Source organism: Meles meles, chromosome 5 (genome assembly GCF_922984935.1).
Source record: "Meles meles chromosome 5, mMelMel3.1 paternal haplotype, whole genome shotgun sequence".
Classification (NCBI taxonomy): domain Eukaryota; kingdom Metazoa; phylum Chordata; class Mammalia; order Carnivora; family Mustelidae; genus Meles; species Meles meles.
The window spans coordinates 103,291,383-103,579,740 of NC_060070.1; the positions used below are offsets into that span (position 1 = coordinate 103,291,383).

Below are 288,358 nucleotides of genomic sequence, written 5' to 3' on the forward strand. Positions count from 1 at the left end.
TTTAGAGGGTCACTTTCTGGCATGGGAGTTGGGCAGAGTGGGTCCTCAGAAGAACACCCGGGCTGGGTAAGTAATACTACCAACATAGATGGTGGTCAGAACTGGTTGTTGTAAGTGTCAGGTTAGGTAGGCTAAAAGAGAGCAATAAAAATTGCACCTGACAGCATCTCCATTCCCAGAGAAAGCTCCTGAAGGTCCCTGACCCTTTGATACACATCTCAAAATTGTCAATGAATCTTCATAGATAACTCAAACACTTTTCAAACTGCTGCTTCCGTGCTCCGGTCTCAGGCCAAATGATTTATCACACTCCCTTTAAGAACTTGGTTTCCTGCAGCCCTCTAGCATTCCTAGAGCTAAGTCCACTGATTTTTTTTTTTTTTTCTCAAAGCCATAGGTTGATGGTTTGTCTTCCCAGTGAAGATAAACAGTTGCTATTGCCTGATTGAGGGCTTGATTGACTTGAATATCTTGGAGTGCCTCAATGCCTGTGATACTCTGGTGTGGCAGTGACCCACAGGTGGGAGAGGTTTAGCCCCCTATTGTACCTCTTCCCCTTATACTCCTTGATGTGGCTTTGTGGCTTTTTCTTTACACCTTTTAGCTGTTGAAAGTCTGCTCTGCCAATCTTAAGTCATTTTTATAGTGAGTTAGATTACATGTAGTTATTTCTTCAGTGTTTCCATGGAGATGAGCTCAGGATCTTCCTACTCCATCATCTTCCTCTCTCTCTGAAAGTCTGAACAATACTGCATTTTATATGCCCTTGAAAATTCCTAGTAGAGTAGTTAAATGTTTGCACTATTAAGAAAAAGATGATAATTATGCAAGATGGTGCATAGCATAGCATAATTAATCCTACAATGATGATTTCTCAATAAGGAAGTGTATCAGGTCATCGCATTGTAATCCTTAAACTCATGCAATGTTAGATACATCTTGATAAAGCTGGGGGGGAAAGAATCTTGATTTACAATCCTATCCAAAAATAGATTCTATATGTTCAAGTCTTTCAATTATTTAGGAGGAAAGAAGAGGTAACTATTAATTCCTCTATTTGTGTATAAATACTCAGAAAATTGATAAAGATAACCAGATTTTGGTTATGACTCCTCCAAACATAGGGACTAAGCATTAAGGTATGGGAACATTATTAATCTGACTGCTTAATGTGAAGCACATTTGGACAGGCAGCTTTCTTATTTGAAGGTTGAGCCGGTTCTGGGTTCCTAGAAAAGGTCTCAGCCTCCTTGCATTCTTCTGAGGGTCAAAATGGTCCTCTACTCTCTCTGCACATTATTGTATTATGCAGTGTTTTGTTGAAATTAACTTCAAATCCCTCCTTCACTCATGGCTTCCTTCCTGCTATAGTTCCAGTGACATGTGGATTTGGCAATACGATTAATGCATGCCTTTGCTGAGAGAAAAGCAGTAGATCTTTTACACTGGCATTTCCCACAAACCTACATGGATGTTAACATTGTTTGTCATTTCTGCCCTAGTACCAAGCCCATGGTATGTTCCACTATGGATGGGGTGGGACAGTGATTGGGAGTCAGGGGAAGTAGTGGTTAAGAATGGGTCAGGACAGAATGCCATAGCTGAACCTCCTGCTTCTGCCTTTCTCTTCCCTTCATCTCCAGGATTGAAAGTTTCCTATCAAATGTGGACTTTTCTTTCAGCATATTCCCCAGATTGCTTATACTATAACTTTCAGTACAGCCCTACCACTCAAATCTACCAGAATTGGATCATGATATATATACAGGAAAGTTAATAAAATTTAGAAAATACTCTCAACAAAGCCTGACTTTCAATGCTATTGTTTCCTCATGTCCTTTTAAGATTTTGCACTCAAACTAAACAGTGATTTCCTTGGTCTAATACTGTACCCAAATTTAGGAGTAATGAATGCTGTTGCTTCATTAGTTTTGGAGCTGCAGAGAATCACAGTTCAAGGAAAAGGATAGGAAATTTTTTGATGGCTTAAGATTTTCCATTATGTTCCTATTACACGCAGCATGTCAACTAAAAGCCAGAGTTAATAGAGGAAAGAGGAAATAGGAACAAGGGAAATAAGAAGAAAGGAGTAAATGAAAGCAGGTGAGAAGAGAGAAAAGGTGGGGGTGGGGACTCACTCTGCTGCCATCTCTTTCCATTTCTTATACTATTGTCTACTGCTACTGCAGGTAGAAAGCAAGAGTGCCTGTTAGAGCAAAGGGTACCCCAAATTTAAAGCTGTAAATCGGCACTTTTGTAGATTCATTCAGATTAGATTCAGATTAGGACTTTGGTGGTTGTAGTTGCCTCACTGTTTTGCAAGTAACTATAATGATTGCCACAGGTCAAAGAAGACTGAAAATCCTACAATTTCCCCACACTGGATTTAATTGGCTAGTCAAGTATATATTTATAAATAAAAATGTACATTTTTGTGATGATCCATGGGACATAGTTAATATTTCTGATCTAGAAGTACTTTTGATAACAGCTTTGGAATGTCGGTGAGGTCTGGAGTTGACTGCCAAGAAAGAATTCTTGAGACCTCCTTGGAGGAAAAGGTGATTTTATTAAAGCACAGGGACAGGGCCTGGGGGCAGAAAGAGCAGCTACACTGCCATTATGAGGAATGGCTGATTATATACTTGGGAGTTGGGAGAAGTTAACAAAGGGAGGTGTCCAAAAGGACTTTCATATGCTAAAGAAAACCCTCAGGATACTGGAGGTCTTGCGATGGTCAAGCTAAGGTGGTTTTCCCTCTAGCAAAGCATTAACTTTAAGACAGTTGGGGGTTTCCTAGAGGAATGTCCTTAAATATCCCACCCAGTAGTGGGAGGGGTAATTTGCAGGGTGTGAGCTCGTGCTTTGTTCTCAGCTTGCCTTCTGCTCCCGCATCAGTTTGATTGCCCTTAGTAGCCCATTTACTGTTATATAATGGACGCTGAATCTAATATCTAATAATCTAATATCTAAGTGTTTGCCTTTATGAAATAACTAAAAGAAAGTTGAGTTTAATTTGCATCTGACATCGACGGAGTATCCCTGACTATACAGACTTTTATAATTTTCATTATCTATTTGCATTTGTCTTCATTATTTACCTTGTTTCTATTACTAGTGATAAGTGCATCAAAGTAGGCTGGGTTATTTTATAGGAACGAGCTGTCACAAAATGTCAGTGGATCCCAATAACAAAGGTTTATTTCTTGCTCACACTACAAGCTGATTCACAGCTAAGTTCTGACTGTGCCCTGTTGCTTTCCCTGGGAGGTCCAGGCTGATCAAGCTGCTTCTCCCTATAATACTACTAAAAGGAAATTAGAAATCATGACAAAGTACATTTTGGTTCTTAAAACTTTGATCTGGGAATAAAACATGTCCTTTCTGCTCATTTTTCATTGGCCAAAGCAAATCATAAGGCTCTCTGAATCAGTGAGGTAGGGAAATACATCGTTGCTATAGGGAAGCCTAGGAGATATTTGGGGATAACAAGGTAAGTCCATCAAAAAGAGATAACATTTAAATAATTATTCTGAACTCTGTATTCTTGTAAGACTGACATATTTAATACTCATCAGAGTCCTTGTTGGGTATACATGAAGTTTTTCTTATCAATGAGCAATAATGAGTTTGGAGAGTAAGAAATTAGCTCAGGTTTACAAAATTGATAGTGGGCTAAGATGGGATCAGAACTGGATTTTTTTTTTTCCTGTCTCCAAATGCAGTCTCTATTTATGCTTATTGTATTGCATATGTTTTCATAAGCTCTCTGGGATAAGGAAGGGGTTGAATATTTAAGCAGAAGCTGATGAGAAGCTGAATGATCCACATTACCACTCCAGTATTAGGAAAATCCCATTTGATGGTAGTGAGTTTTCCTCTACCCTTGTTTAAGGAACCAACTGCCCATAAGCCAAAGTAGCTGCAAATGAGCCAATGATTTTTCTCTCACTGGTAATTAATTAACCTGGGGGCACTTGTCCATTGGTGTTGAAAACCAGTAAATGAAGGGTCAGCTAGACTAGCTGAACAGGTCAAACCAGATTTGTGAAATACAAAAATTTTGTATGTGATAATAAATTACATGTATATGTGACAACCAAAGAGATGTTACAGTCAAATCTATATATCCCCTTTGTATTTTCTAAGGTACCATTTAATTTGTATATGAATAATAGAATTTCAGTAAGCCATGGGCTTCTTAATCTAAGCAATCACTGACCACAATACTTAAAACCATTTTGGGTTGTTAGATAGGCAACTTTAGCTTTCTGGATGCCATTTCCCTTCTCATACAAAAGCACTCTTGCTTCCTACTGTTACACTCCAGTGTAACTTCTTAAGGCACCACTGAGTGTATACTAAGGCAACATAGAGAAGAAATCCTGAAACACAATTGTATACCTGTGCTTGTGGTGAACCTGGATGTTAAAAAAAGAAGAAGAAGAAAAAAAAAATCTGACCTCTTGGAGCTGAAAGTCAACTGCAGTGACTAATTTGCAAAGGTATTTGTGTAATTAATATCAATCATGGCAACATTAAAGCAGTTTAACAATACATCCCATTTGTAATCTTTACCTACAGTCCTGATTTTGACAGAAAACTAACATGCAAATTCATTCTCTTCAACTTCAGTATTAAGTTGTGGACTGAATTGTTGTATTTCTCCTGAAATTCATATGTTAAGTTCCTAGCCTGCCATCCCAATGTAATGGTATTGGGAGGTGGGCCTTAGGAAGGTAACTTATGTTACCTTGGGTGGAGTCCTCATGAATGGGATTGGTATTCTCCTCAGAGAGATCCAGAGAGGTCTCTAGCTTTCTTTTCCCCATGTGAGAATAACACAAGCAGTCAGCATTTGCAACCTGGAAGAGGGTTCTCATCAAAACCTAACCATCCCAGAACTCTGGTCTTACTTTCAGCCTCCCAAACTGAGAAATAATTTTTCTTATGTCATACTTTGTTATAGCAGCCCAAACTAAGATGTACTATGATTTAACTTACACTACATTGAAGGTAGATATTTGTTAGCCTTGATAATTACCTATGCCTTGAAAATTATATACCAGGGATTTAGAAATATATGTATCAGAATTAAAAACTTAGGTATTTAATCTTATTTTTGAAGGCTTCAAATTTCCTCATGAAGTTAAAATTACATTTAACTTAATTTTTGAATGCTTCCAAAAAACTTCAAATGTAGTTATAAGTAAATATAAATGTTGGAAAGTATCTTTTGTTAATTAAAACTTTGATTTGTCATAGTAACATAATTTTCAGTTCTTAATAGACTTCTTTTAAAGTTCATGAAAATGGTACTATGTATTTAACTCTATCATAATAGAAAGACTTGCATTTTCTGGTTTCTAGAATATATGACCATATATTCTCATCCTTGAATATCTTGAAGCACATGGTGAAGCTTAGCATAAAAGTAACAGGCCCCCTCAAGCAGGTGGATAACATAATTTTCGTTTTCCTAATGTATAACAGAATCTAAATTGCATTTTGCCTTCATTTGAAACCCAACCATTTGGTTATGGTAAACTCTTGATGGGAAGTTTATCTTAAGACTTATGTAATCTTTGCCCCCTGTGTATCATGATATTTAGGGAATATATTTTCTGGGGATAACATATGGTGGAACAATCTTTCAGGTTACCTGTTGTGACCCTGAGTTTACATTATGGGGGGAAATATGCTTCCAATTAAAATTGTCCTATGGGGATGCTATTCTTTATGAATTCAGGGTGAAGAATAGCTAAGGAGTCTGGTCTGTGTCTGACAGCTGGTGCAAAGCACCTTGAATCAATAAAACTCTTATTAATTCCATGCTAAGTACTTGCTATTGGTTCACATGAACATGATTCTACAAAGAACTGTAGATTTGAAAACTCTAATACAGGTTATCGTTCAGAACAATGCCAATATTCCTGAGAAAGGCCTACAAACCAACAAAAATGACATCAAGTAAATACCTATAACGTTAGCAATTTGTGGTCAGTGTTTTAAGTGCTTTGAGGGTTACAAAGAAGTTTAAAGACCCAGTTATTTCCTTAAATGATATTTCTAGAAAAAAAGACCTAGAACTTTAAGGCTATATAGACTATGGTTGATAGGCATTCCTCTTACAACATGAACTCACTTTCTGTTGAAAATGATCCAGCCATTCACAAATGATCTCCTAGGTTGCACCCTGTATAATGCTAAAACTATTAAATATTCTGCAGAGTCAAGTAAATTTTTTATTATAGGAGGATTTATTTTTCCTTACTGTTCTCCAAGCTTTCAGGTTGTTCCATATTCAGTTTTTTGTTGTTGTTGTTTTGTTTTAATCCAGGGCAAAATAGGACAACACTGTCTTGTTTCTTCCCTATTTAGTCTTCATTATGCATCTCTATTTACTGGTATATCCCATTGGTTTTCTGGAACATATTCTATTATTCTATTGTATAATTCAGATCTAAGTATCCAGATTCAAAGAAACTGTTTTCTCTTGATATCATTACTACAGCCCCTCACCTTCATTAGAAAATCAACTTAATGGCCAAGAAAGAGTTGACCATTCATTCCTTTTTTTCCTCATTACAAGAATCTCAAGGTATTTATTTTTTTAAAGATCTACTTCTCATCCCAAATATTCCCTAATAGCCAGTCAATAAGACAAAAGATCTATGTTGCTTTTTCATATCTGCTTAGTCATAAGGATTTGGGTGTTGTTTGAGAACCATTTCTTGAAATGACATTACACAACAAAACTAATTCTTAAGTAATTTAGTCATTTTAAAATTTCAGTCTTTTACTGAAAAAATACATAGGTGCAAAGTGATTGCTGGTGTCTTAAACACTGAGCACATGGTTGTAGAAGAACTTTGAAGCTACAAACAATTCCCAAGCATCTGCCCACCTAAAATCTTTGTGTATTATTTGAGCGCTCTTTTAACCAACTTGTGTCTGTGCGTCCATATTCCTCCATTTTTCCCTGTGCTTCTTTGAGTTTCCCAGATGCCTTGTGACCCTTCCATGCAAAGGATCTTGACACTTAAGGTTTCTTTCACATGAAATGGTCTTTTCTCTCTATTATGTAGCACCTTAATTTTTTTAGACTTCACCTCACAAATCATGTCCTATGGATGGAACCACTTGGCAAGGTGGGTCATACCTTCTACTATACACAGAAGAAAATGTTTCTTCTTTATAGCACTTATTACAAGTATAATTGTCACTTGATGATGATTTTTATTTCCCCCTCTTAGATAGTTCTATAAGGAACTTGGGTGGTTTTACTCAGTTACATCTCTAGCAGATCATACAACCTGGCCTGTATTTGGGCTGGTTGACAGCTGCTTTCTCGGTATCCAGTCTCACTTCTGTACATAGAATTATGATTTTTATTTAGGGTAGCAATATGCTCAAATGAAATGCTTGAGTTCCCTGACTCTTTAACAACTAAGTATAGTGATGGCACATTTCTGGTAATGACAATGGGAAGACTATAATTTTCCTGATAAAGAGACAGGTGTAGCAAGACTGCTGTTGCCCTCACATCTGACCTAGAATGTGAATGTGGAAACTGGAACTATAGGAGCTATTTTGAGACCAGAGGAAACCAACAAAAAGCTGAAAAATGACATACTTCCATCCTGGTGAAGCAGAAATAGAGCATTACAGAGTCGTGATCACTTACAGAGACAGGACAGGCCTCCACCCAAAAGTGGTTCAAATAGTGAAACTGGTGATGCTTGTGAAGAGATCTATTCCTCATAGAGTGAATCTTTTTGAGACAATCAGAGAAGATAGACAAGCAGATATAAAAATGGCATGTGCAAAGGAAGAGGATGATTGGACCTGGATTTTATAGTGGCTAGGATGTAGAGCCAACGTTCAGATTTCTGCAGTTTGAATTTCCTCACCAGCACCAACAGAAGGAGCAACTGGGCTTTCCTTTGAGCGGGTCCAAAGGAAATGTGGCAGGGTAGGGTGAGTGGTAGAGAAGTATGGGGAAGATATAAAAGCTGTCAGTGGTTAAACACCAAAAATGGAGTCAGGCATTTTATTACATAGAGCATTAGGACAGTAACTGTAATCATGTATCTCTGTATTCTTGTCACTAGCAGGCAGTCACAATCCTAACTATATAATAGGTGCTGAAAGAATACTATGCATTTGTCTTTGAGGTATAATTGAGTTATAACATATTCTAAGTATATAACATAATGATTCAATATTTTATATAATAGAATTATCAAATAATTCAAGTTAGCATCTATCACCATACATAATTACAACATACTTTTCCTCGTGATGAGGACTTTTAAGACTTACCCTATTAGCAACTTTGACATAGGCAATACAGGATTAACTATAGTCGCAATGCTGTACTGCATCGCTATGACTTATTTTATAACTAAAAACATGTACATTTTGACTCCTTTACCCTATTTGCCCACCTACCTACCCCCTCTACCCCGGCTTCTGGCAACCACCAATGTATTCTCTATATCTAAGAGCTAGTCTTTGTTTTTTTAATTTTTTTAAGATTCCACATATGAGATCCTATGGATGTCTTTCTCTATCTGACTTAGTTCATTTAGCATAACGCCCTCAAGGGACATCCTTGTCACAAATGGCAAGATTTCATTCTGTTTCATGGCTGAATGATATTTCATCATATATACACCTGCACTCATGCATCCGCATATAGATACGCACACACATATGTGTGAATATGTTTCTACATCATATCATCTTTATCCACTCGTGTCATTAGACACGTAGGTTGTTTCCCTTTCTGGGCTATTGTAAGGAATTTTGTGATAAACATAGGGGTGCATGTATCTTTTCAAGATAGTTTTTTTGTTGTTGTTTTTGTTGTTTTAAGATTTTATTTATTTACTTGAAAGAGAGACAGCAAAAGAGGAAACACAAGCAGGGGGTGTGTGAGAGGGAGAACCCTTCCCGCTGAGCAGGGAGCCTGAAGAGGGGCTCCATCCTAGGACCCCTGAGACCCAAGGCAGACACTTAACAATTGAGTCATCCAGGCACCCCTAGTTATTGTTTCCTTCAGATAAATACTCAAAGTAGAATTGTTTAATCATACGGTAGTTCTCATTTTAATTTGTTGAGGAATCTCCATACTGTTTACCATAGTGGCTGTACCTGTTTACATTCTCACCAGTGAAGCATAATGGTTCCTTTTTCTCCACATTCTCACCAATGTTGGTCTTTTTGATGATCACCATTTTAACAAGTGGCAGGTGATACTTTCTTGTGGTTTTGATTCATGCTTCCCTTATGTTGAGTGATGCTGAGCATCTTTTCACGTACCTATTGGCCATTTGTATGTTTTCTTTGGGAAAATATCTATTCAGATCTTTCCCTATTTTGAAATTGGGTTGTGTGGGTTTTGCTACTGAGTTATAGGAATTCTTGATATATTTTGAATATTAATCCTTATCGGATACATGATTTGGGAATATTTTCTAATTCATTGAGTCACTCTCTCATTATGTTGATGATTTTCTTAGCTGTGCATAAGCTTTCTACTTTGATGTAGTCCCACTTTTTAGTTGCTGTTGCTTTGGTTTTGCAATAAAATCTAAAAAATCATCACCTAGACCAACATCAAAGAACTTACTGCCTAGGTTTTTTTTCCTAGGAATTTTATGATTTCTGTTCTTATATTTGGGGGTTTTACCCCATTTTTTTTTTTTTTTATTTATGGTATACAAAAGTAGCCCAGTTTCATTCTTTTATGTGTTAACTGCCCCAGATTTCCCCAACACCATTTATTGAACAGATGGTTTTCCTTTACTATATATTCTGGCCTTGTTTGTTGTATATTAATTGACCATATAAATATCGGTTTATTTGGGGGCTTTCTATTCTGTTACATTGATTGATGTGTCTGTGCCAGTACTATATGTTTTGATTATTATAGCTTTGTAGTATAGCTAGCAATCTTGGCTTGTGATACTTCTAGCTTTCTTTCAAGATTGCTTTGACTATATAGGGCCTTTTGTGGTTCCACAGAAATCATAAATTACTGTAGCTCTGTAAAAAAATGCCGTTGTAACTGATGGGAATTGCATTGAATCTGCACATCACTTTGAGTGGTATGGGCACTTTAACATTGTTCTTTCCATCCATGGTCATAAACATCTTCCCATTTATTTGTCTTTGATTTCTCAATCAGTGTATTAAGTTATCATTGTGTGTCTTTTACCTCCATGGTTAAATTTATTTCTAAGTATTAGTTTAACTTAAATTTTAGTTAACATATAGCATAATATTAGTTTCAGGAGTAGAATCTAGTTATTCACCACTTAAATATAACACTCAGTGCTCAACACAACAAATACTTTTGGATGCAATTTTAAGTGGAATTATTGTTTTTTTTTTCTCATACCTTGTTATTAATGTAGAGAAATGCAAAAGATTTTTGTGTACAGATTTTATATCCTGCAACTTTACTGTATTTTTTTCTTATTAGTTCCAATATTTGTTTTTCGTTGTTTTTGTTTTTGGTGGAAGCTTTAGAATTTACATATATTTATATATGAAAAAGAAAAAAAAACATATATATATATATATCGTGTTATATGTAATAATAATAATTTTACTTCTTCCTTTCCAATTTAGATTTTTTTTTTCTTTTTCTGCCTAATTGCTCTTGCTAGGACTACTAATATTATGTTGGATAAAAGATGAGAACGAGCATCTTGTCTTGTTAGTGTTCTTAGAGGAAAAGCTGAAAGCTTTTTCACTGTTTGAGTATGATGCTAGTCGTGAGCTTAAAATACATGGCCATTATTAAGTCAGAATATGTTCCTTCAATACTCACTCTGATGAGAGTTTTTTTATTGCAGATGTATATGGAATTTTGTCAAGTGTTTTTCCTGTACATATTGAGATGATCATAAGTTTTTTAACCTTCATTTTGTTAATGTATCATGTTGATTGACTTGCAGATGAAACACCATCTTTGCATCCCTGAAATCATACCTGATCATGGTATGCTCCTTTTAATGTACTGTTAAATTTGGTTTACTAATATTTATTAAGGATATTGGCATCTATGTTCATTAGGAATTTTGGTATGTAATTTGTTGTGGTGTTCTTTTCTGGTTTTGGTATCAAGGTAACGCTGACCTTGTAAAAGGAATTTGAAATTACCCTCTTTTCTATTTTTTTTTTTTTTTTTTTTTGGAAGGGTTTGGGAAGCATTATTATTATTATTATTTTTTTTTTTTTTTTGAAAGTTTGGTAGAATTCACTGGTGAAGCTGTCTTGTCCTGGACTTCTGTTTGTTGGGAAGCATTTAATTGTTGCTCAATCTTCCTATCCATAATTAACCCATTCAGATTTCCTATTTACTCATGATTCAGTCTCATAAAGTTGGATGTCTAGGGATTTAACCATATCTTTTGTGCCCTGAAATTTGTTGGTATTTATTTATTGATTTATTTATACTAGTATCTAATTATGCTTTGCATTGCTCTGATATCAGTTGTAATGTCTTTGTTTCTGATTTTCTTGAGCCTTCTTTTTTCAGGTGAGTCTAACTAAAGGTGTGTGCATTGTTCATCTTTTCAAAGAACAAGTTCCTAGTTTCGTTGTTTTTAGTCTTTTTGTTGCCTATTTAATAAATATTTATTAAATGATGAAAAAATGAATATAAGTTTATAAGGTATATAAAGCCCTAGACTTTCAGAGTTGCAACTTTTATCTTTTTCTGTATATACTATGCCCTTTCACTTGGGTATTATAACAAAGAACAGAGGACCAGTAATAAGTAAACTCACACAGTGGTACGTTACCTACGTATGCTAGAATTTGAGGCCAGGTAGTGAGTCAGAACCAACTGAAGTAATATGGAGATATTATGACTGAGGAAGATAAAGTTTGGCATAAAAGCAAACAAGTACACAGAAGTATATAGTGGGCCTAAAACTGAGACAAAGTCTTCCCAGACTTTTTCTCTTCTTTGTTTTCTAATTTCATAGTATGTGATCAGAAAAGATGCATGCTAGGACTTCGGTCTCTGACTTTGTTGAGCTTTGTTTTGTGGCCTAATACATTTTCTATTCTGAAGAATGTTCTCTATTCTGGAGAATGTTTTCTATTCTGGAAAATGTGCACCTGAGAAGAATGTGTATTCTTTGCTTTAAGAGGGAATGTTCTGAAGATGTCTGTTAAATCCATCTGGTTCATTGTGTCATTCAAAGTCACTGTTTCCTTGTTTCTGTTGAGATGATCTGTTCATCTACATAAGTGGGATGTTAAAGTCCCCTACTATCACTGTATTACTATCAACTCATTCCTTTGTTTGTTATTAAGTGTTTTATGTATCTGGGTCTTCCCTTGTGGGTGTGTATATATTTACAACTATTGTATCTTCTTGGTGGATTGTCCCCTTTATCATTATGTTGTATCCTTCTTTGTCTCTTGTTATAATCTTTGTTTTAAAGCCTGTTTTGTCTGATATGAGTATTGCTACTCCAGTTTTCTTTTGACCTCCATTTCCATGATAAATATTACTTCATCCTTTCACTTTGAATCTGCAGGTGACTTTAGGTCTGAAATCAGTCTCTTGTAGGCAGCAAATATATGGTTCTAGCTTTTTAAATTTACCTCATCACCCTGTGTTTTGATACGAGAACTTAGTCCATTTACATTCAAAGTCATTGTTGGCAGATGGTTATTTATTGATATTTTGTTACTTGTCTTGAGGTGGGTTTTGTAGTTTTTCTCTGCTCTGTCTTCTCTTTCTCTCTTTCATAGTTTGCTGGTTTCTTTAGTGATATACTCAGGTTACTTACTCTTTATTTTTTGCATATCTCTTGCTGTTCTTTGATTTGTGGTTCCCATTCAGTTTATAGACAACATCTCTTGGATGTATCAGTTTATATTTAGCTTAATTTTGAATTCATTCTTTGCTCCTCCCCCCTGTGTGTTTACGATATTTGGTAACGAGTTTTACATCATTCATTTTGTGCTTCCTCTTCTCTTACTTATGATTTTTGTTTTCCACTCATAGTCCCCTTTATCATTTTTTATAGGTTGGGTTTAGTGGTTATAGATTCTTTTAACTTTAGTTTTTCTGGGGAAATTTCTCTCCTTCTATTCTTAATGATAGCTTTGCTGTGCAAAGTATTCCTGGCTGCAGATTTTTCACTTTAAGCACTTTGAATACATCATGTCACTTTCTTCTGAACTGTAGAGTTTCTGCTGAAAAATCAGCTGATAGCCTTATGGAATTTTCTTTGTGTCTTCTCTCTTGCAAGCTTTTAAAATTCTTTATCACTATTTTTTTTTTTTTTTTGCCATTTTAATTATGATGTGTGTTGGTGTGGACCATCTTGGGTTGAACATGTTAGGGGATCACTGTGTTTCCTAAATCTGGATCTCTGTTTCCCTCCCCAGATTTGTGATGTTTTCGGCTATTATTTCCCCAAATACATTTTCTGTCCCCTTTTATCTTCTCCTTCTAGGATCCCTATAATGCAAATATTACTAAGCTTGGTGTAATGACTGAGTTTTCTAAGTCTATTCTCAATGTACAATATTTCTCTCCCCTGTTCAGCATGATTGTTTTCCATTACTCCATCCTCCAGGTCACTAATACATTCCTCTGCTTCCTGTATTCTATTCTATTCTTAATTATTTCTGTAGACCGAGAATGCATTTGGGGAGAGGGGCAGTAGGAAGAAGGAGAGAGAAAATCCCAAACAAGCTCCATATCAAGCCCAAAGCCCAATGAAGGACTTGATCCCACAGCCTTGAGATCATCACCTTAGCCAAAATCAAGAGTCAGCTGGTTAACTGACTGAGCTACCCAGGGCTCCATGTGTGTGTGTGTGTGTGTGTGTGTGTGTGTGTGTGTGTGTGTTTAACCCACAAGACAACCTATAATTTTCATTAATACCATACTAACTTGTATGTGAGGCATTTGTAGAAAAAGTGGTTCACACATCAAATATATCTTGGATATGAACTGAGATTCTGCTGAGCTTCTCCATCTTTAGGGATTTTTAAATAGTAGGTGGAATAGGATATGCCAAGAGGTGACTTAAGAGTGAGAGCTCTTTCAAATTAGGAAGATAAAGTCACAGTTTCCCAAAAGAACACGGTCTTAGTGTACTGAGGGCAGGGCTTACATTTTGCCCTGTACATTTCAGTAATAACTGAGACTGCTAACTAATGAACTAAAAGACTAAAAGAAAAAAAATGAATAAAGTTAATAATAAATCCCCATATTATTAAGATAAAAGTATGTCAATTCATTTATTCATGCAACATCTACTCATGAGATCCTACAATTTGTTAGATATTGTGAGAGTCACTGGGGATACGTAAGTACATATGATGCAGACTGAATTTCAGAAGTTCACAGTCCAGTCAAATGGGTACATAGCAAATAATCACACTGAACAATGATTGAGTATTAACAAATTCCAGTGGGAATATGCTGGAGGAATAGTAGCTACCCAAGGGAGAAGTTATGAAGCCAAGACATGAGCATGAGGAGAGGCAGAAAATTGAGGAGTAGTATTTGATTTTGAGGGTGTTTGAACAGAGGCTGTGGAGGGTAGGAAGTAGAAGATAACAAAGGTAAACCTGAATGATAGATGAAATCCATATTGGGAATGGCCTTGTGTGTTGTGAGGAGTTCTTAAAACTGGAGAATAGGGTACCTGAGTGGCTCAGTTGATTAAGCGACTGCCTTCAGCTCAGGTCATGATCCTGGAGTCCAAGGATTGAGTCCTGCATCAGGATCCAAGCTCCATGGGAAGTCTGCTTCTCCCTTTGATCTTCTCACCTCTCATGCTCTCTCTCACTCCTCTCTCAAATAAATAAAAATCTTAAAAAAAATAAAACTGGAGAATAAATTCCTGACTATGGCAATAATACTTCCTACAGAAATGTTTATCCTTTAGATACTTGTGATGTAAAGTGGAAATTTTCACTCAAAAGTTTGGATTGGAAAATCCTGCATCTTTAACAGCTATCCCTAATTCATATAAATAAGTGGTACTATATACAAGGTGTGAGATATTAAAATATTTTTAAACAAACAACTTAAAGATAAAAATTAATGATATCTCTTAAAAAAAAAAAAAAAAAGATACCCCTTCAAAACTGCTGACCTGAAACTCTAGGCACCTATTCAGACATTCTGCCAGTTGTGTTAATGTGTTTATTTATGGTTCAATGAAATTGTTTTAGAAAAATTATCACATTCTTTTGAATTATCTAGAAAGTTGAAAATACCTCTTGCATCAAGTTTTAGAAATAACTGAATATCATTTGGATAGAGACTTAATAATGTAGATAGTTGAATTGGTTAGTATTATGTTAACTACTAATAAAAGGTAAAAATAAAATATGGTAGATACTATCTTTGTTAACAATATCCTTTCCTGCGACCTTTCCTGCACATACAAAATATTTAATGATGGTGGTGTACTGTTAGAGTCCAATGAGTCGAGGGAATAGTGTCTCCTCACCTGAGTGATGACCCACCAGGAGGCAGAAGCAGACTAAGAGCGTGGCAGTGTCTGTGTTGGCCACCATCCTTTACCTATGTAACCCCTTACAGAAACACATCTACTTCCACATGTTTCCAACATTTGTCATCACGTAATTCTCCCTTCTTATTGCTCATGATTCTAATCTGAATGTCTCTGATCTTCAACATGCATGAAGACCTTAAGTGATGACAAACCCAAGATGACTGTTTTTTGCTTAAAGACAGGTCCATAGATAGGCTTTCATTTACATAGATGTGATAGGTATCTGAGTGTACAGACTTCTGTAAAAAAGAGCCAGATGTTATATCCCTAGAATTTAGTCATCTTATAACTAGAACTTTGTACTCTTTGACCAAAATTTACCCATTTTCTTCAACCCTAGTCCCATTAAACAACATTCTAGTATGATGATTATAGTTAATAATACTGTATAATATACTTGACAAATGCTAAGAGAGCAAATGATACTGGCAACTCATGTAGCAGTGAACATCAAATCTACCTGCTCTCATGTCCAACTGCCAAAAAAATAGGACAAATTGCTAATTTTTATGAAATTCTTGCCTTTAAGTGATGTCTGACATGGAGACTGAGCCTACTGTGATATTCTTCATACAGATTTACTCAGTAAAATGGTTTACTCTGTAAAAATTTCATAATAAGTTCTTACTGAAATTATAGTTACAGGAAATGCAGAAAGCAATTAGTTCAGAATGCATAACTCACTGATGTAACATAATACATGATTATGATTATGATTACTTATTATGATGTAACATAATAAGTAAAGCATAAGACTTTATCAATTTAAGATTATATGGTTCTGTGATTTGATGGTGAACAGTCTCTTCTGGAATCACGAAAAGCTCTTCAAGACAATGCACACTTTACATGGAACAGGACGAAGGGTGATCTTTTATAAGAGCCTAAGAGCTAAACAACTCATAATGGAATTCCACTGTAAGGCACTTCCATAGACAAGGATAATAAAAATACTAATAGTTAACATTTACTGACCTCTTACTAAGTGTCCAGTACTTTGTCAAGCACTTGTAAGTATTGCATGAAATCAAAGAGCTCTATGAACAAGGACTACTCTTCAAGTTTTACAGATGAAGAGAACTGAGGTTTGAAGTTTAAAGTTACTAGGTAAACTGACCAAGGTTGTATAGCCATTGAGTAATATAGCCAGATGCTGCCAAAAGACTCAAGACTGATGGATATATAGTAAGTCCATTACACCTTCTCTCTCCTTGGGCAAACTAGTTTGTTGACAATGTCTACTTCCCTCAACTGAGGCATTATGTCTAGTCTTCCTTTATAACTATCCCAAATACTCCCTGGCACTCACTCTGTTTTACTTTTATACTTGTAATAATCTTGAAGAATATCGTATACAGAAAACTGGTGGAATTTATCTCAGATCCGTGTCTCCTGGAACAATTTTGATGATGACCCTGTTAACATGGAGCTTGCATTTTATGGATCTGGAAAATAGTCAAGGGGAGGAATGTGACAGGAGACATTGATAGGTTTTGCATATTCTGCTTAGACCTTATAAGACTTTATCACATTGCAAATTGAATTGATATGGCTGTTTAGGTTGTAGGAATTAGTTTGAGAGGATGATTTTGCTGTGTGAATGAGAAACTTGTAATAAACTGACTCTGACCCATTTTCCCCCTCAATTAAAAGGGTAGTAAATCACTGTTGTGGAAAGAAATTCACTCTAGAGCAGTGTTCTCAAACTTTAGGGCACCCGAGAATGCCTTGGAGAGCCTGTAAAAACACAGCTTCTGATTCAGTAGGTCTGGCTTGGGGCCCAAGAATTTGCATTTCTGTTAAATTGTAATCACATGCTAATGTATTGGTTGGTACTCTATTCCTTCCCCTCATATCAGGAGTATAAACACATTAATGATCTGGAGTTTGTGAGCTAACTCTTAAATGACTCATGTTTTTCTGAATAAAGCTTCTAAGAAAAATGTAAGCTTTGTTGCTGATGCTGCTTGTCCTTGAACCACATTTTATTTTATTTATTTCTAAGATTTTTTTTTTTTCATTTTAGAGAAAGCAAGTGTGACCGCAGGTGGGGGGAAGGGCAGAGGCAGAGGGAGAAAAATCCTTAAGAAGACTCCCCACTGAATATGGAGCCTAGTGCAGGATTCAATCTCAGGACCCTGAGATCATGACCTGAGCCAAGTCAACAGTCAGACATTGAACCAACTGAGCCACCCAGGTACCCCCTAGAACCACATTTTGAAAATCACTATCCTAGAGTAGAGATTTCAATTCTGGCTTCACATGCAACTGCCTTGTATACATTTTAAAAAAGAGAGAGAGAAGAAAAAAAAAAGAAAATACAAACAAACAAATCATCTGGTGTGCTTGAACTTCTACTCCACACCAACTCAACCAAGTCATTGGTGGTGAAGTCCAGGCATCTGTATGATTATCTACACCCCCACTCCCATCCTCCTTCTATTGTTGGATCAAATGGGCAGCCTGAATGGAGACCACAGACAGTAAGTTTGTGTCAGCCATGGAGAATTGAGGGTTATATCCATGTTATATATGACACACAGACAAAGAAAAAGAGAGGTACAGAGAAAGAGACACGGAGAGAGAGATACACAGAGAAAGACACACACACAGATTTGCATAGATACAGAGACACACACAGAAATACAGAGACACAGAGGTACAAAAAGAGACACAGAGACATGGAGAGAGATAGAGACACACAGAGATACAGACACATAGCGGGTTATACACATACACAAAGGGAGATACAGAGAGGAATTATAAGCAATTCTTACGGTAGCTATGCTTTTTTTCCAACTCAAGAAGGTTTTTAATATTATCACTTTTGTATCAATCTGGATGACTTAATTCCTGCTTTAAAAATATTTGCTTCTCTGATGAATTAGTTTCTCTAACATGTCTTAACCTTTTTGGTATATATATGCATCCATTCTAGAGTTCAGTCATTCAACGTAGATTTTTAAGGATTTTCAATAAGCTTTGTTGTCAAACCATTATAAGACAAATCCTAACGAATGACTAAGGGCTCAGGAAAAAAATTAAGAAATATATTTAAAAGGCAGAGTTCAGGTAGAATGGTTTCCTTCCTTAAATTCCAAATGTCATTTCTATTATTTTTCCTTCTCAGTAACATTTACTAGACAGCTACAGTTCCAGGCCTGAGCAATATGTTCTGAGCACTAAGGAAGTAAAATTAAAGAAGGTGTAGCAAAGTCCTTGTTCTCATGGAGCATCTATTTGTTGGGGAAAGAAAGACCATAAACAACTAAATATACAAAGGGTTAAAAATTCTGTAATAGAAGTTAAACAAGTTAATGTGAGAGAAAGTCATTAAGACCTTTCTTTAGACTGGGTTGTCCACAAAGACTTACTAAAGAGGGGAGATCTATGCTGAACCTGAATGACAGATCAGAAGGAGCCAGGCTGAGCGCCAGGAAAAGCATTCCAGGCAGAGAGAATAGCCAACTTACAGGACCTGAGGTGGATCCGAATCTGGTTTGTTTGAGGAACAAAGAACTTGGGTTATATAGTACAACGCATGAGGAGTAACAGGTACAGGTATTTTGAATACACAAAGTTTCAGATGCCCATTAGACACCCAAGAGGAGGTATCGAACAGGCACATGCTTCTTGAACTTTAGCGAGAGCATGAGTCCTGGGATGGAGCCTGAGAGACTGTATTTCTCTAAAGATCCCAAGCAATGGTAATTCTCCTGGCTGTGGAATGCATTTTGACTGGTGGGATGTCGGAAAATTTATATTTGTGGTATGTAGTTAAACACAAAGGAGAGAAGGAGGAGACCAAAATATCAGAAGTAGAGGACGTGGGACCAGAGAGGTGGTGGGACGTGCACAGAGTGGTTCCTAGGAGCCAAGAAGTGCTTCCAGGAGGTGAAGTGTCAAATGGAGTGGTAAGGTTAGCGTGAGGACAGATACTTCTGAATTTAGTGCACAACAGCCCCTGGAAAACTTGGATGGAGTAATAAATTCTAACAGAGCTCTAGGTGGATTTCAAGCTTTACCATTGTTCTCCAGCCCTCACTCCACCCGCAACTGATGCCTGAAGACCTTACTTCCTCTCATTTCAAAAATTAGCAGGATCATGTACTTTTCCCTTAAAATGCATACCGCTCAACTTTAAAACTTCTCCTGTTCCCATCTTTTGTCCCTATCTGTGAGAAGCTAAATATGGTCTTTCTTTAGGGTTAACTCAATTGCCTCAATTCTCCACCATTTCATCATAAAATGTGCTCCTGTCAGGTTTTTTTCCTCCACCACTTCATGGATTTGTTGAAGGTCACCAATGACCTTAGTTGGTCTATCTTAATGTATTATTCCCATCATAAGTTAAAGTTTAAGGAGGGGCATGTAATGTTCTTCTCATTGAAACATGAGAAGTTTCTAATGCTGGGAAAATATTCTTCATTGATTTAAAAAAAAAAAAATCAGAATAAAAGCTTCCACAGCTGCTGAGCACTGTGTGGAATGTGAGGCTGGGAAGTGTACCCACCATCTTGTGACATTGGGGAGCAGGGGCCTGATGATGAGCCAAAACCTTGAGACAAAGAAGACAATGCAGAGAAACTTCTCATTTGGAACGTACTGAGCTTCTGAATAAAGTGATGGTGGAAAGCAGTATTTCTTAACTATTGAAGAGAATTTTGTTTCCAAAGCTTATCAGCTTAAGGCTTTTTATTTGCAATTTATAGCAGCCTAACAGACGGACTCCAGCATAGCAGAACGTGCCTTCCTTTGCGGCTGCTCAACGCGGACAACAGTTTCTCACCCCTCTCTCCAGCCCTTTTCCCCCAACAAATTTCCCCCCTCCCCCTCTCCCCCTCCATTCTTTAACCTTTCCTCCCTGCCTCCCCCCTTGCCCAAAATCTTCCTCCCTTTTTCCTCCCTGTCTCCTATTCTTTTATTAACTTCTGGGCCTACCTGCATGGTACAAAACTTGTTTTCTAGCTCGCAAAAGCAAATGGCTTTTGCCATTTGCAAATGGCTGTTGGTATTCACAGCAACTCCACACTGGCCTGTTACTTCCATTCAGATTTCTGGCTGGTGCCCAGGCCTTCATTTTATTTCCTCTTGACAGTTCTGATAGGGACGATATTTGTGGCTCACTCATTCAATGTTGTATAACCTGTCACTCTCCTATCTGGAGTCGATCATTTTGGAGGTATAGGATGCACATATACAGAAGTGAGTAGCCATATAAGAGCAGCTAAGAAGGAAGTAAATGTTAGAGTAATCAGAATAACATAAAAGGGCATCCTACATTTTCTCAGAAGGTCCTAGTCTGTTACATTTATTTGTTTGGTGAATTTCATGAATCTGGAACTTGGAAAATTTAGTTTTCGGAGGACATTATTTTAGTTTTCATCTGTAATAGGTCATCAAACATAAACTTGTGATTAAATATGTTACATATTCTAGAACACAGGATATTTTCCCTAAGGGCAGATGCCATAAAAGATTGTTTTGATAAGTATTTCTGTAAAGGTCATAATTGCTTTGCCATTCTTAAGCCTTTCCCCAAGGCTAACTCTGGTATGGGTTTATGTGTGTGGGTTGCTGGGGTGGGTCCTACAGTGATTCCAAAGTTTCCTGGTTAGTTGAAATGTGGTTTGGGGAGATTCTGCCCGTGGACTTTGGATGGTTTTATGTGCTTAAGTGATTCCCGCCCCCCCCCCCCCCCAAACCAGAAATGAAGCTCCAGTCTAGCAGAAAGGTTTAGATGGTTTGGGTAGGGAAGGGATAACCGATAACTAAAACATGAACTTTTTTGTGGTGAGTGTGAAGAGGAAACATTGAGGTATTCTCGGAAATGAATCTGTAGACTGAGCTGTGAGCTAAGTGTGTGCTAAGCTGCACCCGGGGTTTTGGATCACTTACTCTGCCTTCTGGAGAGTCTATGGTTTGTGTTTCAAAACAACAAATCCTGGCTGTTTCTATAAGCAGTTTGCACCAACAGATCTTTTTGCAGATAGCTTAAAACAAAGAACCTCACAGTTCCATAAGAGAGAAAAATCCAGTCTCCTCAGAAGATGGGGTATGCATCCTGCTGTGCACTCTAGGGCAGGTATCCCACTACTGCCCCAGTGCACAGGGCTGTGTTCTTGGTGGAGAGACTCACAGGGAGATACAACAGGTAGATCCATAAAGAATGATGATTTTGTTTGCTCCCTGGCAACATTAACCCAAATGCAAAGAGTTACTCAGTACTCAGGATAACAAGCTCCTGCTCCAACACCCATCACAACCCTATGAGTTAGCCTCTTCTGTGGGATTTTAATGTGTTTTTGTCAATTACCAATATGCATTCCTTGTGATTCTTATTACGAATATCTTTAAAGTTAACTGAGTTATAATCATTACTTCTCATATTTTCTTGAATTTCTTTTTATTTCAATAGTTGTGAATATTTAATAGACAGTCCACAATGCTCACTTTCATATTTAAAGTTATATTCAAATTTATTCAAAGATAAGATCACTAAGTATTACTGGAGAAGTCTACATAAATAATAGAACTGATGGTTCAGACCCACATTTAATAATTCTGTCACCTTGTGATTTGCATAGGTTAAAGAAATGTTTTTTTCTTAACGTAGTCTTCCTGCTCTTCTTTTCAACTTTGATATATTAATTTTTGTTATATCTGGCAATGATTTCTATTACAAGAGATAAAATTTCAGTCATTTCAACATTAAAAATAACCATAATGTCAACCAAAAAAATGATGTGATTTAACCAAAGTAGACCTGAATCGATGGAAAACAGTTGTTTTCATTTTTGTTTTGTTTTGTTTGTTTTTCAATTAAAAACTGCCTTAATATTCTTAGGGTTACAGGACCTTTCCTTTGGCAATTTGGATGTGATCTGAAAATTACCAAAGTGGATTATAATATACGTATCAGTCTATTCTTAGCACTGCAACTGAGACATTGAGATGAAAGTCAGACCTTATATTTTTCAATAGTTGAGTAACACCATCCTGGTTTTTACTGATGAAAGAGAAAATGTGGTAAACTGGATATATATAACAAACATGGGAGGTCGTCATGTTTCCAGGATATGGCGTCTTGCCATTGACCACAGCCTCTTGGAACAAGATAAAGTCATTGAAATAGTTAACAGATGTTAACCATACTAGAAATATAAAAGTTCTATTGCTCAAAATTATGTACGGTCAGATGGAGATTTGGCGCTTGGTCCATAATTTAACTGACTTGGCAAATGGAAAGTTCAGATCCAGAGGCATAATGCATATGAAGGCCACACACTTTGCACCCTATGCAGGAGCTCATAAACTACTGACGATATGTATACTGTGCTAAGCCAGCTTGATTAAGTATTAACACAGTATTTGATACTTAGGGAAATCTGAAGTCAATTTTCACATCTACTAAATTAAAAAGTTATTTCTATAAGAGCAAAAGAGTAGACTTTTCTCCAAGTTCAAAACGATGTCTACAAATTGTATTATATAGCTTCAGCTTGCAATTTACCAATGATTGGTATTGCTTTCCACCAATTTTGTAATCCATCCAGTAATATTCTTTAAAATTATATTTTTCCCACTCTTGTCTATTACTTCACATTTCAGAACAAGTTGACAGTAATGATTTTCAGATGAGTATCTGTAACTGAAATGGATCTTCTCAGCCTTGAGTCACAGGTTCATCCCAGTCAAGCATTGAAGGAGGCTTGTGCTACTTTAGAGTTTGTGGTTTTATTCACAGCTTTGCAAATAAAGTCCCCAGCTTCCATCACTTTGTAAAGATTCACACCCTGTTAAGGGAAAGAAGGGATACCGGGTGGATTAGGGAGAAAGAAGACAAAACAGATTTCTTTCCATTTTATTAGCAGTTAATTAACAATTTGAAATTGTTAAACAAAATGTTACTCATTGTTGGTTTGAGAGTAACATTTGTCTTCTTCATGAATCACAATCAGCAGATTTTAGATTTTTATGTTTTATTAAAGCATATCTTGAATCTGACTTTTAAATAAAATTCTAGGCTAGCCATACCTGAAAAAACTCCATGTAATTCAGGTATCTGAATTCTAGGAAGGACAATAACAGAACTGGAAACAATCTACAAAATACCAGGGGTGAGCAATTAAAATTAATAGGGTTTGGAGGAGTTCATAGATAATGACTTAAGAAAGAAACTTTTTACTATATAAACAACTTGATAAGCCTATGAGCAATACAAGAAAAGTAAACGTATAATTTTAACGGTATTTGGAAATACTACCGGTATAATATTGAGGGAAGTAGTTGCAGGTCAAATAAGATGGAGTTGTATCAGTACACATCTGGAACTTGTTTGCCTGAGAAGTTGTACTGTTTGAAAGCATAAACAGGATCAACAGAAGCTTAGGTAAATCCATGAAAGACAGATAGGCAGTTGGGTATGAAGGCCAAGTTCAGGGCATGCGCCTCATCTCCTGGGCCCCGTGTAACAAAAGATCCCCATCGAGGTCTCCACTCTGCACCTCAGCTGTCACTACAGGGGAGGTAGAGCATTAGGTGGATTACCCAGAGATTTGCCCTCAGGTAGCGTTTCATAAACTCCTCCTATGTCTTGCCTTACCATGGAATAGAAACAATGTTGACTTAAAACTGAACAGACTCGGGCTTCCTTACTATTAAGTAGTTCTTAATATTTATGTAAATCTGTCATTTTCTTAAAAGAGACAAATAAAAATACAGGACCATTTCATAACAGTGATCATAAGGAGATCATTGTTCTAGTACACTCAATGCTCTCGAGAAACTTTTAGAGCAATGTTATCTTTGTAGTTTACTTCTCTCTTTTTGAGAATGGTCAAGAAAATTATTTTGTAAAATGATACTTAGGATTCTTATTGTCTTTTTGCTATAAAGTTGTTCTTCAGGTCTCAACATTTGCTTTAGTTTGAGATTGTCCTGTCCTGGGAACAGCTATAGGTAGAATATGTTAAGCACATCTTAGTTGACATCTTAAATGGAATCCTATTTAAGTTTTATGAATAATTAGCTACATGTGCCTATCATTTTTAAATTATACCCAGCAAAAGATTCTAGAAAGATATTAGTCACCAGTGTTCTTTGCTTTCCAAGAATTCCATTGATAAGTATGCACTGGGATTTGCAGACATTTTATGTTAAAAAAAATCACTTTTGCCTTTATCATTTTACCTAAGATATCATTATATAATAACATTGCATTTATTGAGTCATTTATTTGCCAGGTGGTTAAATATGTCTCATGTACTATGATATGATGTGTTTTTGAAAACCCCATGTAAAATGAGATTTCTATCCTCAGACTGTTGAGCATCAAGCAGGTGATATGGACCCCTGCTGGAGGGGGGGGTCCTGTATTACAATTAAAATCACTGATAAAGATATGCCCAGATGATTATGAGGGCTGATGATGGGGCAGTAAACCCAATGAGGAAAAAGAAAGTAGAGAGGAGTGTGTTTGGAAAGGGTGTGAGGAAGGATAAATTCTGACCTGAGTCTTGCTTGGGGAGTATGAGTTGTTGAGAAAGGGGACAGACGGGGCACTGCAGGCGGGGCACTGCAGGCAGAAGAACGGTACAAAATACCTAAAAAAAAAAATGCCATGCTGTATGTAGAATGATGGGCAGAGAGGACCTGAAAAGGCACGGATGGCCATATTAGGTGAGAGAACACTGCTTTGCTTGATAGGAAATGAGAATCCACTGATGACAGCTCAAGTGGAAACAAGGCATATTCTTATTTGTATTTTGGATGACATCCTCTGATGGTAACATGGAAAATGAATTTAGAGGCAAGTCAGAAGTTCTACACACCAGGGAGGAGAACTGAATACCCAGGAAAGAACTAAGGAATTGTGCCGACATAGCTACAGCATGGGTATTAAAGAACAAACAACCAAAATATCTTGCAAGTCAAATTAGTGGCTCATGGTAAGTGACTTGGCATGGTAGCCACAGTAACATTAGATTCTACAGAGAATTTTGGTTTGTTAGTCTGGGTAGCTTGTTGAATTTTAGATCCTACCCCATGTAACAATTCTCTCCTTAAATTTTGAATTCTTAGGATTGAAGCCATGGTTTATGTGCATTTCAGTCCTCAAGTTCTAGAACATGACCTGATAAATAACATGCATCAAAGCATCAGCTGAGATCAATTCACTCATCTAAACCTCCAAGAAAGACTCTAATTTGCCTCAGTTTTTGTCATGGCCATACAATTGTACTGCAAATGATTAAGCTACTGTAAATGGAATAGTTACTCCTAACCAGGAAAGACAGGCAGTAGTTTTTGATGTTTATCCCAAGTGACACCCATCTCCCAGTGAATGTTATTGAGCATCTCTAGGTAACGTGCATAGGTGTAATTGCTCGCTGGCTGCAGGGAAAGCTAAACACAGAAATAAGGTCCTGATACCACCTCAGGGTAGGTTCAGAGGTAGAAGCACACAGGTTGGCATAGAAGTCATAAGGTGAGGAGCCCAACAGCAGGAGCCTGGGGGTTAGGCAGGGAGACACTAGAAGACTTCAGTGGTTGGGAGCAGCTCACTCTCCAGGTGAAACTGAGTACAGGGAGTAAGGCCATCTGAGTGGTGATGGAAACAAGAGCCAGGAGTAGAGGTGAGAAATGAAATGGTGTGGAAATGGAAACTACAGGTAAATGGTACTGCAGGAGCTTTCATGTAAGTATAGTGAAGAGAGAGAAGCTTCCACGTTGTAATCCAGATGATGCTTTGACATCTCAGAAAATATTTTGAACTTCTAATCATCTGTGGAATTTTTTCTTCTATATTTTTGCCCCCTTCCTCCCCAAATCTGCCTTACAGACTAATAAGTAATGTTAAAAAGCATATGGCAGAACAAAGTACTAAATTATGTGGATGCCATAGAAGATGTGACTTTCCAGGAACTTTTATTTAAGAGACAGTTCTTGCTGTCCTGTGTCTTCCATGCTAAGTAGTGTTAAGCTCTCCTCTTTTCTGACCATTCCAATAGTGCCCTGGGCTCTTTTCCAGAAGCCCTAGTTGTCACTGCAAGAAAATCAAGATCTCTGTTTCCTCCTAGGAAAACATCCATCCCAAACCAAAGCGCCAAAACAACAATCCTAACGGCAGAGACACAGGCTCTCACTCAGTTTGTGAAATCAAATCAGATGATCATGAAAAAGTACTTCAGAGGTCATGAAGCACTATAAAAATGTGAAATGGTAGCATTATTGATGATGGAGCTACAGCAAGAAGTTACTTTATAAAGCCCCCTAAAGAGTTTTTACTGTATTTTCCCACTGTGCATTTTAGCAAACAGCAAAAGGGTAGTAAAACTTTGACCTCAAAATTGCTTCCCAAATCTGAGACACATTCCCATTTGTATCTGAAAGGCATACATGAATATTAAAATATGTTAAGTGACTTACTGTGTTGAGCCCCAAGCCATTAAGCATATATATCAAATCCTCAGTGGCTACGTTCCCAGAAGCACCCTTTGCATAAGGGCAGCCACCTAATCCGGATACTGCTGAGTCCACCACATTAATCCCCATCTGGAAAACAAACCAGAACACTCAGGGCTTGTCTATTCACGGCACGTAAATTGTTGAATTTCTATTTAACCTGTTCCAAAGAGCAAATAAGCAAAATATAAACCGTTATCCAAACATACTCGCTTACTCACCTGCTGCTAGAAAAGTCCGTGGAGTGCTGATTTCTTTTCTTGTCTTTTAAGCCAACAGAAACTCAAGGGATCTCAGGAAGTAGAATAATCTTAGATCAAAATTGAAGTGGTGTTATTCATTGATAACCACACAACTGTAGGGAGTGAAGCTTGAAGTAAGATGAATTCATTCCCAGGTTGTATAGATTCTCCAACCAATTCTCCAATTCGACCCTAATACTGTTATGTAAACACAAAACACTTCCAACACTCTAACTCAAAGTCAAGGTGCCTTGGAAGACTGGTGGTAGTGGTAGGGTCACTGTGTTTGAAATAGGATTTTTGAGGGCTTAATTCACCCTTTCAATTCACTTGTTCTTTACTGAGCCATTATTTTGCCTACCCAGCCCTGCTGCTTTGGGAGAAGCAAAGAGCTATTTGGGAGGCAAGACCTCTACCAGCACCATCTCACATTTACTGAGTCCTCATTAAGGGCTGGGATTATTCCTAACATCCTGTGAGTAGTAACTCATAATCTTCACAAAAAGACCGATGAGGTAGATCTCCTTCTATCATCCCCAAATCACAGATGAAGAAACTCTAGTAGAGCAGGATCACAAAATTGGCCCAAGGTCACCTCTGTCTGCAGAAAATTCACACTGAGATTTATGGCTTCTGGAAACATGCAGATTGTTACAGGTCATGTGTGTGGGGATATCAGAGGTAGAGGATATGTGTGAGCTGGAATGTCCTTGAGGACATGATTATAGTGGGGCCTGAAAGGAGCCCTGAAAAATCAGAGGATTGGAGAAGACTGGAGAAGAGAGGCAGGGATGTCCTATCTCTGTAAAGGGTTACAGTTGGATGATCAGAAGCTACCAAGAGGCAAAATCTGGTCACTCAACTCCCAGATATTAAAGAAAAAAAATTAACATGACTTCTGCTAAAATGAGAAGCCCCTGAAAGCAGAGATCTTAGGCAGCATGTTAGGTCAGCTGTTTCCATTCACAGGATCGGAACACTACGTTGTGGCTACATCTCCACAGTCAGTCTCACAAGACCTGCTCTCAGTCTTGAGAATCTGAGTTTTTCACAAGATCACAGATGCTACGCTCGCTGCCAATCTGGGGATCACACCTCTTTTTGTTTTTCTTTTTTTTAAATATTTTTTTAAAGATTTTATTATTTATTTGACAAATTGAAACAGATCACAAGCAGGCAGAGAGGTGGGGGTAGGGCGTGGTGGTGGGAAGCAGTCTTCCTACTGAGCAGAGAGCCTGATGCGGGGACTCGATTCCAGGACCCTGAGATCATGACTTGAGCCGAAGGCAGAGGTTTAACCCTCTGAGCCACCCAGGCACCCTTTGTTTTTCTTTTTGATTAACTTTTTATTTTAGAAGAGCTTCAGATCTTCGGGAAATTGTTGGAGAACAGAGCAACCCCATATACAATGCACCTAGTTTGCCATATTGTTATATTCTCTTACATGATTATGGTGAACCTGTCCCGGCTGAGGGACCAGTATCAGTATGGTATTATTATAGTCCATACGTGATTCCAATTTCCTTATTTTGAACTTAATGTTCTCGTCTGCCCTTCAGTTCGGGTTTGTCTGATGTTTTTCTAATGGTGAGACTAGAATTCTGAAATGCTTCAAGGCAAGTCACAGAGGTTCTCAATACATCATATCAAGGGTGCACACGCTGTCAACAAGATTTATGACTGATAAGCACCTTGATCACCTGGCCGAGGTAGTGTTTGTCAGGGTTCTGAAGTAAGGAAGCCTCCACTCCTCACTTTCCATACTGTACTCTCTGGAGAAAAGTGACGGTGTGCTCACACTTAGAGGTAGAGAGTATCTACAGATCACTTGGAATGCTTCCATTTGGATGTGCATGTTCTCCTCTATTTATTCAAACATTATTTTTTATCATTATTAGGGACTCAAGGTATTTTTTTCAGTATGGTTTAGAATCCAATATTACTTTATATATTTTGGGGATCAGGTTGTTTGAGCTTTGGTTTTTAGCAGCTTTTTCAGTTGGTTCTTGTGTCTCTTTGTCATACCAAAGGGACTGTGCTTTTTGAACCATTGTTTTAGATTTCTCTTTGAGACTTAGATACCTACATCAAGGCCTACAAGGTTTAAAAAAAAATTTTTTTTTAACAGTAGACCAAAACAGTTAATAGCAGTGATCACTGGGTATTGTGATTATAGCACATTATTAATTAATTTATTTTTATTTTTATTTATTTTATTTTAATTTGTTTAATTGTTTGTCTTTATTTTCCAATTCTTTCACAGTGAATGCTAGTTATATATAAAGCATAAAATGTTTCTATAAACTTTCACCTGTAGTAGAATAACAGTATGGAAAGGAGAATGAACATAAATGAATCCAAGACTCATTTTCTTGATTAACATCATTATTTTGAACTAAGTGATCTTCCTAGGGTGTGAGACTGCAGGGTTAATCTGAACATAAATCGTTAAATAAGACACAATCTGAGTGAAAGGTTACCTGAAAAAGGGCCTTTCCCTCTTTCCTAGAATCAGAAGGGCTATAGACCTGGGCAATTTCTATCAGTAAGCTCTATTCCCAAGTGAATTGAATCAATTTTATGCACTATGTGGCTCTAAAGCAAATTTGAAGAGTTTATTATATATATTACCTGTGAAGTAGAACATTAAGATATTAATGCCTTTTAAATTCTTTCAAAAAACCCGCCGTACTACTTTAAAAGCACTTTTTATGCAGTATCTCCTAAATTCTGACCTCTATTAAATGTGCAATTCTATTCCTAGAAATAAATCTAAATGGATAATACTACCCATATACTAAACTATGATCTAACTTTTAAATAAGCTGCTTTAGGAGCACATGGGTGGCTCAGTCAGTCAGGCATCTGACTCTCAGTTTCGGCTGGGGTGATGATCTCAGGGTTGTAGGATGGAACCCAGAGGGGGCTCCATGCTCAGCCAGAGTCTTCTTGAGAGTCTCTCCCTCCCTCTATCCCTCCCTCTCTCTCTCCTCCTTCCACTCCCCTCACATGACCTTGTGCATTCTTTCTTTTTCAAATAAATAAATCTTAAAAACAAAACAAAACAAATAAGCTGCTTTGAAACTTGCGAACTATGAAAATTTGGTTTTATGATGTATGTTTTCTACTTCCCTATTCCATTGGAAATGATGCCTACTAGGATGTAAACAAGTTCTTGAAGGAGCAGGGAAAATCAAACAAACAAAAAACCCCATTTATTCCCTTCATTGATTCTTGATGGTAATAGATGGACAATTTTTGTACTTACTGAAATAGAGAACTACGTTCTCTAATATCATGTATTTGAAGATAATAGACGGGATCTTAGATGATTTTATTATACAAGAAATTGTCTTCATTAAAAAATGTTTTGTAAATACTCCTTTTTCTGTGTCTCCAAACACAAACCACTATTTTCAGGCTTTCACATTCCCAGGGGTATGGGTCTCTGTGCATGTATGTGTGTGTTCCCCAGGTGTGAGTGTGTGTGTGTGTGTGTGTGTGTGTGCGCGCGCGTGTGCGCGTGCACAGGAGCAGGCTTTTTGCACCTTAGATTGAAAAACAAAGCACTTGGTTGTTTTGAAGGAAAGTACATCTTTAGATGAGAAACCACAAGGTGGCAATGTCGCTTCAAAATCCGAGTTAAAGCCAAGCATTTGACCCCACTGTGTTCCAGCCGCTCCAAATGACAAACATGTCAATAAATCGCTTTATATTATACAAATAACTATTTTCTTTTCAAATGAGGAAACTTTTACTAATGGCATAGAATAAAAACTGTGGTTTAATATATTTTTTATTAGTCCTCCTTTGACATGAACATGTTTATGAAGTGCATTCTTTGCACCCAGGGACTTGGAATCCACACAAAATCCTGTAGCTCAGGGAGTTTAGCATTAGAAATCAAAATTATATATTTTGCCACTGAGAAGTAACATATTGTTACTAAACTAGAAACCATTTTCTTCAGAGCTAAGGGAGCTAGTAGTCCTCCCTAAACTAAAACAAACCCAGAACTTAGTGTTGCAGTATCCTTGGCTCCCACCTTCCTCCAAGCTCATGATTAAAGCTACTAATCCAGTGACCAGGAAATGATAAACTTGTTGAGTTTAGTTACGTATGCTCTGTCTTCTTGAGCTCTCCATTTACACGCTTTGATTTAGGGGCTGAGAAAAATGAATAAAATACTAGAAGCCACTTTTTCTGGAAAATGGTAAATTGTAGATAAACCATGCACCCATAATTCTATGCTACAATCTTAGGTGAGCACTGTGTAGAATTCATCTTGTGTAGTGCTTAGATGCTGTGACCATGATGATATGCTAACGAAAAGTACAACTCGACTTTTTCTTTGTGCTGTAAGAACCTATTTCCCAAAGAAAATGAGAAATTCTTAAGCCAAGTCAAATCATTTTGCAAAGCTTATAATGTCCCATATTTTCATGATTTCAAAATGTTTGATGAAATCTCAAGTTTTAGGTATTGTGGATACTAAAATCTTAAGGAACACATAAAATTTTGATTTGTTAAGTTTTGAAATGACATCTACTTTCTTTCCCCTCTAAGACCAACTTTTTCTTTAAAAGAATCTGTAATGTTAGATTTAATTTTTAAAAGGAGATCTTTCTGATGGTGTAAGGTACTCATTTTTGGATTTCAGTTCCTCAGGAGAAAAGGCAAATGTTCATATGGGATAAATAGTAAAAATATACTCCTTTTCTAGTAGTTGTCTCCTCAGCCATTTCTAAGCCAGTATACCCTCCAACAGAGGATTGTGATTATCCAAGTATATGGTGCTACTTGCCTTCCAGTCATCAGGCCAGAGAACACTAATGGAACAGGGCACTCTTGCCACTAAGCCCAGATCTTGCCTTGAGCTACTTCTCAACCACCACTCTAAATGGTTACTGTATATTGAATTATGCTACCACCTGAGAAATAACACTATTTGCACTCATGGGTACTGGGAATGTAGCATATTATATAAATCACTGATCATGAACAGTTAACATACATGAATTAAGCCCAGGGTTTAAATTAGGTGAGGTATATACCAAATTGGTATGTAAATAATGACAGGCATATATACTGCTGTTGGGGGATAACTAAGCTAATGGGATACTTTCATGTAACCTCCTTCCTCTTTGAGAAGGTTTTCCTACATGTTTGATTCTTCTCTGCCTTATTACACATAATGAGATAGATTATATTCTTTGCATCATTTAGTATATTTCAAACAGCGATAGAAATGGGACTGTGTACATAGACGCGAGGGTAAGGAAACAGATTAAAAAAGGATTTCTCAATTTCAGTAAGAGAAAATAATAGACTATTAATGAACATTTATTGAATGCTTATTTTGTCATAGATCCTGTGCTTTAGGCCTTACATATGATAAAGCCATGCAAAATTAGGGTGAAATGTGTAGGAACCCATGCCCATTTTACTGATGAAGAGACTGAAGCTCCAGGAGGATAAGCATGATCTCCTGCTTCAAACAGTGTAAGACAGAGGAAGAATGCAAATAGCTGGGCGCTACTGTCCAGTGTTAACTGTTAACATTTCATTAACATTGACTGTCTGCCAGGCACATGACTAAACACTTCCCGTGCATTGTTTCATTTAATCCATTTAATAACACCAGGAGGCAAGGTACGAATTAGGAAGAGAATATTGACCAATCAAAAGGCTTCATTTTCTTAAGATTTTTTTTTCAACTTTCTGAGAAGTCCCTATACAATGTACTGATAAGAGGCTTTTGAGAAAGTAAAGGATGATTGTCCAAAGGATTTTCTTCCTAGAAGCTATCCCAAGAAAATAGCCAGAAACTTTAATTATAGATTATTGTTCAAGGACAGATATTCTTTGTAGCATGATTTATAATTGGAGAAAAAAGGTCATAAGTTAATGTCCAATAATAGAGAAATAGTTAACAGATTACATAAGATAGACTACTATGATATCATTAAGTATTTTTAATGAATTTGTAATTGTATAGAAAAATGATAAGAAACTGGAAGATAGGGGTTCCTGGATGGCTCAGTTGGTTAAATGTCTACCTTCAACTCTGGTCATGATCCCAGGGTCCTGAGATGGAGCCCCACGTCAGTGTCCCTGCTCAGCAGGAAACTTGATTCTCCCTCTGCCTCTGTGCTTTCTTTCTTTCTCTCTGTCAAATAAATAAAATCTTAAACTGGAAGATAAGAGAGGATGCCAACCATGCTTGGCATTGTTCGTGTTTCTAAGAATTTTTTTTATCCTCCCTAATAAATACATACCACACGTGTCATGTGTACTCTTGTTTCATCATCATCCCTTACTTCTGCCAGAACAATACCCCAAAACCATACTGGCCTTTCTCATTTCTTGGTTTCAGTCCAAATTCTGGAGATGGTTCCTCTAGGAATCCTCTACTCCTGCCTGTTCTTGAGAGGCTTTTGCTCCTAAACTGCCCTTCTTCAGTAACCATCTATTCCCTCTAACCTACTGGCACAAAATAATTAAGCCAGCCCCCCTCAAACGTGAATGAGCATAAGACTCCTCTTACAATGTCTGACTAGAAGGTATTACATTAAGTGAAATAAATGGGACAGAGAAAGACAAAACCATATGATTTCACTTATATGTAAAACCTACAAGAAACCCAAACAAAAGAATAAGCATTTATAATGTCTGAGGTGGGACCTGAGCTTCTGCATTTCTACATTTCTAACACTTTCTAAATTCTGCAGAAGCTGCTACTCCCCAGAACATACTTGAGTGGGAAGAAACTCTGGTTCTTCTGGGGAAGAACTGGCTCTCGAGGGTGTCGGTATATCCTGGTCCAGTCCGCAGTGGTGCCATCTTGCTTTGCACCATGTTGCTCAAAATGGGACTACCTGAGTATCAGAGTTACCTACAGTCCTAGTTTAAAAGGCAGATTTCTACTGTCTATCCCCAAAACTGATTTTTTTCCTCATAAAGTTAACGTACTTGCATTATTTCATACTCCAAGATGACTTTATGCATAATAAAGTTTGAAAATAACCTTCTGATTTACCTGTTGATTTATGGCAGATAGTGCTGGCTCTTCAGCAAGAAAAAAAAATTATTTCCTCTTTTTCTGGGATTTAGCTAGGTGGCATAACCAAATTGCCCTTTAACTTACATGTGGCTACATGACTGTGGGCTAGCCAATGATGCATAAGCAGAGAGATACAGCCATTTCTAAATTATTTCTTCTCAGAAATTTTGTCAATAGTCAAATGCAGATGACAATCAGGCCTTAGGGAATGGTGAGCCAAAAAATGGCCCAATGCCTGGGCCCATGAATTACCACCTGGAGGAGAGATACTCACTGACAAAAACATGTTCAGTGAGGGGCAAACATCCATGTGTTTGAGCCATTATTCATTTTGGGATGTGCAGTTTCATCAGTCAATTAGAACTAATATACCAACTGATGACATAGATTAAAATCTACCTTTTCCAGCTATTTTCTATTCCTTTTTTTGGTCCTCTTTTCTATCTTTTGTTGAGTATTTTTTTTAATGCTTCCATTTTCTCTCTTCTACTGACTTAATATTTCTACCTCTTTAAATTGTTCAGTAGTTACTTTTTGGTTTACAATATAAACTTAAATAGGTCTACCTTCACCTATCCATTCCACATGTATGGAAAGACTTTACAATAATATATTCTCAATTCCATCCAACTGCTCTTTGTGCTATAGTATCCCTATGTTTACTTTTATATACCCATAATACATCTACATGCCCATGAAATATTGCTCTTCTTTTTGCTTTAGGCAGTTACCTTTTAGAGCAATTAAGATTTTAAAAATTATCTTGATTTATTCCACTTTTTCTCTGAAGAAACTTGACAGGAATAAGAATATCAGAGATTCGAATTCTAGTATTTAGTTAACAATCACCTTTTGGAGGTAGAAGAAAGAAGGTGAGTTAGTGAAAGAGACAAGGAGTTCAGGAGGTACAATGTCACAAGCCAGAGTAGGAAAACTTTCTCTATTTTTTTTTTTTTGAGAGGGGGGGGTGGTGGGATGAGAGAAAATCTCAAGCAGGCTCCATGCTCAGTATGGAGTCCGACATGGGGCTAGATCTCATGACCCTGAGATCATGACCTGAGCCAAGATCAAGAGTCAGACACTTAACCAACTGAGCCACCCAGGTACCCCAAGGTTTCTCTAAGTACTTATACCACAGTGATGAATACTTCACCTACTTAAGGAAAGTAGCTGAGAAAAATCTACTGTATTTATAAAATTGACAAATTTTTAGTTGGATGGTTTCAGCAGAGATCAGACAGGAAGAGCTGGCAATTAACTGAAAAACAAATGGAGGACATACAGCCTAGTGCTTAAAAAATCAGTTTCAGGACGCTTGTATTGGGACCCACTCTGCCACCTATTAACTGTGTGATGTTGATGTTACTTCTCTGTCACACCAGCTATAGGATGAATATAATAGTACTGAATCATGGGCTGGTTGAAGACTCAGTGGAATCTTCCATGGAATTGCTTATCACATAGGCTGGCACATAAGACTCAGCAAATGTTGGCTCTAACAAGTATGTGTCGAGTATAGGGTCAGAAGACGTGGTGATAAAGAAGAAAACCAGGGCATAGTTGTGGGTATAAGAATGGAGATATGAGGAGGATATTTGAGACCTGTAACTGGGAAGCTTTAAGGGATAGAGGTTAGTAAATGGAAGTAAAGAAAGGTACCATACATAGAAGAGAAAATTCACAGAGAAAAAAACCTTGAATAATGTGGATGGGGTTGGGAGTAGGGTAGAAACATGGGTTGAGCTAGAAATTAGTGGAGAAAACTATCCTTTGAAGTAGGTTGAGAGGAGAGGATGGATGAGGTATGGAGATATATTAAAGGAACACAGACCATGAAATTTTCAGTGCAATAAAGGATCAGTACACTCAGAAACACAGTAATTGAACTAATCTGCTGGAAGTTCAGAAATTACATCATTTCTAGACCCCTGACACTAGCTTCTCTTGGAACAGCCCTACCTTCCACTTACCACACTCTTAGTTGTGTGCACAAAGGGAGATGCATAATGAGGAGGAAGGAATGGGAACAGATCAATAAATAACAGCATGTAAACAATAAAAAAATTGTACCTATACACGTGTAAGTGACATTTTAATAAGAATCTATAAATCCCAGGTTTTTACAACTAGATAATTTAGTCAATTTTCCTTATGACTGATTAATTGATTTAAGGTGTTTTTTTTTTTAAGATTTTATTTATTTATTTGACAGAGAGAGAGATCACAGGTAGGCAGAGAGGCAGACAGAGAGAGAGGAGGAAGCAGGCTCCCTGCTGAGCAGAGAGCCTGATGCGGGGCTCAATCCCAGGACCCTGAGATCATGACCTGAGCCGAAGGCAGAGGCTTAACCCACTGAGCCACCCAGGTGCCCCTGATTAATTGATTTAAAGGGAACTAAGCCCCCAAGTTCCTAGTGGGGCTACCGAAAGTCACAGAAGCCATTATTCTATAGATGGATCTAGAACATCGACCTTCATGTTTTTGGAATTTCACTGGTAGGAGGTAAATAACTTCAATTACAAATTAATGTTAGTGGGAGGTCTATGCAATAGTATAAATATGCTACTAAATATTAAGTTAAAAAGTTACAGAATGAGAGGGCAGTGATGCCTGATAAGAATTAGGTGTTACAGTGATATTACAAACCAAGGAGGGCTTGGGTTAGTGGGAGGACCAAATTTTGGTAGGAGGCGGGGAGTCAAAATAGCAGGTAACATACACAAACTATATGAGGGCAAGAGAGTTCCTCTATCTCACTCTATTCTAGGCTCCACATATGGCATAGCACTCAGAACATGATGAGTTATTACACAAATATTTCTGAAAGAACTGAACAAATAACGTACCTAAAAGAACAATGAATACAATAGCAAGGCCTGTGGGCAAGTATAACAATACATGGTAATAAAGGAACTTGATACAATTCAACTGGAAATACAGAACTGCTTAAGGAGGATACTAAAATGAATGAAACAGTTCAGTGGTTCACTACCTTCTCTGTTTTCTCCCTAAACCTCCTCCTCTTCGTACTGCCTTCTTATAAAGATGGGTTCTTGGGACCTGTTTGTTTGTTCAGTGATTTCTCATTAATCCTCAGTGTAATTTGTAATTGATGGACCTAAGTTGGGTTAATCACAGTCTCCTTTGCCAGAATTTAGAACAGAAACAAAGACAGAATCCACCTTTCTAAAAAGTGAGATGTACAGCATATGAGTATGGACAAGCAACGTCTTCCACGAGCAGTGGGCAGTAGAGAAATTGAGTCTGCAGTAAGAGGGAAAAGGAAATCACTGAATTAGAGATGTCACCTGAATTCCAGATGACTTTTCAATCTTTCTGAGGTCTAGCTTCATTTCCTCCCTTTGTTTTTGAAGTAATATTTAATTAGAGCTATGCCAAGTGCCTTAAACTACACAATAAAACCAGGAAGTAGGTACTATTATCATCTTCATTTTATAAATGAGAAAACCGAGCCACAGAACATTTAGTATGATCATGCGTCGTGTGACATATTTGGTAAGTGATGTAAGGTGAGATGCAGGATCAGGTGGAAAATCCAAATTTCTGCTCTTGACTTGTGTGTATACTTCTTGAAGAGGTTTCCATGGGACATCCCTGTATCCTCATAACAAAGTCTCCTTTTTGCTTAAGGTAGCTTGAGTTGGCTACTGTTACTTGGAAACAAAGAGTAGTAACTAACACATCATTAAGTTAATGACCTGGCAGGGAAGAGATTCATAAATACAGAGAACGATAATGCAAAGTAGAGTGTGGTAGCTATTATGAAAATTATAAACAGAGCTATTCAGAAACACCAGTGAGACCATTCCTATATTTTGTAGTAGAGCAAAGAGGGAGGGGCAGGGTGAAAAGGTTGATGAATAGTTTGGCTATGCTTTGGGCCTTGAAGGATGTTGACAAGTGGGGGATGGTAAGGGAAAAGATATTCTACAGAGAGGGAACAGCTTGAGAAAAGGCACATATGATGAACAGGCCAAGGATGGACTGAAACTATTTTAATGCAACTTGTATTGTAGGGGCTGTTGAGGTGTGGAAGGAGTACAGCTCCAGATCACCATAGGCCCTTAAAGCTTTTCTCTGGGGGATGAACTTTATTCCCCAAGAAATAAAGAGTTACTTATGGTTCATGAGCAATCATGACATCATCAGCATTTGTTTTACTCAAATTTTGTTATCAGCGGAGCAATAATTGAGATGGATAGAAGGTTGAGAAATCTGTAAGTAGAAGTACTTATTAGAAAATTAGTGCAATGCATGAAGTCACTGGTGATGAGTATTTAAAGTGAAGCAGAAGGGGGAAAAGATTTTTGGTAAGGAACAAATTTGACATTTATGAGGTAAAATAGTGTTTAAATGAATGAGTAATAATGGAAGAAAGAGGTGTCATTGACAGAAACAGTGATTTCTAGCTTAATAACTAAGATGATCCATTAACTGGAATGGGATATAGGATCAAATCGAGTGAAAGGTAGAAGTTGCTTTCTTGGAAACCATTACAGATATAAAAAATGGGATATTTAACATGTTTCTTAAAGCATCCCCACTTATTCAAAACTAGCTTTAATTCTTAATCTTGCATTGCATACCTACTTCTTCTCATTTACATCTGGGGTGATCCATAGCTTTGGTAATGTTCAAATTCATCATTAAGCATTCTTATAACCCAAAGGACAGGCCTCCACTGGGTAGTGAAATAATTTATAAAGATACGACAACGTGCTTCCTAGGTCCCTGAGTTAAAGACTCCTCCTCTCTGCTGAGTATCAGGGATGTGGTTGGGGGAATGGGTGATAAAAATTCCAGATAGGTTTAGGGGAGCCCTAGAATACAGGGGACTGGTCCTGATTCCAAATGTGTATGATGGAGAATGTACAAGACTCAAAACTCCCATCCAGTTGGCTGAGATACCAGGGTAGCAAAGGTGAAGTAAGGAGCCTGGCAAATGGGACCCAAGGCAGTCTCAAAGACAACAGGACACTCAAACCTGGCCATCAGACTAGGTAACCCCTGGCTAATGGTGGATAGATCAAACTCCCTTCACACTAAGCATGAGCATAAGAACAAGAGGCAAAGAGGGGCAGGGGAAACTTGAGACACAGAATTTTAAATGGAAATGGCTAAGCTGATTAACATATTATTCAGCCATTAATTAGGAAATATTTAGGGCATTTAAACTGAGGGTTCATTAAACTGAACATTGTCATTTACATAGGAAGTTTTAAGCATTTCACAATATTACATCACACATGAATATTACCACTCAGTCCTTATTGTTCATTTCAAATAGTTCAAGTTCAGTTTGATTTTTTTTCTTCCTTTCTTTCTCTTTCCCTTCCTTCCTTCCTTCCTTCCTTCTTTCCTTCCTCCCTCTTCTTTCTTTCCTCCTTTCTTCTTTCTTTCTGTCTGTCTTTCTATCTATCTGTCTGTCTCAAGAGAGGTGGAAGAGAAGGGAAGGGAGAAAGAAAATCTTAAACAACGGGTGTAGAGCCCAGCATAGGACTTGATCTCACAACCCTGAGATCATGACCCAAGCCAAAATTAAGAGGGGTTGCTTAACCGAATGAGCCACCCTGGTACCCCCAATCTGATTTATAAATGACTCACCAGAAACCTTGCTTACTCTAAACAAACAATAGGTCAGAATATCTCGCAAAGTATTTATGATAATGTGTTAATTTTTCTAAGTAGTAAGTATAACTTGAAAAGTGAGAAAGCTGAGTACACATGAAATCAAAACAGATTTTCCTCCAGTTGAAGCCAGTTAACTCAAAGAAGGTAGGAAAACAAAAGTAAGTATAATTACATTTAAATATATAGGAGGTGAAGCAGATTTGGAGCAAACTAACATATTTGGAAAATATTATATAATCAATGGTTGAGGCAATTGTGGGCACTTATCTTTTGATAAGACTCAGAGGTAGATAATAGTTGCAGTTACAGAGTTCAAGGTCATTATGTGGTCAAGAAAGTAGACATACCTTATATGATTCCAGAGGAAAATTTACAGAGGTAGATTTTGCTTGATTATGAGAGATAACTCTATAGCCATTCAATGCTGCCTAAACTTAAGTGATTAGCTCTCAAAATAATGATCTCTCTGCCACTGAAACTATTAAAAGACAATCTAAAAGTTGTAGAAAGAATCCCTTCTATAGTGAGTGAAGCTCTTGGCTTTGATGCCCCGTAGGAATTTTATACAATCCTAAGTCTGTCTATAAATGCACGTTTCACTTAGCTTACTCAGTAACATTTAATTTTGTCATAAAATTATAAACATAGGCGGGCGCCTGGATGGCTCAGTGGTTTAAGCCACTGCCTTCAGCTCAGGTCATGATCTCAGGGTCCTGGGATCGAGTCCTGCATCACGCTCTCTGCTCAGCAGGGAGCCTGCTTCCCTCTCACTCTCTGCCTGTCTCTCTGCCTACTTGTGATCTCTCTCTCTGTCAAATAAATAAATAAAAAATCTTTAAAAAAATTATAAACATAGGCAACATTAAAATATGAAGAGTTGCTGCTATTGTGACTTGTGGTTACACATTCCTGTGGTAGGTCCATTCTTTGGCATCTGAACACAACAGGTAAATTCTAAGTAAAAACACAGCAACTTCTTGGGAAAGCCACATGCAGTAACCTTCTAGATGGCATACAACTGCAGAGTCCAATGCTAATAGCCAAGAAAAAGACCTATAAAACATAGCTTAAAGAAAAAAAATTATTGAAGATCCTCTTGAAAGTTTCAAACCCACGCATATTTGGTATTTGCGGCAAGGTTGCCAAATACCACTAGAATTACAAAAGCTTCTATATGACATGTAACATATTTTAGAATTTAACTTTAATACTTCCAAGCACCTAAAATTCAATGCCACCCTTAGTTAAAAGTGAAAATAGAGAAGCAGATAAGAATTTTTATATCTGAGTCCAAGTACTAGTCCCTCACTTGGCCAGATAACATTCAGAGGAAAAGAAAACTCACCTATGAAATATGTAGGAAAATAACAATATTAACCACGGGGGGTGGGAGCTGATAGATAAGGACAAATATCCTGTTATGCAAGAATAAAGTAAGACTCCTCAACTTTCACAACTGCAAGAAAGCTGCCACCTGCCTCTCTGATGTCCCAAGTGCATAGCCCTGTGATGGTCAAGTGTTTGATTGCTGTGAGAGGTCATTCTTGTCTGTCTCTTTTCTGTTTTTTAACATAGGGGACTGCCTGTGCAGTCCCAACTCCCACATGAGCTAGATTCCAACTGGTTCAGCCATCAGAAGGCTCTGTTGGAGGGAGAAACCAGAATATTCCCCCTTTCTGTTTCAGGTGCTATTTCTAGCAGAGCCTGCTTCCTCAGTGGCCCTAAATGTTGACCATGGACAGGCCCACCACAGTTCCAACTTCCTCCTGGTGATTCCTATAACAATGTCTTCTTTCTTTGTGGTTTTCAGATGGTTTCCTGCTCCTGCTCATCTCAGGAGTGCCTCATTACAAGTGAGAGCACTGAAAGGCAAGCTCTAAGGAGGCACTCACATTCAGAGTAGAACAAGTACAATCAGTACCTGAGAATGAGTGCTCCCTAAATGGTGCCCTAGGCACCTTGTTTCCTTGCCCTAACCCAGACACTGCTAATTTCTGAGTTGCTTTGCTGCCTAATGTTTAGTTTTATGGTTCTCCAGTCCCCTGGGCAGAGTTTCCTGGATTCAGTTGCTTACATGGCTCCTGTTTTCCAGCTGGACCCTGAAAGACCCAAGCATCCCTTTCATGGAGTTCAGTCTGAATTTGCTTCTATCAAGTTCCTACTAAATGTAAATCGAGAAAATATTAAAGGAAGACTTTTTTAGGAGTATAGAGACCCTCCTCTTCTAAGGATTTGAATTCTAGACTTACACCAATTTAGTTTATCAGAACGACATATACCAGGATCTCATCAGCTCAGACTCCTGCAGACATAGCTTCCCTGAATCCCAGTTTAGGGTTATTTTCTTGTATTTATTGATAGTCATTAAAAAACACTAAAAAATAAGTTGTGATACAGGATTTTCCCCCAACATGTATCTTAAAACCTTCTGTTGGAGATATCATTCATTAATTTTACCAGATTCTGTCCTGTGGAAAATTAAGTTGAACTAAGGGGGAAAAAAAGAGAAAATCTAGTGGCTCACTTAAGTGGATTATGGGAAGAGTTTGGAGCTAATCTTGGAAAAGACTGGAAGCTTTCTCTTTCATTCTGTCTCTTCCCTTCTTTTTCTCCTTCTCTCTTCACTTTCCCATCTTCCTTTCTCTCCTTTCCTCTGTCTTCACCCCTCACCCTTCATCATTTCTTTTCTGTGTTGACTTTATTTTTTCATGTCTGTTTTGCCAAAGGTCACAGGATTTTAAAAAAGAAAAGTGAGTACTTTTTTCATGAACTCCAGCCAGGAAACTATTGGGAAAGGGATCTCTGTTGAGCCACCTTGAGTCACATGTCCATCTCTGGATGGGATATTGAAGCCAAAGATTTCTTGTGCTAGGGCCATGAGTCTACTTAGGAGGAGTGTTGGGTATATGGTGTGTCTGTGTGTGTGTGTGCACGTGCATGCAAAGGGGAAGTGCTACAATTTGTATGCCTTCATAAGAACTACATGGTTCAACTTGTGGGGAACAGTTTCTTAGAAGAAGGAAGGTGTTATTTTCACAGATCAAACAAGGACTGTTCACCAAATTCCTTTGGTAGAAGTCACTCAGTATATTCCATTTAAATTTCAGTACCATAAAAAGATTAGTGTTTAGCACTCACACAACTCACTTTGTCTTTGTTTTTAGAAAAGTTAAAACATCACGTAATGCTCTATAGTGGCAACTATTGGTCCCACCAGTACACAAACATTTGTTGAGTTCCTATGCTCTTGGTGCCAGGTTTCAAGTCATGGGAAAGAACATGCACAAAATTTGTGCTCTTATGGAGCCAACTTTCCAGTGGAGGAGAAAAACATTTAAGGTGGTTAAATGACAAGGTAAGAATAATTCAGGAAACAAGTGACACGGAAAAGATGCCAATTTACACCACTCCTCCAAGGAGCACTGCTTGACAAAGGAGTATTTGAGCTGAGACCCAGCTGAAGTAGGAAAGTGAACTTAAGTACTTCTGTGAAATAACTGTGTTAAGGCAAAATGAGCAAAGGACAAATGCCTTGAAAAGGGATGACACTTGGTGTTTTGAGAGCCGTAAAGAGACCACAATGACTGCAGTGGTAGGAACAGGAAGACAGTGTTAGAAAACAATACCAGATGTGTGGCAGGGACAGATCTTGTGGAAAGTATCTTTTGATAAGGTCAGTATCATTAGTGTGGCAAATAGGAGTCTCAAACAGCATTTTTTTCGATGGCAAGAACAGAATGAAAAACATCTTGGGGCATTTTACTGTTTGATAGGCGACAATGTTTTGGATGAGGAAACCACAGTAGACTAGGTAATATGTTACAGGCCAAAGCTCATGAGGCTATTAACAAATTAACCAAAGTCATGTTAATGCTTTTCTGTCAAATAAAACATGCTTACTTGGACAAAAGTCTTCTGTAATTGACTACAGGAGATTTAGTTTCTTACTAGACAATATAATAAGAATTTCATAAATGTCTATTAGTTGAACAAGTTCTGATTTCACAGAGAGACCTCTTTTGTTGGATTATTCTGAAATGATAGCTCTTACGAACATATTCAGCTTTATAAAAGCTAAAGAATCAATCAACCAATGTTGAAAAGTCTTTGGATACCAGTATATTCAAGGGACAGTCCTTGATAGAAAAACTTATGATATAGTGGAGAAGCTATAATGTCTATGTGAATATATAGAAAGAAGACTGTGAGAAATACTAATTCAGGTCAATTAGGAAAATATTATAAGAGTTCAAGGAGGAATGAAGTTATTTCAGGCCCAGTTAATCAGAGTAGGTTGCATGAAGGAAATGATGTCTGAATCTGGCCTTGTGGAGGAGGATGATTTTACAGAGTGCGGCACTTGGACCCCGGAATACTTTAAAAAGAACTAAAAACAACACCAATGACTAAACTTGTTAATAACAGTTTCCTGTTTATTGACATTTAACATTAGCTCGATTCCTCCCACTATGTAGAGAAATTTTGTAGATGTATCTGAAATATTATTCATTTACTATTTATTAAAACATTTATTAGGTGGTTTCTATGTACAACTCACTATGGGGACAAAAACAAAGGTTAGATGCAATATTATAAATCTAGATGCTTAGGGTGGGTTTTTAAATAGAGGATTATGATATGTACACACACACAGATACTTTTTAACTTTCAGTTAAATGCTACATTATTAACTATGGTTAAGATAGCTATATATAAGTATAGAAGGAGATATCTATATGCTGTTTTTGGTGTGTATGTGTGTGTATATATTTCAGCCATCTCACATAATTCATGTTTAATTTAGAACTCTTAGAATCTTCTTTACAACCATGTCCAAAAGACATCTGTAGGTACTGCTGCATTTCTTCATAGAATTATGTCTGTTCTGGCTTAGTGTTTCAGGCCGGTGTCTAATCTTGTATCAATTACTCACATCATCTCACATGTCCAGAAGGAATTTATATCAAAGTTTGTAAGCCATCTAACAAATGCATGCATGCTTCTCTAAAGTAGAGCTGTATTTGAAATTTTACAGAGGTGGAACTCTTCCAGGCCTCATATCTCAAAAAGGATAAGAGAAATCCAAAACTTTATACAAAATGAAGTATAGCATTGTACAGTTATCTATGCAAAATGTGCTAGTTACTTATTGCAATATACATAAAACCAAACATATCTCTGTCAAGTTGGTATCTAATTCAAAGGTGAATGATTTATGTACACAAATAACTCACTTTTGCTTTATCAGAGACAAATGACAATTAAGAGTCAGATAAAGCACTCAAGTTTAATTTTCCTCAAGTTTTTGTCCCCCTCACCAACCACATACTGATAAACATTTCACACCAGACAAGGTTTGGGGGAACACAATAGACATGGACTTTGGTTTTGTTTTTAGTTCTTCAGTAACTGGTATTTGACTTGGGAAAGGTCACCTTACTTCTTTGGGTCTCACTTTCCAAATCTGAAAATGAGTTGTTGAAATAGTCCCCTTTGAAGTTCTACTTGTAGAGTACAGACAAATAGTCTTTAAAAAAAGAGGAAGGACAGAGTTCACGGTTACTCCCCTAACTATAAAGGAAATGAGAGATGTTTATGACCTCCCTATAAAGTTCCAATAAAATGTCATTCAGGATGCTCATACCTGCCGAATGTCAGACATTCATAACGCAGGTTTGTGCATGGTAGACAGGCAATCTGTAAGTGTTGGGTGAGTCGGCAAACATATTTCATGCTTTTAATATATTATTCTAGTGATAAGATACATAACAGTTAAAACTGCATATTTAACATTAAGAGAAAAGCATATCGAATGTACTACAAATCATTCTGCTTCTCAATATACATGCAACTCTTTTCCTAAGTCACAGTTCCAAATGTTTTATAAGTCATAAGTCATATAAGCACAAAAAAGAGACACATTCAAAAGTGAATATATTGATCTGATCCGTGGGCAAAACGCTTTTCTAAAAGAAATGTATTGAATCTACTTATCACTTTTACCCAAGAGAGAAAAAATATTCCATTGTTACTAGTAAGCTGTGTAGCCCATGTTTCTGCACATTGTTGGGTCAGTATTTTTTAATCTAGACATTTCTGGAATTTAAGATGAAGATAAGTTTTAATGTCACCATTTTTTATTAGTAAAACACTAGCAACATTTAAACATTTATCTGACCAAGTAACATTAAGTAGGAAATTTCTATGAGACATAAAATATAAGATGTAATATCTTTTCATGAGAAACAACTTAATGTGTTTTATTAAGACTTTTGCCCTTAGGGTGCTGCTACAGAACTTGGAACCAAAATCATTTAACTCTGTACCCTGAATATGGAGAAAAAGAAAAAGGAAAAAAAAAACCCCACAAATCTAATTTGTAAAATTATTCTGTGGTGCTTTGTTGGCAAGCAGTATAAACATCTCAAAGAATAATGACCCATTGTATTTTTTAGTCATCCAGACGTTCTTTAAGGTAGTAAAGATTTTTTTTCTTGAGAGTAAATTGTTTTTTGGAGAGTCAAAAAAGGAAACATGTGGAACACATTCCTTGGCTCTCCAAAATCTCCAACCGTGAGTGACACATGTACAGTATTTTAAAAGTTTCAAAAAAAGGGGGGGGGGCAAATCATACTGTCATTCTCCAAATAATACTGTATCTACCAAATAGTACTCCTTTTGAAAAGGTTTAGCTAGCTAGTGTGTCAACATCTGGTAATCAAAGGTTGGGGATGTAGGGTGGGAAGCAGACTAAAATCAAATAGTCAAAGATTTGCTACTTTTGAAGTACATTGTTGGTTAGAATACTTGGCACATGGTAAGAACAAGAATACAATTTCTTCCTTTGTGTTCCTTTGACTAGTAAATTCACTTAATGAAAACTGATGTATTTTGGTATTTCATTTAAAACTAAAACCATCCTTTGAATAAGAGAAGGTAACTATCATTTTATCAGAACTTCAAAACATTGTACAAAATAGTATTTTATATTTTAAATGTATATGTACTTGATCGGACCCTGGACTTAAATAAATTGAAGAAGTACTCAAGATAGTTAATAATGCCAGTCTGGCTGCTGCAAAACACATAGCTGGATAAAACTACCCTAATCATCCTACTTACAAATTGAGAGAGGAAGGTCAAATAGTAGCTAAATTAATAAGAATGTAATTGGCTATTTACTAATTGGGCAGAAGGTTTGTGTGATTCATTGTGATCCATATGAATGACAAATACAACAAATCAAGACAAACATTGCTCCTATCAGATATGCAATATATGCATGTATTATGGGGCCTTTGGAGCATAACTGATGGAAACCTCTGTTGAAATGAGAGTCAACAAATTAGACTATAGGAAAACTTACCTTAGAAATTTTCAAAAAGATGAAATAAGAATGGCTGTTATGCTTCTCTATGCTTTTTTTCTAAAACATGAGTTAACTTCTTTTCTCAAAAGAGGCAATCTGCTGTCTTGGGACATTGTCACGTTGTTCTCCTCAAAATTTTCACTTTTATCTGTTGCAACCATATCCAAAATTGTTTCCATTCTTCCTGTGCTAACCGTGTATACTCCCCTCTTAAATTTCTGGGTTTCTTTTTCTCTTCCTCACTTATACTGCAACGTAGCTTTCTCTTCCTCTCCTCTCCCTCCTGCCCTGGCTCCATGACTAATAGAGCTCTCCTCTCTCCCACACATATCTACCTTCAACTTCTGTATCTGGATTTACAACTACATGATTTTAATTTCACCTAGAGATTTATGTTTCAAAATGTAATCCATAACACTCTGCCAATAGAACCTTAAAAATTCTTTTAAAAATCTAAAGGAGGGGCACCTGGGTGGCTCAGTGGGTTAAAGCCTCTGCCTTCAGCTCAGGTCATGATCCCAGAGTTCTGGGATAAAGCCCAGCATTGGGCTCTCTGCTTAGTGGGGAGCCTGCTTCCCCACCCCTCCCGCCAGTCTCTCTGCCTAGTTGCGATCTCTGTCAAGTGAATAAATAAAATCTTAAAAAAAAAAATCTAAAGTAGAGGGTGCAAATGATCACTGAAAATGCCAGTCATCTTTAGCTGTACTTGGATAAGCGCCTATAAATGGTCTAAGGATTATTTTGAATACCACGTAAGACCAAATTGATTATACAAACTTCCTTTGCTATAGGCATGGCTCAGATGCTCAGATCTCATATTGGAGCTGCATAGTTCAACCAATAGGCTTCTCAAAAGTAGTGCAAAACGTATACACCAAGCAATGACTCCATCACAATTAAAACACAGTTTATGAAAGAAAATTATTCATGGAAGGCACCAAGAATCTCTTCCCATGTGGAACAGTATGTGTCAATATTCACAAAAACATTATGTTAGGGTTGGGGTGCTGAGTCCATACAGCCTTTACCTGAGAAGAGTGAGAAATATAAGTGGAAAAAAAATGGCCTTTGCAATGTAAAAATAAATTACAACGCTTTTAAAGCAAATGTGAAAGAAATGTTATAATTTATAATTTATTTACTGCTGTGCCTTAATTTCCTTGCTTTAGAACTTTTACAGAGAAAATTCCAGAAAAAAGTTTGTTAGAACATAGTTTTCAAAGTGTTCCTGTAAGATAAACTCAGATACTGATATCTCAAAATACAGCAATAGAAACAGAAAAATTTTGGTTTGAAACACTAGGTGAACTGTAGAGTTTCTAATATTTTAAATAAAAAATATCTACTTTTGTTCCCTAAATATAGTAACCCCTTGGCACCTCTCCAGATGGAACCATCACTAAAAGAAAGTGAGCTTTGTCTTTTGTTCTGTTTCTGATTGAGCTATTCATTTTTCTACTCCACATACTCCTGCTTTCCTGAGAGAACACATGGGACATGCTTTCAGTATAAAATATTTCCAAAGTCTTTTGATTGTTTTGAGTCTCACCTCCAGGGCCATACTCTGTAGGTACAGGATCATTTTTAAAAAAATGAGAATACAAAACAGGTGGAAATCAGGAATCAAATAAAGCTTTTCAAACTAAAATGCCTTATTTTGATTCAGAGTTTCATTCCTTTGTTTATCTGCTTTAAATATTGGTAATGAGACTCTTGTACAATTATCTAGGATTAAGATTTCTGTCAAGATACACATTTCTAGAAACAATGACTATGACCAATATTAAAGTTAAATTCCAAGAGAAAGTGTTAATTGCTAGCATGTGATAGCCACTGAAAAAATTACACCTATGTCATAAGATTTTCATGAAGATGATTCACTGGTTTTAAAAAATCTTACAAGATTATATACAAAAATATTAGACTCCTAGTTGCAGAAATCCAATTTTAAATAGAAGACATAAAAGTCTTATTCTGCAGCCATAACACTGATAATGTGATTTAGTGATTTAAGTTTTTTGAGTTTAAGAAAGCAAAAGGACTCTACTGCCAGGCCTCTATATACCCATCCAGATAGACCTCTATTGGATTTTTTTTTTTTTTTTATTTGACAGAGATCACAAGTAGGCAGAGAGTCAGGCAGAGAGAGAGGAGGAAGCAGGCTCCCTGCAGTGCAGAGAGACCGGTGTGGGGCTCGATGTGAGGCTCGATCCCAAGACCCTGGGATCATGACCTGAGCCGAAGGCAGAGGCTTTAACCCACTGAACCACCCAGGCGCCCCGGTCTAAAGGATATTTTTAATAGATATAACCTAAAACAAAGTTCTCCAAACACAAATAATATGGCAATAGCTAAGTCTGACATTCAATTTGAATTGTGACTCAAACTCACTCACATTAACAACCTAGTGAAGACTAATAATAATGTTCCCTCTGACTATGGACTCTGAAAAACAACCTGAGGGTTTTGAAGGGTCAGGGGTGGGAGGTTGGGGGAACAGGTGGTGGGTATGGGGAGGGCACGTTTTGCATGGAGCACTGGGTGTTGTGCAAAAAGAATGAATACTGTTACGCTGAAAAAATAAATAAAATGGGAAAAAAAAATAATGTTCCCTCTGTGTGGATTTCTACAGGTAAAACCAACACCCTCTCCTACTTTCTAGCCTTTTAGAATCAAGTATTGAGCATTTTCCCAAGCATTGTAAACTGGCCTAAGTGCCCCATGAAATCAGTCCTGGAAGCCCCTTTGTCATAAAGAAGTCTTTTCCTGATTAGAATTTGGTAAGGCAGGTTCTCTTATTTTAAAACTTTTCTTGTTTATTCTGCTTTCTACGCCTGTTTGTTTTGCTTTTTCTTATTAGCTTTATTGAAAGACAGTTGACATGTAACATTATGTAAGTTTAATGTATACAGCATGTCAATTTCATACATTTATATATTGCAAAATAATTACCACCATAGCATTAGCTAATACCACCATTGGCCATATAATTACCATCCCTTGTGTGTGGTGAGATGTACTCAGTTACAACTTTCAGGTATATAATACAGTATTGTTGGCTACAGTCGCCATGCTATATATTAGATCCTTGGAACTTACTAGTTTTATAACTGAAGGTCTGCACCATTTAACCAATATGTCTCCATTTCCTCTACCCTGCCAGTCCCATTTACTGTGCTTCTGAGTACAGCTTTTTTTTTTGCTTTCGCATATAAGTGATAACCTACAGAATTTGTCTCTCTCTGATTTATCTCAGTATACAAAGAGCATCTAAGTTGCTGTCATAAAGGACAAGATTTCCTTTCCCATGGCTGAATGTACATGTGTGTCCACACCACATCTTCATCCACCAAAGGGCACTTAGGTTGTTTTTCTATCTTGGCTATTGTAAATAATGCTGCAATGAACATGGGGTATAGATAGGTCTTTTTTTTTTTTTTAACTTTATTAGAAAAGAAAAAATACTGCATAGGTCTTAATACTCGGATACCAAGTATATTCACAAACAGCAAGTACGTTCATGTGAACAGTTCTGGGTGGGAGACACTGATGACACTCGTCTGGGGGAGGGTTTTAGCCCCTACCTCAATCAGCCCCATCCTCTCACAGCTCAACTCTTGGGTACATCAGGGGACAAGCCTAAGGCAGCCCTCCACTGTATTTTTCCTTCAGGTGTCCAAGATCCCTGAGTAATCCCAATACCCACCCCTTCCTCCTCTTAGGTTCATGCCTCTGTAAGACAGCTGCCTAGGACAGGTCAGTAGTGAAGCTCTGATCAAAAACAAACAAAAACCACAAAAGCTACAAAAACAAAGAAGAAACACATTGGGTCCCTTAAGACAATGAGGTACACAAACCACTTCTATGACCTCCCCATCTTTCTGGGGCCATGACCAGAAGCACACACCCCTTGCAGGGGCCAGTGTAGCCCCGCCGTTCTCCTGGCTCTGTCGTAACTGTCAGTAACAATAGGGCACCTGCTACATATACATCCAGCCAGAAGCCCGGTTGTCCTCTAAACCTGTGCTTTATGCTATAGCACTAGGGAGCATGTGCCCCCAACTGGAAGCCACCTGCACACCCCAGTGAGCTTCCTAGAAACACAATGTTCCCCCTATCTCGATCTTCTTCCCCTCAGGCGGCTGTTGTCCATTTTCTAACAAGCACCAATCCCTCAGTTCCTGCCTGCCAAAGTCTACCCATAAAGTTCTGTTGTCTCTGCTATATGGGTAAGGTTGGTCCCCAGGTCCAAGTTCAATATTTCTCAAAGAACAGTTGTTAAGAATTGTACAGATTTTTCTTTTTTTTTTAATTTAATTTTTTTTTTTATTTGTTCATTTACAGCATAACAGTGTTCATTGTTTTGGCATCAGATTTTTCTTGATGATTCAGAAGCCCATGCTCAGGGTCAGGGGCTGGCTGAAGCCAGAGATGAAAGGAGTGAGGGTAGAGCTGAATAGCCCCTGGCTCCTAGGCCAGAGGCAATAGTTCAGACACGGCATGAGGGTCAGCCAGAAGCTGGGCACTAGGCTGGGGTCGAGGGCCCACCGGCCAGTGCTGTGGCAGCTCCTGCCTGCTGTACACAGGCATCCAGCAGTGCCTCTCACAGACCACGGGGCTTGCTGCAGCCCAGATGGAGTAGTTTCTTGCCCACCTGGCAGACCAGCTGGCTGGGCATTGATGACAGCCATTCTAATGGGTATGAGGTAATATCTTGTGGTTTTAATTTGCATTTTCCTGATGATCAGTGATGTTGAGCACCTTTCTATGTATCTGTTGACCATCTGTAGTTCTTCTTTGGAAAAATATTTGCTCAGTTCTTTTGCTCATGTTTTAAAAGATTTTATTTAAAATAGAGTGAGAGAGAGAGCACAGGTGGGCGGAGAGGGAGAGGGAGAAGCAGGCTCCCTACTAAGCAAGGAGCCCGACACGGGGCTCCATCCTAGGACTCCGGGATCATGACCTGAGCCAAAGGCATATCTTAACCAACTGAGCCACCCAGGCACCCGTTTTTGCCCATTTTTTGTTTTTTTGCTCTTGAGTTGCAGGAGTTCTTCGTACATTTTAGGTATCAATCCCTTATCAGATTTGTGACTTGCAAATATTTTCTCCTATTCCACAGGTTGCCTCTTTATTTTCCTGATTGTTTCTTTCGATGTGCAGAAGGCTTTGGGTTTGATAGTCTCATATAGCCTCTTGTTTATTTTTGCTTTTGTAGCTAGTGCTTTTGATGTCATATCCAGGAAATTGCTTCCAAGACCCATGTAAAGGAGCATTTTCCCTATGTTTTCCTTTGCGGTTTTAGGGTTTCAGGTCTAAGAGTTTCATCCATTTCAAGTTAATTTTTGTGAGTGGTATAAGATAGGAGTCCAGTTTCATTCTTCTGTATGTGGTTATCCAGATCCCAACATCATTTATGAAAGAGACTATCTTTTCCCCATTGAGGATTCTTGGCTCTCTTGCAAGTATTAGTTGATCACATATGCGAGAACTTATTTCTGGGCTCTCAGTACTGTTCCATTGGTCTATATGTCTATTTTTATGCCAGAAACATTCTGTTTAGCTTTGTAGTATAGCTGTATATTCGATTTTGAAATCAAGGAGCATGATGCCTCCAGCTTTGTTCTTCTCAAGACTCCTTTGGTTCTTTGGGGCCTTTTTAGGATTATATATATATTCTTTTATTTCCGTGAATGATGCCACTGGAACTTTTATAGGGGTTGCATTGAATTTGTAGATGGATTTGGGGAATATAGACATTGTAACAATATGAATTCTTCCAATCCATGACCACAGGATATCTTTCCATTTGTTGTGTTTTGTTCAATGCCTTTCATCAAAGTCTTCAAGATCTTCCAGCTCGTGGATAAAAATTATTCCCAAGTATTTTAATGTTTTTGATGATACTCTGTATGGGATTGTTTTCCTTGTTTTTTGGATGATTGGTTGTTAACGTATAGAAACCTAATTGTTATCTGTTGATTTCTGTATATGCAACTTTACTGAATTCATTCATTAATTCTAGTAGTGTTTTGGCGGAGATTGAGATTTTCTGTATATAGACAGTATCATCTGTAAACAAAGACAGCTTTGCTTCTTTCTTTGATGTCTTTTATTTCCTGTCTGAATACTGGTAAGGGGGTGCAGGGAGGCCACTCCCGTCTTGTTCCTAATCTTAGAGGAAAAACTTTCAACTTTTCACCATTGAGCTTGATGTTGTTTGGGTATATCACACATAACATTCACAGATTTTGTTTTTAAGTTTCATGAGCAAAGCTGTTAGAATCATCTCAAAGAATATAAACTTCAGAAATCAATATTGGGACATTTACCATTTTTAAGATACTGAATTCTCTCCTCTGTGAACATTATATATCTAGCTATTTGTTCTCATTTCTTTGTATTTCTATTTCTACTTTTTTTAACTTAAATTCATTTAGCCAACATATAGTAAGTACATCATTAGTTTCAGATGCAGAGGTCAATAATTCATCAGTTGCATGTAACACCCAGTGGTCATCATGTGGCTTCCTTACCGCCCATCACCCAATTCCCCCATCTTCCCACCCTTTGTATTCCTTGAGTATCATTTTTAATATGTATAGGTTTTTACATCAAAAGTTTAGTACATATTTGGTTTCTTCTAGTACTCTATAGTTCTTTTGTTGCTAACTTGAATATTTTATTTAGTTTGTTATATTTTGATTGGTAACTATTCTGTGTAGGAGCATTGTTATTTTGGATATTTTTTAGCCTGAAACTTTGCTGAATCCTCTTATTACTATATATATTCCCATCCCCACTACCACACAATAGTTATTACAAATGATAGGACTGTCTACATGAAAATCCAAGAGAATATATATTATATTATTATAACCAACCATTTGAAAATACAGATGATTTTTAAAGTTTTTAAAATATTTCACTTATGTATGAGAGAGAGAGAGTTGAGATAAAATAAAGATGAAAGAAGGAACAGGGGGAGAGGGAGAATCAGACTCAGGACTCACTGTTGAGTAGGAAGCCAGATGTGGGGCTCGATCCCAGGACCCTTTGAGCATGACCTGAGCTGAAGGCTGACACTTAACTGACTGAACCACACAGGTAACCCTGATTTCTAAGTTCTAATTACTTTTTATTTCTTTTCCTTATGTTATTACATTTATTTCAGTGCTAACACATTGACAGGTATCTTTTTTTTTTTTAGAAAAAGGCTCAATTAAAAAATAATCATTTAGTAAAATATTCATTGTAAGGTTTTGATAGATAATATTCTGAGCTAAGGAAGGTTCCCACCTACTTTAAAGAGGTTTTATCAAGCACAAGTATTTATCAATTGTTTTCCACATTCCTTAAGAGATGGTTTTCTTTTCTCCTCTATTAACAATATGATTACATAAATTTCCGGATATTGAGGGTGCCTGGGTGGCTCAGTGGGTTAAGCCGCTGCCTTCGGCTCAGGTCATGATCTCAGGGTCCTGGGATCGAGTCCCGCATCGGGCTCTCTACTCAGCAGGGAGCCTGCTTCCCTTCCTTTCTCTCTGCCTGCCTCTCTGCCTACTTGTGATCTCTCTCTGTCAAATAAATAAATAAAATCTTTAAAAAAAAAACAAAAAACATTCATTCCTGTTATAAACCTTGGTTTGCAGTCAGTTTGGGCTATTATAACAATACTATAAACTGTGTGGCTCACAAAACAGACATTTGCTTCTCACAATTCTGGAGACTGGGAAATCCAGCATCAAAGTGCCAACAGATCTGATGTCTGGTGAGGTCCCTTTTTCTGATTTGAATATGACTGTCTTCATGTTGTATTCTTACATGATCAAGAGAAAAACCATCTAATTTCAGAAGAACATAGTCCTACTCAAGAGGGTTCTTATGAACTAATTACCCCCTAAAGGTTCCCGTCTCCTAAAAATAGAACATGGGTTTTATGATTTCAGCATATGACTTGGCTGGGGGAGGGAAGAGGGTGGGCAGAACACATTCAGTTCATAATAACTGGTCACATTATATTCATTTTTTGATTTTGTAACAATTTCATAACAGTTTTTCAATTTTATAACAGTTTAAAATCTGTGTTCTTAAAACTTTATTTTTTTATATTTGCATTTATGCCCACACATGTTTTAAAGTTGGTCTGGCTCCAGAACCACGACACTTAATCTCTATGGTGTACTGCCATTAGTAATGGAAATTGTTAAATAACAAAAACTCAGCAAAGTAAATTTTAAAGATCTAACTGGCTTTACTTAACTCAATTAATGAATCAGGCAGTATCCCATCTAGCAAATAGAGGGGAGGTTCAAAGGGCTATAGAAAAGAGTTTTTAACGGTAAAGAGGGCGTAGAAAAAATGAAATTATTAGCAAAGAACCCATTGTTCGAAACAAGGTCACCTTCTAAGGAGAATAGAAGGGATCTATCAGTAAATTTCCTAGTGCTGACCAGGAAATTCCCATGTTGACTGGTTAAAGGTTACATTCCTCAGGGGTTGAAAGTGCAGTTAAGTTAGGTATTAAATCTTGGTTTACTGACTTGTGGCCTTAACCTAAGTGATGCCATTTTGGGCCTGTAGTTTTCTTTTTAACAAAGTGAATAATTTTCCCAAGATACAATAAGGTGAACATAGAAGCTGCATGAAAGTAAGCCAGACTATAAGATTCTTGAGTACAGAATCTATTTGTAGACCTTTGGAGGTTCAGTATCGAGGGCCCTAGAACCCTACTCCATAAACCTTAATGGTTACTGGGGCAGAAATTTGAGTGAAATTATGCCTGATGGACTAAATTATTTTGACTTATCAAGAGTCAATTTCACTAGCCAAGCAGGAGGGAAACAGTTTTGTAGGAAGCTTATGACGGATGAATGTTGAGAATAGTGGTAGCTCAAGGGAATGAGACACAAAATCAAGAACAAGAGCTTTGTCACAAGTGCCATAGAAATAAAGGATGAAGTTCCACTTCTTGAGCAATTCTGACAACCTGAAATGGCTCTGGTTCTTGCTTGCTTGGTACTTTATTTCTTTTATATTTAAAGAGTTCATGTGTTTTTTATTTTTTTTTTTAAGATTTTATCCATTTATTTGACAGAGAGAGATCATAAGTAGGCAGAGAGAGTGAGAGGGAAGCAGGCTCCCTGCAGAGCAGAGAGCCCGATGTGGGACTCAATCCAGGACCCTGAGATCATGACCTGAGCCGAAGGCAGTGGCTTAAACCACTGAGCCACCCAGGCGCCCCTCATGTGTTTTTTTGGGAGAGAGAGTGAGCATACAAGTAGTTAGGGCAGCAGGCAGAGGGAGAAGGAGAAGCAAGCTCCCCACTGAGCAGGGAACCCAGTGCGGGGTTGGATTCCAGGACCTTGGGATCATGACCCGAGCCTAAGGCAGACACTTAAGGACTGAGCCACCCAGGAGCCCTGAAATGGCTCTTGTGCTTTAACTCTTCTGTTTCCACCAACTGTCTCTTCCGTAGTTCAGGCACACTGTTCGTGCTGGAGGACTGCAGTAGCAGTTTAAATGTATCTACAGGACAGTGGTTTGATCACTGAGTCTCCAATCACTCCTGCAGAAACCATGGGAATCAGCCTTGCATCTCCCCCTCCCCTTTCTTTCTCTTTCTTCCCTTCCATTTTCAGCCAATCATGAGGTCTACTCATATCAGCTTCTAAATAAATTTCCAACAGCCCTCTTCTACTACTCGGTACAGGATATGCCCTATGCACTAAGCCATCAATAATTCCTGCTTCGTTCACTGAAAGAGACTATAACCTGATCTGCCTTGTCCTATGTTCCTTACACTGATCTATTCCTCTACAGATCTGCCAGAAAGATTTTTCTAAAATACAAACCTAAAGTTCTAATATCATTTCCCTGCTTAAAATCCTTTGTGGCTCTCCATCACCTACTGGGTGAAATCCAAGATTCTTACCCATGCTAGTGAGACCCTTCATGTTTTAGCATCAGGATATGTTGTGCAGCCTTTTTTTTTTTTTAAATCATTGTCTCATACCACCATTTTCTTTATGGTACCATTGTCTTGAAGTTCATATTTCAACAACATAAAACTTCTTGTAGATTCCCTCACACTGTAACTTCCTTGTTCTTACCACAATGTCTTTTCCACCTGAAAGTTTTCCTATATATGAAGTAATTTTTCCTCATCTGACAGATTGCTTCTTTTACAAAACTACATTTTTGGAATAAAACTATGGCTTCAACTAATAAAGATCTCATTTTAAGAATTTCTTACACACATGTAAAAAATCATTTATTTTATGGATTTCCATGCCTGTAGTTCAAATGTACAGCTTACATTCAATACAGAGTATTTTTTAGAATTTATTTTCTTTGTGAACTTTTTTTTGCAAATGTTTCAAGCAAGAGTCATTTCAGATTTCTTTTGTATAGACATCTAGTATTAAGTTGCCATGCTACCTGAATGAACATTACCTAATTCCTGCTCTACCTTATATCTAACACCAATTAAAAGTGAATTAAATAATTCAACCAGAGTTCACTTAAGGAAAACCAGCAGACCTAAACAGATGAACCAAAATCAGCTTCTGAATTTTTAATCATTTCACAGACTTCCCAAGTATTCCCCCATTAAGTTCACATGTTCTGTTCTTCTTGTATCCTTAGGTACTGGAGTATCAGGTAATTCAGTAGAAATTTCAGTAGAAATCAAGTAAAAAAAAATTCCTTATCACTGATGTAAGAAATAAATTGTTTCCATTGAAACTGTATATACTTAGCAATATTTAGTTACTCTGAAGATAGGTACTGAACATTAAGCATATTATTATGTGCTAGACTTTGTGCTAAAAATTATGACTAACCATGATACACAGTCTTTTTCCTCACTAGCAAGTGGGACACTGTCATGTAAGTAAGCAGTGTATAGTGCTGCAATAAACATGGAGGTGTGGGGATGCCTGGGTGGCTTAGTTGGTTAAGCAACTGCCTTCAGCCCAGGTAATGATACCCAGGTCCTGGGATTGAATCCAACTCAGGTCCTGATCCCAGGGTCTTGGGATGGAGTCCCACATCGGGTTCCTTGCTTAGCAGGGAGGCTGTTTCTCCCTCTATCTTTTCTGCCTGCCACTTCCCCTGCTTGTGCGCATGCTCACTCTCTCTCTCTGACACACACACAAATAAAATCTTGAAAACAAACAAATGGAGGTATAGATATTGATTCAATACTGTTTTCATTTCCTTTGGATTTATACCCAGAAATAGGATTACCAGATCATATGGTAGTTCTGTTTTCAATTTTTTGAGGTACTATTTTCCAGAGGCTAAACCAATTTACATTCTCACCAACAGTGCCAGGGTTCCCTTTGTTCTACAACCTCACCAGTATTTATGACCTCTTGTCTTTTTGACAGTAGCCATTCTAACAGGTATGAGGTTATATCCCATCATGGTTTTGATTTGTGTTTTCCTGATGATTAATGATAGTGAATACCCATTATCAACAATAGTTAAGATATGGAAAAAATCTAAATGTCCATGAACTGATAAATGGATAAAGAAAATGTGGCATATAGGGGCGCCTGGGTGGCTCAGTGGGTTAAGCCGCTGCCTTCGGCTCAGGTCATGATCTCGGGGTCCTGGGATCGAGTCCCACATCGGGCTCTGTGCTCAGCAGCGAGCCTGCTTCCCTCTCTCTCTCTCTGCCTGCCTGTCTGTCTACTTGTGATCTCTCTCTGTCAAATAAATAAATAAAATCTTTAAAAAAAAAAAAAAAGAAAATGTGGCATATATATGCAACGAAATATTCTTCAGCCATGAGAAAGAAGGAAATCCTCTTATTCCCAATAATATGGATGGACATTGAGGTCATTATGCTAAGTGAAACAAATCAGACCGAGAAAGCCAAATACTGTGTATCACTTATATGTAGAAAATTAAAACAGCCAAATACTGTGTATCACTTATATGTAGAAAATTAAAACACACACACACACACACACCCCAAACAAAAAGCCCCAACGCTGATAAAGAGTAGGAAAGTGGTTACCAGAGGTGTGGGGGTAAGGGAAATAGAATAAAGGTCACAAATTTTTAGCTATGAGTGAATTCTGAGGATCTAACATAAAACATGGTGACTACAGTTGGTAACACTGAATTATGTAAGTAAAATGTGCTAAGACAGTAGAATTTATGTTCTCCCCCAAAATTTTAAAAAACGTTATGTGAGGTAGTGGATATATGGGGGGAATCCTTTCACAAGCTATACATATGTATCAGAGCACCATGATGTACACTTTAAGTATATTTTTGGTCAATTATACCTCAAGCTGAAATGTAAAAAAAAAAAAGAAAGCAGCAGTGGAAATGCTGTGTGAATAGCAACAGAGCTGGGGGTTTAACATACGGTACAGGAACACAGTCCAGAAACCCCTGTTAATGAACTATGTAAAGTGTGACTTAAAAGACCAATAGAGATTGTCCAGAGATAGTGAAAAAAATATCCATAAAGAACAGCCTGTTTGAAGGCCTCCAGTTCAGAGGATTTGAGTGAAGAGGAGGTGACCGGTGATAAGGCTGTGATGGCAGGCCTAAGGCAGCCTAACGAGGGATTTGAGATCTATTTGGAGGACTGTAACGAGCAGGGAGTCACTAAAGACTTTAAGAGTATGAGTTCTTGGGGCGCCTGGGTGGCTCAGTGGGTTAAAGCCTCTGCCTTCGGCTCAGGTCATGATCCCAGGGTCCTGGGATCGAGCCCCGCATCGGGCTCTCTCCTCTGCAGAGAACCTGCTTCCTCCTCTCTCTCTCTGCCTTCCTCCCTGCCTACTTGTGATCTCTGTCTGTCAAGTAAATAAATAAAATCTTAAAAAAAAAAAGTATGAGTTCTTATTGTCTTTATAAGGTAACAATGGATTCAGTTATTAATCATTGTGAATATTATTATTTTGAAACTATTAGAAAATGATCTAATACCCTCTCACAGATACACAATTAAGTGAGATAACCAATTTTACTACCTAGTAAAGTACAATATATTTTTATTAAAGTATAATTAGCATACAAAATTATATTAGTTTGAGGGGTAGAACCTCATTAACAATTCTGTACATTAGTTATTGCTCATCACAGTGAATACAGTCATCCTCTGCTACCATATAACATTATTACAACGTTATCGACTATATTCCCTATACTGTACCCTTCATCTCTATGACTTACTTATTTTATAACGGGAAGTTTGTATCCCAATATCCTTTATCTCTTTTGTTCATACCCCCACTCACCTCCTTTCTGGCAAATACCAGTTCTTTGTATCTAAGAGACTGTTATTTGGTTTGTTAGTTTTTTAGGTTGCCTACAGTATTTGTTTCTCTGACTTAAGTTACTTAGCTTTATACTATATAAGCCACTTCCATGTTGCTCATTCTCTTTGTTGGCTGAGTAATAGTCTATCTTCTTTATCCATTCATCTATTAATGGATGCTTGGACTGATCCCACATCGTGGATATTGAAACTAATGCTATAATAAACATAGGACTACATATTTCATTTTAAATCAGTGTTGTTGTTGTTTTTTTTTTTTTTTTTTTTTTTCCCCCTCCTCTGGGTAAATATTCAGTAGTGGAATTACTGAGTCATTTGGCTTTTTATTTTTTAATTTTTTTTTTGAGAAACCTCCATACGGTTTTCCATAGTGGTTGCAACAACTTAAATTCTCACCAACAACATATGAGGGTCCTTTTTACTCTACAGCCTCATCAATACTTGCTATTTTTTGTCTTCTTTATTTTAACCATTCTGACAGGTGGAAGGCAATGGGTTATTGTCATTTTGATGTACAGTTAATTGGTCACATTGAGCATCTTTTCATGTGTCTATTGGCTATAGGTATGTTGTCTTTGGAAAAGGTCTATTCAGGCCCTTTGCCAATTTTTAATTGGATTATTGCTTTTGTGTGTGTGTGTGTTGTAAAATTTCCTAAGTATATTGGATTAACTCCTTGTCAAATATATCATTTGTGAATATTTTCTCCCATTCAGTAGGTAGCCATATTATTATTCACTTTTTATTTTTTTATTAACATATAATGTATTATTTGCCCCAGGGGTACAGGTCTGTGAATCACCAGGCTTACACATTTCACAGCACTCACCACAGCACATACCCTCCCCAATGTCCATAACCCAACCACTCTCTCCCTACCCCCCACCCCTCAGCAACCCTTAGTTTCTTTTGTGAGATTAAGAGTCTCTTATAGTTTGTCTCCCTCTCTGGTTTCATCTTGTTTCATTTCTCCTTCCCTACTCCTCAACAACCCCTCTCAAATTCCTCATATCAGAGAGATCATATGATAATTGTCTTTCTCTGATTGACTTATTTCGCTCAGCATAATACCCTCTATTTCCATCCACGTCATTGCAAATGGCAAGATTTCATTTCTTTTGATGGCTGCATAGTATCCCATTGTGTGTATATATACCACAATTTCTTTCTCCATTCATCTGTTGATGGACGTCTACATTCTTTCCATAGTTTGGCTATTGTGGACATTGCTGCTATAAACATTCAGGTGTATGTGCCCCTTTGGATCACTACACTTGTACCTTTTGGGTAAATACCCAGTAGTGTGATTGCTGGGTCGAAGGGTAGCTCTATTTTCAGCTTTTTGAGGAACCTCCATGTTGTTTTCCAGAATGGCTATACCAGCTTGCATTCCCACCAACAGTATAAGAGGGTTCCCCTTTCTCCACATTCTCACCAACATCTGTCATTTCCTGACTTGTTAATTTTAGCCATTCTGACTGGTGTGAGGTGGTATCTCATTGTGGTTTGATTTGTGTTTCACTGAGTGAGTGATGTGGAGAGCTGAGTGATGTGGAACACTTTATCATGTGTCTGTTGGTAGCCGTATTATTTTGTTGATGGTTTCCTTCACTGTGCTATAGCTTTTTATTTTGGTATAGTTCAAATACTTTATTTTTGCTTTTGTTTCCCTTACCTGAGGAGACACATCTAGAAGAATGATGCTAAGGTTGATGCCAAAGAGATTACAGTCAGTTTTCTTTGAGGATTTTTACGACTTCATGTCTTATAATTAGGTCTCTAATCCATTTTGAATTTATATTTGTGTGTGGTATGAGAAAGTGGTCCTGTTTCATTCCTTTGCATGGAGCTGTCCAGTTTTCCCAGCACCATTTATTACAGAGACTATCTTGTCCCCATTGCATATTCTTGCCTCCTTTATTATAAATTAATTGACCAAGTGTAGGTTTATTTCTGAGTTCTCTGTTCTGTTCCATTAATCGATGCATCCATTTCTTTGCCAGTACCATACTATTTTGATGACTGTAGTTTTGTAGTAAATCTTGTAATCTGGCATTATGAGACCTCTATTTTTGTTCTTCCTTTTCAGGTTTTGGCTATTTGGGTTCTTCTGCAGTTCCATACAAATTCTAGTATTATTTGCTCTAATTCTGTGAAAAATTCTGTTGGTATTTTGATGGAGATTGCATCAAACCTGTAGAGGGCTTTGAGCAGTAAGGATATTTTAATGATATTAATTTTTCCAATCCATGAACATAGAATAACTTTCCATTTGTATTATCTTCAACTTCTTTAGTCAATGTTTTATAGTTTTCATAATAGAGATTTTTCACCTCCTTGGTTAAGTTTATTCTTAGGTATTTTATTCTTTCTGGTGATGTGTAAATGGAATTGTTTACTTAATTTCTCTTACAGTATCTTATAAAATGTGCTCAACAGATGTTTGATGAATTCCTAAGGAACACAGAAAAGTTCTTTTATAATACAATGTTGCCACGCCCAGTTAACTACCTACCTCAAACACAGATTTAGAGAAGAAGCCAACCTTCCAGTGGAAAGTGGAATGATTGAATGATATTCCTAATTCTGGTATGAAGGCTAGACTGCCTGTTAGTTGAGAAATGGAGCAAATATGAGGAATGAGAAAAGATAACACTTCCAATCATTAATATATACCCACACTCATTTATTCCTCACAACTGCTCATGAGTAGGTACTACTAATACCCCAAATTTATAGGTTTGGAACATGGGGAATGGGGAACTTAAGTAATTTTCCCTCCATCACAGCCTCAATTAGAACTTAAACATTTAGAATCCAGAGGCCCTGCTGGTCACTACTCTTCTGTATTCTCCCACTCAGGAGCTAAGATACTGTAGATAAAATCAGAAAAAAATGAGTTGGCTTAGGAGAAGTAACAGCTGTGCTTTATTTTTAATGATATATTTATGTATTTGCATATTTATATTGATATGAGACCACACAAGATGTTTGAGGACAGAGAAAGCAAACCTCTTGAATAGCATGTATTTATAGACCTATATTTAATTGTGCATTTCCTTTATTCTCTAATTCATTTTAAGAGTTTCACTCCAGGACTTTAAGGTTAGTATTTTGAAACTGGGGCGAAAATATTAATGCTGAAATGAGGAACTTAGTGGAAATTAAAAAAAACAAAAAAAAAAACAAAAAAAAAACCAAACAACCAAAACTGGGGGGAAAAAAGTTTTCAAAAGACTTAAAATGACAAAAGCCAAAACCCTCCAACAGCAATTTGAAGCAAGGGAATACGGTACATGAAGTTTAAGGAGCAGTGGGCAGAATCCACATGGAAGCTGAAGTGAGGAATAACAAGTCCAAATCCTGGTTATGTTTTACTACGATTCTGTATACCTTCTAGACACTGCAAGACAGAGGCAGCTTCTGCAGTCCATTGATCTTGAAGCCAGACATTTATGCAGTGACCCTAAAGGTTACCGAGAACATGGAAATATACAGATGACAATAGTTGTATTGTTTTACTCCTTTGATTATTTGAAATACACAATGCAAGAGCAGGGGAAGTTCTTGAGAGCTAGTTAGCAGAGAGGGAAGGACAGAGGGAAGGGGAGGAAAAACCCTTGCTACTGTTTGCAATTGTCACTGGCCAAATGGAACCCGAGTAAAGGGGGCAAATTACTAAACCCAAGCATAAACAAATAATGCAGGGGCTTCTTACATCATGGGGGTGATGCAGGTGTATGTTCATCTTTTAGCACATTTGGGAAATGAAAATTCTAGTCTTTATTCAAATGCCATTAAGTTATTTACAACTAGATCTGGAGGTTTCATATATATTATCATGAAGTATAAAGCCAAATGTCTCTTTTTCAGGAGCACCAAAGATTAACAGATTAGAATGTTTTCCACATGTCCATTTTTACCGTCAAGAGAATTTTAAAGAAGTTTTCCAGCTTCCACAGCTGAACCAGATGTCAGTGGGTCCCACAGTGAAATGAAATTGGCAGAGTAGCCTTCTCATGACCCCGGGGTTGTTTTATCAGGAATCAGTTTAATGTCTAAGAGCCATTCCTTGTTGAAGACCGTAAACTTTTTGGGTCCAGTCTGCCACGATTACAGAAATCTGCTGACTTTGTTGAACCACTGAAACCAAGCAATATTTCTTATAACTTTTCTCACATGACGCTATAATTGTTGCTTATGTTGGCACAAGAAAAGTAAAGGGTCTCATTTCCACTGTGAATTTCTGGTCTCTGGTTTCAGGAACATCAGTAGAGAATATTTTACCAGCCACATTTTTTGTTGTGTGAACAGTCCTGGTGATTTACCCTATAGGTCCCTCCACTGTGTTCTCAAAAGACCACGGGCTGAAAGATAGTGGATGACACTTTGTAAAATAACTGTAGGAGTGAACACAATAATGTTTTATATTTGCATTGCTAGCTTTGCTTCAGGATTTCAAGGCCAAAAGTCCAAATGTGGTTATGCTGACATATTTCACTCTTTCTTTCTTTAGCTTTTAATTTGTCATTGTTAATGTAAAAAGCATAAAGTGGACATACAGTTTATAACATAAAAAATGAACATATGTTTTACTGTACAGTTTAAGAAATAGAGCATCACCAATACTTTTTAATCCCCCTGCAATGGCTCCTTGATTATATGTCTCCTTTTCTACAGAAAATTCTGCAAATCACTGTTTTTCTTTATAGTGCTACAAGGTAATGTGATTGCTAATTTTGTCTATTTTTGAACTTTACATAATTGAAATATTGCTTTAGCTATTCCTCAATAATTTGCTTTTTTTACCCATTATTAGTTTTTTGAGATGAATCTTGTAATTGCACAAAGCTCTAGATATTCCTTTTTATAGCGTATTTTGCTGTATGAATATGCCCTATTTCACCCAATTTATTTGAGATGGAAATTGAGGCTGAATGAGTTTTTATCATTAACAGTTTGCTACAGTCTCTTTTGCTGTGTCTCCTGCTGTACATGTACATGAGATTTTCTAAGTTTTTCTCTCAGAATGAATTCCTGGATCATAGGGTATGTACATGTTCAAAATTACTATGAAGAGCCAACCTTATTCAAAAGTGGTTGTATCACCACATGTTCTCATTAGCAATATGTGAGATTTTCTGTAAATAGACATCATTACCAGCCCTGGATATTCTGGATATCCAACCCTGGATATGTCTGACTTTGAGATGTTTGGCAGTATACTAAGCATAAAATGGAATTGCTTATTTTCATTTGCTTTTTTCTGATTAATAACATGTTGACTATGTATTTTATGTTCATGTAGCATTTGTGTTCCCTTTTGTGTGTAATACCTAATGGAGTCCTTTGACCATTTTCCTACTTGTTCTTCATTTTTGTGGTTTTGTTTTGTTTTATTTTGTTTTTAAGGAAACTCTTTAAGTACAACATACATATAGAGAAGAGCACAAATCGTTAAGTGTACAGATCAATCTTGTGAGTGTTCATAAGCCCACCCGTATCAGGAACTAGGATATTACCAGTCCAAGACACACCCCTAACACTCCCCCTCCCACTTTATGCTGTTGCCATCTCAGCATCTATCACTGTGGATGAGTTTTATGTGTTTTTGAATGTTCTGTAAATGTAATATAATAAATATTACGTCCGATTCTTCTTGCTCATCAAGTTTTCTTAAAATTCAAACATGTTGTGTGTGGCAGTGTTTTGTTAATTTTCATAAATGATAGATGTAGATACCAGCTATATAAGTTCTATTGCTGACGTACATTTGAGTCACTTCCAATTTGGGCTATTACAAAGAGTATTAGTGTGAAAATTCTTGAACATATTTTTTTGATAAGTATACATATACATATCTGTCGGTATATATTTAGGAATGCCATTGCTGAGTTTTAAAGTATGCCTACGTTAAAAAGTGGTAGTATCAACTTAAACTCCCACCAGCACTGCGTAAGTGTGTCATCTGTTCAAGTGTTCAAGTGTCATCTTGCCAATATTTACCAGACATAGTAATTTTAGCAAGTCTCGTGGTTATCCAGTAGTATCTCATTGTTGCTTTAATTTACATTTCTCTGAATATTAAGAGTTGAGTACCTTTTCATAGCTTAATGACCATTAGTAAACTTTCTATTGTAAAATGTCTCTTCGACTCATTTTTTCTTTTTTTTTTTTAAGATTTCATTTATTTATAGAGAGAGCAAGAGAGCATGAGTGGGGAGAAGGAACAGAGGGAGAGGGAGAAGCAGACATCCTCCTGAGCAGGGAACTGATGAGGGGCTTGATCCCTATGACCTGAGCTGAAGGCAGATGCTTAATTGACTGAGCCATCCAGGCCAGGATTTCTTTTTTCATGGATTTTCTATATGTAGTCATTATTACTATTCATTTGTCAAATATATGATTACAAATATCTTTCCCCACACTGTAGCTTGTTTTTTTTTAATCACTTTCATAATGCATCTTTTTGTTTTAATAAACTTAATATTTTAGGGCAGATTTTCTGAAAAATGTGAATATAGTACCTATAAGTACCATATTAACTATCCAATTACCATACCCAGTTACTCCTATTAATAACATATTTTATTAGTATATATCCTGTTCTTTTGGGGTGAAATATCCTGCAAATGCCAATTAGAATAAATTAGTGGATAGCACTGTTTAGATCAACTCTACCTTACTCATTTTCTGTTTGCTTGAGCTGTAAATGACTGAAACAGGTATGTCGAAGTCTCCAACTATAATAGGGAACTTGTCTATTTCTTATTTCACTTCTGTCGGTTTTGCCTCAAATGTTGATGCTGTGCTGTCAGATGCATCAATACTTGCAACTGTTATTTCTTCTTGGATGCTCATCCTTTTGTCATTGTTAATAAGCATATTTATCCCTGGTATTTTTCCTTGTTAAGTCTGCTTTGTCTGAAATTAATATTGCCACCTCTCATTTAATTGGTTTTAGTATGGTATGTATGAGTATTCATGTTTAAAGGGGATTCCTGGTAGACAACAAATAGTAAGGTCTTACTTTTTATTCACTCTGACAATCTCTGTCTTCACATTGGTGCATTAATGTTATAGGTATAAATGTATATACAGTATATATATATATATATAGACATATATATACACACATACAAATATATTTGAAATTATTGAGATTATGGGTAGATTAATAAACACCATGTTTGTAAATGTGTTTAATTCACTGAAATTTTTTTAAATTTCTCCCATCTTTTTCAGTCTTCTCTGGTTTTAAATGAACATTTTATATGACTCTATTGTATCTCTTAGTATATCAACTATAATTCTTTTTAAAAAAAATCGGTATAGATTTGACTATTTAAAAAATTATTATGTTCAATTAGCCAACATAGGGTACATCATTAGTTTTTGATGTAGTGTTCAACAATTCATTAGTTGACTATAATTCTTTAAAAAGTTTTTAGTGATTTCCCCTAGGTTTTCCCATAGACATTTTTAAATGGTCTAAATTCACCTTCAAGTAATCCAATAGCATTTATGTGTAGTGCTGGTACCTTATAACAGAGTATTCCCCATTCCTCCCTCCCATCCCTTGTAACATTGCTATCATTCATTTCATTTATCCTTAGGCTAAAATTACTCTATACTGCATAACTATTATTACTTGGAACAAACGGATGTCTGTTAGCTGTATTAAGAGTAATTCAAATAAAATAACTGTATTTTACTTTCATTTATTGCATCTGCTCTTCCTTTCTTATGTAGATCTGATTTTTCAGACACACATAATTTACCTTATCTATAAAGAGTATCTTTCACAGTTCTAGTAGGGCAATTTGTTGAGATGAAATCCATCAGTTTTTGTCTGAAAAAGCATTTGTTTCCCTAACACCTTTGAAGAATTAATTCTTTTGAATACAGAATGCTAGAATTGTGGGTTTCTTCCTTCAACATTTTAAATATTTCACCTGATTTTCCTGTTGCTGGCATGGTTTCTAATGAGAAATCCAATGTAATTATTATGTTTCTATACAAATAAGATGTTTATTTTCCTCTGGCTTTTTTTTTTTTTAAAGATTTTCTCTGTCTTTAGTTTTCTGCAATTTGAATATGATATGCCTAGGTGTAGATACTTTTATATTTATCCTGCTTGGTGTTCTCTGTGTTTCTTGGATCTTTGGTTTGGTGTCTGCCATTAATTTTGAAATATCTTCAGATATCGCTTCAGATATTTCTTCTGTTCTCTTTTTCTTCTCCTTCTGGTATTCCAATAACACATGTTACACCTTTTAAAGTTGTCCACAGTTGTTTTATAATCAGTTTTTATTTTTTCCCATTATTTTTCCCTTTGCATTTCGGTTTTATGAGGCTTCTTTTGGCATATTTTTAAGCTCACTGATTCTCTCCTTGGCTATGAAAGAGTCCATCCCAATTTTCATTTCTGTTCCCTTTTCCCCCTTGAATTTCCTTTTAATTCCTTCTTAGAGTTTCCATCTCTCTGCTATATTCACATTTTTTTTCATGTTTCTACTTTAGCCCTTAAAATGCTTAATACTGTAATTATAGTCACTTTAAATTCCCAGTCTGAATGTTCTAATATCTGTATTATATCTGCGTCTGGTTCTGTGTTTTGTGTCTTTAGGCTTTGTTTTCTGTTTTCTTCCTGGCTTTTGGCTTCTCTTGTGATTTTTTTTGTTGCTGTTGTTGAAAGCCAGGCATGTTGTATCTGATGACAGAAACTAAGGAAAATAAGCTAAACAAGTGTGAGGCTTTGTTAGTCTAGCAAGGAGTTAGGTTGTTGTGAATGTTGTAACTGTAATAATCAGAGGCTTCAAATTTCTCTAGTTTCCTTGATTTTGTCAAGGGATTCCATAAGTATTCCTCCTTAAAGAGAGTTTATATCTTGTAGCCTTTTCAGCTTTAATTCAGGGTGAGCATACTGAGGACTTGTTGGTGTGATGATAAGGTATAGGAGAAGGGAAGCATCTTATAATCTTAAGATTTTCAGACTTTTAGTGAGCCTATGTGGAGGTGACCTTCACAAATGTTTCTCCAGCAGTATCATTTTTTTCCCCCTACCCCATTAGTAAGACACGAAGTTCAGCAGGAACTGGAGTGGGATGGGTATCCTTCTCTAGCTGGGATAAGGTTCTGGTAAGGTCTTTTCCCTAGAGAATAGTCCTTTGGGGTAGAATCTCTGATAATATTGCATAGTGAATATTCTTCCATTCTCCTTGTCTAAACCACAGGAAGATGTTAGAACTTGATGGGGTTCCTTGAGGTAAAACTCAAGAAATTATGATGACTCCTTTGAGACTGGCTCCTTACCTCCTGCTTATCCATGCTTAGCCTCCAGCAGTTTGTCAAAAAATATCATTTAAGGGGCGCCTGGGTGGCTCAGTGGATTAAGCCGCTGCCTTCGGCTCAGGTCATGGTCTCAGGGTTCTGGGATTGAGCCCCGCATCGGGCTCTCTGCTCCGCGGGGAGCCTGCTTCCTCCTCTCTCTCTGCCCGCCTCTCTGCCTACTTGTGATCTCTCTCTCTCTCTGTCAAATAAACAAATAAATAATCTTTTAAAAAAAATCATGTAAATGCACCTAACAGTAAGGAAATCTCAGCTGTGCATCTCTGGATTTGTCTATTTCCAGATTTCAGGATGGAAGCTTGGCTTGCAATCTATTCTCTAATGGGTCTAAGAAAAGTCATTTATTTTGTTAAATTTTTTTTCTTATTTTAAGGATGAGGATGATGATTTCAAGATCTTTACATGTGGAGCTGATACCAGGGGTTTGATAATTTGTCTTTTTTATGGACAGAAAATTCTCATTTTAATGTTTGCTTATTGATATTTTTCTATCTTGTTATTTCTTTATTATGTAATAAATCTATGTATACAAATCATTTTCTCTCATGTTATTTACTTCCACACTTAGATTTAGAAGTCATCAGTACTAGATTTTGTGTACAGTGTGAGGTAGGGGTTAAGATTCTTTTTCTCTATGTGGATACCTAATTGAACAAGTACCATTTACTGAAAAGATCATGTTTTCCCCCACTAAATCTATACAAGATGCTTTTATTACAAATCAAGTCACTGTATATACTTGAGTCTCTCTTTCAAAAGCTTTCTATTTTGTCATTTGGTTCATATGCCTATCCTTGCATTATTATTTTGCTGTCTTTGGGCACTTGGGTTGCTCAGTTGGTTAAGTGCCTGCCTTTGACTCAGGTCATGATCCCAGGGTCCTGGAACTGAGCCCTGCATTGGCTCTCTGCTCATCAGGGAGACTGCTGCTTTTTCTCCCATTGCCCCTGCTTGTGTTCTCTCTCTCTCCCTGTCAAATAGATAAATAAAATCTTAAGTAGTAAAAAGAAATGGGGTAGGTTCTGTGTTTCAATATCGTCTGAAAATGTTTGTTTAATACACAAACTACTTTCTTACTCTGTGTTCAATATAACTTACCCATAAAAGCATCTGAGTCTGATGCTGAGTCTGATGTTTGTGGAAAAAATGTGAACTACTATTTCAATGCAGATCTATTTCTTTTTTTCCATTTCAGATAATTTATATCACTGTATGAATTTTCTTTTCATCTAATTTTTCAAATATGTTGGCATAACCTTTTCTTACTATGTTTCATTTACTGTAACATTGTACATTCCATCTTTTCATCTCTCCTATGACGTCAGAAGTGAGATGTGAAGAAGCTCATGAAGCCATTCAAAGTTTCACAGAGAAGTAATAAACTATTTATAGAAGTTAGGAAGAAACATAGCAACATTTCCACATGAATTTAAAACAAGAGAGAAATGAAAGAACAAATGAAAAACAAGTAGATATGAACTAACTTGGGGATCTATCTGAGACATGATAGAGTGAAGTCTTAAAAATTTATAGAGCAGTAACATCTTTGGGTGAATGGATTATAAAAGAACAAATATGTTTTAAAAATGTGAGTCATTACCAAAATATTCCATGTAACCAAAACAGTTCTTGAAGATGAAAATATTATTCAAAGGAAATATAAAAATTTACATGAATCTAGGTTAGTAATCACATAGATGTTTAAACATTTTACATATTTGGTTACATTTCTCTCAAATCACTCTTGAGGCTCCACTGCAATGCCAGTCATTCTCTTTGTCTTTTCTGGAATGAAAATTTGCATTTGAGATGGCATCTTGTTAAATTGAGATATAATTAATATACATAATTGTATAAGTTTAAGGTGTAAATAATGGCTTGACATACATATTGGGAAATGATTACAACAATATAGACACATTAAAAAGAAAAACAAAAAAAGAATAAAACTTTTCTTGTGATAAGAACTCTTTTTACTCTTAATACTGCTGTAATATATATAAATATATATACTGTAATCCTCATGCTATACACATCAGTACCTATTTAATTTTTTAACTTGAAACTTACTCATTTTGAAAATAGTTCCCCAATTTCTCTTCTCTCCTTTCCTCACTTCTGATAACCACAAAAGTGATCCTTTTTTATGAGCTTTTTTTTTCCTGCAGGTATTTTGTTATTAGATTCCATATATAAGGGAGATTATACAGTATTTCCTTTCTCTTTGTTTGCCTTATTTCACTTAACATAACGTCCTCAAAGCGCATCATGTTGTTATAAATGGAAGAACTTCTTTTTTGTGGCTGAATGTTTCACATTATATATTACACAACTTCTTTGTCCACACATCTGTCAATGAACACTTAATTTGTTTCCATATCACGACTGTGGTGAATACTGCTGTGCATGTGGGGGTGCAGATGAAAAGGTTATACCAACATATCTGAAAAGTTAGGTTAAAGAAAATTCATAGAATGTAATAAATTATCAGAAATGGAAAAAAAACTCATTGAATGAGTAGTTTGCATATTTCAGATCACTGTTTTCATTTCTTTGAATATATTCCCAGAAGTGAAAGTGCTGGTTCATAAAGTAGTTCTATTTTTAATTTTTTGGGAGTACTCCTTTTTTCTATAGTGACTCTACCAGTTTATGATCCCAGCAACAGGACAAAAGGGTTCCCTTTTCTCCACATCCTCACCAGCACTTGTGATCTGTTGTCTTTTTGAAGATGGCCATTCTAACAAGCATAAAGTAGTATCTCACTGTGGTTTAGATTCGTATTTCCCTAATGTCTGTTTGTCCTCTCTTCGTCTTCTTTGGAAAAGGTCTATTCAGATCCTCTGCCCACTTTTTAATTGGATTATTACTATTTGGTTTTGAGATGTAAAAGTTTTTTATTTTAGATATTATCCCTTTATCAAATATAATTTATGAATGTCTTCTCCCATAGATTCCCTTATCAATTTTTATGGTTTGCTTCACTGTGCAAAAGTTTTTATATTGGTGTAGTCCTAATAGTTTATTTTTGGTTTTGTTTCCCTTGCCTTAGGAGACATATCTAGAAAAATGTTGCTAAGGCTGATGTCAAAGACATAACAGCCTTTGTTTTTTTCTAGGACTTGTATGGCTTTAAGTCTCACATTTAGGTCTTTAATCCATTTTGAGTTTATTTTTCTGTATGGTGTGAGAAAGTGGTCCATTGTCATTCTTTTTGTATGTATTCGGTTTCTTCATCACAATTTACTACAGAGACTGTCTTTTCCCTATTGTATATTCTTTTTTTTTTTTTTAAAGATTTTTTTTTTTTATTTATTTATTTGACAGAGAGAGATCACAAGTAGGCAGAGAGAGTGAGAGGGAAGCAGGCTCCCTGCTGAGCAGAGAGCCCGATGTGGGACTCGATCCCAGGACCCTGAGATCATAACCTGAGCTGAAGGCAGCGGCTTAAACCACTGAGCCACCCAGGCGCCCCCCTATTGTATATTCTTGACATCTTTGTTGCAGATTAATTGATCATGTAAATATGGGTTTATTTCTGGGCTATGTTGTTCCACTGATCTATGTGTCCATTTTTGCACCAGTAGCATTCTGTTTTGATTACTCAGCTTTGTAGTTCTTTTTCGAATCTGGCATTGTGAGATCTTCAGTCTTTTCTTCTTTCTTCTTTCTTCTTCTTTCTTCTTTCTTCTTCTTCTCCTTCTCCTCCTCTTCTTCTTCTTCCTCCTCCTCTTCTTCTTCTTCTTCCTCTTCTTCCTCTTCCTCCTCTTCCACCTCCTCCTCCTCTTCCACCTCCTCCTCCTCTTCCTCCTCCTCCTCCTCCTCTTCCTCCTCCTCCTCCTCCTCTTCCTCCTCTTCCTCCTCCTCCTTCTTCTCTTTCTTCTTCGTTCAATTAGCCAACATATAGTACATCAGTTATACTTTTTCAGATAATTTGCTATTGGTGTATCAAATGCTACTGTTAATTGTATGTTAATTTTGCATCCTATAACTTTAGTGGATTTGTTTTTTGTGGAGTCTTTGGGATTTTCAACATATAAAATCATATCACCTACAAAGAGACAGTTTTACTTCTTCCTAATTTTCATATGTAATTATTATGTATTTTTCTTAACTAATTGCTCTGGAAAGGACTTCCAATACTGTGCTGAATAGGAGTGGTGAGTGGGAATCACAACAATCTTAGAAGAAAAGCTTTCAACTTTTGTCTGTTGAGTATGCTATCTGGGGACATATCAAATACAACCTTTATTACATTGAAATTTGTCCTTTATATCTAATTTGTTAAGTGCCTTTAATCACGAATGGATGTTGAATTCTGTCCAATGTTTTTCGAGTTTCACTTGTGATGACCATGCAATTCTTTTTTTATTCTATTAATGTATCCTGTTGATTGATTTGTGGTTATTGAACTGTCCTTGTATCCCAGGAATTATACCCACTTGATTATGGTATGTGATTTTTAAATGCACTGAATTAAATTTGCTAGTATTTTATTGGTAATTTTTATATCCATATTGATCAGAAATATTGATCTGTAGTTTCCTTAGTGTCTTTTTCTGGGTTTGAAATCTGGGAAATTCTGGCCTTATAAAATGAGCTTAGAAATGTTCCCTGCTTATCATTTAAAAAAAATTGAGGAGTGGTATAAATTATATAGGTGTTGGACAAAATTCATTAGTCAGTGAAGCCATCTGGTCCTGGGCTTTTCTCTGTTGAGAGGTTTTTGATTATTGATTCAATCTCCTTACTAGTAACTAAGTCTCTCAGTAGATTTTTAAATTTTTTTCTCGTTCATTCTTGTAGGCTCTATGTTTCTAAGAATTTTACACCATTCCTTCTAGGTTGTCCAGGTTGTGGGCACATGTTGATAAGAGTAGCCTCTTGTGATCCTTTATATTTTTATGTTAGCTGTTGTTATGTCCCATTTCTCATTTATAATTTTGTTGGTAAGTGTCCTATTTTCTCCTTGGTTAGTCCAAATAAAAGTTTGTCAAGTTTCTCCATGTCCTCATATCAGGGAGATCATATGATAGTTGTCTTTCTCCGATTGACTTATTTCACTAAGCATGATACCCTCTAGTTCCTGGAGATGCAACATGGGGGCTTAGGGGGATAGGAGAAGAATAAATGAAACAAGATGGGATTGGGAGGGAGACAAACCATAAATGACTCTTAATCTCACAAAACAAACTGGGGGTTACTGGGGGGAGGTGGGATTGGGAGAGGGGGAGGGGGTTATGGACATTGGGGAGGGTATGTGCTATCGTGAGTGCTGTGAAGTGTGTAAACCTGGCGATTCACAGACCTGTACCCCTGGGGATAAAAATACATTATATGTTTATAAAAAAAAAAAAACAATTGGAAGGGGAGGCGAACCATAAGAGACTATGGACTCTGAAAAACAACCTGAGGGTTTTGAAGTGTTGGGGGTGGGAGGTTGGGGGAACAGGTGGTGGGTAATAGGGAGGACACGTTTTGCATGGAGCACTGGGTGTTGTGCAAAAACAATGAATACTGTTATGCTGAAAAAATAAATTTAAATACTGAAAAAAAAAGTTTGTCAAGTTTATATTTTCGAAGAACTGATTTCTTGGTTTGGTCAAACTTCTGCTTTTCTGTTCTTTTATTTCTATCTGCTTTATTCTCAATTTTTTTTCTCGGCTTCTGCTAACTCTGAGCTCAATTTGTTCTACTTTTTAATGGATAGGATTAGGTTGGTTACTTGGGCTCTTTCTTGCTTCTTAATGTAGGTGTTTATTGTTATCAACTATCCTCTTAGAACTGCTTTGTTGCATCCTATACATTTTGGTATGTGGTGTTTCCATTTTTGTCTCAAGATAATTTATTTACCCTTCACTTTTTCTTTTATCCATTGGTTGCTTAAGGGAAAGTTGCTTCATATACAAGCATTCTTGAAATTTCCAGTCTTGCTCTTTTTATAGATTTCCTGTTCCATACCATGTGGTCAGAGAAGATAGTTGGTATGATTTCAGTGTTCCTGAATTTGCTGAGACTTGTTTGGTGGCCTAACATATAGACACTCCTAGTTAATGTTTGATGTGAACTTGAGAAAAACATATATAGGCATACCTTCTTTTATTCAGCTTTATTTACTTCACAGGTACTCTATTTTTTTACAGATTGAAGTTCTGTGTAACCCTGAGTTAAATAACATATTAGCATCATTTTTTCAACAGCATTTGCTCACTTGGTATGTGTTATATTTTGGTAATTCTCTCCATATTTCAACTTTCTCATTAGTACTTCGTTATGGTGACATGTCATTAGATTACAACTCCCTGAAAGTTCAGATGATGCTTAGCATTTTTTTAGAGACAAAACATTTAGTTTAGGTATATACATTTTTTAGACATCATGCTATTGAACATTTCTTAGGCTATCTACTGTGTAAATAGTGTACACATATAATGTAAGCATAATTTTCATATGCACTGAACTGGGAGACCAACAAAATAATTAGATGCAATCATCATTTTTGCAATAATCACTTTATTGTGATGACCTGGAACAAAACCCCAAATATGTCAGAGATGTGTCTATAGTCTTCTGTTATCAGATATATATTCTACATAAGTCTATTAGGCCCATTTGGATGATAATGTTCAAATCTGCTGTTTCCTTATTGATCTCTATCTGGATACAATATTCATTGTTGAGAGTGGGGTATTAAAATCTCCAACTACTATTGTATTCTATGTTATTTTTCTTTTAGTTCCCTTAGCTTATGCTTTATATATTTAGGTGCTCTGATGTAGGGCACATAAATATTTAGTAGCCACATCTTCTTGATTGATGCCTTTAGCATTGTATAAAGGCATTTATTGTACCTTTTTGCTATTTTTTAAATATTATCTAATATATCTCCCTCTGCTTTTTTGTGGTTAACACTGAAATGAGATTTTCCATTACTTTGTTTTTAGTCTGTTTGTTTTTAAGGCTAAAGGGAGTCTCCTATTGGCATCATATTGTTGGATCATGTTTTCCATTTAGGAAATGTCTTTTGATTGAAAAATTTAATACATTTAGGATTTATTATTAACATTTGGTTTATTGTTTTCTGCTTTTTTGTGAATCTGTTGTTCCTTTTTCTTAGCTCACTCTTTTTTTGTGTTTTGATATCTTGTGGTATCAGTATACTTTGAATTCTTTATCATGTGTTATTACTACTAGTCTTTCTGTGTGGTTGTAATGAGGCTATGTTAGTATCTTAAAACTATACCCCTCTATTTTAAAGTAATAACAACTTAATTGCAATGGAATTCCTCTACTTTTCACTTTCATTTCTCCTGTCTGCACACTTTTAGTTTAATGGTGTTAGAATTTACATATTTTATATTGTGCAATATTATTATAGTAAAATTAACCATAACTACATTTTTAAGCATTATTTAAATAAAGTTGTAAGTGAATTATATACCACCATTACCATACTACAGAATCCAACTTTGACTACCTATTTCTATTACCAGTAACTTTACTAGCTCTCTGATATTTTTATTACTTAATTAATGTCCTTTTTATTTCCCCTCTATAGCTTTTCTTGTAGGCAGGACTAGAAGTCCCTCAACTTTTTGTTTTGTTTGTAAAACTTTTAGCCCTCCTTAATCTCTGAAGGAAAGCTTTCCCGTGTATAGAAATCTTGATTTTTTTTTTCAATATTTTGAATATATCATCTCATTCTCCTCTGGCCTGAAAAGTTTTTATTGAGAAATCTATTGACAGTCTTATTATGAGGCTTCCCTTGTATGTAACCTCCACTTTTCTCTTGTTGTTTTAGAATTCTTTGATTTTTGACAAATTAATAGTTATATGTCTTGGTATAGCCTTATTCAGATCACTCTATTTGGAGTGTTTTGGGCCTCTTGAATCTGGATGCCTATTTCCCTTCCAAGGTTTGAGAAGCTTTTAGTCTATATTGTTTCAAATATATTTCCTGTCATTTTTATCTTTCTCTTCACCTCCCAGAATTCCTAAGACAAATATTGTTTCTTTTCATTGTGTTCATAAGCCCCTAGGCTTTCTTCACTTTTTTTTTTTTTTTTCTTTTTACTCCTCTGATGACTGGATAATTTCGAATGTCCTGTCTTTCAGGTCACCTATTCTTTCTTCTGTATGATCAAATCAGCTTTTGAATCTAAAGAACCATATCCTTTCATTTATTTTATTTCTTAGCTCTAGGTTTTTCTGTGCATGGGTAGTTTCTTGAACTTCTCATTTTCATACAATGTTTTTCTAATTAGTGTTCTCATAGTTCACAAAAGTTTACAATGATTATTTTGAATTGAGAATTCATAGGTCTTACTTTCTTTAGGATCAGCTGTTACAGATTTTTAAATTTCCTTTGTGTCAAATTTATCTCCACTTTCACGATCCTTGATATATGATATTGTTGTTTGAGTATCTAAGTGGTCTCATTTTCCAAACTCTGCAGGTTCTCTTTGTCAGAGATAGTTCTCCAACAGTTTTAGTTTTGGTTCTGAATACGTTGAACTGTAATGTCCTTGGCCAAATGGGATCTCCTACTCTGTCTATTTTAGGGTGAATCAAATGGTCATGCTTGAAGTTGGGGAGGTGAGTGTACCACTGGCTGAAAACAGTTGGATAGGGCTGCTAGCTTGGTTCCATACCCAAATATGGCTGTAAATTGGTTCATCAGTTGCCTTAATTCTCTAGTCAAACTTATTAGATGTTCATGATTGGGTAGTACAGTCAGTATTATCTGGGGCTATGAATTAGCTTCCCTGCATGGGCAGGAGAGCAAGAGAACACCCAGGGCCTCTGTGGGTTGTTGTATGGGGGCTGTAATCAGACAAAAATGTACACTGAATTTCCTGGTCAAGTGAGGCCACCAATTTTTCTCTGCAGCTAAGGAAAGCCACAAGCTGTGTTTTCTTCTTAAGTGCCACTGTAGGCGGGTTGTCAGATGGGCCCTGCAGTGCTCTATGCGCTCTGGTACAGTTCCCTGGTTGGAAGGGGGAAGGCTGCCGTCAGCAATAAGTGGGGCAAAAATTGATTTTCTAGCCTGGGTACAGTGGAAGAAGTGGTTTCAAGGCTGCTAAAGCTTTTTGTTGAATTTTCTTTCTAAAAATATTTCTGAAATGGATAAAAGGTGTCATATTTTTTATTATAAATTATTCTATTTAAAAAAATAGTTCTCCAATGAAGACATACAAATGGCTATCAGACACATGAAAAAATGTTCATCATCACTAGCCATCAGGGAGATTCAAATTAAAACCACATTGAGATACCACCCTACACCAGTTAGAATGGCCAAAATTAGCAAGACAGGAAACAACATGTGTTGGAGAGGATGTGGACAAAGGGGAACCCTCTTACACTGTTGGTGGGAATGCAAGTTGGTGTAGCCACTTTGGAGAACAGTGTGGAGATTCCTCAAGAAATTAAAAATAGAGCTTCCCTATGACCCTGCAATTGCACTGCTGGGTATTTACCCCAAAGATACAGATGTAGTGAAAAGAAGGGTCATCTCTACCCCAATGTTTATAGCAGCAATGGCCATGGTTTCCACCATACTGTGGAAAGAATCATGATGCCCTTCAACGGACGAATGGATGAGGAAGATGTGGTCCATATACACTATGGAGTATTATGCCTCCATCAGACAGGAAGAAAATCCAATTTTTGTAGCAACATGGATGGGACTGGAAGAGATTATGCTAAGTGAAATAAGTCAAGCAGAGAGAGTCAATTATCATATGGTTTTACTTATTTGTGGAGCATAACAAATAACATGGAGGACATGGAGAGATGGAGAGGAGAAGGGAGTTGAGGGAAATTGGAAGGGGAGGTGAACCATGAGAGACTATGGACTCTGAAAACAACCTGAGGGTCTTGAAGGGGCAGGGGGTGAGAGGTTGGGGGAACTAGGTGGGGTATTAGGGAGGGCACGTATTGCATGGAGCACTGAGTGTGGTGCAAAAAACAATGAATACTGTTACGCTGAAAATAAAAAAAAATAATAAAAATAGTTCAGGAACTCCCGACAACCACCAATATATTCTCTGTATCTGAGGTTTTGGTTTTTTTTTTTTTTTTTACATTCTAGATATAAGATTATGCAGCATTTATCTCTACCTAACTTATTTCACTTGACAAATGCCCTTGAAATCCACCCCTGCTGCAAATGGCACAATTTCATTTTTTATGGCTAAATAATATTCTATTGTATATACATCTTTATTAATTAATCAGTGGGCACTTGTTTCCATATTTGGCAATTGTAAATAACGATTCAGTAAATATGATGGTTCATGTATCATTTTTTAAATTAGTATTTTCATCTTATTCAAATAACTTCCACCTCAAAATGAAATTGCTAGATCAAATGGAGTTCTAATTTTAATTTTGTTGAGGTACCTCCATACCATTTTCTATAATGGATGTGCCAAATTACTTTACCACCATGTTTTCTTCTAGAAGTTCTATGGTGTCATTCTAGTTTAGTTTCATTCTGTGGCATGTGGCAATCTTATTTTCCCAACACCATTTATCATAAAGATTATCCTTTCCCTATTGCCTATGTTTGGCTCCTCTGCCAAAAATTAAGTGACCTTGTATTTGCAGGTTTATTTCTGGCCGCTCTTCTGTTCCATTGAACTATTCATCTATTTTTATGCCAATACCACTGTTTTAATTACTGTAGATTTATAATATATTCTGAAATAACAGTAATTATTCCTCTGCCTTTGTTCTTTCAAGATTACTTGGACTATTTGGGGTCTTTTTAAAAGTTTTTATTTTAATCACAATTAACTACATGTGTTATACTGGTTTCAAGTGTACAAAATAGTGTTTCTACAGTTCCATAATCACTCAATGCTTATCAATCAAGACTTATTAAGTGCACTCCCTAACCCCCATCACCTATTAAAACTATTCCCCCACTCACTTCCCTTCTGGTAGCCATCAGTTGTCTATAATTAAGAATCTGTATTTTGGTTTGTCTCTCTCTCCCCGCTTTGTTCATTTGTTTCTTAAATTCCACATATGAGTGAAATCATATGGTACTGTTCTTTCTCTAACTTCACTTAGCGTTCTACTCTCTAGCTCTATCCATGTTATTGCAAATGGTAGGATTTCATTCTTTTTTATGGCTGAATAGTATTCCTGTGTGTATATATAAACACACACAACATATATATCTCCTTTATCAGTTCATCAATCAATGGACACTGGGCTGCTTCCCTATCTTGGCTATTGTAGGTAATGCTGCTATAAACATAGAGATGCAAGTATCCCTTCGAATTAGTGTTTTTGCATTCTTGGGGAAAATAAATAATAGTGTGATTGCTGGATTATAGTAAGTTCTCTTTTTAACTTTTTGAGGAACCCCCATATTTTTATCTAGTGATTTTACCAGTTGTGGTACTATATAAATCTTAACTGTTTTATGAAAAATGCAATTGGAACTTTAATAGTGATTACAGTAAATCTGTAGATTGCTTTGAGTAATATGGACATTTTAACAATATTTTCCAATCCCTGAACATGGACTATCTTTCCAATTTTATGTATCTTCTTCAATTTCTTTAATCAGTATCTTATAGTTTTCAGTGTATAAGCCTTTAACTTCCTTCGATAAATTTACTACAACTTTATTGAACTTGTTTATTATTTCTAAGAGGATTTTTTGGTTGAGTCTCTAGGCTTTTCAATACGTGGTATGTCATCCACAAACAGTGACACTTTACCTTCGTCCTTTCAACTTTGGATCCCTTTTATTTCTTATTCTGGCCTTACTACACTGGCTAGGACACCCAGTACTATATTAAATGAAAGTGGAAAGAGTGAGCATCTTTGTCTTTTTCCTGATTTTAGAGAAAAAAACTTTCAGTTTTTCATCTAGTACAATGTTAGCTGCAGGCTTGTCATATCTGATCTTTGTTGAGAATTAGTATTATAAATGGACTTTAAGTTTTGCTAAATGCCTTTTCTGCATCTATTGAGATGATCATATGACTTTTATCATTCTTTTTGTTAACATGGTATATCATGTTGATTGACTCATGAATGCTGAACCATCTTTGCAGCTCTGGTATAAATTCCACTTGAATGGCTATATGATCTTTTTAATGTGTTGTTAAATGTGGGTTAATACTTGTTGAGGATTTTTGCATCTAAATTTATCAGGGATATGGCCTGTAGGTTTATTTGTTTGTTTTTCTCTTGCGGCTGTCTAATACTGCTAGCCTCATGAGTTTGGAAGCATTCTCTTTTTATAGTTTTGGGAAGATTTTCAGAAGGGCTAGTATGACTTCTTACTTAAAGCAGTCTGTTCTTGGACTTTTGTTTGTTGAGAGGTTTCTAATTACTGGTTCAATTTCTTTAGTAGTAGTAGTAGTAGTTGGTCTGCTCAGATTTTATGATTCATTGTGATTAAATCTTGGTTGGTTATATGTCTTTAGAAATTTATCTATTTCTGTCCAATTTGTTGGTATATAATTGTTCATAGTTGTCTCTAACCCATTATTGGTGGTTGACATCTCTTTCCTTTCTGAAGTTCTGACAATTTATTTACCTTTCAAAGAACCAGCTCTTAATAGAAAATATCTATGGACTTGTCTATTCATTCCCTATTTTGTTCATTAGGGCTTAATTTGTTCTGGTTGCTTGAATCATAAAATTAGGATATTTACCATTATGAACTGCCTTGCGTCCCACAAATCTTGGTATCTTACATTTGTGTTTTTGAAATGTCTGTGGTCTTGACACAAGCAGATGTGTATGCAAGAATAGAGCCACTGGCTTTGCTGTGTGTGCAAGGAGATCTGTCCACCTGCCTGACTACAGTTTTCAGATGCTCTCATTCTTCCTGTCAGAGGGCACTTAGGTTACACTCCATACTAGGTGGTCTATGATGGTACACTTCAGGTTCTCGAAATTTCGTGAATATGATTTCTAGTTAGGAGGGGTCATAAATCAGTCAGGAGTTGGTGGGGTTATGACTCAGCTCTTCTGGCTAGGCAGGGACAGACCAGCCTCCAGGGTAAGCAAACTAGGCAGACTTCCACCCCACTAAGCTCTCTGGTTAGAGTCTACCACCAACTTGGATCTGCAGATGAACAAAACTACAGTGTAGATTCATACTTGGACTGTGTGGATATAATTTACCCTGTCAAGATTCAAGTACTGTTTTTGGGGAGTCCTTTCTTCCTTCCCCTCAGAACAATTAGATTCCCAGAGGTTGAGACCTGAAGCATCCCTTGCAAACTCTGTGAGGTGAAATCAGTAGATGCACCCACAGTGGTGGGAAAGGCAGTGGCTGGATATGACACCTGGGCTTTTTCTTCCCAGTGGAGGAATGAGAGGCAGAGGGGAGACTTATTACATGGTTCTGTGTAGCATAGGAAAAGGGAAATGTGCTTATCATGTATCTGTTCATCTTACCCTTCTCATGTTGTGTTGGTCTCTCAGGTGGTACTTCAGACTTATTCCTGTGTTCTACAATTCTCTGAGTAGTGCCTTGTCCCTGAATAGTTGTTACTTCTGACTTCACTTTTTTTCACAAATAGCACTATGTCAACATCTTGGTGATGTCAACCCTGTAAACCAAGTCTTTTTCAGGTTATTCCCACATAGAACTATCCTGAGGGAAAGAGAATTTCACTTCATTTCTTTTCATGATAAATATATAACTTCAGGTTGAGGGAGAAATATTTCTCTAGAAATTTATTCTTCACCAATATATCTTACATAGATTTTTTTTAAAAAATGGGAGACCATGGATCTAAAATGTCCTCAGGTCTTAATTTGTCTTATTTTTTCCTTATCTTCTAACAAGGAATTGAATGTGGCTTTGACTGTAAACCAAAATGAAGGGACTCTCAAAATCACTCATACATTCTTCCATATTAAAGATCAAGTCCCATTCTCCCCAGGCTTGGGCTTTATAAAACTCTTCACTAGCCTTTCCACATTCTGCATGGGAGCCTCTACTGTCTGCTGAGAACAATTTGCCATCCCTATTGTTCTTCATCACAACCTCTGACAACACTTACAACACTTTTCCTTATATTACATTTGAGTGCAGCATATGTGTTGAAGTACGAAGGCTCAATAAATTTCCTTTGAATTTTCATTGAATATAAAATTATAAATTCCCTGCTGCTCTCATCTTAACTTTTTCATTTATATAAGCATAAGTGATTCTCCTATAATTACCTTTATAGGTAATTATATATTATGTATATATATGTTGGTTCCCCCCATCCACCCAGTTTTGTATTAGGACAAGATCTCCATACAATGTAGAAACTCACTTGAAAATATTTAAAGGTAATTTTTTTTTCAACTAAAGGAAATCATTTGTGTAAAAGTCTGAAGTTTAAAACAATATACAGAGATAATTATAAACATACATGTGTATAGATCTACTATTTTCATTCGCTTTAGCTGACTGCAGTTCAATAGGATTCATTTTAACCTACAATTCCAATTAATCTGATCTAGAATTTCTAAGACCACAGACTGAATCCTGGCTTAGGAAGGGATCCCAGTATCTTTATGTCTTAAACCCACCAACCACTGTAACTCAAATTCTTGCAGGGATAAAAACAAGTAAGTGGATACAAGAAGCAAACCAGATTTTAGGGCATGTTTTAGGGCACCCCCCTTTCCAGGGGCTACCTGTAACTTTGGTCCAGCCTATTTTTGTCAGGCAAGAATATAAAGTCACTTTGACAAACAACTTAGCAAGATTTACAAGCACCAAAAATTTTAAGAAGGTAAGTAGTTAATATATTTAACAGCTCATCTAATATTATGTTTATTATTGTTTCCTTCAATCTTATTTCATTACAAATGTCTTTTTTTCAATTTATTTCTCAGGCCAAATGGCCAATAGAGGCTACACTTCGTCTGCCTCTTCCCTAATGTCACTTCTACTTTTTTACTTTAACTTTTTTGTGATACAGTCATATCTTCCAACCCATGCCACAAAAGAACACACTCACCTGGGATTTCGGATGGGAACATACCATTTGTTTCTTTACGCAGCAGTAAATACCATGATTTTTAATAATCAAACACCATAACCACATTGGTAAACATAGTAACATTCCTAAATCACATTATTTTGAATTAATATGATCTCACACACTCTGGTGATCCTTAACTCTTGGTAAGTTCTGTGCCTTTATATTAAAAAAAAAAAAAAGTCAAAAAAAAAAACTAGAATCAAATTCAGAAAGCTATATTTTAATTAAAATATCTTGCTGAGTTTCAATATATCCCTTTCTTTTTTAATAGATACACTATGGATAACTGTTGGCCTTCTTAGAGCTGATGTGAATGCTAATATATTTCACTTGAAGGTCTGGTACCCATAAAGTCTTGTGTATTTTCAAGGGGAAGTGTTCCAAAATGTCTGTAGAAAAATAAATAGGATTTTTCTTTCCTTACAGAATAGAAACAGTATTCTTTTAATTTAGACTTTCAGTGAAAACAGTGGGTTTTGGTTATTGAAACAAATGTTTCCTTTAAGAATGTTTACTGAATTGAAAACATTTTACTAAGAAATATGACCTTTATTTAGTTATCTATAGTTATTATGAGATCAAAGTAAAAGGAATCTAATTCTCAAAGCATCGTTTTCAAACCTCAACTTTTTACCTCAGGAAATGGATGTTGTAAACATTTTCCATATCCTGTAAGGAAAGTTTTTCCCCCCAAAATTAATGAGGAAATAAGCCTCAAGGAGAAAAAGATTGAAAAAAATATAAGAAAGAAGCAACACAAAATCAGGAAGAAAAACATGAGCATATATTAAAACAATTCTCATCCAGGGTTAGAAATCTAAACTTGTAAGCCATCTATAGAAATAACCTATTTCATTTTTATATAAATGATAACATGAAACAAAGTAAAATATACCAATTTATTGAATGGAGAGACAATACTCTTATGTCAATCCTCTCTAAATTTATGTCTTCAATGGATATTTGAAGGGTGAGGTTTTAGATAAATTTAGTTAAATGAGACAAATATTTAAAAATAAGGGTTTGATAAAAAGGCTAAATACAAGGGTTATGCCATATTAGATTAAATCTCTAATAAAAAGTCAACAGTAATTAAAGGTATGACACTTGCATGAAATAACTAGACCAAACTGACAGGAAGAGACAAGATAACCTAACTTGTTACCCTAATTCTATTACCTTTCAAGTAAGTGCCTTTGGGCAACTAATCTAACCTTGGTAAGTAAGCCACAGTTGCCTTATGTGGGAGAGAAAAAAGTATAAAAATCTAGCATTTGTCATAGCTTAACATTGTCTATTGGTGAGAAAAGAATTTGTATAATAGATAACTACATAAAAAATTCTTTTACCATAAATAAAAAATATAGTACAGCTGGAGAAAATATTGGAATATAAGAAATGAAGCCAAAGAAATGACAGGTAAGCAAGTTATATAATATAAAGGTTCTTCTAAGCACAATTCCAAAGGCAGAAGCCAGTAAGGGAAGATAATGTTATGGATATGTAGTATTCATCTATCCAGCATTTAAGATAGTTGATTCCCTTTCTCTTTGAAATACTTTTTCCTTAAAAGTTTAGGACTCAAGAGTAACTTGATTTTCTTCTACCCCATGAGACACTATTTCTCAGTTTCTTCAATATCTGCTTTGATCTACTGATACAATAGTTTGGTGTTCCAGCTTTTGTCCTCATTTCTTCGCTATTATCTTATGCATCCCCTTGGATTTAAATATTATCTACAGCTAATTACTTCCAAATTTACTTCTCACCCAAAACCAATTCTTAACCCTCAAATTGCCTCTAAGTATGTGTAGGGGTGCAGTCGGGATCATGAGGTGCAGGTTTTTTAGCTTTAATGATCAAAAACATTAATTATGTGTGTATACTATTAATTATTAAAATAAGTCTTACATCTATAATGATTTCCCCTACATGGTGAAATTGTAAGTACATAATTTATGCTGAGAGTTCTCCTCAGGGAAAAGAGGTCCCTCCAGGGGGGAAAAAAAAAAAAGCCTAATGGTGCATCGGGCTGGGTGACATCTTTTTTTTTTTTTTTTAAATTTGACAGAGAGAAATCACAACTAGACAGAGAGGCAGGCAGAGAGAGAGGAGGAAGCAGGCTCCCCGCGGAGCAGAGAGCCCGATGTGGGGCTCGACCCCAGGACCCTGAGATCATGACCTGAGCTGAAGGCAGAGGCTTTAACCCACTGAGCCACCCAGGCGCCCCCGGGCTGCGTGACATCTTACTGGGGTCTTGCACTGTATTGATTGAGGGGAATCTGCATGTGACAGAGAAAGGTGTAGTGGCTTGTAACAGTCAACACTCTAGTCTTGGCAGAATACGTTCATATAGGCAGTATCTCCACTAGCTAACTGCAGAACCAAATCAATGGTCCATTCAGACCAGGGAGATCAATGGAATCATGCCTGTGTGATCCCAATCCTCAAAGAGTGTAAACCTAGTCATGTTGTTGTCCTTTTGCTCCACCGTGGCTGGAAACATAAGTTACAGCACCCTCTAATGCTGACAACAGTACCCAGTTATAACTATCCAGTTACCTGACCAGAGAACCCACCAAACCAGTGAAACCATCCTTCAGCCTCACTGGGGCAGGGAACCAAGCCAAAGGTCCAATCAAACTGCACTTACCCAATGGTACAACTCCAACCACTGATGGCAAGCTTGAACAATTGACTCCGCAAAACAGACATGAACACTAAGCCCTATGGCCAAGGACATTACCAGCAGACACTTCAAGAACCCAAACTGATGGGTGCTATACTATTTATGACAAAGCAAGTCTGCAAAGTTTAGAAAAGCAGTCTTCTTATTAAAATGCAAAAATCAGGCAAAGACACCACCAAAATAAACTAATAAAGCTCTAACAACTCTAATGAAACAGAGATCTATGTATTGTCAAAGACTTCAGAATAATGCTTTTAAGTTTAGTGAAGTATAAGAGCATATATACAAGTAATCAGAACTGGGAAAACAATGAGAAGTTCCACAAAGAAACAAAAACAAAGTCTCAGAACGGAAGAATTCAATAACAATAGCTTCAAAAGCAGATGTCACCATCTTTACCTATTAGTAATTACTTTAGATCGGAGGATTTCTTCCATTTTTATGTAAAGACATAAAATAGCTGAATCGGTTAAAATAAGACATTAATATGCCACCTACATGAGACCCCCCATTAGCCCTTAAAGACACATACACTGAGAGTGAAGAGAGAGAAAATGTATTTCAAGCAAAGCAAAGGAACTACAATACGAAAACAAACTGAACCCCAGATTAGAAAAAGGAAAGAAAGAAAAAGAACAGAAAATCAATAAAAAGGAGAGAGGAAATTCAGGATTCTTTGAAAAGTTAAAGTTGAGGAAGCTTTATCTAGACTAAGGAAAAAAAATTTTTAAAATCCTTACAACTGGTACCAGAGAAACAAAAGGTAAAATGCTACTATGATCAACCATATGCCAACTGGGCAAAGTAGAAGCAATGGAAGAATTTTTAGAAACATATAACCTACCAAGACTAAATTAGCAAGAAGTAAAAAATCTCCCAACAAAAGAAAGCCCAGGAGATGTCTTTGATAGTGATATTTATGAATACTTAAACATTTAATGCCAGTCCTTCAGGGAACAGTCCCATTCATTTTACAAGGCCAATATTACCTTGACACCACAGCCAGAGAAGGACACTACTAGAAAACCACACACCAGTATTCATGATGAATATAGATGCCAAAATAAAATACTAGATACTAAATACTAAAATAAAGTGAATTGAGCAGCCCATTAACAGGATCGTTCACTACGGTCAAGTGGGCATTGCCCCTGGGGTATAAAGATGGTTGAACATCGACATTACTTAAATCACATTACTATAACGGAAAGGAAGGAATCCAATCATCATCACAGTAGATGCAGTAAAAGTACCCTATGAACATTCATTCATAATAAAAAAAAAAATGTACTCAGTGGAGAAAGGTTGAAAGGTTGTCCTCTAAAATCAGGACTAAGGCAAAGGTGTCCACTCTCCTCACTCCTATTCAACATAGTACTGGAAGTCCTTACAACATAAATTAGGCAACAAAATGAAAGCCATCAGAATTAAATAAAATAAAGAAGAAGAAGTAAAATTGTTTCTACTTGCAGATGACATGGTTTTCTGTACTCAACATCCTAAAGACTCAACCACAAAACTGTTACAGCAATGAACTATCTGGAAAAGAAATAAATTGATCCCATTTTTAATGCCATCAAATAAATTTAACCAAGAAATCAAGAGATTACTCTGAAAACGTTGATGAAAGAAACTGAAGGAACCACAAATAAATGCAAAGTATCTTGTGTTCACAGATTGGAAGAATACTATTAAAATGTCTACAATACCAAAAGCCATCTACAAATTTGATGCAATCCCTATCAAGATTCCAATCGTACTTTTTACATAGGTAGAGAAAAAACAATCCATATAGATAGATACATAGATAGAATGATAGATATAGACATAGATATATAGAACCACAAAAGATTCAAAATTGAGAAAGAAGAACAAAGTGGAAGGCATCAGACTTCACACTATTCTACAAACTATAGCAATCAAAACAGTATGGTACTGGCATTTAAAAGGATCAATGCAACAGAATCAAAAGCTCAGAAAATAACCTTAATATGTTTAATATTTGACAAGTTGTTCAAGAATGCTCAATGGAGAAGATCATCTTCAATAAATGGTGAGGATAAAACTGGATATTTACATATAAAAGAATGTAACTAGATCCTTTTTTTATACCACTCAGAAAAATTAATTTGAAATGAGTCACTATCTAAAATGTATGATCTGAAACTATAAAACTTCCAGAAGAAAACAGTAAAAACTCCTTGACATGACTCTGGCAATGATTATGTGGTTATGACACCTAAAGCACAAATAAACAAGTAAATTAGGACTATATCAAACTAAAAAGCTTCTGTATAGAAAAAAAAACATGAAAAAAAAATCAACAGAATGAGAAAAAAAATTTGTAAAACATTATCTGATAAGAGATTAATATCCTACTTATGTATAGAACTCATATAACTCAATAGCCACAAAATAAAAATCCAATTAAAAAATGGGCAAAAAGAGGCACCTGGTGGCTCAGTCGGTTGGGCTTCTGACTCTTGATCCCAGCTCAGGCCTTGATCTTGGGGTTGTGAGGGCATGCCTCATGTTGGGCTCCACACTGGACATGGAGCCTACTTAAAAAAAGATGGGCAGGGGCGCCTGGGTGGCTCAGTGGTTTAAGTCTCTTCCTTCGGCTCAGGTCATGATCTCAGGGTCCTAGGATCGAGCCCCGCATCGGGCTCTCTGCTCAGTGGGGAGCCTGTTTCTCCCTCTCTCTCTGCCTGCCTCTCTGCCTACTTGTGACCTCTCTGTCAAATAAATAAATTAAAAAAATAAAAAAGATGGGCAAAAGATCTGAGTAGGCATTCTTCCAAAGACATAATGCAAATGGCCAAGAAGCATATGAAAAGATTTTAAAATCACTCATCAGTAGGGAAATGCAAATTAAAACCACAATGAAATATTACATCATGCCTCTTAAAATGGCTATAATTAAAAGGACATGAAAAAAAATCCTGGTAAAAATGAGGAAAAAGGTGAAATCTTGTACACTGTTGGAGGGATTATAAACTGGTACAGCCACAAAGGATAACAGTACAGAGGTTCATAAAACAAACAAAAACTACAAATAGAACTACCATATTATCTAGCAATTTCACTTCTGGGAATATATCCAAAGGAAATGGAAACACTATAACTCAAGTAGATATCTGTTCCTCATGGTCAATGAAGCATTATTTATTATAGTCAAGACATGAAAACAAAATAAGTTAGACAAAGGCAAATACTGAATTATGCCATTTAAATCTAATCCAAATTTAAAACACACACACATAAACCCTAGAGAGATCAGAACTTTGGTTACCAGAAGTGGATAGAGAAGGAACTGGAGCAAGGTGGTCAAAGATGTCAACTGCTAGTTATAAACAAGTACTAGTGATATAATACACAACATGATAATTATACTACCAACTGTTTTATATGAAAATTGTTAGGGGCACCTGGGCAGCTCAGTCATTTAAGTGTCTGTTTTTGGCTCAGGTCAAGATCCCAGGGTCCTATCAAGCCCCACATTGGACTCCCTGCTCAGCAGGTAGTCTGCTTCTCCCTCTGCCTCTCCCCTAGTTTGTGCTCTCTCTAATAAATACACAAAAATTTTAAAATAATCTGTTAAAAGATTAACATTTCTTTCCATTTCTTATGTGTATATGAGGTGTTAGATGTTATCGAAACTTATTACTGTGATAATTTCACAAAATAGGTAGTCAAATGTTTATGCTTTACACTTGAAACTCATACATTGAATTGCATCTCAATAAAACTGGGAAGAAAAACAATAATATACCCCTTTAAACCTGCTTTAAATAATAAAATAATAAATGCAAAATTTAGTTTTTACTGTACGGTTACATTATTTGGTGGACAGGCATTCCAAAAGTCTATTTGCCTTAAAGATTGAGGCAACCCTGAAGAATTATTTTGCTGTGGTCATGTCGAATATAAATTCATAAAATACCGATTACTATCATTAACAGAACACTTCATTTTTTCTCATAAAGTTGACAATATCTTGGAAAGATTAAATATCCTAATCTCCTGTTTTTTAAACTTGCAGTCTTGGAGTTATTACTCTGATTTCCTGAACAACTCTCACCTATAAATAAATAAATGGGCAATTCCTAGTCCCACTGAGTCTTCATTGAAATAACATTTTTCATATGTGTTCTTTATTCTGTTTTCTCTCTAATCATTTATCAGAAGGGACTATTATAACAGGTTTTGCCCTACTGTCTCTGTCTCTGGTCTCTAACTTTCTTTTCATCTCTGCATCGCCCAGAATCATATCTGTTCATCTTCCACACTGAAACAAGGCATTAATCAACTTTTCTATCTTGCAAACATGGCTGTCTATTGACAGTGAAAGTATAACAAAATAAAAAGCTCTTCCATGTTTGGTGCATACATTGTTACCCTTGGGTTCCTGTGAAACTGGAAATTCCCTCTGCTCATACAGGAAACTCTCCAAGGTCTGACAGTAACCAAATCTACTCTTGTATGCATTCTCCCCACTACTTAGAGCTCTTCACTGTTCAAATTACATATCTATATGTATCTATATCTATCTCTATATCTATAGATATATCTCTATCTACCTACCTATAGATACTTCTCTATCTCTCTATAGAGCAAAGCCAGTACCAAACATGGAGGGTTCCCATACTACATCCAGATGAGGACTTAATTCATAGCCTCACCCACTGCTGGGTACAGCTCCTGACGTCGCCCTACTCACAACAGAGCACAGCTCCTAACCCTATCTGATCAAAAAGGCTGATAAGAACACCTGGATATTATGTAACTGATCAGTACTTGAGCTGACAACAGACAGAGTTCATCACCCACAAAGTAAAGCCAGTGGCTCTGTTGGGTCGGGGAACAAGGAACACGGGTCATCTAAGATCACAAAGAACCCTGTCACAGCAGGGAAGCTAATCCATACCCTCAGCTACTAGTAAATATACTAGTCAATCACAAAGAATCTTCGTAACCATAGAGCCATCCTACAAACTCATTTGAACATGGAATCATACATAAGTAGTTTCCAACTGTTTGCAATCAGTGACATTCCCCCAACCCTGACCTCTGAGCTCAAATAGTTGCTTTTTCCAAAAATAGACCCTAATAGCAGCCCCCACCTACCCAAAGATGTTACCAGCAGACATGCCCAGAAACTCAGACTTAACTGAGTAGTGAAGAACTGCCTCCTATTAGCAAATTTGCAAAGTTGGGGAGAGATTGCTTACTCCGATGTGCACATAATAGCATAAGGACTCAAGGACCATGAAAAACCAGGCAAATAGGACACTGTCAAAGGAAACTAATAAAGCTTCAATCACTGTAAAGAAATGGAAATCTACGAATTGTCTGATAATTCAGAATAGTCCTCTAGAAGAAATTTAGTGAACTGTAAGAACACACAGACAACTAAACAAAATTAGGAAAATGGTACATGAACAAAATGAGAAGTTAAATAGAAACGACCAAACAAAAACAACAAACAGAAACACTCAAGCTGAAAAATACAACAAATTCATTCCAAAGTAAGTTACAAAAGCAGGCTCAACCTTGCAGACCAAAGAATCCACAACTCCTATGATAGGACATTTCAAATTATCCAGAGAAGCAAAATGAAAGAACAAAGAAAGTTGAAAGAACTTGTGAGATACAATGGGGGGGGGGGGGGGAGAACCAATTCTCATAGGAATTCCAGGAGCTAATACAAAATGACAAAAAGTGTATTTAAAACAATACTGGTTGAAAACTTCCCAAACATGGGGATAAAAGTACATACCCAAATCAAAGAAGCCCGTGAGATCCAAATACTTTTAGTCCAAATAATGCTACATGGAGATACACATTAAATTGTCAAAAGTCAAAGATGGGAATCCCAGTCCAAGATGGTAAGATAAGACCATGAACTCACCACCTCCATGAACATGGCAAATCTATACCTATTTATAATGTAATTCCTCCCAAGGAAGAAGGGAATACTGACTGAACAGCTTCTACACAACAAAAGATAGAGACCACATAGAGAACAGCAAGGGAGATGGAAACATGTAGTGAAGGGATCCCTGAACCCCAACACTGCAAACTACACTGGGGAGAGCTGGTAATGAGAAAGTGAGCAGATCTGTCTGTTCCACGGCACAGAGAAAAAGCCATGGTTTAAAAGGGCAACTATAGGGGCTCGTGGGTGGCTCAGTGGGTTAAAGCCTCTGCCTTCGGCTCAGGTCATGATCTCAGGGTCCTGGGATCGAGGCCCACATCGGGCTCTCTGCTCTGCAGAGAGCCTGCTTCTGCCTCTCTCTCTGCCTGCCTCTCTGCCTACTTGAAATCTCTGTCTGTCAAATAAATAAATAAAATCTTAAAAAAAAATAAAAGGGCAACTATAATGTAAAAGAACCAGACCTAGAACCCTACAAACCACTCTGGGTCTGAAGGGCTGGACAGCTCCATGGTTCAAGTTCCCTCTACAACTTAGTATAGAAGGAAGCAAGGTTCCAGGTGCCGTAACTGACCAGCCACCTCAGTGAGTCCTGGGCCCCCAGCCCATACTAGCCCTGGACATACTGAGGCATAGGAAAAAAAAAAGAAGAAGAAAGAAGGAAGAAGAAGCAGAAGCAGCAGCAGTAAAAGCAAAAGCTGTGGTTTAAAAGAGCAAACAGAATATACAGGGACGAGCACTAGAATCCTTCAAAATAGCAGCAAGTCACTAGAATACTCTCTGGATTTAAGGGGCTAGTGGCTTAAGATTCCTCTCCACAATGACAGAGTGGATGGGAATATGGTCTAGGCACCCTAGCTGGCCTACTGCCTCAGTAAGACCTGAGCCCCTAGCCCACACCAGACCTAGCCATCCCACTGAGCTGGCCCTAGCATGGCACACACTGGGACACTGGTCACCACTCACTGTAGCTCTATCACACCAAGAAAATACTGGCACAAAGCACACTGGCACACTCCAGGCTCATTCCACTTTGGCTCCAGATAGCTTCCTAGGGTACCTTTGGTGCACAGTGCTCCAAGACCTGCAGGTTCATGTCTCCTCACACAACCAAAGTGCCCCATGTATGGAGTACCCTGGGAAGCCCAGCTGGTGCCCACCTTGATTTTAGGTCCCCACCAGGTCACCCCCTGTACTGAGAAATCTAGGACATCCCAGCTTGACCTACTTCAGCTTCAACAATCCTGCCAAGATGCCCTTGCTGCAGAGAGCACAAGGTTACATAAGCTTACACCTGCTTTAGCTTCAGCTATTTAGTCAGGGTTCCATCTCCACAGAGAGTCTGGTGAAGTGCCCCCAAGCCATGCCCAGTTCAGCTGTGGCCGTCCCATAATGGTAGCCCCAGCACTGAGTGCCTTGGGGGCCTGAACTCATGAGAGATATAGCTCTAGCCAGCTAGTGACACCAGGCAAACTGTCTACACAGGGGGTGACTATACATAAAACCATTCCTTCAAGTCTATGTCAAGAATTTGTTCTAATTCACAGAAACACAGAAAGCCAATAAAAATAGGGAAATAGACAAATCTGCTCCAAATGAAAGAACAGGACAAAACATAAGAAAGGAACTAAACAAAATGGAGATAAGCAATATATCTGATATTTTAAAATAACATAAAGAGGCTCAGCAGAATGGAGAGAAGAGTGGAAGAACTCACTGAGAATTTCAACAAAGAGACATCAAATATAGAAAAGAACCAATAAGAGTTGAAAAATATAAAAACTAATATGAAAAATATACTAAAAGAAAACAAAATTTAGTAGATACAGAGAACAGATCAGTTGAGCTGGACGACAGCGCTCATGTTGAACAGAATAAATAATAATTAGGGGCGCCTGTGTGGCTTAGTGGGTTGAGTGGCTTAGTGGGTTGAGCTTCAGGCAGGCTTTGGCTCAGGTCATGATCTCGGGGTCCTGAGATCGAGACCCACATTGTGCTCCCTTCTTAGTGGGGAGCCAGCCTGGTTTTCCCTTTCCCTCTGCCCCTCTCCCCAACTGGTGTGTGCTCTCTCTCTCTCCAATTAATGAATAAAATAGTTTTTTTAAAAAAAGAAGAAAAATATAATTTAATAATTTAAAAAAGAAGAAAGTTTAAGGGTTGATCTCCATTAATATCAAGCAAACAAACACTCACATTATAGGGATCTCAGAAGGAGATGAGAGGGAGAAAGAGACAGAAAACTTATCTGAAAAGGTAATGCCTGACCTGGGGGAGGAAACAGACATCCATGTTCAGGAAGTACAGATAGTTCCAAATAAGATTAATCCAAGGATGTCCACATGAAACACATAATGATTAAAATGCCAAAGTTTAAAGATAAAGAGAGAATTTTAAAAGCAAGAGAGAAGCAAAAAGTACAAAGGAAACTCCATAAGATTATCAGCTGATTTTTCAATAGAAACTTTGAAGGACAGAGGGAGTAGCAAGATATATTCAAAGAGTTGAAAGGAAAAAAAACCTACAACCAAAAATATCTGCCTGGCAAGGTTACCATTCAGAATTGAAGGGAGATATGGTTCCCAGACAAACAAGAGTTAAACAAATTTATCACTTCTAAACCAGACTTCCAGGAATGACAAAGAGACCTCTTTAAGTGGAAAAGACAAGACATAATCAGAAGAAAATTATGAAAAATAGACATAAAATATGACAAAATATATATAAAATATGGATTGGGGGGTAAAAACTGTTCTTTTAGAATATGTTTAAAATTAAGTGACCTTCAATTTAACATACACTGTTTTAAATTTAGGGTGCAATGTATGAACTTCATGATAACCACAAACCGAAAACCTATAGTAGATACATTAAAAAATAAGGAGAAAGTCAGGACTAACATTACAGAAACTACAGAAAGTCATCAATCATAAGCAAAGAGATCAACAGAAGAACAGAAAAGAATTACAAAAACAACCAGAAAACAATTAACAAAATGGCAATAAGTACATACCTATCAATACTTACTCTACATGAAAACAGTGTGAATGATCCAATTAAAAGATACAAGGTGGCAGAATGGATTTCCAAAAACAAGATTATCCATATCCATAACAACATTATTCATATGCTTCCGAGAAGAGAATCACTTCAGACCTAAATACACATACACATGCAGACTGAAAGTTAAGGGATAAAAAGAGACAATCCATGCAAATGGAAATGGGGGGAGGAGCCAAGGTAGCAATATTCATATCGCACAAAACAGAATTTAAAATAAGGACTGTAATGAGAAATAGAAGGGGTCAATCCAAGGTAAATATCTATGCACCCAACAATGGAGCGCCTAAGTACATAAGCAAATATTAACAGACATAAAGGGAGAAGTTGACAGTAATATAATAATAGTAGGGGACTTTAATACCCCACTTATATCAATGGATAGATCATCCAGACAGAATCAATAAAGAAATGGTGTCTTTGAATGACACATTAGCAGAGATGGACTTAACAGAGAAATTCAATACAAGAACAGCAGAATATATACTCAAGTGCACATGGAACATTCACTTTAGATCACATGTTAGGCCACAAAACAAGCCTCAATAAATTTAAGATTTAAATCCATATGCATCTTTTCTGATCATGTTGGTGTGAAACTAGAAATCAATAATAAGGAAAAAACTGGAAAAAACAAAAACACATGGAGGCTAAACAACATGCTACTAAACATTCAATGGGTATATGAAGAAATTAAAGAGAAAATGGAAAAAATGCATGGAAAATGAAAAGACAATGGCCCCAAATCTTTGGAATGCAGCAAAAGCAGTTTTAAGGAGGAAGTTTATAGCAATACAGGCCTACCTGAAGAAACAAGAAAAATTTGAAATAAACTATCTAAATTTATGCCTAAAGGACCTAGAATAAGAGAAACATAAAAGCCTAAGGTTAGCACAAGGAAGGAAATAATAAACATCAGAGAAGAAACAAATGAAAGATTAAACAAACAAAAAAGAATGGAAATGACTGATGAAACCACAAACAAAATTGCTAAATCTTTAGCTACAACCAACAAAAGACAGAATTCGAATGAATAAAATCAGATATAAAAAAGAAGTAACATCAACAAGGAAATAAAGGCCTTAAATGACACACTGGACCAGATGGACATCACAGATATATTCAGAACATTTCATCCCAAAGCAACAGAATACACATTCTTCTCTAGTGCACATGGAACCTTCTCCAGAATAGATCACATCCTGGGTCACAAATCAGGTCTCAACCGGTATCAAAAGATTAGGATTATTCCCTGCATATTTTCAGACCACAATGCTCTGAAGCTAGAACTCAATCACAAGAGGAAAGCTGGAAAGAACCCAAATACATGGAGACTAAACAGCATCCTTCTAAAGAATGAATGGGTTAACCAGGAAATTAAAGAAGAATTGAAAAAATTCATGGAAACAAATGATAATGAAAACACAACAGTTCAAAATCTGTGGGACACAGCAAAGGCAGTCCTGAGAGGAAAATATATAGCGGTACAAGGCTTTCTCAAGAAACAAGAAAGGTCTCAAGTACACAACCTAACCCTACACGTAAAGGAGCTGGAGAAAGAACAAGAAAGAAACCCTAAACCCAGCAGGAGAAGAGAAATCATAAAGATCAGAGCAGAAATCAATGAAATAGAAACCAAAAAAACAATAGAAAAAATCAATGAAACTAGGAGCTGGTTCTTTGAAAGAATCAATAAGATTGATAAACCCCTGGCCAGACTCATCAAAAAGAAAAGAGAAAGGACCCAAATCAATAAAATCATGAATGAAAGAGGAGAGATCACAAACACCAAAGAAATACAGACAATTATAAGAACATACTATGAGCAACTCTACGCCAACAAATTGGACAATCTGGAAGAAATGGATGCATTCCTAGAGACATATAAACTACCACAACTGAACCAGGAAGAAATAGAAAACCTGAACAGGCCCATAACCAGTAAGGAGATTGAAACAGTCATCAAAAATCTCCAAACAAACAAAAGCCCAGGGCCAGACGGCTTCCCAGGGGAATTCTACCAAACATTTAAAGAAGAACTAATTCCTATTCTCCTGAAACTGTTCCAAAAAATAGAAATGGAAGGAAAACTTCCAAACTCATTTTATGAGGCCAGCATCACCTTGATCCCAAAACCAGACAAGGATCCCACCAAAAAAGAGAACTACAGACCAATATCCTTGATGAACACAGACGCAAAAATTCTCGCCAAAATACTAGCCAATAGGATTCAACAGTACATTAAAAGGATTATTCACCATGATCAAGTGGGATTTATTCCAGGGCTGCAGGGTTGGTTCAACATCCGCAAATCACTCAATGTGATAGAACACATTAATAAAATAAAGAACAAGAACCATATGATACTCTCAATAGATGCTGAAAAAGCATTTGACAAAGTACAGCATCCCTTCCTGATCACAACTCTTCAAGGTGTAGGGATAGAGGGCACATACCTCAATATTATCAAAGCCATCTATGAAAAACCCACCGCAAATATCATTTTCAATGGAGAAAAACTGAAAGCTTTTCCGTTAAGGTCAGGAACACGGCAGGGATGTCCATTATCACCACTGCTATTCAACATAGTATTAGAAGTCCGAGCCTCAGCAATCAGACAACAAAAAGAAATTAAAGGCATCCAAATTGGTAAAGAAGTCAAACTATCACTCTTTGCAGATAATATGATACTATATGTGGAAAACCCAAAAGACTCCACTCCAAAACTGCTAGAACTTGTCCAGGAATTCAGTAAAGTGTCAGGATATAAAATCAATGCACAGAAATCAGTTGCATTTCTGTACACCAACAACAAGACTGAAGAAAGAGAAATTAAGGAGTCAATCCCATTTATAATTGTACCCAAAACTATAAGATACCTAGGAATAAACCTAACCAAAGAGACTAAGAATCTATACACAGAAAATTATAAAGTACTCATGAAAGAAATTGAGGAAGACACAAAAAAATGGAAAAATGTTCCATGCTCCTGGATTGGAAGAATAAATATTGTGAAAATGTCCATGCTACCTAAAGCAATCTACACATTTAATGCAATCCCTATCAAAATACCATCCATTTTTTTCAAAGAAATGGAACAAATAATCCTAAAATTTATATGGAACCAGAAAAGACCTCGAATAGCCAAAGGAACATTGAAAAAGAAAGCCAAAGTTGGTGGCATCACAATTCCGGACTTCAAGCTCTATTACAAAGCTGTCATCATCAAGACAGCATGGTACTGGCACAAAAACAGACACATAGATCAGTGGAACAGAATAGAGAGCCCAGAAATCGACCCTCAACTCTATGGTCAACGAATCTTCGACAAAGCAGGAAAGAATGTCCAATGGAAAAAAGACAGCCTCTTCAATAAATGGTGCTGGGAAAATTGGACAGCCACATGCAGAAAAATGAAATTGGACCACTTCCTTACACCACACACGAAAATAGACTCCAAATGGATGAAGGACCTCAATGTGAGAAAGGAATCCATCAAAATCCTTGAGGAGAATGCAGGCAGCAACCTCTTCGACCTCAGCCGTAGCAACATCTTCCTAGGAACAACGGCAAAGGCAAGGGAAGCAAGGGCAAAAATGAACTATTGGGATTTCATCAAGATCAAAAGCTTTTGCACAGCAAAGGAAACAGTTAACAAAACCAAAAGACAACTGACAGAATGGGAGAAGATATTTGCAAACGACATATCAGATAAAGGGCTAGTATCCAAAATCTATAAGGAACTTAGCAAACTCAACACCCAAAGAACAAACAATCCAATCAAGAAATGGGCAGAGGACATGAACAGACATTTCTGCAAAGAGGACATCCAGATGGCCAACAGACACATGAAAAAGTGCTCCACGTCCCTCGGCATCAGGGAAATACAAATCAAAACCACAATGAGGTATCACCTCACACCAGTCAGAATGGCTAAAATTAACAAGTCAGGAAATGACAGATGCTGGCGAGGATGTGGAGAAAGGGGAACCCTCCTCCACTGTTGGTGGGAATGCAAACTGGTGCAACCACTCTGGAAAACAGCATGGAGGTTCCTCAGAATGTTGAAAATAGAACTACCCTATGACCCAGCAATTGCACTACTGGGTATTTACCCTAAAGATACAAACATAGTGATCCGAAGGGGCACGTGTACCCGAATGTTTATAGCAGCAATGTCTACAATAGCCAGACTATGGAAAGAACCTAGATGTCCATCAACAGATGAATGGATAAAGAAGATGTGGTATATATACACAATGGAATACTATGCAGCCATCAAAAGAAATGAAATCTTGCCATTTGCGATGACATGGATGGAACTAGAGCATATCATGCTTAGTGAAATAAGTCAATCGGAGAAAGACAACTATCATATGATCTCCCTGATATGAGGACATGGAGAAGCAACATGGGGGGGGTAGGGGGATAGGAGAAGAATAAATGAAACAAGATGGGATTGGGAGGGAGACAAACCATAAATGACTCTTAATCTCACAAAACAAACTGGGGGTTGCTGGGGGGAGGTGGGATTGGGAGAGGGGGAGTGGGCTATGGACATTGGGGAGGGGAGGCGAACCATAAGAGACTATGGACTCTGAAAAACAACCTGAGGGTTTTCAAGGGTCAGGGGTGGGAGGTTGGGGCAACCTGAGGGTTTTGAAGGGTCAGGGGTGGGAGGTTGGGGGAACAGGTGGTGGGTAATGGGGAGGGCACGTTTTGCATGGAGCACTGGGTGTTGTGCAAAAAGAATGAATACTGTTACGCTGAAAAAATAAATAAAATGGAAAAAATAAATAAATAAATAAATAAATAAATAAAAAAGAAGTAACAACAGACACCACAGCAATACAAAAGATTATGAAAAATACTACTAAAAATTATATGTCAATTTATTGGATAACTTAGAAAAAATAGATACATTTCTAGAAATAGGCAGTCTTCCAAAACTGAGTCAGAAAGAAATAAAAATCTGAACAGACCAGTTAGTAGCAACAAAATTGAATCAGTACTCAAAAAAAACCTCCAAACAAGCTAAAGTCCAGGACTAGATAGATTCACGGGAGAATTTTTATCAAACATTAAAGAAGAGTTAATATTTGTTCTCCTCCAACTATTCCAACAAATGAAATAGGAAGAAGAGCTTCCAAATATATTCTATAAAGTCATAGTTACCCTGATACCAAAAACAGATAAAGACTACAAAAATAGAAACCTACTGGTCAATATTACTGATGAACATTGATGCAAAATCCTCAACAAAATATCAAGTCATATTCAATAATAAGGTAAAAGTATTATCCATCACAATCAAATGGAATTTACTCCAGGAATACAAGGATGTTTCAATACTTGCAAATCAATCAATGTGATAAACAACAAAAGGAAGGATAACAATGAGATGATCATCTCAATTTATACAGAAAAAAAGCACTTGACAAAATTTCACTTGACAAAATTTCACATCAGGTCATGATAAAACCTGTCAACAAATTGGGTTGAGTGGGGATATGCCTCAACATAATAAGGGCCATACATGAAAAACCCACAGCTAGCATTATACTCAATGGCTAAAAAATGAGAGGTTTTGCTCTAAGATCAGTAAAAAGATAGGGATATCCACTCTCTACTTTTCTCATCATAGTACTGAGTTCTAGCCACAGCAATCACACAAGTAAAAAAGACATCCAAATGGCAAAGAAGTTCAACTGTTACTATTTGCTAATGACATGATTTTATACACAGAAAAGCCTAAACACTCCACCAAAAAACAATTAGAATGAATTCAGTAAAATTGCAGGATACAAAATTAATATGCAAAGTTTTTGTGTTTCTATACATTAATAATGAAGTAGTAGAAAGAGAAATTAAGACAATTCTATTTGTAATTCCACCAAAAAAAATACAAAAACCTAGGAATACACTTAACCAAGGAGGTGAAAGTCCTGAACTCTAAAAACTATAAAAGTTGATAAAAGAAATTGAAGAGTGCACAAACAAATGTCAAGATTTTCCATGCTTATGAACTGGAAGAATTTAATATTGTTAAATGCCCACACTACCAGAAGATGTCTACAGATTCAATGAGATCCCTATCAAAATACCAATGGCATTTTTCACAGAACTAGAGTAATACTCAAATTTGTAAAGAACCACGCATGATCCTAAATAGCCAAAGCAATCTTGAAAAGAAGAACAAAAAAACAGGAATGTCACAAACTCAGATTTCAAGATATACTACAAAGTCACAGTAAATAGTATGGTACCGGCACAAAAATAGACACACATCAGGAAAACTGAATAGAGAGCCCTGAAAGAAACCAACTCTTATATGATCAACTAATCCTTAAGAAAGGAGGCAAGAATGTACAATGAGGAAAGGATAGTCTTCCTAATATGTGGTGCTCAGAAAACTAGATATCCACAAGCAAATAAATGAAACTAGACCACTTTCTCCTATCATGCCCCCAAGTAAACTAAAATGGATTAAATACCTAAATGCGAGACCTGAAACTATAAAAATCCTCAAGAAAACATAGGCAGTAATTTTTCTGACATTGACCTTGTCACATTTTCCTAGATATGTCTCCTCAAGGAAGAGAAACAAAAGACAAAAGAAGTTATTTTGACTATACCAAATTACAAAGTTTTGCACAGCAAAGGAAACCATTGCAAAAATAAGGCAACCCAGGAACAGGAAAAAATATCCATAAATGACAATGAAAATGAAAATATCCACAAATGACTAGTAAGGCATAAATATCTAAAATAAGGGATATATACAACTCAAAACCAAGTAATAATAATAATCTCATTAAAGATGGACAGAGCAGTTGAATAGACATTTTTCTAAGGAAGACATAAACATAGCCAGCAGTCACATGAAAAGATGCTCAATATTACTAATCATCAGGGAAATGCAAATCAAACTCACAATGAGATACGATTTCAGACCAATCAGAATGACTAGAATCCAAAAGACAAAAAGTAACAGGCGTTTGGTGAGGATGTGAAGAAAAAGGAACAGTGTGCCCTGTTGTTGAGGATATAAACTGGTGCAGTCACTGTGGAAAACAGTATGGGGTTTCCACAGAAAGATGAAAATAGTAATACTATATGATCCAGTAATTCCACTGCTGGGTATCTACCAGCATATATACACCCCTATTTTCACTGCATTGTTATCCATAATAGCAAGATATGGAAGAACCAAAGTGTTCATCAATAGATGAACAGATAAAAAGTGATACACACACACACACACACACACACACACACGAATATTATTCAGCCACAAAAAAGAAGCTCTTGTCATTTGCAACAACACGGATGCCCCTAGAGGATATTATGCTAAATGTAGTAAGTCAAAGAAGGTCAAATACAATATTATTTCACTTACATGTGAAAAATTTAAAAAAAAAAAAGCAAACAAATGAAAATCAGAAACAGACTCATAAATATATAGTAAGCTGATGGTTTCCAGAGGGGAGGGCGGTAGGGCAATGGGCAAAATTAATGAGAGGGAATGGGACAGAGTTCCAGTTATGGAATGAATAAGTCCCAGGGACAAAAGGTACAGCATAGGAAATATAGTCAACAGTGTTATAGTAGTGTTTTACATCTAACTGAACATTTTGTATCAACTATATTTTAAAAAGTCAGACAAAAAAGAATGTTAAAATTAGCAAGGAAAAAAATAGAGAAGCACCTGCAAGGGAACCCACATAAGATTATCATTGGCTTCTTTTTTTTTTAAGATTTTATTTATTTATTTGACAGACAGAGATCACAAGTAGGCAGAGAGGCTGGCAGAGAGAAGAGGAAGCAAGCTCCCCTCTGAGCAGTGAGCCAGATGCGGGGTTCAATCCGGGACCATGACCAGAGCTGAAGGCAGAGGCCTTAACCCACTGAGCTACCCAGGTGCCCCTATCATTGGTTTCTTGATGGAAATTTTTCAGGTCAGGAGAGAATGAAAGGGTATACTCAAATACTGGAATAAAAACTGTCTGGATTCCTGCGTGGTACAGTCTATAAAGTGTCTGACTTGGTTCTGCAAAGGTTATGATCTCATGAAATTGAACCCCACATTTAGCTCTGTGCTCAGTATGGAGTCTGCTTCAGATTCTCTCTCCCTCTCCTCCTCCCACTCATGCTCTCTCTCAAATCATTTTTTTAAAAGAAAAACCTGTCAGTCAATCTATACCAGCCAAGTTGTCCTAAAGAAATGAAGAAGGGATGACAATGAGTTATCACCTTGCACCTGTACAATGGCCATCATCAAAAAGATGGAGGTTACAAATGCTGCAAGGAGAGGAGAGGGAACCCTTATGTACTATTGGTGGAATTGTAAACAAGCATGGCCACTATGAAAAACAAAATGGATAATCCTCAAAAAAATAAAAAATAAAACTACTTTATGGCCCAGAAATTTCCACTCTACAAACAGATCCAAAAGAAACCTATATTGAAAAGTTATGTGCATCCTATGTTCAGTGCAGCATTATTTACAATAGCTAAGACAGGAAAATAATGTGTCCACCATCAGATGAATGGTATATATATACACACACACACACACACACACACACATTCATACAGCCATAAGAAATGAAGTCCTGCCCATTCTGCTGACATGGATGGACCTTGAGAGCACTGAGCTAAGTGAAATAAATCAGACAGAGAAAGAAAACTGCTGTATGACCTCACTTATATGTGGACCCTAAAGAACAAAACTTTCCACCAAACTAAGAAAAAAAAAGATCCTATTTTTGGTTAACAGAACCCTGGTAGAGGGAGGGGCATTGGGGGTAAAGTGGTCAAAAGGTACCAAAAAGTATCAGTTTCCAGTTATAAGGTACATAAACACGTGCGATGTAACGTACAACGTGATGACTATAGTTGCCATTGTTGTATGACACACAAGGACGGTGTTAGAGTAATTCTTGAGTTCTCATATCAAGGAAAATTTTTGTATTCCTGTTTTGCATTTTCTTTTTATTGCATCTGTATGAGATGATGGATGCTAACTAAGGGGATCATGGCAATAATTTCACAATTAATTAAGGGTGATTATGCGGTATAGCTGAAACTTACAGTGATTTCAGTTTTATCTCCGTAAAACCACAGAAAGACAATTACAAAATATATTTTACTTGAGAAGTCTTTAGAAATATGTATCCATAACCTGATTTTTAGTTATTGTTACTTATACAGATTTTTAAAAATGTAAGTCTGTAGATCCTAAATTTGTCACCTAGGTGAAAATGATATTAACTAAACAATTTGACATGATTTCACTATTTTGAATGATGAAAATATGATTTAGTAAAGTGATGGTATTTCATCTGTTGTTTTTTTTTTTTCTCTGTCATACCTAATAGCAGAGACACGGTCCCATGGAAGGTAGACAAATTTTTGGTTAAGCAAACATTTTAGAATAAATTATAAAATAATTCTAAAGGTTCACAATTGATAGGCATAATTTCTATTTTCTGTTCTGCTCTATATTAAAGAAATTTATCAATAATAGGGAAAAAACTTTGTAGCTTCTAATTCAAGGTCCCACATTTGACATGAACTTATTAAATTCTCTACCTCCACTATTACTGAATCTAACTTTTACTGAGAGCACTAAAACCACATTTGGTATGCTACAGTGAGAAGTGGTTTTATAAAAATGAGCAAGTGTGATCTAACAACCATATTGATAACATATATTACTCCCACCTAGTCGAAGATCAGAGATAGAAATATCTGGCAACCTAAGAGAAAGTTGTTCAAACAAGAAATCTGAGGGATTCTTGACTTTGGCTTAGTAGAATTATCAGTGGTTCCAATTTTCTGTGTTTGTTCTTGTTTTTGTTTCAGTGCTGAGCATCCAACCATTAACTGGTTACATTACAATAAGCCAAAAACGAGTCAAGAGAATACTACTTTACATGAATATCAAACTGATCAACTTCACACCAATATTCTAAAGGAAAATGAGTGTTCACATTACATTTAGTGGTGAAATTATATGTGGTATATACAGTTTCCTTGTAAATATGAACTTCCCAAGAGACAAAAAAAAAATTGAGAAAAAAAAAGCTTGGAAAAAATTAGAAAATGAAAACCTAAATGTGTTTTTATACAAATAGGGCAAAACAACAAGATTTCCAAATTGAAACCACATGTATTGAGAGAGATGTGATGAGTACTTGGTTGAAAACACGATCTTGAACACAAGATTAAAACAGTAAGATGAGACATTTACAGAATGAATAAGAGAGGTGCTTGAAAAGATAGTGAGTTTTGAAGTTTCCATCTCTTATGCCAAGAGAAGAATCATATCATATCCTGGCCCAAACAGCCACCAATAATATAAAAGCCAAAGTTAAGTCTAAGGAGAAGAAAGACTAGAGTGGGAAGAAAATATTTTTTTTTCCCTGAAGGTGAGAACAGCAACAAGGATTAATTTTAAAGTAAGAATGGCTATTTTTTAGAAACCAATAAAAATATTTACCAGGGTGAGTGTGCTCTCCTGATTCAAAACTTGCATTATTATGTGGAAAGAAAATGAAATTACCACTTCAGCTAAGGATTTCTGTCTTACTTGGTGTACTCAGGGGTAAAGACAAAGAGACATCCGTTAATCTAATTTTTGGAATAAAATGGTCATGCTAACAAAATCAAAACTTCTAAGAGAAAATAAGATATTCTGATTAACTATATATATTAACTAATACTTGGATTACTATGAATTGATGAAAATTTGATGAAAGAGATATGGAACATGTTCTTTATCTTCTATGGTGGCAGATATTTTGCATATGAGGAAATGGGAATCTAGAAAAATATGAAACTTTCCCAGTATCATAATTTGTAGGCAATGGAAAACTCAGTGCCTTAACATAATATTGTTTACAAGTCTCGAGTGAAAAAAAAAAAAAAGCATACCCACTTGGGAGAACACTAAGTAATTTCAAGAAAATGAAGCAAACAGACCACATTCAGGCTCATGGGGAGTGAAAAGACATCACGTAGGTCCACTCTCCATTTTCTACTCCAAGCTGCATCGTTCTTCATTCTACTTTTCTGTTCACACCTGTTCTCCAGGAATGCACCCTCCAACCCACTCAGCCACTGGGTCCCAAGAAAAATGATCTAATATGCGTTAGGGATTTTCCTGGATCCTGAGAGCTGTGACTGGTGGGAAAGATCACAAGGTTTAAATAGTGTTCTCTATGCATATACCCCTTTATCCCAGAGTGTCAATCAGATGTAAAGGACGGGTTCTGATATAGTTGGAGAAACAATGATTTTTTTTTCAAAGTTAAGCCATGATTAAAAATAAAAAAATATTCTGCTGATGAATTCAGTGTTTTTCTTTATAGTTTCATAGAATCTTTTCTAAATAGAAAAAAACCTGATAATCAATTTTTATAACATTTGTCTATTTAATCAGCATGGATGCATTGTTGTAGGAGAGACAGAACATTTTTGGACATTTTTCTTTTGTGGTGAGCTTCAAGCTTATGATCTAAGCATAATCCATTGCATAAAGATTAAATACTTTCATTTTTAGCACATGATGATAGAATTCATGTATTTTATATGCTTTTTGATATTTCTATAAACTTATTTGTATTTTTAAATGCCAGTTTAAAATGCCATCTAGCTCAGAAACAGTTTTGTCCTCTCTTTTAAATACCTGTGGAGGGACACTGGGTGCCTTAGTTGGTTAAGCGTCTGCCTTTGGCTCCAGTCATGATCCCAGGGGCCAGTGATATGGTCCCACCAGGAGCCTGCTTCTCCCTCTACCTGCTGTGCTTGTTGCTCCCCCTGCTTGGGCTCTCTCTCACCCTCTCTGATAAATAAATAAAAATATTAAAAAGATAACTGTGGATTTGTAGAAATAGATAAAAATTATTATCTCTGAAAACAAAAACAACTAATTGACACCTATTGCTAAAACCAGAGAGAAGTTTATACTAATAAAAAGATATTGGTGATAAACAAAAGAAAGCAACATTATTCAAATATTTAGCCATTTTTTTATCACTGATATAAGCAATCCAAACACTTGAAAAAAATAGGAGGGTACTTTGTTCATCTTTTTCCCACTGACTTGTGTGGCTCAGGAGCCCTGTTTGTACACACTTGAAAGTTGGACAACGCTAAACTTTTGCCGGACTTCTTGTCCTCTTTTATTTTTTTTAATAATTTACACATTATCCTACCTTCCATGAAAATATCTCCCAACAGAATACTATGTTGGAGAAAGTTAATTGTGTAGAAAAAATGTAATCAAAAAGTTTTGAAAATACGGAGTTAGACTAAAACAATTTTCTTTTTTTTTTTTTTTTATAAAGATTATTTATTTATTTGATAGAGAGAGATCACAAGTAGATAGAGAGGCAGGCAGAGAGAGAGAGAGAAGCAGGCTCCCGCCGAGCAGAGAGCCCGATGTGGGGCTCGATCCCAGGACCCCGAGATCATGACCTGAGCCGAAGGCAGCGGCTTAACCCACTGAGCCACCCAGGCGCCCCTAAAACAATTTTCTTTACAGAAGTACTGTTCAGAGACTTTAGCATCTGAATCTAACATCTACAAGAGCATCTGATAAAATAAATATTTATTGATTAATGAAACCGTTTAGTAAAACCTCTGTAGGGGCATCTGATTTTAATCATTTTCTTTCTTGCTTGTTGATATCTATTTAGATCTTTATTCATATTTAAAAAGTGCATCTAATGCATGTATTTACACATTTTTAAAAATATTTTATTTATTTGACAGAGAGAAATCACAACTAGGCAGAGAGGCAGGCAGAGAGAGAGGAGGAAGCAGACTCCCCATGGAGCAGAGAGCCCGATGTGGGGCTCGATCCCAGGACCCTGGGATCATGACCTGAGCCGAAGGCAGAGGCTTTAACCCAATGAGCCACCCAGGCGCCCCTACACAACACATTTTTAATGCAACTCTTTATGTCTCCGGGTCTACTCACAAATAAATTGAATAATAAGTTATTATTACTATTGTTATTGATAGTTTTAATTGCCATGACTATGATAATAGTATTAAATGTAGTGTTACCAAGGCAATCATTCTAGAAACTCTACCTCTCATCTCAATTCTGCAGAATTTAAGGAGAGAGACATCATTGTATGCAATCTATCGATGCAGAAATGAAAACAAGTTCCCAAGGCTAGTGTTTGGAATTTTGAAAAATCTTCCTTGTGAACCTCAAAAATAAACCACATAAAAATATCTGCAGGGCGCTTGGGTGGCTCAGTTGGTTCAGTATCTACCTTCGGCTCAGGTAATGATCCTAAGATCCTAGGATCCTGGGATCCAGTTCCACATTCGGCTCCTTGCTCAGCTGGGATCCTGCCTCTCCCTCCTTCTGCCCCTCCCCTGTCAAATAAATAATTAAAATCTTAAAAAATTTTGCCGTTTGGTAGCATTTAAATATGGTTTACTAAGAGTCAATATAAAAATGAATGCTTTGATATGAACATTAGAAAAATAATTAGGTTTTCCTAAAGGAGAATAAACATGTGGAAAATGTTAGAAAGAAAGACACATTAACTAAGAGTCTATTATATTTAAAGAAAAAAAAAAGGCAAAGTATTTCTCCAGGAGAAACTTAAATACTGCCTATTATGTCTTGTCTCCATGCTACCAATTAGCACATACTGTTGTTTGTGGTACTGTTTTACTCCGTTTTTACCCAGTTATAAAGACAAATCATTTGGATGAGAAAAAAAAATAGATTGTGCAATTGTCTTGTATTAAGTAGATTAAATAATTTGTTCACTTGTGTTTTACCCAGGTACTTGGGACCACGAGAAGGGTGAAACTCAACTTTTACATAAAAAATGAAGACAAGTAGACTGGTTCATGTACGTTTCTTCCGTTACTAAAATGTATGTTTTGTCACCTCATTTTCTTGCTCTTTCAGTTTTGAGTGGTTATAAATATCCCACACTTAAAGCTCTAGACTCAGAATTATTTCTCTATATTAAATAGCTGATAACTATGTATTTTTGACTTCCATACAATTATGTACAATTGAAGAAGTCATATGTCGAAGTAATAAAAACGTAGAATAAGACCTGGGAACCCAAGAAGGATCTCTCTACTCCACGATTAGGATGTGCTTTCCAGACTGAGGGGGATGTTCCATTTATAACTCTCATTTGTTTCCTACCATTGTGGCCAAGTTTCCACTTATTATATGTCTCCTTGCCTTAACATTAACTTCCAGCTTAGAGCTCTGTAAACTGTTTCTCAAGCCCTAAATTAAAACAAATGATATCCACTCCACATCCACCACCAATTTTACTAGAAGCCACTTCAAAGATTCCATTTTAAAAAATGAAGTACGGCCACCCCTTCCTGAAGCCAAGGTTAGCCCCGTTCATAATGAAGCGGAACTTTCTCTGATTCCCTTCTATTTAAACACTGGCAGTTTTTTCCAAGATATTTTTTTCTCCCCTACTAAAGGTAAAGCTGGTCATTTTGCTGTCGTGGCTGTCGTTATTGGGGAGGGAGGGGGAAACGAGAAAAGGACCCCGGAGAACTCAGCCTTACTCAGTGCTGCTGGGGACCAGCACTCGTGTTTACGCGGACAGTCCCGAACCACGTCCAGCTCTGTTCATGAACATCCAAGTTCCACAACATTAAAGACGGTCTCAGCCACACTCCGTTTCAAAGAGAGCAACAGTGTATAGTTCTTTCTTATGCCCTCACTGACTTATCCAACTGTAAAAAAAATGCATGGCGAAAGAAACAGAAGGACTTTACGTCAACTTTTAGCTTCCCCCGCAGGTCTCTGCTTTTCGACCATTTCCTCACTTGTTCATTTCAACTCGCGTCCCCTGCACTATGTCATGCTGCTTCTTAGACAAGCCACCGTTACCCTCTTTCCCTGCTGGTACTGTGACTACAACTTGAGCTGTGGGGCAATGTAAGACCAGCTGGAAGCACAGTCTTGCTTTCCCTGGCCCCCAGCCTCCACTCTGCTGTCCGGCCTCCCGCAGTTATCTGGTGCTTGTGTACATAGTACAAGAACAGAAAATACAGTTATAGTCACCTGCTCAGTGGGGAGTCTGTGTATCCCCCTCCCTCTGCCTGGTTGGACTCACTCTCTCCAGGTCTCACACTCTCTCTCAAATAAATAAATTAAAGAAAAGAACATCCACCGTCTTGGCCCCTTCCCTCCCTTGACACACACAACACACATACGCCAAACAGTTCATGTTAAGTTGAAGATGTTTTCTTTTAGAGAAGAGTTATAAGATTCTTGACACCTGAAGTAGTCACTAACCCATAACCATTTAAAGGAGGGCACATGTTGCATGGAGCACTGGGTGTGGTGCATAAACAATGAATCTTGGAACACGGAAAAAAATAAAAGAAAGGCATCTTTTGATTAAGAAAAAAATAAAATAAAAAAAAAAGTAAATTACCTGCCTGATTCTTTCATTCTGCAGGTGATGTGAATCTTAACCCTGCATGGGAGTTGACAAAATGTTGTGAAGTATAAAGAGGGACGAGGTGTTTCTCCTCTGTACATAATAGCCAAAGCCATAATGAATACTCTTGCCTTCTCCCCTTGTGAGGTGGAATTTTTGCAGGTTCATCCTTTGAGAATGTCTTGGAGCATCTTGGAGGGGATCTCTCTATCTTATACGGGTTCCCATCCATGTTCCCTATAGTGTGCTTGGGCCCAGAGTTGTTATTTGACCCTTTAATAATATGGCTGTTGCAGGAAGAGAAAATGCCTCAGGATTTTGTTCCTCACTTCTTCCCAAATAGACACTCTGCAATTCAACTAATTCAGCATAGGTCATAAAGCTTAGCTTCTCTCTGAATATATTTGCTTCTCTCGGTTCCTAGGACATAATCTTCCCCTCTCCCAAGTCCTTTGAGCAAGGGGTGTTTCATCAGCTCGAAGTACTCTTTTCACACACTGGCATGCACACTTCACATGCCTGCACACAGACACACCACTTGTAGGGGTTAGTTTCATGCTTTACATTTGATTTTTTAAAAAGATTTTATTTATTCATTTGAGAGAGAACGCGAGACAGCACTAGCAGAAGTGAAAGAGAGAGAGGGAGAAGCAGGCTCCCTGCTGACCAGGAAGCCCTGTGGGGGGCTGGATCCCAGGACCCTGGGATCATGACCTGAGCCGAAGGCAGACACTTAACAACTGAGCCACTGAAACGCCTCGCTTTACATCTGATTTTAAACATTACTTCCTCAAATATACCTTGTTAACCATTAAATCACAATAGGCAATCAGCAGTATTTTGCATTTTGGCATTTTCAAGAGGGAGAAATTTGGGTGCCCAGATTTTGCACTATAGCCCTGAATCCCAAATAGCTAAGCTGTCGTTCATTATATAGTAAATTACTACTCAGTGTTATCATATAGAAGATATATAAAGGAAAAAGAAAGGGAAGGGCAGGAGAGAAGTAAGAGGAGAGAGATTGAAAAAAGTAATATCCATATCAGAGGGGTGGAGGTGGTGGGAGAGACAGATGTCTTCAGGAACATGCTGGTCAGGAACACTTAATAAGTTACAGTTGTGCCTGAACACAGAATCCTGAAGTGGTGCCTAGTTCTCTATTGTTTTAGAAACTAGAATACCTAGGAAGGGAAAATTGTAAAAATTCCCACACCCAAAAATCCATGGGGTATCAGTTTCTGTTCTAATTCAATACAATATTCCTTACCTGCTTCCAGAGGATAAATATGGGTTTGTGCACATATGCTACAAAGTCAAAATAAGCCTTTTCTAGGGCTTGATCCTAACTTCTGCCAAACAACTGCACACTTTAGGTCTATGATGTAAAGCTTTACATATTGATTTTCAGCCTCACAAAAAAGTTCTGGTAGTCTTATCTTTAGTTGTCAAAATCTTAGGTTCTGAAAACATCACATGAACCTATTTTTGACCAAGTTTAACAAACTAACACTAATTTTAAGATATACCCTTATATACTTTTTACATGGATTGTTTTAAATAAATACATTGAAAATAGTTAAGTTTTTAGAATTTAGTAAGTAATTTTTAATCATCCAATTTTCCAGATCTCTTCACTTTGATTATCTAGAAGCATATACTTGACAAAAACCAGGGGGTCTGATGCCTGCAATATCAGAAAAATATGTTACACAAAATACAGATTATTTTAGCACCGTATCTTCTCATAACAGAACACCAAATTATCAACAAGAGCCTTAGTTACATGAATACAATAGAACACTCTATCTTTGTATTTTGTTCTCCTCAAAATGCCGTTATACTTTACTAAATCATATGGCTGAGAGCATGTAAGAGACATGTCTCTAAAAGGATTAATACTTTAAAAAGAATAGGGCCGCCTGGGTGGCTCAGTGGGTTAAGCCTCTGCCTTCGGCTCAGGTCATGATCTCAGGGTCCTAGGATCGAGCCCCGCATGGGGCTCTCTGCTCAGCGGGGAGCCTGCTTCCTCCTGTCTCTCTACCTGCCTCTCTGCCTACTTGTGATCTCTCTGTGTCAAATAAATAAATAAAATCTTAAAAAAACTTTAAAAAGAATAAATTCGGGACTGAGGGACTCAAGCAGATGGCATAAGAAGACTCTGGGCTTGCTTCCTCCCACAGACACACTGAGTCTATACCTATGTGTGGAGCAATTCCTCCTGAAAAGGAACTGAGGGCTGAATGAACTGCTTCTGCACAACAAGGGATGGAGGGACCATATGACAAATGGCAGGAAAGAAGCAGACATGATAGCAATGGAAATCCTACCCCTATACTATAAAATGCACAAGGAAGGACAGGGCTGTGGCTATGCACAGATTTGTCTGACCTGCAGAACAGGAAAAAAGCAGTGGTTTGAAGGATGTCTAGACTAAGTAAAGGAAGCCTATCTACTAACCCTAGAGTATTCAATCAAATGGTGGGGGAACTGCTAGAACTCTCTCTCTGGGATTGGAGGTAATGGGGAACACCATTGTCTCCATTCTCTCTCCACACTGATAGCTCAGATAAAAGCAGAGTCTAGGTACGCTAGCTAGGTTGCTGATTCTGAGCCCCAAGACCCTAGCCCACACCAGCTGTAGCAGTCCCCATAATATAGTTCTCCCCATATAGCTCCATAGTTGTCCCATCAAGGATGCTCCTGCATAGCATATGATATGACACCCCCAGCGTGTACCCACTATAGCTCTAGCCATTTTGTGAAGGCAACCTTGGCACAAAAGCAACCTGGAACATCTCCCGCCTGTGTCCATGCTGCCAGAGCACTTCCTGTACAAACCACCCAACGCAATTCTACCCCAGCTTCAGCCAGATAGCCAGATAGCCAAAGCCTCCAGGCACATGCAATCCTCAAAAGAGATGTTTCTATACAAGGCCACTCCTTCAAGACTGGGACAGGTAGCTATTCCACCTAATTCATAGAAACAAACACAGAAAGTCAAACAAAATTAGGAGTCAATGAATATGCTTCAAGCAAAAGAACAAGACTATGCTTAAAAAAAAAAAAAAGAACTAAATGAAACAGAGATAAGTAATCTACCTAAGAATTCAAAATTATTAATATAAGGAAGCCCACTGGACTTGAAAGGAGAGTGGATGAACTCAGTAAGAACTTCAACAAAATTTTTTTTTAAAAAGGAACCAGTTAAAGCTGAGCAATACAATAACAAATGAAAGATGCACTATCAACAGTAGATTAGCAGGTACAAAAGAATGGATCAGCAATCTGGAAAAAATGGTAATAGAAAGCACCCAAGATGAACAACAAAAACATTTCTTTTAAAATAAAGGTAGGTTAGGGAAACTGAAACAACATCCAGCGTATTAATGTTCACAATATAGGGATCCCAGAAGAAGTGAGAGAAAAAGGTACAAAATGATTACCTGAAGAAATAAGAGCTGAAACTTTTCCTAAGCTGGGGAATGAAAGAGACAGCCAGGTCCAGAAAGAACAAAGAGACACTACTAGGATGAACCCAAGAAGGTCTACACCAAGACACAGAATAATTAAAGTGTCAACAATTAAAGAAAATCTTAAAAGCACCAAGAGAAAAGCAACTAATTACATAAAAGGGAAATTCCATAAGGTTATCAGCTGATTTTTCAGCACAAACTTTTCAGGCCAGAAGACAGTGGTATGATATACTCAGAGTACTAAGCAGAAAAGAAAAAAAAAAAAAGAAAATAACAAACACTACAACTAAGAACACTTTACATGGCAAGGTTATTTCAGAATTGAAGGAGAGAGAACGAGCTTCTCATATAAACAAAAGTTAAAGTTCATCACCATTAACCCAGCCTTATAAAAAGTGTTACAGGGATTTCTTTAAATGGAAAAGGCAATAACTAGAAAATTATTAATGGAAAAAAACTGCACTAGTAAAAGTAAACATACAAAGGTAGTGAATCAATCAATCCAGGATAAAGCTAGTATGAAGACAAAAAAAAAAAAAAAAAAAAAAAGGAAAATCCATTCTCTCTAAATTATTAGTTAAAAGGGAGTCACAAAATCAAAACACAGAAAACAGACATCATATACATTAAACATGGAGAGGGAGTTCTTTTACAATGTAGTTCTTTTCCATGTGTTCTAACTTAAGCAACCATAGCTTAATACAACTTCTGTATACTTAGAACATTATATATGAACTTCATGTTAAACACTATCCAAAGACTTATAATAGATTCACAAAAATTAAAGATAAAGATGGTCAAGCATAACACTGAGGAAAGTCACTCATCAAAAGGGAAGAGAGCAAGAGAAGAAGCAAGAAACAAAAAAGAACTACAGAACAACCGAGAACAATTAACAAAATGACAATAGATATAAATGTATTAATAATTAAATGTAAATAACCTAAATGCTCCATCAAAAGATATAGGATGAATAAAAAATTAATAAAATGAATAAATGAATGAATTTTTAAAAAGCAAGCCCCACCTATAAGCTGTCTATAAAAGACTAACTTCAGATCTAATGATATGTAAGGACTAAAAGTGAAGGGATAGAAAAGAACTACCATGCAAATGGAAACAAAAAAAAAACTAGGATAGCAATATTATATAACACAAAGTAGACTTTAGAACAAAGATTGCAACAGGAAACAAAAAGGACATTACATAATGATAAAGGAATCAATCCAAGAACAGGATATAATAATCGTAAATATCTATGCACCCAACCATAGGCTCAATTAAATATATAAAACAAATATTAACAGACATAAAGGGAGGAATTGGCAGTAATACAATAATAGTAGGGATACTGAACACTCCATTTACATCAATGGGTGGATCATCCAGACAGAAAATCAATAAGGAAATGCTGGTTTTAAACAACACACTAGACCAAATGGACTTAACAGATACATACAGAAATTCCATCCAAAAACGGTAGAATACACATTCTTTCAAGAGTGGATGGAACACTCTCCAGAAGAAATCACATGTTAGGACACAAAACATGTCTCAATAAATTTAAGAAGACTGACATCACAGCAAAGATCTTTTCCAAAAATGAAACAATGAAACTGGAAATAAATTACATAAAGAAAAAGAAACAAACAAACAAGTCGATGCCAAACAACATGCTAGTAAATAGCCAGTGGGTCTCCAAAGAAATCAAAGAGCAAATCTAAAATTACATGAGACAAACGAAAACAGAAACACATTGGATCAAAATCTTTGGGACATAGCAAAAGCATTTTTTTTTTAGATTTTATTTATTTATTTGACAAAGAGATAGCAAGAGAGGGAACAAGCAGGAGGAGTGGGAGAAGGAGAAGCAGGCTTCCTGCCGAGCAGGGAGTCAGTGTGGGTCTCCATCCCAAGACCCTGGGATCATGACCTGAGCCGAAGGCAGACGGATCATGACTGAGCCACCCAGCACCCACAAAAGCAGTTCTAAGAGAAAAGTTTAGAGAGAAAGGGCCTATCTCAAGAAACAACAAAAATCTCAGAAAAACCACGATCTAATATTATGCCTAAAGAAACTAGAAAAAGAACAAAGCCCAAAGTTAGCAGAAGGAAGTAATAAAAATCAGAGTGAAATAAATGAAATAGAGACTATAAATACAATTGAAAAGATAATCAAAATTAAGATTAGGGTCTTTGAAAAAGTAGACAAAATATACAGCCAGATTCATCAAGAAAAGAAAAGAGAGGGGACACAAATAAATAAAATCAGAAATGAAAGAGGGTAAATAACAACCAACACCTCAGAAATACAAAGAATTATGAGACTAATAAGAAAAATTATACATCCTTATTTGGACATCATAAAAGAAATGAATAAATTCCTAGAAATATATACTCTTCCTATACTGAACAAGGAAAATAGGAAATCTGAAAGACTGATTACTACCCATGAAATTGAATCAGTAATCAAAAAATTCCCAACAAACAAAAGTCTAGAACCAGATGGCTTCCCAGGATAATTCTACCAATAATAGAAAGAAGAGCTAATATCTATCCTTCCTAAACTAGCCCAAAAAAATTATAGAGGAAAGAAAGCTCTCTAATTTATTCTACAAAACCTTCATTAACCTGATACTAAAAAACCCCAAAAAAGATAAAAACACTATTAAAAAAGAAAATTACAGACTAATGTCTCTGATGAACATAGATGCAAAATCCTCAACAAAATATTATCAAACCAAAGCAATAATACATTAACGATCATTCACCATAATCAAGTGGGATTTATTCCAGGGAGGCAAGGATGATTCAATATCCAAAAATCAATATACAAGATATACCATATTAATATAATGAAGCATAAAAATCTTATTATCATCTTAATAGATGCAAATAAAGCACTTGATGAAATTTGCCATGACTTAGTAAAAATTCTCAAAATGGGGGTTTAAAGGTAATATTCCTCTATATATTGAAGACCAAATATTACAAACCCACAGCTAATATCATATTCGAAGGTAAAAGTTGGAACACTCAGATCAGGAGTGAGACAAGGATATCCAATCTTGCCAGTTTTATTCAATATAGTACTAAAAATCTTAGCTTTGGCAATCAGACAAAAAAAAATCCAGATTATTATGAAAGAAGTAACACTGTCACTATTTGTAAATGACATATACTACATATAAGACCCTAAAGACTACATCCAAAATGCTGTTAGTGTTACAAAATGAATTAAGTAATGTTTCAAGATGGAAAATTAATAAAGAAAAAATTCTGTTGCTTTTCTATACCATAATAACAAAGTGGAAGAAAGAAAAATGAAGTAAACAATCCCATTTACAATTGCATCAAGAAGAACAAAATGCCTAGGAATAAATTTAACCAAGCAGGAAAAGACATTGCAGTTTGAAATCTGTAAGGTGCTAATTAAAGAAATTGAAGATGGCAAAAAGAAGTGGAAAGCTATATCATGGTTATGGATTAGAAGAATTAGTATCATTAAAATGTTCATACAACCCATAATAATCTAAAGATTCAATGCAATCCTTATCAAAATACCAACAGCATTTTTCACATAACTACAACAAACAACGCTAAAATGTATAAGGAACAAAACACCCTAAACAGTCAAGCAATCTTGAGAAAGAAGAACAAAGCTGGAGGCATCACAATCCCAGATTCCAAAGTATATTATAAAGCTTAAGTAATTAAATCAGTATGACTCTGGCACAAAAATTAGACACACAGATCAAAAGAACAGGACAGAGAGTCCAAAAATAAACCAACCATTTTATGGTTAATTCATCTATGACAGAGGACATCAGAATATACAAAAGAAGTCTTTTCCAATACGTAAAAGACCATCTGTTTAATAAATGATGTGGGAGAGCTGGACAGGCACATGCAAAAGAATGAAACTGGACCACTATCTTACACCATATACACAAATAAACTCAAATTGGATTAAAAACATGAACATGAGACCTGACACCATAAAACTTTTAATATAAAATACAGGCAGTAATCTCTTAGACCCTGGCCTTAGCAATATTTCTCTATACTTGCCTCCTCAGGCACAGCAAACAAAAGCAAAATTATAAACTATTGGGACTACACCACTATCAAAAGCTTTGTCACAGTGAAGGAAAAAACAAAACAAAACAAAAAAAACATCCTACTGAGTGGGAGAAGATATTTGCAACTGATGCATTTGATAAGGGGGTTAATATCCCAAATATATGAAGAACTTAGACATTTTAACACCAAAAAAAAAAAAAAAATCTAATTACAAACAGGAAGAGAACCTGAATAGACTTTTTTTTTTTTTAAGAAGACATACAGATGGCCAACAGACACATGATAAGATACTCAGTATGAGTAATCATCAGAGAAATACAAACCACAACCACAATGAGATACTGGCTCACTCCTGTCAGAATGGCTAGTATCAAAGAAACGAGAAATAATGAGTGCTAGTGAGGATGTGGAGAAAAAGCAACCCTCGTGCACCGTCAGTGGAAATGTAAACTGATGCAGCCACTGTGGAGAACGGTGTGGAATTTCCTCAAAAAATTAAGAATAAAAATGCCATACAACCCAGTATTTCAACTTCTGGACAGTTACCTGAAGGAAACAAAAACACGAATCTAAAGAGATCTATATCCATATCCATTTTATGGCAGCATTATTTACAATAACCAAGACATGCAAGAAATGTATGTGTCCATGAACAGATGAAAGAATAAAGAAGGTATAGTACATATATTCACAATGCAGTATGATTCAGCCACAAAAAGGAATGAAATCTTGCCATTTATAGCAACATGAATGTTGCAAATAAGCCAGACAGAAAAGACATATACTTCATGTATAATAATATATGTCAGCAAACAAGCCAGACAGGAAAATATAAATACTATATGATTTCTCTCATATGTGGAATCTAAAAACCCAAACAAGCAAGCAAAGAAAAAGCAGAAATAGACTCATAAATACAGAGAACAAACTCTTGGTTACCTGAACGGAGGAGGGTAGGGGGAATGTGAAATAGATGAATGATATTAAGAAGTACAAACTTCCAGTTATAAAACAAAGTCATAAGCACGAAAAGCATGTAGAACATAGTCAATATTATTGTAAGTTTGTACGGTGACAGAGAGTAAATACACTTGCTGTGGTGATCATTACATAATTTATATGATTATTGAATTGCTACGTTTTACCTAAAACTGATATTGTATGTCAATTACCCTTCAGTAAAAAAGAACAAATTTTATCAAATCAAATTGACAGTAATAGGAGACATCATTGCCCTAAAAAAGAAATGTGTAGAGATATTTCCTGAGTGCTTGTCATGTAACAGGCACTGTTTAATCACTATATTCGTAGTAACATATAAATATTATCCCACTAAAGCTCTTAATGTTTATAAGTAAGGATACCCATTTTACACGTACACACAAATTACACAAAATACCTGAAGGGCCGTGAGGATATTTGCTAAGGCTTGCCCATATGTGTCATGGCAGTGGACAGCAAGAGCACTAGGTGGGATTTCTTTCATGACACTCTCCAACATTCTCTTCATGCTTCCTGGAGTTCCCACTCCAATGGTGTCTCCCAGAGAGATCTCATAACAGCCCATGCCATACAATCTCTTAGATACCTGTTGGGAAAGGGGAGGAGCTAGTAAAACAATGGAAATGGAAAGATTCAAGCCCTGTTATTCCTTAGCAAACATCATCCGGAAGTAAAAGTCATAACTGAGATCAGCTACCTATCCATGGGAAACATTTATTTTAGTTTTCTGGTCCTTTTCCCATTTATTAAATCCAAAGCATTATATAAAAGTTTTAAAGACATTACTCTATTTTTCTAACATCCAAGTTTGCCTTAGAATCATAACTATCTACATAGTTTAGTTATGAAATTATAAGCTACAATTTCAAATACAGGAGCCTTACTTTCGCAACACTTTAATCAAAGCAGAAGCATTATAAATTTACTTTGGAAGTAGTATTTCTCAAGGCCTTAGAGTAGAGGTCAAGAGATACCAATACTAGTTCCAGCTCTGTCAGTAAGTAGTTCTGTGATTGGTAGAATCACTTAATATTTCTAGCTTAATTCTTCTGGCTCATAAATGGATGCACATGTGCAAGGTAAACTGCAAGTTCCCTTTATGCTGTGTAACTAATGTCGCTGTAAAGGGCAATACACATTTGCAAAAAGGCAGCATGGTGTGTTACCAAAGACTTGTGTTCTGGCGTCAGACAAGCCTGGATTTAAATCTCAGGGATGAGCCATGCTAGTCATGTGATACTGGTAGAAGATGGACCTCTTTAAGCCTTAGTGTCTCTTATGTAAAACAGATACAACAAATACTCGTATTAGCATATTTTCTAAGCCTTATTAATTTTTAAAAATTATATTAATGATTATGTTAATAAGGACATGTTGGTTATGAAAATGAAATGAGAATCTATAAACATAATTTTGTACAATATCAGGCATATGTACAAAATACTGTAACTCGTTATTATGTATTTCTTCAGTGCCCATTTTATGACAGGCACTTGGCTAGGTGCTGGGATATAATAAGCATACAAATGTTGAGATGGTTTATGCTGTTGTGGAGTCTAGAGTCAACTCAGGATTGAACTTAATCAATTACACTCAAGAATGTGTAAAAACGAGTAAATAAGAATTTTGGAGCAAAGAAACAGGATTCTAAGAGCATGCAGCAAAGGAAATTGACCCATATCTATCAAGTAGTATGGGCCTAAGTGAGAGCTTAAGATAAAATAAGCGTTAACTTGTTGAAGAGGGTGAGAAGAAGGGTACAACAAGAATGTTTCATGACACGAAACATGTTTCAGACAGCTAAAATAGAAAATGCAAAGGTCATTCCAGATAGGACAAATATACAAAGGGCAGGTGTGGCAAGAAAGCAAAAACTAAGCTACATGAATCTGGTGAGGTAGGCTGAGGGCAAACCAGGCAGAGCCCTGCAAACCAGCCCAGCTGAGAATTTTGGTTGAGGATTCTATCATAAGCGCAACAGAAAGCTACGAAAGACTACTAGGGTAGTGGTGGCAGGGGCAATATTAATCTTTCAGAAAGACACTATCAACAATACCAAAAACAGGTTAGAGGGTACTCAGAAGGGCTCCCTAGTCCAGGCAGGAGACTACTATTGGATGGAAACTTAAATTTAAAAAAAAAAAAAAAAAGGCATACTGCTCATTCTTCCCTACTGCCTATTAAACGCTGGAATTTTTTAATGGCCAGGTAAAAGACAATGACGTTTCAAAAGAGCCTAATGACAGTTGGGGGAAAACCCTAAGTGTGGTACAAGGGACTTTAAGGAATACAAGGGTGTCCTCAAGGACAAATGATAAGTAGTCCCTAATCCTGCCAAGATGTCAAGATGAGTACTAAATATCATCTTGCATTTTTTTTTTTTAACCTAAGTGCTAAGTAGTGGTCTTACAAAGAGGGATTTCAGTGAAGTGAATGGTAGAGAAGTCACCTTGGAGAATGAGGAAGAGCTGGTGGCACCTGAGGAAATAAACACCAGCGGTGTAGACAGCCCACTGAAGAAGTTTAGGTATAGAAGGATAAAAATAGGTCACCAATAACTACATGCAGATGCTTAATTAAGAAAGGAAGCTCTCAGGCAGAAGAGACTAGAACGCCTTCAAGAGTCAACAGGAAGGATTCTAAGCAGTTGAGTACATGGGGAGGGGGAGGTAAATGAGGAGAAGAACTAGAAGCTTGGACAGAGTCAACAGATTGTAATGGTGACTGCAGGGAATAAGAGAGTGAGTGGCCACAAAATGTAATAGAAAAGTACAGAAGGCTCATTTATGAGTGCTGGCCATCAACGCCTAATGCTTCCAAACTGCCTGTTAGGTGATTCTTCTCAGCAACTCCTCAGGCATTCTGGTGCAGGCATGGAAAGTATGTGGATGTGGTTCATCCATGGATTCCACCAGGCAAAAGGCAGAAAAGCAAGGGTCTTGGTGTACCGGTAGAATTAGAGCCTCGTTCTTGTGGAGCCTGAAGTTATACCATTTTTAAAGTTTTAAGAAAAAAATATGTAATTGTAAATGCAAATTAATAACCAAGTCTTGGAAGGGTCCCATTAAGGTGAAGGACTATGACGTTGAAGCTTTTTTTTTTTTTTTAATTTTATAGTACCTGCCATGGTGTGCAAAGGTCTTGCTTAAAAAATAGACTGTGGGGGGCACCTGGGTGGCTCAGTGGGTTAAGCCTCTGCCTTCAGCTCAGGTCATGATCTCAGGGTCCTGGGATCGAGTCCCACATTGGGCTCTCTGCTCGTCAGGGAGCCTACTTCCTCCTCTCTCTCTCTCTCTCTCTCTGCTTGCCTCTCTGCCTACTTGTGATCTCTCTCTGTCAAATAAACAAAATCTTTAAAAAAAAAAAAAAATAGACTGTGGGACAGCACTCATTGAAAAAAAAATCTGCAGTACATTTTAAAAGTTCAAATGAAAGCACAAAGGAGGAATGGCTTTAGCCAAATTGAATGTTTGTCTGCCTAAATTCTGGTTTTCTAACAATGTTATCTTCACTACTTTGGTACCACATTACAAAATATATGAAAATAACAGCCTTAACAACAGGGACACATTAGAATAGTTCATATACAAGTGTGTTTCTGAGCGCTTAATATAGTCTCAAAGACTGAGTATTTTGTATTCCTTGGTATCAATAAGTAGGAACAGGAGGTAGAAATGAACTTCAATAAGCAGGTCTTTAATGACTATAAGCTATTGCTACAAAATTTCTCTCTAATAAAAGCAACTTGAATCTCAGCAGAAAGAGCTGTCAGAGCTCAAAGGAACAAAGCAGTGTACCCAAAAGCAGTGTATACTCTGATGCAAGAGCCGAAGCATGCAGACAAAAAGAAAGGGAGCCTACCCTAGCAACCAGAGTGAAGGTCATATGTGTGTGCATAAACTGTCCTGACATTCTGGTGGAATGTAGAAAGGCCACTGATTTCTACCCGTGGAAAAATGAAACAGGTATTTTTATTCTTTCACCTGTGAGCACCCGAATCATAAGACTCAAATGTTATTTAACTTTGAAGCACTGTCTCCAATATATCCATGTTAAGTGTTAAAATCAAACTCTTCGTTAAGTAATCAAACTTGTTTTCTATTCCATGGTTCTCCTTAAACTTTGTTGTGCAGATCGACACACAGCAAGGAAAACAGGCCACTTTTTAAAATAATATACATCATTTTACCAAGAACCAGAAAACCAGGCGTCTCTTACTTCTGTCACTTTTTGTGGTGTGATGGTTCCTTCATACGGACAGCCCAGGGCACAAGACACATACCTAAAATACAGAACCATATAAATATATAGATGATGGATAAGTCATTTCCTAATTTTCATTTTATAAAAATTAAGAAATAGCTTAAAAGTCATCAAAATGTATTTTACAGTAGTTCATTATTATTCTTAAACAAAGAATTTTGGAACATTTTTAGTTTAACTCACATTTTCATCTAGTAATCACAATTTGATATATGTTATTTGATGGCAGATGGGAATAAGATAAAAGGTGTTTATCTTGTGGAGTTATTTATACTATAGCAATACATGAACATTCATATATGAATGAAAATATCACTGAATTACATAGTTTTATTTAAGTAAGGACAAACATTCAACTGTTAAATATCCAGGTCTTTGGAATCAGAGAGAGATAGCATGTAGATGACTAACTGAATTTCTCTTTACTCCCATCTGGATATTTTGGCCTCATTTAGATATAGTCATTAATCACCCCAAAACTCCTAAACCTGGCCACAACCTCAAAGTTCATCTTGTTTATCTCCCGTGGGTATACCTAAATCATTCCAAACAGAAGAGTTTCTAGTCTACATTTAAAAGACTACAAATAAAGATATTCTATAAGCTTCTTCAACAATTTAATATAAAAAGTCAAACTTTTCCTGAAATGATAATGATACTTTTCCATCTTAAAGTATTAAGCTTTAGAAAAACCTGTTTTAGCTATTTTCAGCTCAACACCAATCCCATTTTATTAAACTTTCCTCAGAGATTTTACAATGCTTGTATTAAAATAATGCATCATGTGCTTGATTGTCAGGGATGAAGCAATTCACATGAGTGAGAGGGGGTGGTAGGAAATGAGGCTGGAGATACCATTTTCTGAGCCAGAATATAACAAGCTTTAGATAATAAGGCCCTTGAATGTCATGCCAAGGAGTCTGAATTTTGAGATTACTCAAAATTATTAGGTAATGTAGTGACAAGATCAGAGTAGTTTTCCAGAAATGTTAACTCTTTGAGAACTCTGGAAGTGGCTCCAGAGGAAAGGTGCAGGCAAAAAGAAGACAAACTCTAAGACGTTACTTCCACACTTCTAAGATGCTGTCCATTGTAAGATACACTACGAATTTCATAACAGATTTTGGAGTAAAAAAGCTATATATTCAATGATTCAATCCATATCCATTAATTCCAAAGATAAAATCTAATTTCAAAAGCATTAAAATGTGAATAAAAGTTGTGTTTTGTAATTCAAACAAATAAGCAATTTACTAAATCAGTAAGCACTAATGAGGACAGAGAAGGAATAAAGTGGTTAATTCAATTAAAATTTGAAAGTTATATTGGAGAGGAAATCAATTTTTCTGTCCTAATAATTACTATAATTTAATCTTGTTTGAATAATCTGTATAAATTTAATCAAGACAAGTAGAAAGAAAATGTTACAGAAACCTAACCCTTGGGAAAGGTAGCTAAGGTTGAAAAAGAACAAACATTTTCAATTCAGATACAATGATTACAGATAAGTATTTTCTTTTCTATATATATATATATATATATATATATATTTTATGTTATGTTAGTCACCACACAGAACATTGTTAGTTTTTGAGGTAGTGTTCCATGACTATTTGCGTATAACACCCAGGGCTCCAAGCAATACTTGCCCTCCTTAATATCCATCAGTGGGCTAACCCATCCCCCCACCCTATCACTTTAAATACGCATTTTCTACATGTATGTATAATCACCTTTACTCTAAACCCAAAATATCTAAATGTGATTAAATAGAAAATCCAAGCCATGAATTTACATGCCATCCCTCTAAATATAAAAGAAAAACGAAAAGGAAAAAAGAGAAGAAAAAAACAAGTACAAAACAATAAAAGCAAACTAACCTCCCCTGCGTTCTCAACTTACCTGGCCATAGCTACCCTGCTTTGTGCTGTAACTTTAAGTTGGCCACGTGCATTTTTATTCATTCAAGTTTTCCCTCTGATTCTTTCCCAGGTTTGCCTGGGTCTTGATATTCAACTGCATTTCACCTTCACATATTCTTTTCCATCCTTGCAAGTGGACACTCCTTTAACCTAGTCACACATGGGGCTACTTTCTCCAAAACAAATGTGATGGTTCTCAACTCTGTCCATTAATTTATTTTAATAGTCTATAAGCAGAGCTTGACAACTAAGACCCACAGCCCAAATCCTGGTCATTAGTCTTTTGCAAGTAAAAATTTTTTAAAGATTTTATTTATTTATTTGACAGAGATCATAAGCAAGCAGAGAGAGAGAGGAGGAAGCAGGCTCCCCGCGGAGCAGAGAGTCCTATGTGGGGCTCAATCCCAGGACCCTGGGATCATGGCCTGAGCCAAAGGCAGAGGTTTTAACCCACTGAGCCACCCAGGCGCCCCTGAAAGTAAAATTTTATTGGAACAATGCCATGCCGGTCTGTTTACCTATTATCCATGGCTATTTCTGCACTATAAGAGCAGAGGTAAGTAGTTGCACATAGACTATCTGACCCACAAAATCCTGAAATATTAATGTCTGGTCCTTTACAGAAAAAGCTTGTTGATGGTAATAAATGAAATACTTTCATGAGTATGAGAAAGTCTCTACCATGATAAAAATAGTCTACATCATCTGCTTTGACTAGTGGCTAGAGTCGACATCTAGATTGCTGCTCTTCTCTAGCAATCTATTAGAAGCGCTCAGGAACTTGTCTACACCCATCACCTGGGGAGCTCAAAAAACAAAACCTTGATGGTTAGGATACACTCCAAAACAATTAAATCACAAACTTAGGAGAGGAAATTCAACCACTAGTATTTCAAAACCATCTCTAAAGCTCCATTATTTTGTCAAAATTGAAAACCACTAACCCTTTAGCAATACTACCTCCCCTGGCTGGCCCGACTGATTTCCTTGTATTAAAAACAAAGGGATAATAAAGAGATTTGAGAGCTTGTCTCAAGAATCTCCTCACTACTATGCCATGGGACCTCTGATCTATTTTCGATTATCTGGTGGTTAAATTTCTCAGAGACCTATCTCAAATCACTTCTACTCTGATGAAGCTCCAAACTACCACCTCTCCATTTCTTTTTTTATCCTGTTTCTTACTTCTGGCTTCATATCTGTTAGTATTTTTTTTTTCACGAGTGTTTGAGTTTTGCAGACCATTTTGTCAGCAGATCATTTTATTTCACCTTCATTAATGTAATAGTTTGATTAGGTATAAAATTTTACATTAAGTTATTCTACCATTTGAACATATTTCACTATCTCTGTCTCTGTTTTGCTGATGAAAATTTTGCTATCTAAAGGAAATGCCTTTATAGCAATTATATAGTAATTTTTTCTCTATTGTCTTTAGGATTCTCTGTTTAGATCTAATATTCTACATTTTACCATGAGCGTGTCAGAACTTTTACTTTTGTTTTTTACTTTTTGAACAAGCTTATTATTTTTTTATAAGGATCTGTTTTCTTACGTTCTTCCTTTTCCTTTCCTTTTATAATCTTCTATTCTAATTGTTCTATTTCCTTCTTTTCTGTTAAAGTTTTCCTGATTTTTTCACTTTTTTTTTCCTTAGGGTATACTTTGTATCACCATGGGATTTATAAATTTTACTGTGTCTTTTCATGGTGATATAGTTTCAGTAGGAGTTCCAAGAGAGTCTTTACTTATTCAAATGTCCCTATAAACAAGATCTGACTTCCTTTGGCCCTTGCCCTGTGGACTTTATTAGTTCTTGGACAAATTTCCACCTGAATTTCTTAATTTGGGTTTCCAGAATACATCACAAGTTCTACTGATTTTGCATTCACAAGAAGGTGATTCCCAGTTCTAAGAATAATCAGTTTGAAATCAATGTTTTAGTAGAATATCTGTCTTTTCCCCATATAGACATTAAAACCCCATGTTCAGGCCACTAGGGATTATATCTGAAATAGATACCCCCCGTGCCAGTGGCATCAACCTGCATGTTTACCACACTTTCTTTAATGAAATCCGAGGACTTTCTTTTCTGAGTTTGGTTATATGTTTTAAAAGTGGTTATATTTGTTTGTGATGGGAAGAAAAAAGGGAGTCTCTAAAAAGCATCAACTCAGTCCTCCACAGTTACTGTCTTTCATCATTACACAGATAGATAACCCAAGGAACAACTACAAATCTCATGAACATTATGAATTGATTTTCTGACATATTCACATAATATATTAAGCTCAGTATACCCAAAATGGTGTGCATTCCAGTTTCCCCTGCATTTGCCATTAAAAAAAAATAATAATGATACAGTCGTTTTCAGAAACTGTACTGCCAGATCACTTAAAGGTCATCTTTGAGAAAATATTCAATAACCTGAGTTGGCTGGTTCTTCCTCTCCAGCCTCGGTAGCACAGGACATCTGCCAGTGCTAGCCCAAGTATACAGAACAGTCCCTGAATATCTTCTCCAGGACAGCTGCAAACATTTCTTAAGTGCTTTCCTTGCCTCTGGTCTTACATCACTCATTTGTACACCAATGTCTATTGACAAAATAATATGACCACAGCATAGATCTGTTTACATAGTTTTATACTTTGAAAATCTTTTAAGTGGCTTGCCATTGTCTACCAAATAAACCTGGTATTCAATTTCCACAATTTATGAAACTTCAACTTAACTTTCTACTTCTCTCCAATTACATAGCTTCAAAAACTCCCATTCCAGTGAAAGTAAACTTTTTCCTGTCACCTAAACATTTCTTGAGATTTCTCTTCACTATATCTTCTTTGCTCTTTGTAGATTTCCTGTCCCACCTGAAAAGTCCATCATTTCTGATTATGCTTTCATAAATTTACCTAATCTTTAATGACTTCATTTTACTGACACCTTCTGCATTAAATTTCTCCAAATTACCCCAGAGAAATGTAATATAGCATTACTTAAAACTTGAATAGGATTTGTCTGTCTCTTAATGTATTTGCTTTTTTGACAATATAATAATAATTTCTCTATTATTTTCTAGTCTGCTTGAAACTCTTCTAAAGTCAGCTACTTTTTCATTTTCATATTCCATACAGTATCACCAGACAGTGCATTATATAAAACATATAATATTTCTTGAATGAATTAATCCACAAATGTGTTAAGGTACCATTTTCATCATTTGAACAATTTTCTAAGCAATTCCTAATCTTTTCTCTAAATATATAACCTACAGGCTATTAAAGTTCTAAATTCTGTAGCCAGAAAAGATAGCATATATTTATGAGTTCAGACTTGGAAGGATATTTATTACATAGGATGACAGAATAATAAAGGATTTGCCAACCATACTGAAGCTCATTGTGTTAAAATTGAAAGCATGGTGTTACAATAAACTCTACAGATAGAAATGTGAGTTGTTTTATTTTTATTTGTGCTTGTTAAGGCCATTTATCAGTATTGTGCAAAATCAATGATAAAAGAGAAATGGAGGTATTCAAGTCTTTACCAATGTTTCCTGGTGAAACTCAGTCATGAAAAAGTACCTACAGTGAGGCTTTACCTAAGCCTACCTTCCCACAATTATCCTACATCCTTTCACCACTCTGGCCAAAACGATGAGGAAAAGCTTGGAAATAAATGGTGCAAACACTTTGAATGGAAGCAATCAACCACTGCTATCCTCAGAAGAGAAAAGCAATGCCAAGAGCAAGGAGATGACATGTGATGTCAATTAAACATAATTAAGACATTTAAATGTAGGAGCTGCTTTGATGCAGTCATGCAGAATACATCCATCAATAAACAATTCAAAATAGCATTCCGTTATTAATAAACTAACCAAAAGAGGGTTGTGATAGTTTGTCAAACAGTTAACACTCTAGATGATAATAAGAAATAAAGGCTGTCCCTTGACCTCAAGGAGTAATTCTGCTAAGATGCTCTTTTGGCTCTCAAATGCTAATTTAATGAGAAATAAAAAAATACATTCCTTCCTCAAAGGCTCTATATGAAGGTTGTTTAGACATGACTGTACCAACACAGCTTACATGTATTAACTATTGCCAGCTATGTGTTATTCTGATACACAGCAGTGCCAGAATAATATGTAAGATTAAAAAAATATATATATATAAATCCTCAAGCCATATGCATGACACAAAATAGCTTTAACAGATGTCTCATTTTTAGAGTTTTATGTACCATGTTTTGGTAAATGATGCTTTGACTTGCTCTTCTCATTTTTCTTCCAGGCCAACACAAAGCCCTCAGTTTAGCAGAGGTTGGAAAGGAACGTGACAAATAAACTATCCACTTAGAAGACGGTGCCATGTATTCAAGTGAATTCCATTAGGGCAGATCATCCAATGGAAAGTATCTGCTATATTAGTAATGAGAAATGCTGTCAGTCACTGTGTGTTTAAAAAATTGAGACTTAAATAAGGACACTCACTGTCATGCTCAGTAATACTGCTATTACCTTCAGGGTCAGGACCAGAATCTGTAACGACATGTTGTATCATAGAGAGGAGGAATGAGAAATATAACATGGGCAAAATGACATAAATGGTTTGGCTAACAAACAAGCAGTCTGCAAATTCTTAAACAAATGGGTGTTATAAATAACGTCTCAAAAGGAAAACCAGTTGAAACTGACCACCTTGAGGGAGAGGGCTGTGCCCTTACCTCATGACAGAAAGATTGCCATTCTAAGGATTAGAAATTATACACAGCTGGGCGCCTGGGTGGCTCAGTTGGTTGAGTGACTGCCTTCCGCTCAGGTGATGATCCCGGACTTCCAGGATCGAGGCCTGCATGGGGCTCCCAGCTCCTCAGGGAGCCTGCTTCTCCCTCTGACCTTCTCCTCTCTCATGCTCTCTCTCACTCATTCTCTCTCAAATAAATAAATAAAATCTTTTAAAAAAATTATACAGAGCTAGACGAGTCAAAAAACAATTAAGCACAAGAATCGTCTAATATCATGGGTGTTTCGTCAAGGAAACTGGTCACTGATATATGTAATACAATCTTATTCAGAATACTTAAGCCAGATTGTATTTTTATTGGTCTTGGCTAAGAAGAAAGTAAGTGGTGAGGGTGACAGTAGATCAAAGATGCAAAAATTATGCTCTCTAGGAAAACAAAAGCAAAAATAAACTATTCAGACTATATCAACATAAAAAGCCTTTGCACAGTGAAGGAGACCATCAACAAAATGAAAAGGCAACCTATCAAATGGGGAAGAATATCTGCAAATGATATAACCAATAAGGAGCTAATATCTAAAATATATAAAGAACTTATGCAAATCAATATCAAAAAATTGTAATCCAATTAAAAAGTGGGCAAAGGACCTGAATACATTTTTTTCCAAAGAAGACATACGGATGGCCAAGGGACACATGGAAAGATTCTCAACATTATCAGTCATCAGGGAAATGTAAATCATACGACAAGGAGATATTACCTCACACCATTCAAAATAGCTAGTATCAAAAAGATAAGAAAAAAAAATTAGCAAGTGTTAGCACTGAGGTGGAAAAATAGGAACACTCGTGCATTGTTGGTGGGAATGTAAACTAGCAGGCACTGTGGAAAACAAAGTGGACATTCCTCAAAAAATTAAAAATAGTAATTCCATACCATCCAGTCATTCCGTTAATGGCTATTTACCCAAAGAAAACAAAAACACTAATTTAAAAAGTAAAACACTAATCATATCCTAAAACTTCTTTTTGTTTTTCTGTATCTAAAAGCTGTATGTAGGGGCACCTGCGTGGCTCAGTGGGCTAAAGCCTCTGCCTTCGGCTCAGGTCATGATCCCAGGGTCCTGGGATCCAGCCCCGCATCGGGCTCTCTGCTCGGCAGGGAGCCTGCTTCCCTTCCTCTCTCTCTGCCTGTCTCTCTGCCTACTTGTGATCTTTGTCTGTCAAATAAATAAATAAAATCTTAAAAATAAATAAATAAATAAAAGCTATATGTAATTATCTATATTAGCTTAATGACTAACTCATCTTTTACTCCTTATTCTAATTGTTTTGTACCTTTTTTTCTGCAGAATTAGGAATTTCAGGACTTACAATTCACAGTTAAATATTTTTTGCATTGTAAACCTACACCAAAGAAATACAAACAATTTTAAGAACATATTATGAGCAACAATATGCCAGCAATTAGACAATCTGGAAAAAATGGATACATTCCTAGAGATTTGTAAACTACCAAACCTGAACCAGGAAGAAACAGAAAACTTGAATAGACCCATAACCAATAAGGAAATTGAAGCAGTAATCTAAAGTCTCCTAAAAAACAAAAGCCCAGGGCCATATGGCTTCCCAGGTAAATTCTATCAAACTTTTAAAGAATTAATACCTATTCTCCTGAAACTGTTCCAAAAAATTGAAATGGAAGGAAAACTTCCCAACTCATTTTATGAAGTCAGCATTACCTTGATTCCAAAACCAGACAAAGACCCCATCAAAAAGGAGAATTACTGGGGCACCTGGGTGGCTCAGTGGGTTAAAGCCTCTGCCTTCATCTCAGGTCATGATCCCAGGGTCCTGGGATCGAGCCCTGCATCGGGCTCTCTGCTCAGCAGGGAGCATGCTTCTCCCTCTATCTCTGCCTACCTCTCTGCCTACTTGTGTGTGATCTGTCTGTCAAATAAAAAATAAAATCTTTAAAAAAAAAAAAAATTATAGACCAGTATCTCAAATGAACATGGATGCAAAAAATTTCACCAAAATACTAGCCAATAGGATCCAACAGTACATTAAAATGATTATTCACCACAACCAAGTGGGATTTATTCCAGGGCTGCAAGGTTGGTTCAACATCCACAAATCAATCAATGTGATACATTAATAAAAGAAAGAACAAGAACCATATGATACTCTCAATAGATGCAGAAAAAGAATTTGACAAAGTACAGCATCCTTTCTTGATCAAAACCCTTCACAGTGTAGGGACAGAAGGTACATTTTTCAATATCATCAAAGCCATCTATGGAAAAACCTACAACAACTATCATTATCAATGGGGAAAAAGCTGAGAGCTTTTCCCCTAAGATGAGGAATACTGCAGGGATGTCCACTATCACCACTGCTATTCAACATAGTATTGAAAGTCCTAGCCTCAGCAATCAGACAACAACAACAACAAATAAATAAAAGGCATCCAAATCAGCAAAGAAAAAGTCAGCCTCTCACTCTTTGCAAATGATATGATACTTTATGTAGAAAACCCAAAAGACTCCACTCCAAAACCGTTAGAACTCATACAGGAATTCAGTAAGTGTCAGGATATAAAATCCGCACAGAAATCAGTTTCATTTCTATACACCAACAAGACAGAAGAGAAATTAAGGAGTTGATTCCATTTAAAAGTGCACCCAAAATCAGAAGATACCTAGGAAAAAAATCTGACCAAAGAGGCAAAGAACCTGTACTCAGAAAACTATACAACATTCATGAAAGAAACTGAGGAAGACACAAAGAAATGGAAAAAAAATGTTCCATGCTCATGAATTGGAAGAATATTGCAAAAATGTCTATGCTACCTAAAGCAATCTACACATTTAATGCCATCCCTATCAAAATACCATCAACTTTTTTCAAAGAAATGGAACAAATAATCCTAAAATTTATATGGAACCAGAAAAGACCCCAAAGAGCCAGAGGAATGTTGAAAAAGAAAACCAAAGCTGTTGGCATTACAATTCCAATCTTCAAGCTCTATTACAAAGTTGTCATCATCAAGACAGTATGGCACTGGCACAAAAACAGACACATAGATCAATGGAACAGAATAGAGAGCCCAGAAATGGACTCTCAACTCCATAGTCAACTAATCTTCAACAAAGCAAGGAAAAGTTGTCCAATGGAAAAAATACAGTCTCTTCAACAAGTGGTGTTGGGAAAATTGGACAGCCACATGCATAAGAATGAATCTCAACCATTTCCTTATTCCACCCACAAAAATAGACTCAAAATGAATGAAAGACCTCAGTGTGAGACAGGAGTCCATCAAAATCCTTGAGAACACAGGCATCAACCTCTTTGACCTCAGCTGCAGCAACTTCTTCCTAGAAACATCACTAAAAGCAAGGGAAGCAAGGGCAAAAATGAACTACTGGGACTTCATCAAGATGAAAAGGTTTTGCACAGCAAAAGAAACAGTCAACAAAACAAAAAGACAACTGACAGAATGGGAGAAGATATTTGCAAATAGCATGTCAGTTAAAGGGCTAGTATCCATAATCTATAAAGAACTTAACAAACTCAACACCCAAAGAACAAATAATCCAATCAAGAAATGGGCAGAAGACATGAACAGACATTTCTGCAAAGAAGACATCCAAATGGCCAACAGACACACGAAGAATTGCTCAACATCACTCAGCATCAGGGGAATACAAATCAAAACGTCAATGAGATATCACCTCACACCAGTCAGAATGGCTGAAATCAACAAGTCAGGAAACAACAGGTGTTGGCAAGGATGTGGAGAAAGGGGAACACTCCAACACTGTTAGTGGGAATGCAAACTGGTGCAGTCACTCTGGAAAACAGAATGGAGGTTCCTCAAAAAGTTGAAAAAAGAACTACCCTACGTATCAGCAATTGCACTACTGTGTATTCACCCTAAAGATAACAAATGTAGTAATCTGAAGGGGCATGTACACCCCAATGTTTACAGCAGCAATGTCCACAATAGCCAAACTACAGAAAGAACCTAGATGTCCATCAACAGATGACTGAATAAAGAAGACATGGTATATGTATACAATGGAATATCATCCAGCCATCAAAAAACCAAAATTTTGCCATTTGCAATGGCATGGATGGAAGTAGAGGGTACTATGCGAAGTGAAGTAAGTCAATTAGAGAAAGATAATTATCATATGATCTCACTAATATGAGGAATTTGAGAAACAAGACAGAAGGTCATAGGGGAAGGGAGGGAAAAATGAAACAAGATGAAAGCAGAGAGGGAGACAAACCATAAGGGACTCTTAATCTCAGGAAACAAACTGAAGGTTGCTGGAGTGGAGCTGGGTGGGAGGGATGGGGTGTTTGGGTGATGGACATTGGGGAGGGCATGTGCTATGGTGAGTGCTGTGAATTGTGTAAACTGATGAATCACAGACCTGTACCCCTGAAATAAATAATACATTATATGTTAATAAAAAATGTTTTTTGCATTTTTCAGTTTTTTTTAAAAACAATGGATGGATAATTTAGTTTGACTTCTAGGAAATTGTTACAAATACACTTCTTTCAACTTTCAGTAGGTTCAGGCTTTGAGTAATCATGGGTCAACTCATTTTAAGTGATTTTAAAGGAGTGGCCTAAAATGTAATTATGTAAAAAGCTTTGCTTGGTTGTGTACAACTGCTGACTTTGTGAATTTATAATACATAAGCATTTCAATAGTAAAATTAATAATGGCTCCTTAGTGATAGTTTCCTTTTTTAAATTAATATTCTCGCAAAGAGAGAGAGCATGTGATTCTAATGACTTCATTTAAGGTTAAGTCGATACTCAGACAAAAAGGAATAAAACTAAATGTCTGATATATTAGAATACTACTTTCATATCTTGATGCATTTCAATTTTAAAAGGATCTTGACAAGCCAAGAGATTATTTCAACAAATGCACTGATAAAAATAGAGAAAATGATTACATTTATAATAGATTTCTATTTTTCTTTGCCTTTTTTACTTTTTAAAAATTTAGATACACGTGCCCCTTCGGATCACTATGTTTGTATCTTTAGGGTAAATACCCAGTAGTGCAATTGCTGGGTCATAGGGTAGTTCTATTTTCAACATTTTGAGGAACCTCCATGCTGTTTTCCAGAGTGGTTGCACCAGCTTGCATTCCCACCAACAGTGGAGGAGGGTTCCCCTTTCTCCACATCCTCGCCAGCATCTGTCATTTCCTGACTTGTTAATTTTAGCCATTCTGACTGGTGTGAGGTGATACCTCATTGTGGTTTTGATTTGTATTTCCCTGATGCCGAGTGACGTGGAGCACTTTTTCATGTGTCTGTTGGCCATCTGGATGTCCTCTTTGCAGAAATGTCTGTTCATGTCCTCTGCCCATTTCTTGATTGGATTGTTTGTTCTTTGGGTGTTGAGTTTGCTAAGTTCCTTATAGATTTTGGATACTAGCCCTTTATCTGATATGTCGTTTGCAAATATCTTCTCCCATTCTGTCAGTTGTCTTTTGGTTTTGTTAACTGTTTCCTTTGCTGTGCAAAAGCTTTTGATCTTGATGAAGTCCCAATAGTTGATTTTTGCCCTTGCTTCCCTTGCCTTTGCCGTTGTTCCTAGGAAGATGTTGCTATGAGGACATGGAGAAGCAACATGGGGGGGTAGGGGGATAGGAGAAGAGTAAATGAAACAAGATGGGATTGGGAGGGAGACAAACCATAAATGACTCTTAATCTCACAAAACAAACTGGGGGTTGCTGGGGGGAGGTGGGATTGGGAGAGGGGGAGCGGGCTATGGACATTGGGGAGGGGAGGCGAACCATAAGAGACTATGTACTCTGAAAAACCACCTGAGGGTTTTGAAGGGTCAGGGGTGGGAGGTTGGGGCAACCTGAGGGTTTTGAAGGGTCAGGGGTGGGAGGTTGGGGGAACAGGTGGTGGGTAATGGGGAGGGCACGTTTTGCATGGAGCACTGGGTGTTGTGCAAAAAGAATGAATACTGTTACACTGAAAAAATAAATAAAATGAAAAAAAAAATTTAGATAATAGAAAAATAACCTACATATTTTAAACATATGTCATATGAATTACACATCAAAAAATGAAGTCTAAAATGTAGATATTTCATTGTCCATTCATATATAATGTATATTCAGTGGCAGTTAGCTGACTTTGCATTTTATGTCAATGATTTGGCATGGTATGTTTTCCCAATGTATCCCAGATGTTATGTGAAGTCCTAAGCATATATAAAATATGTGTACACATGCATGTGTATATGTGTGTGTTTGGGGGGGGCATGGGGAATCCAACAATAGCCCTCATAACTTTAATAAAAGCTGCTATTTAGATCATATGAAAGTTAACTTTTTATAAAAATTTAAATGGTTTTACTGAGCATTTATAAAATGTGTGCTGCCTTATGGCCTTTAAATCTGACAGCTGATGACATAAATTTTCTGGACGGTGATCAAGTACATGTTGATGCAGCTGTTGCCATGTTGCCATATAAGACATGCTGAAGCATCTACTTCAGTTTCAACTGGTTGAGCATGACTCTTTCTTAAATGATTACTAATGATCTATGACTCTTAATAATGAGTATCTAGAATCTCGATTGCCAGTAAAAATAAAATCTAATTTAAACTCAAAGTATCTAGAATCTCGATTGCCAGTAAAAATAAAATCTAATTTAAACTCAAAGTTTTGGGGAGGAGGAAGATAATTCTCAACTGCGCAAAGAGCAAACTCACATACTGAAAGGCGTCTTTCTGAAAATGAATAGTGTTTCAGAAAATCTATGAGTTGTGCTCCCACGGAACAAAAATCTGCATTGGCAAACATACACCGGTCTATTGTGTAGCTCTCCAGCACGTCTCCAAAGTACTCTGCGGACTGCATTGGACCGTAGGTCATTTTGTATCTATCTTGCACTCGGTGCCCCTCTTATCGAAGCCTGGCAAGGTTTTTAAGCTGTAGCATGGTTAGGACTCTCTTTGCTGATGGGACACTATTATTAATTGTTCAACAATTGGTATTCGAGAGAATTTAGGGTTTCTATTAGCTTAATACATTACCTATTCTACCTCAGAAGAGAAAAACTGAGATAATATAGTATACAATTTATGTTTACATCCTTCTTTTAATATTAAAAAAAACCTTGCCACTTGAAAGTAGCAAACTTCCTGTTTGAAGTGCAAGCCGCACACACTGCACTTTCATGGCTATGCGTTGTTTTCAACTTTCCAGTAAGAATGACTTCACTGTAAAACATACACTCCACAGTGAAACACACATTAAAATAGAATGGTGTCTTCTTTTTCCCTTTCTTTCAAAAGAAAGAGAGACAAACAACTTCTGTATGTTTGAATTTAGAAAATTACAGTACATTTCTTCTTTTTTTTTTTTTAAAGATTTTATTTATTTGCGAGAGAGAGAGCACAAGCAGGCAGAGAGGCAGGCAGAGAGAGAGGAGGAAGCAGGCTCCCCGAGGTGCAGAGAGCCCGATGCGGGACTCGATCCCAGGACTCTGGGATCATGACCTGAGCCGAAGGCAGAGGCTTTAACCCACTGAGCCACCCAGGCGCCCCTACATTTCTTCTTTTTGATCATGGTTATTCATTTTTGCCTTAAAATCTCATATCTTTTATTTTCTGTCTATGGAAACACATTATCTTGGTTTTTACATTTTTCTTATATATACATGATATGTATATATTTCAATAACAGAAACAATTTTAGGGGCACCTGGGTGGCTCAGTAGGTTAAGGCCTCTGCCTTCAGCTCAGGTCGTGATCCCAGGATCCTGGGATCGAGCCCAGAGTCAGACTTTCTGCTCGGTGGGGAGCCTGCTTCCTCCTCTCTCTCTGCCTACTTGTGGTCTCTGTCAAATAAATAAATAAAATCTTAAAAAAAAAATTTTGTATCTTTGAAAACTCATGCTGGAAACTATTACTATGGAGAGAAGAAAAAGAAAGTAACAAAAGTAAGCCAACCAACAAGATCATTCCCTGTGATGTATTCTAACTCTATTTGCTCGCCAAATGACTTTGAGTGACTTCTAACCCTCTTGTAGCACCGCCACTCAAAATTAGGTCCGCTTGCCTTTTCATTAACCACTGAACCTTCCCTTGCCACTCTGAATTTTGCTCACTTCAACCAGAGGAGCTAAACCTGCATTTAGATCCAATTAATAGCCCCTCAGGCTGCTTCTACGAATGTTCTGCATTTTAATTTGTTAATATGTTGATTATCATATCTCAATACTTATAAAAACCAGGAGAAAATTAGCTAATGTCTCAGAAACAAATGCTTCCCTAAGTAACCAATAATTTATTACACATTTCACAGAGCACAGGCCTGGGGGTTGAGCCTATTTGCAGTCCGTGCTGCAACTGCTGGTTCTGGAAAGAGGCAAGAACCAAAACAGGTCTCTCTCTCCTTCTTCCCCATTTGCCTTTGCTTTTGGGTCACAGAGAGACAACAGGGAAGTCAGCTGTTGAGGGGAGGTTGAATGGGGAAACGACAGGTTGAATTTCTCAGGGCAGCTCAAAGGCTCAATTTCATGTTTTACATACTCTATTGAAGCTCTGCATAAAATAATATTTGAAGAAAAAGTCATGGTTCCTTAAAAAAATGTTAAAGCTGTGGAAACCACATTAGATAATTCCTTCCCAAATGCTACTATGAGTTTACACAAATTTATCAACCCACAGTAGGCGGAGATGAATAGATGGGTGCATTTGAATATTAAAATGAGTAACAATATCAGGTTTGCAATAGCAAGTTAGCTGCATTATACACATTATACACCTCTGATCTTAGCCGCATTATACACTTTAAAGCTGGACACTAATAATTAAGTGACACACACAAGATGTATCATTACACAGTGATGGCCCCAATCATACAAGGTACAAAAGATACCTTGCATATATTATGTAAAATGGTGTCTTCATGGCTCATAAATGAGCTTACATAATAGATATTAACTAAATAGCATTTGTGGGATTTCATAAATACCCTCGCACTGGAATATTCATGTGCCTTGCAGACTTAACAACCTCCTCAAACTTCTGCATACTTTCTTCAATAGAACAGTTGATATTCTTCTTGCTAAAGGATTCAGATGCAGCACCAAAAACTGATATCTCAGTGGCTCCAGCAGCAACCTGAAAAAAGAATTTAAAGGCAAAGGCTAGTAATTTCAGAAATGTAAATGACAGCAGTAGAAGAAATATTATCTACTCAATAAAGGCATACTTGTGTTCTTTAACATTTGCCTTGGAATTTAAAATTAGAGTCTGCTCATCCTGCCACATATGCTCTTTTCAAATTTAAAAAATATTTGATGATAACACAAGAACTCTCTGAACTGTAACATAAATCTGAGGCACAGAAAACACAGTGATGACGTTCCAATTTTACCTTTCCTAAATTATGTGTAGGCTTCAGAAGTATCTTAACTGTAATTATGGAAAATACTAGCACCCCAATAAAACATTTCCATATCTATGGGAAACATTCTTTTTAGACCAATTATTAAACTAGAGAATAGTAAATGCTTTCTGTTCTTATCTTCCTATAACCAAAGGGAAAAATGTTTTTCTAATTCATCATTCAGACTTTGCCCGAAATTTTCTTCCTGTCTCTTAACTTAGCTTCTGTTGTTTCATACCTTTACTGCTACAACCATACTCTTATGTGTTTAATGTCTTAATGCTCTTTCCAGTCTTTAAATCCAAAATATTAGCCTCCACGTTTCTCCCCTTTGCCACCTTTTTTCTTGTCCCAGGCTTCTCCAGTGACTTATTTTCAAATACCAAGTTTCCTCATTTCCCAGCTGGATTTTTAAAGACTTTTTATTAATGTATCTCTGGCATTGTACAAGATCTTCTCTCTTTCTCATACTCTATTAATATATTAAGGAAAATATGTCATTTTTTCTCCATTTGAAAAAAAAATACTGGCTTCTAGTCTTCCACCTGAGATAAATTTTTAACTTCTAAAATTAAAATTTTATTTATTTGAACACTATGTACAGTACTGTTGTTAGTACTTTGTGCACCCTCTTCCTAACACATAATCTTATAAACAAAATATCATTTCGCCCATTTTACAGATGACAAAACTGTGGCCCACAGAGGCTAAATCACTAAAGCTACTAAAAATTCTGAAGTCCTGCTTTGAGCACAGGTGTACCTGAGTCCCAAGCCACTGGTTTCACTCCATTACCTTACCTGCCCCCCCAAACTATGAGAGGGTGTGTACTCGGTATCTTTTTCAAGGTGGAGACATGCCTTACACTGTTAAGACCTGTGACAGCAATTTTTGCAATTTCTTAAAATGCCTCTTGCTTTCTTTCCAATGGTTTAAAAAAATTATATCAAAATAAACAACAACAACAACAAAAAGAGTGGTTTTTAAAAGTTACACAACAGGTGACGTATCAACTAGGACCCACAACCTCAAATTTATGTAACACAGTCCCAAAGACAAAAGTGGAAAACATTAACACCAGAAATAGCTGCTGCCAAACTTTTAGAGTAAAACCCAAGAGTATAACACCTCAAACCTTTACTTAAAATTGCCCTGATTCTTCTTGTGTTTTTTGCATATAAATTCATAATTCAATTAGGACTGAAGAAACCAACAAGAAGAGGAACAGGGAAGGTTGTTAGAGGCAGCTGCAAATTAGCTTCACCTAGAGGGAGGGAAAAACCTGCAAGGGAAAGCTGATCCAAAAAAGTCGCCAAAAATGATCTGCTATAATAATATTAAAAATTATTACATCGAGAAATGCTTAAATTAAATTCTGTATTCCTTATTTAAGAGGGAAGCACAAAATATACTTTCAAAAGAATGATATCAAAATGGATTACAGTGCTTTTGTGTCTTGATTCCTGAATGGTTAAAGTGGATAGGCCATTCATATGGAACAATATCCGGAGGTTACAGATGGCAGTGTATTCATGTGCCTACATCAGAAGAGCACTTATACATGGTAACAAGGAGGCTACATCAGATCCCATTTTAACTATGTGAAGACCTTAAAACAGTATGAAAGATATTGATTTAAAAATAATTAGTAGCACACTTACAGCGCGGTGAAAACCCTGAAGATTAGGAGTAAGGACAGGATAGCGAACTCCTGGGTATTGATGAATACCTTTCATCACTTCAGTGTGATCAGCCATCTGAAATACAAAGTAGTTACATATATTCAACTTCATATATTTTATCAAGCATGTGTTTAGTTTCATAGGAAGGTTATAATTACACATGCAATTATGTTCTATAAATTAATGTTGGAAATAATAACCTATGCCAACGTAGCTAAAGATGAGTAGTTCTTAAAGTCGTAAGCACATAAAAACTAGATCTGAGGGGCGCCTGGGTGGCTCAGTGGATTAAGCCGCTGCTTTCGGCTCAGGTCATGATCTCAGGGTCCTGGGATCGAGCCCCGCATTCGGCTCTCTGCTCCGCGGGGAGCCTGCTTCCTCCTCTCTCTCTGCCTGCCTCTCTGCCTACTTGTGATCTCTCTCTCTGTTAAATAAATAAAAAATCTTTAAAAAAAAAAAAACTAGATCTGAGTTTAACTTATTCACATCACAGGACTTGGCTAAATGATTACATATAGTCAGCAATTCTTAACTATCCTACTTTCATTTGACTGTTTTTTTAGTCTCTTCCTTTCATTTCACAGTCCAAGTTGCCAATAAAATATCCTTGAGATTAGGGAGAGGGTATTTTGGTTTTGTTTTTAAGATTTTATTTATTTATTTATTTATAAGGAGGAGGAGGAGGAGAGAGAGAGCACCCACAAGAGCAGGGGGAGGGATGGGGGGAGAGGAAGAGAGAAAGTCTCAGAAAGACTTCCCTTCCTACTGAGCATGGATCCCAACATGTGGCTCTATTCCATGACCCTGCGGTCATGACCTGGGTGGAAACCAAGGGCCCAATGTTTAACTGACTGAGCCACCCAGGCACCCTTCCATTGAGGAGAGTTTTAAAGGAGATATGCCATTCATTTGCTTTCCATATGAAAATTTTATGTCTAAATAACTTTCGATGTATGACATTTTACTTTACCAAAAAATTACACATCTGTCCTCAGATATAAATATATTATTTGGCTAGCATAAATATTTTGGTAATAGTCATTGTATTCTATGCATTATTATCATCGAATCACTATTTGTTCTCATATTGCAAACAATGGAGTACATAGTAAGAAAATTTAACGCATTCTTCCAAGCCTTTATTTTTGTATATTTTTTATGAGTCTTTAAAAATCAACTTTAGGGGCACCTGGGTGGCTCAGTGGGTTAAGCCTCTGCCTTCGGCTCAGGTCATGATCTCAGAGTCCTGGGATTGAGCCCCACATCAGGTTCTCTGCCTAGCAGGGAATCTGCTTCCCCCTCTCTCTCTGCCTGCCTCTCTGCCTACTTATGATCTCTCTCTCTCTCTCTGTCAAATAAATAAATAAAATCTTAAAAAAACTTTAAAATTAAAATATCAACTCTACTAGTTTGCCACAAAGTCTTTAATTTAGCCTCTTACAGCAAATAACTGATTATCAAACCTCATAATCATCACATAGACAAATTAACATGACATAATCATGAGCTTTACATATTTAGGAATAATAAATTATGACAGGAACAATAAATAAATGGAATAATATATAAACAATGAAAAGTATACAAAATGAGCAGGGAGAAAGATGTAAAAACATGCACCAAACCAAATTCTGTATCTTCAATATGGGAATAGATGAGAAAAGACTTGCTTTTTCTCTATACATCCTGACTTGATACAATAAGGAAGTATTATTTTTAATTTTAAAATGAAATAAAAATTAATCAAAGTACAAATGCTTTTTAATGTAACTACACGCTTCTAAAAATATGAAGTATTACAATATTTACTGTTATTAGCCCGTCAGTCTTTCAGTGAAATGCCAATGGAATTACATTTAATACTTTCGATGAATATAATATGGATTAAATGAATTTTTAATGTTTTAAATTTAAAATTATATATTTAAGAGGCAAAAAAAAGTTGACTGCCATCATAACTTACTAACATTTAAACCTCCAAGCTTTCATCCAATCCAAATATATTTACTTCTGTTTAAAATATGATTCTTGCTTACTTCTTAGGGATCACATTCACTACCTGCCACGGATATCTGCATTCTGTACAAAGACTAATCACTGTGTTCATCTACAATGCATAGAACCTGGGTCTCCAATTTCATTGTGAGCTTATTTGACTTTAAGCCAGATATTTATTAAGTACCTAGGGTATCCAAAACCCTATACTAGACCTGTCGTAAATATAAATACAAGTCAAGTCCTTGCACTAAATAATTTGTAATATAGTTGGGGAGAGAAAACAGATGCATATGGAAAAACACTAACAATTCAAAGGAATATACTGGTTATAAACGAGAGCACAGGTTAAATGAATTCAGCAAGAGGAAGTCTTGGTAGGGCCTAAAATAGTCTAGGAAAGTTACAAGACATATGGGACACAAACTGTAGAACATGACTATGACATATTAAAATTTAAAAAGATAGGGACACATGGGTGGCTCAGTAGGTTAAGTGGTCCGCTCTTGATTTACACTCAGATCATGATCTCGGGGTCTTAAGACTAAGCCCTGGGTCATACTCCATGTTCAGCACTGAGCCTGCTTGAGATTCCCTCTTCCTCTGCCCCTCTCCCCCCACCACTCTCTAATAAATAAATCTTTAAAAATAAATAAAATTTAAAAAGTGGCCCCAGCAATATTTTTAACCCCACATGCTCTTCTAGAAGCTCAACAGTCCCTATCAAGAGGTGAACTGTGTTTACCTGCCACTGAAACCTAGGCAGAATTGTGATTGTTCCAAGTGACAGAATATAGCAGAAATAATAACATGTGACTTGAGAGCCCAGGTTATAGAAAGGATACAGCTTCCACATGGCTTTCTCTGTGGCTGGGGAGCCACTATGGGGAAATCAGCTAACATGCAGTGAGAAAAATTAGCTTCTGCAGAGACACCATGTGCAGCAGCCCATGTGGAGAGACCCACATGCAAAGGAATAAGGCCCCCAGAGAAGAGCCAGCATCACCCCCTAAATTTGTGACTGACAGAGCATTCAGATGACTTTAGCCTCCAGCATTCAAGTCACCCAGATGAAGCCCCAGACACTGTGGACCAAAGACTAGGTCCTCTGTGTGCCCTGTTCAAATTCCAACCCTCCGATTTCTTGAACATAGCAAATATTTATTTACACCACTAAGTTCTCAGGTAATTCATTACATAGCCATAAAAGCTGAGACACAGAAAAAATCAATAGAGTTGGAAAAGAGAGAGTGATAGATGCCATAGTAGGAAAGCATTATCTGGCTAGAGAAGATTATGGGTAAATAATGCGGGAATAGATTATAAATGAAGATAGGGGACCATACTTTATGATGTATTCCTGAGTTAGGTTCACGTTATTCTAAAAATACAGAATTTATCATGAAGGCAATAGAAAGCCATGGGGAGTGGATGTTGAATTAGCTGAAGACTGGGAAACATGCAGTATTTTGGAAAGATCAACCTGGGAGAGATACAAAGGGCAGTCTAGAAACAAGTGAGGCAATTCTCAGACAGTTTTGAGAATTCATCAGGCAACAAGTTCTAGAGGAATGGTACTAAGAATAGAAGTTCCCAGGAAAAATTAATAGGACACACTGTCTAGTCCTGTAACAGAGCGGACTTTATTCAAAAATGTAACTCCCATCTTGTTTCATTTATTCTTCTCCTATCCCCCTAACCCCCCATGTTGCTTCTCCATGTCCTCATATCAGGGAGATCATATGAAAGTTGTCTTTCTCCGATTGACTTATTTCACTAAGCATGATACGCTCTAGTTCCATCCACGTCGTCGCAAATGGCAAGATTTCATTTCTTTTGATGGCTGCATAGTATTCCATTGTGTATATATACCACATCTTCTTTATCCATTCATCTGTTGATGGACATCTAGGTTCTTTCCATAGGGGGCTATGGACATTGGGGAGGGTATGTGCTATCGTGAGTGCTGTGAAGTGTGTAAACCTGGCGATTCACAGACCTGTACCCCTGGGGATAAAAATACATTATATGTTTATTAAAAAAAAAAAATTTGGAAGGGGAGGCGAACCATAAGAGACTATGGACTCTGAAAAACAACCTGAGGGTTTTGAGGGGTCAGGGGTGGGAGGTTGGGGGAACAGGTGGTGGGTAATGGGGAGGGCACGTTTTGCATGGAGCACTGGGTGTTGTGCAAAAACAATGAATACTGTTACGCTGAAAAAATAAATAAAAAAAAATGCAAAAAAAAAATGTAACTCCCACTAGTTTATAGCCTTTTTTTTTTAAAGATTTTATTTATTTATTTGACAGATAGAGATCACAAGTAGGCAGAGAGGCAGGCAGACAGAGAGGGAGAGGAGGAAGCAGGCTCCCTGCTGAGCAGAAAGCCCAATGCGGGGCTCCATCCCAGGACCCTGGGGTCATGACCCGAGCCGAAGGCAGAGGCTTTAACCCACTGAGCCACACAGGCACCCCAGTTTATAGCCTTTTAAAATTGTTTAGCATTTCTGCATACTTCAACACAGTCTTTCATTATGTATCTATGAATTAAGCTTTTCTGTCGGATGCTAGATTGTGAGGTCTGCATTTCTGTGCCTCTTTCTCATACACACACACACAAATGTACATGCGATCATGTACAAACAAATTATAGTGAAAAAATTAGAATACCACTCCTAATTTCAAGCAGAGTTACTACTAGTTTTAGGGCACTGTAATGAAATCTAAAACAACACTCTTACTGGACAGGAATGTTAGTTGATATTACTAATACTTATACCTAACTGAACATAGCATGTTTAAATATTTTAGAAACATTTATATAACCATGATAACAGAAATGAATAAAGTGCTTCTCTAACCAATATATAGATTTGGTTAAAGTGTGCATCAAAGAATAGCATAAAGGGCACAAAACACATTTTAATATTTAAGAAATATAGGTTATATTGACCTATATGCTATTATCTCATTCCACATGTAAATTAACAAAAATTTCAATAGGTGTTTCAGTCAGTAAAACTGAAAAACGAATAGAGATGATAGTAACCAAATCCCCAGGTCATGAAAGCTAAACTTTGATAATCACTGAAGATACCATAGTAAAATTATAATACATGAATTTGATTCCAACAAATCAGTACTTTTTCTTTTAAAATAGTGACAGTATAGGGGTGCCTGGGTAGCTCAGTGGGTTAAAGCCTCTGTCTTTGGCTCAGGTCATGAGCCCAGGGTCCTGGAATCGAGCCTCACATTGGGCTCTCTGTTCAGCAGGGAGCCTGCTTCCGCCTCTATCTCTGCCTGCCTCTCTGCCTACTTGTGATCTCTCTGTCCAATAAATAAATAAAATCTTTAAAAAATTTTTTTAAAAACTAAAATAGTCACAGTATAAAGAGATCATTTAATAAGTAGTAGCATTCAGTCTAAATTTGGTAAATAATGACAGTTATGTAAAGAGCTTTAGAAAATCCTGATAGAATATAATTTTATTACATGAATAAAATAAAACAGGTTTCAATTAATGGTATAAAATTCTTGCCTTACTATTTTTGTTTTTACTCTTAGGAAGCTTATGCTATATTTCAATCTTGATGTTATTTTAATGTCTAAATTTTAAACTATTATTCAAACAATAATGGAACTATTCCTTTATAGCACTATTTTGACATTTTAATGAAACCTTTCTACATGGTTTGATTTAACATATTTTAAAGATTTTTCTGTGACTTTTCATTTAAAATCACAAAAATCCCCGTAATTTGGTTGATAACATACTTTGCTATAATTTGACCACAGTTTGGAAATGGCAATACCTAGGTCTATCTGGCCAACAAAACTGGCTATACCTTGATTAATCAGATTCTTAGAAGTCCACATTTATATATGGATTCAAATGGTAATATTAGTGTAACACTTTGCAAGGGTATTAAAGATATGCAAAAGGTCATAAAGATTAAAGTATAATAGTCATATAGTTTGGAGATTTTATTTGCTACTGTCATGAGGTGAATTAAAACACTCCACATTATACATATTTAGACATCTTACTAATATTTTGTCATTATCTGAATACTCTAATCACTCCTAAATACATACAGTCCTCATCCAAATTTTCTGAGTTCATTGGGATTTCAAGATAATGCACAAGTCATTAACAATGTCCAAGCGTTTCTCATAAACTAAATGAGAGAAAAAAATTTAGACATTTCAATTATATTTTGTAGACAAACTATTAAATTTGCATTATGTCTTAAGACCTTAAAAATAATTTTTAAAATTCATTTCAGTATTTTATGCACTTATTACATATTTAACATGGCATAGAAAAATTAAGGAGACACAGTTTATACACACAGAATCCACAGACCAGCAGGGAAAGATATGTGTGTGTATATGTGTACATACCAAACCACAAAATATAAATGTCATGTGATCCAGAGTTTTATGTAGCACAGATAAGAAAGCATTTTTCTTGGTAAACTAAACTAGAATAATGAGACAAATATTTAAGCTACACTTGGTCTAGGCTAAATGTAAATAACTGAAGGTCTGTTTTTTAACAGAGCAAATTACTCATAAGGATTTAATGAAGCAAAACTATTCAGAGAACTTGAAACTATTCAAAAATATTCATAGAACAAGACTATTCACATATATATATATATATATTTACTTTCCATAATAAATTCAACTTCCTATGTACTGAAAAGGAAGGGTGTAATATGCCTAAATTTAAAACATATTTTTATTAAGATTCTTCAGATAATTAGAGGGAGAAAGATTTTATAGATTTTTTTTTTTAAATCACACAATTCTTCCATTTTGAAATCCAATCAAGTGAAAGTAAAAATACCTATTACTCTTGATCTCTCTTCCAAATAACAACTGATATAACAGAATACTCACTAAGTAAATTTTGTTCAGTTCCAACTGAACTGAAATATATGAAATATATGAAATATATGAAAAATATATGTTTTCTGAAATTTCAATAAAGTGAAATAATTATTTATAATTAATTTTAGATAAAAGTACAGGAAAAAACTGAGACTTTATTTTTTTTTTTTAAGAACTGATTCTTATTCACTTAACACTGATTAACATTTTTTCCTTTTCCCAGACCAAATCCAATTACAAAGATAACACATGGTACAGGGTTTTAAGTTCCAGAGCTGCATTATAAAAATTTTATGGAAGTCTCACATACACTGATCACATATAAAATCACTATATTATTATTTTAACTTAATTAGAGTTTAATCACTAACAAGACTGCAAAATACATAAAAGGAGTTTAATTGTTTTGTATCACCATGGAAATTATGCATCTCTGTGGCTCTGCTGAAAGTGAGGAAATTGTATTCTGTTATGGGGTGGAAATATTAAGAATTCAACTTAGCATTGTATTATTAAATGACAAAAGTGTTTAGAGTAGAATCTAAAATTAATGTGAAGGAAAAAAATATTTAGAGACTCCTTCTTTAAGGTGCTATCTGCAAAGGAGTATCTGCCAAATTACATTACTTGACCATGTCTTACAACTAGATCTTATAATCTAAATATGGAGCTCTACTTTTACTCCTTTTCTCTCTGCCCTGGTACAGCCAACATGACCAAGTCAAGCATCCTCAATGGGTGAGCATTACCCTTGTCCCGTCCTTCACTCCAATCACCTACTAAAAAGCTCAAATTGTTTCCTCTCTTTTATTCTAACAAGACTGCTGCACCTGATTTCTTCTCATGGTGTATTAAGAGGGAAAATGAAAAGTGCTAGGAGAAAAGGAAAAGATAGACAGAAAATCTAAATAATCAAAATAACAATAAAGTTGGAAGCAAATAAGATGGAGTGTGAGAGAGATGTCTTGGTGGCAAGATGCTTTTATTGCTCTGGAGCAGTGAGCAAATATGAGAAGAGAAGACAAAAGGGAAATTACACAAAATGCTGCTTTAATCTATATAGTGGGTTTTGTAATAGTCTTCAAGTCATACACATAAAGACTGGAACACCATTGGGTTCCTCCTTTACATTGCTATATTATATTTCTGTATGTATGAATTCAGGCACATACTTTGCCACTAGGAGAGCTTGTGATTCTCGTGCTCTTCAAGAATATTGGCATAGGGGCACCTGGGTGGCTCAGTGAGTTCAAGCCTCTGCCTTCAGCTCAGGTCATGATTCCAGGGTGGGATCAAGCCCCACATCTGGCTCTCTGCTCAACAGGGAGCCTGCTTCCTCCTCTCTCTCTCTGCCTGCCTCCCTGCCTACTTGTGATCTCTGTCAAATAAATAAATAATCTTTAAAAAAAAAAAAGAACATTGACATAAATATTCTCATGTATTTAAAACACAAAATATATAACATATAGGACTCAGTTACACCTCCTATTAAAATCCTTGTTCTAGAGTTAAGCAAAAATTCCATATTCACCATGTCCTACAATATCTGGCACCAGAAGTACATAAATATTGGAGGAGAAACAAGTTTCAAAATGTATAGAATCAGAAACTAGTCTATAAAAAATTTTGCTAAACATTTTATGTATAAAATTGTGATGGAGGATTCAGTTTTCATCAATGTCAAATTAAATGGAAGTTCTTTCTTATCTTAAATAAAGGCAATATGCAGTATATAAAATTACATCATTCATATTTTTATCTATTATAAAAATCACAGTACAGAATATATATCAAAAATCTCCCCTGTGAAGGGCACAAAACTATGGTAATTCTTCTGAAATAGTGTATCTATTTATAAGGTTACACATCACAAAGTGTTAGATATAATGTAGAAAAACATTACCAAAAATGTATTATTAAACTGAAATACACTTTGCTAACCTACCAAAAACAAAAACAAAACAAAACCTTAACACCACGAGAAAAGACTCAATCATCTTTCTAGTTTCTCACAGAAAATATTATGAAGTTCTATTATGAGAAAGAGGCAAACTAAGAGTGTGCAGTCAAAAAATGTAGAAAAACATGAAGCAATGGACAATCAAAATGAGACTACAACTAGTAATGAGACCGAATCAGTAAAACTGAAAAAAGAAAAGCATAAGACTACATGAGTTCTATCAAACATTTAAAGAAATCTTAATGCCAATCCTTCTACCAATTCTTCCAAAAAAATCCAAGAGGAGGGAATACTTCTTTTTATAACAACATGCAGTAGAAGTTGGTCTTATAAGACCCTGATACTAGAACCACACAAGACATTACAAGAGAAGAAAACTACAGGGTAATATTTCTAATGAACACAGAGGAAACAATCCTCCACAAAACACTACCAAACCAAATAGGATGTGTAAAGGATCATACACCATGACCAAGTGGGATTTATCCCTGGGATGCAAGAAAGATTCAGCATGCTCAAATAAATGTGATACACTACAATGACAGAATCAAGGATAAAACCAAATGATCATCTCAATATATGTAAAAATTTGACCAAAAAATGCTTCATCAAAAAGCATTTGAAAAAATTCAACAGTTTCATAATAGAAACTCAAACAAACAAAACTTTAGAAATAGAATAAAATTACTTTGACATAAGAAGTACCATATGTGAGCCCACATATAATGATAGCCCACAGCTATCATTATACTCAATAGTGAAAAACTTTTCCTCTAAGATCAAGAATAAAACAGGATACTCACTCTTTCCATTCCTATTCAACACAGAATTATTAGTCCTAGCCAAAGCAATTAGGCAAGAAAAATAAAGGCATGCAAAGGAAAGGAAGAAGCAAAATTTTCTCTGTTCACAGATGACACGATCTTTTTTTTCTAAGATTTTATTTCTTTATATATTTGAGAGAAAGAGAGAAAGCAGGGAGAGGACAGAGAGAGAGAAAGAAAAAACCTCAAGCAGACTCTGAGCTGAGTGCAGAGACCAACATGGGGCTTGATCTCATGACCCTGAGATCATGACCTGAGCTGATATCAAGTCAGATGCTTGACTGACTGAACCACTTAGCCTCTCCACAGATAATATGACCTGAAATGTGGAAAATGCTAAGATTCCACAAAAACAAAAAACCTCTTAGAATTAATTTACAAATTCAGTAAATCTACAGGATACAAAATCAGCATATAAAAATCAATAGCACAAAAACAGACACACAGATCAATGAAACAGAACAGACAACCCAGAAATGGACCCACAGCTCTATAGTCAATTAACCCTCAACAAAGCAGGAAAGAATATCCAATGGAAAAATGAGAGTCTCTTCAACAAATGGTGTTGGGAACCATACACATGCATACCATACACAAAAATAAACTCAAAATGGATGAAAGACCTAAATGTGAGACATGAATCCATCAAAACCCTAGATGAGAACACAGGCAGCAACTTCTTTGACCTTGGCCACAGCAACTTCTTGCTAGATACATCTCCAAAGGCAAGGAAAACAAAAGTGAAAATGAACTACTGGGAATTCATAGGAATAAAAAGGGTTTTGCACAGCAAAGGAGACAGTTAACAAAAATAAAAGGCAACCTGCAGAATAGAAGAAAATATTTGCAAATGAATTAACAGATAAAGGGCTATTATCTAAAAATCTATAAAGAACTTACCAAACTCAACACTCACAGAAACAAATAATTGGGTCAAGAATGGGAGAGAAGATATGACCAGTCATTTCTCCAAAAGAAGACATACAAATGGACAAAAGACATATGAAAAAATGCTCAACATCCCTCAGCATCAGGGAAATACAAATCAAAACCACAATTGCAATACCACCTCAGATAAGTCAGAATGGCTAAAATTAAGAGGTCAGGAAATGGTAGATGTTGGTGAGGATGTAGAGAAAGGGAAACCTTCTTACACTGTTGGTGGGAATGAAAACTGGTGCAGCCACTCTGGACAACAACATGGAGGTTCCTCAAGAAATTAAAAATAGAGCTACCCTATGGCCCAGCAATTGCACTACTAGGTATTTATCGAAAGGATACAAACAGTGATTTGCAGGGGCATGTGCACCCCAATGTTTGTAGCAGCGATGTACACAATAGCCAAACTATGGAAACAACCCAGATGTCCACTGATAGATGAAAGGATAAAAAAGATGCAGTGTGTGTATACACACACAGGCATGCACGCACACACAGACAATACTCAGCCATCAAAAAGAATGAGATCTTGCCATTTGCCACAATGTGGATAGAACTAGAGGGAATTATGCTAAGCAAATTAAGTGAGAGAAAGACAAATACCATATGATTTCACTTCTACGTGGAATTTAAGAAAAAAAAAAACAAATGAACATAAAGAAAGGGAAGGAAAAGTAAAATAAGATAAAAACAGAGAGGGAGACAAACCATAACAGACTCTTAACTACAGGAAACAAACTGAGGGTTCCTGGAGGTAAGGTTGATTGAGGGATGGGATAATTGGGTGAAAGGCATTAAGGAGGGCACTTGACATCATGAGTACTGGGTGTTACATGCAACTGATGAATCGCTAAATTCTATCCTTGAAACTATTAATAGACTAAGTTCAACTAAGTTGAATTTAAATAAAAAATTGTTTAATAAACATATAATGTATTTTTATCCCCAGGGGTACAGGTCTGTGAATCGCCAGGTTTACACACTTCACAGCACTCACGATAGCACTTACCCTCCCCAATGTCCATAGCCCCCTCCCCCTCTCCCAATCCCACCTCCCCCCAGCAACCCCCAGTTTGTTTTGTGAGATTAAGAGTCTTTTATGGTTTGTCTCCCTCCCAATCCCATCTTGTTTCATTTATTCTTCTCCTATCCCCCTAACCCCCCATGTTGCTTCTCCATGTCCTCATATCAGGGAGATCATATGATAGTTGTCTTTCTCCGATTGACTTATTTCACTAAGCATGATACGCTCTAGTTCCATCCACGTCGTCGCAAATATATGTTTATTAAAAAAAAAAAAATTTGGAAGGGGAGGCGAACCATAAGAGACTATGGACTCTGAAAAACGACCTGAGGGTTTTGAAGGGTCAGGGGTGGGAGGTTGGGGGAACAGGTGGTGGGTAATGGGGAGGGCACGTTTTGCATGGAGCACTGGGTGTTGTGCAAAAAGAATGAATACTGTTACGCTGAAAAAATAAATAAAATGGAAAAAAAATCAGTTGCATTTCCATACACTAACAAGAAATCATCCAAAGAGGAAATTAAGAAGACAATCTCATTTACAATAATATCAAAAAGAACAAAATACTTAGGAACTAAGTTAACCAAGGAGGTGGAAGAACTTTACATGAAAACTATAAAACATTGATGAAAGAAATAAAAGAAGCTAAAAACAAATAGAAAATATCCCATGTTCATGGATTCCAAGATTTAGTGCGTGAAAATGTCCACATTACACAAAGTGATCTATAAATTAAAGATGAAATCCCTATCAAAATCTCAATTCCATTTTTTTCCTGAAATAAAAAAAAAATCCTAACATTTATATGAAGCCAGAAAGAAGCCCAAATAGCCAAATTAATCTTGAGAAAGAAGAATAAAGCTGGATATATTATACTTCCTGATTTCAAAATATGTTTCAAAGCTACAGTAACTAAAACAGCATGGAAGACAGACATATAACCCAAAGCGATGGAATAGAAAGCCCAGAAATAAACTGATGTGTATACATTCAACTGATCTTTGACAAAGATGCCAGAAATACACAATGGGGAAAAGACAATCTCTTCAATAAATAGTGCTGGAAAAATTTGATACCAACATGTAAAAGAATGAAATTGGATCCTGATCTTAAACCATACCAAAAAGTGAACTCAAAATGGACTAAAATTTAAGACCTGGATTTGTAAAACTCTTAAGGAAGGAAGGAGAAACGAAAGTGAGTTAGTTTTATAGCACTAATCTTGGCAATGACTTACCATATATGACACCAAAAGGACAGACAACAAAAGCAAAAACAGACAAGTGTGACTACACGAAACTAAAAAGCTTCTGCACAGCAAAGAAACTGGTGAGTGGAAAGGCAACACACTGAAAGAAAATATTTGCAAACCACATATAGGATAAGAGGTTAGCATCCACAATGCAGAAGGCATGCTGCCACCCTTATAGTAAAAATAACAACCCAATTTAAAAATGAGCAAAGAATTTGAATAGACATATTTCCAAAGAACACATACAAATGGCCAAAAGACATATGAAAACATGCTCAATATCACTAATCAGGAAACAAAAAGCAAAACCACAATAAGATAACTACTTTATACCTATTAGCATGGCTAGTATGAAAAACATGGAAGATAACAAGTGTTGGCAATGAAGGATTTGAAGAAAATGGCACTCTTGTACACTATTGGTGAAAATGTAAAATGGCACAGCCACTATGTGTGAAAGTGCCAAAAAATAAAAAATAGAAATACTGTATGTTCTAACAATCCTAACTCTAGGTATTCATCCATAAGACTTAAAAATCAAGGGGTGCCTGGGTGGCTCAGTAGGTTAAAGCCTCTGCCTTCGGCTCAGGTCATAATTCAGGGTTCTGGGATAGAGCCCAGCATTGGGCTCTCTGCTCAGCAGGGAGCCTGTTTCCTCCTCTCTCTCTGCCTGCCTCTCTGCCTACTTGTGATCTGTCAAATAAATAAATAAAATCTTTAAAAAAAAAAAGAATAAAAATCAAACTCTCAAACAGGTATTTGCATCCCTAAGTCAGAACATTATTATTCATAATATCCAAGATGAAGAAATAGTCCAAGTCTCCATGGGTGAGTGAATGGATAAGAAAACGTGGTATAAACGGACAACAAAATACCAAAAAAGTAAATTGTGCCAAATGCAAAAATACAGATGAAACTTGAGTACATTAGGCTAAATGAAACAATTGTAGGATGATAAATACTGCATAATTCCTCTTATATGAGGTATCAATAATATAGTCAAACACAAAGAAGCAGAGAATAGTGATTGTGAGGGGCTGAGGGGGAAGGAGAAATGGGGAGTTGTTATTCAATGGGTAGAGTTTTAGCTATGAGAGCTGGTTAACTTTGGAATGTGTTGTACAACATTCTGCTGATATTTAGCGATACTGTACAGTACCCTGAAAAATTTAAGAGGCTAGATCTCATGTTAAATTTCCTTCCCATTAAAAAAAAAAGTTATGACGTAACCTCAGACACTTAATTTTTAAAATACTTTTCCTTAATTTCGAGGTAACTTTGATATTTGATAACTTTTTAAACTTTACAATTTCATGAGGTTTTTTTGCTCATTCAAAATTAATAGTTAATTTTGCCACTTAATCTTATATTTGACATTATACACTCTTTTTTCTTAATGAGGGTCCTCCAATTGGTATCTTCAAATTTGAAAGTTCCCTACAAAGTGATTAGCCTGTGTCCCCTAGTGATTCCCAGATCTTAGAATGAGGAAGATGGCCCTGAACCATCCAAATATTACCAGTTAGAAATAGCACAACAATTACTTCATTTAGAGTTATGAAACCTACCTCCAGGTCAGCTATTTCAAAACTGAATGACCTCAAGTTCCAGATCATACTTTGCACCTTACCAAAAACAATCCTTGAACAGGAAGGCAATTGAGCCATACATACCTGTTTGTTCCCTGGAAAACTGCATATTCCCTAGTTCAAATATTTGTGATAAGCAACCTTGACAGAGGCAACAAAGTTAAAATTTGATCACAAGAAGCATCAGATAGGAATAAAGTTACCAAGAGGAGAAAAAGGAGAATAGACTATAATAGGATGGGTTCTTTGGGTAGCATGATTAACACTGGTAAGTTTCATGGAAATGAAAAAAGATCCTAAACAGAGTAAAAATTGGGTCAGAACATTGACCCCACCATCATTCAAAGAAAGCTTTGTCATTGTCAGCAGGATGCCTCTCTTACTCTCACCCATACTCTTTATCTTCGCTGGTGCAAGCCAGGCACCCACTGTGATATGCAATCAGGGGACTAAACAGAGATATACAGAACCTAAAAAGCATAAAGAAAAAGACTCATTGAGAGAAGAAGAGACTCTAAAACATATATGGGGCATAGGACACTTGGAGAGGTAAGGAAAGTAAATTTTCAAACTCCCATAATAGGATACAAATTAGGTCCCTTTTAATCTTCCATATAATGCACAAGTGAAGACTGGAAGGACTTAATTATTTTGACATTCTGAATGTATATACACAAGTCATGGCCAAACCATGATCTTGTGGAACCCTCAATTTTATTTTAATTACATCCGACTAAAAGAATTAAGACCCTTCCTCTTGTTAGCTATGCTTTATGTAGACATAGACGTACGAGAACTGTGACTGGAGATCTCCTAGAAAACCCATCCCTACCAGCAGGAATAAGGGCATGGTCTGTAGCACTTACTACAAGGTCCAGTTTACGTTGAGAAGTGTTTCTCAAAACCAACGTCTGAAGTCTGCCTGGGTCAGAATTATCTGGGATGGTTTATAAAATTCCTCTTTCTGTATTGTATGGAAGCCCCAATGAATCAAAATTTCTGAGAGCATAAACTGTAAGTGTGCCTGGTGGAGAAGTTCGTTGGCTGATTTATATGATCCGTCTCGAGGAGTCTGAAACTCCATCCTGGAGTGAAGAATCAAAATTTTAGAGTAAGTTTCTCCTTCAGCTCACATAGACCCAATGGAATAAGATTTTTCTGTTGCTTTCTACTAGCATCACCACGATCCAGAGTGCTGTGGTTAGGTCACACCACCCCAACTCCAGAAAACTGGTGTCACCTTAGATCAGACAGCCATGACCACAATAGCTGAGGACAGCATTATATCAGAGTTATTCATTCCTTGGCTAGAACCCTATTCTCCTCTCCCCACTGCTGAGATTTCAGAATAGTTTGAAACTAAGCCCTTGAAAGTTTTGAGATCTCCAGAATCCTATTTTTCCTTAATAGTTCATCTAGTTCTTGATGATAGTTCACCTAGTGCTCTCAAATATCCTCTAGCCATAGCAAAATGTTTGCAATACTATGTCAAACTGCTTTGCCTCTATGATCCTTCGCATGTACCATTACATCTGCCTGAAAATCATTTCTATTTTCATCGAGTTCATTTATTTCATCCAATAATCAACTTAAAAACTCCTAAGACATTCTCAACAATCAACTTGATCCATGTGTCTCTATTATCTCCCTAGCTATGTGCCTGTATAACATTACTCTCATTACATTTTGTATGATTTATTGTTTTATGTGTTTCTGTCCTTAAATTATTAGCTCCTTAAAGACTTTGCATAAAGGGCATTTAATAAATGGTTGTTTAAATGAGCTGAAATTTCTCTTGTCATTTATTCCATTTTGAATTCAACCCATCTTGAACCATGATTCTTTGTCTCTACTAATTCTTCTAAGATTTTACTGTTAGCAGTGATAGTGATAAGGATAAAAACAAACATTTACTTTATGGTACTCTGTATGTTAGTTTTATGTGTGTTGAATTCCTTATTTGCATTATCTACTTAAATGCTTTTAATAACCCAGTGAGAGGAACAATTTTTGTAGACGATAACTACAGATATTAAGGGTGAGGAAGATTACCCAGCTACTGACTGGGAGAGCTGGGATGGGACCCAAGTCTACCTGACTGTAAAGCACATTCTCTAGTACCTCTTTGACAAATGTAACTCCTATATAATCTATTGTCTATATCTTTTATTTGAGTCATTGTTAAAGATTTCATGTGTCAAAAGATCAAGGGAAAACCCCTAGAAAGATCCTATCCTCAAGCTAAACAATTTGGGTAGGGATGCATGGTTTAATTATCTAAACCAGTGCCTCCCAAACTAGATTCATCATCAGAACTATCTCAGGTACTTTTTAAATAAATACATATTTTTGGACCCATCTGTACAGATTTTGATTCTGTTCTGCTGTAAGACCCAGGAATCTCTAGTCTCAAAACTTCTCAGAAGATGCTAGCCATCAACAAGACGGAATCACAGCAGATTCAATCACAAAGTCTCTTGCTGCGAATTGACACATTGGACCAGAAGGACCTCATAGATAAATACAGAACATTCCACCCTAAAACAACAGAATATTCATTCTTCTCAAGGGCACATAGAACTTTCTCCAGAATAGACCACATACTGGGTCACAAATCAGGTCTCAACCAATACCAAAAGATTGAGATTATTTCCTGCATATTCTCAGACCACAGTGCTTTGAAACTGGAACTCAATCACAAGAAAAAATTTGGAAGACATTCAAACACTTGGAAGCTAAAGACCATTCTGCTCAAGAATGTTTGGATCAACCAGGAGATCAAAGAAGAGCATAAACAATTCATGGAAAGCAATGAGAATGAAGACACATCAGTCCAAAACCTATGGGATACGGCAAAGGTGGCCCTAAGGGGGAAATACATAGCCATCCAAGTCTTACTCAAAAAAACAGAAAAATCCTGAATACACAAACTCTCTTTATACCTTAAAGAACTGGAAAATTAACAACAAATTAAGCCTATCTCATGCACTAGAAGGGAAATAATTAAGATTAGAGCAGAGATCAATGAGTTAGAAACCAAAGACACAGTAAAACACATCAACAAACTAGAAGCTAGTTCTTTAAAAGAATTAATAAGATTGATAAACCATTGGCCAAACTAATCCAAAAGAAAAGAGAAAGGACCCAAATTAATAAAATTATGAGTGAAAGGGGAGAGATCACGACTAACACCAAGGATATACAATTAATCACCAGAAATTATCAACAGCTGTATGCCAATATGTTAAGCAACCTAGAAGAAATGGATGCATTCCTGGAAACCTATAAACTTCCAAGACTGAAACAGGAAGAAACTGACAATAGACCAATAACTAGTAATGAGATTGAAGCAGTGATCAAAAACCTCCCAAAAAACAAGAGTTCGGGACCTGACAGATTCTCTGGAGAATTCTACCAAACATTCAAAGAAGAAATAAAACCTATTCTCCTGATACTGTTTAAAAAAAAAAAAAAAAAGATACAAAAGGAAAACTTCCAGACTCTTTCTATGAAGCCAGCATTAGAGGGGCAGGGGGTAGGGGAATGGGTGAGCCCGGTGGTGGGTATTAAGGAGGGCACGTATTGCATGGAGCACTGGGTATTATATGTAAACAATGACTCTGAGAACACTACATCAAAAACTAATGATGTACTCTATGGTGACTAACGTAACATTAAAAAAAAAAAAAAAAAAAAAGGCTATTGCTGGCTTCCGCTCAAGGAAAGACCAATCAGTGCATTTGAGGCTCCCACTCCTGCTTCAATAAAGAAGATCCATTTTATTTTTACTTGGAAGCAAATGCAGGTTATGTGGATCTAAAATGACTATAATACAGAGAGGAAGCCTTTTTAAGAAAAACACAAAAATATCTCAGTTTTGTAACCTTCACTGAAATATATGACCAAGCAAGTACATTGCTAGGGCCCCTCCCAGGACCTTGGGAGGGATCTGTACAAATATTTTAAGATACTTTTCCTGTTCACAGCACATTTTGAGGTACTAATAATTTTTTAACTAGGGTGAGAAAAATTCCATGGATTAAAAAATAAAAGTTTGGAAATTACCAGCCTTGGTGAAATGTCTTACTATGCTCTTAACAATGACAAGATAATTAAGAATCTTCTTGAAATACATATTAGTGGTGTCTTATAATATTCCTTTTCTTTGCCATTTCATGAAAAAAAAAAAACTACCAAGAAAGTAATGAGATTAGTCTCGAATGTCTTATTCTTGGTATATCCACAATATCTGAGTCTATGTATATTTATAAATTCTCTGCTTAATAAACCATTGTAAATTCTTCCAGAAAACAGAGTTAAACTCATGGACTTATAACCCTCATTTTTCCCCTGTTTGGTAATATAGTCTGCTGAATCATTTTAAAAAGTATTTTTGGAGGATTTTTTTGTTTTGTTTTTGTTTGCCTCAACTCCACCACCGTCGCCTAGGACAACATTCACATAAGTTCAACATAAGCAAGCAATGTCAGAAGGCATTTGCCTAACATCTCTACTAGCTAGCTGAGATGTAACTGATGGTATTACTTTCCATAGGCAGCAGAGTGGCAGGAAAGATGGGTATAGAATGTACAATTTCTTTAACACATGTCATTGATTACTATAAAAATGTAAATAACATGGTTTCAGACACTACAACTTAAAACTAAATTTGAGCAGTAACTATTCTTAAATGTAATACATTTGTAATTTCAGTAATGAGAAAAAGAGAGACTAGAGCTCTTCCTGACAATTCCGGGTGAGAACACTCTATCCAGCTATGAACAGCATTGTAGCCTGGGTACTATAACCCTGTCTCATTCACAGACTCTTTGCACAAACCCCATACATCTTAGCCTCAGTAGCACACAGGAAATTTTGGTCTGCTTGAAGAAGTAAGACAGTTTTAATAAATCACAGTCTTATAATAATAAACACAGGAAATCTCTGGAAAATTGAACATCTAGTTTTTTTCCCCCTTCCCCTACCCAATACCCTGTTTTGGCTACACTACTAAAATGGTCTGACAACACACTTAAAAAACTTCTTAAGTTCAGAAGCGTTAAAACTAATTTGGTCTGGTGTATAATTTCCTGAACTTCTTTATTCAACATTACCTTTGTATTCTAAGGACTTCTGTACTTCCTAGTACTGAATGGAACACACATGCTTTTCAAGGGTGACCAAATCAAGTAACCTAGGACCCCTACTCTTATGCAAATGCAGACAGGACATTTTAATCATAATCCATTAATGTCTACAAATATTTATTTTTAAATTACAAAATAAACCTAATCTACCCAATGGATTTGCGGGTTATAGACCGGAAGACCAATGTTTCAGACAGAGAAACCAGTCATTTTATTCAATAACAGTTCCCAGTTTCCTAAGATAAACATAACAAATACACATTAGTTATTCTTTGTTCAGGTCAATGCCTTCGTGACCACCCTCCTGGTCTTCCCGTGTCAAAACAATCGTGTTCCCAACATCACTCTGAAGTAGGGGCAAGAAGTCTCAAAGCTCCCAGTACATAATTTTCTTTCCAGTCAACTGTGTTGCCTCTCATATATCATGCCTTTGTGTCTGATAATAACACTGTCAACATTGTTATTCTCTGTGCATGGAAGAAGTCATTTTTAAAATACTGTATCTAATTGTACTCATTCTATACTGACTAAATAGAGTTTCCCTTCTCTACTTACACGTCTTTCTATAAGCCACCTCTATCCACAGTGGAGAGTCACACTGAGAAGAGGGTAAGCCTGGGTTGTCTGAGGGACACTAGCTCACTGGCAGTTAAGGACTATAGTAAAACAGTCTCACTACTGTGAAAAGCAATGCCATCACTGTGAAAGTTGTATAATCAAATACAATGATTTGGCCACTGTATGGATCTGGAGGTCTCTTTTTTGTCAACAGTACAGAACTCAGAACTTTAAAATATTGGGCAGAGTGATGGATGGCCAACTGCTTAATGTGTCCTGGTTACCAGGTTCTATCTTATTATAACTAATTTACAGATATTCATTTGATTTTAAAATCTCAAAGTTTTAATTGTTCATAGTGATTTCATTCCCATTATCCATTTTAATTTTATAATTGCCTTGTGTCAATATTATGGTTATTGCTAGTAAATACACATCAGTCAATTTTGAGCTCAACAAAGAACCTGATGCAGTTTGATAGATACAAGAGAAGCAATGAATGGGTGAATGAATAAATGAAAAGGATCTAAGCCATAGAGAGATTTAAAAAATACTTTGCCAATTCACATCATAAGTGAGTAAGAGTCAGGTTCCAGATTTTCCACCATTCCATTAGAAAAAGTAGATGTTACCATATCTAAACAGTAGATGTAATAATATCACTAAAAGCTCAGGAAACCTGCAACCTGACAGCTTGAAGGAAAGTACAACTGTTTTGGGGTTACTAAGAAATGCATTTTTTAATACATATTGTAAGATGAATTCAATAACAAAATTCATCAGTCTTAACTGAGAGTAGTGTTACAATTTATTAGTGTGTCTCACACAGCAGGATATGAAGGTTGGGAGTAAGCTGTATTAGTGTTCTAAAGTTATTGGCATGAACCAGCTTTGACATGTTGGTATTTCAAAAAGTACTTAATTAGAAAGTTTAAAAAGACAAACATGAACATGAATACTTAAAAAAACTATAACCTATGCACCTTTGCAATTACAAACCAGAAGCTGCCCAAGACCTTTATAAAATGAACAGCGTTCTTCAAAGAATGTTCTATATATTAACAATGAAAACATCTAAAATTCACAAATGCTCTTCTAAATTATAATTAAAATCAGACTTTAATTTTATAAATTCAGTATTTAAGATAAGTGAATCTGGGTAAAAATGTTTCAGGTATAATAAAAAAGTTTTCAAGTATGAAACTTATCAATTCTGTAATGTGATTTTTGGAATGTAATGTTAAACTTAGAATGCTTATTTATCTAAATCTCTGTTTACTACCTATTATTCTTAGAAAATGGTCCAAAAATTTAACCAGGAATTTTATATTAGAGTCAGTATCTGTGTTTGCATGTGTGCACCTAAAAATTAGACCCAAACCACCCAAACTTCACTTTTTAAAAATTAACTATAAATCACAATTCTTTATAAACTTATTAACAAAATATATCTTTTAAATCAATCTTTTTTTTTTTTTTTAGATTTTATTTATTTATTTGACAGAGACAGAGATCACAAGTAGGCAAAGAGGCAGGCAGAGAGAGAGGAGGAAGCAGGCTCTCCGCTGAGCAGGGAGCCCAATGCGGGGCTCGATCCCAGGATCCTGGGATCATGACCCGAGCCGAAGGCAGAGAGGCTCAACCCACTGAGCCACCCAGGCGCCCCATAAATCAATCTATTTTAAAATGACTGGTGTAATATTTTCGCTTTCCCTGCTCAGTATACAAGGATCAACAATTTTTTAAAGGAACTTCAATTCCTTGGCATACTCTGCTTCTTACAAGGGACTACATTTAAGTGGTTTAGTCAGGAGATATACCAATGGAATGAGTTTACACTAAAATAAGATCGATAATGTTTACCAACAAATTAACCAGTGCAGTGCTGAAAAGAGCATTAAAAAGTTAGACTCAAATCTTTTCTGTGTTAAAATGTACTTCTATTCAGCTTTTATGCAATTATATTACATGCAGACCTTCTATCGATATGCATATCGATATGCATATCGATAGTCCTAAAAGACCAGACTTTAAGATCAGTTTAATCAGATACAGAAATTGGCTTTGAACAACGTTTCTTTATTTCATGGGAAATAGTAGAGAAATATGATAAACACAGTTAATTAAATATAAGTGAATAAAAGGTGAGATAAAGAGTTTTAACATTTGGTTATGATTCCTTTTACAAATCTAAGAACAAACCGTCCCCACCCCCCAATTTCTTGGTCAAAATATGATTGATCAAATTAAGTAATCATAAAAACAGTATACACAGAGCATAATAAATCTTTGAGTATAATTATAGTTTTTGGCTTCATGAGGAAAAAAATCCCAAAATATTGAATTATACCTTTAGCATGAAAAAAAAAAAAAAAAACAAAAAGGAAAGTATAACCAGTAGAGTTGTTGACATTATTGCTCTTAAATATAAGTTTTGCTTTGGATACAGTAGTGAAACTCATGCTAGCTACAGAGCAAGTTGGTATTGCATGCTGAGTAATATGTATGTTAGTAACTCCTATCTTTTCCAATTTTATTACAAAGTAGAACCTTAAACCTGTTCAAAAAGAAAAAAAAAACAGTAAATTTCACTATTATAACTAAAACACTCATTTTCATATTTCCATGTTCTTTTTTTTTACTTTTTTATTATAGTCCCTCTTCTTTTCTGAGATAAAAGGGTTTTAAAAGTTTGTGAATATGGGGCACCTGGGTGGCTCAGTGGGTTAAAGCCTCTGCCTTCCGCTCGGGTCATGATCCCAGAGTCCTGGGATCAAGCCCCGCATCACATTGGGCTCTCTGCTCAGCAGGGAGCTTGCTTTCCCCTGCTCTCTCTCTGCCTGCCTCTGCCTACTTGTGATCTCTGTCTTTCAAATAAATAAATAAAATCTTTAAGAAAATAATAATAAAGGGGGCTTCTGGGTGGCTCAGTGGGTTAAGCCTCTGCCTTCAGCTCAGGTCATGATCTCGTGGTCCTGGGATCGAGTCCCACATCGGGCTCTCTGCTCAGCAGGGAGTCTCTTGCTCCTCTGTCTCTCTCTCTCTGTTTGCCTTTCTGCCTACTTGTGGTCTCTCTCTGTCAAATAAATAAAATCTTAAAAAATAATAATAATAATAATAAAATAAAAGTTTGTGAATATGTTTTAGGCAATTTGCTTGCCTCATGTGAGAACAGTACTGATGAAGTAGTTGTGCAGGATTGGGAGAGGGGGAGGGGGCTATGGACACTGGGGAGGGGAGGCGAACCATAAGAGACTATGGACTCTGAAAAACAACCTGAGGGTTTTGAAGGGTCAGGGGTGGGAGGTTGGGGGAACAGGTGGTGGGTAATAGGGAGGGCACGTTTTGCATGGAGCACTGGGTGTTGTGCAAAAACAATGAATACTGTTACGCTGAAAAAAATAAATAAAATGGAGAAAAAAAAATACTTGAAAATATTTCATTCAGTTTAGTCAATGATTAAAAACATAGAAAATGATTAAGCAAAACCACCCTTGATCAGAGAAATGCAAGAATTTATATCATCATTATTTGGAAGGCTATAGTAAGTAATACCCACTATTATACGAACAAAACTTATATAGGATAGAAATCAAATTCGCCACTATATTGTAGAGAGCCTAGTATAGCACTCAATACATCTGATTACTCTTAAATGGAGAAAACTTTGACTGCAAATCTAGAGAAATATTTTAATATAGTAACTTAAAATAATGTTACATCATACAAATGATGTTTGTTCACAAAGAGTAATAAAAAATTTATTTGCTATTTTTCATTTCTAGAGTACATTGACATTTGCTTTTAAAAAAAGAAAAGAAAAAAAAAAAAAGGACTTCCTACAATTTACTCTTTCAAAAGGAAGCAGGCATTGCCTAGATAATTCAGCACACTGAACTGAATTGTGCGTGTAGGTCAGAGATGCCAACCAGGTTCCAAGAGACCATCTGAAAAGGTGTCTGTCCAGAAGTTAGGACCTACTGAGCAGGTCTAGACATGAAAGGCACAGCTTCTGGGTATACAGAAAGAATATTTTACAGTGAAGATAGTGATCTCCTCCAGCTCTGTGTGCTCACCATCTTCAGAGGGATGGTGCGGATTTGGGGATATGGAGGCAAACTGTAAGCTCTAACTTTTCTCTTTTGTTTTCTGGCTTTTTCTTTTTTCTTCCACCCCATCTTCCAGAAAGAGGTGATTCTCCCCTCTTGTGGCCTCCTCTTCCACTCAGGAGCATGTTTAGAAATTGGGACACAGGGAAAAGCTGTCTTCACTTTGGGGTAGAAGGGGTTATGAAGACAAATGCCTAGGACTCTGTTTCTCCAGTTTCTTTCTCATTTCTGCCTTAACCAGAGGCAAGGAGGGAAAAGATCTGGAGGGGGCTGTGGAGACAGCTTTCTCCCCTTCATCTCTTCTGTTGTCTAGTCAACAACCTCTTCTTCATTACGACCCTGAATCCCACTGGATACACAAGAGTTTTATAAAGGGAGTGGGAAGGAGTGAGGTAAATATTAACAGCCCTGACAGTGCTAAAATATTTATGTTTTTGGAATTTAGGGATTTCGGAATGCAGATCCTGCTTTTCTATCAACTATATTTATTCTTTAATTATTAGTAAGAAAAAATGTGGCACCAGATTACTATATCCTTTTTAAAAACATAAGTGTCACAGATTATAAAAAACAGCTCCAGGGGTATTTCCCATACCCTGTACTCTTCTAGAAGGACACTTTCAAACAGAAGGTGACATCTACCCCCTCCCTTTGAAACTGGATGGCTTTGTAGTTGCCTCAGCTAATAGATGATGGAAAAGTAACACTATAAAATTTGTAAGACTTGGTTATAAAAAGTACACCGTTTTTACCTGTCTCTTGGAGCAGTCACTTTTGCAACACTAAGCCACCATTTTAGATGTCTTAGCTGCCATAATGTCAGGATATCCAAACTAGCCTATACAGAGAGACCACGGAAAGCGGTTCTAAGAACACATGGAGAAAGAGGTTTCCAGCCAGCTCCCAGCTGCCCCAGCCTCCCAGTCCCTGCTGTTGTAGCTCTGACCACCATCTGCGGAAAACCTCTAGCCAGAGGTGCCCAACTGGGCCACATCAAAATTCTTGATAGAAACCACAAGCAAAGACAATGGCTGTTACTGTCTCAGGAGACTAAAATTTGGGGATTATTTGTCATGCAGATAATCAAAAAGGACCAGCATTCATTTTACTAGCTTTCAGGGACATATGGCAATGGCATATATGTGAATACACATGGGCACACACATATAGAATACTTGCCACATGTTACACAGTCAGTGGAACAACACTGGACGGACTGAAGCAATCTGAAGAGGCTGTGCTTTATGCCATGAAATGCTGGGGGGGGGGGGGGAAATGAAGTAGAAAATATCATATGCTTGTTTTTTATTTTCTTGAGGAGCTAATGTAATTTATCTATATGGATAAAGCTTTCATAGCACAATTTTATCCCCATCTACTTTGAATAACTATCAGAGCTCATTTACTAAAGAATTTTGTCTATTTCTTCTCTGAGATCAAATATTGAGCAAATATTGAGCAATTATTTTTTGACATGTTAGAAATTCAATGTGCTCAAATAAGTTGGAAGGGAAAAAAAGGCCTATTCAATGTGCTCAAATAAGTTGGAGGAAAAAAAAAAGGCTAGAAACTATTGCTTAAAAATTTAAAAAAAAATCTTTTTAAAAGACCCTTAAACTTCTTTGGGGGCACTTGGGTGGCCCAGTAGGTTAGGTGTGAGACTCTTGATTTCAGCTAAGGTTGGGGTCCCAGGGTCGTGGGATCAAGCCCTGTGAGAGGCTCTGGGCTATGCATGCAGGCTGCTTAGGATTCTCTCTCCCTCTGCAGCCCCCTCTCCGCCATGTGTGTGCACTCTCTCTCTCAAAAACAAACAAACGTTTATAATATAAGCCTGTTTGTAAGGAGGCAGCGCTGGTGTGTGCACCCGGACTGCCAACTGAGGAGATAAGAAAAACGAAATGGAGAGCTCACCAATGACTAGTCTGGTGATCCAGACGGTCAGGTACCTAATGCTGACTGAGGTAATTATACCGACACATCTCTGTTACAGAGATGGCATGTGGAAGGCCCAAAGCTATGCAGTAGGATGGCAATGAAGTGAAAGTCAGTCTTCGTGCGCAGCAGAAAGAGTGTCCTAAACAGAGAATCAAGCACGCTAAGGCAACCTCCCTCGAAGACAATCAGGGTTAAATTCCGCTCCTCCTTCAGCTCCTCCCCCAGAAGGAGCTGGGTAAAAGGACTCCCTGTAGTCATGAAATGGTAACTGTGGTCTTGGTAAATCTCTCCTGCATCCCCTTTGGGGAGATGGCAGAGGCCAGCTCATCTGGGGTACAATGAATGAGACTGACTTGCACTGGAACACTTCCCAGATGATAATTACCCTGTCAGTTAACTGTGCCTCATAAGCAAAATAATGTGGGGGCTCTGTGTGTGTGCACATGCTCACTCGCTCTCTCTCACGCACACACCTGCACACACTCACACACTCAACAGCTATGCTAAATTACCCTCTTCCTTGCTGCTTCTCCACACACACATCCTTTCAGCAAGAACAGAGCCAGAAAGAGAAACAGGGAGACCCTCAGAAGCAGAAGCTACTGCCTCCCACATCTCATCAATGTAAATCTGTATTTGAAACTTCAATCCAGGAACTGTTTTCATTACTAATAAAAAATTCTGGGGGCACCTGGGTGGCTCAGTGGGTTAAAGCTTCTGCCTTAGGCTCAGGTCATGATCCCAGGGTCCTGGGATTGAGTCCCACATCGGGCTCTCTGCTCTGCGGAGAGCCTGCTTCCTCCTCTCTCTCTGCCTGCCTCTCTGCCTAGTTGTGATTTCTCTCTGTCAAATAAATAAAATATTAAAAAAAAAAAGAATTCTGTCACACACTGAGAGAAGGGCAGGGAAAAGTTTACTTTTGCTCACGTTGTACTTCGGCAGTATTTTTAATTGTTCAACTGATTCATCAGTAATTGTTATGGTTTTTAAGTGTATTTCTAATTTTATGGAGAAAATCTATTTCTATATCACGAACCTTTTCAATAGTTCAAAATTAATTTAAGAGGGAGCATTTGCTGAGATTTTGCATATGACCTATATAAGCATAGACTGTTGTATACATTTAATGTAGTTTTCTTTTACTTATTTTTTTTAAAGATTTTATTTATTTGAGAGAGAGAGTCAGCAAGAGAGAGATCGTGAGCAGGGGGAGGGGCGGAGGGAGAGAGAGGGAAGCAGAGACTCCCCTCCAAGCAGGGAGCCCAACTTGGGGCTTGATTCCAGGACCCTGGGATCATGACCTGAGCCAAAGGCAGACACTTAACCCACTGAGCCACCCAGGCTCCCCTGTAGTCTTATTTTCAGTAAATGATACTCACTTTAATCACTCATGTGAATGAAAATAGTTAAAACCAAATTGCTAAATACTATGAATGTAAAAAGATTTATTCACTTTTGGAAATTACTGTATTTATAAGGATTTAAATAGCTTATTTCCAAGAGCCACATTCCAAAATTGCAGTAAGCCTATTTTTATAAACGTGTTTTCTTTCTGCTATTATTGTTCATTCCATAGAAACTAAGGGGCTATCTGGATTCATTTCAAATGCTCTTATGTTATATGTCACTCTTAGGAAAACTTTTTTCCTGATAAGTTATAAAGAACATGTTTTGTTTTGGGGTTGTTTTTTTTTTGTTGTTTGTTTGTTTTAATGGCAGGTATTTTATCATCTCTGGCCATTTAGATTATAGGTGTGGGATCCTGTTTTATATGGCACCCTGCTACTGTGGAACTTTTCTTCTAGCTGCCTTGGAAAGCTGCTGCCAAACAAAACAGTGGGAGGCAACTGTAAAAATGCTTTAAAATGCTAAAAAAAGAATAAGTGAACAAGCAGCAATCTAAACATAAACTAGAGGACTATTCCCATGACCTATGTTTAGGGGAAAGAAATAGATAAAAATGTAGAGAATTAATGGACGACCGATTTAGACACTTGTCTTTAGAAGATGTAATAATTACTTCAGACCATTACACGTAAGATGTTGGACTAAAATTGTCCTGTCCCATCTCAGATATTAAGTTAAAGGAGTCTGATGTCATGACATTTTCTTCAACAGTAAGTGATTAGGATATAAAATTTCAAAAAAAATGACATTATGAATTAGTTCTGCTAATTGAATGCCTTTTTTTGTTAGCATAAAGACAACAAAATCAGCAGAATTATGTAACGAGATGACCTCCACCCACAACAATAAAAACTGCTCTGCTCAGGCAAGCTCACTGAAATCTAAAACCCAAACACGACTATGGAAAAAATCAAAGTGTAAAAATGCAATATTCTCAATATTGCCCTTTGAAAAGTCCTTGATATGTTATGTAGTAATTGACTGGCATAACTTTGGAAGAATCAATCTGATCATATCTTTGGTTTAAGCACAGTGCTTCTCCCCCCTCTTTTTTTTTTTTTAACAGATTTGTGATTTATTTTTTTCCCCAAGATTTTATTCAGTCATTTGCTAGAGAGAGAGAGTGAATATGTACACAAGCCGGGGGTGGGTGGGAGCAGGCTCCCTGCTTAGCAAGGAGCCTGACATAGGGGTTCTATCCCTGGACCCTGGGCTCATGACCTGTGCGGAAGGCAGATGTGTAACTGACTGAGCCACACAGATGCCCCGGGATTTGTGACTGATTGATTGACTGACTGATTGATTTTTGGTTTGGAATGCATGTATCCGCATGAGAATTAGAAGTGAAATGTAACATCTCTTTAGTATTTGAAGGACAAGTATCTTCAATTGTTCCGATTAGGCCTTCCTGATCCAATATTTAAACTAAACACACTTTAATCTTTAAGATAAAGGTGTCTGACCACAAAGAAGGAAGTTAACTTGTGTGGAGTCCAGTGAGTCAGTCCATCGGCTAGTGAGGCATTCCCTCCAATAACACTGCTGAGTGCGGGTCAGGAGCCAGGTGCTCTGGGACTCTGGGCATCCACATGCAGGGAGCCACTCATGGCCCTTACTGCCCTCAGCACTCCCGTGCTCTAGGCAGCACTGCTGGGATTTCCTAGGTTCAAAGAGGTTAAGTCACTGACTCAAGCTCGGGGCAGAATGTAGACAGTAACATAGTACCAGAGGTACTTTTGCCTCACCACAGCTGGCCCCAGGAGTTACAAGAGGAAGTCCATAATTTATTCAATAATACTTTGAGACTAGGAAGTGTTCATGAAATCTCAATAGGTTAAGTCCTGAGTTCACCTCCAGACCAAGCCCAGAATAAATCATCTTATTTTACGGACCCATCACCTATCTACTTATTGTGAGACCAGAAAGCATTTTCCTATTACTGCATACGGAGGGACTGCCTTCCCTTTTGATTTGACCATTTGATCTTTTAAATAGCTAAACAAGAAGTATGGCTCTCCAGGAAGGGCTCTGGCCTCATCTTTCTGTATGTCACCGGATGTGTCCTAGATTAGTTTCAGGAATAATCTATCAAAGATTTTCCAGTGCTGTGTAATAATAGACTAGGACAAAGGGCATTCTTTTAGCAAAGAATAATATTTTGTTGGCAGCTTTATAAAACCATTGGGAAATAATATCTTGAAAAGAACCTAGTAAAATATATTATCTGAAATACAAGTGTGATTGGTCATCAATTAATATGACCAAGACCTTTCCTTCTTTCTTCATTACCCTCAAGTTTCCAGTTTCTCTCCAACAATAATCAAATTTGTGAAATAAGCACTAACTGAATCAAACAGAAGACTTAAACATGATAAAAGAGTCTCGCATTCCCTTAAAATTAATGACAGCTCGTAAAATAACAATGGCTAGCCATTTTGCAAAATGGCAACGTCAAGGAAATACATCTAGTCTCATAAAGATATCTGTGCCTTCCTAAGGAAAACATTTGTGGCCTCCATTACACAGGATCAAATACATGAACAAAAGTAAGAGTCAGCTGCCCATACCAAAAAGTTTAAAGTATGCATTATTATTGTTTCAGACTGATGGCTTTGTTATTCATTTCACAATTACTTACTAAGCACCTACTTACTAGGCACTAAGCAAGGGGGTGCAATAATGAACAAGACAGACTTGGTCGCTACCTCCATAACTCTTACAGTCTAGGAAGCAGGTATTTTTTAAAAATATTTACCAAAAGGGCTCCTGAGTGGCAGGTTAAGCCTCTGCCTTTAGCTCAGGTCATGATCGAGCCCCGCATTGGGCTCTCTGCTTGGCGGGGAGCCTGCTTCCCGTCCCCCCCCCCCCCCCCCGCCGCCTGCCTCTCTGCCTACTTGTGATCTCTCTCCGTCAAATAAATAAAATCTTTAAAAAAAATTACCAAAAAATATACGATTATAAACAGTAACAACTGGGATAAAGAAAAGTTAGATTTTTGTTTCAGGAAAAGTATAAGTAACCCTGATATTTGAAAAACTGCCTCTGTGAAAAGTGATGTATTACTGGCAATTCTAGTGTGGCTTCTGGTGCTTCCCAGGTCTTGCAATTAAAAGGCTTCACTGTTTTAAGCCTTATTACATCATCCTACTGCAACTGCAGAGCAATGCAGAGATTGAGAGATGCACAAGCAAGTATAGATAAGGTGCTATAGAGATACAGAGGCAGGACTTGCAATCAGGGAACAAGCAGCAATTCCGTTTGGCAGAATCCTCAGGAAAATGAAGTAGGGAAGTAAAGTTAAGGCTGGAAACGAAAAAAGAGGCTAAGGTATAGAGAACCTAGAATAACAGACTAGTTCCCAGACTTTTTTAATAGGGAAAAGGCAATCTCTGAGGGGGCGCCGGGGTGGCTCAGTCGGCTAAGTGTCTGGCTTTGGATCAGTTCATGATCTCAACGTCCTGAGATCGAGACCCACGTCGGGCTCTGTGTTCAGCAGGGAGTCTGCTTATCCCTCTCCCTCTGCCCCTCCTCCCACTAGCCCACTCTCTCTTGTGCTCTCTCAATAAATAAAATCTTTAAAAAAAAAAATAAAGAACTTAGAAGGTTGTTATTTCAGGGAGATTTTAGAAGCAATAGGCAAAATATAAAAGGAAAAGCAAAATAATGCTTATGAATATCATTTAAGTGACTACCACAATAATTGGCTAATAAGGGTGTGGATTACTAATGTTACCAAGGGGACTGAAGAGAAGAGATATAGGTAAGCTACACTGAGGAAAAATAATTGTTGTGTCAGTAACTGACTAGATAGGTAAGAGAGACCTTTGAGTACTGAAGTCCAGGACTCCAAAGAGAACGGATGAGCTACTGACATAAAGCCGGGTAGTCAGAAAGGAGCTTGATTTTGACCCAGCTGAGCCTGACGTACTGGTGACACATCTAGCTGAAGCTTATCGGAGAAAGCAGGACCAGAAGTACAGATCTGTCACCCTTTTAAGGTGACTGTTGATGTCGGAAGGATAAGCAAAGAAGAGAGCATAGTTAGGGGCACCTGGGTGGCTCAATAGGTTAAGTCTCTGCCTTTGGCTCAGGTCATGATCTCGGGGTCCTGGGATTGAGCCCCGTGTCGGGCTCTCTGCTTGGTGGGGAGTCTGCTTCCCCTACTCTGTGCCTGCCTCTCTGCCCACTTGTGATCTCTCTCTCTGTCAAATAAAAAATCTTTAAAAAAAAAAAAAAAGAGAGAGAGAGAAAGAGAGAGAGAGCACAGTTAGAGAAAATTCAGGCAGAATTTTCTCTGCCTGAATCTGCAGAAGGCAGAATGTTAGGGGAACCTTAAACTTATAATGAAATGATGACAGAAAAGGAGAAATTGGGAAAGTAAATGAATGAGAATTATGGAGAATAATAGAACCAAGGGAATGGGATGAGATAGGAGTCAGTGAACGTAAATGCTAGGGAAAGATAGAAGGATCTAAGGAATGAGAACATGTATTAGATAGTGATGGAAACTAATCACGTTTCAAAGACCAGAGCCAGGTCTCAGAAGTCATGATTGCTGCCACATGCCTGTCAACTCTGGGTAAGGCTCTATCCTCTTTTAAGATTCCAGGGGAGCCTGAATGGTGCAGGGGGTTAAGCATCTGACTCTTGGTTTCGGCTCAGGTCATGATCTCATGTTCTTGAAATCAAGCCCTGTGTCTGGCTCCACATTCAGAGTGGAGTCAGCTTGGGAATCTCTTTCCCTCTGCCTCTGCCCCTCTCTCTAAATACATAGACCTTTAAAAAAGGGCGGGGGGTAGATTCTAGACAATTCCCTTTGCCTTATCTGTGATAGACAGATTTCTCTAGCAAATATTAAATAAAAAAAAGCAAAGTGTAGGGGTGCCTGGGTATCTCAGTTGACTAAGCAAACAACTCTTGATTTTGGCTCAGGGTCCTGAGATCAAGTCCTGGGTTGGCCCCATGCTCAGCATGGAACCTGCTTATAATTCTCTCTCCCTCAGCCTCTCCCCTGCTCTCTCTCCAACACAACACAAAACAAAAAGGAAAGAGTGCACATCTACATTTCTGATTAATATGAGATTATATGGGGAGAGTATCATCAGGCCATCATCAATACTCCATTCTAACAGGCAAAAAAAACTGAAGTGCCTGAAAATGTTCAGACTATTCACGAGGTCAGTAACATAGTAAGTGGATGGCAAGCTCCTAAATTGCTATTTAAGTGCCTTGTCTAACCATTAATTTACTGTAAGATATAGTCAGATAGGCTTAAGATAGAGTTCCAAATACTTTTTTAGAAGATGTTTCATGATAGGGGTTTTTCTTTAATCATGTCTCAGTGCATGAACTAATATTGAGTAAAAACAGAGTAAATAAGTCATTATAGCAGGTTAGTATCACAATTTATATCACAGTATTTGCTAAATCTTGGAAAAGTTGAATTAAAGATTCAGTTAAGGAATTACGGATTTACATACCTGTGGTACCCATCTGGAGGACACAAAGCTGGTCACTTCTATTACAGACAAGCCAGTTTGGGAAAGTTGGTTGATAAATTCAATTTTTATATCTGTAGGAACTATAACCTATAAGAGGATTAAAAATTATTTTGTAAGTACTTTGTATAAGGTCTATGGAAGCATAAACAGAAAATAACTTCCTAACAAAAGCAAATTGTATTTAATATGCATACATTTAATAGCAATTCAAAACAAACATAATCTATGAAACGCATGTGTTTAGAATCTTAATATTTTAACTTAGCATTTGAAATAACATGTCTAAAACTAATATCAAACTACCTTTTCATTCTGCAGTCCATCCCTAGGTCCAACTTCCACTATTTTAACATACTCAGGGAGTCCAGATAACTGGGATGTTTCCTGAAATGCAAAATACAAGGCAAGAAAAACAGGTTAACCGTGAAAACATAAAATTTGCTTTTTTGAAAAGTCAAACAATTACACTTTGTTAAGTAAAATTCTCACTCCAGAAATGTAAAATAGCAAGAAACTGACACTATGCTACAACCCAAATATCAAGTTTATATTATTGGCAACATGAAGTCATTTTTTTCTTCTAGCTCAATGATATTCAGTCTAATTATGATCACAACTGGAAAGATTAATTTTTAAAATATAACTGTGGAAACGTAACATACTCAGGATCTAAAGAGCAAACTGTTAAATAACACACGTGATGATAAATTTACCATTTTTAGAATTTAAAAATTATATCTTTTGTACAGATGTAGTGAAAAGAAGGGCCATCTGTACCCCAATGTTTATTGCAGCAATGGCTATGGTCGCCAAACTGTGGAAAGAACCAAGATGCCCTTCAACGGATGAATGGATAAGGAAGATGTGGTCCATATACACAATGCAGTATTATGCCTCCATCAGAAAGGATGAATACCCAACTTTTGTAGCAACATGGACGGGACTGGAAGAGATTATGCTGAGCGAAATAAGTCAAGCAGACAGAGTCAAGTATCATATGGTCTCACTTATTTGTGGAGCATAACAAATAATATGGAGGACATGGGGAGATGGAGAGGAGAAGGGAGTTGAGGGAAACTGGAAGGGGAGATGAACCATGAGAGACTATGGACTCTGAAAAACAACCAGAGGGCTTTGAAGGGGTGGGGGGGTGGGAGGTTGAGGAACCAGGTGGTGGGTAATAGGGAGGGCATGTACTGCATGGAGCACTGGGTGTGATGCCAAAACAATGAACACTGTTATGCTGTAAATAAACAACAACAAAACAAAAAAACAAAAAACAAACAAACAAACAAAAATTATATCTTTTGGGGTGCCTTGTTGGCTCAGTCAGTTAAGTGTTATGGCTTGGTTTCAGTTCAGGTCATGATCTCAGGGTCAGGAGATCAAGCCCTGTGTCTGGCTCCGTGCTTAGCACAGAATATGCTTGGGAATCTCTCTCCCTCTGCCCCTCCCACTCATGCTCACTTGCTCTCTTTCTCGAAAATAAATAAATCTTAAAAACAGAAATGAAATTAAAATATAAGTCTGTTGTATTAACAGACTTCTACTGAGCACAGTCATAAAGATGCCACACTCCATGAGGAATGCAGCCCTGGTTTTCTGTCCTGTGCCCAGAATGCTGAGGCAGGAGAAATGGGTCTGCTGTTTATTTCCTTTGTCACAAGGCACAACCAGCACCAGAACACAGCTTGCAGAAGGACAGAGCCGCTCCACTGGGACCTAAACCCTCAATATTCCACTGGGAACATCTAACTCTAAGCCCGTGCGATGCTCTGTTCTACCTTTTGGTCAAATCTGGAATGGAAAGAGGGTCTGGACTCTGGAAACTCTGGCCTTAAGCCAAGTACTATGGACATGTCATATTTAGAAAGACATTAGTTTAAAACAGGAAAAATATAAACTTTCTAAACATCATATTGCCGTTAATATTGGAATCATCTCCTGGTCTCTCCAAGCCATGTTAAGTGAGGTTAACTACCATCGATTTCTTCAAGGGATCGCTGACATAATCAGCAAGACCTGTACTTCCCAGTGGCTTTCATTTTGCCTTTCAACAGGAATCATGAGTGTGGACTAACCAATGTGTATTTTCCCACTCTTTCCTTATGGCAATCATTGACATACACTGGTGAAATGGCTGGTTTGGAGGCAGAACCCAGTATGTTTCTATGACACCGAAAAATGCTCCCTGGCACTTTAGGGCTCATGGCCAATATGTTGTCTTACTGACATTCTGCACTATCTCACTCAAGAGACGTACCCAGATGATCCCTGCTACAAATGCTCCACATTTCCATGAAATTGGGCAATCCAATAAGCAAAAATTAACCACAAAGAAAGAATTCCCATTTCTACACCTTCTGAGCAGGTTGGAAACCATGCAGCTGGAAGGGTGTAGAGTTGAGAGAGGAAGCATGGGGTTATGGGGGCTCCTCAGCTTTAAGCTCAGCTTGGCATGGCAAGCAAGAAATCATGTCTCATTTACAGTGTTCATAACTACAAGCAGGCACTGCAGGAGAGATGGCAGGGGAAGGTGGAGTAAGTAAGTTCACTCTTCTTTGCTGTCACCTCTAGCCCTAGGACTGCAGTAACGAAAAACACTGGCCAATCTTAAACCGTGATTTTTCATCAACACGGATTGTTTCCCGAAACTGCACTTTCAACAGCAATTAGCTTGGAGCAAACATGGCTGCAGAGGACATCTTTATTAAACCAAATAATAAAGATTTATTAAATAAATCTTTATTTAACCACCACAAGGAACACAGTGTTTTCTAGGGTATAACAATATGCTGAATGCAATAAAAGAACTCAAAGCCCTCTTCTGTAACATTGTTGTAGCTAGCTAGCAGAAGGAACAATCTGGAAGAAAAAAAAATCTGAACCCTTACCCAATACAGCCATTTCAGTCAAAGTGTTAGGTAGAAGCTAGATATGAGCACTGGAGGGAACACCACAAGGCAGAGTCCCAGGTCCCCGAAGGGGAATGATAGGGACATGAACTAGAGGCAGGGATGGTAACAAAGAAGCTACACATTAAAAGCCGGGGAGCACCACATCCGGATCAACCTTGTGGTTTCTGAGCCCTTGAGGCGGACAGACAAAGAGGTTGCGGAACATGCCCTCTCCTCTTCCATCTTTGCCCCAGGGAAACTTCTATACTCATTATACTGCATCTGCATTGTGGGTACAGCCCTGCAGGCTGGAGAAAGTCTGGCATGACGGTGTGTAGTACAAACCTTGTAGGATCCAAAATTCCCCCTCCTAACATGTGGGAAGAATTCCCCATGTGACTGGAAGCAGCCTCTGTCAGAGAACACCCCAAAGCACTTTACTGCTCCTCCCAGACCAGAGAGACCCAATAATATCCAATCCATAAACAGCCTAGGGGCTGCCTCCACCTCATGGAACTGACCGCTCTCCCACCTTGAGAGTCTGCCTCTGCTTTAATAAACTGCTTTGTGCTTGCTACGTTCCTTCTGGTGGTCTTTATTCCAGCACGGATCCCCTCGTAAATCTTCCCATGGGGAATCCAAGGACCGAGACCTTCATCCCACCCCACCACGTATATGCTCTCTCACTGGTAACAAAAGCGGTGCACGTGCTCAGTTGATATTATTTTAGATTTCTTCATGAATATCATGCTGTTCTTTTATTTCTAGGCATGAGTATTGTATTCCCTCTACCAGTGTCTCTGAGAAATCAGAAAAAAAGTTAAAATGTGTTCAGTAAACTCAAAGAGTTAACAAGTTCTCCTTGGTGATCTCTGGTCTTTTTTGAGGCATTACTGTATCTGTATGGATTTCTCTAAGGGTCTACTGAAAAAATTCAGCTAAATGCTATACAAGCCCAGAGAAGTCAGTAATTCAAAACCGATCTCGTGACTTTCCCCACATCATGCCTCTCCTCAGATATTTCTCCACCACAAGCTACTGATACCTAAGTGGTCCATTTACTACTGGTTTGAGTTTGGCATATTCCCAGCATGGAACACAATGCCTAATGCTTAGACCATGCTCGATAATTACCTGTTGATTATATTAGTGAACCTCTTCTTTCACTGGCTTCATTAATATCATTTTTTTCCCCTCAGTCTGTTGTTATAGCCTCCTCCCTAAGTAGTCTTGTTTTTCCAGCATTAAAGTCTTTCAGCATCCAGCAGTCACCTTCAGAGACTAAGGTGAAATGATTCACGACAAGCCTCTCATCTTCTACCACACTCCCCTTCAGGCATCCTCTGATTTTAGCCATGCCAAAGACATGTCTTCCACACTTTAATGTCTGTACACATGATGTTTCTATTGGTAGGAAATACCTTCTGTCTATGGGAAAGACTTTTCAGCAAACCCATTTGTCTTCTTCCTGGACAAAGGACTGGCCTGCATTCCTCCCATGTCAGAGTTACTTCTGAACAAATTCCAGTCAATGGAATGTAAAGGTGAAAGATATAGACTACTTTTAGGCATGGCCCATGAAAACATCCCATGCACATCCCCCCAAGTGCCCTCCCCTTCAGTCAGCCTGATGCCAACGAGTATGGCAAACTTGAAGCTGACAAAAACAAAACAAAACAAAAAATTAAAGAACCTATCTCTCTGAACACTGCTTAAGAATTCTGTGTCAATAAGAAGCAATTATATTTTATGTGAACAAAAATGTTCTCTTAGACCATTTAGATTAGAGGTGTATCTTTATAATTACTAACTGAAGAATGGGAAAGGGTCTGAAATTTTAGCCCACCTGAAAGCTAGTTAGTGAGCCTGCCAAGGATACAGGTGGAAGGCACAAGACTCCTGGGTGAGAGAAACAAAGCTTATTACAGCAATAGCAGTAGCTAGAGGATCAGGGTTTGTGCTGGGTCCCCAAGCCCCAATTCCCACAGGGAGAAGCAAAGAAGACAAGGTAACACTTGCATGAGCAATGCGTTGCATTACGGGAAAGGAATCCCAAGCCTAGTGAACTCGAACCTCTGGTAATGGGTGGTAAGCATATCTCCATGGCTCTAGAGATTAACATCATGTTTATTATACTTGACTATGAGCATGCCTACATGTTGCTTTAGAGGAAGACAGCATCTCCATCTTCTAAGATTTCGATCACCCTTAGCCTTTGCTTCAGAAGTAGACACTCTTACCATTTAAAGCTGTTCCCAACACAAAAATTCTTGAAAAGATTGTTTGGAACCAAGGCACTTGTAACTCTGCTTATAGACATATAGAAACTCAAGACACACCTGGAGAATTTTTTCCGAATCCTACCCATGCTTCATTTTTACACCGTCTTGATTTATGGCAAATTTTCACAATTAGGAGGCTACTGTGTTGGCTCCTCCAATTTCAAACAAAGGCTGGGGCCAAATTTGTTCAACTGATCTCATAAGACATTTAATCATTTACTCTCAACAGAACGACAAGAAGTAGAAGGCAACTGGCAGTGTTGCCCTCACCCTCCTCTGAGGCGTCCTAGACCCAATCAGCTGAATAAATCCTATGCAGGAGAGGCCTCTGCACCAGAAACTAAGAGCTGTTTACTTGATGCCTCTCTTTTGATGGTGGGCATGTTGCCATGCTCACCACTAGGATGGATCCAGATAGCAAAGACGGCACTCCAGTGATGGAGACTCCATCAGCAGCTTCATTCTGGGGCCTCAGCAGAATATGGGCCTCAGGTGATTCAATCAGCACAATTCATAGCACCCAAACATGTATCTTTGATTGTCAGTCCATGGATGTCCAAATGGCAGACAAATTAGATAGCGCATTGATCACAACCCCAAAGTAAGCCAGAAAAATGGTAATAGCCTTCAGTTCTCCTGAATGGGTGGAGTGACCACAACCATTTTTAGTTATTTGCAGCTACAGCAGGGGTTTTACAATTGCTGTAGCCCTGTGGACATCATTAGGTCTCGGCTTAGCCACGACATCACCCCAAACCAAGCCAAGGCATCAGGAAAAGCACTGTGAATAGAAGGGTAACCATGGAACTGTGTCTGCTTCAGGTAGTGGGGTGGGCAGAAGTGGGCAACTCCCACTTTTTCGTGTAAAGCTGAGACTGTGCAGGGGACAGCCTGACGACTTGCTTGAATATGCCATCTCGATTTGATTAGTGAGGCCTGCTGAGATTGTCTTACCTTGTTAGTCATTGAGTCCAAGCTAATCTCCCTAAATGGAAATAGGCCAGGGAGTCACAAGGCCTCCATCACTCAGGTGTCCAGTTTCAACAAGAGCCCAATAGCAAGGTAATACCTGATATTCAAAAGGTATCTGGTAGCTATGCCAGGGCAGTGAGGAGTCTAAAATCCTAAAAATCCACCACCTCCAGATGGAGGCACCTGACTTCATCAGAAGTTCCAATTTGCACCATCACCAGTCATAGAGACATGCAGCTCTTCCTAACTGAGATGATCCCCTCTGGCACATATGGGACTGAAAATGATAATCACATCACACATCAATTTTCACCAAATGTTCACATATGGAATCAACAACAGTACACTGTATTGGCTTCAACAGCATCATTCAAAAGGTTACTCTGGTTCTTTTTCTCCACTGTGGACACTGCCCAAACCCCATCAGTTGAAACGGGACTCCCCACTCTCATGGGACTGAGCAGGATGGTGACTCTGATCCTTTATATGACAGCCATAAACATTTGAATCCTTCCTCTCCCCAAAGTTCTCCAGCATACTCAGATGGGCGATTTCTAATTACCGTTCTTCCTGAAAGCAGATGAAGGAGGAATGTTGGGAATAATCTGGGGGTACAGAGGGAGAGATGAGCTCTAAATCAGTAAGGCACATTTACTTTCAATTTTGGGTAGCACAGTAGCTCCTTACCAGCTCAATTAAATGAACTCGCAATGTTTGGAAAACACACAAAGTCCTACATTATACATCAAAATCATCATTACGAACACCATTGATTTTTAATGTGGGGAACCCCTGAACTCAGCATCCATAACTGTGTTGGTGTCCAGCAAGATTATAATAGAGTTTGTTCCCTCTGGCTGACAAATGCTTGATTTGCATATGATCCATCATCAAAATAACATCTCTCAAGTAAGTCCTCATACAGTCACAAAATACTGGCTAAGGGACTTCTGCAAAGTGACAAGACTGACTATAAAATTCATCTAGAATTCTTTGGCTCCCTTCTCACTCTCCAACAGGTTGCCTTTCAGCACTATTAACACAATCTGGGTCAGTAGGGTCCCCCATACTAGTCAATGGCTGACTCATCTATGGCTCCTCATAGGAGCTTATCTACCCTAGCCAAGTGTCCCCAAGAGGGCCAAAGTTTCTAGATAGCAGGCAGCACCTACAGACTCGGAGAACTTGTGCAGAACAGGCCAAGCTATACGATGGTCCATTAATGCTGTTCCTCCATCACAAGCATTACTTACCCCACCCTATCAACTCCCAACTGAACTAATCAAAGTTCTTATGATTCACCTGGTTTCTTTTCCTAATGCTGGCCGAATTTATTCCTTCGATACTCCTAGCAACTCTTGATGAAAAGAGGGAAGAGAAGCTTCAGACCACAAAGTGTTCATCTTACTACTAGTTGTTACAATGGATGGACCTGAGACTGACTGCCAGGTGGCCAAGGACATTCCCCTGCCCCTAGGAAAGTTAACATAACCAAGGTACCACTCAAGCCCTTGAACCTACTTCCTGGAAACTAGACAGCCACCATCTTCTTAATTTCTCATCATTAACATACAATAAAATGGAAGACCATATTTTGCTCAATTGACTAGAAAATCTGATCATGTTTGTTACCAGTTTCCACTGACTTCCCTCAATCCCTTTCATCCATCAGCAAAGTCCTCATTCAAGAAATCATGTTTTCTTCTACATTTATCCTCATTAACAAAGTGTCACAACCTGGGAAGGACTAAGATTGTACCCTACTTTCTAGCTCATAAGCAACCCTACCACAGTTTACAGGTGCCAGCAGAAGATAGACAACTCTTGAATCTGAGACAAAGTCTTTATTATTTGCATTAATAGCAGTAGTCAGAGCATCAGAATGTCGACATTTCCTTGCACTGGTTCCCTAAGCATGACAGGAGCTTGGGAACCTCAGTATTTCATAATGGGCAGTAAGCAAGCCTGCCCTTTGCTCTATTTCCCAAGGTTGTTTGCTAGACAAACACCTTGAAAAAATATTTCCAAAGAAAGTTAATCAGTGCCTTGCTAATATGTCATACAGAAATGCAGGAGATCCAGGGAGAATTGTAACTCAACATTCTTATGACCTCAATTAATACTTAGTTATTGTTCTCAACAAAACCTCTTATTCATTATCTAAGGTTCAGTTTGTCCTCACGCCTCTTCTGACCTCCTGAAAGAGAATTCAGTAATTTCATTTCTATGATCCTATAGAGACTATTGCAAAATAGGTCTGTAATTACCACTTTGCCCATTTCCCATTTTTTTATTATAAACCATCAGGGGTACCTGAGTGGCTCAGTCAATTCAGGATCTGACTCTTGATCTCAGAGTCATGAGTTCAAGTCCCATGCTGGGCTCCACGCTGGGTGTAGTCTACTTTAAACAAAAAAATAAGTAAATAAATAAAACCAAGACAAAAAACTTCAGAGTCATCAGAGTGGACACATAAAAACACTTAAATGCTGTTTTTTAAATGAATGAATGGGTGTAACACATGAGCTTACATCTAAAATGTACACAAGTAAGACTGACCCTTCACTTATCCAACACATGTCACCAACATTATTATAGTTACTGGATACATGGAAATGAACCAAACAAACCACCACTGCCCATAACAAGCTTATACTTCAGTGGCACAGGGATCTGCAGGCTACCTTCTGGAAGTGGGCACAGAGGGGGTACAGCAATTTTTTTTTTACACCGAATACATGAGAGTTGATGAATGACTTATATGTTCCAAGGAGTTGCGTTCAAAAAAAGTCTGCACAAGTTACCAACATAGTCTTTAAACAGGCCTATAGTCTGAATTTATTTTTATAGCATTAAAAGCTCTATGTTACTGAGCTCAGTATATCCTGTTGAACATGGACTAGTGGAGAACACCAGTGAAAAACAAAAGCTGTATTATCCAGAACAAGGCTTTCAAAAAGCAATGTTATATGGCTGACTGTATGCCCACATCTGGCATCAAATTTCTAATGGTTCACTTTCATAGAACAATAACAAAAGCAATACTATCTTGCCTTTACATGTTGCTGTATTATTCCAAAGCACTTTTCTTTCTACATTTCATCTGTGAAGCTACCCTGTGAGGTAGGCAGAGCTGTAAGAGAGATTAAGTGACGTTCTAAGGTTACCCAACTACGTTCCCTGGCTCCTTTTCTAGTTTTCTTTAGGATGAGATTAAATATACCACAAACTATTGAGCTTAAGGTTGAGAAATAATGAACCATTCTTCAATGCAGGACATAAATGGGCTGCTTTACTCACATTTTCAATCTTACATAAAATTAAGTGGAAGGCATACTTTGATGAAGATTTCTCTGAAATCTTAATGGGGTGTGTGCAAGTATTTATTTTTTATATGTATACACAAAATACACATGGGGGGCTTCTATATATACAGTCAACCCTCTTTATGGTGAAAAAGGATTCCTTACTATTCACTCTACAAATACTGCCTTTTTCTCCCTGCTAAGAGACTACCACCAACCACAGTAGAAATTTCCCAACATAATTTTATATGTTCCACTCACTTCATTTCCTGAGGAGTAATTTTATGTGTAAATAAAGTCTTTATAATATTAACATATCCTGTTTCATAGCTGGTCTTCTTCCCACGGAGAACAGCTACACCAGCCAAATCAAATGCTCCCACTACACAGATGAGAAGTCTGAATCAGGAAGTTGTAGGGTTTTCTTTTGAAATTAAATTGAACTTTTTAAGGGAGCATTTGATGTTCACTTTTCCAAAAGAATCTACTTTTTTCATCTCATCTGAAATATGCACACGGTGCATTTTCTGGTAACATTAAACCCTCCACCTTCCCCTATTTGTTTCTTAGGTATTTCTCTTTTAACCTAACACAGAAAGACATAAAGCATTATCATTGATTGAATAGATATCCACAGAAACCTTGGTCCTCTGGAGCAAACTAAAGACATTTTTCTTTCCGGTGCCCTTCTGGGATGAAGTGCTGAATCAACAAAGCTGGTATTTGAAACCCTTCCTTCAGAATATCCACGTCCCACTGTTGACTCAAAGGCAATCTCTAGCTGTTGAAGAAGAATTTACTTGTAATAAGGTAAAACATAAGTTTGTAACGTACTATTAAGTCACCTCAAACTTAATGAACAATATATCTTAATTTACAAAATCAAAAGGTAAAAGGTATCCACTTACTGTTTAATAACTTTTGACAGCCAAAAGGAAACATGGAATATGTGCAGTACCTCATTCCCAACTACAGTCAAGGTTTAACAGAATTAAAAACAAGCTCGAAAAATCTTAACACTATTCGGTATGTATGCATACTAATATTTGTTATAGGCACTAATTGGAAAATTAGTGCTGGGTGTCAAGGTAGACAGGGAACATAATTAAATAGGAATTCCTTCTGGGAATATATAAATTTTATGAATACTTAAATAAGAGTGGTTACCAAAAAAAGCAGAAAAATATTATAGAAGATTATCGACCATATGCAGCTGATTGAAATACAGAATAATGAACACTATAAGAATCAAATTTATTAAAAATTTTTAAAATGAGGTGGGGTGCCCGGGTGGCTTAGTCAGTTAAGGTTCTGCCTTCTCCTCAGTGGGAGGCCTGCTTCTCCCTCTCCCCTCCCATACCACTCCTCCTTGTGCTCTCTCTTTGAAATAAATGTGGTTTTTTTTAAGATTTTATTTATTTATTTGAGAGGAAGAGAGCACAAGATAGGGGAGAGGCAGAGGAAGAAGCCGACTCCTGCTGAGCAGGGAGCCTGATGCAGAACTTGATGTCAGGACACCCGGGTCATGACCGGAGTCAAAGGCAGTCACTTAACCAACTGAGCCACCCAGGCACCTTCAAATAATTGTTAATTTTTTAACATCTGCAGCACTTAAGTTCATTTCCCAGTTGAATAAATTCCACTTTTAAAGGTGTCTTGACCCAGGGCCCCTGCGTGGCTCAGTGGGTTAAGCCTCTGCCTTCAGCTCAGGTCATGATCTCAGGGTTCTGGGATCGAGCCCCACATTGGGCTCTCTGCTCAACAGGGAGCCTGTTTCCCCCTCTCCTTCTTCCTGCCTCTCTGTATGCTTGTGATCTGTCAAATAAATAAATAAAATCTTAAAAAAAAAAAAATGTCTTGACCCTATAACCCAGCAATCACACTACTAGATTTTCACCCTAAAGATAACAAATGTAGTAATCCAAAGGGACATGTTTATAGCACCAGTGTCCACAATAGCCAAACTACGGAAAGAGACCAAATGTCTATCCACAGATGAACGGATAAAGATGTATCTATATAATGGAATATTTGCCATCAAAAAAGATGAAATCTTAACCATTTGCAATGATGTGGATGAAACTAGAGGGTATTATGCTAAATGAATAAGTCAGTCAGAGAAAGACAATGGTCATATGATCTCACTGATATGGAAAATTTAAAAAACAACACAGAGGATCATAGGGGAAGGGAGGGAAAAATAAAATAAGACAAAATCAGAGAGACAGACAAACCATAAGAGACTCTTTAACTCTAGGAAACAAATTGAGGGTTGCTGGAGGGGAGGTCGGCGGGGGAAATGGAGTAACTGGGTGATGGGCATTAAGGACACATGATGTAATTAGCACTGGGTGTTAGATGCAATTGATGAATAACTAAATTCTACCTCAGAAACTAATAATATATGTTAATTAATTGAATTTAAATAAAATTTTTAAAAAATAGTGTCTTGAGTGGAGCCACCTGGATGGCTCAGTCAGTTAAGTGGCCTACTCTTGGTTTCAGCTCAGGTCATGATCTCAGGGTCCTGGGATTGAGCCCTGAGTTAGGCTCTGCACTCAGCATGGAGTCCGCTTCTGTAATTTCTCTCCTTCTCCCTCTGCTCCTCCCCCTGCCCATGCTCCTTCTCTCTCTCTCTCTCTCAAATAAATCTTTAAGTGTCTTAAGCAATAAATGTATAGGTATGTACTCAACAGTCATTCACTGTTTTAATATAAATGCATAACTATATTATAAATTAAATATTATATGAGGACTGAAAATACAGAATATTAACATAGTGAACAGTTTATGAAACATGGATGGTAAAATAAAATGAAGCTTATGAGGAGAAACAAAGTGAAGAAATCAAGAATAGTGCTTTTTAATGCAAGAATTCTAAATTTATCTTAATGCTTTTACTGGACAGATTATAGAATTCAAAAAATAAAAACTGCTATGCATTGATATAACATGAGATCTTGCTTCTGTAAATGGTCGATGTTATTTACATTAGTTTCAAGAAATAAAATGATTTATTCTTGCATTCATAGCAATTTAACAATAAAATAAACTTTATGAAAAATTAGCCAGCATCTATAGCTTTTTCATTACTATAATCATTAACATAGCATTAAAGTCTAAGATAGTAATAAAAGTGTTAATTAGAAAACCAAGAGAAAAGTTTGATTTGAGATATTTTAAGTATGGAAAGTTACTTTTTCCTTGATGACTTTGTTTATATATATATATATATATATTTTTAACCACTAAGATTGTTTTTGGCGCCTACAAATAAAGTAGCCAGACTAATTGAACATGCACATGCGCGTGCATGCAGACACACACACACACACACACACACAGAGTTTTGGAAAAATTCCAAATTCCAGGAAAAAATGTGATATATCATGTAATACACCAAGTTTCATCATGGAAATCTTTTTTAGGATGAGAAATCTCTGAAAATAGTAGCTTGTAATAGAACATGCAAATAAGTATGTTAAGCTAGCTGTACAAACAGCATGTCCTTACAGCCACAAAGTTTAAGAAACCTATTGGAATACGTAATTTTGTCAGAGTTTTCAAGTTCATACACCCAAGCGGTATAGCAGTGCTTTTGCTGGAGAAACTTGGCTTATTATTTGGGTAAGAAGCCACAACTCACTGTTCTAAACAGTTATTTAAATTTGGGTAGCCATCATCACTGAAAAAAGTAATTATTGCTTTACAAGACTTTTTGTTTTGCCATTACTGGTTGTATAACTGTGGCAAATTATGAAATCAGAGATATGCCTTGAGTCTTCAATTTTATAATACTCTTTATTAAGCACAGTAATACTAGAGAATCCATTCAAACTTTAAATAAAATTCTTCAGCTCTTAATGAGGTCCCTTTATCAAAATACTCTATTCGGTAATAGGTATTTTCTGATGGGCAAAAATCAAAATGCCTGAGAATCTGCAAGGTTCTAGACATACACCGAAAGTTCATTGAAAATAACACACAAGTTAATTAATAATTTATGGTGTCTCTTGTCTCATGATAGGTCAACAGTTTTTTGATATTTGTGAGTGATGAACTGTTGAGTGTTAAAGATGGCAGAAAAAGAGACTAATAGAGATAATACCGCTTGCTAGTGAAATTAGGTAGAATCTTTGTCTTTGGAAATTCTGCTTCCTGTTATTAATGCATGTTTTGGTGTGCTGCTGAGCTATCCCCTTCAGGACTGAGACATTTCCAGAAGCTGGAGTTTTGGCAGCTGATGACATTTCACTTAGCCTTTTTTTCAGGGACTGCCCTCAACTAAAGAAAGCCACCTTACCCACAGTTGATCTCCTCTCTGTGATCCAACATGTCTCAGGTAAATGTAGGTAGCCATTGATGGGGTAAATGTGCTCTTTTGTATACCTGATGGAAAGAGCATGAACAATCCCACTGGTCTGGGACAAAAGAGAAAACATTCATAGAATTCTCCCACAGCTATACTAACTCTCTTACCATCTCTCATAATATATTTCAAGGGACCTGAAATATCAGAGACATTCTTCAGAACATCACGCTGATTCACTCTATCAATGAATAAAGTTCTAATGGTATGAAAGGATACTCAAACTGTATTTTAAATTTATGCAAGTAATTCACAGGACTTAAGTGTTGTTTTGTTTTTGTTGTTTTTAACTCAGGCATCTAAACAAAACAAAAATGCTGAATATTCAGTATAGAATTCAAAGTGTCAAACAGTCCGATCAATACAATAGAAACCTTGTCTCTAGGGCATGTTTTGCCCCAAATGCCAAGCGTACCACCACTCCTCTATTTCAGACCAAGGGCAGAAAACAGTGATAAAACATGGCAGTCTTTCACAATGAACTCAGGTATAGGCTCCTAGGACTTCTCAGCATAGATATCTGCTTTAGTATCCGCTATCTACGTAGACACTAGAGTTACCTATTACCAATGATTGAACCTAACAGACAAACCCAAAACTTATTTGTGATATTCAGGGTAGTGGAAGTGTTATTATCACTGTTAACCTTAAGTAAAATAAAACTCCTGGTTATTTTACTAGGGAAGAAAAAGGGGAGGGTTATTCAGGAATAGCAGAGAAAAGTAATTTGGGACAAGCAAGCAATGACAAAACCATAGGCAAGTCTAGAGAACAAAGGTGAGGAACACTCTTTTATAAAGAAACATGGTGATCTGGGGAGGCTGTTATGAACAAAAAATCCATTGTTGTAAAACTAGGAGTTCAGAGCACAGTGGCTTTTTCCTGGCTGATCTATAATAATCTCTTCACTAGCTGGGCTGTTTCAGGAGAGGCAGAGAAAAGAAAAACCTTTCTTCCCCCTGGTGGGCTAGTAAACTAGTATCAATATGCAAGGTAAGTTTCATCCTGTTGGGTCTGCAACTGACAAGCAGTGCTAGAACTGAGTGCTGCCCGTTCTGGCCTCCCAACTCCTTATTAGTGAAGTATCCTTTCATTACTTGTCACATTATTATGTATCTTATTTACTCCTCTATGAAATGGAGAGCATAAGGGGTTAATATCCAAAATAAGTATAGAACTTATACACCTCAACACCAAAAATAGTAATAATCCAATTAAAAATGGACAGAGGACCTGAAAAGACATGTTTCCAAAGAACACATATAAATGGGGGCACCTGGGTGGCTCAGTCAGTTAAGCATCTGCCTTGGGCTCAGATCACCATCCCAGGGTCCTGGGATTGAGTCCTGCATCGGGCTCCCTGCTAAGAGGTAAGTCTGTTTCTCCCTCTCTCACAGCCCCTCTACCCCAGCCCATTCTTTTTCTCCCTCTCTCAAGTAAGTAAATCCTAAATACATATATACATACATATATATCAAACAGATACGTGAAACTATACTCAATATCACTATCATCAGGGAAGCACAAATGAAAACCACAAGGAGATATCACCTTACACCTGTCAGAATGACTAGAAACAAAAAAGTTGAAAAATAGTATGTGATGGCAAGGATGTGGAGAAGAAGGAATCCTCATGCACTGCTGGTGGACATGTAAATTGGTACAGCCACCACGGACAACAGTATGAAGGTTCCTCAAAAAGTTAGAAATAACAGATGATCCAGTAATTCCACTACTGGGTATTAACCCGAAGAAAATGAAAACACGAACTCAAAAAGAAGTAAGCATCTCCATGTTTACTCAGCCTCATTTACAGTAGCCAAGATATGGAAGCAATGTAAGTGTCCCTCGATGGACAAGGGATAAAGATGACGTTCTTTACACACACAGAAATATCGCTCAGCCATAAAAAAGGATGAGATCTTACCATTTGCAACCACATGGATGGACCTAGAGGGTATTATGCTAGGTGAAATAAGTCAGACAAAGAAAGAGAAATATCATGGGATTTCAACTACCTGTGGAATCTAAAAATCAAACAAAAAGCAGAAACAGACCCTTACATACACAGAACAAAGTGATGGCTGCCAGAGGGGAAGGAAGTAGGAGGATGGGCAAAATGGGTGAAGGCAAGTGGGAGTTTATAGGCTTCCCGTTATGGAATGAGTAAGTGACAGGGAAAAGTACAGCACAGGGAATATAGTCAATGGTACTAAATTAGTGTTGGGATCACTAAAATAGTGACCAATGGGATCCCCACTTGCGCTGAGCCTAGCATAACGTACAGACTTGTTGAAGCACAAGGTTGTACACCCGAAACTAATGTCACATGTGTCAACAATAGTTCGATTAAAAATAAAACATTGACAAAGCTTTGAAAAATCACTTGAAATAAAGTGGAGATCATAATAGCTGTGAAGAGGTGCAGCAAAGCCTCCCGTGGTGCTGTACATAGAATGGCCATTAGACAAACAGGCACAGGCAGTCGTGTTTTGTTCATTCACTCAATTCTATCTGTGTAGCTAACAGACAAAACCCTAGGCTAGAAATTGGTCAAAGAAAGTCCGTTTGGATATGAAGATCCATTTTCATGGAGTTACCCTAGTTAAAACTTTCCGAAAATAAATTATTGTAGTAGCTTTTTTCTAATACAACTACTGAAGCAAATCTTCGAAAGGCGTTTTTTTTTAAGATTTTTACTTATTTATTTGACAGAGAGAGACACAGCATGAGAGGAAACAAAAGCAGAGGGAGTGGGAGAGGGAGAGGTAGGCTTCCCGTGGAGCAGGGAGCCCAGTGGCTCGATCCCAGAACCCTGGGATCATGACCTGAGCAGAAGGCAGACACTTAACGACGGAGCCACCCAGGCGCCCTTAGAAAGTCTTTTAAATGCCATGGTGCAAGGGCCATCCTGGATAGTAGTAAAAAACTCTGGAGACAGAAGACCTGGCTCTACCACACACTTCGATGCACAAACTTGAGGAAATAATTTGATTACTGTTCTTCATTATCCTCTTTTCAAGTGGGAATGTGACTCACTTCTGAGCCAAGCAGTCCTTCACTAATAAGTGTATTGTGAAGACTGAATTGAATATAAAATATGTAGCTTGGTGAAGAGTTGGTACTTGAACGATGTTTATCATGTGCCCTTCTTAAGGTTAACATGAAGACACGAATATTTTAGAAGAAGGATAGCTTAACGGTATTTCATTAACACTTTAAAATGTACTGGTCTGTTTAAAATTTACAATGAAAGGAATCATTGTCAATAGCAGAGCAGATTACCTTATATAGTTCTAGTCATAATCAAAATAATACATGGAAATTATTCAAGGTCTTTCAGCAAAGAGCTCAAAACACTTTAGAGACATGATCCTATTTTGGAGCCTGCCAACAATTTTATCCACCTCCAGTGCTGACACCATCAACTCCACCCATCCTGTTCCACTTGGCAATGTCAACCTCAGTTTGAACCTTTGAGAGGCGACAGAGGGGCACTCACTTCATTAAGAGGGTAAATAAGAGCTCAGATTCAAAACCTGGCTGAATAATGCCATAAGTGAACACAGGAATCACAGTTATTTACTTGTCGGAAATGTTCTCCTGGGGGGGGGGGGAATGAATTTAAAAAGCAAATTAAATATATTAATAATTCTGATTGGCCTCACATGCTCAAAGCAAGAGTATCAAAAAAGGCCACTGAAAAGAAATAAAATAAAATAAAAAGGCCTCTACCCTCTCCACAAGCTAGATTTCTTCTTTCACCCCAAGGAGCTTCCTTTCTAACTTAAAGAATAGTTTTAGGTATGGAAGATCCAATTAAAAAAAAAAAATGAAGAAAACAACAAGAACAATATAGCTCTTTTTGTGGCACACAGAGGACACCACAGGGTCAGGTTTAAGCTGACCCACGCCCTTAAGCATACGAGACTTCCCAATGCTCCAAAGCTACCCAGTTACTCATTTTGTCTTCATTCTTGGAGTATACTGATTATTCTAATTACCACTATAGGAAATGGAATACAAAAGCTTCCTGACCTCAAAAGCCATCAGAATTATTAGAAATCTCATCACTTGGGACATTGAAAATATATGGCAATAAAATATACTGAAACCCTCAAAGTGGGGGCTTAGATCATTTTGAAAAAGTTATGGCAATGCACATGGTCACTTGAGGCATGGAGTCTACGGCAGGGCCCTACACATGGTTATGTTTAACACTTAGACTTCTTTGCCTCTCTACAACCTGTCCTCCTAAAGGCTTCCACATCTCAGTAAGTGGTATATTCTCCTTTTAAACTGCTCCTACAGATTGAACATATGTGTCCCCTACAAATTCGTATGTTGAAACCCAACGCCCAAAGTGATAATATTTGGATGTAAGGCCTTTGGGAGATGATTAGGTCATGAGGTGGAGACCTCATAAAAAGGTGCCCTTATAAGAAAGACTCTGGAGAGCTCCCACCATACGCCCCCATGTGAGGACAAAGAGAAAAGACAGAAAGACAGCTCTGAACAAGGAAGTAAATTCTCACACCAGAACAGCCAGCACCCTGATGATGGACCTCCCATTATCAAGAACTAAGAAATAAATTAGTTGTTTATAAGCCATCCAGTCTATAGTATTCTATTACAGTAGTCCCAATAGATTAAAGGAACAGTTAAAGCCTGCACATAGACTCATCCTTGACTCCTCCCTTCTTCATGCGCCCTCAATCACGTCAACCGGTGAACCATGTTCCAGCTTTGAAATAATCACCTGTGCCGTGGATTCCTGGAAGAGCACTGTAAGCTGCCTCTCTGCGTCTTCTCCTGCCACCCCCTCTTCAAGGCAGCAACCTTACTAACACTTTCAAAACATAAAACCAATCACATCATTCCTCTGGTTCAACCACCTCCATGACTTCCCATTTCCCTTAAAGAAAAATCCAAAGTTTTTACCATGGTTGTTGAGGCTTCCAAGATGTTGTACCTTATTAGTTTTCTGGGTTCCTCTCCCACTCCTCTTGACTCCTGCTCCAACTGCACTGAATTCCCTGCAGCCCCTTGAACACCTGTGCACCTGCACTTCCCCCACTGGACTGCTCTTCCCTCCTGTATCCCTGGGGCTCACTACTTCACTTTCTTCTTATCTTTGTTCTTTGGAAAGTCAATATGATAAAAAAAAAAAAAAATCAAAACAAAACAACATAAATCTTACCACCCTTAATCTTTATTATTCTTCTAGTACTCATCACCCCCTAAAATGTTGTGAGTATGTCTATTTAATTATCTATTGTCTGTCTCTTCCCATTACTAAGAGCCATGAGCGTATGGACTTGTTTAAATTCACTGCTGTATCCCGGCTCTCTGAACAGAGTCTGGCGTACGGAACATGCTCAGTAAACACTTATGGAATAAATGGATATGATTTATTCAATCAGAATTTATAGAAGTTCATCATATAATAACGGATGTTCACACTCATCATGGCTTAGAAAACTAAGAAGGATTCACTATACATAGTGTTCCCTTACACACTGAAGAAGACAACTGGAAACATTATTTGCACATGAATTGTCCAAGGGAAGCTTTCAAAAACCCAACAGGAGTTGCATGTGGTAAAGAAGCTTCAACAAAAGAAAGTTAGGTCAAACATCTGGACCACTGCTTTTCTAAAATAAAGAATGTACTGTAGGCTAAGGGACTATACATGTTTCTGTTGTACAGATTCTCCCAGGCAGGGAGGTGTAGAGTTGAAATTTTCTACTGGTATTACTGGCTATGATAGACCAAAATATATCCAAAGTCTTGACCTTGAGGGCCCAAACACCTGTCAGTATTACAGGAATGCAGAATCTTTGGGGCGGCGGTAGGGGGCGGGGTCCTATGTTAGAGAAGGAAGAGTTCTGATCATTGCTATCAGCATCAATTACCAAGGGCTCCACGGAATTCTGTGACCACTAGTAAGCTGGACTTTCTCATCCGTTCACTTGATAAGCCATGCCATACTGCAGTGAACAACACAGACAAAAGACCCCTTCTTCATAGACTTTACAGCAAAAAATAAAACTAAATATGTTCTAAGTGTTACAAAGCAAAAAAATGAAGGAAAGGGAAGAACTTGGGGGACAAGAGACATGCTGCAAGTTTACAAAAGAAGGTGTACTTCAAGAAAAGAACAGAAGGAGGTGATGGGACTGGGTACCAAGTTATACAGAGGTCTTGGGAAAGGGCCTTCTAACACCTAGTGCCATGTTCTCCAAGTTGACTAGGGGAAATGCATCTGATGTGTTAACTGGAAGAGCCAGAAGGCCACTGTCAAATGGAGAAGAGTGAATAAGAAGCAAAATAAAGTAATAAAATAAAAGGTTGGTAGTATAGAGAGCACCTAAGTAAAGACTTATTCCCAGGCAGATGGAAAGCCACTGGAGCACTTTGGAACAGAGGAATGACAGAATCTGAGATGTATTTCATTGGGCTCTCTCTGGTTACTGTATGAAGAAGAGACTGAAAGAGGCCAGCATGGAAACAGGAGACTAAGAGACCAACAAAAGTCTGCAGCAATAACCCAGGTGAGGGATAATGGTGGCTTGGATTAGGACAGTTGAGGAGCAGAGGAGGCAAAGGGAGATCGTGAAGGTAGAACTTTTCACCCTAAGAGAATATCTCTTGACTCCCAGCCTAGGCAGGACTGATGAAAAGTTTTATAGCCTGATTTTCCCTTGAAGTCTGACAATGTACAATGCAGAAAAAGTCAGAATACATCTGAGAAGGAAGGTATAAAAAAAATAAATAAATAAAAGAGGGAAATAAATTGCTAAGTTTATTCCAAATCTGCTTCTTCATTAAACTCCTTTCCACCTTCATTGCGAACACTACTACTGTCTCCCTGTCTGGAGCTTCGAACTCCAGGCAGGCCTGGAGCAAAAGAATTCCATTAGGTTGCCTGGCCACCCCTCCTGCTTCCTAAGGCCACTTGCCCACAGCAACCCCAGCTCTGCCTTCGGTTAATTTCTAGACTGTGTCTCCCTCTGACTTCTCACCTGTCTCCGCTTTCTAACACACTGACCTCTCCTGGCCCTAATTCCAATTAAAACTTGTGTTTTGCTTCCTTAGGGCTCTGAATCCAACCGATGAGGTTGCTACCGGCTTTATTACTCTTTCCTTTCCAGGTGGCCGATTTCATTCTGGAGACACTGAATCTCAAACCCCAGAGGTGTCTCTAATGTTAGAAACGTGAGCAGGCTGGTAAGGGGTGGTCTGGGGCTGCTGAATGTCTGATCCTTCTTAAATCACATCATGTGTGTATTTGTTCATTCCATATAAGCTGAAATCTAGCCCTGCTTAAATGTTCTCCGTAGACTCGGAAGTAGGGGGAAAAATCAATAAATTATCTTCCCTCAATACAGTACAGCTGATATGCACACTTTACTTAAAAGTGTTCCATGTACTTAAGACTATGTCTCCTTCATTCCACCACCTCCTATTCTCAAGCTGAACAAGTGAGGCAACAGGATACTTAGATAAAGGTTTAACCTGTTGGATCAGTCTAAAACACCCCCTGCATTTCCAGAATTCAGCTGGAACCTACCCAGAGAACCCAGTTCTGTTTCAGACTCCATTTAAAGAGACAAAAAAATTAGATAAGGTCTGCAAAGAAATTAAAGTAGGAGGCACAGCAAGGGCGAGAGAGGGTAGAGGACTAGAAATATCAGGCTGGAGTACAAATAGAACTAACAGGCAGTTTTATAACTTAATGCGTAAAGGACAACCTTACAAAGGATGGGGTCTCTGTCAATTTTTATTTAATGCAGGAGTTAATAGAAATAGCAGATAGAGTACAAGAATAAAATTTTATGAAAATGATGACTGTTAAAAACTTTGAAGGGTTATTGATGGATGACTGCATTAGCACGTTTGGAGGCAGCCACACATCCCTTTTTGTTTTGACTGGTCCTAGTTTACACCTGTTGCCTTGGGGTAATTAATATTACCCTCTTTCACCCTCAAGGTACCCAAGTTGGGACCATAAGTTATAGGATCATCTTACCTAAATTCCTTATATAAACTTACTTTGAATGAATACAGACTTAATTCCACTATACATCCCTTCTAGCCCTACCAGAACACAGAGTTTTCATAGTGACAATAAGATTCCTGGCTCTGACCCTGCCTATAATTTTCAGTCTCACGTGTGACTAGATGACCAAGAAGAACCACAAATTAGCAAAGTCATCACTCCAAGAATCCTTGAATCCCAGTACGGGGGCCTCCCTAGAAACTGAACCTTTCCTCGTGCCCATGTTTCTATAGGCAGATCTAGGCAATGTGAAAAAGGAGACTTGCTTTCAACACTACTTCCTCCAGAGTTGCTTCCTGACTTTTATTTTTATTTTTTTTTAATTTTCTGTCTTGCAATGGATCGACCATCCTCAGAACTACCCAAACTTCAAATCTCACCGAAATTTTCCCGACCAAGCCCATCATCTGTCAGGACTATGGTCTTGGTTATCAAAGCGCCATCCTCACCCTGAGGTAGCCCCAAATAAATTCTGGGTAGGTAGACACTCCCAGACCTCTCACCTAGCGCTGGAACCAACGCCAAGGCACATTTCAGCAATGGCACCCCTTGGGTTCTGACTTCTCACCACCACTTGATGAAGTGGTCAGCCTACGGGAACACCATTGTGCTGGAGGAGGAGGAGACGCCAGGGAGATATTTAAATAGAATTAAACAGGACCTCCTATTACAAAGTTTTGTTGTGGGACCAAAGACTCTACACAGAGCCCTCTACGTGCCTAGTCATTTGTTCCTGAATGTGCCCAGTTAGATTATATTCTCTTATAATCCAGAAAAAAAAAAAAAAAAAAAAGAGCCTGCCTAGAGATTGAGCAGGCAGGTTTAGGTGCACAGGCTGGAGACTACCGTGCACACTCCACTGTCACCCTCACACCTGGGTCTAACCATCCACGTGGGCTCTGGACAGCGGACTGAAGCCAAAGTGTGTTCCTGACAGAGTGAGGGGGGAAAAAAATACAGGTGTCCTTCCCAGGATCTCTTCTTCCCCATACACCAGCTAAATGGAAGAACCTAGTGTGGAACAGGGCCACGGGGAGGAGCCTAGGTCCCTGAGTGACCAAATCATCTACAGTAGATTTGAGTAAGAAGTCACCTGGGATTATTTGAAACTACAGAAAAGGTGTAACTGTGCATTATAGTGATTAGATAACTGGCTACTAAAATCCAATTCTTAGATTTTGAGTGTGGAGTCGAGACGGAGACTTGAGAGTCTCCACACAATTAAAGGACCTTTAAACAACCACTGGGAGGACCGGTGGGAGAGCAGGGCATTAACCTCCCTAAAGCTGGCTTCTGTTCCTCTCTAATCTCTGACTTTTCCCAATGTTCAAATTACCTCTTCTAACAAGAGGTAAACTTGATTTTGTTTTTAATAATAGGAGCATTTTGTGGAAAAATAAACCATTCCCTACCATCAGAAGGGGTTCAGAACAACAAACATGAAGTGTGTGGGTTATTTTGACCTGAACACAATCAAGGCCCTTAAAGACTCAGAAGGAGCATTTTACCTCCCCATTAACTGCCTCTAAAAATTCATACAGAGGGCCTGGCCCAAGAAGACAGCTATCAGCGGAGATAAAAATAAAGACGAAAGCTAGGAATGGTAAGCGGAGGCAAGGTTGGCAGGACCTGTTTGTTCAAGTATCTAAGCCCCACGGTCTCTGCAGACCATGACACACACTTGTTTACCAGCCTCCTGCTCTTCCCATCTTCCTGTGAATTATCTTCCTTCCCTTTGAAACAAACTCCTCTGTTTGGTTCAGGATGCCATATAAACCTACTTGCCTGTCTTTGAGCCTCTCGTGTCTTTGAAATTAATTTTTCTCCTGTTAATCTTAGTTCAATTTGATAAACAGACCAGACCTCCCCACCAATGCCCCCAAAAAAACCTAGGAGGAGAAGGAAGATTTTTTGGTGCTTCCATTAGTGACCATGAAGGGACCTTCCGCAGCTAGATACTGATCACTCTGGGACTTTTGCAGCTGAGAGATCCTAGGACCCTGGACAAGCAGCAACGGAAGGTAAGAATTCTTGCCATGTCAGTCTCCCAGATCTCTGCTTGCGGGGTCCAACGGAAACAAGGGTAGTGAGTCCTTTTTCCTTTTTACAGTTGGATTACCAGGAAAAAATACTGGGTGAACTAGTTTCTTGGGTATAGTAACTCTGGCAAAGATTTGGCTTGAGTATTCTTATTTTCCTATTGATTTCCCCCCAGAGATAGTCATTATTTTGCTTCTGTCATCTTGTTCTGTGTCCGGAGAGCTTGGCTTTAAAACCACAGAGAATATTCTCTCTAGTCTCCACCAACCAAAAGATACATGTATCAGTGTGAATCCAGCAGCGCCAAACAGGATGTGGATCTGATAAGAAAAACAAGACTTGGTCCGACTTGAGCTGGACGGGTTCCAGGGTGCGGTGGCATTCCCTTTGTCCAACTGAGGCAGCCCTCAGGGGAGTTTGTCATTAAAGGATCCCCATCCATACAAGATCATGGTCAACTCCATCTTCATTGTGTTGTTACTGCTGGGAAAGTCCTACTCTAGAGGCACCCGCCCAGTGCCACGGATTAGCAGGTCTATGACTGGAGGCAACTCACATTCTCATGAGAAAATAGACTCCATTTGCACTACACCATTCTTACCAGCTATGACAATGAGGGTCTTTTGCTTTCTTAGGCTAACCTTGGTAGTGAACTTTCCGGATTTTGTGAGGGCTGCACCTTTTACACTCTCCTTTGGGATGGCTCTTGCAGAAAAAGGCTTATGGTTTGAGTCCTTATTAAGAAAATAAGATCCTACTCATCAATGGCCACATGATAGATCCTTTGAATTGGCTATATCTGAAAGAACAAATTTTATAGAGTGCACATCCTAAGTAACTGTCTTATCGGTACCTACGGAAAGACCAAATTAAAAAGAAGATACAAGGATTATAATGCTAGCCTTAGGGATTCTCTTAATAGAAGAACTGAAATTAAGCTTATAACAAAAATTAAGGTCTATGCCCAATGTTAATTCCCCTTCTTTTTTTTTTATATATTTTATTTATTTGACAGAGAGAAATCACAACTAGGCAGAGAGGCAGGCAGAGAGAGAGGAGGAAGCAGGCTCCCCGCGGTGCAGAGAGCCCGATGTGGGGCTCCATCCCAGGACCCTGAGATCATGACCCGAGCCGAAGGCAGAGGCTTTAACCCACTGAGCCACCCAGGCGCCCCGTTAACTCCCCTTCTTAAAAACAAAAATTAAGGTCTATGCCCAATGTTAAGTCCCCTTCTCCTCATTCAATTCCCAAACCTCCTGCGAATAATCAGGAAATAGATCTGCTTGAGGCCAATGTTCAGGGGGCTAATGGAAGCAACAGTAAAGATTTTTACTCCACAGTGAATTGATCTAAGGTTGAATTGTGCACTCAGGAACAAGAGTTGTTCAATGTTTTATACAGACTTTCCTAATCTCCTGGGGTTGACGAGACTCTGGGGAATTTTCTGGCAAATTGCTACATTATTCCCTTAAATAGCTAACGGAAATTAAAATTAAAATTAATGAAAAATCTTGCCAAATTCTGACAGATACTAGAGTCTGCAGAGGAGACCTTGGGAAAACTGGCAGAAGCCAGCTAAGAGCAAAGATTCTTGCCAGATTCAGCTCTCCTGCCTCTCTGTAAGGCCCAGTCAAGAGAGGAAAATAAAATTTGACATCCCTTCCTTTCCAAATACAGATTCATTGGTTATTGATCCTTTCTCTCCCAGGGACCAGTCTCGCTTTCTTGCTTGTCTCACTTTGTGTCCTGAGAATCTGGCTTGACTTTCCATCTGCCTGGACCCTGTTGGCTAGGCTGTCAGTTCTTTCTTTTGGTTGGTTATCTTTATGAGTGATGCCAGATTTTGTGAAGTTATCCTTTGTGCCTTCCTTGAGGACACCTCTTGGGTCCACAGTTGCTGAATACTGCCAGAAATATTTACTGTTTGTCCCAGCAGAAACATGACAAGATATTTGAAAGGATTCAATAACTCTGTGATTAGAAATCTTGGTTCTATTGCACGCTGATATGCATAGCCTAACAGGGTTTTTGAGACCTTCTTCTCTAAGCTAAATGTGTCCAGAGAAAAAGGAAAACATTCCAGTGTATGTGGATGGATAGGTCAGTCCTTTATCATCCAAAGTACACCCCTGTTCTTTGAGGAACTAAAGCAACTGCCCTTATCTTTAAAATTGGAGGGGGAGACAAACCATGAGAGACTGTGGACTCTGAGAAACAAACTGAGGGTTTTGGAGGTGAGCGGGCTAAGGGATTGGGTGATCCTGGTGCTGGGTACTGTGGAGGGTACATATTGCATGGAGCACTGGGTGTGGTGCATAAACAATGAATTCTGGAACACTGAAAAGAAAATTTAAAAATGAATAGAAAATTTTTAAAAATACTAGTGGTTCTTTCCAAATACAGGAAAACCTCTCCTCCTAAGCTGTGACTCACAGCAATTTAGAATATATCTTTATGAGCTATCTAAAAAGGTGTAATAATAATTTAAATAATTTAAATAAAATAATAATATACATTATATGTGATATAATATATAATAATAAAATAATTTTAAAAATACTAATTTTCTTGAGGCGCCTGGGTGGCTCAGTGGGTTAAGCCTCTGCCTTCGGCTCAGGTCATGATCCCAGGGTCCTGGGATTGAGCCCCGCATCCGGCTGTCTGCTCAGCAGGGAGCCTGCTTCCCCTTCTGTCTCTGCCTGCCTCTCTGCCCACTTGTGATCTCTATCAAATAAATAAATAAAATCTTTAAAAAAAAAAAAACAGAAAAAAACACAAAAATAATTTTCTTTATAATCATCCTTATTTTAATTTATTAAAGTAAACAGACTAATTTGTTCACAGATTAAGTCTAGTTTTAATATATTTGGCCTGATTATGTAATTATAGCAGAAATCGTGATGGATCATATAGGCTCTTTTAAATCTGCTTTGCTGGAAATTGTGTTTTGTTTTCGTGTTTTTAACAGAGAGAGAAAACATGAGGGAGGGGCACAGGGAGAGGGAATCTTAAGCAGGCTCCACTCTCAAGGTGGGAGGGTGGGGAGGGGGCTCAATCTCATGACCCTAAGATCATGATCTGAGCCGAAATCAAGAGTTGGTCTCTTAACTGAATGAGCTGCATAGACACCTTACTTTTTTTTTTTTTTTCTTTTTTTTTTTTTTTATTTATTTATTTATTTGTGAGCGAGAGCACCAAGGGTGAGTGAGAGGGAGAAACAGACTTCCTGCTCAGCAGCGAGCCCCATGCTGGGCTGGATCCAAGGACCCTGGTATCACAACTGGAGCCGAAGGCAGCTGCTTAACTGACTGAACCACACAGGCTCAGCCACCATACCCGAGAGGTATACTCTTTTTTTTTTTTTTTTCCCATTTTATTTATTTTTTCAGCGTAACAGTATTCATTCTTTTTGCACAACACCCAGTGCTCCATGCAAAACGTTACTTTTGCGGGAACTTTTTATTTAAAAAAAATCTCAGACTGAACTTTTTAATTAAAGATTTTTATTTATTTATTTGACAGAGATCACAAGTGGGCAGAGAAGCAGGCAGAGAGAGAGAGAGAGGAAGGGAAGCAGGCTCCCTGCTGAGCAGAGAGCCCGATTCGGGGCTCCATCCCAGGACCCTGAGATCATGACCTGAGCTGAAGGCAGAGGCTTAACCCACTGAGCCACCCAGGCATCCCACAGACTGAGTTTTTAAAAGCCTCTTGAGTCAAGGAAGTAAAGTCAGGTCAATGAATTTTTGCCGTCAGACTTCACCAGAAATACCTATACATTCAGGTTAATTCTTATCTTCTTGAGGTCTCCCAAACATACTGAAGTTTCTATTCCTGCCATTAAGTGACCTTATTTATCTGGTAAGGCTGCAAGGAACCCTGTAAGCAAATTGTCAGGCTGATTTTTCCCCCCCCTCAGGGGATTTTATTGCCTCCATAGCTTAGCTCCTTAAAGGTGTCTCATCATACCTGAGTCTATGCACGTTATTCTCCAAATAGGATATTCCCATTAAAGCCTTGGTAACATGATCAATGTTTCCAATTGTATCTTATTACAAGGTGAGATTCTTACTGAATTTAGACAAATAACTATAATCCCATGAAAATGAGAATATTCCCAGAGAGTTTTCAAATTCTGGAGGGATAGTGTAGGGAGGAAAAGATTTAAAAAATATATATGAGCAAAGATTAAACATTTAATTGCTCGAGCCATAATTTTTTTTAATTTTTAATTTTATTTTTTCAGTGTTCCAAGATTCACTGTGGGTATCAAATTCTAGTGTTGTTAATGGTCTTTGAGATATTGTTTTCTACCTGCAAATTGAACTAGATCCTGAATTCTCCCAGCTTTCTTTCCAATAACTGGCTACAATTCTCCAAACTGACACTCTTCTCCTATCTTCCTGACTTGGAATCACTAAGAACAAAAACTGCCCTTTTCCCTAAGCCATGCAAGCTACAGTTGGACAATTTGCTCTGAACTTCGGAGAAATCACAACAGTTCGTGTCTAAACAATCTTCATGCCAGCTGCCGAGTGACCACCTAGAAAGATCACCAGAGGCATTCAAACTACAAAGCAGGATTATCTATCAGATTTCCTCTGCCTGCCCTCACTCCAACTGAAGATACTTCAAACCAGACTTCTAGAAATTTTCTCGACTAGCTGCCTTCAGAACTCAGAAACTAGAATTAGTCTGTCTAATCCCAAACCATTTTTTTCCTCTTTTTCCCATAGAGATGTCCCTTACTAAAAACATGTTTGTACCATAAGTTGAACTTTGGGAGTCCACCTGCATCATCATCATCTCCTGAAAGGAGACAGCTGTTTAACTGAAAATACCTATTCTCAGGACAAAGAGACAGGTTCAGTGAGATGGAGTAATCTAAAAACTCAGTTTCTGGACTGCCAAACTTCCTGGTGAGGTTTTATAGGTGGGATGAAGGGGGTTCAGAATGAGTCTCCCCAAAATGTGTCACTTTGACACACAGATTATTTTGAGCTGAAGCCAGTCAAGACCCAAAGACTCCAAAAGACTTTTTACCTCCCCATTAACTGTCTCTAATAATTTAGATTCAAAGCCTGGTCCAGAAAGAGAGCTAACAGCAGGAATAACTATAAGAATTTTAAGGCAGGTGTGGTAAGCTAGGCGAAGCGCCCCAGAGCCTGTTTGTCGGAATTCCTCTCTGTGTCCCACTGTTTCTGTGTGGCATGACAAACATTTACCAAGCTTTTTGCTCTTCCTATCAATTGTCTTTCTCTTCTTTGAAGCCCTGGATGCTTACTCCCTCTCTCTTTGGTTTGGGGTGGCATATAAGCCTCAGTTGCTTGACTATCCTTAAGGTTCTCTTTTTGTGAGGCTCCTTTAGGTATGAAATTATTTATGTATGAAAATATTTTTTTCATTTAACTAACAGACCAGCCCATATATTCCATATATTCAACAATTCATTCATTCACTCATTCACCCTTTGGAGTGGAAAACAGTCACTTAGAAGAGAAACAGGCAGGAAGATATGATCATTTATAAGAAGAGTAAAAATAAATTTCTGTGGAAAGCAATTTAAAGTAACACTGTCATTATGTATTATGAACAAGGTGGTATCAAATTGCTAAATCACAACCACTTATTTGATCAAAGCCTTGGACTTCTATTTACAAACTCCAGAGCTTTCTTAGGACTTTAAAGTCATGCCAATATAATCAGAGTAAGACTATAAAGGTATCATGCAGGATGTCTTTCCAATTCCAAGAAATGGTTTCCAGTGGCTCTGAATAACTAGACATCATCACTGGCCTTTACTATTCAAAATATTTTATATATATATACATATATATTCCAGTATGCTCTGTATTATGTGAATCTCATGTTCTATTTCATGTGATACCTATCAGCTATTCTGTCCAAATTCCAATTCGTTTTTTTTTATAAGTTCAGCTGTGATCCACGATTCATTCTGTTAAATCTTCTCCATAATCCCTCCGTTCCATATTGTATATACACCTTCAGTGCTTCCTTCCCTCCCTCACATCCTAACACCTTCATTTAATCACTTCTTAATCATTTGCCTGAAAAGTAAACCCTCCAGTCACTTATTGTTTCCTTCCAGATGCTGCTGTGGAATGACTCCCCATGGGCTTCACCTAACATTCCAGCCATGTTCATCTGGCTGTGCAAACTCTGATTCCAGCACTCTAAAGCTTTTAAGCTCTTTCTTTCCAAGAAAACTCATAGCTAACACCATTATTTCCTCACAAAAACAGCTAACATCTGCAGACTGCAACATCAAAACAAAGAAAAAATTTGCACAGTTCTGCTAAAGTTGGATGCAAACTTTATCAGCCATTTTAGGCAATAAATCAATGTTCTTTTTTTTCAATTTCCATTAAAAAATAAACCATAAAGGCTTATTTTCAATTTCCCCTCAGAGGAACTGTTAACAAACAGGTTACATGAAATGACTAATTAGTCTTTATGCCTTCCAGCTAAGCAAAGTAAGCTTCTACTTGGAAACCTAATCTCTAACAAAATTTATCAGGTTGCTCAATAAGGTTTAATTTTATTCTGTACATAAACAGTCCATTTCAGCAGCATTATTTATTCAGTTTATTCGGGAAACAAGTATCCCAACAAACTGCTTATTCTAAATGAACGGTATTCAATGTTTTTTAAAATTATTGGTTAGAACTTGCATACGAATAACTTTGAATAGAATTAAACCATATTCTTATAAAATCCTTTTTAAAACTTCCATCTTACTTGTTTTACAGCAACAGTTAATGGAGATTCTTTTTTGGAAATAAGGTCCCTACAAGACAGAGACAAACCTCAAGCCTCCTCATTCCAGCTGTTTCCTGTATAGATCATAATGGTCTTTAGTCATGGGCAACTCCTTTAGATCAGTATTTCTCAAATTTTCATGTGATGTGAATCCCCTATAGAGCTTATTAAAACAGTTCCTTGGGCCCATCTCCAGAAGTCATTATTCATTAGGTCAGGCTGGGTCCACGATTTTGCATTTCTAACCAGCTGACAGATAATGGTGATGTTATTGATGCAAGGACATCATTTGAGAACCATGGGTCTAACTTAAGCCAACTTAAAAGAAAATCTATATGATCATGCTTAAGAGCCCACCACCATCAACTATAAAATCAGTTATATCCCTCTGCAAATATAATGTAAGAATAACAAAAATTAAAATCACAATCTTTATATTAATATCCATCCTAATTCCATAGTTTCCTATGGAAGCTTTCCTTTCATAGACCATTATTTCATGTCTAAGTGAAAATTATTTCTCTTTCCTCATCTGGACCATTCCAAATCGGTCTTCTCAGCATATGCTAGAGTAATTAAAGGATGCAGTTGTAAACCGTAACACTAGAATCAAACAATTCTACAAACTCTCTTTATAAAGTCTGCAAGTCATTTAAACATTTTTCTACCTCTCATTAAATTTTCAGTGGTATTTGAAATACCAATATTGGTAACATCTACATATATTAGAGCACACTGACAGGAGTATAGAATCATTATGTTAACGCTGATTAGCTTGAGAGAATGGGAGATGTTTGTTCAGGAAAGGCCTCAAGATCTGCTGCCCCCACCACGAGGCCATCTGGCCTCTAGGGCTTCTTTTCAGTCCTTGTAGAGGGAAAAAGTTGGAGCATCAATGGCTGACTTACACAGATCTGGTATGGCAAGAGTAAGTCCTACTGTCCAAAGTGACAGAATACTAGTGGTAATAACTAATAGTGGTTATTGGAAAGTTTGAGATGATATATTGAATTCTCAAGGACACTCAAAGATATCAGCAAAATAAGCCAAGCAGTCAACAACAAGGCTGTGGGTGGGATAAACGAGAGGCACTGCAGAAGCTTCTGTACCAACAGATGCCTTCTCCTGGATGCCCACTTTTCAGTGGTCTCTCCCAGTTTTTCTTCTATCAGCCCCATACACAATGCCCTCAACTGTTCCAGTTCCTAATCTCTCTTTGCCCAGCTCATCATTTTCCCCTGAGCGCTCCGACACCAAAAAACATGTGATATATGATCATTTACCCACCAATAAGAAATACAAACATCCATATATCCGTAGACCTAAACCTACATACATGGAGATGCACATTCATGCACTCACAGACATGTCTGGACATGGATCTGGTGATATTCAGCAAGTAGGTATATATATGGCTGAAGATGATGATAAACCTGTTCACAGGAACAAGTTCATGAGCTATAAATATTTGTCTTCAGGAAAATTAGAGCAACTAAAATGTATCGGTACTCAGAAAGTATTTAAATGTTTAATTATACCTAATAAATTATCAACGAGGGTTCTCCGAAAGTATTAATATGTTCTGATAGGGATGTGAAAGCCAAAATGTGAAAAATAAAACATATGCCCTACAGGCCAAATATAATTTACTCTGCCACAACAGTAATACGAGTAACAAAATTATGTAAGACTATGCTCCGTTTTTCTGGTTTGGAACTCCTGTGGTCTTTATCACCTAGGAGAATCGTATATTTTACAAATGATTAGGCACAAATTTAATTTTTCACATGTAGGTTTCCTGCCTAGGAATTAAAGATATATTTATTGTCTAGCGTGCCTCAGTCTATTTTAAACATTTCAAACTTTCTAAAAGAGCCCTTAGCATTCATGTTCTCTTATCCCTATTGGTTAATAAATATGGTCTCCAACGACATCGGGAATCAGAAAACAAAAGAAAGTTATTACATGTAGTTTGAGTATTTAGTTAATCTGATACCAAGTTTTGCCTGTAGTTTCATCAGAACCAATTAAACAGGAGTTCATACAAAATTAATGACAAGAATAATTTTTATTTTCCTTTCCCAACAGTTTATAAAGAAGCTGCTGGTCTCCTCTTGCTTTTGCCTCCATTAGTAAAAGAAGAGTGGCATCAAAACTCACGAGGTTTGTAGCTTCCTCAGAGGCATGTCCTGCTGCCTTAGAACCCAATGCCCCCAAGGAACAAAGTCGGCCCCAGTGGCGAGGAGAAAGTAGGAATGACAACACCTCAATGTTCCCTACTTTAGCATTTTTAGAAATGCTGAGCAGAAACAGAAGGACAGCAAAGCCATAATAAGTGCACCCTGACGGTGTAAATTCGACTCAAATGTTCAGTCATAATGTGACCGGTTCCTGAGCTCCTTATTTCTCAAATGGAAATCTCTTGAGGTTTGTCTCTTAGGAACACATTATAGGGCTAGAACAACTGCCTTGTGATCAGTGATTTCTTTTTTCTTTCTCACCCATTGTCTTTTTTATCCAATAATCAATTATACACAATTTATTTCATCATCTTTACTTTCTGACCTTCAGTGTCAAGCAGAAAATTCTTGTTTTCTATGCTTTAAAATCCAGGTCTTATTTTTTTTAAAGATTTTATTTATTTATTTGACAGACAGAGATTACAAGTAGGCAGAGAGGCAGGCAGAGAGAGAGGAGGAAGCAGGCTCCCTGCCGAGCAGAGAGCCCGATGTGGGGCTCAATCCGAGGACCCTGAGATCATGACCTGAGCCGAAGGCAGAGGCTTAACCCACTGAGCCACCCAGGCGCCCCAATCCAGGTCTATGAATAAAGATTTTTATTAACCTCACAATAGCACTTCAGCACATTTTATGTGGCTGAGATTTTTTCTTTTTTACTTTTGTTCAATTTATTGTACCTTGGCGTGGTTCTACTCTACACACTATGGTTTTAGATGACCTCTTAGAAAACAATAAAGATGCAGTGGTTAAAGAAAATAGATTTTTCCAACAGAACTTAGCCAGGAACTTTCAACTGATGTGTGAAGTCTACACACATAGTATTTCGTATGCATACAATGTATTTTACCTAAATTCTGACTTTTTGGTAGGACCTTAAGTCAACTGTACTTGCCCCAAGTTTAAGCTACCTACTGAAAAACTATGGAAGGCCATATTTCTCGGAAATATCCTATGCAACCATTTCCCTGAGTACAGGGGTAAAAGAAGTGCTGCTGTCAGGTACAGAGCGAAAGGGGATGGTAATGGAAGATTCAGGAACGATGGCTTCATTTTAAGAAATCTGAATAACTTCTCTCTGAAATAAGGATTCTTTCAGATTCATCTACCTTGGATTTTACCTGTTCAGTCTCGGGACACCTGGGTGGCTCAGTGAGTTAAGCCTCTGCCTTCAGCTCAGGTCATGATCCCAGGATCCTGCCTGTTTCTCTCTCAGCCTCTGCCTGCCACTCTGCCTGCTTGTGCACTCTCTCTGACAAATAAATAAACAAACAAAGAAACAAACAAAATCTTTAAAAAAATAAATAAATATCCGGTCTCAAAATGAACTAATGAGGGACGGTGAGCTATATCACTTCGCGTCATTTGTAACCAACTGCAATCTCCCTCCTTAACATGATAGATTAATCTAGGACCTTCATAATTATGTTAAATGAAGTTATGGTAAATGAGTACAAAGCAATTTTCTTACAATTGAAGATCATACTGCTCAACAGACTAAGAGGATGTAGCATAAGAAGTATTGGCTTTGGAAATGGTGATAGGTTCAAGGCCAGTGACTCTACTAGTTATGTGGCCTGAGGAGATTTTTATTAACTTTCTGAGCCTCCCTTTCCTCTTATTAAAAGTGAGGTAATGGGATCTGCTTTACGCAAATCTAGGAGTTCAGCTCTTAGCAAAGTCACTGAAAAGTTTCCTATCTGGTAAAAAGAGTGGTTGCTGGTACTGATGCTGTGTGAGGGGCGCTTGGTGGCTCAGTCCCTTAAACATCTGCATTAGGCTGAGGTCATGAGCTCAGGGCCCTGGGATCCAGCCCCACGTGAGGGGCTGCTTCTCCCTCCCCCACTCCCCCTGCACTCTCTCGAGTTCTCTGTCAACTAAATAAATAAAATCTTTAAAAGAAAATACTTATGCTGTGTGATTTCCCAAACTCTTGTTAATAATACTCTATCAACAGTTTATGTAGCATTTTATATCTCCTGTATTCTTTTATTTGTCCCATTTGGTAAGTCAGTTGGAAATCTCGAGCAGGTATGCTAAAATGATACCACTGCTCCTAAATAATAATTTTTGATTGAGACAAATGATTGACATTCTATTTAACAAGTTATCACTCTTCCTTTCTCACCAAAAGGTCAATATCTGTATGCATTCTTTTAAGAGCAAATAGATATTTAAGAGATCTAGCTCTCTAGAGAGGAGTATTTACAGAGGCTTATGTTCCATCTCCTTGAGCTCAAGTTTTTCTCTCAATATTTTCTAGAGCATACATTTAGCAGAATTATATTCAATATTAAAATCGTGTCATAAGGGAATGGGGACTAAGCGATAGCAGACATTCATGAGTGAAACTCTGAATAACTACATCTGTTTCTCCACAGGTCTTGCAAATGTCTTTTAAACACAGCCCTAAAACCTAGGCAAACAGAACTCCAAATTGCCCTCAGCTTTTTAGGTTTGACCAGGTCCACAGCGTTCTATAAAATGCAAGATTTGTAACAGTGCCGTAGCATTTTAAAAAATCTGAGAATTCTCAGTCCTTAAATCACAATTCTCAGAAAGTAGAAATTGTGTCTAAGTAAAATAAGGTTCATATTTGGACTTCAACATTAACCTATGTGATCAGCTTCGATTTCACAGTGAAATAAATACAGATTGAGGAAAGAATTTAAAAAGTGAATGCCAGACTCCGTACACTCAGTGGGTTACAGATGTATGAAAGCAGTGGCAGAAAGCCACTCCACTTCCTTCAAGCTCCAAAAACATTTGGAAGGAAGCCCCAGAAGGAAAGACGACTGACAGACATGTTCTCGTTGGGGTTTCCTGCCTCCTTGTTTGCCAAGCTTCCTAGACCCCGTTGCTTGTTAATAAAGTTCACCAAGAAGGCTTTATGAAATGCTGATTTCATAGAGTGAAACTTGTATTAAAGGCATTTTTATGTAGTCGAAGTTTCCTGACATCTGCATTTCCCTACTTCACAAATCCAGGGAAGCGTGACTTGGAGAGTTAACGAGCGTAAGGTGACACGGATGCGCTTACTATCAGTGGGATATTCAGCCCGAACCCTGAATCCAAAACCAGAGACCGTGGCTTAGACACTGCAATAGAGAAGCTGCTTCACCCTGAGGGTATCATTATACCCCTCAGTGTTCCTGCCCCTTCTCCCATAAAACAGAGTCCTGAGAAGATGCATATTATACACCGTGTGAATTAACTCCGTAAAATCAGAGATACGGAAAGTGAATGAATAGCTAGATTCTACCTTCTTAGCCAGGAAAGAAAAACCGAAACAAGACAAAATTAGCACATGGATTTAAAATCTACGTTATCGTCCAATGTGAAAAATAATACAGCACAGCTAAAACTACTAACTCTAGCTTACAAAAGTACTATTTTTTATATTACTTGTGTCAATCATAAAGTCTGTTAATTCCGCTGAAAGCACCTGAAGTTTGTCCTGTGGGTGTATGTTGCATTTAACACGCAGAAATGATTTTGTTCTGGAAACATTTTTAAAAGATCTGAGTCTTGGGGCGCCCGGGTGGCTCAGTGGGTTAAAGCCTCTGCCTTCGGCTCAGGTCATGATCTCAGGGTCCTAGGATAGAGCCCCGCATAGGGCTCTCTGCTGGGCGGGGAGCCTGCTTCCTCGTCTCTCTCTCTGCCTGCCTCTCTGCCTACTTGTGATCTGTCTCTGTCAAATAAATAAATAAAATCTTAAAAAAAAAAAAAAGATCTGAATCTTTAGGTCTCCTGAAATAACAGAGAGATAAATAAAATATAGTTTCTTCTCTTAAGCAGCTCTCAGTCTAGCACTAAAAATACTGTATATTTAATATGGAAATACTTCCATCTATTCAAACATATTTGGTGGGGAATTCTACTTCCCAGTATGGGCCCACTAAGCCCTATACAGGAATTGGGGTTAGGGGAGATGAGGGACATAAGCCAAACACGCATAAGATTCACCACTTGCAAAACTAAGCATCCACTTTCAAATCAAACATGAAAACAATTAGTAAGGCAATTGTTAAGATTGAGGCCTTTAAATTCTTTTTCCCTGTAAGAGACATTAGACCAGATAGAGGATACAGATGTAGGCTGATATGTATATACTCAGACACAGAAATATTCCTAACTAAATGAATTTTATTGTATTAATTCTGCTCAAAAATCTTTAATCATCTTACTCTGACCAGGAATGCCTCGTATCTACCAAATCCCATTTGACCTCCCATATACCTCCAACACAAAGACTTATCATCCTCACTGACCCCCTTGCCCTGCATTAGAACATATTTACAGGCTTATATTTGTAACTGAGTCGCAATCAAGGAATGCGGGGGAAAGCAGGAATCAGACTAAAAGCAGGATGAAGAAACGAGCTTTTGGGAGACAGTAATGAAAAATGAAAATGTAGCCCGAGTAGTGTTGTTGGGACATAAGTTCTAGTGGTTCTATCTCCCCTTCTTGCTTAGTAGGGTCCTTAGCACCTTGCCAACATCAGAAAGCCAAAGCTCAGCCCTTCCTCTTAGGGAAGGAAACATCAGCTCCTCTTACCAAAATCATGTTTGTAATGCACAGCTCTGATTTCTTAATCACTGATGTAGAAAGCAGTTTTGGTTACATTTTATATTTTTCAGTGAGCCTTCCCACTACTTGGCTTTCCACTACATTATTACTAGACTTTCATATAAATGAGGAAAGTCTAAAAGCATAAACATCTATAAACTTGAACCATGTTCTAAATTATCTTCGCATAAAAGTCTCTTTATATAAAGTCTGATTTCAGAATGCATGTTTGGGGAACAAGATCTGCCCACCAGCATTACTTTCTGAAGAAAAGAACATAAAAATCCGCCCCAAATCGGTCAGACGTAGAAGAAATGCAACAGCACCTCACTGTTCACTTAGGAATGAATTCTGATCACTCAGAAAAGGAAGACCATCCAAAGGGGAAGATGGCAAATTTCTGGTAATTTAAAGACAACTCCTGCCTGCTCAGTAATTATGATTAGGGTCTGTAGGGCTGAAAATATACCAACATTCAGAAATGTCCTGGATGGTCTCATTAAAGCATCACCATGTAGCTATCCATCAAGAATAACACAATCAAGCATCCACTGGCACAGGACGATAATCTGGACGCCGGAGGCAGATAAGCACACAAATGAAGACTGCAAGTCCTGCTTAAGGCCTTTCTATGTAGTAATCTTCTAAGTGTCGTCTTGACAAAGTGTTTCCAGAGGTTAAATCCTGTTCACCTGTGCTACAGCCAATTTGCATCTCCCACTTAGACTAATAATAGAGGGACTGGCAGGAGGAAACAGGGATTCTGTATGTTGCTTTTATTAGTAGGGCTGCAAGCAGGTTGGACAATCTCGTTAAATCAAAATTTCTGTTAAAACAATATTCCCCAAATACATGATTCTGCTTTAGCTCTTTTTCTATGATCTGTTCCATGAGAGTGACCCATAAAGTCATGGTTCTGCATGGTCTAGCCCCTTAGGTGAGGAGGAAAAATAAAAAAGAAACAAAAATAAAAGCTAAACTTGGAAAGGGAGAGACAAGGAGAGAAGAAAGGGTCAGGGAAAGTTAGAGCACAGAGTGAATAAGCATAAAGAAAGCCAGAAGACTTGGAGGAGTTTGCAGCTAATGAAAAAAACAAGAACACTGAGTGGGGGGAGGGAAGGATGTAAAAGCCAGCTGGAATAGGAGAAAGCAAGAAATACAGGAGCCAACAGAAATCCAAGGACAGAAAGTATTGGAGATTGAAAGGAACAGGAAATTTATTGGAAACCAAGTTGTTTTTCCTTTTGTATCCAATGCAATTCTATTCCAGGCAGAACTCTAGTCTCAACCTCAAAGAGGACAGAAGGGAAGTTGAAACTCATTGGAGTCATTCCTGGAGAGTGGCCAGGAGCTCTGGAAAGATAGATTAGGGAATACATGATAGGACAGCAGACCCTCTGAAAGCAGACACAGGGAGAGAGGTGTGCCTGTCTCACCCAGCACAGGATTTTCAAAATTAAGACAAAACAAAAAAAGGAACAAAGTGATAGTTTGGCTCTATCTCAGAGCTACTGAATCAGAATTTCTGGTACATTTAGTAAACACCTCAGGTGATTCTTATCACCCAGAAAAGCTGAGAAAACATCGATCTAGTAGTGAACATTGGGAACTCTGAAACTAGAGCTGCCAGATTTCGTTCTGAGCTCTGCTATTCATTAGCGTTGGACCATGCACAAATTATTTTACTTTTCTGCACCCTGATTATTCAGTTTATAAAATGGATTGTTGGGAGTATGAAATGAGGTATTGTACATAAAGGAGTTAGGCAGGACCTAGCACCTACTGATACCTCCACAGTGGTAGCTCTAGAACTACAGAAGTACTCTGAATAGAAAACTCATACAAAACAATGTGTCTTAATTGATTAAAAAGTAAAATACAAAAAAGGAATAAGAAGGCTGCATCTTAGATGCAGTATGCTTGTGATGAAGTATGCACGGGAGCGTTCTTCCCGGCGGTACAGAGGCCACGCCACAAACATCAGTCTTTCTGCTGTTGGTCTCGCATTCATGAGTTGGGCATTGCCATGTGAACAAACTTGACCAAAAAGCTTTCTTTCCTTTTTTTATCTTTTTCCAAAAGTACGTATGAGTCACTTCAAATTAAAAGGGACTCCAAGATTTGGAATCTCCAAAGAGGAGGACTCTCTTGAAAGGCAATAAATCCAGGACTTGGCTGATGTGGAGAACCCAAAAAGAACCACATCCATCCCAAGACCATTTGGAATCAAACACAGGGGAACCCCCCTTATTTTACAATCCTGTATAGCCTTTAGTCATTTCCCCCTCTATTATCTCCAATTATCATCTATTTCTTCTATAGAACCCCACGTAGCTCTCTGCCTTTCTCATTATGTGAAGACTCAAGTTCTTTCCTTTTCCATGTGGAAACTCAGCTCTGTAGTAACAAGCTCCACCACATTCACAACCTCTACATTCTCATCATCTTCTGACCTTAAATGAAGACCTGATCACCCCTACAGAAAGCATCTGCCCAGTAAACCCTCTCATAGAGAGACTACTTAGCTTTCTAGAACTTGCTTAGTGACCAGAAGTATGGATGGCATCTGCAGCTATTACTTCCTGAAAACTGTCACCCTTTATTTGTACAAAAACTTCTGTTCCTTTGAGATCCAAGTGATTTGGCCATACAGCCCTTTAGCCCTTTTTGAGGACTTGTATCCTTTATATCTCGAAGCCCTTAGAACTTAGTTTGCCAGTTTTCTTACCTCCCAATTTTGACATTATTTTGTAGTTTACTCAATGTCCTGGTGAATCTTCTATCCAATATTCGATTTCCACTGAAATTGACTGGATTTTACTTTAGTTCAGCCATTAATTCACATAGTCATACAATGGGCTTATTATTGCTTGTGACTGCTCACTTACTAGGATTCTGACCATGAATATTTTCAACTTTTTAACTTTATTGTGCCCATGACTAAAATCATGTCTTCATCAGTACTACAAGTCAGTGGAACCCTACTTCTACCTACTTCCACCTGTGAGACACCTTAAGTTAACAAAGAGTCTTGAGAAGAGCAATATACCTGGTAACATGCTAGCTGAGGACCCACGGTGTAACAATAATGAAACAGACTTTTCCCTCAAGATGAATGAGTTCACTCTGTGAAATACATCTTTTGTTCTAAACAAGTGTATTAACCTAAATCTAAAATAAGGACATCAACAAGGTATAAAAAGCTTCAAAGATAAGAAATATAAAGTGGTGAGTGAGGCTGATAGATATGGCAGAAAATAGGATAAACATATCAAGAGTCACATGTAATCACACATAATTAAAGGTAAATTCACCTAATTAAGGATAGAGACAATCAGATAAGCAGCTTAGCTTATTAGAGACACAATTTAAAACAAAATGACAGAAAAATGGATGTGAACTGTCCTAAGGTACTTTTTTTTTTTTAAGACGACTAAAATTACAGGAGCTAAACATTCAGATAAAAACATTAAACTGTTAATTTAGAAAACAAATACAGGATTCTCTCTTCAAAAATTAAAAATCAGTTGTCAGCATGCCATATGTACATATGTACAAAGATACAAAATACACATATAGAAGACAGGATCAGCAAACCTACAAAATACTTTATAAATCAACTGATAAAATATATAGATGTCTCCCAAGGCTTAGGAATCAACAAAGTAAAAGAATCAACCGGTAATGAAATAAAGCAAAGCAAAAGTTTATGAAAACAATAAAATTTGTTTACCCACCAATTCCATGTCCATAAAAAAAAGAAAAGATCTGAAATAAACTTTTAGCAATAGACACAAAATATCATGAAGGGACTACCCATTTAATCATTCATTGATTCATTCAGTAAATTTTACTGAACTATGCCACAGTGAAGAAGTAAATAGTACATTGCTTCTCTAAGGCCAGATATTGAAGTTGAGCATAATGTTTCTTATTTTTAAAATATCTTCTTTCCCTTTTATAAGTTTTATTTATAATGAAAACCATTAGTATAGCCTGTTTTTCCAAGAATTATTATTTTTTCATAAAGCATCCTATCTTGAGCTTTAAATTATTACCCTATACAAAATTTGGCTGCAAGATAAGTGTTGGAAATCTAATGTATAGCATAGTGATTATGTTAATAATACTGCATTATACACTTGAAAGTTGCTAGGGGCATAGATATTATATATTCTTACCATAAAAAGGAAATTGTAATTCTGTGATGGGTCTCAGGTGTTAGCTAATGCTAAGGAGGTAATCATCCTGCAGTATGTAAGTGTGTCAAAGCTGTACACCTTAAGCTTACACAATGTTACATGTTAATTAAATCTCATAAGGTTGGGAAGGTAAATAGTTACTCTAAAGAGTTTGTATATTACCTGGAATATAACTACCACAAAATTTTTGTAATATGATAAATATATTTTTACAACTTCAATCACATTGCATAATTGTCTTTTTTTTTTATATTTTCCCTCTTTTATTGTTAGCATTTCGACTGGCTTGTACAGAGTGAATTTTGTACAGAGTGAATTTCTAACTAAGAACAACCAGAAAATCTGGACAAAATATTAATGAAAACGCTTGTTAGATAGCCTTAGAAAACTGCCAAGGTAGTGAGTACTTAAGTGGCCAATATACCATGCAGAAGAAAGACAAGTGGTAAGACCAACATCGACCATGACTTGCTCTTGAAACATTTGCCAATTCAGTATCAGCAGCTGAGAAGATCATCAGAGCTTTTAGAAGTCTTAGAGGTTGAGGATAAAATACTTTGAAATTAGGTCCTAACCAGGAGATACCCAGGTAAACACCGTAGGCTTTTTAGTTAGAACACTTGAACAGCAACAAAATAAAAGGGTGAAGAGAAAAAGACAAAACGTCACAAATAAAGTCGGTCCAGACTCAAATCAGCTCAGCATCTGTTTGGCTTAAGGTAAGCTATCCTTATATTTACTATTTGCTAAAAGCTAAAAATAATCCTTCCCACTTCTCAGAACTGTTAGAATGGCTACTTTAAAAAATCCAAGTAAGTGCTGCAAAGGAGGTTGGGAGTGAGGGGAGATGCCTCCTGTAATATTGGTGGGAATGTAAATTGGTATAGCCCCTTGAAAAACAGTATTGAGGGTCTTCCAAAAATTAAAACTAGAACTGCCATATGACCCAGTAATTCCATTACTAAGTGTCCAGAAGAAAGGAAATCACTATACTGAAAAGGTACATGCACCCCCATGTTCACTGCACCATCATTTAAAATAGCCAACTTCAGTGTCCATCAATAGACGAATGAAAAGTAAGATGTAGTATAGACACACAGGCATATTTTTTAGCTTTAAAAAAATTCCTTTCATTTGTGACAAGATGGGTAGACATTAAGGGCATTATGCTTAATGAAATAAGTCAGGCAGAGAGAGACAAATACAGTGAGGTATCATTTATATGTGGAATCTAAAAAAAGCAAACTCAGATACAGAGAACAGATTGTTGCCAGAGGTGGGGTGGGGGTGGGGAGGACAAACAAGGGAAGTAGGAAAATAAGGGGGAAAAAAAGAACCCTTTCTGGAGAAGAATAATTTGAGGTGTGTCAAATTATGTCTATAATTTTCATTTCAGGTATCTAACACACATCCCAAAATCAGTAAGCATTCGAGGAGAAAAGATATATAAATCAGACCCACTAGAGATCTGAATATTGGAGTTATCAGATATGGAACTTAAAATAACTCTGATAAATACTCGAAAATTCATAGCAAGATTCAAAATTGCGGCAAAGAACAAAAAGTGGTTTAAAAAATAACAGAAATGCATTAACTCAAAAATATAAAATTAAACTCAATAAATTAGATTAGCAGCAAATTACAACTCGAGAGAATTAGTGAAATGTAATACAAGTGAGAAGAAAATATTCAGACTGAACATGGAGCAAAAGGATGAAAGATACAAAAATGAATGTAAGAAATAGATGGAGCACAGGGAAAGTTTAAAGATTTTTGAAATTATAAGCCCAAGTGGATGGATTAAAAAAGAAACAGAAGTAATACTTAAGGAGAAATGGTTGAAAATTCTCTAAAATCTATGAAAACCAGTAAAGCATGGAGCCATAGATCCAAAAAATGTTACAAACCATTGGCAAATGCAAATAAAATTAAATCTAGACACATCACAGTCATACTGTTGGAAACCAAAGACAGTGAGAAGACTATCATCAAAGAAGCAAAAATAAGACTAATAGTTCATTTCATTGTCTCTGGCTTCCATCGTACCTATTGAGAAATCTACATTTTGTGCCGTTGTCATGCACTTTAATTCTTTGTATGGCATATATATTTATGGCCAATATTAACTTACATTTATGTACATCATTATCAAAATGAATGTAATTTCAAACAAAACTTAAAAAACCAGATTTTTACTAAAGACTATAGAAAAAAAAACTACTTCTAGCTGAAGGAAAATAATTTCAGATGGAAATTCAGATGGAAATTCAGAAAGGAATGAAGACCAAAGGAAAGAAAAATATTCTAATATAAAATGTATATCAACTGTATACATACAGATAACAAATATTAAATTAACATATACAACAATATAAAAAGCAGAAGTCAGTAATGGAGCTAAAATACTCTATTTGCATGTTTAGTAAGTTGCAAAAGTACTAATTTACATAATGTTTTAAGAAGTCCAGGGGCGCCTGGGTGGCTCAGTGTGTTAAAGCCTCTGCCTTTGGCTCAGGTCATGATCCCAGGGTCCTGGGATCAAGCCCCCCCCCCCCCCCCCCCCCAAAAATCAGGCTCTCTGCTCAGCAGGGAGCCGCTTCCCTTCCTCTCTCTCTGCCTGCCTCTCTTCCTACTGCTGTCTGTCAAATGACTAAATAAAATCTTAAAATAAAGAAAGAAAGAAAGAAGTCCAGGTCATGTGTTGATATCTTATAGATAGCAAGTAAGAGTATAGTAAAAACAGCATATAATTAACAAGTTATGGTAGGGGGAAAATGAATAAAAACCTACCACTCAAAAGAAGCTATAAAAGGGGAAAAAGCGTAACAGGAGAAAAAGAGGGGAAAAAACATTTGAGACAAATTTAAAAGAACAACAAACAATGGGATGATACCTTGGTTCTTTTCTGAAAATTCTTCCCCAGTCATCCTAAGGTTTTTAGCAAATGTACTAACTGCATAGCTACAGATTAAAAAGCATATAGTCACATTATCCTCGGGTTAAATTTATGCAGAAACATATTTAGGTTAGAGTCTCGAGAACTTTTAACACCAAATATTTTCTTTGAACCATAATTTTTGCTGAGAGCAAATGTAACTTAAAATCATTTAGGATGTAATGTACAATAACCATATGTTTAATGTCACATAATCTACAATTTTCTTTTATACATCTACTGCATTTAAAATATTGTTTGCATTAGAATTTAGGCCCTGGAGAATTTTATTGTCACAAAATGTATTAATATATGAAAAAAAATAGCTACTGCCTAACCAGCACTTGCAAATCAAAAAGGAACTACTTTACAAGGTACCTTACATTTAATCAAAATCTTGAAATATACCAATTAAGCCAGCTTCTTCATCCCTATTTTAAAAGAGACAAAGAAAATAAAACAGGCCTGAAGAGATAGCTTGAACCATAGGATGATCAATTTTAACTACCTGCTCTATGAAAGGAATCTTCTGCAAAATCGGTGTCATTAGCAAAAAATTAGAGACTCAAAAATTGAATTAGTGGAGCTGTGGTACAATAAACCTTTTATTCACACTCACCTATTCTGTATTGGATAATAAATTGTTAGACTTCAAATGTCTATTTTTACACATACACAACTCCAGTATTTTTCATCCTCATGATTTATCAGGATATATTATTATCTCTCATGTGTAAACTGAAATTTTAAGACCTAGCCAGGCTATTTCCTGCACAAACTCACAGAATGAACTGGTAGCAGAAAAAGATCTAGGTTTCCAATCTTCCATTGCCTAGCACAGGATTCTTTCAAAATGCAGTATTCTATCTGTCCCTTTCTGTCCCAATGGTTTCCAAATTGTTTCAAATTCCAGAGGTCCTGCTCACGATGCTCTCTGCCTGATTTTACAGTGACTTGTTAAGCACGGTGCTGCCTCATCAGCACCACCCAGAATCCATTTTCAACTCTTCTCCCCATCAAAGCCTGACTAGCTTCCGTGAGATGAAAAGGTAAGACACAAACAGTAGTAATATTCATCTTCTATCACTAAGACCAAACTGTACTGACATCAAGTATTCATTCTCATCACATTAGCATTAACTAATATTTATATTTATCAAGTTAAATATTATAATATTTATATCAAGTTAAAAGTTATTTATATCAAGTTAAATATTATAATATTAAGAATATGTAATATTATCATATGTATATTATTAATATTATAATATTATAATATTTACCTTTACCACAAGGTAGCAATCATTGATTTGGCAAGTGCTACAAAGAATTTCATGGTCCTCATAAGCCATGAGATCAACATTCACTCATGTTTTTATTAAGTATTTACTGGCCATGAAAAACTAACCAGACATTCTGTTAGTTGATGTGAATGGTGGATGTTTCCCTTACTTTTATGAGGCCTAAACTCTGGTAGGGAACTACACATCAAATAATCACAAAAATAAATATGTAATTCATATTATATATAATGAACTGTCCACTGAGTCATATAGGATAACAAGAGCTGCTTGCTTTAAGAGTCTGGGAAAGCATTGATGAGAAGGTAACATTTGAGTTAAGATCTGAAGGGTGAACAGAAGTTAATTCATTAAAAAGAATCTTTCCAGCAGAGGGGAAAACAAAGACCAGGACTCCAGAGGAAGAATTGTTAAGAATTCAAAGAGGGCCACCTGGCAGGAACAATACCTTAAGATGATGATGCAAAGAGATACAATGAAAATAACAGAGAAAGTTTCAGAGATACATTGAAAGTTTTGGTATTCATTCCTAAAAGTAATGGAAATGCACACCAGGCTATAAAAGGAGGGATCAGCAGGATTCCATTTGAAATAGACAACATCTCCCAACTAGCTACATGAACAGGGGGTTGCAGAAGGACTGCAATTGTCTAGTAGACTATAAGAGAGAATGCCATTTTAAAATTGGTGGTAGCAGCAAAGTTGGAAAAAGATGCATTTCAGAGAAATTCAAGAGCTAAATTTGCAGGACTTAGGGATACTTTGGATGTGGAGAAATGAAAATGAAGAGCTCTTGCCTTGTGGCGTATAGAACTGAACAAGACTGTCATGGTTTCTCACAGTAGCAAGTAGTGGGGAAGGTCTGGGGTTAAAGGAAGGAGAATGTGAATCCAGTTTTGGAAATGTTGAGTTTGAACTGCTTTTGAAATATCCAAGTGATGATATCCAGTGAGCAGCTGCACATCAGGACTGTAGCCTAAGAGGAAGATAGGAATATACGTCTGGAGAATACAAATATATAAATAGTAACTGAAACCGTGCATATGGATACAAAGTCATGAGGAACCTGGTCATTTACCAGACAACAACAGGTCACAGAGTCTGACTTGTGCCAGACCAAGGCACCAGAGACTAGCCTGGCTTAAAGCACTTACAGGTATTATTAAACAGATGCCAAGGAAGATCAGTTGCAATGAGTTAAGTGTCAGATGTCAATGGTGCGGAGGTCAAATAAGACAACATATAAAAAATTATAATTCAATGAGCAGGACTGAAGAAGAATGATGCATAAAATGCCATGGAAGCACAGAAATGGGGCATTAACTCTGGGTGGAGCGAAGAGTTGATTAAAGGAAATGACATTTAAACTGTGTTTGAAAAATGAGTAAGAGTTTCCCAGGCAAAGAAGTCAGGGGAAGAAGTCACTATTTCATGAAGGTAGACCTATTTCTCACACTCATAGTCATTTTTGATTACCCTGCTTCCACATCTTAAAAGGGCAAAGCAGACATCCTCAGATAGCAGCCTAGCTTCCATCACTGCCCCCACAGCCCACGAAATCAGAACATGAGGGAGAGAAATACAGTGTTAACACAGCAACAAACATCATGTAAAGTCTCAGAGTTAGGGAATAAAAAGAGCATTCCTGATTCTGTAACAGACTGAATAGGAATGTTAAAAAAAAAAAGTTATAAAAGCAAAGTTATTATAAAAGCAAAAAATCAAATTAGAATGTAGAAAAATTCAATAGACATGTGATCATATGATCAGAATAACTTTCTCATGCATTTTCAGCAAAAGGCTTCAAGCCAGATGACCATGGCCATCTTCTAAGTAATGAGGAGCAATGTATCTTCTGATTGGTTTTGAAAGAATCCACAAATGCTGAATTACTATTTGTAGAACTAAGATCACAATTTCACATACTGATACACTAAACTGAGAATACGCTGAATGTAAAACTACAGGAAAAATGGGTACTAGTATTAGAAGAGTTGATTCAAAGCCACATAGTCAAATTATGTTTACCCACTGAAATATTATAATTAATCCATTATTATTCACAAGAAATCAGGGACAAACATTTTTGCATCCAGCAAAAAATAAAGAGTGAAACCCTTATACTGCCCCTCCCTTTTTCCATGCTTTAACATTCACATAACAATTGTCACTGTTACTACTTGGTGGAATTTTACATTTTGAGCTCTTTAAAAGTAAAAGCACATTTCTTTTTCCATTTACCTGCCATTTGTTTGAGAGTGCAGTAAGCTGCAAACACGTGGATACAATTAAGTTGCCTATTAAAGTGGGCATTCCGGAATCATGGGGATATCAATTTGGCTTTGAAAGTGCTGTTTTTTCAAGCTTGTTCAAGTGTGTTGAAGCATAAAAAACATTAAGGATAATTAATGATAGGCTAGATAATTTCACCCTATGATGTTTTCCTAGCCTTACATGCTGGCTTCATTCCTCTTTCTGCCACACATTGTCTCCTTTGTTACACAGTACAGAGAAGGAACTGAAAATTAAAAGCACTGTCCCTGGAGGAATGCTTACAGACATGCATATTCTATAATGCAGCCCCTCCAAGGGAAAAACAGAGAAGCAGCCGTTTCTGTTAGGCGTCCTGCAAAAGGCCACAGGTAGGGATTTTGCTGGGTCTGAGCTGTAGAGGCAGGTCTGCATGTTCACAACACAGAGATGATGGGGAACCTTTTAAGAGGTGAGGCCTAACAGGACGGAACTGCTGCAGGGAGGGCCCTGGGGTGCGGTGGTGACATAACAGGGAGAGAGACCAGCCGGCTGTGTGCAAAAGGGTGGGGACACCCTGAGCCGCGAGGTGGTACCTGCGCAGGGTCGAGCGCCCCAGCCACTGAATCCCCGATCCAGAGATGCTCCCGGAGAAGCTGCTGGTAGCTGAGGCAGTGCTTCACCGCAGATGGCACATTCCCCATGGCAGGGCCTGGGACTGCAGACGGCGATAGGAGGGCGCCAGGAGCCGGGAGGAGAGGGATGCCGAGCGAGCTGCGCCAGCCCAGAACACGCCCCTCTGGGCCACAGGCGGCCGGCACGAGCCCAGCTCCTCCGCTCACTGCGTCAGCGCCGGGAGGGTGGGGAGCGGGCAGCACTCCCGGCCGCGCCTGGGGCTAAGTGTGCTGGAGGCACCTGCGGCGAAGGCCCGCAGCACCCGTAACTCGAGAAGAAAAGTAATTGAGCCCAAGGACGTTCAGGTGTGGCGCATTTTCCTTACTGCGCTGAGCGTGCGGGGCTCTCTGCACACGCCCCACTTTCTGACTTCTCACCTGATTCAGCTCTTAAGAGAAAGGGTGTAAATAAAAGGAAGCGCGCATGCGTTTTTGTGCCGGTGAGTTTGCTCATTTCCAGCTGCAGACTTTCATGCTTAATGTAGATTTGCCCAGCGTTGAACTCACTTGAGTTTATACTTGATGACAATAAGCTCTATTTTAAAATATTTTGAGCTCGTTTGCAAGGTTAAAACACAACCTAATAAAGGAGAAAATATACAAAGTATTACATTGGGGGAGATGTCACAGGTAACTTGGTTAAGTCAGTAAATTGTCCTTAAGCTCCTACTACAAGTTAAGCACTGAACTGGAATCCAGTTGCTTAAGAGATGCATGGCTCCAAATTGTTAAAGCCCTAAAGGCTAAATTCATTGGGACTTAAAATGCTACATAAATCCTTAGGATATTAAAGTAGGAGTAATCTTCGGTGTGCAGGGGGTTGGGAAGATGGTCCTGGAAAGGACCATTTCCCTACCTCCTCTCCTTCATGGGCACCCTTACATCACCTGGACCCACTCTGAAACAGAGTGATTTCAGCAGCTTGCAACTGAACAGACATTCGTCAAGAACAGTCTTGTGCAGCCAAGCGTGCATGGCCAGGCATACCAGTCAGCTCTACCGGTTGCTGTAGCAAATAGAAATCCGAAGCTGGCTGATGTTGCACAACCGGATGAAAGGATCCAAAGATTATCTTGTAAAACATAATATAAACATACTTAGAGGGAATGTAACACCCAGAATAAGGAAACAATCATTACTACTTGGGAGAGTGGTGAGACTTCCACCTTCCATCGGCAATAGAAAAAAGCAGTCAAGGACAGAAAAAGGCAAAGAATAAGAGAGGTATTATGTAGATCCATGTAGTTCCTTAGTAGAACAGCACTGGAAAGGGCAAAGAGGATAAGGGAATCAGACCTCACAGCTTTGACCAAAGAGGGTTAACTTGGAGAAGATGCCCTGAGCTGCTAAAATGAAGTCGCCAATTACTGGATGACTTTAAAACTCTTAAAGTAAAAAAAAAAAAAAAAAAAAAAAAAAAAAAAAAATCCAATTATTATTTTCCTGAAAGTTACTATTTTATAGGAGTGTATTCGTAGAGCTAAATCTATTCTATGTTGTCTTTAGCAGAGCTCAATGGTTAATTTTTTTCTTCCACAAATGAATGCATTCTGGTTGCACCAATGCCTATTACTTTTTTTTTTCTCTCCCTGTTGTAATACTATAATAGGAAACATTGTTTCTGAAAGAATTTAAAAGGACCAATTTGAGCAACAGTAAACAAGGTAACTTTCAGAATGGAGTCAGTCCTTTAAAACTTGAAATAGTTCTGACAGTTAATAGTGAAGTCTAAGCTTTTGGAGTATATGACTTCTGAGATTAGCCAAAATTATATGTTCTTTGCTATGAAGAACACCTAGAAGTAAACTTTACTGCTTAGTAGTTTTCTAAATAGGAAGGTCTTCAGAAAATGCCATATGCCAAATAGTTCACCAAAGTAATATAGTGTGTGTGTGTTTTTTTCGGCAAAGCCTTTAAAATATGAAAATATTTGTTGACACAGACTTAATGACTTTAATATGGAAAATGCTGTAATATCAAAAATGTAACCTATTATTCCTGTAATTACCAAAATCATTAGCAATAATAAGGACCAAATATCTTAAGAATGTTAACTCTCACAAATGAAAGAGCATGAAAATAGATGGGCTTTTGCTGGAAGGTATAGTTTTATATTAAAGTTAATTATGAATGCTGAAAATGTATAAACTTTTACAGTTACATTAGTGTACACCTTTCTTTTTATCATTAGAATGAAATTTCAATATGTACTCCTGTTAGTGCAAATCAAGAAAGCTCTAGATGAAATGAGAGTAGATACAGAAAATCCCTGTGGCGGGCAAGGTAACTCTTTCTCCCCATAGGCAGGTTAAGAAACTTGAGCTCTTTCAGAGGAGTATAGGAAATACTTCCTAAAATCACAAAGTGTGTGGTGTATCATGATCATTGTGCATCAGAACTAAGCTATTTCTGTTTCATTGCATTTCAGCCTTTCACATATAAGAAGATAGAAAAAATCATTGCAAATTAAAAGCAATTTAAGTTCCTGTTTCCTCTAGTGAATATAAATAACTTTCCATTCAAAACATTCACATGTATCTGTCTTTCCTGAATTGTTCTTGACTCCCTTCCCTCCTTAAGCGGCTACCAAAAATCCAATCTCTCAAGAAGAGATGTTAATTAACATATTGGACCCATCCATTGTCTCTCTGTGTTCTCCTGTTGACTTCTCTCTGCCACATTTCTCTTTGAAAGACACCACCATAGCACAGTGAGGGAGAGAGCCCTCACTATGGTTTTAGATCACCGGAGATGGGACCATGGTTCCACCACTTATAAACTGAGTGACCTTCAGCAAGTTCTTTAGCTTCTGTTTCCTTACGTGTAGGAGGGCAATGATAAAGTTTCCTACCTGACATAGCTATTGCAAAGATTAAATGAGCTACAATATATAAAGTTATCAACACATGGTGTCTGGCACATAGTAGGCGCCCAATAAATTTTAGCTCTTATTACTACGGTGGTTCTGGCTCTCTGTTTTATTTTGCATTCCTAAAATCACATTGTACAGCCAGAGCAATTTTTGAAAATATATATGTGATCAATATTTCTAAGCTTAAAATTCTTAGAGATTTCTCATAATTTTGTTGAGAAGTTCATTAAAATGACACTCAAGTTTTCTTGAGAATGCTCTTAGTTATCTTTCCAGCCCTATCTCCTGTCTATTTCCAAACTTGTTAACTGCAAAAATATCAAAATATTTGCAATTCTCAAAATTCTAGGGCTCTCCCGTGCTATACTATCATTCGAATCTTGTTTCATATTATACACATTTTGGGAAACACAAAAGATTCATGAAGATATCAATGAATTCAACCATCGCTCTAATGCTAGAAATATTTTAGCATATTTTCTCTTGGAAAGAAAATAAATTAACATTTTCCTGTCTCTGCTTTTTATTCTGCCCTTTTCATTTAACATTGAATTAAATTCTTTTAAACTATTATGCTAATGGCTATGCAATATTCCTACATGCATATATAATCAAAATCATTTTTAATAATCTCCTAAAGCATAGCCTTTTACTTATTTTTGAAAGAGAGATAGATAGCTAGAATACAATCATGTGAATGTTTATATAAAAAATTGTCTAATTAATCTTCCAAAAACAACCCACTGGTGGAAATCTTCCATAATGGTTTTTCTGTCAATTTCTATTTTTGTTTTTAGCTAAGTTTTGTTTCATATATAAGCACTTCCTCATGTGGTTAGTAATTTACTAATATAAGTTTATCCTTGGTGAAGGCTTTTTTTAAAATATTTTATTTATTTATTTGACAGAGAGAGAGAGAGAGAATGCACACAAACAGGGAGCAGCAGACAGAGGCAGAGGGAGAAGGAGAGGTAGGCTTCTTGCTGAGTAAGGAGTCCAGTGGGGGGTTCAATCCCAGGACCCTCGGATCATGACCTGAGCAGAAGGCAGAGGCTTAACCAACTGAGCCACCCAGGCATCCCAAGGCTCCCCTCCCACCATGGGAATCTTGTATGGGTTACTTATACATTCCTACAGAATGGCTTCACTTTGGCTTGGTGGGGATTTACAATGAGTTTGGTGTGACAGCCCTGGCATTTATTTTTTGTTAAAATCTTAGCTTGGGGTACCATAAATGAACCCAATGTACCATAATGTACCATAATGAATGACCATAATGAACCATAATGTACTTCATTCGTTCATAAATGAACCATAATGTACTTGGGGTACATTATGAACCTGGAACTTAAAACCATGCACAATGGAATTTGGCTTCAGTTTTCTTACAGGGATTACACTTCCCACTCACATGCTCAGGTGAACCTTTTCCATCTCATATAAATGGAACTGACTTTGGAGAACCAGTGGCTCATGATCTTGGCTCAGTTAGCTCCCTTTCTCAAATGGTCATTGGATATTCCATTCCTATGCAATGAAAGCCCCAACCTCTGGCTATAAAGACCTGTACCCTTTTGTGGGCTTCGTGGCAATATTTAGTCCCTGGGTTTATCCTTGGTATCAGTGTCTGAGGGGAGAGACCAGCATCTCTCACATCAGCTAAGTCTTCCATACTTATCAGAATTCTAACTGGAATTTTTATTTTTATGATTACTTTGTTTGCACATATTTTTCAATTCCTGGAATTCCTCTCACCTCTAGGAATGCAAAAGTAGAATCTAGGAGATGGTGAAAGGAACTGAGAACATTAACTTGGAGAACCTGTGAAACTCATGGGAGAGTTCCTATATTTTGATGCATCTGCAAAAAAGAAAACTAGACCGAAGTCATATGCTCTCTTTACACACTCCCATCCCTCTCCCTTTCTCTTCTCCATATAAAATGACAACAATACATTACATAGCTGTGCGTTGCCTATATCCTAAACAAAGGATATATCCTCTCAAAAACAGAATGGGGATGGGTTTGTATTCCTGAGGCCAGTCAACCCAAAATGGGGTGGACTGACCACTATCAATCCTCTTGAGTGGTAAGCTCTTGGGGGAGAGAGGTCCAGTTAAAACAGGTTATTCTGTGAGTCCCTTTGGTCCCAAAGATGGTTGTTTAATGGTTTGTATGATGACAGCATGAATAAAATCAGAAGCAAGTGAAAAAATCAAAATAGTAATAGTAATAAGTGCCAAACTGGCATGTAGCCAAGGTACCTACTGGGCAGGGATCAAACACACATATGGTGAGTCTCAAATAATGATGCTGTAGAACTTTGGCAAGTATCACAAGGCTAATGTGCTCCAGCCTTAAACAATAAAAAAGAAAGAATGAAAACAACTTCGTTACCAACACTGGATGATACCTAAGGGGAAGCAAAGCTTTCATCATCTCAGTTTTATTGCTGAAAAATTTAGATAACTTCTCACATATGTTATGTCTGGCTGATCTAAACTGATGGGAAGGATAACAGTGTGTTTAAAAACATTCTTGGCATTTCGTCCCTAAAATCAAAGTTCCATGAACAATAGCATTGTTTTGAAATAGAGCATTTTTTGAGAGTAAGTAATGAGATCTATTTTACCAAAATAACACCCCGCCCAGGTGATGAATACCTGGCACCAGATACAGAAATCAGAACAAAGCTGCAAACCACATTTCTCCAGACGCAGGAGTCTATTTCTTCTTTCACTAATTCAGAAGGATCCAAAAGCATTACCTTTGCAGCTATATTGTAAAATAAAAGGTACAGGCAGTGACTGTTCATTGACTATTATTAGTTCATTAGATGGCAGCAGTGCATATAATTTTTGCCAATAGATATAAAGTATCTTTCCACTCCATTATCTACAAACTCACTCTGTTTGAAAAATGTTTGTATCAATCAGTTGATGTATTTTGATGGTTCATAGTAAATGTGACCTTAACAGGTAAACTATATTAACTCTTACCCATGAACAGTATCATTTTTTAAATTTGTATCAAGAAGCATTGAATGAAAAAACAAGTCAATATCACTTGGTATTTTGCTTTGCACAGAGTATGTGTTCAATAATACATCTTTGCCTTCTATCTTTTCTCACCTTTTCATATCAAATCAGTTCACTGTTAAGAATATGTGATATTGGCCCAGTTGGAGGGACTCTATAAAGTCTGAATTTAACAACTTCTATAGAACATTAGTTTAATTCACTAAAGAGATCTTTTTGATGCTCAGTAGTTAGTGGGAAAACAAATTTGGACAAATATATGTGACATATCCTCTTGGCTTTAAGGGTCTCCCATTCTAGTGGTGACATCCAAAGAAAACAAAAATTAAAATGTATACATATATAATATCATATAGTAGCAGATGTATTTTAATTAGATGAATATAAGACATTAAATGCCACAGTTATAGAATCTAGATTAAAAGAACATTATAGCATAATTTGCATATTCATTAAGTGTGCATTGTGTATATAAGTGCATAAGTATAGGGCACTATACTACTATGTGGGGAGTAATGATGAACAAGCAGTCTTTAACACAAAGAGACTTCTAATTTTCTAGTGAAGTATGCCACTCAAATATCTACAACAAAACAGTCTGTTGGTAAGCACCAAATAATAATATAAGTTGATAATTGGAGCAGAGAACATTCCATTTTTAGTTAGGAATATAAGAGTAGGCACAAAGAAAAAGGGCACATTGAGAGGATTGGACAGACCAAGCCCATCATGGTGAAGGCAGCAGGATGGGGCAAGGAAAATAATTGATAACAGGCTACATTACTACCAAGAACTATCAAGACATGGAAATAAGATCAAATAGAAAGCTTCATAAAAGAACATGATATAATGATATTTTTATGTTCATGATTCCTTCAGGATGGAAATTATAGATACAATGATCCTTTTCAGTTTTGCCACAGATTAACGTAAACACATACATCCACTGGAGGTGTTAAAGAGACTAATTTTAAAGTGTTTATTTTGTAAGGCAGGCTTTTATATACAGATTTAGAATTTTTAAAGTGTGTCATACCTGTTCTCGTGAGCAGGGGAGGAAAGGTTGTATTTATTAAGTGACAAGACCTACAACACACTCCACTGGGTACTTTAACAGTGTATGAATTCTCAGTTTCGTGCAGAAACTGTGGCTCAGCAATCTTGAACAACTACAGCAAAATCAAAGGGAAGTATGAGAGGGCACCTGGGTGGCTCAGTTGGTTAAGTCACTGCCTTCGGCTCAGGTCATGATCCTGGAGTCCGGGGATCGAGTCCCACATAAGACTCCCTGCTCAGCTTCTCCTGCTTCTCCTGCTTCTCCTGCTGACCTCTCTCCTCTCATGCGTTCTCTCTCTCTCTCTCTCTCTCTCTCAAATTAAAAAACAACAACAAAAAAAAAACTTCTTTTTTTTTTAAAGGAAGTATGAGAAGTGGGTTCAAATTTGTGTCTCTCAAACCCTTTGCTTTACTTTTTCCATGTCATGGTTTTCAAGAATAAATATAAACAGACATTCTTCATACACACATAGTCATTTTGCTCATAACCCTTTCTAGAAAAGGAAACCTTTGCTCAGAGAGGTTATAATGTTTACTGTAGGGCTCAGTCTTCTAATTCTGATTTCTATGAGATTAGCACAATGTATGGAGGAACCAATCTTGTCCTAAGTATGAAATTCAAGGACCTTTCCAGGCTTGATGACATTAAAAGTACTTTTCATAATGTTAACATAAGGTTAAAGAACTCTCTTCATAACTTCAGCATCTGTATCTTCTCTGTCTTATTTCAGGGTGTAAGACTAAGCTCTAAGTCCTCAAGAAAACTTGCAGAGGAGGGTACTTCATCTTGATAATCACATGTGATGGTGGTTGGTAGTATTTCTCTTTGTAGAAGTTATTTAAGCCATGAACTTATATCCAGGCTATTAAGTTTATCAAAACATCTATTCAAAGAAATTGTGATTTTTCAGTTCCTGATGACTTTTTACTTTTCCTTCTTTGTCCCCTGGAGTACTTAGTATATTCCCCCACACATCATATGTTATTTTCTCCCTGAACTAAGGAAGTTCTACTCTACCACTTAAGGAAGTTTTTCCATCATGGAAAAAGTAGTTGCAATGCCAATAGTTTCCCAGTATTCTCTTGGAAGTACAAGTCTCTGGAGAATTCACAACAACTGATTGGATAATGGAGTCCCTTCCTAAATAAAATGCCATTACTCCAAGAACATTTTAGTTAAAAACTGTAAGGGCAGTAAGTAATAAGTGTGCATTAATAAGTAGCATTACACAATGCCCTGCATTTTTCTGACCTCAAATCTCCACTAAATTCACAAATGGAAATGCCTCAATATGAAAAATATGAATTTTTAAGACAATAATCTATAGTTATTATACAATGCATTACTAATTTTTACAGCTTTCAAAAACTCATATATGATGTTTAGACAACTTTTCACTCACTCATTTAAAGTTTGAAATTAACTAAAAAGTTATAAACCCACCAGAGCCTAAAGTGAGGGTAGGAAGGGGAAAAGGAGCCTTAAATTCAGGTTTTTGAGATGCCCCTCTTCCTGCTCAGTCCCTGTTGTCCGTGTTCCCCTTAGTGTTGGCCCAATATCTTCTTTTTCACCTTCTTACTCTATGCTGTAGGAACATACTTGTTGCCTTGTATGTTTTATTATTCCTTCAGAAGCTTTTTCCACCCCATAATTACAGATCCATAGAGATTTCTGATTCTTGGTAACTTACAGTTTGCTTAGCAGAAGCTTAGAATATACAGAGTTAATGTTGGGATTTTCAGCATTCTTTGCAACATTTTGAAAATGTTTTGTGCCCTTTAAACTTCATCTCCAGGGGCGCCTGTGTGGCTCAGTGGGTTAAGCCGCTGCCTTCGGCTCAGGTCATGATCTCAGGGTCCTGGGATCGAGTCCCGCATCAGGCTCTCTGCTCAGCGGGGAGCCTGCTTCCCTCTCTCTCTCTCTGCCTGCTTCTCTATCTACTGTGATCTCTCTCTGTCAAATAAATAAATAAATAAAAATAAACTTCATCTCCAACAACAGAATAATGTAAATCATTGTTTGTCAACCTCAGCACTATTGCTATTTTGGACCTGCTAATTCTGTGTGTGTTGGGGGGGGGGTTGTCCTGTGCATTGTGGAAATTTTAGTAGAATCCTTGCTCTAACCTGCTAGATACTAGTAGCCTTCCCTAAGTCATGACAACTAAAATTATCTCCAAGCACTGCCAAATGTCCCCTGAGAGACAAAAACCACCACTGGTTGAGAATCGCTGGTGTAATGATGATGATGGCAATAACTTAACGATGTGACGAGAACTATGTTAAGTACTTTACACATTACCTAATTGATGAGAAAGGTTTTGTGATTCTTACTTTCCAGATGAAACAGTTGAGCACAGAGAAGTTAACTAAATCATATAATAACACATGGCTAGTTAGTAAAACAACGGGAATTCAAATCCAAGCAGTCTGACTTCAGAGCCTACATTTTTTATCATCAGGCTATAGATGCTTTGCTGGAATCACACTAAGCAAGAATGGAATTCATCAAAAACATGGATAATTTTAGGGTTACATTCTCCCCCCCCCGATTTCAAACATTTAACCCACGGAAAAGAGATTTCCTACAAATGTAAAACCTCTCTTGATAAGTAGGTTCCCTTATTCCCTTAATCTTGTTCATTGAGTTGTTGAAATTCCATCAAAGACCAGATTTCCCATGCAGAGATTTAAAGATCAGTCCAAGGAACTAGATGCCTGGGATTACATCCTGACAGAACCATAGTTATTAGATTTTACTTTATAATCACTCAAATATTAAAAGGATCTATATATTTTTATTAGCATTAGTGCAAAACAAAATCTTTAAAATTATTTTATGAATCCTTTATCTCTTAGCATTGAAATATTACCTTCTCATAAATAATAGTCCACAAAACTTTGATGTCTTTTGGTACCTATCTTAACAGTGTGTGGCAGAAGTGACATTTTCACACAAAATAAAGACTATCATACAGCATAACTTATAAAGGTTTTGTTTCTATAAGTACCATTTCTTCAAAAAATAGGATATCTCTCGATCTAAAACCTTGTTTTGTTTCATGCTGACTATAAAATGTTGTAAGGAGTTGAGTCTAATAATTGAAGTTTTAAGCACGGTTAATTTATATAATATTAAATACTGATAAGTATTCCCTCCTTCCAAGCTTCTAGGGAAGTTGACTGTAGTAATAACAACATTAACTTGTGTTTATTTATGTTAATTTTTTTCATTAAATATAATGTACTATTTGTTTCAGGGGTACAGGTCTGTGATTCATCAGTCTTACACAATTCACAGTGGGCAACATAGCATATGCCCTCCCCAATGTCCTTCACCCAGCTTCCCCGTCCCTCCCACCCACCTCCTCTCCAGCACTCCTCAGTTTGTTTCCTGAGATTAAGAGACTCTTATAGTTTGTCTCCCTTTCTAGTCTCATCTTGTTTCATTTTTCCCTTCCTTCCCCTATGATCCTCAGTCTTGTTTCTCAAATTCCTCATATCAGTGAGATCATGTGATAATTGTCTTTCTCTGATTGACTTATTTCGCTCACCATAACACCCTTTAGTTCCATCCATGTCATTTCAAAATGGCAAGATTTCAATTTTTGATAGCCATGTAATATTCCATTGTATATATATATACCATTCTTTATCCATTCATCACAGTTCTTTCTATTTTTTGGCTATTGTGGACATTGCTGCTATAAACATTCAGGTGCATATGCCCCTTCAGATCACTACATTTATTATCTTTAGGGTGAATACCCAGTAGTGCAATTGCTGATTCATAGGGTAGCTCTATTTTTAACTTTTTGAGGAACCTCCATACTGTTATCCAGAGTGGCTGCACCAACTTGCATTCTTACCAACAGTGTAGGAGGGATCCCCCTTCTCCACATCCTCTCCAATACCTGTCATTTCCTGACATGTTAATTTTAGCTATTCTGACTGGTGTGAAGTGGTAGCTCATTGACGTTTTGATTTGTATTTCCCTGATGCCAAGTGATGTTGAGCACATTTCCATGTGTCTGTTGGCCATTTGGATATCCTTTTTGCCGACAGGCCTGTTCATATCCCCTGCCCATTTCTTGATTGGATCATTTGTTCTTTGTGTGTTGAGTTTGATAAGTTCTTTATATATTTTTGATACTAGCCCTTTATCTGATATGTCATTTGAAAATATCTTCTCCCATTCTGTCAGTCATCTTTGGTTTTGTTGACTGTTTCCTTTGCTGTGCAAAACCTTTTGATCTTGATGAAGTCCCAATAGTTCATTTTTGCCCTTGCTTCCACGTCTTTGTCAATGTTTCTAGGAAAAGTTGCTGTGGCTGAGGTCAAAGAGGTTGCTGCCTGTGTTCTCCTCAAGGATTTTGGTGGATTCATGTCTCACATTGAGGTCTTTCATTCATTTTGAGTCTATTTTTGTGTGTGGCAAAAAGAAATGATCCAATTTCATCCTTCTGCATGTGGCTGTCCGGTTTTCCCAACACCACTTGTTGAAGAGACGGCCCTTTTTCCATTGGACATTCTTTCGTGCTTCATTGAAGAATAGTTAACCATGGATTTGAAGCTTCATTTCTGGGCTCTCTATTCTGTTCCAGTATCTGTTTTTGTGCCAGTATCATAATGTCTTGATGATTACAGCTTTGTAATAGAGCTTGAAGTCCGGAATTGTGATGCCACCAGCTTTGGTTTTCTTTTCCAACATTCCTCTGGCTATCCAGGGCCTTTTCTGGTTCCATATAAATTTTAGGATTATTTGTTTTATTTCTTTGAAAAGTGCTGATGGTATTTTGATAGGGATTGAATTAAATGTGTAGATTGCTCTAGGTAGCATAGACAGTTTCACAATATTTATTCTTCCAATTCACGAGCATGGAAAATTTTTCCATTTTTTTGTGTCTTCCTCAATTTCTTTCATGAATATTCTATAGTTTTCTGAGTACAGTATAGTTTTCTGAGTACAGATTCATTGCTTCTTTGGTTAGACTTATTCCTAGGTATCTTATGGTTTGAGTGCAATTGTAAATGGAATCAACTCCTTAATTTCTCTTTCTTCTTTCTTGTTGGTGTATAGAAATGCAACTGATTTCTGTGCATTGATTTTATATCCTGACACTTTCTTGGTCGTGGTGAATAATTGTTGTAATGTACTGTTGGATCCTATTGGCTAGTATTTTGGTGAGATTTTTGTATCCATGTTCATCGGGAATTTTGGTCTATAATTCTCCTTTTTGTTGGGGTCTTTGTCTGGTTTTGTGATCAATGTAATGCTAGCCTCATAAAATGAGCTTGGAAGTTTTCCTTCCATTTCTATTTTTTGGAACAGTTTCAGGAGAACAGTTATTAATTCTTTTTTAAATGTTTGGTAGAATTTCCCTGGGAAGCCATCTGCCACTGGGCTCTTGTTTGTTGGGAGATTTTTGATTACTGCTTCAATTCCTTACTGGTTATGGGTCTGTTCAGGTTTTATGTTTCTTCCTGGTTCAGTTTTGGAGTTTTTATGTCTCTAGGAATGCATCCATTTCTTCCAGATTGTCTGATTTGCTGGCATATGCTTGCTTGTAATATGTTCTTATGATTGTTTGTATTTCTTTGGTGTTGGTTGTGATCTCTCCTCTTTCATTCGTGATTTTATTAATTTGGGTTCTTTTTCTTCTCTTTTTGATAAGTCTGGCCCAGGGGTTTTATCAATCTTATTAATTCTTTCAAACAACAGCTCCAACTTTTGTTGATCTGTTCTACTGTTATTTTGGTTTCCATTTCATTGATTTCTGCTCTGTTCTTTATTATTTCTCTTCTTCTGCTGGGTTTAGGCCTTATTTGCTGTTCTTTCTCCAGCTCCTTTAGGTATAGGTTTAGGTTGTGTATTTGAGACCTCTCTTGTTTCTTGAAAAAGGCTCATATTGCTATATACTTTCCACTTAGGATTGCCTTCACTGCATCCCAAAGATTTTGAACAGTTGTGTTTTCATTTTCTTTTGTTTCCATGATTTTTTTTTAATTCTTCTTTAATTTCCTGGTTGACCCATTCATTCTTTAGTAGGATGCTCTTTAGCCTCCATGTATTTGAGTTCTTCCCAACTTTCCTCTTGTGATTGAGTTCTTCTTTCAAAGCATTTTGGTCGTAAAAATATGCAGGGAATGACCCCAATCTTTTGGTACCAGTTGAGACCTGAAATGTCCTGAGTATATCTATGAAGTCCATCTGGTCCAGTGTGTCATTTAAAGCCTGTATTTCTTTGTTGATCTTTTGAAGGTGGGTGTTAAAGTCCCCTACTGTTATTATATTATTGTTGATATTTTTCTTTGAGTTTGTTATTAACTGGCTTATATAATTGGCTGTCCCCACATTAGGGACATAGATATTTAAAATTTTTAGATCTTCTTTTTGGATAGACATCTTAAGTATGATATAGTGTCCTTCCTCATCTCTTATTACAGTCTTTGGTTTAAAATCTAATTTGTGTGATATAAGGATTGCCACCCCACCTTTCTTTTGATGACCATTAGCATAGTAAATTGTTTTCTACAACCTCACTTTAAATCTGGAGGTGTCCTTGGGTCTAAAATGAGTCTCTTGCAGACAGCATCTTAATGGGTCTTTTTTTGTTGTTTGGTTGTTTTTGTTGTTGTTGTTGTTGTTGTTGTTGTTGCTGTTGTTGTTGTTTTTAATCCAATCTGATATCCTGTCTTATGATTGGGGCATTTTGCTCATTAACATTCAGGGAAACTATTGAAAGATATGAATTTAGTGCCACTGTATTGCCTGTAGGTTGACTGCTGCTGTATATTGTCTCTATTCCTTTCTGCTCTATGTTACTTTCAGGCTCTCTCGTTGCTTGGAGGATCTCTGTGCATATTTCCTGTAGGGCTCATTTGGTATTCAAAATTTCTTTAAGTTTTTGTTTGTCCTGGAAGCTTTTTATTTCTCCTTCTATTTTCAATGACAGCCTACCTGGATACAGTATTCTTGGCTGCATATGTTTCCCATTTTGTTTTCTGAGTATATCATGCCAGTCCTTTCTGACCTACCAGGTCTCTGTGGATGGGCCTGCTGCCAATCTAATGTTTCTGCCATTATAGGTTACACACCTCTTGTCTGGAATTACTTTCTGGATTTTCTCTTTGTCTCTGAGACTTGTAAGCTTTACTATTAGATGATGGGGTGTTGACCTTAAATTATTGATTTTGAAGGGGGTCCTCTGTCCCTCTGGATTTTGATGCCTGTTTCCTTCCCCAAATTAGGGAAGTTCTCCACTATAATTTGCTCCATTATACCCTCTGCTCCTCTCTCTTCTTCTTCTGGAATCCCAATTATTCTAATATTGTTTCATCAAGAGTATCATTTATCTCTCAGATTCTCCCCTTGTGATCTAGTAATTGTTTATCTCTTTTTATCAGCTTCTTTACTCAGCATCATTTTGTCTTCCATATCACTAATTCTCTCTTCTGCCTCATTTATCCTAGCAGTTATAACCTCCATTTTTTATTGCACCTCATTAATAGACTTTTTTATTTTGACTTGTTTAGATTTTGGTTCCTTTATTTCTCCAGAAAGGTATTCTCTAGTATCTTCTATGTTTTTTTCAACCCTAGCCCCTATCTTTATCATTGTCATTCTGACTCTAGTTCTGACATTTTACTAATGTTCATATTATTAGGTCCCTGGAAGTCACACTGCCTCTTGTTATTTTTTTTTTTTTTTGAGGTAAGTTTTTCCGTTTTGCCATTTTTTCCAGAGAAGAATAGATGCATAAGAGAACAAAATGCTAAAAGGGTAACAATATCCCCAGACTATTACACTAAAGAAATCAGAAGAGATGCAAACCCAGGGAGAAAAGAAAGGGGGGGGGGTGGAAAGAATATGATCAGGCTGGTGAATAGAACAGAGACACAGTTTTAAAGAAAGAAAAACTCATATACGTAAAAAAAATAAGGATAAATATGATGAAGGGATGGTATATGACTGTAAAGATGAAAAATAAAAAGGATGTTAAAAAAAGGGAATTGAGGGGCTCCTGGGTGGCTCAGTGGGTTAAGCCGCTGCCTTCGGCTCAGGTCATGATCTCAGGGTCCTGGGATCGAGTCCCGCATCAGGCTCTCTGCTTGGCAGGGAGCCTGCTTCTCTCTCTCTCTCTCTCTCTCTGCCTGCCTCTCTGTCTACTTGTGATCGCTCTCTATCAAATAAATAAATAATTAAAAAAAAAAAGGGAATTGATAAGAAGTTGGTTGAAAAAAGAAAGAAGAAAAAAGAATATGATCAGGTGGTACAAGACTAGTACAAAGCCATATACTAGATTTATGGTATATTTTGGTTTGTTAGAAGAAACTATATCCCAAAATTATAAAGAAGGAAAATACACACACACACACACACACACACACACACATATATATATACACACACACATATATATATACACATATATACACACACATATATGTGTGTGTGTGTGTGTGTGTATACACTTAAATACAATGAAGAGATAGACTATGACTGTAAAAATGAAAATTTTAAAAAAATTAAAAATGAATTGATAAGATGTTGGTTAAAAAAGGAAAGAAGAAAAATTCAAAAAATAGAAAAAGAAAAAAATAATGAAAATTTAAAAAATTAACTTTGCAAGACTAAAGAATCATGGGAAAAAGCCGTACACTCTATGGGCTGTATTCCCCTAGTGCTGAAGTTTTGCAGTTGTCACTGATAGTAAACATGGTCTTGCCTGGGTGTTCTTGCTGGCTTCTGGGGGTGGAATCCATTGCAGGGATTCTCAAACATCTTTGCCCTGGGTGGAATTGCACTCCACTTACCAGGGGCCAGGCTAAGTAATCTGCTCTGGTTTGCTCTTGGCAGCTTTTTGTCCCTGAAACTTTCGGTACAGATTTAGAGGACAAGAATGAAAATGGAGGCCTCCTAATCTCTGGGCCTGAAGGAACCAAGAGCTTGGGGCCCCACTCCTCAGTGAGTCCTCAGAGAAAAGCAGTCAACTATTTGTCTCTCCTTGGTCTCTGGCCACACTCCATGCACACCTGGCCTGTGACTGAACATTCCTATCTCTGGCACATGACCCCATTTAGAGTTTCCAAATCCAGCAGATTCCTGCAGTGTGCTCCCAAGTCACTCTTCCCATGGGAGGAAAGGGAATCTCCCCATATCTGTTGCTTGTTGGGTCCCTGCTCAAAGACTAGTGGCCCAACTGTGCTGGGGATCACAGTTTATGGCAACCCCATGTTGAGAGCCCTGTCTTTGCAGCTGGCTTCCCCACTTTGATATGTGGGAGCTCTGGCATACTGAGGCACCCCTGGTCTTTCTGTAACCCTGAGGGTCCTGAGACCACACTGTCCCAGTGAGGGTTCCACCCCCTGTTTGGCCACAGGAGCAAGGTCCCTCAGCGGCGCAGACTTCTAAATGTTCTGATTTTGTGCTCCTCTCTTAAATCACTTGCTGGTAGCCAGCTGAAGGAGGCTCCCTCCCCCACAGTCTATCTTCCCAAATATCGCCTCAGATTCACTTCTCTGCATGACCACTTCTAGAACGTGGTTGCATTTCTGTTCGTAGAATTGCTGCTCTTCTTTTCTTTGATCTCCTCTTGAGTTTGTAGGTATTCAGAATAGTTTGATAACTATTTAGCTGAATTCCTAGGACCAGCTCCCAACCTCCTTAACTTGTATTTTATTGACAGATTTCTATATGCCATGCACTATGTTAACAGTTCTTTATATATTAACTCATTTAATCCTAATAACAACCCCTTTATGTAGGTATCTTTAATATCCCCATTGTGGAAGCAAAGAATTAGAACCATAGAGAGATTAAAGAACTTGACCAAAGTCACATGACTTAGTTTGGTGGGTTTAGTTAAATCCACGCAGTTTGGCACCAAAGCTGTAATGGAATCACTTATGTATACTACCCTCCCAAAGTGGGAGAATTATCATGACATATTTTATTAGTCATCATTTTGGTAGAGTAATTAAATTAGAACACCTATCTTGCACTGACACAATAGGGAAAATGTACTTGGTCTCTCAAAAACTGTACCATCTATAAGAAATTCTTGACAGCAGAGGGTAAGAATTTCATCTTATGAAGAAATGAATTCATAATTATAAAAATGCTTTTGAATTCATTGATTCTAAATTTTTATATAGACAGTTAATTTCTTTCCTTTCTTCCCCCTCTCATTAGTTCAGATTTCTGGGTCCTCTATGTCTTTCACATTACCTGTCAGTGAGACAGCTTTTCCAGTTTGCTTGGGTCAGTCCCAGATTATACTTGTTCTGGTGACCTATATAGTATTTAGAAGTTCCTGAATTTTTCATTTTTAACAAAGAATTTTATTTAATAATTGTATTAGAATAAGCCAGGATGGGTTATATCAACTTCCAGCTTCTCATCTTAAACCATAATCTCATCTTTCAGAGTGTGAGACATTTGTTCTGAGAAAGGAGTTCTCACTTTAACACGTGGTTAAATCTGTAAGGGGACCAGCATCAAGACTCTTTCTTTATTTGATCTTTTCCAGATGCAGCATGTAACTACTATCTCCTTTTCAAGGACAGCATGCAGGGTGCCAGCTGATCAAATAAAATGTGCTTTGTGAGAAGCAGCTAGGGACAGCTAATTCTATGTGATCTTGGGTGGTGTTGGTCAAAAAAGAAATCTCCCCATCAGCCCCTGCTGGTCCCTTGGTCTCCCCAGCTGGCTCATTTTTCCATGACCCCTTCCTGGTCTTGTGAGATATCTGAGACTGACAGAATACCAATCCTCTGGGCCAGAGGGAAATATTGAAAATCATAAGCTAAACATACATGAATAGAGGCTGAGGGAACAGGGGCTGAGCTGTCCTGCTAGAGTATAGATTATAGTGAATGCTCTGGGTATGCAGAGTTTTAAAAAACTGTATAACATAAATCTACAAGTGTTCATTGGATTTTTACTTACACTTGTACTTTTTATTTTGTAATAAAATCTTTGACAGTAATCTCATGAGAAAACAGCAGTGTGGGTTTAGAGTAATAGGTTCTGAATTTCCATTTCTCAAGAAAGTTGATGATGCGCTTATAATTAAAACAAAATGTATTTCACTATTTACCATCTACCCTGGGAGTTGTACTGATCACATTAAAATCTAAAAACAAATCTACAACAGAAAGCATCAAGATTTTAAGAAGACTGCACCCAAAGACAACTTCTAAACACATAAACAGGTAGAGGTGGGGCATATATTAATCTATAAAGCATGACTTTTCATTTAGTAAATTAACTACTCTAAGTTAATCTTCTTATTTACTTCCTAAGACTCTGGGTCTTTTGTTTCTGTATATTTGTGTGCATGTGTGTGTGCATGCACATGTGAATAGTAAAGATAGGGTTGTTAATATATTCATCCATGAGAAGGAGAACTTGTAAGTCATACCTGTTTATTAGTGTTCAGAAATTTCAATGGAAGAGCAGCTAATTACCACAAAAGTTTTGTTTCCCATCTGATTCATGGAATCAAAGCAAAAATGTTGAAATGTATTCCACCAAGGTAAAGATCTGACTTGACTGTGAATGCTATTGCAAGTTCTGTGAAAAGCTAACATGGAAGATAATTTTTGTTATGATTGTGATAATACAAATGAAAACTTTGGTGTAACATACCAATATAATAAAAGCACCATTCCTACTTAAAAAAAAAAAGTGGGGGCGGGCACCTTGGTGGTTCAGTGGGTTGAGCCTCTGCCTTCAGCTCAGGTCATGATCTCAGGATCCTGGGATCAAGCCCCACATTGGGCTTTCTGCTCAGCAAGGAGTCTGTTTCCCCCTCTCTCTCTGCCTGCCTCTCTGCTTACTTGTGATATCTCTCTCTCTCTGTCAAATTAAAAATAAATAAATAAATAAATAAATAAATAAAATCTTTAAAAAACAAACCAAAAAACATATGAAGAAAAAAAATGGATTGGCTATGATGCAACAATAATTCATGAATGTAGCCAAACTGGTGAAATATTCTACTAATCAAAATTGAAGATCTAGAGTCAAAATTTACACATATTAGGGAATATATCATTGAACTACAATCTTTTGTGATGAACTGATGTTGAAAAAAAATACCATAGCTTAATGGTAAAGTATACCTTCTTCACTGATTATCATTGGTCTTATTTTAGAATATTAGAGCCTTTGTGAACAACTTTGCAAATCAATCTCAGTTTCTAATATGTACTGAAAATTTTTTTCAAAGGATTCCTCCAAACTGATGCCATTTTATTTAGAAAGGGTTGGAAACCTTTAATATATATGTTCAATTAATAGAATGCCCAAGACTCCAACTTCTGAAAATTTAAGCAAATTATAATTATAGAAAAAAAATTTGGATGAAAGAGTCCAGTATAGCAATAAAATTTCAATTTTATTACACAAAACATATAATTTAGGAAAGAACAAAGAAATATTATGGAAATTTTTGATGTTAAGTCCACATTGAAAAAGTATATTCCCACACACATTTTAGAAAATATCAGGGACATGCTATTAGACAAAGATATGACTAATAAATGGATTAAGTTCATGGATAAGTGAAGTGCTTTTTTAAAAATGTTCAGATAATTACTAGAATAAAATCCATTTTCTTCTTATATAGGTGTATATTCTTTAAAGAAAACTAAAAGTATTGCTATTTTATAGGTGCATCAATATACTGTGAATAAATATTTCAGAATTTACATAATTTTAATTACCTTAATGCATTTTTTAAATTCAAAAGAGTCTCAGTTTGGACAATAAACTCATGTGGTCACTCTAGATGATTAAAACCTATAATAAGATTGTATTGGTGTTTTGTCACTGTGTAACAAATTACCACAAACTAAGCAACTTAAAGCAATACATATTTATTATCTCACAGATCCATGTGAATCTGGGCATAATTTAACAGCATCCTCTCCTCAGGGTCTGACAAGGGTGCAATCAATGTAGATGGACTATATTCTCACCATAAGGTTCAGCAAGGGAAGAATCCACTCCCAAGTTCATCCGAGTTGTTGGTAGACTCCATTTCTCTGAGGCTATATGATTGTTAAGCACTGGCTTTTTGCTGGCTGCTCTCATGTCTTAGAGACCACCCACAGTTCCTTTCCATGTGGGAACTTCTCCCACATGGCTACATCCTTCACTGAACACACAGAATCTCTAGCTCTAATCGGCTAAGATGGTACCTCATGTGATATAATATAATTGCAAGAATGACATTCTATCAGCTTGTTTCACCAGTTAAAAGCAAGTTCAAAATTCTGCCCACACTCACAAAAAGAGTATTACACAAAGATGTAAACCCCAGGAGGTGGGGATCATTGGGTTCAATTTAGGATTTTTTTGTGACAAACATTATATTAGATATTTCAAAATCTTAAAAAAATGAACATGCTTAAAACAGCGGTTTTAAGATCTGCCTATAAATTCCTTGATAACCCTACCCTGAGAGGTGGTGTCTATATCCTCTTGACTCAGAGCCAACCTTACTTGACTTTTTTTTTTTAGCTGATAGAACCCAACAGCAGTGAACTGTTGTGACTTCTGAGACTCCTTCCAAAAAGGCCATGCAGCTCTCATTCTATCACTCACTCGTTTCTATCACTTACTCTTTGGAGGCCTCTCTTGGGACACATCCTTTCAGAACCCAGCCACCAACTCTTGAGGAATCCATATCACATGGAGAGGTCATGTGTAGGTGATCCAGTCAACAGATCCAGCCCAGCTGCCAGAATGTGAGAAAAGAAGCCATCTTGGAAGTAAATTCCCCAGCTCCAGCTGCTCAAGGCTATAACCATTGCTCAGTCTTCCCAAATAAGGCTCCAGACATGGTAGAGCAGGGAATATTTGTCCTCTGTGCCATTTCCTAATTCCTGACCCACAGAATCAGTGAGTGTAATAAAATGGTTGTTGCTTATAACTAACTCTAAGTTCAAGGTGGCTTGCTACATGGCAATAGTAACTAGAATATATACTGAGAACCTATGTGCAATTTTTATTTAAAATCATGGGTTCAGAAAACTTGATACACCTCAAAATGTCTCTAGCAAAAGTATGAATAAAAAGACAGTGAAAGTTTAGAAATTTCATAGATTTGCGTTGTAAAATCTCAGGTACATTTCACTATGTATTTAAATTACACACATATTTAATTTTTTTTCTTTCAAATCTATTATTAGCAATTAGTTCATGAAGTTTATATCACTATAAAGTTTATATCATCATTTTAAACTACTGTCTGCCAAGTTAAGCATTTAACATTTAAAACCATTGTGACAATTCTATTTACTATGTAGATATTAAAAATCAGTGACAAATACTAAAATACACTTGGCTTGTAACTAAAGCCAGTTGTTGGCTTATCAAAATGGAAAATATTTAAATTATATAATATCAGCTAAATGAAAAATATATTAAAATAACATCATGTATAAAAAAAGTGAAATGTTATGTGTGAAATGCAATGATTCTTGAACAGCAACAAAATGTTGGTATCATTTGTTTTTCCACATTTCATTTGGGTTTTATCTCAAGGTCAGGTTACAGCAATTAGATGTTATGAATAAAGTAAGATCTTCTTTGGAACCTAACATAAATATTTTTACTTTTGGCTTTCATTACAAACACCATGTCAATAAAGTTAATAATACTTTAATAAAGAAATTCTTTAAAAAATGTAATTATACACACTTCTATGAAGTTCAAAATATAATGCCTTTATAAGACTTTCCCTTTCAACACAAAAATACTAAAGGCATATTAAAATAAACGTTTAAACATGATTTACAGCCTCTTTCTATCTATGAAGACATAGTTTCTTCCATAACAAAACAGTACTTATATAAGAATTAATCCCAGATTTTCAAAGCTGCCATTGAAAAGGATACAGAAGTTGTTAAGAGGGAATTGAAATACAGGATATATTAAGAAGTTGTACAGGGAAGAAGTTGTAAGAGCTCAGGTCTCATGGTCCAGAAAATTACATGTCTGGAGTCTATAGAAATTTAAAAAAATTAAAAATAATAATAAAAACTGCCTGCACTTATGCCATTATCTTTAAGAAATGGCATAAAGGAACTATCAATAGTAATGGTAAAATGAAGTAATTATTTTAAAAATAAAGAGCGTAAAATATTAATTCCGGGTGAGATGCTAGCTGAAATTATAAATGGGACAGGTTGTAAGTACAGAAAATAGAAATATTAATCATTATGGTCTGCACAACTTCCTAAAAATAAGACATTTTAAACTAAATTTTTTTTCTTTTTTTACAGACTTAACCTTGTAAGACAAAGAAATGGAGCTTAGTATCTGGGTATTTCACCTTAATAAGACTAAACTCAGAAAGGGTCATGATGACGAAAAGAAAATGTTTGAGGAAATCCATTGTGGAAGAAGGATTAGACTGGTTCTGCATGATTACAAAGATTAGGACTTGGATCAGTGGGTGACAACAAAGGCTTAGTGTATTGAAAGCTAGGTTTCCCACAAGAAGAACGTGGTCAACTAGACTGTACATATTCAGGATATGTAAGGTCATCACCAGAAGTGTTCAAAATAAGGGCTGAAAACAAACAAACATCACCCTAGAACAAAAACAAAACCCCACTTGTGCAGGAGAAGGGTCTGTTATCTACTGTCATTATGGTTGCCAAGTGTCCCATATGAACTGAACATGTCTTGTGTTGAATGATTTTGCTCTGCGTCCTGGAGTAACTTTGATAGGATACATTTAATGTCTTTTGGCTTTTGTCAAAAAACTATAAAAATATTTCAGACCTGTTTTTCTGCCACAGTAACTGGTCCTTAAATAAATTACATGCCAAGAATAGTTGAAGCCATACCTTCATTTACTAATAAAGATCTGAACGATCCCTTATGGTTTCTCCTCAAGTTTTAACCAAGGGAAATGAAGAGGGAGGGCTGAGAATTAAAAGTACTTATTTTTTCCTCTTTTCATAGAAAAGAAAGTAAAAGACTGTTTTGGCCAGAGTTCTAACAAGTAACCACCATTAAGTAGTGACAACTTCAAATCTGTTCACGTGCTCTCAAATCAGCCACTCACCAACAGTCTCGCTTTGGAAAGTGAGCAAATAAATGATAGCCCCATGCATTTGAAAGTCAGCAACTTCATCAGTGACAGGTCTAGACAACAGCCAATCAGCCAGTGCCTCATTCTGGTGAATGTGGCAGTCAGCCAGTCAACAGTAGACTTCCTTCTAAGACCCAAAGTAATATACCTGAAAGTCCATCAAAACCATATATGCTTCTGGAAGTCCACTAGTTCTTGAACTCAGGCTTTCCTAAATCTTACAGAGGATCACAACTCTAGCTTTGTGTTCATATCTTAAAATACAGCTCTCTCTTGCAGGCAAACAGGAAGTTAACCTTTTTTCCATTAGATACCAAAGTCACTTATTGTTAGTTTGCAACTCTCTCAGGGATTCCAACCCTGATTAGTTGGTTATGAGTTTGCCTTTGTAAAAAACAGACCCATTGGGTGTGGCTGTGAGATTATCATATGGAATCTTTTTGATTCCTGCAGTGGTTTCTATTATCTATCTTCTTTTCTCCAGCTAAGACAGCAGAAGTGATGATGTACTGTACACTGAGCCACAAATGAAAACAGAATGAATCCCAAAGTCACACATCCAGGGCGAAGGACCAAAGGGGATTGTTTTGGTGTGAGTCAAGTGGGTCTCTCAAAGGTGGTCCTTGCAATCCACTGAATCAAGTTCTAGAAAGTAAGCAGGCAGTCCAATTTCTTCCAGCATCCCTGGCCTCCAGCTTTCCATGGTTCTGCTCCTGTGGCTTCCGTGGGTGCACAAGCTAGCGGTTTCCTTGGATCTCTGCCTCATTGTTTCTCACTTCAGCCTGTGAATGTGCTTTTGCTTCTGCTTGGCTGTCATGGTGCCGAGATTTCCAGGAAGATGTCACTAAGGCCCAGAGCTCGCATATCTATTTTTTTATCTGTATATATTTGTACCCCAAAATGAAAGAGAAAATTTTGTGATACAGTTTCTGAAGAGTGGATACTTATTAAACAAAGAAAAAGAACACTCGAGGCTATTTAAGCAATATGAACTTGTTAATTCAATACTAATAATGAGGGTGCCTAGGTGGCTCAGTGGGTTAAGCCTCTGCCTTTGGCTCAGGTCATGAATCTCAAGGTCCTGGAATCGAGTCCCTCTCTCTGCTCAGCAGGCAGCCTGCTTCCCCTGTCTCTCTGTCAAATAAAATAAAATCTTTAAAAAAAAATACTGGTGATGGAAAATCAGATACAAAGCAATATTTTCCAGCTAAGATCTTCAACTAATGATGGAAATGGCCAGCAATCCCTGTACCTACGAATGAAAGATTACTCCAGACTTTACTGTGAAAGAGAGAAGGCAAGGGTCAATAGTCAGAGATGAGAGCCTTTGCTCTTTTTTGCTCCTGCCTTTATTGGTCCTTCAGGATAATCACAAATCTTTATCACTGTTTCTCAAGCACCTGAGGTGTGACAAGGGGTCTTACTGGAACTGAGAGGATCTGTTTAAGGGAAAGATACAATATGCTAATTTGCATGTTCTACCAGTTTTGCTAAGCATAGCCTAAGGGACAAAGTATACATCTCTTAGATCACACCACATTCCTAAGTCAGAGTGGTCAAGCAGGCCTAGGCATTCCAAAGGCCTATGCCCTTTTTTAGAACCTTTCCCTAGCCCCCCAGAGGGCTTTGTGTTACATTTTAGGAAGTCTGGTATTAGGGATGATTTCATGCTCTTCATTAACCCCTGTTGGGTCGGCTGTTCCAGAAATGCGGGAGGAACAATAGAAATGACCGCTGGGGCTGCCATCTTCCAGGCCCCTCCCCACCCCCTTCCTTAACCCTAGACTCTCCCCCAAAAGGGTGTACGCCCAGGTCAGGTCTCCATATGTAACCCAATACCTATGCAGGAAACAGGAGTATCAGGAGCCCTCACCCCATACCTTCTGATCACCAAATATGGATATGAGCCTATGCCCTGCCTTGGCCCGATAAAAGACCCCTGCCAACTCCCTCCCCAGTGCGACTTCCTCGACTCCCCCTTTCTGAGTCCCGGAACCTCACCGAGGGTGCCCACCTCCTCCTGGCACGACTTTCCTGGCTCCCCTTCTCCCAAGTCCTGAAACATCGCTGGAGAGTGCCTTTAATAAATCTTGCCTTGAGGCTACCTTGCCTGGTGTTGTGTTTACCTTGCCTGCAAAACCTTACAACCCCAACAAACTAGTACCAAAGAAAGAGATAAATAACAAACATTCATATGAAGAGGAATTCAGATAAACAAAACAAGCTGAAATGGCCATCCACACTGAATATTTTTGTTAATCTTTTTTCAGCTCAAAGAACTAGACATACTCTTATCAAAGAATTTTCTGATTCCAAAATTGCAAACAGATTTTCAAGTACCAAAACAAAATCTATCGCAATAATTTTTTAAAGTACTAACTCCAATTACTACTACAGAGATAAAAATATAAATGTCTCACTTTTTAAACTATAACTTGCATAAACAAAAGATACGCAACCATAATGCTGAAAAAAAATTTCCCTTAGCCCAAGCAATATTCTGCGTGTGTGTGTATGAGAAAATGTCTTGCTTATAAAATGAGACTTGAGAAACAATAGAAAACTTTGCAGATTCTTTTATTTAGTAGTTAATGGAGGAAAAAACTGCTTTTAATGGAGGTCAAACAAACAGAAATTTGGTAAATGTTAGTATAACGTGAAGACAGTATTTATTTGAAGTTGAAGCAAAACACTAACGGTCCTATGGAAAGTAGGGGCTGTCTTGTCCACATTCTAATAATGTTCCTCAAGCATCATTGGATGTCCATTCTATTGAAGTAAATGTTATAAAATTATTCTTTTATTTCATTCGTTCTATTCAAACTGAAAGATTAAAGAATTTTTACAATGATTTTGACATTCAGTATTGACTTCCTTCACATTCAAAACCCTAGTGGCGCTCTTTAACAAACACAGTTGAGAGAATCCTCAATTTATTTGAAGCTCTGAAATCTGTTTTAATTCTAAAGAAAAGGACCCCCAAAGTCTTTTTTAAAAATGTTATTTATTTTTTTGAGATAGAGAGGGAGAGAGCACACAAGAGAGAGCACAAGTTGGGGGAGACACAAGGGAGACAGAGAAGCAGACTCCCCACTGAGCAGGAAGCCTAATGCAGGGCTCAATCCCAGGACCTTAGGATCATGATCTGAGCTGAAGGCAGATGCTTAACTGACTGAGCCACCCAGGTGTCCCAAGTCCCCCCAGATTCTTGTTGACAAGAATGTTGACATCAAGTGAAGCTTATATTTTCTCTTTAACATTAGGATTATGCAAATTGAAAGAAGAGTTAAGAGTGTTATTGAAATACTGCATTGTTTCAAGGAAATTTTCAGATGTGTTAAAGAAAGAATCAATGAAAAAATGTGTCCTATTAGGTATCAAGGCTCTTCTTAAAAGAGAGACATCATTTATAAATAGGAAAATAAATTCTGATTTGAAGTGTATAATTGTTATGGTACTTGTCCTATTTTTTGAAATAGACTTCACCCCTGAAAGAATTTGTTTCTTCTCTATGGATGTTAGTAAGTATTCTTCCATCATGAGAATATGAAATCATTATGCGTAGTGCTGAAGAAAAATGGAATAGAAGATAATAACAATACTCTTTGCTTATTAGTGCACAACATTTTAAAAAGTTGCTTATCAGGATATGCAACACAATCCTGAAAAAGGCAAAAGCAAGTTGCGTCATTAAAAGAGCGTCAGGTGTCATATAGTACCTACACTTGGGCTTAGCATAGCACAATGTATAAACTCACTGAATTACTATGTATACTTGAAACTAATATAACATTTTGTGTCAACTGTACTTCCCCCTCAAAAATAGTATGTGCGTCAACAAATCAAACTGAAAAGCAACTCTGAGTTAACTTTATGCTAGCAAATGTTTGGTATACCAGTATAAATGCTAATGCTCACTGTGTTTTCCCATTAATGAATGTTCAATGGACCAAAAAAAAAAGTTGGCTATTATGATTGTAGGCACTATGTTTCAATGGAATCTGAGAAGCAAATTATGTAAAACCAGAAACTGTTAAATAAAGCCAAATCATCAGGGAAATAGAGTTGAAGAAAGACGTATGCAATTCAAATACTTATACTTTATTGCAGATAAATCAGAAATAATTTTTAGTATAGATATGCCTCTCAAATTTTCTTTTATGTCAATGTAATACTCAAAGCTGATTAGAAATAAATAATTCAGTATTTAAGTGAGCACCTTGCATTATTTTTAAAGATTTTATTTATTTGAGAGATAGACAGAATGTACAAGCAGGGAAGGGGACAGGGAAAGGGAGAAACAGGCTCCCTGCTCAGCAGGTAATGCTCAGCTGGGTAATGACCTGAGCCTAAGGCAGATACTTAACAAACTGAGCCACCCAGGTGACCCAGCGTCTTGTATTTTTATGAATCCAAATGGCCATAAATAACAAAACCTCAGTGCTGTGCATTTGTGAATGTGAATTGTGTTGTGAACTGTGAGTTTGTAGGTCAGTTGGATGGCGCTACTGACCTTGGCCAGACTTGGCTAATCTGAAGTGAACTTTCCTCAGTGTCAATATTCAGCTTATGGAAAGGCTAAGGTGTGGCTGCTAGAGGATGGCCTCACTCATTTGTCTAGTTAGTAATTTGCTAACTGTTGACGGAAGCTATTGGGGTGGCTGGGACACATGACTATGATCATTCTGTAGCATAGCCTTGACTTGTTCTCAGTAGCTGCAAAGGTTTCCAAGAGAAATGGTGGAAACACATGGTCTCGTTACTGACATATTATCGATTCTATTTCATTGTACCGGGCAAACCAAGCTGTAAGTTTAATACAAACTCATAGAGTAAGGATATAGACTTTACTCCTTGAACCTACTGAATTACATTGTAAGAGGTGTAAATACAGGAAAAAATGGAGAATCGTGGCCACTTTTGCAATAAATTTACCACACAGACATTCAAGCAGTGTGGCTCTAAAAACTGTTTTCTTTTTCTCAGTAAGTCAGTACATTTGCTAACTTTTAGGTGTTCTTGATTTAAAAGGTGAATTGGATATAAATTAGCATTTAAGAAAATTGACTTGACTATAAATCACTGATTTTAACCAAATTTCTTAATTAGGATGTTTTTATTATTAATTTATATTAAAGACTAAACAATATAAATATTTTCACTGTAAGTAATATGGGGCACCTGGGTGGCTCAGTCAGTTAAGCATCTGACTCTCGATTTTGGCTCAGGTCACGATCTCAGGGGCCTGGGATTGAGCCCCTTGTTGGTCCCAGTCCAGGATCCCCCCTCAGGAATCTGATTGTTTGCCTCTCCCTCTGTCCCTCCCCCAGCTCACATGTTCTTTCTCTCTCTCTCTCTCAAATAAATAAATAAATCTTAAACCATAAGTAATATGATTTAAGTTTAATAGGTTTGTTATTCTTTTAGCAATTATTTTCCCATATACATTTTTCAATCTAGATAAATCCAGTCTTCATGTTTTTCCATTATGGACCTTTCCTTTTGACTTCTATGAAAGTTTCTCTATTTTAAGATAGGATAAATATAAATAATAATATATTATCAATAAAATACATCATCTCTTTAGAAATGTCTCATTTGTCTCTAGATTTCTTGGCTTGCTAAATAAATACACAAAAATTACTTGAAAAGAATATCCTTTGTCAAATAATGAAATTAGCAAAAAGTAAGTATGCGGAGCATAGAGTAATATAGAGCTGGCCTTTTATATTTGACTCTCTGGTAGCAAGAAAGTTTCATAGATCATTTAGTTTGAGAATAACTGATTGAATATTATTCCCTTGCACACAAAAATAATTGATGACTAAAATTATAAGGAAAACAAGATTTTTTCTATATGTTATGAGCATTTCCAGTCCCAAAAAGCAAAAAAAAAAAAAAATTAATTAATAAAGTTACACAACCTGTAATTGCCTTTTCTTTTAAATTACAAAGTTTGATGATACATTTCCAGCATTCCACACATTGTCTTAGCTTGTTTGTATTTTCTTCCACAATTACATGCAATATCAATAAGATTAGTCCCCATAAACATCCAACAGAGACTAAAAATCTGCAATTTCTGGTGCACTCAATTTCAGGTTTTATTTCACTCACATACAATTATGAGAATTCTGTTTCAATAAGTAGTATCAGTACTTCGGCGTTTATGTTTTGCACTCTTTCTGTATAAAAGCAAGTAAAAAGAAATTCAACAACTGGCAAAGCAAGCAAATACTTATATATAGCTTAGGAAATGATCCTGAAGAAGATGAACGGTTGGCATCACCATATAAGTCAGCTAATATCTAAGTACATTTTATCTAAAATACAAACATGAAAATTAAGATATGCATATAATTTAGTAGAATGGCATTTCTTTAGAAAGGCATATAATTCCCTATAAAACAAAGGTTCCAAATCTTTAGCCTGAATCAGAAGCACCTGGAGGACCTGCTGAAACACTGATTGCTAGGCGTTATCCCAGTTTTTTTATTTGGGGGTATGCTTGAAAATTTACATTTTTAACAAATTTCCAAGTAATGGTGATGCTGCTGATCCAGAAACTAAACTCTGAAAATTGCTGATTCCAGATGGACTGAATAAACAGTATAAAAATTAATCACTCATCATTCTTGAGTCTCCAGTCTACCACTTCTTTGGATAAATTGTTCTATTTTCTAGATAAACCTTGATAAAACTAGTTATCAATTATGCTGATCTGAGGACAAATGCTGCAATTAAGGATTATATAACTAAAAAAGTTTACACTTCCCCTACATCGAGTATTGAAATCATGTCCCTCATTCCTAGTTGACAGTATACTTGGACTGTTCTTTGAACAGCTTTATTTACAGATCATTTAAGTTACAATGTATTTTAGGTTTTATTTTTCGTTAATATACTCTATTTTTAAATACAGTATAAAGAGGGACACCTGGGTGGGTCGGTTGGTTGAGCAGCCAACTCTGGATTTCTGCTCGGGTCATGATCTAGGGTCCTGGGATGGAGTCTACCATTAGGCTCCCTGCTCAGAGGGGAGTCTGCTTTTCCCTCTCCCTCTGCCCCTTCCCCTGTTCTCTTTCTAAAATAAATAAGCAAATCTTTAGAAAAAATAAATGCAATATAAAGAGATATTTGTGAGCACTCTTGCTACCTGTGTATATCTATTCATACTGGGGGGTTCTCATTTCTCAATTTGGGAGACGTATGATAGTTTGCTGTTTTATCTTGTGTTTACTCAACATAGAAAAGTAGAGTTTCTGAATACTAGACTCTTCTAGTGGGCTCAGTATTTGACTCATTCATTTCATGATTTGGGGGAAAGAAAATGCCCATGCCGCCAAGTTTAGTAAAATCTGTGTCACCGTGAGAGGTCTTCTTGCAGAAGAATTGGTGGTATCCTTCCTACAGCCCATCAGTAACTTCAGTCTTTCATTATGTGAACAGTCTGAAAGTTACTAGGACAGGAGCTTGCTCGATTTCAAAAAAATCACAAGTTATATAGCATGTTTATGTTTGTCTGAAATTTATTTTAGAAAAATCAGTGATTTCTTGTATAGTTTATGATTTCTCCAGCAAGAATGTTCTACTTTTCCCTAATAGGGGCAAACTAAAGAGCCGAAGCATAAGAAGATTCCTGATCATCTCCTGTATCAAAGTCGGCTTTCTCAGTGAAAATGTTTGATAAAAAAATTAAGTTGTTTTGATTCCATAAATGCACATGGAAGTTACATGGGTTTGCTATCTATTCCCACTGAGAAGTAATTTGTTGGATGTCTGGAGAGTTTGGTGAGGAGAAAGATCATTAATAAAATGGTCTCATCCAAAATTTTCCTTTCTCCCTTTTTTCTTTAAAGGAGAAGAAAAGTCAAGGGCAGCAGGAAGCTGACCCAGGGGCAGCACCCTTCACCCCCAGGGAATGTTCAATCTACAGGGCTCTTTGCCAAACTTTCTGAGGACAAAGTAGCCTGAAATGGGAACCTTTAAGTCAATTCATCAGAAAACAAATATTACATCTAAATTACTTTGAGGAAAAGAAAATCATACACATTCTTTAACTTCTTTAGCTATTTTGAAACAAAACAAACCCCTCCTTTCTCTGTCGATGTGCGGGGCAAACACATGTAACTAGCTACATTTTAGGTCTTAAGATCAAGTTTATAGTTCTAGATCAGTTTCAGTTCACGTTTGTGTTGCTCAAGTTTTCTAGGTTTGTATTTTGTAATTTTAAAACCATATTTTCAAAGATTGTGCATTTGGTTTCCTAAAGCTTTTGATTGAGACAAAGGAAGTTTTAAAATATTAGTGTAGAAATAACAATACTTACCCAGAGGGATGTCTTGAAAACACAAATGAAAAACCAATGGAATTTTCAAGGGCTACTGGCATCGAAAGCTTGCAGTTTTAAGGGTTTTTCTTTTTTTCGGTTTTAAAATTAATAATAAATAAAACAGTATCCTTGAAAACATTTCAACTGGCAGAAAACCTAAATGTACAGAACAATTATTAGGATGATACAAACTGAAGATTTTACCCTCTCTGAAAGCAGGGATATACTGACTATTTTACAATCATGAATATTCATGCAGTGGGCACTACAATACACTGAGTATTCTCATCTCATCTAAAGATGTGACCATTTTAAAAAATGAAGAAACTAAACCGCATGGAGGTCATTTGGCCAAAGATCGGGTACTGTTGTTTCTATTAGTGTGTTGCTATTTAAACTCATAAAATGCTATATACTTGGTAAAGAAGGAGATCTGCCACACCCATTCTCCCAGTGAAGAGTTTATAGACTCAGCTGCTAGAAATGCTGTTGGCAGAAAGCCTTCAGCTGACAGAGTTTGCAAAAACCGCCTCCAGGGCAGAGAGTTGACCCCGCCTCCCCAGAGCGGCCCACCTCCAGTGGCCAGTGGAGGTGCTGTTGAAAGACTTGGCCATCCCATCCAATATGGGTCATCTCTGGCAGGCCATATTAGCCCCAGAGGTTATTGTCAGGCTTCCACTGCACCCTGCCCTCTCCACTCAGTCCTGCTTGCCTTCCTTTCCTTCCACAGATACTGATTGCAAGAATACTTACTAATAAATATCATATGCCCTCAGCTTCATCTCAGGATCCACTTCTCATTCAAGAGAATGGAACACAGAGCACTGTATCTGCATCATAATAAAACACACTTGTGTCTAGGATATACATGTCTGTTTATTCAGTATAATATTCAATAAACATCCTTTGTAGGTATGTTTTGTAGGTACCTCACATCCATTTTTGTAGGTATCAGCAAAAAAAGCAAAAATTCATATTCAAATGGATAGAATTGTTTTTTATTTGAGCATTAATTTTGCTTCAGTTTCATATTCTATCTTAAAGACTTATTATCCCATCTTGATTTAGAAAAGTCACAATAAGGGGTGCCTGGGTGGTTCAGTCATTTAAGTATCCGCCTTCAGTTCATGTCATGATGCCGGGGATCGAGCTCCACATCTGGCTCCCTGCTGGTTGGGAAGCCAGCTTCTCTCTCTCCTACTCCCCCTGCTTATATTTCCTCTCTTGCTGCCTCTCTCTGTCAAATAAATAAATAAAATCTTAAAAAAAAAAAAAGTTCACAATTACTCTCTAGTTGTAAATCTTCCCACCAACTCTAACAGTAAATCTTTTAAGGCAGGTTATCTCCTTATCAATTCTGTACAGTGCTAGTCTCATAATGAGTGCCCCAGGTTCCCACTACTGCAATCCTCTCAATCACTTCCCCAAGCTCCTGATTTAAAAATCCATTCCAAGTGTACTGTTTTTTTTCCATAAATCGTTCCTATTATATAAAACGTGGGATTATGTTTTCATCAATATCATATGTACTTTGCAATTTTCCTCTAACAAAATACCAATGTAGTACCATTTTTACTGCTTACTTTTTCTGAAACAGATAAAATAATATCAGGTCTTCATTTTATAATTTTCTTGTCAGGGAGATTGAAAAGGTACAGGTTATTGAAGGGCCAGTCATCTAGTACACAGGTCATCTTTCCATGTACTTCTGTTGCTGCTTTTGGAATATTTTATTGCTCTGTAAAGCCGAGGTTTCATGGTAAGTTAAGAAAGGAGGTAGGGAAATAAGAAACTAGAATTCAAGGTACTGAATGAAGTGTATCTCTCTAATTAAAGTGGTGGTTGAAATATATTACAATTAGAACAAACATGGGAGAGCCTGGTGATTTTTTTCATACATGTAACACATCTCCAAGATTGGGACAAATAACCCATGAAAGTTATGTAGAAAAAAATCATTTTTATATTTTCTATATCTAATGGATCACCTCACGTTTATAAAAAGAAACTAAGAGCCATGAGCTTTCACAATCAGTTAGTGGCAGAGACATGATGTGAACCCAGGTGTCTTGGACTTCTGGTTCAATATTCTCCCATTACCCAATCAGTGTTTCATGGTCTTCCTAACCCACAGTCCTTCATTTTACCTTCTCTGCAGTACAAACTAATTGCTACACAATTTTTTCTAAGAATTTTTAAACGAATGTCCTAAAGAAGGATGATTTATATTTCTATCTCGAAAGATGGGTATAAAGGCCTAGCTTCTCAGCTCATTTGGGGATAATGTCAAAGGTCAATCTGGCATCAGAGCTCCCTGTGGGGTCAGCTGTAACTGTCACTAAGCCTGACTTTTTCTTCTACTCATGCTTGCTTTCTTTCTCAGGTATTGGTCCCAAGAACATCTCTCCACAAATATCCTGCATTCTAAACTCCACCTCAAAAATCAGCTTTTTTTAGTACCCAACCTGCAGAGATAAGAGTCTCTGAAATCTAGCTCTATCTCTGTCATTTCATATTTAGGAGATGAAGACAGTAAACCTTCCTGCCCCCTAATTCAAACTTCTACACTCACATGAAAACTAATATTTTAAAAAAATACTTGCTGTTTTAAAAACAGCTAATACTATTTCCCCTTCCTGCTAGACCAAGACCATTTTCTGTCTACTTAGTATATATTAATTTACATTTATTTTAGTAAACATCCGAGGATACAAATCTTGGCATTCTCCCCAGTTTTCTCAATTACTACAGAGTTCGTCCTACTCTACACCATTTCCTGGGTTAACTAGAATCTTCTGCTACCACTTAACTTCTGATCCTCATTCAAAACACTTACAGTATATCTTGTAATATTTCCTTCATGGGACACCATCACATGTACAGTTACATAAATCATCTTTAAAGAAAGTCAACACCCTGCCCTTGTCAGAGATAAATTCTAAGTTTACTGATGAATAAGTCAGGGGCTCCAGAGAAGTTTGTGGATGTTTAGTTTCTTCCTTGTCCCATTCCAGGCTGAAAGGGAACCCTACTGACACTTATGCATTTCTGCTAGAGAATCCAACATTCTTCAGATAAAGTAATGAAAATGAAAAATAATTTAAATGAGGACTCCAAGCTAACTCAGACCCAAGAAAATTTATTTTAGGGCAGCCAGGAAGACCAGTCAAATAACTGCATTGAAATAAAAGAAGAAAAAGAAAAAGAAAAAAAAAATCGTCGTGGTAAGATAATGCCTCTTTTCCTATTTTTTAAAAAATTCAATGCATCTGTGTAAATTAAGGAAAAATAGTTGTCTTCCTTCCAGTCTCACCTAAAATCATTTCTGAAACTTACACTGTGATAACCCTAGAGTATTATAAATCTGCTTCTTAAAGTTGTATTTAAGCATGGCAAAAAGTACTAATGTTTCTGTTTGAGTGAACAAAAAAATATATTCTGACAAATAGCAAGTATTGATAAATATTGATATGGCCTTAATAAGTCATAGTTTTTCAAATGTCCACATTCCTCCTTGCTATTTTTTAAATTATTTTTGTGATGCTATCTGTGCTCTTATAAGAAGAGAGAAGATATTTCCTCCCCTCCATCCCCCCCTGTCTCTCTCTTTCCTTCTTTCTGAAAAATGCCTAGGATCTATCAAGAAGGCAACTGGCCTGCAAACCAGGAAAACTACCTTCGCCAGACACCAAATCTGCTAGCACCTTGATCCTGGACTTACCAGCCTCCAGAGCTATGAAAAATAAATAACTGTTGCTTACAACACCCAGTCTATGTTGTTTTGTTACAGCTGTCGAAGTTGCCTAAGACACCATAATTTCAAAATATTTTATGGCATGAACTAACTTTAATCATATGCCATCTAATAATCTTTCTAGTTTGTTAAAGTTCCTTCTGATTAATCTGAGATTTGGAGATATGTATGGGTTTTTTATTGTTGTTGTTGTTGTTAAACCATTTTGGCCTAAAATAAGTGTGGGTTTTATTACTTTCCATTTCTATAGATTACTAAGTATAAATGCATTTAATCTTAAAAATATAAGTATAGATTTAGCATTTAATCTTAAAAGTATAACTATAAACCTTCAGGATACTTATAATAAAAACCTATATACTTCAGTCTAAGCAACAGCAATAAATATCCCCACATATGGTCAGTTTCTCTATTAAATGTTAGATGGAAAAACCTATGCTACATTCTAATGAATAAACTTACTAATAGAAATAATAATCATGAAAAAAAATAATAATCATGAACGATATCTTCTTGCCATTTACTAAGACCACATTTCATCTAGGATTGGTTCTTGGTAGAAACAGATGGTGGTTTTCCAACACCAGATTATATGTAAATGTTTAGTTTTTCCATAGTTGTGAAAGAAGAAAGAAAAAGAGAACCATGTTTACCTCCTCCACTCCCTCCTAAAAACATTAGAGTTTAGTTAAACCCACATAAACAAGAAAGAACATGATAGTAAGAAGTGTTGAAATCTGAAAAGCATACAGATGACACAAAAGCATACAGATCACCACACCATGAAAAGTAAATCCAAATCCATCACCTGGAGCAGGATTGCAAAAAATAGTAAGGCATCTGGTACCTCTAGAACGTTTGCATACAGGTAGAGAGGAGGTGAGGTTTGGGGGAAATCTTAAGATTTAGGGGCACTGGATGGCTCAATTGGTTAAATATCTGACTCTTAATTTTGGCTCAGGTCATGCTCTCAGGGTTGTGAGAGGGAGCACCACATCAGGCTCTATGCTGGGCATAGGGCCTAATTAAGATTTTCTCCCTCTTCCTCTAGGGACACCTGGGTGGCTCAGTCGATTGAGCACCAGCATTTGGCTTGAGTCATGATCCTGGGTCCTTGGATCCAGTCCCACATCGGTCTCCTTGCTCAGCAAGGAACCCCTGCTTCTCCCTCTGCCTGCAGCTCCCCCTGCTTGTACTCTCTTTCTCTCTGACAAATAAATAAATAAAATCTTAAAAAAAAAAAAAAAAGGTTCTTTCTCTCTTCCTCTGAATCTCCTCTGCTCTCAAAAAAGAAAAAGAAAAAAGATTTCCCAACTCAATTACTAGATCTAGTGTACTAATGATGGCAAGACCTTTGTGGAATATCTTAGACGTAACAAGTTTGGTAAATGGAATGTACAACATTTAAATTTGTACATCAGGAGAAGATGTACCCATAGACTATTTCCAAATAATAGTACCAGGTAAGTCCTGCTTAAAAGCCACTTCATTGTTGACCATTAACTATTGCATCATAGGTATATTTTTTTCTCCATTTAATATTTGCTTACAGGCTACACCACTACACAACTCCTTCCCCACATTAACAAAAGAGTGAAAACTTAATCACTGCGGAGACTAAGGCAGACAATGTTTTGATTGTGAGTCAATAAGCAAAAATTAATGTAGGGTATTAAAATGACAGAAAATTTAGGAGAAAATTGGCATAGTGACTGACCCTTTCAGCCCATCCTCCTACTTGAAACAGCATCAGTTAGACTTATAGTCCCTTGAAAATTTATTTCAGATAGAATTTTTTAAAAGAAAAGATTTACAGAACTTGAGATTTGAAAACACCCGCAAAACAGCTGAGAACCACTCTGTTGTAGATTATAAAAGTAGCCACATTTTCTTTTTATTTTTTTTTCCATTTTATTTATTTTTTCAGTGTAACAGTATTCATTCTTTTTGCACAACACCCAGAGCTCCATGCTCCATGCCCTCCCCTTTACCCACCACTTGTTCCCCCAACCTCCCACCCCTGACCCTTCAAAACCCTCAGGTTGCCCCAACCTCCCACCCCTGACCCTTCAAAACCCTCAGGTTGTTTTTCAGAGTACATAGTCTCTTATGGTTCGCCTCCCCTCCCCAATGTCCATAGCCCGCTCCCCCTCTCCCAATCCCACCTCCCCCCAGCAACCCCCAGTTTGTTTTGTGAGATTAAGAGTCATTTATGGTTTGTCTCCCTCCCAATCCCATCTTGTTTCATTTACTCTTCTCCTATCCCCCTACCCCCCCCATGTTGCTTCTCCATGTCCTCATATCAGGGAGATCATATGATAGTTGTCTTTCTCCGATTGACTTATTTCACTAAGCATGATACGCTCTAGTTCCATCCACGTCGTCGCAAATGGCAAGATTTCATTTCTTTTGATGGCTGCATAGTATTCCATTGTGTATATATACCACATCTTCTTGATCCATTCATCTGTTGATGGACATCTAGGTTCTTTCCATAGTCTGGCTATTGTAGACATTGCTGCTATAAACATTCGGGTACACGTGCCCCTTCGGATCACTATGTTTGTATCTTTAGGGTAAATACCCAGTAGTGCAATTGCTGGGTCATAGGGTAGTTCTATTTTCAACATTTTGAGGAACCTCCATGCTGTTTTCCAGAGTGGTTGCACCAGCTTGCATTCCCACCAACAGTGGAGGAGGGTTCCCCTTTCTCCACATCCTCGCCAGCATCTGTCATTTCCTGACTTGTTAATTTTAGCCATTCTGACTGGTGTGAGGTGATATCTCATTGTGGTTTTGATTTGTATTTCCCTGATGCCGAGGGACGTGGAGCACTTTTTCATGTGTCTGTTGGCCATCTGGATGTCTTCTTTGCAGAAATGTCTGTTCATGTCCTCTGCCCATTTCTTGATTGGATTGTTTGTTCTTTGGGTGTTGAGTTTGCTAAGTTCCTTATAGATTTTGGATACTAGCCCTTTATCTGATATGTCGTTTGCAAATATCTTCTCCCATTCTGTCAGTTGTCTTTTGGTTTTGTTAACTGTTTCCTTTGCTGTGCAAAAGCTTTTGATCTTGATGAAATTCCAATAGTTCATTTTTGCCCTTGCTTCCCTTGCCTTTGCCGTTGTTCCTAGGAAGATGTTGCTACGGCTGAGGTCGAAGAGGTTGCTGCCTGCATTCTCCTCAAGGATTTTGATGGATTCCTTTCTCACATTGAGGTCCTTCATCCATTTGGAGTCTATTTTCGTATGTGGTGTAAGGAAGTGGTCCAAAATCAATGCACAGAAATCAGTTGCATTTCTGTACACCAACAACAAGACTGAAGAAAGAGAAATTAAGGAGTCAATCCCATTTACAATTGTACCCAAAACTATAAGATACCTAGGAATAAACCTAACCAAAGAGGCTAAGAATCTATACACAGAAAATTATAAAGTACTCATGAAAGAAATTGAGGAAGACACAAAAAAATGGAAAAATGTTCCATGCTCCTGGATTGGAAGAATAAATATGGTGAAAATGTCTATGCTACCTAAAGCAATCTACACATTTAATGCAATCCCTATCAAAATACCATCCATTTTTTTCAAAGAAATGGAACAAATAATCCTAAAATTTATATGGAACCAGAAAAGACCTCGAATAGCCAAAGGAACATTGAAAAAGAAAGCCAAAGTTGGTGGCATCACAATTCCGGACTTCAAGCTCTATTACAAAGCTGTCATCATCAAGACAGCATGGTACTGGCACAAAAACAGACACATAGATCAGTGGAACAGAATAGAGAGCCCAGAAATCGACCCTCAACTCTATGGTCAACGAATCTTCGACAAAGCAGGAAAGAATGTCCAATGGAAAAAAGACAGCCTCTTCAATAAATGGTGCTGGGAAAATTGGACAGCCACATGCAGAAAAATGAAATTGGACCACTTCTTTTTATTTTTGTGTTGAGCATGCTCTCTTGATGAACTGAGAATCCTGAACCAACTCATTCTAGCCTGCTGGAAGATGAGAGGAAGAGAACAGACATAACCCAGACAACAGCCCACCAACCATAACACATGAGATCCTAGGTCATTTGGGTGCCAGTCAACATTGCCCTTAGTCAAAAAAGCATGAGCTTGCCCAAAGAAATCAGCTGGGCCAGTCCAGATTCCACCTAACCCACAAAATCATGAGCTAAATAAATGGTAATTAGTTTAAGTTACTCATTTTGAGATTAATTTGTTTCATAGCAAAAACTAACTGGTATACTAGTTGAACAAGTTATTATAATGCTGCCTATGAAATAAGACTTATTTCTGAATATGGAACTTCCTACCAGATTTTAAAGGACAAATTCTTAAGTAGGGAAAAGAAAGTCAAGTACAGTCTTAGCCCACACATGAAGAAAACACATAATTAGAAAACTGAGACCAAAACAGATGCATTTTTTTTTGAGAATGAGGAGAAACCAAAACTAACGAAGATAAAAGAATAAAGCATTATTAAATTTATTTTAATGTCTTTGGAGAGATGAAAGATGCTATTTCACCATGTAAGAAGATGGTAAGTTTATGGAAACAGAATCTTTAAGAACAAGAGACGTTATTGGAAATTTAAAATATGAGAGCAGAAACAGAAAACTGAATAGAAACACTGGATGAAAAACTGCAAAAATCTGCCAGAATAAAAAAACAATGAGACTAAAAAAATAGGAGGAAAAGGATAACAAAATATGAATCAGCTTAAGCATCTGAATATGAACAATACACATTTAAGGGCAGAGAGAAAATAGAGAATAAATTAAAAAAGAAACGATATCAGATTTGTTTTTACAAGTTAAGCGCCTTAATATTCCAGATTACTGTACAATAACTTTAAAGGGATGGATATAGGGCATATAATTTGAAATCTTACAACTCTAGAAATAAAGACTGTGTAGAAATACAGAGGAGAGGAATGGATAAAAAGAGTATATATGCAAAGAATCTAGAGTAAGAATGTTATAGAACTGCTAAATCAGTAACTTCTTAGTTACTTTCTCATAATTTTAGTAACTAAAGTAGTTTTTTAATTTACTGGAGATTAAAAAGCTGAAGATCGCTGAAAGTTAAAAAGCACCAAACGCCTGGGTGGCTCGGTGGGTTGGGCCGCTGCCTTCGGCTCGGGTCATGATCTCAGGGTCCTGGGATCGAGTCCCGCATCGGGCTCTCTGCTCAGCGGCGAGCCTGCTTCCCTCTCTCTCTCTCTGCCTGCCTCTCTGTCTACTTGTGATCTCTCTCTGTCAAATAAATAAATAAAATCTTTAAAAAAAAAAAAAAAAAGCACCAAAAGCTAAACCCCTTAAAAATGCTGACAGGTCTGTGAATCGCCAGGTTTACACACTTCACAGCACTCACGATACTCCTGGGGATAAAAATACATTATATGTTTATTAAAAAAAAAAAAATTTGGAAGGGGAGGTGAACCATAAGAGACTATGGACTCTGAAAAACAACCTGAGGGTTTTGAAGGGTCAGGGGTGGGAGGTTGGGGGAACAGGTGGTGGGTAATGGGGAGGGCACGTTTTGCATGGAGCACTGGGTGTTGTGCAAAAAGAATGAATACTGTTACGCTGAAAAAATAAATAAAATGGAAAAAAAATGCTGACAGGATGTAATTCTTTTTTTTCCCCCCAGGATGTAATTCTTAACTAGAATGCGACACCCAGTGAATTTTTGTCAAGTGTGAGAAGAAGCTAATGACATTATCAGGCGTGCAAGGTTTTAAAGTTTTTACTGCCCATGCAACTTCTCTCAGGAAATTACCACATGAGACGTTTAAAGAGAAGATAGAGCAAAAAGAGGGGGAAATATGGATTCCAGGAAATGGTAGAAAACAGCGGATTCCAGGATAAGGGAGACCATCCGCAGTCTCCAGAGCAAGCTGACAAAGTGTGGTAGGGGGATGGAGGATGTGAAGAGGGTTGTGGCAAGAAGATTAAACGGAAGAATCCTGGGTGCATTTAGAACATGTGGAGGGGCCTGGTAAGGAACTTTCATGCTTGCTTCCATACTTACATCTCATGACGCTGAACACACGGAGCATTCGTAACGAAAAATGTTTAAGTATCAAAGGATTGTGCTCAAAGGTGTTATAGGCACACTTCCTATAAAATGGTTTCTCCAAAAAAGTGATTTTTGTTTCTAACACAACATGTAAATTCTATCTTTGAGGAGTTAATAAGGCTACTGGTTCTAATACGTTTTCACATATTTCAAATTCAAAACAAAATTGAAAGAGTGGGGGTTTCTGTAAGCTATCTGTATTTAAACATGGTCAGTTACATGCATTCAATTCCTCCATGAATTATGGAATTTATAGACACTTTATAATGAATTATTCATAGTACTCTAACCATGAGCATTTTCCCCAGGAAAAAAGAAAGTTATCAGGACACTAAGATCATGGTTGTCTGCCAAAAGCCAAGTATTAGAGAGTGCCTGGGTGGCTCAGTCAGTTGAGCGTCCAACTCTTGGTTTTGGCTGGAGTCATGATCTCAGGGTCATGAGAATGAGCCCTGCCTTGGGCTCAGTGCAAGTCAACTTGGGGTTCCTTCCCTCTCCCTCTACCCCTTTCCCTGCTTGCTGTCTCTAGCACTCTCTGTTGCTCTCTATAAAATAAAGAAATAAAATCTTAAAAAAAAAAAAAGCCAAGTTGTTGGGACAGCCTTTCAGAAGCTGTGCTCTTCCAGGGATCCTGGAACCCTGCTTTCATATGCACTCCTCTCCAACGCCTCAGCATAGTGCATTTCCCATTAAGTCCCTGATTCAAACTAGAACTTGAGATTGTTGTTAGACCAATCGTTTTAGGGGCACCTGCATGGCTCAATTTGCTCAGCATCCAACTCTTGGGCCGAGGTCATGATCTCAAGGTCATGGGATTGAGCCCCATATTCGGTTCCACACTGAGTGGGGATTCTGTTTGAGATTTTCTCTCTCCCTGTCCTTCTGCCCCTCCCCCCACACAAACATGTTCTCTCTCCCTCTCTTTCTAAATAAATAAATAAATCTTAAAAAAAAAAAAAAGATTCTCTCTCTGCCCCTCCCTACTCATGTGCGCTCTCTCAAAAAACTGTTCTATAAATTTAAAAATGTACCAATTTATTGATTTCCATTACTGTACCATTACTAGGCACCACCTCACAATTCACTTCGGGATTGTTTCATGTGTTCTCATTATAGCATGATAAATAAATGAATGCATTTTAAAATATATATAAATTAAGTTTGTTATAATAATGTTTATAGGCTACACTCTCCTATGTTAGGTCTGATGCTGACTGTGCAATTTGGAAGCTTGGAAGAGTCACAAAGGAAAAGGGCAGGATACTTTAAGGAAAAGTATGCTACTAACCTTACCCAGTTTATCATATTCTTCACCTATTTTATCATAATCTGTTACAGGTCCACTGAGATTAGCCTTTATGATCTTTATGTTTCCAAAGCATTGAGGTTTTGTTTGTTTTTAAAATTTTTAACCAAATCCATGAGTAAATAGATCAATACCACCCAGAGGCTCCCCAGATAAGAAAGCAGTGAAAGCCTAACAAATTTGAGCCAAGAGGAATATGAAAGGATACACTTAAAATAATAATTTTTTTAAAAAGCCTAGAGGACCATTTCCAGTTGCTTCACATTTCACCTGAGTAAAAGCATAGAAGATACTGGCAATTCAAAACAGACTAAATAAACTTCTAGTCAGTTATTTTTAAGAATTCTGATAATGAGAGAATAATACAGCTAACCAAAATAAGCTAAAATAACCTGTGCATGGTATGGCATTTTTATTCATTGAATGAACACATTTTAATAGGTTTTTGGTACAACAGAGTTGATTATTAATAATAATTATTTAAATTTCATAGAAAGTTATGTGCCATTTAATATATATAATTTATAGTTTAAAATTTGTTATTCTTGCATATAAAAACATTAAACAATGAGCAAGCCTATGCATTTTGATTTGGCCTACTGAATTTCTTGTTCTTTCAACTTTTTAAACAAAATCGTATCATTCAACTTTTTGGGAAGTACTCATCCTTTTAAGGAACCTATCTATCACATCAATTGAGAAACAGAATTTTGTACATGTTTACATTATAGTATCTATTATATTCTAATGGACAGTGAGCTCCTGAGAGGGGGGTAAAAAAATTTATAGTAACAAGTAGGATGCCTGATGGGTGATCATATACTTTGATTCAGTAAAGGCATAAACATAGTCCTCTTTGGGCTGTGCTGGAAAATTGTTAGGATAGAGAATCTCAATGAATTCATAGTTCTCCTGTGAATGTTATTGACTAACAGGAAAGACCATATAGTTATACATAAAGCAATGAAGAAACATAAAGCACCTAGGCTTTTGAAATCTCTGAGAGTCATCTAGCATCCTGTCTGACTCACTTTATCGGCAAGGATTTGCATTTGTGGTGGATGTTATTTTTCACATAAAATAAAAATTGTAGTACTTTACAAAAGACTGTAAGTGTGAATGTAAAGCAGGGGACAACAGTGTTGGTCAGTTTGCTCACTAGTATGTGACTCACTAGCCTACACCAGCCTCAAGGCATGTGTGATTCAAATTTATGTCTCACCAAATTACATAGAGAAATTACATGGATTTCTTTGATCTTGTAAAGGTCAAAACCACAAATGTAAATATGAAAATGCCTATGGTCTAATATATGGTCAAGTGTGCCCTTGAGTTACAGGAATCAAAAAAAGAGGTAAACCAGTATCGGTTGGTCTAGTCATTTATTGCTCATGGAAGAGATGTATGTTCAGTAGCCTCCGAAAAAGGGTGTGTTTGAATAGGCAAAGAGAGCATTTCAAGTAAATAAAGTAGCATAATTCAGGAATAAAGACTGAAATGAGAATGCTGTATTCATGGAACAATGGAGAAACCGATCATGCAAATAGAAAGTAGATAGATGAAGAAAATGGAAAATAAGATCAGAAAACATTTGTTTCCCAGATGTAGAGGAAGTGTAGCATGCAAAAACAAGACAAAAACAACACATTAAAGGTAATGTGAGAAATTCAACCTTGATACAGTAGACATCAGGGAATAACTAGTTTTCCAGCAAGATAAAGTGATTTGGGCAAATGATATTTTAGATTAAAAAGATTAAAAATGTACAACAGCAATAATCTTCACAAAGCTCAGAAATGACTAATTAAAGAGTCGACACAGGATGCCTGGGTGGTTTAATTGGTTAAGTGTCTGCCTTCAGCTCAGGTCATGATCCCAGTGTCCTGGGATCAAGTTCCTCATTGGGCTCCTTACTCAGTGGGCTCCTTGCTTTTACCTCTGCCTGCTGCCCACCCCCCTTGTGCTCTCTCTGTCTCTCTTTCTTCCTGACAAATAAATAAATAAAATCTGAAACAAAATAAAACTTAAAAAAAAAATGCTGTGGACAGTAAGAAGTAAAGAGGAATGTAAAAATCTAAAAGAAATTGAAATGACATTAGAGCCAAAATTTTGGTGACTGGATATTAAGAAGGAGGGGTAAAAATGAAAAAAAAAAAAAAAGTTTTGTGTTTAAGCTAGTTTCCTCAGGTGTTGGCAATGCCTTCTGAGTAAATTTGCACGTATCAACATGTCTCATTTTAAGATCTTCTTCAGCCTGTCTTTTAGCAAATATTCCACAAAAATCAATTTTATATTCTCATATCTTATTACTGTCAACCCTTTCACACTTATTTAAGAATTATATTTGAACATTTTTGGTCATACTTTTACCATCTTTCTTTATTAGCTAAAAGATGAATTTGCTGTTAAAAATAACAGCTTTGGTGTAAAGCTGTTTTGGTGTAAAGCCCCATCTCAAGGATAGAAAGCAAAGTAAATGTTTCAAGAATAGAAATGATTCCAAATGGTGCCCCTGATTCAAAGTGTCATCGGGCACTTGAGAGTAGGGAGAAAGATATTAATCAAGTTGATTAATTTAGACCTTTACTGAAAATGTGCGTGTGTGTACAGTGTTTGCTAAAACATCTGCTCGGCCACCTTTAGCAAGGGTAACAGAAATAATGAAAAGGAAAGGGACATGAAAGAGAAACTATGCGTCTGAAACCTCAGAATGTTTGAGTAAGCTTTTGCTACTTGACTTTAGCACTCTGCCTTTAAGATTACTACTGTGAACCCAGCAGGAATTTAAGACAAAGAGGAATTGGGGAAATGATTTGGAACATCTTAATCCATGTAGCCAGAAGTAATAAATGACATTTCTAAAATGACCAAAATGCTTCTTCCCAACATTCCAGCAGTTGAATGCCCATGATGATGAACGTAAACACGTCACATCTCTTTTCCAAGTAGATCAATCTGTTGCTACCTTTCCCAAATTCTAAAACCTTACTTGGTTGAAATAATGAGAACCCTCATGGCACACTGAGTAAATTACTCATCCATATGTGGTACATTATTCATATCCTGTAAAGGGAAGAGTCCTCAGAGGAGAATTTTAGTCCCTGGAACATGTTTTAACTTCCCTTGCTCACCACCTAATTGGGCCTTTTGTGAATAAAATCAAACACTGCTTAATGTGACAGTGGAAAAATGCATTCTACATAGGCAAATTGAAGATGAGGATTTCTAAATATTCTAAAAATAACTGAGACAGTTTATTATCTGTGAAGGCACACACATCCTGAGTCTCCAAGTAAACAAACCTCTGAATATAAAAACTCAAAACTTCCCTAAGGGAGAAATGGATGTGCCTACAAAGTGGAAATAAAATGACCCAGACAAAACAGTTAAAACTATATTGTCTGAATAGACAAAATAATCTGATTCTAATAGATGTGTCTCCATGTCATTCTCAAGACCTGCGAGCAATTTACAGAAAAAAAAAAAAAAAATCATATGCCCATGACAACAAAAATAGAAAAGTTGAAATATATATGGAATTTTTTTCTAGTAAAATTTATCTCTCTGTCCATGTCTAAGAGTAGAGTAAACAGACAACTGAGACCTAGCTTTGAATCGTACATAATTATATAGCTAAGGGAAATGTTGACAAGGTAGAGCCAATCCATTAGTCTGAAACATCACAGAACGAGAGACTGTCAAGTTAGAGATGACGAAGACCTGACTGTTACGAGGCCTAGCCAAAAGTCCTGGGTGAGAAAAAAAATCTCTTCATTTTAGTGGAATATACAGCTGAAAACAGAGAACTAAATTTCATGTATTGTATTATATTCAATTTTCTGTGGTTGAATTGATTACTGTATCAAGTTACTAAGACTATGTATTTCTTTCCCAAAATGCATGCTGGTTGTCACTTAGATGTCATCCCTACAGAGAGTCAGTTTTTACTTCTGCCTAAGTTTATGGAAAAGGTACATCATTTTGACCTTTTTTGCCAAGCATCTACAGCAGGATTTCCTCCTTACTTTACCACTAGAGGAATGGGGCAGGGGGAGATTTAAGGGAGTCCAAGAGCTAGGACAGAAACTCTGAAAAAAAAAAAAATTGTCCTAGCTTTATTGACCCTTATTGACCCTGGCCATTGCTGAACACAAAGAATGGTGATGTTTAATAAAAACCAGAGAAGTAGAGATAAAGTCTGGGGATTTGCTAACAGTCAAGAGAAGTGATCACAGACGCTACTGTGGGAACCCAGCTTGTTTGCTAGCACTGTCTACAAGTTAACGCAAACACAGGTCTGATAGGAGGCAATCAGAAATCCTCCAACAATGCACTGCACCCCTGGACAGAACGACGACTCAGAAACACTGAGACTGCAGATCTCATGGTCAAGTAGAGCACTTGCCTTTAGGACATTTGTTTCATTTTCACAACACAACATATCAGTGATGTGACTCAGGACGTTACACAGAGCCCACTCACATTGATAAGACCTAGACCATCTCAAAGGGGACTGCCAGAGAAGAGAGATCGAAAATATTTTCAATTAAAAATAAACATTTTTAAGCATTTTTAAACACTGGTGTGTCAACAAAAATTCTATGCATATTATGCACAGGATATCCATAAACACCCAGATAGGAATCATGATAGAACTGAGTGGAACTCTGGAGGATAATACAAATAAGAGTAAACTGTACAGTAACATGTTCTCACTAAGAACAAAGGGCCCCAGTGTCCTGACTGTGCCAGTAGTAGCTCATTCATATTTCCATATGTCCTTCTTACTATAAGTGCTTTGTTTCCAGTGTTACAGCTGTACTCACAACCTAAATCTTTTCAATTCAATTGCTGGTAAGCTAAATAGCTTATGGCTTAGTGTAAGGATTCATATTTCTTAACTTTAAGCAATGAGTTGCTGCCTGTGGGGATGTGTTAAACTAACATAGGAGTAATATGCGTCCAGAGAGTTCAAACAAAGGAGGTACCTAGCATTCACACGGGTCCCCCATGCATTTTTCTCATTACGATTACAGACAGAATACTATCATTTTAAAATCTGGACAGCAATAAGGAAAAAAAAAAGTTTAAAGACCAAAGTAATGAGTTATTTCACAAATTTAATAAAAGGGAACAAGCTCTGTAAAACAAGTGGCTTGACAAGGGTCCCTCATATCATTATTTACTTCTGACAGACCCACGTGGGGTGAAGGGTGATAGAAGGAGTTTCCTGCAGGGATACAAACTTTAAAACCCTGATTCAGTTGCTCCTTAATAGCTGATAGAAGTGTGGCAATAAAATGGCTTCTCTCACAAAAACACATTGAAAATTGACGTTAAGAATTAAAAAATAAAAAGATAATTCTTTTTAAAATATGCATATTTTAAAAATTTCTTCTATTTTCTGAGCTTCCTTGTTAATACTCACTTAAATGTTTCAGCCAAAGAACTAGTGTACATCCCTCTAAGTAGAGACCGTATCTGATCGTACAGTTTCCTGTCTTCCTCCTAGAATAATGAATGCTCTGAACGAATATCAAAAGACACATTTGTGCCCTTGTCTTTCCTGTGCAGTTTGATGTGGGTGTATGTGTGCGTGCACACACACATCCATACAACATAATTGACTTAATTATCTAGTAGACAATTGGGACTAAATCATTTGTTATGACAGTGGCTTTCCGAATCAAGGCAAAGGGCAGTCAGTGAAAAGGCATGCAGGGAGGAGTACCCAGTGGCTTAAGTCTGCAAAGAGTAAGTTGTTTTATCCATACTACTGCCAAAAGTTGAAACGATAAAACTCACCTTAAACGTGTTCTATATAACTTTGACATAGAACTCAACACTTAAAAGTGATATGATTTTGTCACTATTTTGATCTTGATGATTTTACTTCCTTTTTGCTAGAACTATAGACAAAAACATCAGAGTAGGGCAGAATGATACTAGAAATTAGAAACAAAAGGTAATATAGAAAGAGGGACTTTTCCGTAATAAAAAAGTTTACCAATATTTGGTTTCCCAAACTACCGTAAATGACAAAAAGCAATTTGATACTGAAAAATAAACTCAAAAACAAAATGAGAAAGAATAAAATTCAATGTGAATTGAGTTCTGGATTTTTCACTTTCACTCTTCACTATCCTGTGAAATTCACATTACCATCTTGAAAACACTATTTCTTCATTTGTAAAATGTAGATGATAAGTCTGCCTAACTTGAAGGGTTCTTGTACAAATAACAGGAAATAGTACAAGAGGAAAATTTATTTTGATGTGTCCCTGACTTTGGTTTTAGGTAGCTCAGTAGCTTTCAAAATTATGTACAATAAAAGAGATAAATTAAAAAGCTTAGGGAATTGGGATAAATGGAAAGCAGGAACAGGGCAACAAAGCCAGGAGCAAAATAAACACTAAATTTATACCATATGGTCCTAAGTACTGTTAAGGTAAGCTGCGATCTATGTTTTCTAGCACCTCCAGGAAAGACTGTGGAGAATGACAGTATATGCAACACCTGAAAGAGAGACCAGGTTTTTAAATTAACATGTAATCACTCCGTAAATTTTTTTTTTTTTTTAGATTTTCAAAGTGTTTGCTCTACTTTTTATTCTTTTTTAAAATTTTTTTCCATTTTATTTTATTTTATTTCTGTTCAGTGTTCTGAAATTCATTGCTTATGCACCACACCCAATGCCCCATGCAATACGTGCCCTCCTTAATACCCACCAGCAGGCTCACTCACTCTGTAAATTCTAATTATAATTAGTAATAATTATTTAAACTTTCTTTGCTTCAGTTTTTTAATTCCTGAAAAGGAAATTGTATGTAGTGCCAGAGTTGTTCAGTGATCAAGTTATTCATATGTGTGAATATAGAACAATTTCAGTAAGTGTTAGCTACTATTATTACTAATAGCAACATCTCGCTATTATTAACATGGGCCCTACCACCACCTCCACTTTACTGATAATATTTTTACTACTACTACTACTGCTACTGCTACTGCTACTGCTGCTGCTGCTGCTGCTGCTGCTGCTGCTGCTGCTACCACCACCATCACCAGCAGTGGGAGAATGACTAACTAGCAAACATTTAATAGGCATGTGCCTATGTCAGGCACCTTGCTTAGATTTTTCCAGTTGCTATGTCGTTAAATCATTTAATTCATTATGTAAATATTGATTGAGTAGCTACTAGATGAGAGCACAGTATTCCAGACATCAAAAATAGAGTGGTGAGCCAACGCTCACGTTTCTGTTTTTTGGTTTTTGTTTTCATTTTTTTCTAGAACTAAAGTTCTGCTGGAGGAGAAAGGCACAATTAGATTTTTCCAATTTACTGATAGGGAAAGGAGATCAATATCTCATGCAAAAATACATAGCAAGGGATGGCAGAGCAGATCTCAAACTCAGATTTACTGCTTTCCACACATAAGCCCATAGAATTCATGCTCATTTTTAAGAATGGTTTAAATGTTTTAAGATTTAGACATTGAAGGAATTGTGAACACAAATTCAGTGAAGTTAAAGATTATCACAAAATCTTTCCCTGCTCTATTTTTCCTTCCAGTTTTCCATCACCAGTTGTCTAAGTCAGGTTAAAGGAAAACAATGGCAACACCCACAATGGAGAAGAAAGAGAAGGAAAAGAAGGAGGCAGGAGGAAAGAAAGAGGAGAAATTGCACAGTATCTCCCAACACTGAAGATGCTCATACCATGTAGTCAGGCAGCTTCCCTCTTTGGTACATATAAGTAATAAAGAGTGTAAATTTGCATCAATAGGAGAGTAGGTCAATTTATCATACTGTATATTACTCAATGGAATACTATGCCAAAAACTAAAAATGAATAAAGTACAGACTTGCCTATGAACATGAGTTATATAAATGTAATGTATAACAAAAAAGCAAGACAGAGAAGAGTGTATAGAGCACTATTCTTGTATATAAAGCCATAAATCTTGGGCTATTGAGGGATAGATATAAATTAATTAAGAAAAATGAAAAACTTTGCACTCAGATTATAACTTTCACTAGTACTGTGAGGAGGTGAAAGAAAGAAAGATATAAACTACAATCAGGACTAGAGAAGAGCTTTCCAGTGCTTTGGTGACTTGTGTCAACAAATGGTAGGCACATACTACTCTTCAAGTCTTTATCATATCATACATCTTTGTATATTATATCTGTATTATGCGTTATATATTTTACAATAATACATCATATCACATAATTGACATTTTATATATTGTACACATTATTGAATAAAATATTTTTAAATTTTACTCCCATGAGTAAACTTTACCTCTTGGTTATATAATGGGAATTTTAATCCAAAGTTATGATCAAAAACAAAGTTATGATTAAAAGTTATGATTAAACAATTTTTTAAAAGGTTTTACTTATTTCTTTGAGAGAAAGAGACAGAAATATCAAGAGAGAGCATGAACAGGGAGGAGAGGGAGAAGAAGGCTTCCTGATGAGCAGGGAGACCAATGCAGAACATGAACCCAGGACCACAGGATCATGATCTGAGTCAAAGGTAGATACCCAACTGACTTTAAAAAAAATTATTTTTTTAAAACACAGTTAAGTAATGTTAAAGAAGTAACATTTATGTTATATCCTTTATATCATTATTTATAAAGCAATACAAGAATAAATGAATTATTCTTAATGGAGGAATGGTTGAAAGAATTAAAGAATACCTACATTTGTGAAGTATCATAAAGTCATTAAAAATAAATTAGAGCCATACCAATTTATTTGGAGAGGTTTTCATAAGATATTATTGAGCAGAAAACAAGCTAAAGAGAAAGAAAACTTGAGAAGTTTTTGGTTAACAAACAATGAAAAATCTACACACTTACACGGTGTACATTTTGTTATTGAGAAGATGGGAAGGAAAGAGGGGAAGCTAACAATAAACAGAAAGACTCAATATGTCTTTAAAGCTAGCACTTGAGGTATAATCACTTATGTATACTTATTTTTGTATGTTTATATGCATTAATAAGTTAGAATGTGAAAACAATAAAGTTAGATCTATTGATATACAGGAAGGACCAATATATGACTGAAAAGCAAGTGGCAGAATAACAGGTATATTAAAGGTAATACCTATAAATAATAACAAATGATGAAAATGTTTTATATATGTGTGTATTATACATATATAATGTATATATATACAAATGATATATATATATATACACAAATGATACAAATGATGAAAATGTTTTATATGTGTGTATTATACATATACTATATATATACACACATTGTATATGTATAATACACACATATAAAACATTTTCATCATATGTTATTATTTATAGGTATATATATGTGTATATATATATGTATATATACAATTTGCACTCTCATAATACATATGCTTTCCTGATCAAGGAGGATGAAATAATAGGATAACCCCCATGGTTAATCTTGGTTACCTGGGAAAAAAATAGAATTGGGGTAGAGATTAGAGAGGAAAGGGACATATGACTAAATATATTTTTGTACATCTTTGAATAATTTAACTTATTATAATAAATATGCACAATTCTATAACTTAAAAACCACCTAAAGGAAAAATATGGTTTTTCTCAAAAGAAAAAAGGATTTGTTTCAGTAGCAATTACATTTCTATTACAATGACTAAAGTAATCCTTTGTAATTATAACAAAAAATACTTTCACATTCCACTATTATTTTCTTAAGAAAAGAAAATTATATCAGAACAAGAAAAAGATACAGTGTTCTTAATGAATTGGTTAACAATAGGTAATAAAAAATTAATAGTCAATCTGCATGGATTTTTGATCAGTCAGATTTCTGATGCTTCTAACAGAATGTCCATTTTGTGTACTTTTTTCTGTCTACTCTTATGGAATCTCTTTTAGAGAAGAAGCCTTCCATGTTGTCATACCAGTATTAGGACATCATTGTCAAAACTCAGTGGAGGCCTGGTAGGCATTTGAAGGTAAAAAATAACTGACTTTGAATCATAATGCCTTGATATTGAAAATTCCAGATTTACACAAAATTTAGACACTGCAGTTCATTAAGCAGAAAAAAAATGTAAGAAAAGACAATTTAAGAGAATAAGCTATTGTAAGAATAAAGAATACAATGTTCTTCACCAGATAGAAAACAGGTATTAAGGTTTTGCGATGAAGGATCTTGAATGGTTCAGCAGGTGTTTCTGAAATTAGGTTTGTCAAGGATGACCATGGTCTGCAGTTTGTCCGTCATTGTTTCTGTTTTACAGAACTTGAACTCACAGGTTGATGTTGATGGTCAGGGGAATCTCATGGCCTTCAGAAATCATAGTCAAGTCAGTCTTTTCTGCAAACCCTGTCTATCTGGGGAAGCAGAGAATGTCTTTGTCTGTCTTCCTAAACATTCTGTAACTATCCTAAAAACAAGGAAATATCCATGAACAAATGGCTACGGGGACAAAAATTAAGAGTAGATCTTGGATCATGACATTCCAAAACAGATCTCACACTTATTTTCTTAAATAGCTTCTTCCATTTATTTGTGTGCAAATTTGTTATTGTTGTTCATCTAATAAAACAACTAGCACATTCCTTATTTCTTTCTTACTTACTTTAAGTAATCATGGCTTTATTCTGAAATCTCCATTTTCTCAACAAGTCTCTTGTGGAGAAAAACTCGTGATTCTAGGGGAAAGAATGACATTCATATTCAACTTGATTTCTGAAGTTCATTCTATACTATTACTTTTCCATTCCTGTCTGAAAAAATGAAGGAAGGAAGGGATGAAGGAAGGAAGGGAGGAAAGAAGAAGGAAAAATAAAGAAAGAAGGGAAAGGAAAGGAAAAGAAGGAATCTATCTTCCTAAAACTCATACTACTTAGCTTCTTCATTTCTATTAGGGAAAAATAAATTTTTAGCTAATAAAGATTCTTCTCCCCTGAATTTTTCTTGTTGTATAGCATATATACCCCTAAGCTAAACGTCTCTTTTAATGTAGGACAAGAGCAAACAAAAGAACTCAAAGAATTTTAATAAACCAAGTTAATTTTAAATAGATTTTATTAAGTCCAGAGAAGAAACAGCCTTTTTGAAATCTGCAAGAGTGTGGACTTTTAAGAGCTGGATCTTAGAGAAAGTTTTTTTTTCTTATTACTAAAAAATGTATCTTCAAATAATGATGAAAAGCTCAAAGGGCTCTCTCTAAAGGTAGAATTTAAGTAATGAAAAGAGGACGACGAAAACACAGAACACCTAAAATAGATAAAGATTCAGCTTGGGGAAAGAAAAAATGCCAGGAAAGATGAAAAATAAAATTAAGTAAACATTGTTGAGAGTCTCTATATAAGGTAGGTACCCATATCAAATCCCAGATACAGGCAGAGCAATTGACGTGCAACCAGTAGGAGTCAGAATGAAGCTGAAGAAAACCCAGAACAGAGCACACCTTCCCAGTGGGTATTCCTAGAAGCCCATTAGGAAGACCTGACCTCTTAGAGAGGTTCCTTTTTCAACATGGCACCAAAGTATAAAATTAGAAATGAAACACATTATATTGAAGCAAAGAGATATGTACCAGCTCTCTGAGTACCCTGAAAACTTACTGTAAAGGAACACTTGAAATTTTTTCACGTCTCAGAATAATTATGTTGAATTACCAGAGATAGCCCGCAACCACAAAGATTCCTGACGGTAAAGAGAAGCAGGCCAGTATCTATTTAACAGTGAGCATGGCAGGACTACGGTCAGTCATTTGAGTGTAAGATAGAGAGGACAAATGCCAACAACATAACAGCAGAAAGCCACCCACCCAGGTTATACATTTCAGCAAAACCCTACATGAAAAAGTCCCAGTAACTCAGTACCAGGAATTATCTTTCCCAGATACCATATAATACACAAACCAATGAAGGAGAAGAGGAAAGGAAGAGACAGAACTTTGAATTGACTTAGTTTATAATAAAAATTTTTTAATACTCACTTGTTTAACTGTGTTTGTTTCATAATAATTATATAATGTACATCACATAATTTATTATCATAATATTAAGTTGTATGATTCAAACTCAATAGAGTCTCGAAATTAAACCTTAAAGTTACTTATAAATATAAATTATGTTTTGCACAACAGTGTAAGTTGGCTATGAGCATGTGTCCACTGTGATGTCATCTACTAACTTGAAGACTTTAGCATAGGGTTCAATATCTTTCTCTTCACTGAATGTTCTATCACCATTAGATCATCTCAGTGCCAATGAGGATGATCAACAACATCAACAACAGCATAGCTTGCTAGTTCTCTGACTTCCACATTGCCAGGAATCTTGACCATATTCTATTTAATCTTATGGTCAAAACTGATAGCTCAGAACTACCCAGAACAGCTCCATCTCTGAAATATTAAACATCTAATTTGATCATCACAACTTCCTCTGGCTTGCTCCTATTATTTTGTTTTAAAATTCTTTATGATCTCAAATGTTTTAACACCTCAAATTTCTTCCTCTCTATCAACTCATCTCAGGATTCACTTCCTGCAATATCAACTTCAGACTCTATGGTTAATCACATCAACTCCTCTTGTCCTCGTAACCTTAAATCAGGTATTTTATGGCCTTGCATTGGTCCAATATGCAAATGCCAACCTTGAATCAAATGGTTCAACATGTTTGCATCTGCACACATAACTGCTGAGTACTTTTTAGGGAAATTTTCAAAACCACATAGATTAGGTTTATTATAAATTTACATTCTCCAGCCTAAATTATCAATTGTACTAATTGATATTTCTATATTTCCCTAATAAGCTATGTTTTCAATTCTCTATGACATATTTTCAACCTACTATACTTTTATCAGTATATTTTTACTTTCCACTTATTTCATTGAGTTAGTTGATACGCTTTTCTATTTATCAGAGAAAATATAATTTACCCATCAAAGGTTGAAACAATTTACTCATAAAACCTATGCAATTTACCTTAATAAGTATATTGTATGTATTATGTATTAATAAGTATGTTAATATTGTATTGTTATATTGTATGTATTAATATGTAAATATTGTATGTATTAATAAGTATGTTAATATTGCTAAGAATTAGCAAGAGTTACCCACAATATGCTCGTTAAAACGTTATCAACAGCCAATTTTGCTACAGTATTGAATTATTCTCAGTTGTTATTTTAGGTGATCTCTCAACCACATTTGAAATGTTTTACAATTTCCTTTTTTCAGAATGATCTATTCCTTTAACACCGCCCTCTCCTGGTTTAACTCCTGTTAACTTTCTCCTGGTTATCCTTTGGCCACCTCTTAAAATTTGCTGTTACTTTCCTTAGTTCAGTTCTGGACATCATTCTTCTTAATCTTCTCAGTCTCATATACGCTCCTGATTTCAATTCCTATCCTTATACATATAAATCCCAAATAAGTGAATGTCCACATGCAGAAGAATGAAATTGGACCCTTATCTCACATCATTTACAAAAACCAATTCAAAATGGATTAAAGACTTAAATGCAAGGCCTGAAACTATAAAACCACTACAGGAAAGTATAGGGGAAATTTTCCTCGACATTGGTCTGGACAATGAATTTTTGGAAATGACCCCTGAAGTACAGACCAAAAAAGCAAAATAGACAAGGGAGATTGCACTAAATGAAAAAACTTCTGCACAGCAAAGGAAATAATCAACAGAGTTAAGAAACAACCAACGAAACAGGAGAAAATATTTGCAGATCGTGTATCTGACAAGAGGTTAATATTCAAAATATACAAAGCAGTTAAATGACTCAATAGCAATAAAACAGCTTGATTTAAAAATGGGCAAAGGACCTGAATAGACATTTCTCAACAAACAAACAAACAAGACACATAGAGCACCAATAGGTATATGAAAAATTACTTAGTGTCTTTAATGATCAGAGACATGCAAATCAAAACCACAATGAGACATCACCTCACATCTGTTAGAATGATTATTACCCAAGAGAAAAATGATAAGCATTGAGGAGGATGTGACAAAAGGGAAATTGTATTCAGTTGGTGGAAAGGTGTATTGGCACAGACATTATGGGGAAAAGTATGGATTTTCATCAAAAAACTTAAAAGTGGAACTCTCATATGATCCAGCGATCTCTTTTCTGGATATATACACAAAGGAAAATAAATCAGAATTTTGAAAAGATGTTTGTATTCCCATATTCATTGCAGAATTTTCCTTAATGCCCCAGCTATTGAATATGGATATATGCAATGGAGTAAGCAGAGGTTAATGGTAGTTCAATCTTGAGTGATACCAGGAGAAATGAGGTGGACAAATACAAAGGACACTTGGAAGAAATTATCTATCACATGTGGGTGTATATAGGTTGTGTGAGAGAGAGAATAAGGTTAATTCTAGATTTTGGCTAATTTAATTGAGTGAATAGGGATGTCATTCCTTGAAAGAGAAAATACGGGGGAAAAAAAGGCAAGGAAGAACAAACGACTATTTGTTAAATGAATAATACAACGGAATTATATGACACAGCCCCTAACTCAAACAGTTTATGACTTCACAAGATATTGTTTCAGTTACAGACTCCATGACTCTAAGAGCTGGAAAAGCAAGTTTATTTCCTCTCTTCCTCTCTTTCCTTCCTTTCCCTTCCCCTTTCCTCCCCTCCCCCGCCCTCCCTCACCCCACCTCCACCCTTGCAGGCTCCCTCTCCCTCCCCTTTTCCAATCCACTCTACAGAGATAGAATCAGAAACATATGTCTTAGATGTCGAAATGAATGCTGAAGAAAATACCTAGCGTAATTGCTTAATTGGTAGTTGTCAAGTAATTGAAGAGGGAAGGAAATGAAATTAGAAATAGGTGATTTTTCCAGACCTCTCAAATATCTATCATATCTTCCTTTGTCTGTTCAAGGGGTATACATGAAGTATAATTTTTCATCAATGAGTTTACTTGTATATTTAAATTCTTCACATTTTCTGAGATGTTGATTTCCTTGTGTAACAGTGAATTATCCTGAAGTTCCACAGACATATATTTTCATTCACTTTATGCTAGATAATCCCTTCTTCAATACAGCTGGGAAGTAAATTACCCTGTAATAGCCTCTAAACATAGAGTTACCAAAGCATTTCCCCCAGAGATGGCAGTTTATAATGTAGCTGCAGATCAAATAGTTACTAATCTCCTCTAATCTCCTTCACATTTTAGAAATACCACTCTCTGACCACATGCCAGAGGACTGCGGAATTAGTAATTCCTTTAATTCACTACTTTCAATGGTTATTGTAGTGCCCAATGGCATGGGAGAGAGCAATTCTACTTAAAAAATAAATGTATCCATTAACATTTTCATCCAGGCTAGATCCTCCCCCAGTTCAGGAAAGAGTCAATTGAATAATTGTTTAGTGACTTAAATTGTCTCTTTAATGCACCTGACAACCTGTATGGCTAACAAATATTTAGTAAGTAGCTACATAAATTTCATTACATAATTAACAAGCAGTTCAGGGGTCTCCACAGTTTCAGAAAGTCAGGGTCAAATCCAGGTATACTTAACGAACTCTTAGCTTTTCTTTTTTCTATTTTTTAATGTGCTATCAGTTGCCTTCCTTTGCCCTCACCCTCTACTGAACATTTTAGTCTTTGTAGTGGTTGTTATTATTTCTCAAAATTAAATACTGACTACAGTACCTGCATGAAGTCTTTCCTCAGGCTGTACATAGTGATATTACCAAAAGAAAGCAAGCAATCCTTACTCATTGGTGTATCCTTTTTGCAGATACCTAATAAATGTTAACTCATCTAAGCACAATTTAACTTCCATTAACCAATTAATGATGATTGATCTAATTTCCTCAATATTCTATGTCTACATGCCCATAAAATATAAAACAAAGGACCAGCTTGGGTAAAAATTTTGAACATATATAGTAGACAAAATGTTAATTTTCTTATCTGTGAAATGTTTCTATAAATCACAAGGAAAATGATCAATGATCCAATAAAACAAAATGGCTGAAGAGTACATATACACAGTTCAGAGGAAAGGAAATACAAATGGCTTTTAAATATCCTAGGAAATGGTCAACCTCAGCTCTAAGTAACATTATATCTAAGGAATATCAAGGCCAGAATGAACTATTTACTTATTAGCCTATGAGATTAGCAAAGATACAAAAGTTTGAAAACCATGTTAGTAAAAGTGTGGGGAAGTGAATACTATCTTGTTCTGGGAGTGTAAATTGAAGCAAAGTTTATAGAGGAAAACATGAGCATATGTTAATTAAAATTCAAAAAAATATTTGGAGACAGCACTTCCATCAAAAGTTATCCTATAGGTATGTATACAAGATATATATTTTAGCATTGTTTGTGGCAACAAAATATTATAAATCAAATGTTCATCAACACGGCATTTGATGGATAACGATGGCATGTAGCCATTAAAACAACAAGGTGCCTAATAACTTGATTCAAAAACATGTCAGTAAATTAAAACTGCAACATGTGTAATAGTTACATGGATGACTACCATGTGTTTTTTTAAAGATATTTAATCATATCTACTTGTATATGTATTGACTGTCTCTAGAAAGAGACATGAAACAGTAATAGCGGCTACCTCTGGGAAAGGGGACCGGACAGTGGGGAGCATGGATGAGAGAGAAACTTATTTTCCAAATATATACAGAGAAAAATAAATTGTATATAATTATATATAATTATGTACATATGTACTAGTGAATATATGATTAAAACTATGTCTATAAAATAAAATGTTTAATCTTCAATCAACTTAAGTATTTCTTTTAAAGATTTTTTATCTGTTTATGTGACTAAGAGAAAACACACACCAGGGGAGCAGCAGAGAGGGGAGGGAAGGGGAGATAAGCAGGGTCCCTGCTCAGGGGCTCCATCCCAAGACCTTGACCTGAGCCCAAGGCAGACGCTCAACCAACTGAGCCACCTAGGTGCCCCAACCAATTAAAGTATTCTGATTCAGTTATACCTTGCCAATTTACCTTAAAACTCAGGGCCTTAAAACAACAACCATTTATTTAATAATTTCTGTAGGTCAGGAATCTAGATGAGGCTTAGCTAAGTACCTGTGGCTCAAGGCTTTTTATGAAATGTGTTCAAACTGTAGCCAGCCTGACGTCGTCCCACAATTTCACTAGGGTGAAAGGATCCACTTCCAAGCTCCCTCATATAGTTGTTGGCAGTCTTTTGCTATATTGGCCTCTCCATATACATGGCAACTTCTCACAGACTAAGTGATGTGGAACAAGAGTGTCAGAGAGAGAGAGAGATAAAGCAAGAGAGAAAAAGCCATGGTCTTTTCATATGATATACTAAAGAATTGATATCTATCACTTCCTCCATATGCAATTCTCCAGAAGTGAGGTAATAGATTCAGAATATACTCAAGGGGCTGGGGGAGGGGTGGTATATCAGAGTGTGAATACAAAGAAATGGGACTCATTGGGGGCTTCTTAGAAGCTGCCTGCTACGTATTTTAAATATTTATATTAAGGGGATAGACATATATCTCAATTGCACAGGAAAATGTTAATTTTGCCTCACAATCTTTTTGCTCTTTTTGGTTTGCTATTTGAAAACACATAAGTATCTTTTTAAGTAATATCTGAAGACTAGGGCATATACTCAGGTAATTGGATTTATTGAAAATAAGGGTGTGACAGTGAAGTGAAAATACACACCCCTTTTGAGTCATTTATGAGTTTTCATTCATCAGAGTAGACACAAGATAATTTTCAAGTACTCACATTTTCTTAATTAGATTGTTCCTTTCTATTTTGGACAGGGACAGTTTAGATTCGAGTTGACTGGGTAATATAAGATTTAGGAGGAGACTCCAGTGTTCAAACAAGCGGTGCACCCTCTTGGTAATTTCTCTAGCACATTATCTGCTTCCTTCCCCCACGCGACGCGACAGCTTCACAGCTGTTGAAGTTACTTCCTCATCCAAGGCCAGCTTGAAACCTTTCCTTTTATTCTTATTGGAAAGGCTCTTGGGCTTTTAACTGGAATTAAAGCATTATTGAAAAGTCATCTGTCTCAAATCTCAGCTGTGGTGCAAAAGCTCTTCATGTTAAATGAACTAGTTACAGGAGGAGATTATCTAAATCACTGTTAAAAAGTCCTCATTGTAGCCTATTCTAAAATTTCTCAAGGTAAATAGATGTATGTAGTTGAAATGTTTCTTTTCTGAGCTATAAGTCTATTTTGTAATGAAGACAAAATAATACAATGTACCTAGTATAAAGTTGGAGAAATTGGTAAATTATTAGTTATACAATTGAAACCTACAGGAAGGACCACAGTTTGCTTCACAATAACCACACAAGAAACTACTGCTCCCTTGTCTAGAACATAAGCTTCTGAGAATAAAGTAACATAAAGAGGCAGAGGGGAAAAAGTCCCTATGCTCATAACTTTTCAGCTCACAAGCTTTCTCCCTATAGAAATGCACTTTTACAAACCCTCTGTTTTGGTTCTGAATCAAGCGTAGACTCTGCAGTCCCAATTGTACGCTAAAAAGTAATGGAACCAACATGACCCAGCCATGCAAATAACTTTTTGCAAATAAGGCCTAAAAACAGCATTAACTGAAAATGTACAATATGCCAGAAATAGGATCCCCTTTCAAGAATTAACCCACAGGGTACTCAGTAATAAGTTAACCCTCTTCATGGAAAACCACATTTTCATTCACTCAAAGTACCAGAAATCAGTTATTGTGCTTTGGGAAGTGCCAGAGTTACTCAGGGCGGCCACTTTTTCTAAGACCTTAAGCAAAAGCAGCTACATTCTCTTTTCTCACTCCTTGCCATGCAAAGAAACAAGAGGAAAAAAAAAAACCTACATGTTATTACATCTAATATTACATGTTAAAGCCTTGTAAAGATTCAAGTTTTTATTTTTTTTATTATGGGAGACCAGGCCACAAATTATCATAGATGCACAACAGGACTCATTCATTTTACTTTAATATTTTCTAACTAACGGAGCATGAAGGAATCACACAGATATTCTTTCCAAAGCAATAAAACGCAAATTATTTTCTCTGAGCTATCATCTTAAATGTTTGATTTATACCAAAAGGAAACAAACCCTACTGCATGGGTAGCAGCCAATTGAGAAAGCTTCACCAGTTAAACATTTCAAAATTTTTGGAAACACCATCTGCCAAAACTTTGGACTTCTGCATTTCATGTGCTTACACAGACTAGGTTATAAAAATCACAAGCTGGGTTTCCATTGACCTTTGCCCTGTCTTCTTAACTTCAAAGAGTTTTGTGACTTTTGTTTGAAGATAGACATAAGCAGGCTTCTAGTAGAGATATTCCTGTTTCTAGTCACCAGCGAAGACCACCACATGCAAGAAGGTGGGCGTGTTTAACAATGAGAAACCTTTAAATTTACTAATCACTTACCAGAGTGCATTGTGAATAACAAATATTCCCTAGCTACAAACAGGGAGGTTTCATTTCAGTCAACATTGAAGATATCCTCGAGTGTCTCAGAAGATAATGTAAATAAATGCTACTATCATAGTAAAGAACAAACATCACTAATACGAAGCAAAACTAAAATTTACTGAGCATTTACTATGTACCAGGCTTTACTTTTACCTTGTACAATCCTCAGTAATTCATGAGCTTGGAACCCAAATCATCACCCTCATGTTATGGACAAGAAGCCTGAATGTAGAGAAGCCAAGTACTTGTCCAAGGTTACTCAGCTCTTAAGTGATAACAAAGGGTACAGAGAAGGCTTTTTTACTTCAGAGTTTGCATTCTTAACATGCACTCCATGTTAACATATAAATACTTCAGAGGGCAAGAATTCAGTTTGTATTTTGTTCTTATAGCTTGTTGGTATGTTTATAGCACAGAATCCTAAAAAGAAAATATATATGGTATTATGAACTCTAAGGCAAGTACAGACACCAGTCTATGTTTTCCTTATCCATCTTTGTTCACTGCCATAGTAAACACACATAAAAATAGGAGTTGATTTCATTACACCTTCTAGGTATATAAAACAAACTAGTACTTTTACTAGCATAATTGATTATACATTATTAGTAAATAAAGCAAGACCAATATTTCTTTGTCTTCTACAAACTTCTCTAAACACAATGAACATAGTCACATTTTCTGGTTGCCCAGCACACTTTGAACATCCTAGTCATGCTTGGGGCGGGGTGGGGGAGGGGGGCGTTCCCTCTATAAGTTACAACCCATACAACTCACTTCTCCAGGCTTTCAGTGTTAAAAATACAGGCATGTGGCTTGATTTGCATAAATTAGATTCACCTGTGCAAGACAGCTTTCAAGGTGAGTAACGTGCAAGAAAGCATTTGGTGCCATGATGAACACCACTTGGTTTGAGCTCCGGTTTGGAGATGGACTCCCTCCTGACAGCGGTAGCAGTTATGGAAAATGTGAGTTTCTGGGTAAGTATTAACTCTTCTGGTTATGGCAGCTATTCCCTGGCTAAGCAGTTTCTAGGACAGGATTAGCAGCATTATCCCCAAAGCATGGCCTCCATCCTGATTCATTCTCAATAATTCTGTAGCTAACCCAATAATTTTTTTTTTCTCATTTTATTTATTTTTTCAGCGTAACAGTATTCATTCTTTTTGCACAACACCCAGTGCTCCATGCAAAACGTGCCCTCCCCATTACCCACCACCTGTTCCCCCAACCTCCCACCCCTGACCCTTCAAAACCCTCAGGTTGCCCCAACCTCCCACCCCTGACCCTTCAAAACCCTCAGGTTGTTTTTCAGAGTCCATAGTCTCTTATGGTTCGCTTCCCCTCCCCAATGTCCATAGCCCGCTCCCCCTCCCCCAATCCCACCTCCCCGCAGCAACCCCCAGTTTGTTTTGTGAGATTAAGAGTCATTTATGGTTTGTCTCCCTCCCAACCCCATCTTGTTTCATTTATTC

At 37.0% G+C, this 288,358-nt stretch overlaps 1 protein-coding gene across 1 annotated transcript; it reads right to left on the bottom strand.

Moving 5' to 3' along the window:
- Window positions 1-22,020: 22,020 nt before the first annotated feature.
- On the bottom strand, window positions 22,021-224,969 carry HMGCLL1 (3-hydroxymethyl-3-methylglutaryl-CoA lyase like 1). Its single transcript, XM_046005638.1, has 9 exons — window positions 224,731-224,969; window positions 176,240-176,320; window positions 175,916-176,023; window positions 142,783-142,878; window positions 140,705-140,853; window positions 124,963-125,026; window positions 121,142-121,330; window positions 27,006-27,131; window positions 22,021-23,371 (listed from the first exon to the last, which is right to left on the bottom strand). Exons 1-9 carry the CDS (start codon window positions 224,836-224,838, stop codon window positions 23,270-23,272), a joined length of 1,023 nt encoding a protein of 340 aa, XP_045861594.1. The 5' UTR covers window positions 224,839-224,969; the 3' UTR covers window positions 22,021-23,269.
- Window positions 224,970-288,358: the final 63,389 nt, after the last annotated feature.

Coding starts and splice junctions, on each gene's coding strand:
- HMGCLL1 (XM_046005638.1), bottom strand. CDS start 224,838: ATGGGGAATGTGCCATCTGCGGTGAAGCACTGCCTCAGCTACCAGCAG. Junction 176,024..176,239: donor ATGGACTGCAGAATGAAAAG/GTAGTTTGATAT, acceptor ATCCTCTTATAG/GTTATAGTTCCTACAGATAT. Junction 23,372..27,005: donor ATGGCTTGGGGCTCAACACA/GTAAGTCACTTA, acceptor TTCCCTTAACAG/GGTGTGAATCTTTACAAAGT.